General features: G+C 36.8%; 1 protein-coding gene across 1 annotated transcript; it reads left to right on the forward strand.

Moving 5' to 3' along the window:
• Positions 1–30,701: 30,701 nt before the first annotated feature.
• IQCM (IQ motif containing M) lies at positions 30,702–225,889 on the forward strand. The gene is made up of 11 exons (XM_073230501.1): positions 30,702–30,843; positions 32,964–33,045; positions 56,479–56,561; positions 58,358–58,622; positions 98,092–98,182; positions 102,333–102,421; positions 145,965–146,077; positions 169,990–170,048; positions 198,299–198,515; positions 214,063–214,207; positions 225,747–225,889. The coding sequence occupies exons 2-11, from the start codon at positions 33,009–33,011 to the stop codon at positions 225,887–225,889; spliced, it is 1,242 nt and encodes a 413-aa protein (XP_073086602.1). The 5' UTR covers positions 30,702–30,843; positions 32,964–33,008.
• The last annotated feature ends 62,469 nt before the right edge of the window (positions 225,890–288,358 follow it).

A 288,358-nucleotide genomic window follows, 5' to 3' on the forward strand; every position in this document is an offset into this window, starting at 1 on the left:
ATTATTTTAATGTGACCATAGTTCTTTAAAAGGATGACTTGTAAATATCACTGATGAATCAACTGATTTTTGAGTTTTTTAGAAACTGTCATTTTGGAAATAAAGAGATTGTAAAGGCTGAAAGAGAGGCATGAAAAATAAGTTGTGTCAGGATGTTAGGGAGCTGATATTGAACTGGATAGTTTCAAAACAACATACATACATGTCTTTATATAATGGACACGTTTTCCCTTGTCTGCAACGAATGCTCTGATACTGGATGTCAGTAGTTTTGCATTCTTGAAGACTGGAAACAGAAAAATTTGCAGTTTTAAAATGTCCAGGAATTACCTGCCAGTAGCTCTAAGAGTATGGTAGAATTTTGTCTTAGAGTCAGTCTCTTTGTTCTGGAAGGGAAGATTTTTAGTAAGTACTGTCAGAGATGTAAGATAAGTCACTGTTTTATGATAGCTCTGGAGTTTGGAGAAATAATCCAAACCATATAGTACTAATAGAACCTTAGGTATTCTGTTCAAGATTTTAAAAATATGATATAACCAGGCAGAAGAAGTCTATACAAAATAAGTAGTCTGGAGGAGTCTGAGATTGACAGGAAGGAGAGGTTATTGTCAGAAGACAGAGATATTACTAACTTTTAAAATATTTATCTTGAGTCTAGCTATGTTATAATTAAAAAAATTCTAGCCATTATCACTGTCATTGTACAGAATTATTAACAAAAAAATATTTTAATCTCTTTTTATCCCATATTTATTCATCATGTTTAGGAGACAACTTCAAATACTAACAGTGGTAAGGACATTCCTCTTTACGTTTGATTTTACTTGAAACAGTTTACCTTTTTTTTTTTTATAAATCAACTTTTGTCATACAGTTTCCCTTTATTAATCTGCCCTCATTTATCCACATAAATTTTGTTATGAAAACAGTAATACTGTCATTCTGTTAAGTGTTTTCTCCCTGTATCTCTATATGGGTATTATAATCAAAAGAATGATGCTTCCCACATGTGTGATTGCAGAATTTAATTATATATCTAGTGGTTACTGTTACTGATGAGGCAATTTGTTATAAGGGAAAGACATTAGATTTGGAATTAGAAAATCTCAGCTCAATCCCTGAACCCATCATTTGTAAACACATGACCTTAGGTGAATTATTCAGTTTCTCTGAGCCTTAGTTTTCCTATCTGGAAGTGGGGATAGTGTTGTGTTATTTATCTCATGGCTTTGTTTCCAGGAAAAAAATAAAATTTTTGAAAAACAGAAAACTGCAAAGCATTGAATACCATAGTTAGGGTGACTGCATGATAAGTATTCCTTGGACAGACTCGTTTGTCTGTTTCCTGTCCTCATTTTAAAAGCACTTCTCTCACTTTCCACAGTGTCGTAGTTTGAATAATACTCGGGACTTTGTCACCCAAAGTATAGTTTTTTTTTAAACCTGTCATTTTGGGTGATTTGCAGCTGACTGGAGGCAGGGATAGTTACCCATCTCCCTGTTTCCTGCACCACCTAGCCCAGTGCCTTTCACTCAGGGTGCTTTTAGCCCAGAATTCATGATGTTACTTACATAGGTAATTAAACTGTGATAGTGTTTTGTTTTGTGATGAACATCATTATCATGGCTGATATCAGAACTTAAATTACGTTGAATGGGAGGAATTTGCAGCTATACAACATACTACCTTTTTCACCATGTACAAGCAAAGTATAATTTAAGAAATGTACTTGCTGTGAATTGGAAAATATGGTCTTAGAATCATTAATTTGATTAAAAGCCCTGTCCAACATATAGTTTGTCTATGACCTGTGTTGACAAATAGAATGCCTGAAAAGAACATTTAAAAATGGAAATTAAGAGATGATGGTTTCATCTCAGAGTAAGTAGTTACGTTTTAGTCATTTGAGGGATCCATTTTCTTGTCTGTTTATTTGCAGATTAAAGGTTCTGTTGAGCTGCAGTGCATGACTTTCTGGGTTATTACTAGCTTCCTTTCTGTAGATCTTAAAGACTTGAGGCATTACTTTTTTATTTGGTCTGAGAAATACATACTCTGGGTCATATCTTGAAATATTTGCTTTGGGAGAAGCAACATTCAATCAGATACTTTTTTCAGAGAAGATTCTTGCATTTAATCATCTTGAGAACATGGGTAAAATCAAGAGGTCTATCTCTTAAAAAAATCTTTAAATTTAGGGTAGAATGAAAGAAAGAAATCTATCTTCTAAATGTTCACAAAAAGGAGGAATAATACAAAGTGAAGTACCTGAGTTGCTGCATTGCCAAAGTAACTTCTTGGATTTTTTGTTTTTTGAGCAAAAAGAGCCCAAGAAAAATGTTGGCTTACTGCCAGGATCATTAAGTGGCAATGAAGCAGTCAAACCCATGAAGCTGTCCAATAATGTGGAAGTGATTACTTAGTGGTGAGAAAAATGAGTGTCTCCTCATTATTGCAGCATCTTAACTTGCTAAATTAAAAAAAATTGGAAACAATTTTTTTCTATCCTCTCTCTTATATATATTTTCCTCTTGGGAAAGAGAAAATTGGAGGTGTTTTTATTTCATCTTTCTGAATGTAATTTTTTTAAGGAAGTAGAGATTTTTATTTTGTTGCAAAGCTGGTGCAGGTTGTGGAGGTGATGTATATTATGAAGTTAGTCAGGTTGTCCAGTTAGTTATACTATTGCTATATCTGAACAGAACTAAGGAGAAAAACTGCTAAATGCCTTTTACAGTTTTTTTTTCTAACAATACTTTTCAAATGTGATAAGGGAAAAATGCCCATTATCTTCAAATAGCTTTTATAGCTACAATAGTAGCATCAGTGCAATGTATGCTATGGCATTCAGAGAAACCTAGTATTTCAATAATGACTATGATTTTATGAGAAACTGATGTGAGCTGAAACATTAGTGTGCATTTTCTCCCTGTTTTCAAAAACATATTAGAAATATGAGAAAATATATACAAAGAACAAATTCTTAAAAACAGAAAGTAGAATAGTGGTTACCAGGGACAAACAGGGAGGGGGGATAGGGTATTGTTTAATGACTATAAAGTTCTGTAAGAAACAGCTTTGGGGATCTGTTTTGCAACAGTGTGCATTACTATTCAGTATTAACTATTGAATAGGACCTACTGAAAGAAAATGGGATTATTATGAATGTAATGGTTAAGATGGTATATTTTTATGTGTGTGTGTGTGTGTGTAATAGTAATAATAATAGTAATAATAATAAAAGCAAAGTCTTGCTTGGCCAATGTAGTCTATTTTCTGCAAATAAACTCTCTGCTTGAGGAAGTTATCCAGAAATCTACAATAATGAAGTCTAGGGATACTTATGGTCCATTCTCTTGGAATGAATGACATTTACCTTGGAGGTAGGGCAAGATAAAGGATCAGTCATTTGCAAAATGTATATTCAATTGTGGTAAAATTGTGGATGAGTTCCGCACTGTCATTTATTGTTGTTGCAGACTGGCATTTCAGGAAGTTGAGATGGCAATTACATTCTAAATCCTTAATTGTATAGTTAGTTAGCATCCAGGAAATAATGAAAGCTAAGGGAGGTAGCTAATAGGGAGAAGTGGTTAAGAGAGCACTCTCATAATACTCATTTACCTCTTTGGCCAGTGGTATTAAATGTTGACATGAAGTCTTTCATTTTAACTTTTAACATGCACAAGAGTCAGCTATCTGAATGAACTCCTCTCAGCCCCCTCCACCTCTAGTGGGAGTGGTAATGAACAGTCAAGTGGCTGAGAATAATCACTTGACCATTAAATGATGAAACAGCAGCTGTATCTTACAGTTTGAAGTAAAACTAATTGTGAGCAATGCAGATGAAATTTCAGGAATAGTGACATCATATCATGCCAATCTGGAGGGGTCATTAGAGAACAGTAAGTCTAAATTCCCATCAATGCCTAGCTTCTCTCTCTCTCAGACAAGATTAGGAAGGATATCTTCATGAACAACAGCAGATTCCAAAGTGGTTGCCATGAAGGTTCTTTTGCACAGTGACATTCTGTGTATACAGTGGATAGTACAATTCCCAAGTAGGTGGAAAGGGGAAGCTCACTACCTGTGGAAAGATCCTATTTCATCCTTAGTTAGCTCAGACCCTTAGCTGTTCACTAGATGACACAAAACTGGTGTCCACTTAAATTTTCACTTCCCTGGTATAAGCATTCCCACTGTCTTTAAGTGTTCTTCATGTAACATTCAAGGTTTTAAAAAATTTTATCTTAGTTGCTATCCTTTAAATATGTTCCATTAAAAAAAATTTCTTTTTAAAGTGCCCACAGTATAATACTCAAGGTGACTTTGTGCTGTTACAAGTTTAAGTAAGACTATATACTATCCTATTCCAGTTTTAGACATCTTTTTCTGTTTGAATTAGTAACCTCTGAAAAGGATGACAGCACAGTAAATGATCAATGTCACTAACAAATGTTATTGTGTTATTGTTAAAGAAACTTCTTGCCATATGCTTCATTTACTTACTTACATTGGTCTCTCTACTGCCAAAACGTGGATCTTTCATCATTCTGATTCTTTTTTCTGCTTTTGGAGTCATGTTTATTTTTTTCTGAGTGATACATTATTAAAGAAGACTTGAAAAATTCAGCATAATTTGCAGAAAAAATTATTCATAATCATTATCCAGAGATAACCATTCATCATTTTGCATATTTCTGTTTTTCTGGATGGTGTGTGTGTGTGTGTGTTTATGAAATACACATAATAGGGTAGGGATTGTACTACAAATACATTTTGTACTTTATTTTTTCTGTCAAAATTATATGTTGAGTACTTCTCAGTCAACTATTTTTAGAAACAAATGTTTAGGGGCTGCATAGTACTCCATTTATTTATGAACCATTATTTATTTAATAATTTGTCTATTGTTGACCTTTAAGTTGTTTACATTTTATGACTGAATAATCTCACAATGGACATATTTGCATACAAATGTACATATTTACATCTCTGATTATTTCCTTTGAATAGATTTCTTGAAGGATTACTGGATCAAAAGACATGAACATTCCTTAAATCTGAGAGTAATCTCTCTAAAAGATAGGGTACCATATATCATCTAAGCCAGGATACTTTTACCAGAACAAATGCTAAACTGAACAGAACTGGAACAATATGTACAAACAAAGACTGAACTCATTGAAATGGGACAATAAGGTCATCCTACTAAGAGAAAATATGATTATTTCCCACTTTAAATTCCTCTAATGCTACCCCCATTAAAAATAAAAAAAATCCCATACATGACTGATTTCTAATAAAGGTAATAAAAGTATATTGTCATAACAATTCATTATGAATTAAATAATTTATGCTTGCTTACTCACCAAGCAGGTCTGTTCATGAGTAAATTTGAAACTATGTTAAGTATTTGATCTAAATTAACACCCTAAATAGTTTAAGTTATCCATAAGTACATTTCTACATTTAGTCTCAGATGCTGCAAAGAATTCAATTGTACTTAAGTACAATTACATAAAGTGCTCAAAGGCTTAAATTTATCAGCTGTTTTGTTCATACCTCTTAGTGCCAAGTAGTACCACAGAGGTGTCACATATCTTAAACCTTCAGTAAATATGTGATTCAGTTGCCAAATCTGAGTGTTTTCTTTAATGATCCTTGATCTCTGCCGAACTGCTCCTGTTGTTGAGTAACCTTACTTTGACTAGGGTCAGTGAAAATATTGAGATAATCCCATTAAAGACTGAAATGTCACAGACTGGATTCTACAAGTCTTGACAACAGATACTCAAGTTCCTGAGGGCTGTTCAGAAAATTGATCCTAAATAGGATTTTAGTTTAACTGTAAAATGCACTTGAGTGAAATTTTTCAAGAGATGAAATATTTGACATAGTATCTCTATTTAAAATTTTTTTCTTGTTGCCTGTTGTTTCTGATCAGTGTAATTTATTATGCCTGTAACAATCCAGAGATAGGCTAGAAAATCAGGTGATTCATTGTAAATGATTTATGTAGTGAGTAAACATTTCCGTTTTTAACTCTGGTTTTGTTATTACAGACTGTGAAGTGGGCAAGGTCACTGCCTCCTGGTGTTGCAGTTAATCCAGTTTCCAAATTGTAGAAGGCTTCATAGTAATTCTGAAGTTATGTCTCTGCTGAAGGCCTGATTTCTAACTGTTTAATCTCCTTACTGCTTCACAATTTTTTGTGTGGGAAATGAAAGTTTAACTTGAAGCAGAATGCAAGATGTGTTAAAAAGAACCTCATCTGTTGAATTATCTTTCAAGGAAATTTGGTTTATAATATTTCTTCTATCAGGGCTGTGAATTACTTTCCTTGAGACATGGGGCTGGTAGTTGTAGTGATTAGATAGATTTTTTTCTAGGCCCGTATAACTAAAATTAGGCCAGATTTGTAGGTTAAGATAGCCTAAACTCTGAAGCAGATCTCCTTAGGATATAGACATTTATAAAAGGACATTTTATGTCTCTCCCTCTCTTTTTTTTAATACATCCATAGTCTCCTACATTCCCATTCATTGTCTTATTTTTCAAGAGTATTTACACATAAAGATTATACTTCTTCAAATACCACTCTAACTTGTCATCTAATGCAAAGACTAATGTTCAGCAATGATGATGACACAGCTCAACAGATCATGTAATATTCCAAGCTAAAACATACAGTTACAGTATGGAAATTTTCACTCTTAACTGACATAGTGGGGAGAAGACCACATGCCCTTAAACAAAATGCACTCTTGAGACTAGGTGAAGTTTGGGAAATATTACCTGCTAAAATTCTAGTACCATACATAGGTAGAATATTCTATTTATAGCCATGTCTTTTAGAAGTGACTCATCTAGTGTAATTTCGAAATGATGGGAGCTAACTCCGATACCAGGAACAAACTATACTAAGGATATAGTTAAATGTAATGAAAAAATACATTATGGAGATATTTTGAAATAAAAAACAGAATGTTCTTTTGTGGATCTTTGGAAAATTGGAGTTGCAGAGTAAGTATTTCAACAAAAACACAAAAATCTTTGCATACCAGGGTTCCTCAGGCAAGATGGCATCCAGTTTAATGGTCTGATAGTAGTGTCTGCATAATGCCTGTCCTCATGAAGAGCTTCATGATAGTTACTATAAGAAATGGATAAATTGCCCTTTAGTGATAGATGATTTTAGTTAGTTAATGAAAATTGTTTCATTAGATTTTACTTCTTCCTGTTCCCTCTTTTAAAAATTACATGAATAATGCATTCTGTTTTTATGAAAATTAGAAAATAAAAATAAGAAAGATCATGAAATTGCAAATACAATTTTATTTGTATATTTTACACAATATGATTATTTCTTATATTACTTTGCAACCTAACATTTGTTTTTGTTAATAATGTTATTAGGTAAAAATATTTCAATTAGCCCTAGGTAAAGTAACAAAAAATATGATTACTACTATTAGGGTCATTATTAATCCCTTTCTTTTCCAGCATTTTTCCCAATAAAGTGAAAGGAATAGAAGCAGTGATATTAAATGTAAGAATTGGAGAGTTTTTTAACCTTGCAAACGTGAGAACCAAATCCCATACCAATGCGGACCCACCAAATTTCCTATTTTCATCACCCATCTTTGTTAGGTTGATTGCTTCATAATAATTCTGCCACTTGGGGAGTAATGGTTGCAAAATATTGAATGCTCTGTGATTTTTTTAGCAAATCATAGGAATATAAAAATAGTGATCAACACAGAGCTCTTTATCTTTTTTTCTCCGTATCTTCAAAATTACTTCATCTTTGATTTTTCTCTTATAGTTCTCACACTACCTTGTCTTGGTCATTATCTGCAGGCTCCTACTTCATGATAAAGCCACCTTTATTCCGTATTGCTCCTGAAGAGCACCCTAGGCAAACACTTTAAACACTTTTCCAGAAACATCCTGACCTTCTCTTGGTTGCCCAGATCCCAGCATTTGCCAGCACATAAAATGCACAAGTGTTTAGTTACAATCTAAATTTTACAAGTATAGTTCTTGGAGAAATACATTTTTTGATGCTCTTCATGTTTAAAGTGGTTTAGAGGTGGTAGGGGGTTAGGTAGAGGGAAACATTATTTTTTCCCTATGTTTAGAAGCTGTCAACTGCACTCCTCTTTTATCACTTCTAGGTTAGTAGCAGACCCAGACATCACTCTAAGACAATCCTACTGTGATAATTCCTGATTTCTTTAGCATTCAGTTTGAAGTGAGTATTAAAGCAATGCCTCTAATGAGTTTGAGCTAAGGTTACAGTAGTAAAAACTTAAGTGTAACATTTTATGTAAAAACCATCAAAACCTTCACTGAACAGAGATAAGTGGCTTGGGACTTTTAATTTTTGTTAAGAAATGACTTGTAGGATGTAAAGCTTTTACCTAGCTGTGTTGTCTGTGGGTCCTGTTTCTGCACTAGGACATACAGCAGCATCCTGGGATGGAACATGCCCACAGTGCTGGCATCAGGAACTTTGGTCACAAGGTCAACTTGGGATTTTTATTTTTTTAGGAAAATGCACCCTTTCCCTGATACATAAGGCACATTGCTCAACATTAACACTGACACCAAGCACTTTTTGTTCTCACCTACTTTTCCTCATTACAGAGAATGAGAATCTTACAGATTAAAAAGAGTAAGTTCCTGACTCTCTAGGCATTGCATCTTTCTGTGGGACTTTTTTCTTCATTCCTTTCATTGTGAGACACAGCAAGCTCAATGTTTAAAACTTGAGTTTTGCAGTCAGGGCCCAGGGTTGAATCCCGGCTCTGCCACCTACAGTTCTTTGAACTGAGACAAGTTACTAGACCTTTCCTTGTGTAAGCCCCCGTGCTCTGTGTAAGAAGTATCGAGAAGGAAGTTGAGATTGTTCTAAGGGCGGGACATTGTTGTGGATCTTTAATAAATCATGATTTAAACAGTTTAGCATAATGAAGATCAGACCCTTGGGTCTTCATACACTTATTTCATAAATTTTTGTGAGATTCTAATGTTCCCATTTGGGGAGGAAAACCTTGGCTCTTTTTCTTTTCCAAAACTCCTTTCCTCCTTTTAGGAGGCTTGTAAAGTCCCACGTCTTCCATGCCTTTATGTATGTACATTGACTCAACATGCACAAATAGAACTTTGCAATGACTGCAAATGTTTTTTGTTCGTTCTGGTGTATAAATCATGATACACTGTACAGTACACATGCAGCATGACGTATTGTCTAAATTACTACTTTCTGATGATGACCGTGATGATGATGATGGACTATATAAATAAGAAGCCGTCATATTTTTTAGGATATAAATTTAATTATATTTAAATCTCACTCATTGAAGGTACTTGACAGCTTTGTTATCAAACTTCAGATGGTGGTACCAGAGTAAGGACCTGGTTTGTGTGTGTGTGTGTGTGTGTGTGTGTGTGTGTGTGTGTGTGTGTGTGTGTGTGTGTCTACGTGCATTTCATGTATAAATGTATTTAAATCTACCATTTTTACTAAAGCTGCTACTGAAAATTGCTGCATGGTGAAGGGATTAACATCTCTGGGAACCTCTAATAAGAGTAATGAGGAAAAGTGATTTAAATAGAGTCTGTTGTCTGTTAGAGGTTGTAGAGATCTGTGGAGAACCTTATCCCTGAATTACAACTAAATAGGTTTTCATTAATTAATCTGAACTGGAAATTATTTTTTTTCTAATCCCTCATGTGAAACTGAGCCAAAACTTATTAAATAATAAGGCAATTAAATTTAATTCTCCTCCTGGCAGCGCTGACTGCCTTATAGAGAGGGCCAGAGGAGCAGCGATTGCAAGATTGAGATGCCTTTACAATGCAGAAATACTACAAACTTTATCCTCAATGCGCACATCTCCCTAATGAGAGGACTACACAAGTGAGAATGTCCTTTCCGTTTAGCCTCTTAGTGCTGCCTCACAGATGCAGAAATAAAATGCTTGATAACTCTCTTTAAGAATTTGGTACAGTTTGTTGTGAAACACAATGCTGTAATTATGTGGTGATTTGAATATGAAGCTTGGAAGTAGATAACTTTTTCCCAGAGTGTATCCTGGTGTTTATCTTTTAAACCACCCTCCTCCATTGAGCTTGTCATTGAAGAGAAGAAAAGCTTGTGAGGCTGACTGAAAAGGATCATTCTCCAAATCTGATCTTGTTCTGTTCATTACTTTTTAACTCACATATTCCTAAATTTCTCCTTCAATGAAGAACTTCTCCTGTCATGTTGTTCAAACTATTAGACAGTTTTCTTATATTTTACTTAAAATATCATGCAGTTTTTCTTGATGTTTTACTTAAAATTATCTTAGTGTATCTTAACTTTATTACTTTTTTTTAAATTGAGATATAATTGACATACATTAGTTTCAAGTGTATAACATAATGATTTGATATTTGTATAAGATATGAAATGATCACAAGTCTAGTTAATATCTGTTACCATGCATAATTATATATATGTTTTTTTCTGGGAGTGATAATTTTAAAGATCTCTCTTAACAATTTTCAAATATACAGTACAGTGTTAATAACTATAGTTATTTTGTACATTACAACCCTATGCCTTACTTGTTTTGTAACTGGAGGTTTGTATCCTTTAACCCTCTTTACTCATTTCACTTACCCCCAGTCTTTGCCTTTGACAACCATCAATCTGTTCTCTGTATCAATGAATTCATTTTTTTATTTGTTTGTTGTTAGATCCCATATATAAATTAGATCATATAGTATTTGTCTTTCTGTGAGTTATTTCACTTAGCGTAATGTCCTCAAGGTCCATCCATGTTGTTGCAAATGGAAATATTTCCTTTTTTATGGCTGAATAGTATTCTGTTGTATATTTATCCCACATTTTCTTTATCCATTTGTCTGTCAATAGACACTTAGGTTACTTTTATATCTTGGCTATTGAAAATGATGCTGCAGTGAACATGGGGGTGCATATATCTTTTTGAGTTAGTGTTTTCATTTTCTTTGGATAAACACCCTTTTTGGGAAGTAGAAAGCATAGAATTGCTGGGTCATATAGTAGTTCTGTTTTTAATTTTTTGAGGACACTCCATTATGTTTTTCATACTAGCTATACCTCCTTACATTCTACCAACAATCTACAAGGGTTCACTTCTCTCCACATGTCAACACTTGTTATCTCTTATCTTTTTGATAATAGCCATTCTAACAGGTATGAGGAGTATCTCATTGTGGTTTTCACTGGTATTTCCCTGATGATTCATGATTAACAGTTACTTTTTCATGTGTCTATTGGATATTCTCACTGTCTTTGGAAAAATGTCTATTCAGATCCTCTGGTCATTTTTTAATTAGATTTTTGATATCAAGTTTTATGAGTTCTTTATATTTCTTCTGGATATTAGCTCCTTATTGGGTATATCATTTGCAAATATGGTCTCTCATTTAGTAGATTGCCTTTTCATTTTGTTGATGGTTTCCTGTGCTGTGCAGAAGCTTTTTAGTTTGATGTAGTCCCACTTGTTTATGCTTACTTTGATTACTCTTGCTTGAGGAGACATATCTAGAACAAAATTACTGATGCTGGTGTTCACAAGTTTACTGCCTGTTTTTTCTTCTAGGAGTTTTATGGTTTCAGGTCTTATATTTAGGTCTTTATTCCATTTCAAGTTTATTTTTTTTGTATAGTTTATAAGACAAAATGATTGAGTTTCATCCTTATGCGTGTAGCTGTTCTGTTTTCCCAACACCATTTATTGAAGGCTTTCTTTTCCCCATCCTTGCTTCTTTTGTCATATATTGATTGATCATATAAGCAGGGTTTTATTTTGGGCTCTCTGTTGTGTTCCATTGATCTACCTTTTATTCTTTAATCATGATTATTTTGGGAAATTTACACCACCTATTATCAATTTTTAAAAAATTGTGATTTCTCACTCTTGTATCTTTCATTTAAAGTGTTTTCTCCTTACCTGTATATATTGTCCCAATGGATAATTAAGCCTTGTTACTGGAGATCAGTTCCTCAGTTCTATACTGTAAGCTACCCATCTGTTTCTTTTGGGAGTACTTATCATATTTACTTTAGTTCTAAGGTAGGAAATTTTCACTTTATATAGCATATAAGTACTTTGTGCTTATGAGAAATTTTATGAGAAAATTTTTCTATTGTGTAAGGCTATGTATTTGAGAAATTGAGGCCTCAGAAAACAGGTTATGTCATACAAGAAGTCAGTAGCTGGTTGTGGCACATGTTTCTGTGGAACTGTTTTTTTGTATTACTAATAAAATCACTGTAATTTATTGCTACAATCGTTTTACAAGTAAGTTTTGAACACTTGAATGTTTAGAACACTTGAATGTTTAGAGAATGTTTCAAGGAACTACTAGGGATATTATGATAATTCAGACAGGAGTATTATCCTTAGGACTTTTGCAGTGTAGTAGGGAAATAACATTTGCACACAAATAACCCTAATACAAGACTTAAAAGAACAAGTGTCATAAATGAGAGGTGGTGAAAGTGCTATTTGTACTTGTATTCTTAGGAGAGAAGGAATACTTCTGATTGGAGGAGAAGGAGAAAACTTGGGAGGAGTCATTTGATATGTTCCTCTAAGGAAAAATCAGGATTAGTTGCTCTCTGGGAAATAGGGAAGTTAATGTCTGGGTGAAGAAAGCAGCATAAGCAAAACTGAGGAAGGAGGAAAGCGCACAGGGTGTTGGTGGGAATAGGAAATGGGAACCTTGCTTGCTATGCATAAATGAGATGTTGGGATTTAGAGTTGGGCTTGTGGCTTTGGGTTATTATATTATTATATAATTTTATAAACACCGACACTGATCAAAACAGGAACATGAATGCATAGGTCCATGATTAAGGGAAATTATGAATTTTTTTTTTGGATGTTGAATAATAACACTTGTATGAAGGAAGAGCTGAATTATGTATCATTTGGTTTTGAACACTCTTACTCAATTTTACATCCTGGCCTATATATCATAGGCATTTTTGGCTCAGGGAATTAACAGAATAGTAGTGGTTCAATATTTTGTGATCTTAGGAATTCTAGGAAGCTCCTTTTACAAAGACTTAACAAAATCTCTGTCTGCTAATACCTAATAATTTCTTATACATATTCCTTAAAGGCAAGTGATCAATTCTTGATGTATTTTCCCTTATTAAAATTTCAAAAGCCTCTGGACATATTCTGAGAGGTCTGTGAGGGGAAAGGATATCTCTGAGAGGAAGAACATTTCTAGAGGAATATCTGGACAAACACTGATTTTTCTTTTTTACTGACTTCACAATTTTACCTAACCCTGTTTTGATATATCTCAGGAATATGTCAAATATATCTTTATCTCTATCTCTATATCTGTATCTATATATGTAAATAAAATATGTAACTATAATGCAGTGAGTTTATTGGTAATTATTATGCAATTCTTATTAAATACAAATTTTTATTTACAAAATGATCAGTGTTTCATACCTGAAAGGTGTTTCCTGCTACACAAAATCAGAAACCAGACTTTGGTGGGTAGTTGGATTTCTTCCAGAGAAAATCAGCTGTACTTTCTTAATGAATACCTTGATTTCTGTTGAGCTATTCAGATGTGTAAAAGAACAATTAAGTTCACTCTCAGCCTTCTGCTACATTATTTTAATCTTATATGAATAGTTTTTAATAAAGTCTTTTTATTCTAAATTGATTTTATTTTATGTGATGTTGGATTTTTACTTGGAAAGGAAAATACTTGACGAGCTGACATTTGTGTACCTTATGTTGCTTTTCACTTGCCTCTCTCCCTTTAAAGCATTTCATGCTCTTCCCTGTGGTCTTTTTCCCTCATTCTCAGTGATTTCTTCGATGCAGTACTCAAGTGTTTTTGTGCTGCCCTTGGATGTTTGAGCCTTCGTCACTGTCCTGCCTTGCCGAGACCTGTTTGATCCATCCAGCACCCTACCAAATCTAGGCTTCTCTCCTCATCCTCTTCAACCTTTCCTTTTGTTCCTAATACTGCTTATTTGTCCTTCCTTCCTTCCTTTCTTCTTTTCTTTCTTTTTCTGGCATGTAGAGGCTTCTGTTTTTTGTCAGTCTTTACCAAGGATTTGCTTTTGATTTTGTTGATAGTCTCTACTGTTTCATTTTTCCAGTGGTTTTATATTCCATTCATTTTTGTTCTTATGTCTATTAGTTTCCTTCTTCTTTCTTTGAATTTAATAATTTTTTGCTTTATATCTGTTGAAGTTGAATGTTGAACTATATTAAATACTTTTTATTTTGTTTAGTAAATAATAATTAAGGCAATAAATTTACTTCTTAATACCATTTTGCCTGAATTCCACAGGTTTAATTTGTTGTGTTTTCTTTTACTCCCCATTCTAAATATTTCATAGTATCTATTTTGGTATACTCTTTAATGGAGCTATTCTGGAGTACACTTTTAAAAACTATCTTTATTGTTAATTTGTAACAATTGTATTATTCATTTATTTAACATTTATTGAGACATTTCATGTGACTGAGTATAAGGAAAATTCTTTTAAATGCCCTCTATATGCTTGAGAAGAATGTGTATTCTCTATTTGTATAGGATTCTAAAAATATGTATTAAATCAAGCATGTATCTAATGTTAAATCATATGTAGGGAAAATGGAAATTCCATGGCCAGGATTCTCACCTGATATGCACTGTATACATGCACTGATGTAATACCTAGCCTACTGCACTGGCTATACTTGCATACCCATTGGGCATCAGCCATTATTGCCTGTGTGGCTATATTAACATTGCTAGAGCTGAGCTGGAAGCAGAAGCAGAGAGCCTGGAAAGCGGAGGCTGGGAGAGCAAGAGATCCTAGAGAAGTGACCAAGAGAGAAGGAGGGAGGAGAGCAGAGCCTGGAAGTGAGGGCAGAGCCTGGGCAGAGGCTGGGCTGGGGGCAGAGACAGAGGCCGATGGGATTTTAGCTCTTGACCTACTGCCGTGAGAATGAAGCTTGATATGAGCCCCTTTTTACCTTCAACGTTCTGTTGTTATTCGTCTCACCAAATCCCTAGTTAACTTGTCCAGGCCTGAAACCCTTAGGTGAGACACTGTATCCTTACTATTTTATATCTACTTAATCTATGTTTCTAATAGTGGTGCTTTGAAATCTCCCTAATAGTTGCTTTATCAACATTTCTTTGTAATTCTACTCCTTAAAAGTTTGGAACTGTTTTGTTAGGTATATACAAATTCATGATTGTCCTAACTTCTTGAAGCATTGTTCTTCTAACCATGATTTAGTGTAACTCTTAATTTCTATTAATAAGTTTTCATCTGATGTCTGTCTTTGATAGTACTAATGCTACAACAGTTTTTTAAAAAATTATTTGCTGGTAAGTGCTATTTCATGAATTCTCAATCTTCCTGCGTTTTTTGGTTTTATAGCCAACACTTTAGTTGCATTTTATTTGTATTATCTTGTTTGCTAATGTTTGTCTATTAATAGATGAGTGTGATCTGTTTATGTTTATGGTACTTATTGATAATTATAGTTATTTTACCACCTTATTTAGGTTTTTGTTTATATTCTATTTTTTTTTCTTTGCTTTTTTTCTCATCTCCTGACTTCTTTTGGCTAAAGTTTTCAATAATTACTTTGTGATTCCTGATAGTTTGCACGCTAGACATTATATTTACATTCTATTAGAAGTTATCTTTACATGTTAGTGGAAATAATTGTTGCTGATATTTTCTTTATAAATTATTCAGTATATTTATTCTTTCCCTAAACAAGAAAGGACCCTGGACTCTGAATCCACGGAAAATGCTCCCTTCCGTGTCTTCCCTTCTTTCCTAGATACTGTATGTAAAATTTTAGGTCTACATGGAAAAAACCCATGTTTACTGCTTGTATAAGTTTTTGTAAGTAACAGTTATTTAAATTTAAGAACATTATCAAATCTCTGTGCATTCCATTCATTCCTTGTGGGCTCTTCTTACTGAAAGTACATCCTTTAACAGTTCATCTTAGGGGAATCTTTGCATGTGCATGTAAGATTTCTTAGACTTAGAATTTCTAAAAATCCTCATTTGTTCTCTCTTTTGCATGATGGTTTAGACTGAGGATTTTATATGCATTGTTATTTTCTCTCAGATGTTTGAAGACATTTTTGTCTTCTATTAACTGTCATTGCTAATGAGAGGTTTGTCAAAGTTGTCATCCCTTTCTAGATAGCCTATCTTTTCTCTATGTGGAAATTTACGTTTTTCATTCATTTATTCATTATTCCTCAAATATTTATTGATTGACAGTGTTCTAGACACTGGGGATTCATCAGTGTACAAAGCAGTAAAAAATTCCTACACTCATAAGGTAAAGCTAGCTACTGTAATAAACTAAATCTCTGATTATCACTGGCTTAATGCCTTGCAATTTTATTTTGTATTAATTAAACTGTCTCTTATGGATGTTCCTAGACAGCTCTTGAGATATATAGGCTTCCACTCTGTGGCTTTGCCTTCTTTACCATTTACCCCAGCTGTCCTGGGGGTGACCAACATTCTAGCAGCCAAAGAGGGGAAAAGAGCATGGAGTAATACATGGGAGGTTTTTAAGGACCAGGCCTGGAAATGGCCCACATTCTCATCGCTAGAACTCATCCAGTTGTTCACATTTAACCTCAAGGATGGTTGAGAAAAGTAGTTCAGTTGTGGGCCCAGGAGGAAGAGAAACACATTTGGGGATCTGTTAGCAGTCTCTGCCATGGAAAGAACAAATAATAAATAAGTAAAACATACACTATGCTAAATAGTATTAGTGCCTAGGTGGAAAATAAGTCAAGGAGGGGTCTAGGGAGGGGTGTGGGAAGTGGGGTCATGATTATGTATAGGTGGCTGGTGGCTGCTGGAGTCCTTATGCAGAGGGTGCATTTGAGTATACACCTGCAAGAAGCAAGGGGTCGGTACCTTGTAGAGATCTGAAGGAAGACCATTTCAGGCATAGCAAATAGCAAATGCAAATGTGTTGAGTTGAGGGCAAGCTTGGCCTGACCAGAGCAGCAAGGAAAACAGTGTAACTCTAGGAGAGTGAGCAGAGGTTGGGATAGAAATGAGGTCAGGGAGGTAACATAATGTAGGCTCTGTGAGCCATTGTAAGGACTCCCGTTTTGGCTCTGTGACTGGAAGTCATCAGTGGATTTTGAATGGAGGCCATGACTGGCCTAGGTTTTAGTGGGATAATTTTGATTGTTGTGTTGAGAATAGATGATAGGGTGGGGTAGGGAGTAGAATCAGACAGGCCAGTTGGAGGTTTGTCTAATAATCCAGGTGAGGGATAATGATGGTTTTGACTAGAGTGGTAACAGTGAAGGTATATGAAACTTTCAAGTTCTGAATGTATTTGGAAAGTGTTGCTGACAGGATTAACTCGTGAGTAGGTTGTGGGATGTACAGAAAAATGAAGAGTCAAAGATGATTGGCCTCACTGACTTGAATTGTGGGATTCATTTGCTGAGGTTGGGAAAATTATCAGAGGAAGGTTAGGAACTCAGTTTTGGTATGTAAAATTTTAGATGCCTTTATGACATCCAAATGAAAATGGGAAATAGCCAAGGGAAGAGGATCAGACTAAAAACATATATTTGTAAATCATCAACAAAGAGATTATATTTAAAGTCATGAGGCTGGAGGAAATTAAGTAAACGTGTTGGAAAAGAAAAGAGATTCAAAGTCTGAACCTTGGGACATTTTGATATTTTGAGGTCAATGAGATGACAAGGAACCAGCAAGAGATACTGAGGAGAAGGTGAGAGAAGCTAACAGAAAATCTAGGACAGTAGGGGTTCCTAAGAACAAAATGCAGAAACTATTTCAAGGAGTCAGTGATAAATATGTAAAATGCTATAAACAGGTAAACCACGATAAGGACTCAGATTTGACAATTAGATTTAACAACATGAAAACTGTCAATGATCTTGATAAAAGGGATGGCAGGCTGTGTCCCGTAGAAAGCCACTCTTGAGATGGCAGTGAGCAGGAGGTTAGTTTGGAAATGCTTTTGGAATCACTGTTTGTGGAAGGGAAGGGAAGGAAGCAGGAAGTAGAGGGAGAAGCTGGGCTGTGATACAGTCATACCGCAGACCCCATGGGGAGCTCCCCTTCACAGTCATCCTGGATTGGGATGAGGTATCTGGTTTATATTTTTGTTGACTAGTCATTGAAAGTGGGCTGCCCCAGAAAGGAGCATGATTTTGAGCAAGGTGACTCCACAGCCGATGCAATGTGAGAAGGGTCGTTGCCGAAGGCTGTCTTCCGGCACAGTTTTCAGCAGCTGGGGGTGTGTTCTTCCCCGGAGGCTCTGGGTGGTTCATCACAGAGTCCATTGGAAGCAGTTTAGATGCAGTGGCAAGGGAAAGGGACCGAGGAGAGTGCATTCAGAAGAGAACGGGAAGACACACCAGGCACAAGGAACCCACATGACTCTTTTCTCCTCATCCCTGATGCTCATAGGAAATGTCTGGACGTGCATTTGTTTTTATTCTTCTTGCTTGGCATCTAGAAAATACTTTCAACCTCAAGATTCATGTCATTTTTTTAATACCGACACTTCAATATTCCTTTTTTCTCCATTTCTTTTATTTTTTCTGGACCGTCCTTTATACACATGTTGTGATCTTTCACTCCATCTTTTATATCTTTTAATTTTTATTTCATCTTACTATCTTTATCTCTTTTTGCTGACTTCTGGGAAGTTCCTCTGTATTATCTTCTAATTCACTGGTTCTTTTACACTTTGTCTAGTCTAGATTTTATTCTATATAGTGATTATAAAGTTTCAACTCTGGTTCTTTTTTTATATCCCTGTTTTATTTCTGGCTGCTTTGTTTCATATTTTCATATATTTTTAAGGAATATTTCCTCCTATGTCTCTTGGTGGAGTCTTAACCTATTTATTTAAAATTCTTTCTCATATTCTTTTATTGCTTTCATTTCCTATGCAGTGAATTACTATTCCAATTGTTGATTTTCTTGGCTGTCTTTCTGAATGTTTGTTTTGGACATGTGTTTTATAATTTAAAAATTATTTTATAATAATTCTCAGGCTTTTGTAGAATGGAAGTTTAATTATATTTTTGTATTTTATTTGCTTCTATGCTCACCACTTTTTGATTCACAGTATTGTAGTTGCCTCTACATTTCCCATTTCAGAACCAGGTCTTATATTAGTTCCCTGGGTCTCCTGCCCCTGTGGCATTGATGATATTTCCAATCCTGTTTCTGAGTCAGTGGCTGACGTGGCTCGGTCCCAGTGGTGAGACCTGAATGTAACTTCTGCCTCCTGAATACAGAGCTTATGATAAGCCCTTGTCCCCAAGCAACAGTTTGGGTTGTATTTTTTCTGCCTCTTATTGTTATATCCAAAAGCCCTGTCTCCCTACTTCACGTGGAAATTGTGCCAAGGTCTGGGTATCCTACTGGAGCTGACCTCCAGGTTGCTCTGCCTGCATCTAGGAGCTGGGACGTCATCTACAACTTCAGTCCCATCACCACTCTGCATTTATTTTCTATTTCTAGTTCTTGAAGATGACTGAAAGTATATCCCTATCTTACTTATGCCTGTGTCATACCTTAGGGAAAAGCTTTTTTAAGCATATACTGGTGAGAATAAAATAGGTGCTTTGATATTTGTTGTTTAGTGTGTTATTCCTTTCAGAGTTTTTCTTAGAAATATATAAATGCTAGATGTGGTACTCTTTCAGTGATATGGTCATTGAGGACACTTGAGGCTTTTTTGAGGAGTCTTCATATTTCTAAAGGTATCCCATGAAATGGACAAAATATAATAACTATCCCTTATCCTCACTTCCTCCTTACTTAAAAAATACTTACACAATACACATGTATTTATAGACTCAATAGTAGAATTTATTACTAAGCCCTTGCATGCTTGGCAATGCCCCGGAACTCCCTGCCTGCTTGTACGTGTTGACCAGTACGGCCTCGCGGTATTCTCCTTCCTTCGTAAGTTTCTCTTTCTTTTATGTACTTCGCACCTCCCATAAGTCTGCTGCTTGTCCCGTTTCTCAGAAAACTCATTCTCTCTTTAGGCTTTACATATTACCTCTGTTTTAAACATCTTTCAAATCTATGTATCCAACACAGAAGAGACCCAAGAGGAAGTGACAGATATGGAAATGAGTGCTTAAATTATTATCCATATTTTATAGATGAAAGCACTCAAGTTCAGAGAGCTGTAAGTAGCTGCCCTAATTTTTCTTGGGACTGAGTTGGCTGCGGGAACTCAGGACCTTCAGTTTTAAAACCAGGAACGTCCCAGGCAAACTGGGATGAATTGGTGTCTTGAGGCCTAAGGTCAAAGACTAAGAAGTGGTGCAATCTGGACTTGAACCCAGGCCCATTTGAGCCTAAGGCCTTTACTCTTCACAATGATGTAATATATTGTCCCCGTTAGAACAAAGTGGAAAAAAAGGACTGATTGAAAGAGGAGGTAGAAGAAAGGCATGAAAGAATTCATGAGGGTAAATTAAATACTGTTTCATGGAAGGAATTCTGTCAAGGGAAATTGTGCTTTACCAGGTGTCAGGAGACTGGAAGTTTGGTTCCAGTTGGTTAACAAAAGCAGTGTTGAGTAGAACAAATCACTTATAACCTATGTTGCTCTTTTCCTCACCTGTAAAATGAGGGGCTAGCAAGGAGACAACTCCAAATATTATTTCCAATTTTTAAATTGTATTATTTGAATCTGTCCCTTAAATATAAATTCTTCAAAACCATTTCAAAGCCCATAAATATTAGCTGGTATTTGCAAGGTCATAGAGGAAGAAGAAATATAACATAGATGCCAGGATTTACAATATTTCATGATTTTTCTCAAATTTCTATTTCTGAGCACAGCAAAATTTCATTGCCACAGTCTAACAGTTTTGGCTCTTAATGTATTTTATTTAATTTGTGGTAATTAACTTTATGGTGTTTTCATTGTTGTCTTTAACTGTTTATATAATGTCCCAAACATCTCAGCAGGAACTGCTTTGTAAATCAAGTTTTCACTCTGTTATTATTTATAAAATGTTAATGTCTTCTATTTAAGGTATGACTGATTAATAGCTGAGAGAATATACTTTTATAACAGCACTGTTTTGATCTGTGAAAACCACCAGAAAAACAGTCACAATATGCCACAATAATCATCAAAGGCATAACTGCATGTATTGACATGGGAATCTTCATAAGATATTTTGAAAGCATTTCAGATTAAATAGAGTACTTAAGAAATAAGGCAGTATAACCTTTTTTCTTGTTGTTCTGGGACACGTATCTGATATGTTTCTAACCAAAATTTTCCTCAAATAAAATTTATGATAATATATAACTTGTAGTTATTTTTAACATTTTACTCAAGAAAAACCCCACCCTCCTTATGACCTCCACTACTGATCCTTTCTGTCAGCCTCTGGAGGTTGAATTCAAAGACTGGATGGGAGCTTAAAGTGAGAAAAATGTAAAATAGTGTGAGCTATTTTACAAGTGATGTATCACAGAAAATCAGAGACGTGCACAGTTCCTAAGTATACAGCTCATAGAATATTCACATAGTGAACATGCCTGTATAACCACCATCCAATAAATAGGGTATTTCCAGCAACTGAGAGCTTACCTTGTGTCCCTTCAGACACTACGCCCTTTCCCCCAAGGTATCCATTATTATTGACAAGTTTTGCCTGTTTTTAAGCTTTATGTTAACAGAAGCAGACTGTATGTCCTCTTCGTGTTGGCTTCTTTCTCTCAAGATTATGTGTGTGAGAATCAGTTACATCTTTATGTATAGTAGTTCATTCTTACTGCTATGAAACACTGTATGAATAAACTGAAGTTTATTTATCTACTCTACTGTCAAGGGACATTTGCGTTGCTTCGAGTTTTTACCTGTTACAAAATAGTGCTGTTGGATAATTATTGTATGTGCCTTTCAGTGTACATTATAAAGAATTTCTGTTGGGAGTGGGAGGGCTGTCTTGTAGTTAGGTATAGATTTAGGTTTTGAAGATACTGCTGAATAGCTTTCTAAAGATGACTAATTTACACTGTGGTGATCAGTATATGAATATTTCCGTAGCTCTGTATCCTTGTGAACACTTAATATTTTGTTAAAGCCATTCCTTTGGTTATGTGGTAGTTGTGGTTTTAGTTCGTGTTTCCTTGATGAACAGTGAATTTTGAGCACATTTTTACATGCTGATTTCCCATTTGGAAATCCCTTTTGCAAAGTGCCTATTGCAATTGTTTGCCTACTTTATATTGGATTGTCTGTGTTTTTGATTGATTTGTGAAACTTATTTATATTGTCTGTGTTATGTTTGGGCTTAAAATTTTGGAAGACAGAGGGGCAAAAATTCAGTATTTTAATTCCCTCTGGTAGTTAATCTCTTTATTTGGGTATGGCTCCATCTGACATTGATCACTTCCTCTTCCCTTCAAGTTACACCTCTTAACCACTGTGGAAGGGTAGTCTTATCTTACCAATTCTAACCCATCATCTCCTGTTGGCAATTTTTGATTCTCAGTGGCCTCAATGTAGATGTTTATGTATAACCAAATCCTACTTTGTACATCTCTATATCAAAAACTTAAGATGTAGAAAAACTCCATAGCATATTGAATATTGTTCAGAAAGACCAGTTTTCTTTTATACATTGAAGCAAAACGTGATTTATTTTTTAAGTAAAAAGAGAAATACTTTTAAAGTGTAATGTGAATCTTCTCAGTTTAGCATATCCTGTTTAATGACTTGAGAACTGAAATGAAATTAATAGGCTTCTTTTGTGATTTAAGTATTTTATGTAAAACCAGGAATATTTGGGATCTCTTAATTAGTTTCAGTGTCCATGCAAGCCCACAAGGAGATAGAACATAACATCTGTAACCTCAGGGGGAAAATGTGTTCCCACCCTGGGGCAAATATACCTTTGAAGCCAAAGGGAAAAATAAAATGGGAGAAAACCATTTATTGCTTACAAGAAGTCACCTACCCTCATTTGCTTGTGTCTCTTGTGACCTGGCTGTGAAGGCCCCACCAAACCTTTCTGGTCCAGGTGTGTGCTCGCCCTCCACCCTCCTTGTAATTACCTATTGAGATAGAGATGGACTACTTCTCTCTACACCTTGGAAACACCTATTGATATGGAGACGCACTGAGGCCAAGCAAGAGATTCTGGAAATACTGCAATTTTACCCACAGCCCACCCCTCCAGAAATCTTGCCTCTCCATCTATTCATTTCCCACCTTCTGCGATGGCCCCTGTGTGAGAAAACTGGAGCACTGTAACCATACTAATAACATACAGTAACAACAGCAATAAAATCTTGATAATCCTCAAGCCAGAGGATCCAGCTGTGTTCAAAGTCCTATGCAGGTTAAGTCCATAGCTTGCCCGCTCCACAAGAAGCCAGTAGCTGAACCAGTAGGGAGTTCCATGCGTACTCAGCAAGGGGGCAGGTCCAAGTGACAATGACTGTAGAAGAAAATAACCTTAAGGGTGATAAGATACATGTTTTAATGACACCAGCATTGGTAAATCTTGTTCATCAGGTAGGATGCATGCAAGAGAGTTGTCCTGTGATAGGACAGTGGCAGGAATGGAATCTTGTCCTGGTCTAGTATACCCGACCTTCAACCCCCTTTCCTGTGGGAGTTACAGATGGGTCAATATATAGGGCTATGGGAAGTACATGCACTGGCCATAAAGATAAAACAAAACTTCCCTGTAAGATGCTCTTATCTTCTGGCCATTTGGGGTGCACTACCATGATGGGGGTCACTCTGTTGTTATTCCAGGAACAATGGGAGTCCAATTTCTAGGCCTTTTCCCAGGGTGCCAGAAGAGCCAGCCATCACTGCTCCACATGTCAAAATGTCCAGGGCCATGTCCACTCAACAGAGTCTCCAGAGTTTAACACAGGTGGAGCTGGCAGCAGGATGTTGCTCTGTTGGCTGTAACCTGGCTTCAATAACTCCTCTTTGGTTTGCATGTACAGTTGTATAGGAGAGGCAGCAATGTGTGTTAGCATGTCCACAGGGCACAAGCTCCTTTTCGGGGCTTCTTATTCAAATGCCATAATAGCACTGTCCATAAATGAACTGACCAGCCCCATAGACCATTGGTGTCTGACTTCAGTTCAGATTTCAACAAACCATTGTATCTTTCTATCATACCTACCTTGGTAGGGTTATATGGTACATGAAACTCCCACTTTATCCATAATTTCTGTACCCATTTTTGTAATGCATGTCCAGTAAAGTGGGTGCCTTGATCGCTCTCAATAACCTGTGGCCGGCCATAGGTTGCAAAGAGATACTCTAGGCTGCTTTTGGTCATTTCTGATCAGCATGGCATGCAGAAAAAGCAACCAACAGTCCAGTAGCTGTATCCACACAAGTTATGGCATACTGATATCCTTCTGATATGGGCAGAGGCCACCTGGCAAGAGTATCAGCCCCTTTACTATTGTCCCATGTTGCTGCGGGACTTGGTGCAAGTCCCTCTTAGAGTACATAAGGCACTCCTTCCAGGCTCTGCTGACTTCTTCAAAGGTCAACAGCAAGCCCCACTGACGGGCTATAGTCCACATTGTCTTTTGTCCTGCATGCAACAAATGCTGATGTGACCATTGGGCTACATCAGAGGCAGGCTTTCCTTCTAGCCAATGCACCTGGGCCAGTGTGTCTGCTTTATCATTCTTGGGGGATGCCAAAGGCAAATGGCTAGTCACATGATAAATGGTAACAGTCTTAGTCTGACCAGAGGCCCATAGGTCTTGCCACAAGTCTTGCCCCCAAAGGGGCTGTTGACCAACCATCCAGTTGGCATGGTACCATGTCAGTAGCTACAGGGTCAAGCCCTGATAGATGGCCCAGCTGTCAGTGCAGACAACTATAGGAGAGGGCTCCTCGGGGATCATGAGTCATATAGCCTGCAGCTCAGCCCATTGGGTGCTCTTCCCCTCTCCATTCTCCATCCATATTGTTTCAATCTTAGGATGGAAAGCCACAGCCCTCCACTTTGGTGCCTACCCACAACTGGAGCCATCTGTATATCAAGAACTTTTAGGTATAGGGGCTTTTCCCTCATGATAAGGACTCTTGGCTACCAATAGCTCAAAAGCAAGTTCTTCCTGCTTTCCACTAGTATATGTCACTGGCCCCAATAAGCATTGGAGTTCCCCACTTAAAGGACTAAACGAAAGGGCTATGCTGCTGTAAATATGTGCTCCATTTGGCCAGTGTAGGCATCTGTGCCATTCCACTCTAGCCTTTGCATCCAGTCTTGCACCCACCCCGTGATAGGATAGGTGGTTAATTACCTTGGTTGGACCTGTTCCAGTGATGGGCTCTGTAGCCAACAAGGCATGGTACACAGCAGCCAGTTGATTCTCTATCAAGGTTTACAAGATCTCTGCTCCTTTCCATAGTTGTGACCAGAATTCAACAGGTTGGTGTGTCTGTTCAAGGCACTGCCAAAAGCCCCATCCCTAACCATCTTCAGTTACATGTTCATCTAGCTCACAGGCCCTTGATGAGTCCATTACCCTCAAGGCCTGTATGGCTTTGACTGCTTGCTTAGCAGCAGTAAAGGTAACTGCACATGTTTCATCCCAGTCCCACCTGGTATCCTTTCATACTAACCAGTGTAAGGGCTTCAGAATTTGTGCCAAGTATGGAATAAACCTTCTACAGTAGCCCAAAAGATCCAAAAACTCTTAGAAGACTGTCATATTGGTAGGGTAGGGAAAGCCTGGGCCTTGTCTATGACTGCTTCTGGGATAACTTTAGTTTTACCCAACCAGACAACCCCCAAGAATTTCACAGACAAACCAGGCCCTGAACCTTGGTGCTGCTCACAGCCCATCCTTTCTCCTATAGATGTTGCAGCAGTCTAGGAACTGCCCCTTCTAAATCTGCAAGAGAATCAGACATGAATATCATCACTAATGTAGTGATACAGATGCACCATTTATGGTTCTTCCATGTGGCCAAGTTCTGGGCTGCAAGTCCATGACAAATGGTGGGACTGTGGAGGTATCCCTGTGGAAGGGCAGTGAATGTCCACTGCCAGCCTTTCCATGTGAAGGCAAACTGTTCCTGACTTTTCTATGCTATGTCAATAGAGAAGAAAGCATTAGCAAGGTCCACAGCATAATGATATGTCCCTAGTTCATGACTGAGGGTGTCCATAAGGGCTGCTACAGAGGGGACAGCAGCATGCAAAGGGGGTGTCACTTTATTCAATTCCCTGTAATTCATGGCTATATGCCAGGAGCAGCCTGGCTTTTTGACTGGCCACACCAGGGAATTAAGAGAACTATGAGTGGGTGGCTTTATGATGCCCACCGTCTCCAACTCCTGTAGAGTTTCTCCAATTTCCTTGGGTCCCACAGGTACTATATACTGTTCAGTATTTGTCACCCACTGAGGTATAGACAGAGCTACAGGCATGTGCTGAGCACATCCCCTCAGAACTGCCTTTATCAAGCATACCTCAGTCTGAACTCACCTGCAGCGGTCTATAACCACAGGTCCTGCAGGATATCTAGCCCCAAAATATATTCAGGAATGGGAGAAATGTACACAGTATACTCCTTTGGGAGAAAACACCCTATTCCCAATGGGGTTTAGGCTTTCTTCACTCTAATTGCTTTACCTCCATAGCCATCTATCACAGTAGGGGCTCCAGGAAAATGCTCAGGTTGCCATTAATCAGAGAACATTCAGCTCCTGTGTCCACCAGCGCCAGCATATGTTGTACATTCATGGGAGACCAATGAATTGCTAATTCTACATGTGGTCTCTGGTCCCCACCACATCCCCCAAGGTGGGGACCTTGATGCCCCCTCAGTCAAACCGGAATGCCCAGTCATCCTCCTGTGGGGGCGATGGTCCTGGTGGTGCCTGAGTACTGTCCCCCAGGAAGTCCTACAGGGACACAGGCCAGATATGGGGCTTTGCCTCTCCTTCCATGTCCTGGACCTCAGTGGCCATAACTGCTGCTCTGGCTTTAATTGGTTCCACAGTTCTAACAACACCCTATTGGGCTGCCCACCAAGGTTTTTTTTTTAACTATCCCTGCCTTTATCAAATCAACCCACATCTGGGTCCTTAAGACCTTCACAGGGCCTTTGCACCTCTCCTTTCAGTCATAGCCCATACTTCCTTTCAGGCTCTTATTGTTTCAACCTCCCCCAGATCTGCTAAAGTATGAGTAGCCTCACTTATGGGTTGCCCTTTGTGGAGGGCAAGAATAGTCACTAGGGACCCAAAGAGAGATAGGGGAGCTGTATGGAGCACCAGATTTCTCATTCCTGTGTTGAACAACTCACTGGGGCCCTGGGGGTCCATAGTTTAGATATTTTTCATGCCCAGCTCCCTTAATACCTGCTGGAGCTCTGTGTACTTTTTCTAGCTAGTGGATAAGTATGGAAAATCACCCTGATTAGGCCAATCCAGAAGTGCCTGATTACCTGGGGTGTGATAGGCACCTTATAACAACCATTGCCGGAGGAAGGGGTGAGTCTTCAGGGAAGCCAGTCTACCCATTTCAGAACCCAACATAACAATCTTTTCCACCCCCATATCCCAAATATGCAATAGCTATGTAGGCAGAGGTTCCTATGGCTTCTGCGGAAACTGGGTGCGTATCCACCAGCTCATCCTGGGTGTAGGGGCGGGGCATGGAGTGCTCCACAACCTGAGGAGGGAGCTGCTCTTCTCCCTGAGAAGCCTGCAGTTTTTGCATTTTTGTTTTCTTAATTATAACGGGGCTGCCTTTATTACGGGAGAGGCTGGTACTTCAGGCAGTGGCCTCAGCAAGAGTTTGGCTCTCAGCTCCATCCCCTCATCCTCCCTGACACCTCCTCTACCATCTCCGGGGCTGAAGGCACCACTTCTTTCTCCCCCTCCCCAATCTCCTCCTGCAACACAGATTCTCTGGCTGCCTCCTCCCTCACTGCTAACATATCTTTCGGAGCATGATCTTCTCAATAATTGTCTCTCTTTCTTATGGGCTTCCCGTAGGTCATTGTCCAGCTCATCCAGGCAATGCTGGAGTTTGTCTCTCTCCTCAATAAATCTTTCCAATATCTTGAGAAACAAAAAATCCCACAATCCCAGCTGCCACATGGCCACTCAGGGCCTCTAAGCAGTCTTCTATCTCACGGAGGGCTAGTTACAAAGTTTCTGGTATCTCTACCCTTCCCCAGTTATGGGGAAGGCCCACCCATCTAGGAGGTGTTTTACCCTAGACCAATTCCCCACTATGGGCTCCCTGAGTGGAAGCCCCACAGGTGGGAGGTTCCTGGGTAAAGTTGCACCATCCACAGGGTGGTCACCCCCTGCAGCAGCCACTGGGGCCTCCCCACCATCCACAGGTGGGTTTCCAGGTATCTCCCCACCATCTCTAGGGACAGCCCTCCCAAGCATTGCACCCGTGAATCCAGATTTTGTGTTCAGAGGTCCTGCTGACTACTTCCAGGTGTAACTCCTGGGGAAAATGTGTTCCCAGGCTGGGGCAAATGTATCTTTGAAACCAAAATCAGTTGAAGGGAAAAATAAAGTGGGAGAAACCTGTTTATTGCATACAAGAAGCTGTCTACTCCCATTTGGCTGTGTGTCTTATGTCCCAGCTGTGAAGGCCCCACTGAACCTTCCAGTCCAGGTGTGTGCTTGCTCTTCATGCCCCTTGTAATCACCTATCGATAAGGAGATGGACTACTTCTCTCTGCCCCCGTGGAAACTCCTGTTGATACGGAGATGCACTAAGGCCAGGCGAGAAATTCTGGAAATATTGCAGTTTTGCCCACAACTATTTTGTGAAACAGTGAAGCTTTTGTGCAGAAGGCACCTGTGAAATCATCGACTGGACTTCTCTGTTCCTGGAGTGCTGGGATTAGAGGTGGGTCAGTGACCAGGTGGTGTGGAGTGACACTGTGAGACCCTCTAAAGTCAGAACAAGCAGGCTTTCATCTGCTTTTCTCATTGACTTCTGCGAAAGAGTTCCTTTAAACTTAGGTTGAAGCTGCTCTTTTTAAAATCGTGGGTCCATTTTAAATCCTTCACTTGCAGACATGGAGGTGCAGTTCAGTGAGGTTAAGTGGTTTGGCTGAGATCACACACTTTGGCGACTGCAGAATCAGGACTGAAGCCCAGCTTTGCTTTTGCTGCGGTGCTCTGAAACTCTGATTTTGTGTCAGCTGGAGCAATAGCCTAATGAATCAATTATATCCATTTTCTTCCCACTTCCTGGCTCTGAGAAATATATTAACCTGAGTTAATTAGAGAATCAGAGGGAGGTTTCTGAGTCAGGAAAGGAGGATTACTCCATGTGCTTCCACTGTTGCATGTGTTCCCCAGCAGCCCAGCTTAGCTGACATTAATTGTTCATGAATTCATAGAATATCTTCTTTCCATCTCATTTTATGGTGCTCTGACTAAGTTGGTTTATAATCTTAATTATTTGCTATATTTTTAAATTCTCTTGTTGTCTGATAGGCCCTTTTACCTATTCTAGATGCCTAATTTTGGCATCTAACTAGTACTTAGTTAGTACTTACTCTGTTTTGTTTTCCTCACCTGCCCTCCTTCCTCTTTTCTCATTACTAGTGCTTGGTGCCTGCATATCTGCTGTCTCATCAGAGGGACATGACAGAAGTCAGTCAGGAAGCAAGTCTGAGAAATGACCTACAGGTCTTTGTGGACTTGGGAGAGGAAAGTGGTGGAGGGCTCACACTTATCAGAGAAGGGAAACAGTGAAGAGGGCAAAATTGGAGGAGTCCCCGATGGCCAAGCGTTGAGAGGCCCTTGAGGAAGGCTGCAGCTGGGCACATGATCAGAGGAGGCCAGCCCTCGGCCACTTCCCTGGATATGCTGCTCCTGAATTCCAGAGAACAGAGGAGAGTGGAGAGAGGCTAGAACTCTTAGCTGTGAAGTCGATTTTCGAGATTTGGGGCCTGTTAGTATTGCCTACAAAAGCAGTGAAATAATGAATTATAGAAACACATAGGGCCTTTGAGGTCCTCTTGCCTAGTAATTTTACTTTGCAAATGAAACTAAGGTAAAGAGAAATCAAAGCAAGCCCCTTGGCTCAGTCCTAGGTACATTTGTTCGATGCCAGTCATATACTTTTCATCCATATTTACTCAGTTGCATGAGAAAGAAGAGCCCAGAGCAAGATGATAGGTTTTATTGTAAATGCAGTTGGAAGTCATAGAAGGGAAATGATATGATCGAATACACATTTAAGATGACTCCTGCTGTGTGGAGAATGAATTGGAATAGGATAAAGGTAGAAATCAAGGGAGTGGTTAGGAGACTGTTTCATTATTCCAGGAATGAATGATTATGGCTGGGAGAAGGAAAATGAGGAGAAGCAGAAATATTTTGAAGTTAAAATATAAAAGACTTGATTGATTGGATGTGGTTGGTAAAAATACAGGAGGAATCAAAGTTTTATGGCTTGAGCAACTGGGTGGCTATAATAAGTAAAATTGCTAACATGGAGAAGTGAGGAGGTGGAATGTGACATTGAATGTTAGGAGGATTTGGGTGGAGGGACAGTGGGGAGAAAATTGGGGGTCAGAAATGAAGCTTTGCTCTCACCCTTATATCAACAGCTGCAACTGCCTGTCTGCATCCCTGGACTATGAGCTGTTTTCCAAGTCCTGCCAAGTATCAAAGGGCTGGTCTTAAGATACTTAGTCACACCACAGCAAAATCCTGTCAGCCATCTGCTTTGGAAGGACCAGCTAAGGATATAAGGTAGGGAAGTACTGTTCCCTCTTCTGTTTGCCTTTTATCCATATAGAAATGGAATTAAAGTATTCCATGTATACATCAAAAGTTTGTTTTATGCTTTTGCCTTTTCTCCCAAAATAGATGGCTTGCCCCTTGCAAAACTCAGACACTAGATATGCACTTATTAATTGATAAGTGCATCAGGAGCGGCTCAGTTTCTCATAACTGTCTGCTGGGGACTTAAATGGAGAGGGATCCTGCCTGCTGATACTATGTCGGTGTGCTGCTCATCCTTAAGCAGTTCTTCCTCCAAGGACTTCTTCCACCCCCAGTCACTGTCTTACAGTCCTCTCCCATCACCTCTGGTTTGTGGGGCATTACCATGCCAGCACCTCCTAGTTCTTTGCATTAAAAGGACAGTGGGATGTATTGCTTGCCAGCCAAGTTAATGCAGCTGACATTCCTGGCACACTGAATTAAGGTGGCGGAGCCAATTGCCCCAGAGAAGAGTCCATTTCTGTGGAGATTAAAACAAGAAAATGACAGAACACAAAACGCCTTTATTTTCTTCTGTTCTAACTGCAAAGAAGACAGTAATTAAGCCAGACCAGAAGATTGTTAATTGCTAAGGAAGGTGCAGTATTTTAATTTATCCCAGTTCATTTGTAGAACTGAGAAGACAAGGTACATGTTCTGTGCTCTTGCCCATGGTGCAATGCTGACAATTTGAGAATTAATCATTTTTAGATGTTCCAGATTTGGTATTTTAAAACTAACTGCAATAGTATTTCCCCCCTCTGGGTAGAAGCAGAGGAAAATTGCCATAGCCTTTTATCTAAGAGCATGTAGCTACAGAGTCATGACTTCCACTGGGCCAAGCCAGTTTATGGATTTACTCAGATAATCCTTAAATTATTTTACAAGTCTTGAATACTTCACCACAGTTTAGTGCTCTACTCAGCTAACTGAAAAGTCTACTTAGAGCTTTAGAACAAGAGGCCCCATGGGGCTCTGTAAAACATTAAGTGTTCTCCTTGTAATTACAAAGCAGTGAGCATGCAGTGGTATGCTTGGTGTAACTGATTCCCTGGCTGTAGAGGCAACATTTGATGCATTTTGGATAATCCTTTGGAAGTAATGATAATTCAAATGTTGCAGGAAAGGCTTAACTCAATTAACCTATTAACCAGCCTTTTACTGAGGACCTCCAGAATGAGGTACTCTGAGCTGGGTTGAGGCACCAGGCAGGGATTCACTCCTCCAACTGTACATTTAAGTTATGGGGGAAACTTTTAAAAATACATTTGCTTAGGCTTCTCTCTAGACTTTTGATATATTTTTAACCCTCTTCCCTCAGGCAATTCTAATAGTCATCCAGGGTTGAGGATGGCTGGTGTAGTTTTGTTTTCAAGGTACTTATAGTCTAATTGGAAAAATTAGGCCTTCTATTTTTATCTATCACTCTTTTTTTAGCTCCTTACACAGAAGCATGCATTTTTCAAGTGAGAGATAAGAACAACATAGCTACTGTGTTTAAAGGGGAACAATAGGTCAACTAGAGGCTGAGAGTGATGATGAAGGAGGGAGTACTTGAACCTATGCTTTAAGGGTGGGTAGGATAAAAATGAAGATGTGGTAACAGAACATAAAGACAAGCATAAATCCAAGCTCAAGTCTGTATGCTCAAGACAAGAGTGTGCAAGGTACGTGCCAGGTATAAAGTGGATATTAGTTGGAAAACAGTGGGAAATCTGGTGGGCCTGTATAGGGACTTTGGCCCCAAGATCTGGATTTGAGTTCTATGCATGCCACTAAATAACTGCTTATGTTGACAAATTATTTCACTTCTCTGAGCTCTAGTTTCCGCATCTGCCAAAAGTGGAACAGTAGTTCCTATCAGGTTATTTGAAACCAGTAAGTTAATATGTATATAAACATTTGATTAACTACAGTGCCCTACTCCCTGCTAGCTATTGTTATTGCTGCTTTTTGGAGGGGAAGGCATTGAAGGCTTTACTTAGAGCACAGGAGTGATGTATAAAAAGTGTTAGGCATTCATCCTATTTTTTTCATGAGGAAATGAAAGAAATAGCTAAAAATAAGTATTTATCATCATCAAATTTACTTAATGCAATTATGTCTAGGGATCTGGAGCCCAACTTTCAAAAAAAATCACCTATCTGCCCATCATGGCTGCTGCAGACGTTCTGCCTGATGAAACAGAAGGTGAGTATCCTCGCTTCCCTAACAATTCAATGCACAATGAGTGACACTCCAGCAGCTTTAACGAAACTTTTCTATTAATTGTTAACCCTCAGTGTGCTAAATTTATTGGCACACCTTATAAGTGCTCATCTCATTCCCTTTATCTGAGTATACCAACTTCTGACTTACTGTGCTGTCTAATATTGTATCCACTAGCCACATCTGACTTTTCAGTGGTTGAAGTGTGGCTAGTGAAAGAAAGGAACTGAATATTTAATTTTAATTCATTTTAATTTCAGTGTAAAAACTGATTAATTCTGTTATTGAAAACCTTTAATCATGTTTGAAGCAACTTGGGTATGTGAACTGCTTTTTCAAGAGGATGTTTGTATAAAATATAAATACAGATCAAGTATTTCTGAGAAAAATTTAGTATCTGAGTTGAGATATATGTACATGTGAAATATATACAGGGTTTTGAATATAGAGTGAAAAAATATAAAAATATCTCATTTTAATTTTTTGAATGAAATATAGTTGATATGCAGCATTATATTAGTTTCAGGTGTAGAACATAATGATTTGTCAATTATATACCTTATGAAATGCTTACCATAATAGGTGTGGTTACCATCTGTTATCATTCAAGTTACTATAATATTATGATGTTCCTTATGCTGTGCTTTCCATCCCTGAGACTTATTTATGTTGTAGTTGGGAGTTTTTCTCTCTTGATTCTCTTTACCTGTTTCAAATATCCTTTTCCCCTGTGGCAACCAGCAGTTTGCTCTCTGTATTTATGAGTATAATTCTAGTTTGTTCGTTTTATTTTTTTAGATTCTAAGATATAATTCTAAGACATATAAATGGAATAATATGGTATTTGTCTTTTTCTGTTTGACTTATTTCACTTAGCATAATACCCTCTAGGTCTGTTTATGTTGTCACAAATGGCAGATTCCATTCTTTTTTATGGCTGAGCAATATTCTACTGTGTGTATGTGCCAGATCTTTGTTATCTGTTTGTCTTGCCAGTGGGTTTCAGCCCTGGACAAGTTCACTATGGATTCAATGAGACCAAAGAAATGACAGTAGAATGTTCTTGGGGTGAAAGGGTTATACCCAACTTTATTTCCATGGTGGCAGGTCAGTCACTAACATCCCATCCACTCAGAGCGAGTCTGCATACAGCAAGCTGGTCTCTGCCTCTGGGCCTCTCTGCCCGCACAACCGTCTCTCTCTTTCTCTGTCCTTGGCGCTGCCACCACTCCAGCCTCTGCTCTCCTGCAGCCTTGCAGCCATGCAGCAGCTATGCTACCGTGTTGCCCAGAGCACTGAGTGGAGCTCTTTATGTAGAGTTAATAACGATGTATTGCCCACACGTGTGTAGTGAGTTAGCCAACCAGGTAAGAATCCTGGCCACAGGAACCTTCACTTTATCCATACCATTCATCACTAACTTTTAGGATTGTTTAATATCAAAATGACAGTGTCTTGCCAATGGGCTTCAGCCCCGGACAAGTTTGCTATGGATTCAATGTGACCAAAGAAAATGACAGCAAAACGTTCTTGGGGTGAAAGGGTTATACCCAACTTTATTCTCACAGTGGCAGGTCAGTCACTAAAATCCCATTCACTCAGAGCGAGTTTGCATGCAGCAGGCCAGTGTCCGCCTCTGTCCCCTCTGCACAGCTGTCCTCTGGGCCCCTCTGTCTACACAGCTGTCCTCTGGGCCTCTCTGCCCAGTCGTTCCCCACAGCCATCCTCCGGGCCTCTCTGCACAGTCGTCCTGCACAGCTGTCCTTTGGGCCTCTGTCCTCAGTTCTGCCACCACTCCAGCCTCTGCTCTGCTCTCCTGCAGCCTTGCAGCCCTGCCACCATGTTGTGCCCAGAGCACTGGGCGGAGCTCTTTTTATAGCGTCAACAGCCATGTATTACCCACAGGTGTGCAGTGAGCTAGTCAACCACGGCCGGTGGGAATCCTGGCCACAGAAACTCATTTTATCCACAGACAGTATTTGGATATATTTTGTTTATGTAAAATACCTATACTTATCATGTTATTTCACCTCTTATCACTTTTAAAAATGTGACTACTCATACATTTAAAATTGCATATTAGGCTCACATTGTATTTCTTTTAGAGCTGGTCTAGACTTGGCAACACTGCAAGTAACCTTACATTTAGGCTTAGGTAGCATGATTGAGTAACACACAGTGCTGCATGTAGAGCTGGGATTATTAAAATTTCCTGTTGTACTACATCCCCTTGTCTCTTATGACCCCAGACAGTATATGATTCAGGCCAACTGACTTCTGTCCAGGCTTATGAATAGAGCACTGTATGGATCACTTTAGCTCTCTATTTGGTTAACACAGCACATTTCCAAGATGGAAAGGGCAGAGTCTGGCCAATGGGTTTCAGTCCTGGGAAAGTTCACTATGGATTCAGTGTGACCAAGGAAATGACAGTATAATGTTCTTGGGGTGAAAGGGTTTATACCCAACTTTATTTCCTCGGTGGCAGGTCACTCACTAGAATCTCTTCCACTCAGAGCAAGTCTGCATGCAGCAAGCTGGTCTCAGTCTCTGGGCCTTTCTGCTCGCACAGTTGTCCCAGTCTCTGTCCTCAGCGCTGCCACCACTCCAGCCTCTGCTCTGCTCTACTGCAGCCTTGGAGCCGTGCCGAGCACTGGGCAGGGCTCTTTATATAGAGTCAATAACGATGCATTGCCCACATCTGTGTAGTGAGCTAGCCAGCCAGGGCCAGCTGAGAATCCTGGCCACAGGAACCTTCACTTTATCCACAGGCAGAAAGGGAGGAAGATCCAGAAAATGGAGGAGAATGTTCAATAGTTTTATTTTGCTTTGGGTCATGCTCATGATTAGTAAATTATATTTGAAGTCTTGATAACTATGAGCTTGGATTCCCCTAAATCTCCTTAGCAACCTAAACCCACTCTGAGAAATATTAACATAGTTTTTTTTTGGGGTAGAGATGCATTGTAAAATCTCCTGACATATGTATAAAACCATTAATCATTTATTGTTGCAAAGAGGTTAAGACACTTTGCTGAAGAAAGAATAAAGAAAAGAGGGAAATGAGGAAAAGTACATCTCTAAAAGACAAATCAACAGAATGCTTTAAATTGGAACTGAGGAGTTGAATCCTAATGCAGAATGTGTCATGGAAGAAATATTATTGAATATAGGTTTCAGGAGATGATAGCCATATGGCACTTGAAATCTGGATTTTACTTGATTTTTAAATTCTTCTAAAAAAGAATTAGAAATAAATTATGTTCATTCATTTATATGGACTGGAATTGAGGTTTCTCTTCAAAGAGCTTCTATTCACTTTGTTTCCACAGCTTTTTCTTTTTTTTTAACTTAAAATTAAAAAAAAATTTTGTTATCATTAATCTACAATTACATGGTGAACATTATGTTTACTAGGGTCCCCCCTTCACAAAGTCCCCCCCACGAACCCCATTACAGTCACTGTCCATCAGCGTAGTAAGATGCTGTAGAATCACTACTTGTCTTCTCTGTGTTGCACAGCCCTCCCCTTCCCCCCCTCCCACATTATACATGCTAATCTTAATACCCCCTTTCTTCTTCCCCACCCTTATCCCTCCCTTCCCACCCATTCTCCCCAGTCCCTTTCCCTTTGGTAACTTTTAGTCCATTCTTGGGTTCTGTGATTCTGCTGCTGTTTTGTTCCTTCAGTTTTTCCTTTGTTCTTATACTCCACATATGAGTGAAATCATTTGGTACTTGTCTTTCTCTGCCTGGCTTATTTCACTGAGCATAATACCTTCTAGCTCCATCCATGTAGTTGCAAATGGTAGGATTTGTTTTTTTCTTATGGCTGTTATTCCATTGTGTATATGTACCACATCTTCTTTTTCCATTTATGTACTGATGGACACTTAGGTTGCTTCCATTTCTTGGCTATTGTAAATAGTGCAGCAATAAACATAGGGGTGCATCTGTCTTTTTCAAACTGGGCTGCTGCATTCTTAGGGTAAATTCCTATAAGTGGAATTTCTGGGTCAAATGGTATGTCTATTTTGAGCATTTTGAGGAATGTCCATACTGCTTTCCACAGTGGTTGAACTAATTTATATTCCCACAAGCAGTCTAGAAGGGTTCCCCTTTCTCCACAACCTCGCCAACATTTGTTGTTGTTTGTCTTTTGGGTGGTAGCCATCCTTACTGGTGTGAGGTGATATCTCATTGTGGTTTTACTTTGCGTTTCTCTGATAACTAGCGATGTGGAGCATCTTTTCGTATGTCTGTTGGCCATCTGAATTTCTTCATTGGAGAACTGTTTGTTCAGCTCCTCTGCCCATTTTTTAATTGGATTATTTGCTTTTTATTTGTTGAGGTGCATGGGCTCTTTATATATTTTGGATGTCAAGCCTTTATTGAATCTGTCATTTATGAATATATTCTCCCACATTGTAGGGTACCTTTTTGTTCTATTGATGGTGTCTTTTGCTGTACAGAAGCTTTTCAGCTTGATATAGTCCCACTTGTTCATTTTTGCTTTTGTTTTCCTTGCCTGGGGAGATATGTTCATGAAGAAGTCGCTAATGTTTATGTCCAAGAGATTATTGCCTATGTTTTTTCTAAGAGTTTTATGGTTTCATGACTTACGTTCAGGTCTTTGATCCACTTTGAATTTACTTTTGTGTATGGGGTTAGACAGTGATCCAGTTTCATTCTCTTACATGTAGCTGTCCAGTTTTGCCAGCACCATCTGTTGAAGAGACTATCATTTCCCCATTGTATGTCCATGGCTCCTTTATCATATATTAATTGACCAGGTATGTTTGGGTTAATGTCTGGAGTCTCTATTCTGTTCCATTGGTCTGTGGCTCTGTTCTTGTGCCAGTACCATGTTGTCTTGATTACTGTGGCTTTGTAGTAGAGCTTGAAGTTGAGGAGTGAGATCCCCCAACTTTATTCTTACTTCTCAGGATTGCTTTGACTATTCAGGATCTTTGGTGTTTCCATAAGAATTTTTGAACTATTTGTTCTAGTTCGTTGAAGAATGTTGTTGGTAATTTGATAGGCATTGCATCAAATCTGTATATTGCTTTGGGCAGGATGGCCATTTTGATGATATTCATTCTTCCTAGCCAAGAGCCTGGGATGAGTTTCCATTTGTTAGTGTCCTCTTTAATTTCTCTTAAGAGTGTCTTGTAGTTTTCAGGGCATAGGTCTTTCACTTCTTTGGTTAGGTTTATTCCTAGGTAGTTTATTCTTTTTGACGCTATTGTGAATGGTATTGTTTTCCTGATTTCTCTTTCTATTGGTTCATTGTTAGTGTATAGGAAAGCCACAGATTTCTGTGTGTTAATTTTGTATCCTGCAACTTTGCTGTATTCCGATATCAGTTCTAGTGTTTCAGAGTGGAGTCTTTAGGGTTTTTTATGTACAATATCATATCATCTGCAAATAGTGACAATTTAACTTCTTCTATACCAATCTAGTTTCCTTGTATTTCTTTGTTTTGTCTAATTGCTGTGGTTAGGACCTCCAGTACTATGTTAAATAACAGTGGGGAGAGTGGGCATCCCTGTCTTGTTCCCGATCTCAGAGGAAAAGCTTTCAGCTACTCGCTGTTCAGTATGATGTTAGCTGTGGGTTTATCATATATGGCCTTTATTGTGTTGAGGTACTTGCCCTCTATACCCATTTTACTGAGAGTTTTTATCATGAATGGATGTTGAATTTTGTTGAATGCTTTTTCAGCATCTGTGGAGATGATCATGTGGTTTTTGTTCTTCTTTTTGTTTATGTGGTGGATGATGTTGATGGATTTTTGAATGTGGTACCATCCTTGCTTCCCTGGGATGAATCCCACTTGGTGGTGGTGTATGATCCACTTGATGTATTTTTGAATTCGGTTTGCTAATATTTTGTTGAGTATTTTTGCATCTGCATTCATCATGGATATTGGTCTGTAGTTTTCTTTTCTGGTGGGGTCTTTGCCTTGTTTTGGTATTAGGGTGATATTGGCTTCATAGAATGAGTTTGGGTGTATTCCCTCCTCTTCTATTTTTTGGAAAACTTTAAGGAGAATGGGTATTATGTCTTCTCTGTATGTCTGATAAAATTCCGAGGTAAATCCATCTGGCCCGGGTTTTTTTTTCTTGGGTAGTTTTTTTATTACCACTTCAATTTTGTTGCTGGTAATTGGTCTGTTTAGATTTTGTGTTTCTTCCTTGGTCAGTCTTGGAAGGTTGTATTTTTCTAGGAAGTTGTCCATTTCTTCTAGGTTTTCCAGATTCTTAGCTTATAGGTTTTCATAGTAGTCTCTAATAATTCTTTGTATTTCTGTTGGGTCTCTTATGATGTTTCCTTTCTTGTTTCTGATTCTGTTGATGTGTGTTGATTCTCTTTTTCTCTTAGTAAGTCTGGCTAGAGGCTTATCTATTTTGTTTATTTTCTCGAAGGACCAGCTCTTGATTTCATTGATTTTTTTCTATTGTTTTATTCTGCTCAATTTTGTTTATTTCTTCTCTGATCTTTATTATGTTCCTCCTTCTGCTGACTTTAGGCCTCATTTGTTCTTCTTTTTCCAACTTCAATAATTGTGACATTAGACTATTCATTTGGGTTTGTTCTTACTTCTTTAAATATGCCTGGATTGCTATATACTTTCCTCTAAAGACTGCTTTCACTGCATCCCACAGTAGTTGGGGCTTTGTGTTGTTGTTGTCATTTGTTTCCATATATTGCTTGATTGCCATTTTAATTTGGTCTTTGATCCATTGATTATTTAGGAGCATGTTGTTAAGCCTCCATGTGTTTGTGAGCCTTTTTGTTTTCTTTGTACAATTTATTTCTAGTTTTATGCCTTTGTGGTCTGAAAAGTTGGTTGGTAGGATTTCAGTCGTTTGGAATTTACTGAGGCTCTTTTTGTGGCCTAGTATGTGGTCTATTCTGGAGAATGTTCCATGTGCACTTGAGAAGAATGTGTATCCTGTTGCTTTTGGATTTAGAGTTCTATAGATCTCTAACAGGTCCATCTGTTCTAGTGTGTTGTTCAGTGCCTGTGTGTCCTTACTTATTTTCTGTCCAGTGGATCTATCCTTTGGAGTGAGTGGCATGTTGAAGTCTCCTAAAATGAATGCATTGCATTCTATTTCCTCCTTTAGTTCTGTTAGTATTTGTTTCACATATGCTGGTGTTCCTGTGTTGGGTGCATATATATTTATAATGGTTATATCCTCTTGTTGGATTGAGCTCTTTATCATTATGTAATGTCCTTCTTTATCTCTTGTTTCTTTCTTTGTTTTGAGGTTTATTTTGTCTGATACTAGTATTGCAACACCTGCTTTTTTCTCCCTGTTGTTTGCATTAAATATCTTTTTCCATTCCTCAACTTTTAGTCTGTGCAGGTATTTGGGTTTGAGGTGAGTTTCTTGTAAGCAGCATATAGATGGGTCTTGCTTTTTTTATCCATTTTGTTACTCTGTGTCTTTTGATTGGTTCATTCAGTCTATTTACATTTAGGGTGGTTATTGAAAGATATGTACTTATTGCCATTTCAGGCTTTAGATTCGTGGTTACCAAAGGTTCAAGGTTAGCTTCTTTAGTATCTTACTATCTAACTTACTTTGCTTATTGAGCTGTTATAAACACTGTCTGGTAATTCTTTATTTCTCTCCCTTCTTATTCCTCATCCTTCATTTTTTATATGTTGGTTGTTTTATTCTGTGCTCTTTTGTGTTTTCTTTAACTGCTTTTGTGGGTTGTTGATTTTATTTTTTGCCTTTAGTTAGTATTTGGTTGGTCTGCTTTCTTTGCTGTGATTTTATTTTCTCTGGTGACATCTATTTAGTCTTAGGCATGCTCCCATCTAGAGCAGTCCCTCTAAAATACCCTCTAGTGTTGGTTTGTGTGAGGCAAATTCCCTCAACTTTTGCTTGTCTGGGAATTGTTTAGTTCCTCCTTTATATTTAAATGATAATCGTGCTGGATACAGTATTCTTGGTTCAAGGCCCTACTGTTTCATTGCATTAAATATATTATACCATTCTCTTCTGGCCTGTAAGGTTTCTGTTGAGAAGTCTGATGATAGCCTGATGGGTTTTCCTTTGTAGGTGACCTTTTTCCTCTCTCTAGCTGCCTTTAAAACTCTGTCCTTGTCCTTGATCTTTGCCATTTTAATTATTATGTGTCTTGGTGTTGTCCTCCTTGGGTCCCTTCTGTTGGGAGTTCTGTGTACTTCCATGGTCTGATCAATTATTTCCTCCCCCAGTTTTGAGAAGTTTTCAGCAATTATTTCTTCAAAGACACTTTCTATCCCTTTTTCCCTCTCTTCTTCTTCTGGTAGCCCTGTAATGCAGATATTGTTCCTTTTGGATTGGTCACACAGTTCTCTTAATATTGTTTCATTCCTGTAGATCCTTTCATCTCTCTCTGCGTCAGCTTCTCTGTGTTCCTGTTCTCTGGCTTCTTTTCCATCAATGGCCTCTTGCATCTTATCCATTCTGCTTATAAGTCCTTCCAGAGATTGTTTCATTTCTGTAATCTCCTTCTGGATATCATCCCTTAGCTTTTGCATATTTCCCTGCAGCTCCATCAGCATGGTTATGAGCTTTATTTTGAATTCTTTTTCAGGAAGATTGGTTAGGTCTTTCTCCTTCTCAGGGGTTGACTCTGTGATTTTGGTCTGTATCAAATTCTTTTGCCTTTTCATGGTGATAGAGGTAGTTGTGCTGAGCTGGTGCATGTGTCGGTTGGGAGAACATCCCTTCTTGCTGTTTTGTGGCCTTCCTCTCCTGGGGGAACAGCAACCTCTAGCGGCTTGTGCTGGGCAGGTGTGCGCAGACGGGTCCTCTGATTCTTGCCCTGCAGCTGTGCATGTTTTTGTGTTTGAGGTGAGTTTCTTGTAAGCAGCATTTTGTTACTCTGTGTCTTTTGATTGGTTCATTCAGTCCATTTACATTTAGGGTGACTTTGAAAGATATGTACTTATTGCCATTTCAGGCTTTAGATTCGTGGTTACCAAAGGTTCAAGGTTAGCTTCTTTAGTATCTTACTGTCTAAACTCCACAGTGGCTGTGGGCGTGGCCAGCCTCAGGCTGCTGCTCCAATATGGCGGAGCCGTGTTGGAGAGGAAACAGGCAGGAGGCTGTTTATTGCTGTGAGGGGCCTCCGAACTTCGCTGCTGCCCAGGGGGTTAGGGCACCCAGGGTGCCCTGGGATTCCCAGCTGCTGGGCTAAGTGTCCCGGGACACTTCCGTCCAGCTGTGGGGTCCCTGTCCCTTGAAGAGTTTCAAAAAGCTCTTGCTTTTCTTTGTCCCAGGGGTGCTGGCTGTGGGAACCCACTCACAGGTTTCACTGTCCTGTTTCCCTAGTTTCCAGCACCTCATGCACACACTGTGTGTCTGTCCTCCAGTGTGGATGACTAGGGCTGGATGATTAGCAGTCCTGAGCTTCCTCTCCCTCCCTGCTCCGACTCCTCTCCTCCCACCCGGAGCTGGGGTGAGGGGCGCTCGGGTCCCGCTGGACTTTGGCTTGTATCTTACCCACTTCGTGAGGTGCTGGGTTCTCACAGGTGTGGATGTGGTCTGGCTGTTGTCCTGTGTCTTCTGGTCTCTCTTTTAGGAATAGTTGTATTTGTTGTATTTTCAAAAGTATATATGGTTTTGGGAGGAGGTTTCTGCTGCTCTACTCACACCGCCATCTTGGCCCCCAGAAGTCTGTTTTCACAGCTTTTTGCCCTAGAACTACTGATCTTTGTTCCAGCTTCCCTTTCCTATATCTAAGCTCCTTCCTCTTCCTAATCTCATCATTGGAGCTTGCTTCTAGAAGATCTTTCTTCACATGCACTAATATTCAACCATTGTTAATTTTTTTTTACTTGTTTGGTGTGTTTTTGTTATTTTTAGGCAAATCATTTTTTTCCTACAAAATAAAATGTTAGAAAGAGCTCAAATATATAAACCAGATAAGATCTGAGCTGCTCTGATTGAAAGAAGGAAGCACACCTAAGGCATGTGAAATTGGTGAAGCACTCTTAAAACCACTGCCTTATTCTGGATTTGATTCACTGTTTTATTTCTCTTGGGATATTCTGTGTTAAACTTTATCTCTATTAATACAATGTAAGTGTTTTCCTTTTTTAAAATTATTTTTGCATTTCTTTTTTTTCTTAAAGTATTATTGATATACACTCTTACAAAGTTTTCACATGAAAAAACAATGTGGTTAATACATTCACCCATATTATTGTGTCCACCCCATATCCTATTGCAGTCACTGTCCATCAGTGTAGTAAGATGCCACAGAGTCACTATTTGTCTTCTCTGTGCTACACTGTCTTCCCCATGATCCCCCTGACACCATGTGTGCCAATCATGATACCCCACAATCCCCTTCTCCCTCTCTCCCCACCTGCCCTCCCCATCCCCTTCCCTTTGGTGACAACTAATCCCTTCTTAGAGTCTGTGAGTCTGTTGCTTTTTTGTTCCTTCAGTTTTGTTTTGTTGTTGTACTCCACAAATGAGGTAAATCATTTGGTATTTGTCTTTCTCCACCTGGCTTATTGCACTGAGCATAATACCCTCCAGCTCCATCCATGTTGTTGCAAATGATAGGATTTGTTACTTTCTTATGGCCGAATAGTGTTCCATTGTGTATATGTACCACCTCTTCTTTATCCATTCATCTACTGATGGATGCTTAGGTTGCTTCAATATTTTGGCTGTTGTAAATAGTGCTGCAATAAGCATAGGGGTGCATATGTCTTTTTGAATCTGAGAAATTATATTCTTTGGGTAAATTCCTAGGAGTGGAATTCCTGGGTTAAATGGTATTTCTATTTTGAGTTTTTTGAGGAACCTCCATACTGCTTTCTACAATGGTTGAACTAGTTTACATTCCCACCAGCAGTGTAGGAGGGTTACCCTTTCTCCACATCCTCGCCAGCATTTGGTGTTCTTAGTCTTTTTGATATTGGCCATCCTAACTGGTGTGAGGTGATATATTTCATTGTGGTTTTTATTTGCATTTCCCTGCTAATTAGTGATGTGGAGCATCTTTTCATGTGCCTGTTGGCCATCTGAATTTCTTCTTTGGAGAAGTGTCTGTTCATATCCTCCGCCCATTTTTTAATTGGGCTATTTGCTTTTTGGTTGTTGAGGCGTGTGAGTTCTTTATATATTTTGGATGTTAACCCCTTGTTGGATATGTCATTTACAAATATATTCTCCCATACTGTAGGATGCCTTCTTGTTCTGTTGATGGTGTCCTTTGCTGTACAGAAGCTTTTTAGTTTGATGTAGTCCCATGTGCTCATTTTTGCTTTTGTTTCCCTTGTCCGAGGAGATGCATTCAGGAAAAAGTTGCTCATGTTTATATTCAGGGGATTTTTGCCTATGTTGTCTTCTAAGAGTTTTATGGTTTCATGACTTACATTCAGGTCTTTGATCCATTTCGAATTTACTTTTATGATGGGGTTAGACAATAATCCAGTTTCATTCTCTTGCATGTAGCTGTCCAATTTTTCCAACACCAGTTGTTGAAGAGGTTGTCATTTCGCCATTGTGTGTTCATGGCTCCTTTATCATATATTAATTGACCATATATGTTTGGGTTAATATCTGGACTCCCTATTCCACTGGTCTGTGTGTCTGTTCTTGTGCCAGTACCAAATTGTCTTGATTACTGTGGCTTTGTAATAGAGCTTCAAGTTGGGGAGCGTAATCCCCCCTGCTTTATTCTTCCTTCTCAGGATTGCTTTGGCTCTTCAGGGTCTTTTGTGGTTCCATATGAATTTTAGAATGATTTGCTCTAGTTTATTGATGAATGCTGTTGGTATTTTGATAGGGATTGCATTGAATCTGTAGATTGCTTCAGGCAGGATGGCCATTTTGATTATATTAATTCTTCCAAGCCAAGATCATGGGATGAGCTTCCATTTGATAGTGTCTTCTTTAATTTCTCTTAAGAGTGTCCTGTAGTTTTCAGGGTAAAGGTCTTTCACTTCCTTGGTTAGGTTTATTCCTAGGTATTTTATTCTTTTTGATGAAGTTGTGAATGGAATTGTTTTCCTGATTTCTCTCTCTGCTAGTTCATTGTTAGTGTATAGGAATGTAACAGATTTCTGTGTATTAATTTCATATCCTGCAACTTTGCTGAATTCAGATATTAGATCTAGTAGTTTTTGAATGAATTCTTTAGGGTTTTTTATGTACAATATCATGTCATCTGCAAACAGTGACAGTTTAACTTCTTCCTTGCCAATCTGGATGCCTTTTATTTCTTTGTGTTGTCTGATTGCTGTGGCTAGGACATCCAGTACTATGTTGAAAAGAAGTGGGGTGTGTGGGCATCCTTATCTTTTTCCCTATCTTAAAGGAAAAGCTTTCAGCTTCTTGCTGTTAAGTATAATGCTGGCTATGGGTTTGTCATATATGGCCTTAATTATGTTGAGGTACTTGCCCTCTATACCCATTTTGTTGAGAGTTTTTATCATGAATGGATGTTGAATTTTGTCAGATGCTTTTTTTCAGCATCTATGAGGATAATCATGTGGTTTTTGTCCTTTTTGTTTATGTGGTGGATGATGTTTATGGATTTTCTAATATTGCACCATCCTTGCATCCCTGGAATAAATCCTTCTTGATCATAATGGATGATATTTTTGATGTATTTCTGAATTTCGTTTGCTAATATTTTGTTGAGTATTTTTGCATCTATGCTCATCAGGGATATTGGTCTGTAGTTTCCTTTTTTTGTGGTGTCTTTGCCTGGTTTTGGTACTAGAGTGATGCTGGCTTCATAGAATGAGTTTGAGAGTATTCCCTCCTCTTCTATTTTTTTGGAAAACTTTAAGGAGAATGGTGTTATGTCTTCTTTAAATGTCTGATAACATTCAATGGTGAATCCATCTGGCCTGGGGATTTTGTTCTTGGGTAGTTTTTTGATTATCAATTCAGTTTTGCTGCTGGTAATTGGTCTGCTTAGATTTTCTCTTTCTTCCTTGGTTAGCCTTGGAAGTTTGTATTTTTCTAGAAAGTTGTCCATTTCTTCTAGGTTTTCCATTTTGTTAGCATATAAATTTTCATAGTGTCCTCTAATAATTCTTTGTATTTCTGTGGTGTCCATAGTGATTTTTCCAGTCCCATTTCTTATTCTGTTTATGTGTGTAGACTCTCTTTTTTTCTTGATAAGTCTGGGCCTTACTTGTTCTTCTTTTTCTAATTTCATTAATTGTGAGTTTAGACTGTTTATATGTGATAGTTCTTCTTTCCTGAGGTAGGCCTGTTTTGCAATGTACTTCCCTCTTAGCATGGCCTTCACTGCATCCCACAGATTTTTGCATTGTTGAATTATTGTTGTCATTTGTCTCCATATATTGCTTAATCTCTGTTTTTATTTGTTCATTGATCCATTTGTTATTTAGGAGCATGTTGTTAAGCCTCTAGATGTTTGTGGGATTTTTCATATTCTTTGCATAATTTATTTGTAATTTCATACCTTTCTTTTGTCTGAAAAGCTGGTTGGTACAATTTCAATCTTTTTGAATTTACTGAGGCTCTTTTTGTGGCCTAGTATATAATCCATTCTTGAAAATGTTCCATGTACTCTTGAGAAGAATGTGTATACTGCTGTTTTTGGGTGGAGAGTTCTGTAGATGTCTGTTAGGTCCATCTGTTCTAATTTGTTGTTCAGTGCCTCTGTCTCCTTATTTATTTTCTGTCTGGTTGATCTGTCTTTTGGAGGGAATGGCATGTTGAAGTCTCCTTGAAAGAATGCATTGCATTCTATTTCCCCTTTTAATTCTATTCGTATTTATTTCACATATATAGGTGCTGCTGTTTTGGGTGCATAGATATTAATAATGGTCATATTCTCTTGTTGGACTGACCCCTTTATCACTATGTAATGTCCTTCTTTGTCTCTTGTGACTTTCTTTGTTTTGAAGTTGATTATGTCTGATACAAGTACTGCAACACCTGCTTTTTTCTCCCTATTAGTTGCATGAGATATCTTTTTCCATCCCTTCACTTTTAGTCTGTGTATGTCTTTGGGTTTGATGTGAGTCTCATGTAGGCAGCGTATAGTTGGGTCTTGTTTTTTTATCCATTCAGTGACTCTTATGTCTTTTGATTGGTGCATTCAGACCATTTACATTTAGGGTGATTATTGATAGGTATGTACTTATTGCCATTGCAGGCTTTGATTTGTGGTTACTAAAGGTTTAAGGGTAACTTCCTTACTATCCAAGATTCTAACTTAACTCACTTGGTATGCCTTTACAAACAAAATCTAAACATTCTTTTTTTTTTTCTCATCCTTTTTCTTCCTCCTCCATTCTTTATATATACGAGGTATCATATTCTGTACTCTTTGTCTATCCCTTGGTTGACTTTGGGGGTAGTTGATTTATTTTGCATTTGCTTAGTAATTAACTGTTCTACTTTCTTTATTGTGTTTTATTACCTCTAGTGACAGCTATTTAACCTTAGGAACACTTCCATCTATAACAGTCCCTCCAAAGTACACTGTAGAGACAGTTTGTAGGAGGTAAAATCTCTCAGCTTTTGCTTATCTGGAAATTGTTTAATCCCTCCTTTAATTTTAAATGATAATTTTGCTGTATATAGTATTCTTGGTTTGAGGCCCTTCTGCTTCATTGCATTAAATATATCATTGCACTCCCTTCTGTCCTGTAAGGTTTCTGCTGAGAAGTCTGATGATAGCCTGATGTGTTTTCCTTTGTATGTGATCTTTTTTCTTTCTCCGGCTGTTTTTAATCATCTTTTCTTATTCTTGGTCTTTGCCATTTTAATTATTATATGTCTTGGTATTGTCTTCTTTGGGTCCCTTGTGTTGAGAGATCTGTGCACTTCCATGGACTGAGAGACTATCTCCTCACATGACTGGGGAAGTTTTCAGCAATTACTTCCTTAAAGACACTTTCTATCCCATTTTCTCTCTCCTCTTCTTCTGGTATCCCTATAATACAAATGTTATTCCATTTGGATTGGTCACACAGTTCTCTCAGTATTCCTTTATTCTTAGATGTCTTTTTCTCTCTCTGTGCTTCAGCTTCTTTGTATTCCTCTTCTCTAATTTCTATTTCATTTATCATCTCTTACACTGTTTCTAATCTGCTTTTAAAACCCTCTGTTGTGTTCCTCAGTGATTGGATCTATGTCCTAAATTCATTCCTGAGTTCTTGAATATTTTTTGTACCTCTAGGAGTATGTCTATGATTTTTATTTCCAAATCTCTTTCAGGAAGATTGATTAGTTCAGTCTCACTTGACCCTTTCTGGTGTTTGTGAGATTTTGCTTTGAACCAGGTTTCTTTGACCTTTCATATTTGTATGTGGCCCCCTCTAGTGCACAGAAGTTCTTCTCTCTGGAGCTGCTAAGTCCCTGGAGGGATGTCAGGGGTTGCAGGGGAGCAGTGATGGTGCCTGTGGGGAGGAAAGAGGTTTTTCCTGCTTCCCAGCTGCTATGCTTGTCTCCACTGCCAGAACCAGTGGGCCGAACACCCAGGTGTAAGCCTCTATGCTTTGTGTTTGTAGCTGCTTTAGGCAGGGCTTCCTTCTGGCTGGCCTGATGCCAGGGCAGGGGCTGCTGGTTAGTGTTCCAGGTGCATGCTGGTGTGGAGGAAGGCTCAGCAGGCTGGTTATCATGATGGGGGGCCTTGGAGCTGCATAGCCAGCCAGGTTGTTGGAGTGCATGAAGCTTCTGAAAGTTCCCAACCTGCTGGGCATAGTGCGCCCAGACAATTTTGTCTTCCTGTTCTTTCTCCTGAGCAGTAAAGTCTGTGCAATCCTTGTCCCTTTAGCAGCCCTCTCAGTGTTATTAAGTCTCTCAGACTTCCTGCTTTTCTTTTGTCCCAGAGCAGCCAGATATGGATCCCTGTTTTACACAAGCAGCTGGAATCTCAATCTCTCCAGGTATCCTGACTGTCTTAGCTTTCCATCCCCTCTAATCACCAGAGTACCATGCAATGCAGGTTTGTGCTCCCAGAGCAGATCTCCAGGGCTAGGTGTGCAGCATTCCCAGGCCTCCACTCCCTCCGTGCTCCATTTTTCTTCCCCCTGCCAATGAGCTGGGGTGGGGGAAGTGTTTGGGTCCCACTGGATCACAGCTCTGGTATGTTACCCTGTTCCGTGAGGTCTGTTCTTTTCTCCTATGCAGTCTGGTGCAGCCTTATTTCCTGTTGCTCTTTCAGGATTAGTTGTATTAATTATATTTTCCTATTATATGTGATTTTAGGAGGAGGCCTCTGTCTTACCTCTCATGCCGCCATCTTTAATCCTCTCAATGTAACTGTTTTCTTTAAAAGGAAATTTATACATTAGTGAGTTGGCAGTAGTTGGTGTTGGTGATTTATGTTGGCCTGTATCACAGCATATATCTTACTGAATGTTATGACATTTGTTTGCAATGTTTTTCTGGCATTAGGCTGTAACACTTGGAAGGTATGGGTGCTGAGTATCTTATTTATTTTAGCACATTAGAATGAAAATAGCATCTGAGACTTAGGTGCTTAATGAGCATATGCTGAGGTGAGTCTCATTGAGTCAGAGGTAGGGCTTTTCTTGCACCTGTGAAATCAAACAGGCCTTCTTCAGGCACTCACCCTAACTGTATAGGCAAGGAAGGCCTCTGCCATGTGGCCATACATCTTTGTCAGGATATCTTCTTAGTATATTTTTGTGAAGTCTCTGAATAATGCAGCCTGTTTCTAAGAAGGATGGAAACCCTCTAAGTAAGACCAGTTATTTTTGTCTGGTTATAGAAGCACTTTTGTTAGTGGGTTTGGATGTAGAAAACACTGAGTCTTTTTGGATGCAGAAAAGATTTGCTCAATGGTGACAATCAAAAGATGGCCCATGGCTTCTTCTGTCATAGTCTCCATAATTAGATCTTCTTCTGGTTCTTCACTTCAGAGGTTTATTAGAGCAATTATATGGAATCTTTAAAGCATTAGGAGAAATCTGGAGTTTTATGAACTATCAATTGTAATAGCATTAAACTGATGATATATGAAGAGTGAATTTTTAAAACAAATATAGAGTAAATACTAGAAAATATTTTAGGCTAGTGAAATTGCTTGCATTAGAGATTCTTTTCTTTTCCCAAGGAAATGTTAATATTTTAATTTATGTTTTAGGTAAGTCTAATATGACTATTTCATCTTTTTCATGAACTTTTATCATAAACTGTTTGTCATTGCCTATAATGATTGTATTGCTTTTTGGGAATTTAGTAACTCAAAGAATCCAAAGTATGAAGAGATTCTGTTATTTGAAAACCTATTAATTAATTGATTTTTGATAAAACAGACTATAAGAAGACCAGATTCACTTGAATTAATTTAGAAAGTTGAAATTTATCTTTGTGCTAATGAAGAAATGAGTATTTGCTAGTGAAATTAATAACATAAACACTTTTGGGAAAAAGTTTAGCCCTATGATAGTAATACAACAATAACTATAGTAATAGTAATTGCTCACATTTATTGAGAGCTTATTATATGACAGATACTGTGCTAAGGGTCTTGTAACCAAGTCCAATTTAATCTTCACAAGTCTGTGTGAGATACATTATTATTATCTTCATTTGACAAATGAGAAAATGAAGCCTTAAGATGAGAAAATAAGGTTCAGGAGCAAAGTGGAATTCAAGAACAAAATAGTGTTACTCAGGAATGAGAGCCCTTAAAAATCATTCTGTATGCTATAGATATGTATTTGCAAATAAACCAATTCTTAATTGTAGGTTTTTTAACAGAGAAGGACCAGACCATGACAACTTCCTCTTAATTGAAGTTACAATGTGCATTTGAATGTATAAAAGCTCCATGCTTATATACTTACCCTGTTATGAACAAAGAAACAGGAGTCTCAAGTATTAACTGGATGGATTCTTAATGTTAAAGTTGTTTAATTTTTTGTAATTTTAGACTCATTTGTTGAAAATACATACATCTTTGGAAATCATAAAAATAAAAAATACACTGTATTTTTGCCTTTTCTAAGGCATTGAGAAACGAGTTACACTGTGCTACCTTGAGAGAATTTAACTCTTTGGTTCAAGGCTAATTTTTTGTTACTGGAGAAAAGCAGAACAGTTCTGAAGACACTTTAAATGCCAATGAGGGTTTAAGATTGCCAACTTGTAGCCCATGTGCCTTCAGTAGAGTCATTCAGAATCTGTATGAAATTGTGTCTTCTGGTGGTGGCTTCCTTTCTCTGCCTCTTTAGAACAATCCCAGGCTTTGTTCTGTTCAGGAGCCTCCTGGCCTTACTGGCCTCACTGTATCTCAGTGAGTCAGAATCTGCTTGCTGACTCCAGGAAGGCCATTACAATCGCCAGAGTGTACACAAGCCCCTCCACACTTCAGAGGCAACAGGTGGCTGTTGGAGATGGGGAAAATCAGACACATTGGTCAGCAAAGAACCCAGCTAGGAGAAAATGCTACCTTGGAAATTTAACTCTTTTGTCAGAAGTGAAGTTTTAGTTATGAAGGGGAAAATCAGAACAGCTCTATAAGCACATTAAATTATGACAAGGGCACAGGATTGGAAGCCTGACCTGAAGTGTCTGAGTCCATTTGGGCTACTATAATGAAATATCATAATCTGGCTTATAAACACAGAAATTTGTTTCTCACAGTTCTAGAAGCGAGGAAGTTGAAAATCATGGAAAATTTGATGTGTGGTGACGGCCTGCTTCCTCACTGATGGATGTCTCCTTACTCACTGTAGGCTCATTTGGTGGAAGGGGCTGCCTAGGTCTTTGGAGTCTCTTTAGTAAGGACCCTAATCTCAATCATGAGGACTTCACCTTCCTTCATGAATTAATCACCTTCCAAAGGCCTTACCTCCTAATACCACCATACTGGGCATCAGGATTCAGCATATGAATTTTGGGAGGACACATGTTCAGTCTAGCACAAAGTATTGATAAAATGTGAGTATTTCACTAGGGGGGCCAGTCAAACCTCAGAAGAGTCTCCAGTATTCACAAGGAGTGCACAGCTTCAGAAAAAGCAGTAGATATGCAGAAAAAAGCAGGAAGCAACCCAGGAGACCAGTACCAGTATGGGTCCTCAGCATGGCTAACTTTAGAAGGGACTCAGGCCCCCTGTGCGTCAGAGCTTCCCCTGTAAATGAAAACTAGATCTAAGGCCTTGTTTGGAATGAAGAAGTGATGGTTTTTGTAAAGCTACATTTTCAGCAAAAACCAGCGATTTAATTATTTCATATGTTAATAAAATATACTGTTTGTCATGTGTATGACACATGGCAATATTATAATTATAAGGGAAGTTTGATTAGTCAGAATGTTACTGGCCGAGATGCTGTGTTTTCCCAGGATCATGTCTTGGAGGCAACGAAGAATGAAGCCACCAGACAAGAGTATGGAGCAACCAGCAAAGTTTTTAATGAGGGGTGAAAAAGAAAGAAAATTTCCCTTTTATTGGGAGGGGCTCCAAGGAAGGACGCTGGTGGGGCTTCAGTGTCCAGGGTTTATAAGAACAAAAATGGAGTAAACCACGCAAGTGGTTGGGAGTTATTGCTCGGGCCTGTTGCTATGGCCGAGCTAGGATCAAAGGAAAAGAAAAACTTCCTTTTTTCTCAGGCTGAATTTTCCCAGATGTCCAGGCTGAGGCTTCTTGTTAACTAAGAAGCCTTGACCCTAGTTCCCTTCTGCCTGTGACCTACCAGGACCTTGAGCTCTATCTGCCTATGTCTGGGGCCTTGAGTTCTGTCTGCCTGCATCTGACAAACACTTCCCTCAAGAAGAAGGGCATTAAAGGAGGAAAGATTGTCATGGGAAGAGGAAAAAGAGGTCGAGTTGTGGAGTCACAACTCAGAGTAGCTCACTGCCTTTCCCCTAGGAAGTAAGCAGTCTGGTTCGAAGCCCTTTCAAAGTAGATTTCTGACCTTTAGTTGAAACTTGATGAAACAGAATGATTTACATGTGATTTTGTGCTCAGATCTGTACAATGAATATGTATACTTCTCCAGAATTATGTACATGAAATCTTGAAACTTTTTTTATTGGAAAGAAGAAAAAAAATTCCCCAATCAATATCCTTAAAAATATGTAGACAGCCCTGAGTGTGAGGAGATACAGTGGCGAGTGTAGGAGGACAGGGAGATTTGAGTTTGGTAATGGCTTGCAGCATTTTCTGTAGGTAAGAGTGGAAGGAGGGAAGAAGCTAGTGAGCAAGAGGAACTGTTCTTTATAAAACAACTGCAGAGCAACAATTCCAATTCTTATGATGGGAGACCTCAGTAGCTACTTCCTCTCCTAACCCAGTACTTTTAAGGAATGCTAGTGTCTGGTTGTTTCTCTCCTTTATTGCTAAGCTCTCCCCAGGCTTCATTCCTCAGTATGTCTTTGCCCCAAAGGAACATCTGCCTGTGATCCATGAGTCCAGGGAGAAAAGCAATGGGAAATTTTGTGAAGGAATAAGGAGAGTTCCCCCCCGCCCCATATTTTGTTATGAAATTTTCAAACATATAGCAAGATTGAAAGAATTTTAAATCAACACCCATAGGCCTACCACCCAGTTCTTACCCTTCATATATTACTGTATTTGATTTTTCATGTATCCATCCACAATCAACATGCATATCATTAGTCAAAATTCAGTATTTGTTTATAAACTGTCTTCCTTTGATGTAGAATGTACTACAATGAAATGCAGAAATCTTAGATATATATACATTCAATGAGTTTTGATCATTTCATATGCCCCTGTAACTCACTATGTATCAAGATATTGAACATTACCATTATCCCAGAAATTTCCTTCATGTTCCTTCTAGTCAGTGCATGTTCACCAGAAGAATCACTGGTCTGTTTTTTTTCTCCCACATATTAGCTTTGCCCTAGAACTTCATGTAAGTGGAACCATACAGTACATGTTTGTTGTGTAAGGGTGCCTACTTGGCATAGGTTTTTGAGATACATCCATGTTACTGTGTATGTCAGTAGTTTTATTCTTCTTTACTGCTGAGTAGTGTATCATTGTTTGAGTATATCACAGTTTGTTTACTGTTCTCTTGTTGATACACATCTTGGTTGTTTCTAGTGTGGAACTACTATGAATGCAGCTGTTATGAGCATTCTTGTACAGGTCTTTTGTAAATATGTGTTTCATTCTCTTTGGTAAATACCTAGGAGTGGGATTTGTGCATCATAAGATAGGTATATATGAAATTTTATAAGAAATTTCTCTATCTTTTCCAAACTGACGATTCTGTTTTACATTTCCACTAATGACATGTTAGGGTTCCTGTAGCTCCACAGCCTCACCCAAACTGGCTGTTAACAGTGTTTTTTATTTTGGCCATTCTGGTGGGCATGTGGTGGTATTTCTACAGTCTGAATGTTTGTGTCTCCCCCAAATTTGTATGTTGAAATCCTAACCCCCAGAGGTAATGGTATCAGGAGGTGTGGTCTTTGGGAGGTAATTAGGTCATGAACATCGAGCTCTCATGAATGGGATTAGTTCCCTTATGAAAGAGGCCCCTCAGAGCATCCCAGTCCTTTTCACAATGTGAGGACACAGTGGGATGTCTGCGATTAAGAGTGACCATGCTGGCACCCTGATCTTGAACTTCCAGCTTGCAGAACTGTGAGAAATAAATTTCTGTTTATTTATTTATTTACACGTTTTATATGTTATCCAGTGTGTGCTGTTTTATTATAGTAGCTTGAACAAAATGTGATAGTGTATCATTACTATCTTGATTTGTATGAAGATGGAGTTTTTAATTGCTTAAAATTTGAGTGGATGAAGAGAAAGAAAATCTTGGTCCTAAGAATACAAGCATACCCTGGAGATACTGTATGGTTCCAGACCACTGCAATAAAGCAAATATTTCAGTAAAGCGAATCAAGTATATTTTTTGATTTCCCAGTGCATTTAAAAATTACATTTACAGTATACTGTTGTCTATTATATGTGCATAGCATTATGTCCAAAAAAACAATATATATACTTTAAGTAAAAAGTACTTTATTGCTAAAAAATTCCAGTCATTATCTGCTTCAAGTGAATTGTAATATTTTTGCTGGTGGAGGGTTTTGCCTCGAATGTTGATGGTTTCTGATTGATCACGTGGTGGTTGCTGAAGGTCGGGGTGGCTGTGGCAATTTCTTAAAATAAGAGAACAATAAAGTTTGCCACATTGATTGACTCTTATACAAACTATTTCTCTGTAGCATGCAATGCCATTTGATAGCATTTACCCTGGTAGCACTTCTTTCAAATTTGGAGTCAGTCCTCTCAAACCCTGCCACTGCTTTGTAAACTAAGTTTATGCTAAATCCTTTGTTGTCATTGGAACAGTATTTATAGCATCTTCACCAGAAGTGGGTTCCATGTCAAGAAATACTTTTTTAGCTCATCAGTAAGAAGCAACTCGTCATTGCTGAAGTTTTATTATGAGATTGCAGCAATTCAGGCCCATCGTCAGACTCCACTTCTAATTCTAGTTCTCTTGCTGTTTCTACCACATCTTCAATTCCAATGGTCTTAAATCTTCAGTTTGTAAAAAGTGAAGTTATCTGTGAAGTGCAATAAAGTGAAGTGCAATATAATGAGACCTACCTGTACTAAAAGAGGTAGAGTTATAGAAATGGGGAGCACACTGGTCAGATTGAAATGCTAATTCAGATGGTAATACACTTATTTGCACTTTACTGATTCTAGGTTAAGAGGAAGAGACCAAGAAAGACTTAAAATGTCAGAATCAACTAATAATAAAGGAAATATATATAAAAAGGGTATCTTAGATAAGACTAAATAAAAATGATGTATTCTGTGTACATGTTACAGAGTTTTGTACATAGCTCTGGACAAAAAGATAAATTATCAATCAGGAAAATACAAGTGAGAAGAGTTATTAAAATATTACCCATTTCTAGGTATACATATTTTTTTGTTTCACTGCTATTCCTATTTAATAAATCTGTTGAGCTTTATTTTGCAGTTCTAATTTTATCAACAATTTGTAAGATAAATATTCTTGGAGAAATGTATAGCTATTTGAATTAGTCTCAGAAAGCACAGATAGACTTGTTAATAAGTTTTGTGCCCAAATCATGTTGTGTCTTCTACTTAGTAACATTTAAAGAACTAGAACTGAAGGAGATTCCAATTTTATATGTTTTCTTTGGTTCCCTGGATTTTAATAATTTAGGATAATCCACTTTATCACTCTGACCACTTAAGCTGATGTTTTTTAAAGTAAAATATAATGTTAAAGGAACATTATGTTAACTTCTTCTGCATCCACTTATAAAATTAATTTTTTTATAATGTTCTGCAAGATTCATAACTGTCCCCTAAGTATAATTGCATGGTTTTGCCATTTTTGATTAAGAAAGTACATTAACTACATTAAAAATACAAAATGTCACTCTGTTTCTATTTTAGGTCCTATATTAGAGATCACCAAGCAAGATTTTTTTCAAGACGCAAAAACCCTCATTGCCCAGCATTATGAGAGGATAAATGAGGTTAATGCTTTGCATTTATCTAACAGTATATTTTTCAGGGGACTAATAAGTATTTCTGTACACTACAAAGATTGTTTCAAATGATTGCATGAACTCTTACAGATTTTGAGTAAAAAAGACAAAATGAAAGGCTAGCTATAAAAATTGATTTCAGATTGCATTTAAAAATAAAAATTTTCAGCTATATAGATTATTTAATTACATATATTAAACTTGCACATTGATCCAATTTTTAATGTTTTTGTTTGATGAATTATAACAGAAGTACTTGGATTAAATATCTTAAGTAAATATCTCTCTTTGAATATTATTAGATAAGGCAAAAATAAATAGAAAATATACTGTGGTGTGCCTTTTCTAAGCCCCTAGCATGACATGCTTGCTTGTATCTTCTCCCACAAGACTTTGCATTAGAATTGTTTTACCAGTCTAATAGCTCCTTGAGGACAGTGAATGTCTTTTTTTGAAGTCACTTCTCCATCATTGTGCCTGGCTCAATAAATATTTGCTGAATGGCATAGTTTTGGAAGGTGATAAGAAAGAGCAAAAAGGAAAGGGATGGCAAAGAGACGGGGAGAGTCAGCACAGGGTGAAATTTTGGATGAGAGCATCTGTAGAAGAGATGGGAACAGCAGCTTTGGACAAATGAGCCTTTGGGGAGACAGGTTGGGGAAGGGAATCTTAGGATGGTCACTGCATGCCACACTATCCTGTTCCTTTTTTTTAAAGAGAATTTTAGATGAAGAGTTTAAATAATTTTTAGTACTTACTGTCGGGCGGGGGTCGTTATGACTTTTATGTTTCTTTTGAATGGTCCTCTAGGCTGAAACTAGCCATAGGTGATTTTAATCTTATAATCAACTATTAACATGGCTTAACTAGTCTTTTCCTGTAACCAATTAAAATACTTTTAAGTTACATTGATTCCACTAGTGGGCATATGGGATAAAAACTTCACAGTCTTCAGAGTTAGATAGATGTATATAATAGCCTTCAGCTATTTTTAGAATTTTATCTAATAATAACTGCACAACATTCCATCTTTGGTTCCTTGGCAAAACATAACTAGCATGCTAAAACCTCCTTACTGGCATCTTGAGTTGGCAACAATTTGAATTTGTCTAAACCTTTTTTATTTGTGGAGGTGGGTGGAGATTGGGTGGGAGCTATAGCTCTATTTATGAGGCAGAGAATGATTAGACTAGAACAATTATAACTGTTTGGATAATTACCTGTTAGAGACCTGTTACTATATTATTTTTCTATTACTCAAAGTAGTCAAAGCAGTTTAATTGAAATTTCTGAAATATGTACCCAATTACTAATATGCTTTACTTGAGAATCTATCTCCATGTATGAGCAGTTATTTCTGGTTCAACGGAGAAAGAGGTTTGGGGGGGTGTTAGCATTTTATGGACATTTGAAAATTATTCAAGGATTGAATTATTCAAGGTTGAAATATTTTAATTCTTACATGTCTAATATTTATGGACTTTAAAGCTGTATTTGCAAATACCACATTTGAGGAGGAAAATGACTACTTTAAGATTTATATTTTTTTTATGAAGTGGAATCCCTCATGCTTGCTAAGAGCTTTTGGAGAACTACAAAGATAACATCTGCTTTATTTGATTACTGTAATGTGCTTTACAGTAAAGTCTTATGCAGTAATGTACTTTGTACAATGTATTTAGTGGATATAATTTTATTACATTATTAATAAAATTTTTAATGAAATTTTATTATACACTAAATATTACAATTTCATTAAAAAATTTTTTTTGTTTTATTCACAGAATAAAGTTCAAGGTACTTCTGTAAATGTTTTTAAAAATAAACACCAAAAACCAAAATCTGGCAAATTCATACCTTTGGACATTAAAATAAAGGAAACACCTGATGTGGTCCAAAAACTTCAGGCAGCATGCAAAAGTATTTGTTTTCCCAAAGATCTTTCCAAAAGTGAACATTTTGAGGAGCTTCCACGACAAACTTTCAAGGAGCCACACATTTTTCATATGAAAGAAAAATGCAAGGATTCTATAGATCCAATTGTGAAAGGTAAGCTTTTGATGGAGCAAAGAAATTCACAAACTAAGAGGAAAAACTGTATTGCTTTTGGTGTGCTTATCATGGAATTCTCTTGGTCAAGTTAAACTGTACAATGGTTAGCCATGTCTTCCTTGTTCAAGTAAAACCTTACAGTTAGTTAGCCATGTCTTCCAACAGAGTATATTCCTTCTAGCACATACATATATGTATATATACATATTCCTTCTAGGTCAAGTTCTGTTATGTGTGCTGTTACTGATTGGTCAGAGGGTTATAGCCCTGAGTTCTCTTGTTGAGCAGGTTAGTTAGGGCAGGCAAGCTATTTGTGAGTGTATTTTCCCCAAGCCTGAAAAGGACTTTTGAAAGCTGTAGAGTTTTCCTTTAAGATAAATTGTGGTAAAGGTTTATTCTCTAACAGAAACTTGGTAAGTGGGAACCTGGAGGTCTATTTAAGCAAAACGATATTGTTTGCCTGAGGCTGATGGCCTCTTTAAACACATTTTTAGTTATAGTGTTCATAACTTCATAACTTCATTTATGTTTTCCTTGTTTGTAATTGCTTGTTATGTTATTCATTCATTTGATATTTTTTTCGTTCAGTGAGTGACTGCTCTATGCCAGGCACTATGTTAGGAGCTGAAGAAACAAAGATTTAAAGGGGTCAGAGAGTAATGGTGGGGATAGACACCTGGGTAATTTCTGATCATACAGTGTGGCACTTGCCATAATAGAGGTAAGTACAAAGCATTATGGAAACACTGAGGCATAACCAGCCAAGTGCCGGAACGAAAATTTCTCAGAAGAGACTTCATTAGCAATGGGTTTTAAGAGAAGTTTGTTAAATGTAGGGTGGGAACCAGAGAGGCCATTTGAGTAGCTGGAGGCAAATATTAAAGCACTAAAGGATGAAACCATGTGTTGTGTTTTGGGAAAGGAGGCATGTGGTAAGAAACAAAGTTGGGAAGATGGATGAGTCTAGATATTGAAGAGAATATGATAGCAGTCCTAGGATTTGGACCTATGTGAAATGGAAAGCCAATGATGATTTTAAAGCAGGGTGTGAGGAAGGGTGATGTTTGATGAGAACTTTCTGGTAGATAAATAAAACTGGCAGTAGAGACTGTGGAGAGAATGATGGCAAGAGAGGTAAGTGAAGAGACTACCCAAGAAAGGAAGTCCATGTGAGGGATGGCAGGGGCCTCAATTAGGGCAGTAGTGAGGCATGAAGCATGAAGGAAGGATGTTACAGCAGCATTTATGTAGGGGTGGTTTGCAGAACACTAGTCCTGAGTGATTTACCTCGACAAAAAGTGTTCTTAGGTAAGATAAGTTTGAAAAAATGCTTTCACTTCTTGGAGATTAAAATTGAACATATTGAAAGCTCTGAGAAATACTGCAGAATACACAAAAATTTATTGCTGTTTACCTGGCTATCACCAGTTCATTTGATCAAAGAATTCCTGAAGAAAGATAATGAGGTTGGTTTCCAGACTGGAAAACTGGGCAGACAGACAATAAGTTGAGGTCAAAATTAGAGGGAGAAGCAGATTTTGGACAGGTGGAGAAAGGCTTGGGAAAGATAATAAATTCAGTTTTAGATCTGGTAAGTAAACATGCCTATGGAGGTAACCATTCGTAAGTGGAAATGGAGATCTGGCACTTTAGAGAGAGAGAGGTGAGGACTGAAGATAAATGTTGGAGGCCACTGACATACTGAAATTGTGGGGTTCATGCATTTGTTCAAGCAACATTTATTTACTATTTGAGATATACAAGACAGAAGATATGCTCCTTGCCCTGAAGAAGTTCAAATTTGATATGTGTAATTTGTCTGTGGTTGGACAAAGGAGGGTAAGAAGACAATTACTATATAGTGTGACCAATACTGTAATACAAACAAGCTTTGAAATCAATAGGAAGGACACCTAATCCAGATTTAGGAGTCAAGAGTTGATTCCTAGGAGGCTTAAAGTCTTTGGTAAATTTTGAAGGATGAATAAGTATTAACTCAGAAAGGAGAAAAGGCCTATCTAGTCAGAGGGCCTAGCATCTACATGATAATGGATATCCAAGAAAGTGGTTATGCTGTATTTGAGGGTACTAAAATGACTTTATGTAACTGAAACACTAGGATTGGGAAGTAATTAGAGATGAGACTAGATGTTGAAGAACATTGAATTTAACCTAAAAGTAATAGAAACAAGAAAAGCAATGTTTTACAGAAAAGTTGCAGAGATCACATTTGCATTTGAGAACATTTATTGGCAGCAGAGATGAGGTGTGTTAAATTTTGGAAGCAATGCCGACCAGTGAGAAGACAGTAAATCATGAGAAAGAATGACTTGAATTAAGGGAATGGCATGGGGATAAAGCAGGGAGAGATTTTAGAGATGTTTGAGAAGCAGAGTTATCTAGATTTGGTCAGCAGTTAGAGCATTAAAACATAGAGAAGAGCTGTGGTATTTGTTGGTCTGGTTCATATGAGTAGCAGCAAGGAAACAGATACAGCAAATGAAAGGATTGGCAGTGCATCTTACGTAATGGTAAAACTGCCACCAGTAATACATTCAAATCTAGACCACGTACTTACTGAACTTTGCAGCTTTAGATGAAGAAATCGGGAAAAGGCATTACTGAAATATGTTGGTGGTTTTGGCTGTCTTTAGGAAGTTATAACAGAGATGAACTTAGAAAAGTATTGGCTGGTTTGCAAGCAGAAATGAAAGAGTATAGAGAGATAGCAGGTTTTTGGGTCCTTGTTTTCAACAATGTCTACTAAGACTTATTTTTGCAGATAAACCAAAGACACTTACCATGCAGTTGAGAGACTAGGGCAAGAGGTAAGGAAGTGAAGATACAAAGGAGATTTTAAACTATGTACAAAACCAAAAAACAGTGCCTAAGATAGACTCTTAGGCACTGAGAGGTGACTGGTGGTTACCATGGGGGATGGTTGGAGTGTGTGGGTGAAATAGGTGAAGGGGATAAAGAGGCACAAAATCTCAATCATAATATAAATTAGTCATATGGATGAAAGTACAACATAGAGAACATAGTAGTTCTGTAACATCTTTCTCTGTTGACAGTAACTATACTAGTTGGGGTGAGCATTTATAAGGTATATAACTGTCAAATGTTGTGTACTTGAAACCACTATAATACTGTATATCAACTATACTTCAATAAAAATTATATATAAAAATAAAACTATGTAAAAAAGGACTTTGAATGTGGTTTGTGGCATGTAGAATTAATTGAAGGAAAATAGATTTAAAAATCTACCAAATATTTTCAACAATTCATTGCCAAAGAAACCATGAACCTTGATTTAATTGAACATTTTCAAGTAAAATAATCTGGCTTTATCTGGAAATGGACCACAAAGGCTGTACAGTCCCTGATGAGGGTAACAGCAAGATGTGGTCAAGTAGCAAGGGAAGAACTCCCCAGAGTGGGTAAGGGGGCCACTAAAACAAAATGAAACATGGGAGTGTCTCCCAGAACAGAATCACTGTCTGCTCAAAGAACCTCCCCACCTCTGGGTTAGGGGGCTTCTCAGTGACTCCCCACAAGCATGCTGTAACTTTGGTTTAGTGATTGCTATGTGTCTTCTCTTTTACCCTTTCACAAGTGGAGTGTTTGCTGAGGTTATCCTATTCAACTGTTCCACTGCTGGATGTTGTGTGCTTTTGGGGGAAAGTGGAAATACTTTTGGTATTGGTATGAGTGATGACTGGACCGGAAGAAGCCCCATCTGGCCCTGATGGAGTCTATAGACAGACAGGGATCCTGGATGTGGTGCCTTGCGCCTTAGGGGAAGTTTGGGTTGCCTCCTTGGGGAGAAGGAAGAGTATGTTTTGTCAGGAAGTAAGAATGGATATTTGCTGTTCAAAAGGGCAGACTGCCTAGATGCTCACCAATATTATTATATCCTTTTCTTCCTGGATACTTGGTTAAAAGCCATTCCTCATGTCCCTTGCAATTAGATGGAGCTATGTGACTAAGATCTGGCTTCATAGGTTATAGCTTCAAGTGATACACATCCATAAAAATGCCTTATGTTCCCCTCCCAACATTTTCAAATACGAGGACTCTTTTTCTATCCTCTAAAAACAATTGCTGTTCCACTCATAAGAGGGTGCTAAAGGTGCTTTTAATATCTGCTGATTGTAAAACTTCTGTTCAGATGTTCAGTAAATATACACAACTATGTATGGGAAATACAAGAGTGAGAAAAAATGATTATGATTTGCTGCCTAGTGGAACTTGGAGTCCAGCTGGAGAAACAGATATCAATTAAATAATCACTTATATAAAATAATCACTTATATAAAGATCGAGCGTATATGACAAATGAACTGGACTTGGGTGGGGTGGGGCTAGTGGTAGGGCTGGCAAAGGCCTCCTGGAGGAAATGACATTTGAGCTAAGATATGAGAGATGAGGAGGAATTACTCAGAGAAGGAGTAATTCCTGCTTGGAATTCTAGGCCGTGAGAAAATCATTTGCAATGGCCCATGTGAGGGAAGCACAGAAGTACTTGCAAAGAAGTGCAAAAAGAACTAATGCGGCTACAGCTCTGAGAAGGAGCTGGAGAAGGTTGGTTAAGCTGTGGCTGTCTGAAAAGCAGAAACTGGTCATCAGTGGTGTGCTAGCAAATGTTTAACAACTGGGTCTGTGGGAGGAGGGAGGAAGCCTGATTTATAGCTTTAGCTGGCTTCTATGGTGTACGTACTCTAAGGTAGCCAATTTCAAGCTACCAGTGTGACATACTGATGATGGGAGTTGGGAAGAGATAAACACAATCTGTAGTCCTGAGCCTTGTGGCAAAAACCTTTCATACACCACTTGAAATCCTCTCTGCCTCACTTATTCCAGCCACTGCTGTAGTGACTTCTAATTTTGTAGGGGTTCATATACCAGGCTTCCCTGACTCCTTTTTGGTTGGAATGGGCTCAGCACTGACACATAAGCCATGAGGAAGGAAGAATGAGAACCAGTGAATGAATGTGTCCCCTCTTCTTCCCCCAGAACCTCAGGAGGGTCTCAAGTTACTTCTGTAAAGCTTCTCAGAAGGTCCCAAACAGTTGAGCAACCAGTTTCTTGTAGTGATGGTCAACTCAAAAAGGATTCTTACATTAGTTCTCCCTTCTTCCTTACTTTACTTCCTAATTATTCATTCCTGTTCTCTAAGCTTGCTTCCTTAAAATACTCCCTTAAAAATATTTTGATGGTGAGTTGTCAGTACTTGCTGAAAAGACTGGGTGTGGAATGTGAGGGCAAGGAAGACTCTTAGGCTTTAGACTTGATGACCTGGAAGGTAAGAATTGCCACTTTCTGAGATGGGGAAAAGAGGTACAGTTTTTGAATGAGCAAAAACCCAGAGCTGAGATTTGGACACATTGTGTTTGAGGAGCCTGTTACACATACAAATGAAAATGTGAACTAGGTAGTCTATAAGTGTGGGCTCATAGGAGAGGGTGGCATTGTTAATGTATGGATCAGTATTGTCCAGTAGAAATCTAATATGAGCCACAAATGTTGTAATTGAAAATTTTCTCGTAAAAAGGAACAGCTAGAAGTAATATTAAAGATAGATTTATTTACCTTAAATATCCAAAATATTATCATTTTAAGATTTAGTCAATATAAAAATTATTAATGAGATATATTACATTTTTTCACACTAGGTCTCCAAAATCCAGTATTACAGGAATCAGTCTAACCATATTTTCAAGTGCTCAGTAGCTACAGTTGGCAAATAGCTAATGTATAGGACACCAAGGTATAGGTTTTATTTGTAGTCATAGATGTAGATATGATCATCTAAGAAGTAAATGTAGGTGGAGAAAAAAAAATCCAAGAACTAAATAAACCCTGCAGGTTTCTATCATTTAGAGGGCATGAAGAGGAGCACCTAACAAAGGAAGTGGGAAATGAACAGGTAGAAGGGAAATCAGGAGAGTGTGAAATATGCTCCTCCTGGGTCAGCTGAGGGGGAGGACTGCCTTGGACAGGAGCAAGGAAAGTGCATCCATGGTTTTGGGAGGAAGGCAGGGGCGTGGACACGGACACAGGCCGATTGGTAGGTTGGGGTGAGGGGGTGCTCCTACTTTTTCAGTGAAATTAGAAGTGAGGTCTTTACCTGAGGAGATGGGGTGGGAAGTACTGGAGTTTTGAGGAGTAAGGAGAGGGTGTGTAATCATCATCTTGTAAAGTGTGAATGTGTATGGACTGTGAAAATCCTCCTCCCCATTTTTAGGAAAAAAGAGAAATGGTTGGGAAGTGTCAGTAAGGATCAAGGAGGAAATTCAGTTCATCTCTAGCCCTAGAGTATGGGAAGGGTAGAAGAAAGGAATAGTTGCCCTTGAGAGAGCTGCTGGAGAGGCTGTGTCCTTAGGATTTAAGGGTTGTTAGAACACGAAGATGGGGGAATATATGGAGTGCACAGGTGGATATCAGTTTAGCTGCTAAAAGATCTGGGGCTTCTTAGGGCACAGTGAAGAGTTTGGGGAGGTGATTCAAGGAAGGATGAGACCTTGAGGGTCTATGGAGATTAAGGTAAATAGCAAAGAGAGCGAGAAGGCTAGTTCTGAGGGTCTCTTAGAGAAAGCAGGGATTGTTCTAAGGGACTAAAAAGATAGTTTTCTTTTTTGGAACATTCTCTTTAGCACTTTGTAATCACAAGGCCCAGGATGTAGGGAGAGGTAGATAAGAGAACGGAGTGAAGGTTTTAACAACATTACGAGAAGGACAGCGGTCCTCCTGCAAATCCTTTCTTAGGCTCTGCTGAAGTCAGAGATATTTCACTATGAGCTTTAGCATGTATCCCACCAGACAGCTGTGAAGTACTGATTTTACAGTTTATATTTGAATTAAAATTGGAATTCATTTCTCAAAGTTCTTATCTCAAAAAAGTATATATTAAGTCTGTAACTTGGATCTATTTTTCAAACATGCTCCCAATATTCACTTCAGTGTGAATGGAAGCATGATCTAAGATATCAGTGGCATTAATTCCAGAATTTGATTAAAGTTTATGAGATTAGAAAGAAAAGTGAGTCCTACGTGTGTATGTACCCTTTGCTCATGCTGCACTGACAAATTGATTGTGTTATTTTCCATAAGCTGAACTTCTTATGTTAGAACATGCCGAACATTCCTTGAATTTGATCCAAGAATATGAACTTTAAAAATACAGGTAACACTTATAATGTCAAATATCTTTAGTAAATGTGTTCTTTGTGCTTACGTATAATACATGCCCATATTTCTCTTAATAGAGCAAAATCAGAAAAATATGAAATGATTTCCTCTTCAAGTATATAGGTTTCTGCAATGCTGCTTTACCAGCTTCTTTGTTATGCTGCCAACAATTTACGGATCTTGATAATTAGAAATCACATGTCAAAATCAGTTTTTGTAATGTGTATTAAATATTAGTTTATAGTTATTAAAATACATGGTATTCATCTACTTTTGTATTCACTTGGATCAAAAAACATTTAGGTCTAATTTTGAGTTATTTAAATTTGCAGACAGATTTTAATTAAACTCAATGTTATTTCATGATGTTTATGTCAAATAAATGCATTTAGGGTTGATATTGGTTTGTTTCTTAACCAGTTTGAAAAGGAGTTGACTGTGTGTGTGTGTGTGTGTGTGTATTCTTTCATCTCCAAATCACACATCTTTTCCTTTCTATATAGAATGAAGGCATAATAAATTTTAATAATGCTTTAAAATAACTATGTGGCTAGAAAGCACTAAAGAAACCTATCAGGAAAAATGATTTGTGTTTTGTTTATTTTATTTTTTTGCCCACAGTGGTGACAACTTACCAAACAGCTTTTGGATCAGCAATATTTATAACCCTCGTTTATATTTTACTGATTTTAAGTAAACATATGATATTAGTAAACATAGTAAAACTGTTATTTACTCACTTCCCAAAATTATTTGGAAGAATTTAAGACCATGTTCCTTAGCAATTTATAACAAACATGGAAATTAGAAATTTTTTTTTAATGAGGTGGAAAATTATTTTGACTTTGGTATTACAAAATAATTTGATTTTTGAAGCATTGGAACTTAAAACATACTAATTTTTCTCCATGTATAAAAAATAGACTCTAATTGAGGAACTTGTAAATGAAGGAATAAATTTGGGATAATGTCCTTAATGTTTATTATACAGAGAATTTTGCAACTGCTTCTCTTAGCTTCTTTGGGATTTAGATTGTTATGTTTCTTTTCATTGCCTGTCAGAAATTTTCTTCTGTTTGCCTATGCTCTTGAAGAAGGAACCTAAGCAGAATTCCTAAAATCAGCAAATGAATGGAATTATGTACCTTATTGACAAATGTCTTGAATACAGTCCTATTTTCTTTATGCTTTTTTCTCTTTTTGGGCTGACCTGGTAAGCTCTGAAATAGAAAAATAGAGGATGGAGACTCAAAGTAAAAGAGGAGATTCATTGCTTCTGTAGTAACATGATTTACTACATTGAATTAACCACAAAGTTCATTAACTGTTGTTAAATCTATAGAGTCTTGAATGTGAAAATTATTAAAACATTATAAAGGATTTAGAGACCATTGAAAAGAATTCTTCTTGACACCTGTCTTCTACTAACTCTTATCAGCCCAGAGGACAACTTAGGGAATAACAGAAATCTTAGGATAGAGTAGTGACTTGCAGAGTTTTTGACTAAGTACACCTGTCCCATGTTTTGCATTTGACAAGGAAACCAGGCAGAGAAGAGTTAAGAGATTAGTGAAATATTTTACAGTGAGCTAGAGTCCTTCCTATGCCATTTGTACATAAGCTTTATGTCCAAGAAACTTATACCAACGTCTCTGAGGAAGTGAAACGAGAGCAGTTGCTTCCTAGAAATGGTTTCCTGTTTAAGCGAAAACCTTCTTCCATGGACATTCATTGTTTTTAGCCTCTTAGTATCCTTTAACCTGACTTGGGAAACAGCACTCTCATCTGACTTAGGAGAAACACTCCTTCCACTTTGAGTCTGCACAGTTTGGGGAGGGCTGTCACTCCACCTTCTAGCTTCAGGGTTGGCATCTGAGTGAGCATAACCAATGAAAAGAGCTTATTCTCCTGGCCACAGTGAAGAGTGGAGGGATGGGACTTCACCCAACAAGGCCGATGTGAGCTGGGAGGTTCCAGAGAACACAACAAAGAGTCCAGAATAAAGTCAGCATGGAAGAGTGAGCTGAATGATACAGAGAAATCAAGTCCTGATGATGTGTTTAAGCCTCTGATCCAAGCTTTGTTGAAGACAAACTATCTGGACTTTCCAGTTTATGTAAATCTGTGAATTCTTCTCTTTTGTGAAGACAAGGAAGGTGTAGTGACTCGGAACATGTGAGTCGAACTCCCTAGTTTTAAGTCTCAGCTTTTTCATTCACTAGTTTCTTCTATTTAGTTTTGTTTTCATTGGTAGTCTGATGGAAACACCTTCCTTATCCAGTCACTGCAGGAAAATTTCACTTACGATAGGTGTAGTAGGCTGAGTAATGGCACCCAAAGATAGCAGATCCTAATTCCTAAAGCCTATAAATATTACCTTATTTGGAAAAAAAAGGGTCTTGCAGATGTGATTAGGTTAAGGATCTTGAGCTAAGGAGATTATTCCAGTGGACCCTATACACTAGCATCTTCCTAAGAGAAAGCCAGAGGGGGATTACAGACCCACAGAAGGGAAGATGGAGCCCCAGAGGCAGGACTGGAATCTTGTGTCTCCAGACCAAGGATCGCTGGCAGCCACCAGAAGCTGGAAGAGGTAAAGAATGGATTTGCTGTACAGCCTCTGAAAGAGTACAGCCCTGCGGACATCTTAGTTTTGGACTTCTGGCCTCCCAAACTGAGAGAGAATAAATTTCTGTTGTTTTAAGCCACCAAGTGTTTGGTAATTTGTTGTGATGGGCATGAAAATAATACAGTGTGCTTCCAAAAGTAAGTTTCAATTCCAGACATGATTTTAAAACATAGCTGTTATAATGAGTGCAGAAATGTGACCAATGGGTTAACTGGTTCAACTTTCATTTCCTCATTCATGTATTTATTCAGCAGCTATTAAGCTCCTACTTGAACCTGGTGTATTGTGTACCCTCATTGGAATTTTCAGTTTAGCAGAAAATTACTTTTCTTCTCTCTCTTAAAAAATATGGATACTGTAAATATATATATAACCTGGGGGCACCCAGGTTATAAGTGACACTGCCTTTTTCCCTTCTGAGTTTGGGACCAACTGAATTGAGAAATAAGATGCAGGAATTGAACAAAGAATTTTTAAATGTTCATTTTGGTACAGAGAAAGCTGATGAGGGAATATGGCTCTGGATAAGTAGCCTTGTGGCTTATTAATCCTCTCTCACAATTAAACTCACCCTCTCCGGTGTAGGCAGAATTTGCCAGCAGCTGCGCTTCTACTCTTGCTGGCTGCACGCAGCAGCGAGCGCCCTCTAATGAAAGCTTGTAGTGCTGGGGAGAACATGCTTGCTTGTTCATCCTGACAGGCTGGAGAAACGCCACAAGGACTAAACCCAGCCTGAGTCTCCCAATCAGAGTGAGGACGCAGGGTGGGGTAAGACAGATCTTTTATTCTCAGGAACCAAAGCTGTGAACCTTCCTGTCCAGCCATACCTTCTCTCTCTCATATTCCTGAACTAAGAAAAGTATAAATATATGTGTCCTCCCCAGTGATGCAAATTCCTATCATCAGAGGCCACCATGTTACCAATTACTTGCAGGATTTGCCTGTAGTCTGAGGTTTACATACCTTTGGAGGGTTTGGGAAAAGAAACTGCCATTGATGGAGTATAAAGGTAATGAAATCTTTTCCTGAGTGGCATGTGGTTTCTTTCCTCAGCCATGTAACATGAGCAATGCTAGGCACTTTGGGCCATTAAAAAAAAATATAAGCCACGGGACACTTCATTCCTTTCAGTTGACATATATAGCTAAGGGACCCATAATTCTGTCCTACTATGTGGAAGTTGGTCAGCCCCAACTACGAAAATTTGTATGAATTTAACCTTTTTCAGGTACAAATCCGATCATTACATGCTAACTAATCAAGTAAAGTTAACTTTAAACATTTGAAGCTGAACTCAAGGTCTTGTCTTTTTTGAGAGAATGCCTTTTTGAGGTTGATATCTATATAAAAAAAATAAGCAGAGGCCAACTTAACTGACTTTTCACTAATTTTGAAATAGTTTTTTTCATTGACTTCCATATAAGCTAAAGAATGTTGTTGAAATAGTAATCCTATTTCTAGCAAGAGAAGGTCTTTTGTCGTTTTGAACCTGCATTATTAATGTATTTCCCTAAATTGTTCCCCTGCCTCTGGTCTAAACCTGACTTAATCTTTAAAGTTATGCAAGGTGACTTTTGTAAAATGCAAATCCTATGCTGTCTTTTTTCTAAAATTCCTCAGTGTTTCCCTAGGGCTTATAAGATAAAGGAGGTAAAGTTATGTGTTTTATGCATCCCAGGGAAGAATATTACAGTTTTTTGGATCAACCATGATAGAAGAATGAATTATTTTTCTATTTGTTTTATGGAAAATATGGAATTTTTTGTCACACACAAACAGTATTTGGCCAAAAAAGTAGGAAAAAAGTATTATAGAGGTGCATCTGATAGTTAACAAAAATATTGTTGTATTTCTGGATTTTGTAATGTGATTACTTGTAAGTTTTTTAGAATTTGTTATTTGTTGTGATAATCTTCTCTAGTTCTAAATATTCATTTTGTATTTATGTTTTTATACACACTTCCTTTAATATGGCCCCACAGGTTTTATAAATTTTAGTCCCCCAAATATCTAGATTTACTACTGTTGGAGAAACAGAGTTAGAAGCAGGAAAATTGGAGTCTACTGCTGTAACAGAAATAGTGAGATGTTGACTTATATCAGGGTGATGGTAAGTATTTAGGTTGCAGGTTTGTTTTGAAGGTAGAACCTTTAGTAAGATTTGCTGATCAATTGGTTATCGGATGTTACTGGAGAGAAAAAGAGACAGAGATGTCCATTTTAACAGCAAGTCCCATTGAAGGTTCTACCTTCAAAACAATCTAAAACCTAAGGGCTTTGGCCCTAAGTTGTTGAGGATGGAGTTGCCATTTACCAAGATGGAGAAGTCTAGGGAAAGGACAGGTTTGATTTTTATGACCAGGAGCTCAGCTTTAGTCATATAAATTTTGAGATGTGTTAGACATCTTGGTGGAGATACTGAATAGAAAGTTGGTATCTGGATTTGTAGTTCATGGCTGAGGACTAGATTTAGATATAACTCTGGCCTATCTCAATTTATAGGTAGTATTTATTGCCTGGAGGCGTATGATATGGCCATAGGAGTGAGTTAGAGAAGTCCAAGAACTAAGCCATGGAGTACTTAGAGGCCAGAAAAATGAGCAATACATTGCAAAGATGAGTGAGAAAGGAGCAGAAGTGAAGAAGGAAAAAGAAAACCCCAGACAGGAGACTGAGATGTGCTGCAAACTGAGTGAAGAGGGTGTTTTAAAGGGGAGGGAGAAATTGGTAAAGTATCAAAATATGCTTAGAGATCAGATGAGATGACTGAAAATTAACTTTGGATTTAACAATGTGGAGGTCAGTGATAACCTCAACACCTGCTCTTTTAGTAGAATGTTCAATTTGAAAGTGAATGGATGCAGAAAAATTAGACAACACATGTGAGAACTAGTTTAAGGAGTTATAAAGGAAAACACAGAAACTGAGTCTCTGTTGAGGTAGGTGAGATCAAGAGAGAGTAGTTTTTGTTTGTTTTAAAATGGGAGAAATGACATTTCTGATCAGAACAATCAAGAGGAGAGAGAAAAGTCACAGAAAAAGGAAGAAAAAGGGAGACTTGCCAGAGCAATGTCCTTCAAAGGGTTGGAGTGGATGAAAGCTGTTGACAAGTAGGAGGGGTTCGCCTTACATTGGAACGTGGATGATTTTCCCCAGCAGTAAGGAGAGGGCACACAGGGTCTGTGGACACACAGATGGTCAGGAGGGTAGCTTTGGCAGTCCCTTTTGGTTGCTTGTAGTCTCTCAGTGAAATTGAAAGCAAGGATATCAGCAGAATGTAAGGTCAGGGGGAAATGTTGGAGGTTTGAAGAGAGAACAGAAAATACAAAATAGGGGGGTGAATGGACTAAGGAGTGTACTATGATTACTGAGTAACATTAGGTCTGCAGGGGTTCATGTTAATGAATGTGGAATGAGACCAATCATGTATTTGTTTTCTCCCATCACATCAATCATTCAGAGTTGAAATACTACAGGATGGGCAGAAATTTAGATTCAGCAAAGGGTTTGTTTTCTCAAATGAACATGACAGAAATGAAGGTGGGGCCATGGAGTTGAGAGTCTGTGAGAGAGCGATCATAAGGATTGGCTTTGGAACTTAAGTTGGTGAGACATGAAGGTGGCAAGGGAGAGTGAAAGGGCACTAGTATTAATGAATTGCAGGTCTTGGTAGGCGTCAAAAATTGTTGGTGATGGGGAATAACCTGAAAAAAATAGAAGTTGGTGATTAGAGCGTAGGAGGCTTCCAAGTGAGCTCATTAAGTAGCCGTGATTGGTCGTGAAGAGGACCAGGGTGTGAACATGAACAGGAATGGTGCCTTGAGGGTAGACAGTAGATTCTTTCAGCTTTTTATAATTCATACTACAGCCTGACAGATATTCAGTAAATGTTTCTGAATAATTGAGAGAAAAAGTTGACTATCAGAATAGAAGGAGTTGGATGAAAGAAGGTCACTCTGGGTCTGACTTAAATTAGCAACTGCATTTGTCCTCCTGTGTTGTGAGGTGCATAGGATGAAGACCCCCTCAGGCTAGGTCAACTAAAGGGAGCTTACTCTGAGTTTCAGACCTTGTTAAATGCAAAGAATGGAAACAGAAAATGCAGCAGGGCCCCATAAGTACTGAAAACCCACCAGGAACTGAAGCTGCTCTCTCAGTCTTTCAAGGACCTCTTGGTCTCATCCTACGCCCGCCCCCCTTTCATCCCCCTTTCACCCTGGTGGCACGTCTTTCCTCTCTTTTCCTCAGAGATAAGTTTCTTCTCCTTCTCATCTTACACACAGACCAACATGCTCACATCAAGTCCCAGTGAACTTTGACTTCATTACACACATCTAAGTCATTACCGTAATGCTCTTATTTCTGGGAGAGGGATATGATGGGTGTAGGTTGGGTTAGGTACCTCTGTGGCCTTTAAGGGCCAATCTCTCAATAGAGTGTGTAGATGAGAGTGGTTTGCGGGAGGGAGGCTGCATGGGACAGGCAGACCCAAACCAATGATCTTTTTGTGAGGGTGGAGTAGAAAAAAATGACCTACTGTATTGAGCAAAACTACTCTTGCATTTATAGGAACATAAGTTTTAGCCTCTATGGTTTTATCTTTTGTTTTAGTAGAAGTTCAGTAAAATATAATCTTATTATCACCTAATTAATATTGTTTATCTTGCTAGTTACCATTACTATTAGCAAGCCTAGGACAGTCAATATCTTTATAAATGTCTTTCCATTTCTTCACATGAGGACACTTATTTGTACCCTGACCTAGTCAGTTAATTTGTACTGAGCATACCAGGTCAAATTATTTTTTTCAGGCCAAACATTCAAATATTAAAAAAATGAAGAACCCCCTTTCATAGCTCTCTACTGCAGAGGTACTAATTAAGCAGGCAGTGAATGATAGATTGGGCAATAGCTTTGTGAAACATCAACAGTCTTCTGAGATGAGTGGATGATGTTCTTATTACCATTTTAAAGGGGATATTAGGTACTACTCCTGTTTGTAACTCCAAGAACATTTCCCTTCAGATTGGTTTGCCTGTGTACTAATCTGTATTCCCTGCCAGAAAGTGAACCTTTAGAGAGTAGGGGATCATATATAACTTACTTGCATTTGCACCGCCAGTGTCTAAATAGCAGAATGATGCACTCATTTAGAACCTGAAAGCTATTCTATGATTGTTTGTTAATGAAGGGTGTGAGTGTGTGTGTGTAAATTACTAATCAGGTTTAAGCAAGGCTGGTGTTTTTCAAACTATCCCATGACCATTGAGTGGATACTTCTGTTATAAGCTGCTGATCCCTGTGTTTACACCTTAAGATCTGCAGTGTGTGTGTGTGTGTGTGTGTGTGTGTGTGTGTGTGTGTGTTTGAAGAAGTGTGGCAGTTACTGTACAGAAAAAATAAAGAGATCTATCCTAATCATATCCCATGTAAACCAGCTGTCGCCTGAGCTATTCAGTGCCCAAGGCAGTTACTCATTTCTCTGGCCTATATAGATACTTGCAAAATGATTCTGTCACAGCTTGTGTGTTCTGGCATTCCCTCTGAACACTGGGAAACTTGGAGCCAAGGATCTATTAGGCCCTGCAGTGAGGAATGTGTGACATTGATCATGCCCTCTCGAGCTGGCACTGCTCTAAGGCAGTTCAGGACCGTGGGAACAAGCCTGCTGCCCAATCCATCTGGTTTTGGTCCCATTGCACTTAATGAACAAAGTATTATTTTAGAGAAATATTATTTATTTATTTTTAACTTCAAGAAATCCAGTGAGTACTCTGACTATACTTAGGATAGATCCCAAAATTGTTAAATGTAGTTATTGTATAAACACATAAAGACATAGCATGTCTTATCATCACATGTTGAACTGATGCTAAATAGTACTTCCAGTGTGCTTGAGTTGATGGCAATTTCTACTTAAGTTCTTGGTTTCCAGCTACCCTAAATCACAGGCCTTTACGTAGCACTCAAAAATAGATTGAGATACATGGTTGTAGCTCTGCAAATAAATGACCTTTGCTTTTTCTTTCTCAGTGAAAGTTGGGACATCTCTTTGTAGCACCACAAGCTGATTTTTGGTTTTAAAAAACTGAAAATGCTCTCATTGTTCTTTTAGAAGCCAATTAATGGAGAATTGGACAGAGGAGCTAAAAAATAGCATATATTGAGCATCTACTTCTTATTAAGCCCTCTCTTAAGCCACACAGTGTCCAAAGTCATGCAAGATAGGCATATTATTATTTGCATTCTTTGGATCAAAAAAATCTCAGGCCCAGAGAGAGATACGGAAGCTGCTATTGTGGGTAGTACATGGCAAGACCAGGATTTGAGGGCTTTCTGACTCTAACACTTAATCTTCCCATTCATGGACTGTGCTCCATCCTCTTTCAAAGTGGTGTCAGGAGCAGTTCGGAGCACCTGGAGGAAAAAGGGTCTCCCCAGGGCTCTGGGGGTGTGGAAATGGTATTAATCCTCTGCTAAATTATTGTATGCCTTGAGCAAGTCACTTTTCTTCTCTGTGTCTCAGTTTGCCTCATAAAACTGATCTGATCCTTGCCACTTTGGAAGCCTGTTCTCTTTCATGGAGATCTATGATCTTTCAGAAGAAAGGTGACCTTTGAAGTGCTCAACCTCATTCATAGATAATAATGAAAACGATGCCATTGTCATTTTTGTTCTGTAGCAATTGAATGCTTTCTTGTGTCTCCCAAAGATATTCATTCCTAGTGGCAGTGCCATTTTCTGTAGATCCTCACAGTCACCCCATGAATGATGACAGAGAATGCCAGTAGGTAACCCAGCCCTGGTTGCTGGGACGGCGAGAAGTGAAATTCTCCTCTATTGCTGCTGCTTTTGCTTTCCTGTCTGACCAAAGCCACAAAGACTGACTGATTTTAGAGATTTCACCAGAAGGGAAATGACCTCTTAGGGGGCTACTGTGCTATGAACGGGCGAGCTCAAGCAGTCCCAGGAAATATGTATATTTTTGCTGGTAAAAAATGACAAATCAGCCAGCGTTACACAGGTATTTTAAAGGTTAGAATATAACCTTTGGGAAGAGTTTTGGCAGTGTTTTTCCTCTTGATCGTGAAGATGGTGACTGTTCCTGCGTCCGCTCAGAGAATCTTTTCTGACAATACCATAGTCATTAAAGGGAGAGCTGGTGGTTTCCTTGAGTATTTGTGTTTCTGTAAAAGAGCTGAGGACATGATTACTTTGTTGGGCCAAAAATAATGAATTGTCAAAATGACCATAAAGGTGTTCTTGGCATTCCTTCACAGCTTCTTAGATAAAATTGTTACAAGAGTAGGTAAAACTTAGCAATGACACTATGTATTTACGATGCTATGACCCAATGCTAGAAGTACCAGCCTGGGTTTATAGTGCCCAGGGCATTTCTTTGCCCAGCTTTTAAGTAAAGCTTGGCTTTAATTTGTACATAGTGCTTTCTCCTTGCTTAGAGGAAAAAAAATCACAATAGTTGGACCCCTAATTTGCTCAAATATTCCTTTTGCTTACAGGCATAATGACATTTCAGAAAAGTTTTATGGCATTAGCAGTAAAATCAAAGAAGTACATCACTTTTCTAATTGTTTATTTCCTATCAAAAAATTATAATCATCCAGATCTACAGATTTGGATTACTCTTCCCCTTGAAAAAAGGAATATTTTTCTTTCAATCAAAAGTGTTGATTTTTGCTGTAACTAAAGGTTGCACTCCTTTTGTGGCTGGCCTCCATGTTTTATTCTCATGAACCTGGAGTGAATTTCAAATCTTCCTAGATTTGTTCCTGTGTTTGTAGTACTGATATACTGTCCATGAGGAAATACTTGCATTCTTTAAAGGAGCAGTTTCTGTGGTTGGAGAGGGTGCATAACAAGAATACCTTGTATTTGTGCAACCATACTATGAACATAGTCCAGAATGATGGCCTATACTTGGATGGTAATGGGAATCTAATAAACATGTCATACTTAATAAGCTCTCTCTATCTGCTTGGGAAAGAATCTGAGATTTAGAAACTAAATAATCAAGATCTGGTTCTCTTTGCTGAATGATCCCAGCCAAATTATTTAATACATTGGATCTTCAGTTTCCTATTTTGTTAAATGGCAATGATAAAAATGATTGCTGGCTATATTGCTATGAGGACTAAATGAGAATTCTATGTGAAAATGTAATGTAACTACAAAACACTAGACACATTATTAATGACCCATTGAAAGGCTTATATATGAAAAGAGCATATATGTCTATATGTAGAAAAGCTGATGGTTGTCTCTCAGTGTAAAGCAGTTAAAAAGTGCTTTTGCAAAAAAAAATTTTTTCTTAGAAATATGGCTGGGCTAACTGTGCTCTCTCTTCCTTTACTTCCCCTCAGTCAACAGATCATATTCTAACATTACACTTGGTGGGGAATCCAAAGCTTAGTATGATACATTTACCTGGTGGTTATCTGAAAACTAATGTTCTAATTTTGTGAACGTGAGTTTAAGCTACATGGGTGCCCAAGTGTACCATAGTTTTAGAATTCCATGTATCATGTGGTTTTGAAGAGTCAATAAAACCTTAATTACTCAATAAACTGCTGGGGAACAACTGTGACAAATGTTGGCATCATATACCCTGGGAAGTAGGGTTTTCTGCAGAAGTGTCTTAATTAGGAGTGCGGCCAGGTTGCATCCTCTATTTCACCTTGATTTCTACTTCTGCAAGTAGGCACAAACCGGTCAGCTTTACAGCCTTAGAGCTCTGTGATCAACTGCAAATGAGTCAGATTCCTCTTCTGTCTGGTGGTTAATACCACTGGCAAGACTATGTAGATAAGCAACAAGAAGAGCGCCAAGTCCATTTGAGGACAAACAACATATCACGGTTTGGTGAGCATCCTTTGTCCTTTTATGTGGACTTAGTTTTAGACATGAGAAAAATATTACTCCAATACAAGGTGACAAAGTATGTCAAGGTGTTTGAGTTATTTTACCTAAAACAAATAATGGTATGAAATGTGAGGAAAGCTAAGAGCTGGTGAGAAAACAAAGAAGGAAATAATCATTTACAAATAGCTGTTTACCTCACTTGAAAATGATCCTAATCAGGAATTTGCATTTCTTTAAAGCCTTTCCGTTAGTGATAATATCCCTACCCCTATTTCTCAAAAGGCAATTATCACATAAAATGGCTTATAAAAGAAGTGTTATTGCTTCCCTGGCACTCAGTATCTAAGATTTTTATTGGTGTATTTTTTTTCTCTAAGCAGCTGCAATTATATTTGCATTGTGACAAAATATAGTAGAGGTGGCACTTAAATCTCCAAGTTCTTGTCTATGATCTTAAGCAATTTGATGGTCTTTTCAGCTCTACTTGTTTCCTGTAATAATTTCAAGTGCAGTTAAGACACCGAAGTATCATTTGTAAAGTCTCCACAAAGAGAATGTATTTTGAGTTTTGGTGCTAGGTAACATCATAATTTGCCTTGTTATTAGTGTGGCAGAACTAGGAATAGCTCAGGATCAGAACTTTAGTAGTGAGGCTGTTAAGATCCTAGCTTTCAGTGTCGGAAAACCCTGACTATGAGGAAAGAAGAACGGGAGTGAAGTGCTGGCATTTGTCATCAGTAATGATGAGTGGCTGGCAGGATGGGCTGCTAATGGGAGTGTAGTGAATTCCCTGACAGATGACAGTTTGTGAGAACCAGGAGGAAGGAAGGTGATAAACACCATACAAATTCTTTTCCTGGTTCTAGGTTAAAGCAGACAACTCGGTTCTACTAAGAATAGGTAATGAACTTACCTTAGATTTCTTCTGAGAAGGTAATGCAACACATACGAGATACTCTAATTTTCCTTCATCCAACAATCATACATTTACTAAGCATCTTCACAGGGTCTGTGAAGGGTCTGGGATTTCCCCCTTATTTACAAGTTAAAACATTAGCCGGCCACAGTTTCATAGACACAGGTTGAAGACAGAATCAGGACTTTATTATTCACAGCATTGCAAACAGGCCAAGGTTCTTGTCCGGGTCAGTTCCTCTTGCCTCCAGATGTCATGGTGGCCCTGCCGCGGGTCTCAGGTAGATGCTAGTACATGTGGATTGTGTTACGGCTAGAGATGTGAGCTTGAGGAATCTACGGTCCAGTGTGGGTGGGCATTTCCTTCCTCCTCAAGATCAGTTGCTGTAAACACAAATGAGAAACACTCTGGGTCAACAGCAAAGAGCAGCGAGATCGCCTGGTGTTCTTGGCACCTGACACCATTGTCAGGGATGCTCAGGACCCGTGGTGGATTGCCTCTTCCAACGCTAAGAAACTCAAGATAATTATCATGCAAATGATATGTGTTTTACAGCATTCATAAACTTTATGAACGTTTACTTGCAGTTTTAAAGCATTATTATTCCCTCTTTTTGGCAAACGAGGAATTTGAGGCTCAATGTGTTTAAAGAAGCAGCTAAAAACCACAAATAAATGGCATAGCAGGCATTACAGCAGTGTTTTAAATTTCATAGTGTAATGTTATGGCCATTAGACTGTTTTGCATTATTGCTAAAGATTTGCGGGCTGTGTTGACTCTGTGTTTCAGTGAAGGCTTTTCCATTAATTTATTTACTGCTGTGTACATTTCTTTGTAGTCCTTCAGCTCATCTATTGCTGCATTTTGATTCTATCAGCCTAGTTTTTCCTACATCTTTTCCTCCCTTTAGCTTTCCTCCCTAAAAGCTAAAGGCCTGTAGCTTTTACAGAGTTCCAGGAAATAGGTCACAACAATGTAATTGCCTGTTATCATGGAATTGAAGAATTGTAGAGATAACATGTATATCAGGCACAATTTAGTCTAAGCAGTTGGCCTCCACTTTACAAATGGGAAAGCAGCCTCCAGAGAGCCTCAGCGACTTGCCACCCAAGGTCAAAGGTGTTACCAGTGGTAGAGAGAAGACCAGAACCCAGGTGTTTTTGTATCTAAACTTTAGTGTTTTTATTACTACATACACTATAGTATGTTTGAAAGATCAAGCCTTCAAGGATATTGGTAGAAGCTTAGTACCTTCTCATTATGTGTTTTAAAGTTCTGTTAAGTTAACAATACTACTTCTGTTTTTCATGTACAGGATGACCAATTTAGGTATTGAAATGACAACAGAATTATAGTTCCTTTCAAATATGGGGTTACACACTTAGATGCTCTTCTAAGATTAGCATGTAACTTTGAAACAGTGTGACCAATATGTGGAATGGATTCTACAGCAAATTAGGGAAAGCACACCCATCCAGACACTTCTGATCGAACATCTCTTGACATTGCAAGCCTCCTGAGTGTATGGCTGCCTCCAGATCTGGCCGTCCAGCTGCCGTTTTGCAATGCTTGACTTGAACAACATGGTTTAAAAAGATTTGCTATACCCTTAAATGTTTTTAAGGATTTTATCACATAGACTTTTAGAGCTAACTAGAATTAGAGCTAAGTTGTCAGCTGTTACAACCCATCATTGTGCTGAAAGACAAACAAAGGAGATTCAGTGGTCTGCTCAAGTCAGTAAGGCTTGTTTGTCCACCAACTGTGACTAGAACCAAATTTCCAAACTTCTAATGCTGTGCTGTTTTCACTTCATCTTTAAACATTTTTTTTTTAAAAAGAAGAGCCAACTTTGTAATAAAAAACAATGGGAAAATCAGATTTGATGTGCAACCACACATTTTGTGGATAGTTCCCCTGAAGTCAGTAATTAATTATTGGGTGTATCATCCCATGTCCATGCTAAGTGACATGAGGCATACACAAACATATCAGACATCTTTGTTCATTTCTGTCTTCTTGAGTTGGAAAAGTCAAAACCAGTATTGGAGAATAACTAAATGCTAGGATCTTTGGCATTGACTTCAAGTGTAATAAAAGTTCAGATAGAAGAGAGATTACTGGGGGCTTGAAGGCCTTAACTCTCCATATTCCAACAATTATCTTTAATGCTACATTTAAGAGAACCCTCTCTCATAGCCAAAACAATATTATATTTGCCAGAGGGTGCCAAAACTAGAATTATGTGTGTGTGCATGTGTGTGAGGGAGATTGGATTGGAATCTGTGCTATTCATTGTTAATATTAAATTGTAACTTTTGCACATTGATATCTTAGTATATCTACTTGGCCTCTGTTTTGACATTTATGGCAAGAGCTGAAATAGAAAAGGTGTGCCAACTCAAGTTGTGCTGAGACAGAGAGAGAGATACCTACCTTCTGATTAAGGTGTTATAAGCAATAGCAGTTTAAAAAATTGGCCCTCAATGCCTTTTGATTTATGCTTTGGCCTCACCAGTGTTTAAGTTCTGTTTTTATTATCGTTGTGCTGTGCTCAACCTCACCTAGCAGTTTCTCCCGGGGGGGAAATCCCTCTTCTACTCCTGTCCTGCATCTTGGCTGGTGACCCCAGCAGGTTTGTCACTTCAGCCTCTTTCTCTCTTTCCATCTCACATTCTCAGTCTTATGGATTTGTCTTTAGAACTCTCCTATTTTAGACACTTTGAAAGTAGTCCCAATCTAATTTCAAAAGGTTGGCATACTTTTTTCTGTAACACATCAGATAGTAAATATTGTTGGCTTTGTGGCTCATTATGGTCTCTGTCACAATTACTCATCCCTGCCTTTGTGGCAAAAGGCAGCCATAGACAACAGGTAAACATGTCGGTGTGGCTGTGTCCTAATAAAACTTTATTTATGGAAACGGGTGATGGACTGAATTTCATGGTTTGCCAACCCCTGCTCTCATCTGTTGTTTTTATAAAATAGGGGATGCTTACTCCAAGGGTTGAACAAGGTGATGTCTGATCGTTTAGGAAGAAGCTCCTATTTATATTTTTCTGTATGTTCTGATTATAAGTCTATACTTGCTTGTTTTATAATAAACATATGGTAAAAAAGTTTAATATAAATAAAATTTACCGATAAACAACTATATTATAGGAACATCTCAAAAATTTTTGTACTGATAGTAGTGTGCAAAGAAGTTTGGAAAATGAGAGACTTCTGTTTCAACTTTTCACATTCTTCACAAAGACCAAAAGTTTGAAAATACCCCTCTTTTGTGCTTATACATGCTTGTATACATATAATAAAGGAAGTAGTGAGTGTGGAGCTGTGAAATAGGGAAAGGGTTTTAGAGAATGTTAGGATCTTATGAATCCTCTCTCATTTTCTAACATTTTAATTGGCACTGTCTCAGCTATTCAGCAGTTGACTCTTAGTCTAATTTTCTTTTTAACAGTAATCATTTTCCCATTGGCATTTTTAGAATACTCTGAATTATTACTATCTAAATATCATTAAAATAACTTATTCCACAGAAGGTATTATTCTCTAACTCTACTGATGGCTCAGACCATATATTTTATAGCTTTTGTGGACCTCATATTATCTGGAAATTTGATACACAAAGAGCAACATGTTCATAACTAAATAAAATATAAACAGAACATAAATGACTGAAGCCCTGTAGGTCTCTTTATAGGCTATGGTCTACTGTCCACAACCTTTTTCTTTTTTTGGCAACTGTGATACTTACAAAGTTTTACATATGTTTTGTGACCTATTTCTTTCACCTCCTCCCCACACCTACTTCTACGCCACTGGGAAGGGTTAATTTTAACATGAATTACAATTAATTTATTTTGAGAACTTTCTGTTAATTTTATGAGGCTGTTTGGTAAAATTTCAGTACCTTGGAGCTGTGATAAATCCAGGGTCAGAATATCCAATGCAGGTGGCTAGTACAGGTAAGCAAATTAAATGAAAACCTTTTAAATAGTGTAGCACTGCATTCTAGTAGCCTATTTTTATAAAGAAATATTCTTTAAGCTTTTTGTGTTGTTGCTACTAAGCATTTAATTGTGCATGCATCTAAAGAGAACATTGCAAACGTTAAATGCAATAGAGACAGTTTTGCATTTTCAGTGTGGCCTTGTTAAATAGAGTTTAGGTTAGGTTGGGAGCACAGAGTCAACCATGCTAGCATTCTGTCTTGATCAGCTTTTCTTGTGCCCACTGTCCATTTTGAGGTGGATGGACCTGGCTCTGCACACCCACTTTCAGGATTACTCTGGATTTCTGTTGAAATATTTGAAACTAGATTTAGATAGCCACACTGTAAGCATGAACTCCCTCTTCTCATGAGGGGAAATTTCTTTTAAAGTGTCAGAGGAAAATAATTTCAGGTAGTAAAACTTACTCAGAGCATGTCGAAACGTGTCAGCACTTGAGTTTCCATCTGTATTTGCTTATTTCTCTTTGGTTTCTTCTCCTGCTTCCCAATGGCTCTGAGTTTCTATTTGTAATGAAACAAACCAGACATTTAAACTTGAAGGAGGCATAATGTGCAGTTGGAAAGACAAGGAGAGGAAGAGGATTCTTTACTTAGTGCTTTGTATGTGCCAAGGGCTTAGTCTAGATACTTCTCTTGTGTGAAAAGCTTCCTTTTTTTTGCATCTTAACATGGTTATCATTTAGTTGTTTAATTTTTTGGTTGACTCCTAGGTTAACAGACTATGTTAATAAAAAATGCATGTAGATGATCAACGGCCAAAGTGCTGTGGATGTATGTAGAGGAAGGGAGTCGCCCGTAAGAGCACACAGGCAGAAATAGGAGTCATGGGGTGTTAATGCTTTTACAAAAATGGATGGTAAAATGCTTCGCATTATTTGTAGGTATTGATTAATCACTGTATTGTTCAGTGCATGATCAGTCTTAATGCATTTATATTTGTGGCAGATATAAGTTATTCTATCTTTGTTTAAGTGATTGACTTTAACACATTAAACTAAAACATGCATCAAGATATATACATAGAAATTCACTCAATATGTATTCTGAATTAGATCAGATGACTGAATTGAGGCTTTTGGGTTTGTTATGTTAGAGCATATGGGCAAGTTGTAGGCTAGAAAAGATGTATGGCATTTTCAATTTCCGCCTAATTATAGAATCTTATCTACATCAGTGGAAGTTTATATTTAACTTTGTAAGACCTGTATGTGGTGAGCAAAATAATTGTATGCGCCCATGCATCTGTAAAACATAATTAGATTTTGATAAAAAGTAAATTGATTCTTGATAAAGTTCTGAATGTTAATGGGACAGAAATTACCATCTGACTCTAAGTATTTTCTACTCTTGCAGGATCTTTTTCAGTGATATAGGCTGGCTTTTATTTTTGTTTTTTGGCACCCACATATAGCAAATAACTGTGAAACATTTCAAACCTCAAAGTGACACTGAAACTGTGAAGTATGAAATGGAAGTGCCAGAGCATGTGAGACCCACTGCATAGTGCTGCTCAGTAACTCAGTGTGTGCACGCAAGAGAAATGGCAACACCATTGCAAGATAAAACATGATTAATGCTACCAAAATTAATAAATAAAAACAATCTTCATTTGCAAACACTCCCTAATGCCTTAAAGTCACCACCTCCTATGGCCTCATAATGATACCCTTCTCGCTCTGTGATTGTCCGCTGTGAGGAATGAAATGATAACTGAATGCCCGCCTTGCTCTGTCAAGGTCGATAAGTGGTTATAACAAAGGGCTGTGGTATTTTAGGCTTCTCCATGAATGCTTGTATTTTTCTCCCCTAACACGTAGATACAATTCATTTTACACTGGTTTATCTTTGTATTTGTCACCAACTTCTGATGATTGCTGCCTTCCCAGGTTTTTTCAGACAGTGTTCTAGCTGGGATCGCATGAGTTCTTTGTCTTTCAAAATCTGATTCAGGGCTTATATCAGGATGTCTTAATGTGTTTACATGCTTCCGAGATTCAGTTTGTATATTTATATTTTTTGGGAAGCATGTTCAGAGGGATATGGGATGACTGCTGAGTCTCCTGTATTCCCTGGGTCAGACACAGTGGGAAGGGGAGATGAAATGCTGTGTGGCCCCTGCTGATGTCCTTAGCAGATACAGGAGTCATGCTAGGTACAGTGAGTGCTGACAAATTTATGTTTGGTCTCAGTGAAAAGTAAAAGAGACAATACAGATATTACTGACAACAGCAACACTTCTGCATTTCCTGAGTGCTTGTAAACTCAATGCTTTATAGGTAGTTCGTTTATAACTTAACGCATTGCAATCTAATTTATAATGCTCACAAGCAGCCTTTCCCAATTATAAGAATGAGGAAACTGAAGTTCACAGAGGCTAAGTGGCTTGTCCAAGGCGAGCAGTGGAGCAGCAGATTCACTCTGCTGAGCCAGATGCCTGCCTGCCCACTGAAGTGTCTATCACACTCTCTGGTATGATGCATTTCCTGTAAGAATGAGTGTTTTTATCACGTCGTTTTAAAAAGCTCTTGTCCTGAGAGATATTGCAACAGATTGATTAGTACTAGAGGGGTTAGTAGGTGCCCAGGTGTGAGCTAAAGAGAACGGTGCTGACGGGTGTGGCTGAAGCCATTTCCAAAGGACAGTCTTCCTTCTACAGCGATGAGGGAGCGTGGGGATCAGGCACGGGGGCTGGTGACCTGATAGAGCTAGATTTAAGGAGCTGCTACAAAAGCCGTGAATTTGAAACATTAGGAGGTGTCCAAAGAAGAGAATGAGAACTTAAAAATGTTTAAGCTTGGAAAGCAACCATGAGGAGTCAGCTTAATTGCCGGACTAAAGAACACTCCTGCATCTGGAAGACAGCTTTACTAACCTCCATGGGGGTCATCTGCGAAGGAAAGGAGCGTGTCAGCCCTGCTTATGTTAAGGGTTATACTTCTCTCTCTCTCTCCTGATAAGAAACATGAGGTTCTGGATCAGAGACAGACTCAATTACTCAGGGAGCATCTTACCTCAGGTCCCCCATGCCCCCTGTATACAGTGGAATTAGTACCATAGAAGAGGAACTCCTCAGCTGTGAATCTTATTGCTTATTTAGGGGACTTAACACATTTGTAGCTCTCTCTGTAGGGAAGAGAGAGAGAGAGATGGGGAGAGAAACAGTGAAAGAGAGGGGAAAGGGGAGGGGAGAAGGAGAGAGAACAAGTACTTTATAAATAATGTAAGCAAATTCCTGCTGGGAAGAGGAGGCGAAGGGAAGGTCCCTATGTCTGCTATTCTTTGAAATGCAAATGATCCAGGAGAAGTGCCTCTAAATCTCTCCTGAGGGCTTTATCTTTAGCATCTGTCCATGTGTGTTTGCCATTCAAGCATCCTTTAACCCAGGTGCCAGAATTTGTAGCTCAGAAAGCCCTGACAGTCCAGAAATGTGAAAATACTCATGGAGAATTACCTTCTGATACCTGTTTAAATTTTGTATAAGGGAAAGATCAAGATTGGCAAGGTAGGGATATACACCAGTATTTTCCTTCAGATGGATTAGAACACAGTAAGCCCAAGTAAAGGCTCCGATTTGTGAGAGTCATTAAACCATAGCCATGTCTTTGGGTTTTTGGTTTTAGTTTTTCGTTTGCTTGTTTTTTTTTGTTGTTGTTGGGAAGGATGGCCCAAGAAAATCAATATAAACACATTTCTTCTGGGCAATTTTATTAAGCCTTTGGCTATTTAATTTACTTGGTAAAGATTCAGCTATTTCACTAGGGGATAAATGGTATTATTTGCCTTTTGGGGGAAGAGTACATGCTACCTAATTTGTCAAAGGCTTGATGAGTTGGTCTTGTTGTATGACTGGATGAGAGAAAAATGAATGCTTGGTAGAGAAGATTTAGGCATAGGGATATTCACTGAGCATAATATGACTTTGTGTTTTGTTTTCAACATGTGCTATTACTAAAAGTTTACATACGTGATATAATATATAGCACTTTATCTTATGGCACTTACAGCCTCCACTTTGTAAATACGTTGTATGTGTGCCTTATCTTCTGTCTGGAGTACAATCAATGCCATGTTATAATTCTCATCATAACCATTACCATCATTAATTGTCTTGAGCACTTACTGTGTAGCAGGCATTGCACTAAGTACTTTGCACATATCATTCACTCAATTCTCATGGCAACCTAATATCATCATATGCATTTTCACAAATGAGGATGCTGAACTCAGAGACATGATGTAACTTGCTGAGGGTGTTACTGGTGGTAAATTTCAAATGTACCCCCTCATCTATCTGCCCTCTTAACCACTTAACTGTATACATAATGCAATATACCCACCAGGAGGATGAGAGTCAGATTCCTGAAATACCACGTTAGCTAAAATAATAATTTGTACCTGGTAGACATTTAATTGATTATCCCTGAGTAAATTGTCTTAAAGTTTATGGGAGTTGTGTAAACTTTGTCTTCCTTTTCATGACTATTAGATTATGTTTTTAGATTTCTGAAAATAGTTATCTATTTATTGTTTTAGTACATTTTATACTACTGCTTTACATATTGAGGTTTCATAGTGGAGTTAAATTGTACTAATAAAATATAGATTAATGTCCAGTACTCTTCTGTTGCCATCACAGAGAACTTTGCATTCTCTTGCATTTAGTTCAACTTGCTCTTAGTTTCTGGTTAAGTTTTCTTCATTCATTCTGCATTTATTGAGTACCTGATTCATGCTGGCTGGGTATTGAGGTGTTCAATGAATGAATGAATGATTACCTTTACTGTGGATTAAAAGAATATAAACTTTAGGGAAGAGATGATATTTTTCCCTCTTCTTATAAACTCCATGGTCTCTGGCACATGGCTGAAGGAGGTAGTCAATTATAATTTATTAGCTGAATGAGACTATATTAAGGATAATAATACCTATATGAGGGTGGAGTAGAAAAATACATGGTGAAATCTGAAGTATTCAAACTGCACAAATGTCTTCATTCTTTTTTCTGACATGGATTCTGATATTCATTACATCTGTGCCTAGTAAACACATTAATAAATTATGTCATTTATTCTGCTAATGGTTATTGGGCTGTTGGTTTATAATGGCATGTGTGAGTTAGGGAATAAACATGTCCCCATTCTTAAAGAGCTCATAACGTACAAGGGGAAAATCATTCATTCGTTCAATGACTACTTATTAAGCATCTTTTATATGCCAGCCACCCTTCTTAACACTAATGATACAGTTGTAAAATGGAGCTTATCTTCTGCTGGGAGAAGACAGGCAAAAACCAAACAGACGAGATAATCGCAATGAAGAAAAGAGAGTGGACTGTAGGGACATACTTTAGGGGCAAATGCCATGAAGACATCTCTGAGCAACTTACACTTGATCTGAGATCTGGGGAGAGAGCAGCTGTATGTGCTGATGAACTGGCTTTCTGGGGAAAGAAAAACAGAACCTGATATAACATGTTTCATGGGATAAGTATTCCCACTGTGGTTGATTTCAGATTACCAAGCATTTAACATTTGGATTGCAAAATTTCTAAAAATTTAACAGTGACTCTTGAAAGCTGGTATAAGGCTTTCAAGTGCATTACTAGCCCATTACTAGCAGCAATAAGAAGAGGAATCAAGGCAGAGAAAAAGCCTGAGAAGGGACAGGAATTTACTTATTTAAAGCTCTGAGTGGGAACCATCGTGGCTGTGATATAATGAATAGATATTAAGGATAATAATGTGAAACCCTATGAAAGAGACGGATAGGAAGGAGATGGGATATGGACTTGTAAGTATTGGCAAGGGGCTGCTTTTTATTTTAAGAGTGGTAGAAAGTCATTGAATGGGTTTAAGGTGAATGTGATTATCAGGTTACCATTTTAAAAAGATATATTGACCTCTATGTAGAAGGGTATACATAGAGTCTAGAGGGAATACAGGAAACTAAATAGAAACCTATTTTTCAGTCTGGAAAAAAAAATAATGTTGGCCTAGGCTGGGTTATTGCTAACACACATTTAGCCTCTTCCTCCTCCACCTGGGGTTGGAGTATGCTTTCCTGCCCCACTGACTTTGAGATTGGCCATGTGCTTGCTTCGGCTGGTAGAAGGTGAGAAGACATGGTGTAAGCAGTAGCTTTAAGTGGGTTAGTGGCTTCACTTTTCTCTTATAGTCCTTGATCTGCCACGGAGAGACCATGCCCCAGGTAGCTGCTCTGCACCTTCCCACCTGGCCCATGGAAACCAGATGACTCACAACCTGAAGCAGAGCTGCTTAGGCCAAGGCAAAGAATTGTGAGCAAGAAAAATCTAAGCTTGTCATCCCCTGAGTTTGGTTTGGCTTGTTATGCAGCATTATTGTGGCATTTGAGGTATTAGTCAATTTAGAGAGAAATGGACCCATTTTAGATATATTTTAGTGATAGGTAATGCATTTCTTGTTTGAATGGGTAGCTGTATGGTGATGCCATTCACTGGTATGAGTAAGACAAGAAAAACCGTCTTTTGGAAGGGAAAATCAAGAGTTCTTTTAAGTATATTGTATTTGAGATGCTTATTAACACATAAGTTCACATGTAAGATAATTGTATATGTGAGTCTGAAATTTTGAGGACAGGTGTGGGCTGGAGAATAAAGTTTTAGAGTCTTTGTGTTTGGAGATAATTTATCCAAGGAAGTGGATGAAATCATGTAAGGAGCACCTGAAGGTAACATACACAAAGGGGCTTATGATAGAGGTCCGAAGACACTCCAGTTTTTAGAGGTCTGGTAGAAGAGGGAGAGTCAGGAAAGGAGACTGGAAAGAAGCATCCTGGTTTCGGTAGGAGGAAAATCAGGAAAAGGGTCATCACACACTTCCTCCCCAAGACGGTCACCGTTGTCATTGGGTACTGCTGAAGAGCCAGTAAAAAGCAGACAGATTTGTCCAGTGGGCATGATGCCTGAAGCCTCTGTGCCCTTGAGAAGATCCGTGACTGTGCAAACTGCCTTGCGAGTGGACTGAGAATAGTGTGAGGAAGTGCAGTGTATGTAGACAACCTGTTTAAACATTTTGCTTTAAAGCGAAGAGAAAATGAACAGGAGCAGGGAAGAAAAATCGACCAGGAGCAAGAGAAGGTTTTGTTTTGTTGTGAAGTGGTAGCTGTGGTGATGGCTGCATTAGGCGGCAAAAAAGTTAAAACCTTTTATTTGACCTTAGTTAATTTTTTTTTTACCCACCCCACTTACTGCTTATTTCAAATCTTTGCCAACCTCCTGGAGACCCTTATTAAGTTCTATCCCATTCTTTCAGTAAATAACCTCACCTCCTACTTCGTGGAGAAAATAGAACTCTTGATGGCGAATTCACTGGAAACTTACCAATAGCCACCTAAAACCTTATCTATCTCCTTCTTTTAGAAGAAAGTGCCTTTTTTCTCTAGATTATGGCTAAATTCTATTGCATCCTTTCCCTTCTATGCCAGGAACCTACCTCATCTGTTAGTATTATTTGGTTTCTTCCATATTTCCACCTTCTCCTTTCCTATCATATATAAACGTTTTGAAGTCTCTTCCATCTTAAAAATATACTGACACCAAAACATTCTTTCTCAAACTTATGCCCCTGTGATGATCATTTCATCTTGCTTTTCCCCTTCACACCACACCTCTTGAAAGGAGAGTCTACATTTATTATCTCCAAAAACTTTATTCCTTCAAAGCAGTGAAATCTTGCTTCCGTTTTTGTCTTTCCATTCAATGGTCCAGCAATGTAATTATCCTCCCAATTACAGAAGTTAAAGGATATATTTCATGCCTTGTCTTCGATTTATGAGGTACTGGAAATAAATTTTCATAGCACTGCAATTGGAATTACTCATTTATTTGCATAACACTTAATTATTCAGTTAACTTAATTCCTTACAATATATTCTTACCCAGGTTCCTTCATGCATCCTTGGTGCCTAGCAGACTGAATGTCACATTACAGGCATTTGGCAAATATTTGTTGAGTGAATTACTGAATAAGTGGCTGATGGATAAAAATGCAATCACTGTCCTTAAGAGACCATGAATGAGTTCACAATCTAGTAAGAAATTGGCATTCTATATAACACACATGTGTTAGAAATTCCAACAGTAGAAAATCATATGACATCTACCCAGCCCACACACTAGAATGTGAAATGTCAGTAAATTGCAATCTGTCATTCTTGACTAATGAATCTGTCTATAAATTTGAAACATTAAGGTTTAAATTTTATTATAATTACTTTATATAAAATTGAAAACAGTTTAAATTGTAAGTCCTAAAAAGAGAGAAAGGTGAGAAAAGTATTTTATAATCACTTAGATTTTTAACATGGAAAATCTAAAATCTCATTTTTGAATGAAAAGGATCTGGGTTTAACCTATGTGGAGCACTTTCATAGTATCAAGTCTCTGTGTAGAAGAGATCTTTGCACTCTTCTAGCTCAACTATTTTCATGATATAAAATCTCCTAATTAATATTCTCTGGAAAGTTTCTGTCCAGTCTCTGACAGGAGCCATCTGTGATGGGGAACATACTCCTTTTTTACATTATCCAACTACTGAGTTATTAAAACTCTAAATTCTAGAAAACTAGTTCCTAGTAACTTATATTGGTCCAGTTTAATTAAGCTTGGCTACTTTTAGCCTCCTGAACTAGATATCCTGGGTCTTTGTTTTTTTTTTTTTTTTTTTGCTTTTGTGGAAAGGGGAGAATAGGGATTCTTAGAAATTAGGGGGAGAAAGGAGGATCAGTTGAAGGAGGAATGTATATAATATCTACATTTCTGAGAAAAAATTGAAGCCAATTAATTCACATCACTAGTAAACATAAAGAAGTGATATTAAAAATTCTATGTTACTAAGTGCTATTAAGTATTTTATTTATTGATTCATATAACAAATGTTTCATGAATGTATTGGGTATATTGACCTGCTGAGGATTCAAGGGAAGTCCCAGTTCACATCATCACAGAATTTACAGACTAATATGGGAGAAGTGGGCCAAGTGAACAATGATTGTTGCAAATTGTTTCACTGTTAAGACAGATGAAATAACACCCCCTGAGCTGAGTCTTGAAATGTGAATGACTAGCAAATGGGAAAAAGTACTTGAGGCATTCCTTCATTCAACACATTTTTAATGCAGCACTTGAGAATCCAAAATGGCAGAAAACCAAACCAAACCAAACCAATCCAACAAAACAAAATAAATCTAACCACTTAGGGCAAAGCCCAGGTTCTGTTCCTGGTAGTTCTGCATATCTTGGTGGCCTTGGGCGTTCATTTCCCCTGAGCTTGACATGAGAAAGGCACAGAGAGAATACCGATGGCACATGGGGCCTCAGGTCAGAGGCTCCCCCGGTCTGAGACCCCACCCCCCAAAAGGTGATATCAATGAAAGAAAAAGCAGGAAAATAAAAAGCCTTGCTTGTAAGAAGAAATGACAAAAAACTGTCTCAGCCTTGGTTCTCAGAGAACAAAAAAGGGAATTTCCTATTATAATTCATCACCACAAACAAGCTCAGCTGGGATTGATCTGAATCCATATTACCAGTATCTCAAAAAAAACACCACTTAATATGTGCTGTAAATACAAAATACACTGAATTTCTAAGATTGACTACAAAAATGTAATATATCTGATTAATAATTTTACATTAATTATTTAAATAATATTTTCATATATTGAAGTAAAATATACCATTGTATATTTTACAACAACTTAATGTTGTTATGAGTTGAAAGTTCCCTCGACTACCTGGAGGAAAACCAAATTATTTCTTGAGGAATGGACCTTAAAGCCAAGTTGCAAACAATTCCCATTCCTAGGAATATGAGTTTATAATTTAAAAAAATAACAAAATGTGTGAAGAAATTAGCAACTATGAATGAGAAATTCAGCCCTTTATCTCCGACAAAAAGAAGTTAGACTTAGCAAAAACCATAGATACTAGAATTGTCTGATATAGAAGAGAAAAATAAGTATGCTTAATACACTTAAAAAGTAAGTCTAAAAATATGAATGAACTAGACTACAAGAATGTTCAGGAAGATTTAATAAGAACTAAAGGAACTTTAAAAAATAAGTTTATAATAATTTAAACAATTTAAAAAGTTTTTAAATACAGATTTAATAGAGCTGGAGCTAGAATTAATAAACTAGAAAGAGTATCTTAAATTTACAAAATGAAGTACAAAGAGGAAAATCTGAAAGATTAAGAGTTCTGGAGAGTACATTACAAATGTTTGTACAAAAACAAAAACATTACAAATGTTTAACATAAATCTACCCATAATTTTCTAATTAGGAAACACTAGGGAATGGCGAGCAGGGTAAGCTTGGAAGTGGTGATGATCACTGCTTCTCGGAGATTAGATTCCAGGTCCAGGACAGTGTGGAGAGAGTGAAGGTTCCAGTGGCCAGGGTTCTCACTTGACCCTGGTCGGCTAGCTCACTGCACACACGTGGGCAATACATTATTATTGACTTTATATATTAAAGAGCTCTGCCCAGTGCCCTGGGCTGCTGCACAGTGGCAGGGCTTCAAGGCAGCAGGGGAGCAGAGGCTGGAGTGGTTGGCAGCCGAGGACAGACTGAGACGGCTGCGGGGGCGGAGACCCTCTGGGCACAGACCAGCTTGCTGCTTGCAGACTCGCTCTGAGTGGATGGGATTTTAGTGATTGACCTGCCACTGTGGGAATAAAGTTGGGTATAAACCCTTTTACCCCAAGAAATTCCACTATCGTTTTTTCCGTCTCACTGAATCCATAGTGAACCTGCCTGGGGGTGAAACCCATTGGCAAGACAGGTAAAGGACAAAGTGAGTCTAGAACTTTTTTTGTGTTAGAAAGGCAGGAGTGTCCCAAGGCTACTAATAGAGGTGTGTCAACATGGTACCGGAAGTGACTGGCCAATTTCGGCATGATGAAAATCAAATACAAAGATGGAAATAGATCATAAGATACTGCATTAAAAAAGGAAATAATGTGCTCCAAAAAGGAGGAAAAGGAAAAGAGGGAAACAAATCTCTGTTATAGATTAATGCCAGTTTATAAGTGTAGAAGGAAGATAGAATTACCAAAACCATCATTTTGCAATTACCAGTGTAATGACTGACGCAGGCAAGAATTATGAGTGGATGTTGAAACCTTTGTTATGAAAGGTGGTTGGGAAACAGCCAAAGTATCAGCCAGAAATGATTCCTTAATTACAAAGGGAAAAATGTACCTTTATCATGAAGATATTTGGCAGTTACCACCTGACTCAAAGGATCAAATTTAACAACACCTTTTGATGTAACAGGAAGGACATGGTATCAGTTACGTACTTTTCTGTCAAAAATATTTGATTTTAATCTAGTCATAAAGAAACAATGAGAAAAATCCAGATTGCCTTCAAGAATTTCTGTGTCAAAAAAGATGAAAAAGGAAAAAAAGGAACATTATAGGTCAGTGTTGTTGAAGGACAATACAAGCCACAAATGTAATTTAAAATTTTCTGTTGGCCACATTAAAAAAGGTAAAGAGAAATAGGTGAAATGAATTACAATGGTATATTTTAATTCAATATATGAAAATATTATTTAAACAATAATTGATGTAAAATTATTAATCAGATATATTACATTTTTGTAGTCAATCTTAGAAATTCAGTGTATTTTGTACTTATAGCCCATCTTAATTCAGAATAGCCATATCTTCAGTGCTCAGTAGTCATATACTGGTGGCTACCATATTGGACAGGACATTTCTAGGTTAAAATAGGTCTACAAGATATATGTAATCCTTGGTAGATACTGGATTGGAAAAATCAGACAGCTAGAAAGTATGTTTTGGGGACAATTATGGAAATTTGTATACAGATAACATATTAGATAATATTGTAACAATGTTAAATTTCTTGGGTGGATATTGTGAATATTTAAAAGATGTTCTTAGGAGCTATGTGATGCAGTATTTAAAGGTGAAATGTCATACTATTTGCAGTTTACTTTCAAATGCAGCAAAAAAATAAGGTACATAGATCAATGTAGGCTATAGAGTATTTGATTTAAACAACTAAATTAAGAAACTTAATTTATTAGATGAATATAGAACAACAAGAGAATATACATTTTAAGACAAGTGTGGAACATGAAAATAGACTATACACTGGTAAGGGTCAATAAATTTAAAAGAATTTGGAATTATACAAACCATCTCTGATTACAATGAATTTAAAAAATGACATGATAACTTAAAATCTTATGATTTGGAAATCAAAAATTATTTATGGAATGTATAGAGGATAGATTGGAGAGTATTGACATTGGAGGCAAGAATGCAAGTGAGGAAGCTGTCTTGCCTGAGGGTTTCAGCCCTGGACAAATTCACTATGGATTCAGTGAGATCAAGAATGACAATGGAACGTTCTTGGGGTAAAAGGGTTTATACCTGGATTTATTCTCCCAGGTGATAGGTTGAACACTAGAATTACATCTGCCTCCACTAGTCTGCAGGTCCATAATCCTCATCTCTGCCTCCACCCAGAGCACTGGGCAGAACTCCTTATTAGTGACTCAGTAATAACTTATTGCCTGTGGGTGTGGAAGCATTAGCTCAGCAGTAGGCCAATTACATCGTCAAGTAGTTTAGGGTCAGGTAAGGATCCTGGCCATAGGAACTTCCATTTTCCCCACAGTGTTTCAGAGGGGAGATGATAAAGGTCTGTATTGAGGCAGTAGGAGTGGGAAAAGATAGAAGGGACTTAATGACTGACTGTTTGAAGAGATTGAGGGAGAGCAAATCGTAGAAGTGGCTTCCAGTTTATGGATAGATGCTAATGTTATTAGCTGTGAGAGGGACATGTTGTGATGTCTGACAAATTTGAATTTGGTAATTCAAATTTGGTGCTTGAGAGTGGTCTGAGCAAGTTATATATATTTTGTGAGGCATCTATGTTTAGATGATAAATATAGCCAGGGGAGTGGACCAGATCATTAAAGGAAAGTATTAGAAAGCAGCTAATTGTATACACAACAGCTGGAGGTGGTCAAAGCAAATGAACCCATGAAGGAGACAGATGAAATAGTCTTTTTCCAGAAGTGAAGGAAATTGAGTGGTTGGTAGATTACATGTGAATGAATGATTAATTCCAGCTGAACTCTGAGGATAGCATGGTAAATAGTGTGAAGGACTAGTGTTCTTTGGTTGGCAATTCTAATGTCTTATACATTCCATTTGTTTGATTTCATTACAAAACCCCCAAATATTCATCACTTGACTTACATTTCTTTTCCCAGTCTTCCTTTCTGTCTCTCATTTACTAATTATTATAATCAGAAGTTATTTTTAATTTAAATTCCAGAACTGAAATTCTGGAGTTTGCTGTTTTGGGGAAAATGTAAGTTCTGATGGCCAGGATCCTCACCTGAACCTAACCTTCTTGATGATATAATTGGCCTACTTCTGGGCTCCTGCTTCCACACCTGTTGGTAATGAGCTATTACTGATTGAGTCACTATGTAAAGAGCTCTGCTCCCCCCACCCTTCTCTGGGTGGAGGTGTATTATGGACCTGCAGACTGCTGGTTGCAGATGTGATTCTAGTGCTCAACCTACCTCCAGGAGAGGACAGCCGGGTATAAACCCTTTTATCCCAAGAATATTCTGTTGTCATTTCTCAGTCTCACCAAATCCATAGTGAATCTGCCTGGGGCTGAAACCTTCAGGTGAGATAGCTGTAATCGGTTTAGAGACTAGATTTTGCATAAAGGGAATAGTTATGAAACTCAGAGATGTTACAGTTTGTCCAAAGTCACACAGTAAGTCTGGTTCCCCATCTAGAGATTTATCTAGAGTAATTAGAAGCAATGTTGGATTTTTTTACATGCTTGAATTGCCTGTCTAGAAATCTTCTTCAATTCTATACTACTTTTTTTTAGCAGTATAACTGCATTTATTTTTTATTTTGGATGCAGTCTTAATATGATTTAGTTATATGGCACCGTGGAAGGCTTTCAGTTTAGCACTTAAATGTATTACTGTTGTGTTATTAGTTATTATAGTAACACAAACTTACTTCCTTTAGCATCACTGTAAAACTGACTCCCTAGATATCTGTGTCAGATGTCATGACCTTTCCCCCCATCCTTTTGCTCCTTCACTTTTCCACAGTGATTTTCACTGTTGGTCATACTGTCCACTGAGAGTGACAATCATATTTTATTAATTGCTATTTCCTACGTCTCTCCTCTCTAGGAGTTAGCATAGCTATTTTCACAAGTAGATAGTCCTTAAATAAAGAAAATGAACTAATATGCATATTGAGTATCATAGTGATACTCCAGGGAGTGCCTGTCTGGGTTTGAATATTGACTATGTACTTCCAGCTACACAACCTTGGGATGGTTAATCTCTATTTCTCCACTTCAGTTTCCTCATCTATAAAATAGTCCTCATCTAAAAAATAGAAAAATAATAGTTCTTGATTTGTGGGGTGGTTGTGAGAGTAAATGAAATATAATAGTCCTTATACAACATTCAGTACACTTAGCATATGGCTATTTTTAAGACTCAAATTTATAAATTTTTTTTCTCTATTTCTTCACCTGAATATATTTCTCAACCCACCATGTGTCTTTACATAAGTGTGTCTTTTGAGCTCTGTAGTCACCCTCCAAAGAAAGCGAGGCAGAAGTTAAGTTCTTTCCCTGAATAGGCGCCTCAGGCCCCATGAAATCTGGGGGCAAAGAGGAGAGTAAGGAAAGGGTGCACTTCAGGATACAGTTGAACCCTGGCTCCATACCTGTAACTTACAAGATCTTAGGTAAGCTGCTTTCCTCACATATAAAAGAGAATGGTCACAGTACTTCACTAAAAACAAACAAACAAAATCCCAAAATAACAGTTCTGAGGCTTACGGGCTGAGATAATTCCTAGGGAATGCTAACCAACACCTCTGGTATGTTACAGTCAATAAATATTAACATTCTGTTTTCCATTCATTTCTCCAAAATTTTTATATTTTGTTATTTTAAATCTAAAATTACATAATGCATTTGACTGCGCTCTTTTTGTTAGCATTGACATACCAGTGAGTTTGTAAATATTTCTTAAACAGACGGTTTCATCTCATGTTCTCTGTATCTTTAGTGTATTTTTACTATACCAGAGCTAGTAGCTGGAAGGTGCTTCATAGATATATGACTTAATATTTTGTCATGATATTTCAATCTATATGTTAGTCCCACTCTCTGTACAAAATAGAAAATAATAGGTATTTAAAAGTATTTATGTATATTCTTTTGAGACCCTAGGACCTAGATTGTTTAAAGCAGAACCTTCGCCTTTTCTGGACATCTTTCTTACTCTCTATGAAATGGATGAGATTTCTGGAGCCCTTGGTGTTCCTATTTACATTAACTAATGATTGCTAAATTATTTTAAAATAGTAGGCTCTCCTATAAGAACTAAGGCTTGTGATGATAATGAGGGTAATGATGCTGATATGTATAAACGAGGCTGTTTGTATTCATTGGTATGTGCTGTCCTGGTGCAGACATTTCTCTGGGAACTATTTCCTTTCTGATATATGCAGTTCATTTACTCTATACTTTTAGTCCTAAATTTTAGTAATTGCAAAACATCTGAGGAGAGCACAGGGTGAAAAAAAACACTCAAATGTGTTTTTAGAGTATCTTTGTGTTAGTAATTTTTTTGAAAAATATTGTACCTCTTGTTATTAAAAAAATCTGTGATTTGCAGTTTAATTCAAAAAATGCACTTAGAACTTGAAAACTCTGAAAGTATACAATTACAGTTTTTTTTAAATTCCAGAGCAAGTTAAACTGGGTAAAATAGTGACCAATATTGAATCAGTGAGTAAAAAAATGGAGAAAGAAAAGCAAAAGCACTATGGGAAGCCCAGGTAATGTATAATTAGCTAATCTATAGAGAATATATACCTTTCTTCTACTTTGCCAACATTTCCTGACCAATTGTCATGGTTTCTCAAGTCTATTAACACCCCTTGCATGAGGCTAATTTATCCTTCTGCTTGAGTCCCTCAAATCATATCAATTATCAAAATTTTAGTTTTCAGTTTAATTAACTTTTGAACTGGAGGATGTCTGAGTAGTTAAACAAACCATCTGGGTTTTATAGTGCATAAGCTTAAATCCAATTTATAGCTTTCTTGAGCAAAATACCATATTTTATGATAATATTACACAAGTTTGCAATTTTAATGACTCATCTGTAGCACTTATGGAACACAGTTAAGTTATAATTTTTCTTTTTTAATATAATAATTTAAAGTTAGTCTTTTTCTAACTTTAGAAGGTGAGGCTGATTCTATAGAACATAGTTTGAAAACAGGAATTTTGAGCATTGCTTCTATTTTCCAAAGGTGTCTGGAGATGGGTCAATTATTTTTTGAATTATTCCACTAAATAGCTTCATCATTTTCAAGGTAGCTACAATTGTAGATGTGATTGTTGACCTTAAAAGATACAGATAGAATCTCTAAAGGCCCCTCAATACATTTTATAGAACATTTGTACTTGCAGAATATTAATAAGCTCTGTTAAATATGATTTTCAGCAGTTTGTTTTACATTAATTTATTATGTGACATAGTTAGAAATTTGGGACAATTGGCATAGTTATAAATAGTAGAAATTTGAGAAAACGGTGCCATGGCTATAAAGAATGTCATGGATCTTCCATGTAAACTGTGCTGAACACTGGAAGATTTATGCTCAAAAGAAACTAGGTTCTTAAGTGTAATATGATATGGAAATTTGGAAGAGTGGAATGTATGTATAGCTTTAATACCAGAGGTTTGGTTTTATTCATGGTAAGGGAAGACATTAATTGCAAAGGAAAAGAAATGATTGCATTGGGAATTTACTGTTTTTTTTTTTTAAATTTACTTTCTGCCTTTACTTAAATAAACCACGATTCAGACTGGTCTAGTGGTATAGTACTGTTCAAAGAATAGTTAATACACCAATTTAACCACATACTTTGTAATTTTAAGTAAGCTTTTAATAACTAAAAAAGCTAACTGAACTAATTTGAAAACCTGCCATTTTCAGTATATTTAGATGGGACTGTTAATCCAAGGAAGAATAATGATAATTGAGGGACAAGTGGAACACTCATTTAGTAATAAATTTGATCAGGTATAATATCTTTCAGCATGTCTTTCTCAAGAGAGTTGAGTATTTTCCAAAGACTTGTTTGTTCTGCAGCTGGTAGAGGATAAAGGTCTCTTGACACCCTAATGTTCTATATTTAATGAAAACATGTCCTGCCTAATGAGGACGGTCAATATCTTTTTAAATTAAAGAGCAAGTACACGTACTTCCAGTGACATCCCAGGACACATAAGGCCTGAACTTGAATCCACCAGGGCAGCCTTGTCTTTGTATTTTAGCTTGCTTATGGCAGTGACTTGTTTCTTGTTAGCTTCATTTCATTAATATTGAAAGTGTGATGGCAATGCAGAAGGAAAGACAACTAAGTGTTTTGGGACATGGTGACTGAGGGCTTTAGAAGACCTGTGATTAACTAGGTGAATACAATGTCAACAGACTGAAGTTTTTATTGAAATCTAGTTCACCGCATAATGAAGACGAGGAAACTCAGCATGAGGATATAAGCAACAGAAATGAAAATAGAATAAAATAGAATCAGTCAGGAAAGAAGGGAGGCAATTGTTAATGCAGGGACAGGCTCTAGGACTAATTAGCATGAATTGCGCAACTCTTTGTGCATTGAGAAGTTTCTGTTCAAGACAAACAGATACCTATGAGAGTAGTTGTATATAAACTACTGAAAATTTCCCTGAAGATGCCTTGGTGAATACTAATTATTAAGGTAGCACACAGTATTTTTTAGGTAGGCCATAAAAATGTTGGCCCAACAAAAGAAATTTCCTTGGACAATATGTGAAGAAATATGAATGAATCTTACAAATGTGTGATTTCTTTCTTTTCCCAAATTTCTCTGTTTGATTTGAAAAGGGAAAACAAAATTGAATACTTCTGCATTTTCAAATTTAAGTTTAGGGACTTGATTTTCTTATTGTACCTTGGAATTCTAACTTCAAAGATTGATTATCATATATTAACAAACTCTTTTTATGATAATATGGTAAATATGATTGCATTTTAAATGTTAATTTTACATCCAGGAAATTAATTTTTATGATCTTATATATTAGAGCTAATATTTTAGCTAATATTTGAAGGTATGGCAACTGCATTTTTGTAATTCAGGCAAGTGAGCCTGTACTTTTTCTCCTAGAGTTATGATCAGTGGGAGTTTTTCATGTGTTACATAACAATTTGTGTTTAGGTTATTCTGATCAATTTAATAGCAGAATAGGAATATTATAAAATAATGAATCAAATCCCTCATGGCATTTCACATTTGTGTTGAAACCACTCTGCCATTTCACCTTAATGTTTGTAATATATTTTGCTTAAGAGGATGAATTGTGGTACTTCTATTAGAATATTTCATTGATAGGGAATCATTCAAATGCAATTAGTAGTTCTAATATGGAGATTTAAATGCCACTTAACCATAGATGAGATCAAAGAAAGCAAAGCAAACTAGGACTGATCAGTGTATTTTGGCACTGTTCTTGGTGGCGTACAAATAAATTCCAGAATTTTAAATGAAGTTTTGTAAAGCTTCCTGCATACTCTAGCCTCTTGTATTTTCTCTTGACAATATGGTTTTGTCATGTTATGGATAACTAAGTTCTTTGGTCAACTGCATGGGTGTGGCCATATGAGTGACAGCTAAACCAATGGGTCCTATAATTCAGTTGTTTGCTTACTATTTTTTGCATGCCTACTATAAGCCAAGTATAAAACTCTGATCAGGATAGTTAGTCTCCTCCCTCATAGAATATAGTTTTTTGATGGTCAAAATATTTTCCAATACTAAAAATTTCTATAACACTTATGCATATTTGAATTAGCAATTTCATTTCTAGGCATTTGTAATAATAAGTTCATAGGACAGGTGTACAAATATGACTGTTCAAGATTTTCATACTTGTTTATAAGTAACAAAAAAGTGGAAGCAACCCAGATATCCAACAAAAGAAGACTGGTTAATAAAACCTGTTAAGTCCTTTCAGTGGAATACTAGGTGATGGGCCAAATAACAATGTGCATCTTTGTATATTTACAAAGAAAGATTCATGATATATTAAGTATGAAAAGATAAGCTAAAAAAGTTCATGTACATTTACATACACATAAACATAGAGGAGAGAAGGAATAGATTACATGTTAATCGTGACAAATGGAGTTGGTATATAAAGTAGTAGTAATAAGGAGCTTAGTTCCTGATGTCCCACTCCCTGGATTCAAACCCTCTTTCCACCCATTTCAGATGGGGACAATCTGAACTGTATATTAACTCCTAAATGTCTTAGTTTTTTCATTTATAAAATGGGTATCAAATAGTAAATACTGGAGTCTTGTGAGGATTAAATGCTATAAGACACATAAAGGGCTTAGGATAGTGCTTAACCTGTGGAAAGCATTTAAGGGTTTGCAGTTATTACTAAAATATTAGGGTGGTGAATTAGGGGTAATTTTTATTTTCTTCCTTTTGCTTATTTACATTTTTTAAAGTTTCTACGTGTTACCTAGTATTTTATTCAGCTGACTTGGTTGAAGCTCTTCAAGTCATGACAGGAAATTATGTTACTTAAAAATCTCTTGTACAACAGAGAAGAAGTAGATACAATGGTCGTTCATGTTTCTGCTTTTTGTTATTTTTTCGTTCAGAAAGCAAATTTTTCTATTTGTTATATTCAGAGCCAGCAAAATTTCATGTTTCATCTTTCAATATTGTATATCTATTATACATGTTTATATATTTTCAATAATAAATATTTATAGCAGGACTGCTATGTGCTTCTTTGCAGAGCACTGGGGGTACAACAGCTATAGGCTCTATTGACAGAAGAAAACGTTAGTCTTGAAAGTTTGTGTTGAAAAATAGGGACTTTTAATCACTTAAAACATTAACTTTGTGTTTTGGAAACAGAATGTTGGACTCATCATATGCCTTCCCCGTCATTAATCTTGGCTTGCGACCCATGACCTCCTCTTCTATGGGGCTTCCAAAAGAAAATGGTGAGTCTTACTGCATAAATGTTGGTGGTAACAGAGTGATTTTCATTGCTTTACATTTACTTAAAATGCAAAGTCAAATGGCTAGAATTGAACATTCATTACCTTTATATTTCATTTCAAATAAGATAAGATTTCAGAAACAACTACTACTGACCAATTTTCAGCTCCTTTATTTGAATGTAAGATATTTTTTTAAAGTATGTGAATATTGAAGGTTTTAGAAAATTAAAAGGATACATTCTTGATAGTTAAAAGGTTTCTCTGTAGTTGAGTTATTGCTGTTTTAAAAAATACATAATTCTCCAAAAGAAAATATAGATGATTCTTTAAAGTCCTGTAAGTACGATTGAGAAACTCTCTTGAACATGGTAAGTTACCTGAAGAGCTGGGAGCTATTGATTCAAAGAAACTATTTTGTAATTTCCCCTCTTTTTAACTTGTTCATGTTTTTGAGCTCTAAGCTGTCACTAAGAGAAAACTCTTCTTGGAGAGTGAGACATTGGTTTTGGAGGAAAATTCTGAAAATTTGCAGAATAAATTCCTCCTTGGGTTTTCAAGGCACTCTTGCATTTAAATTTCCGATACAACTACAATTTTATCAGCCTTTATTTGTTTGGATTATTATAGAAGGAATTCAAGCATCATATGGAAAGTTGTGAAACACATTTTCATTAATTCAACCAGTATTCCCCAAAACTATTGATATTTTGAATATAATGTCAGAATTTTGAACATAGGGAATAGGTTTTGTTTTTTAAAATTTCATTGTTATAATACCAGCAACCAGGCCAGAGCCTGCCCTCTAAATCATTACACCATGCTAAAAAATTAAAATAAAATAAATCGGTATATTGATCCATTGCTTAAATTCTTTTAAGGCTAAATCAGATACTTAGAGGTTCCAGGGTAGTGAAATAATGTGGGTGTCAATTTGCGTCTAGAATTGAATATGTATTGTGGAGAAGAAAATGCTGTCAAAAAATCCTCATTAGGCATGGGGTCTAATGGGTGAAATAGTTTTAATAGATAATCTTAAAATCATATAACCTTGAAAGTTGAGGTTTATAGCCCTTCACTACCTTATAAGTGAAAGTTCTAAAGTTTTGTGACATTTAGAGTTTATTCAGGATCATCCTAAGGATTGATAAAAGCCTCTATCTTCAAATACCATCAACCTCAGATAAATCACATGTGTCTTCCCCCTTGCAGGGGATCTTCTTAGCTCACTGAAGTGTTCAGTAATTCTCACGGCTTTAGTCTGAATGTAAAAATTTATTTCAGATTTCTTTTTCTGTGTACATGGAGCTTACTAAAAAGGGATTTGACCCCTATTTGTTTAGTGCTAAAAAAAAGATAGAACATCTTTCTAAAATGTTGTTGAGAGAATCCCAGGTACTCCTACAGATTTATTGTGAGTGGAAGGCTGGCAGAATGGGCAGCAAACATCTACATGATATGTTTTGAAATTTGCTGAAAGTTCTATCTGTGCAAAAATATTTGGCCAAAGACTCTTTATATGTATCATAGTGACTGTTAGGCATTAATGAATATTTGTTGAATGAATGAAGATAAACTAAAAGAGGCCATCCAAATGGTATATACTTCTAAATATAACTTGTGTCTGTTACTGCATAATAGGCTAAAACTTGATAAATGCTAAACGAAAAATGAATTTGGAAAAGTAAAACACAGAAATAATGGCAATGAATATAAACATGCAAAAGAATAGTACCAGGTACTATTTTTTTTTACAGTTCTTATTTATGCTGATTATATGTGGACTGCAGAGATACCATAGAAATAAGTAAAATATTATATATTTAATTTATATCCTTTAAAGCCAAATAGTTGGCAGATTATTAATGTTAATAATACTCTGAGTACTCATATAACTTCATGGGTAGTTATAAGGTTAAATGTGCTGACAGTGTAAGTGATTGCAATAAAAATATTTCCAAGTGCTATAGTGTAGCTATTCATTTTTACTCCTTAAAATGAAATGTATTTTTAATCAAAAAAGAGTGGGAATTTTTATCACTGCTTTGTTGTATGTGAAATTTTGTTTTATTTTATTTTTAGCCAAACCACTCTTTTATAATTGCAACATTTTTTTATAAGGGCAGAAATACCTGAAGGTTTGTGGCCAGCAATTTACTTTATGTAAGCTGTTACTAAAATGTGAAAAACATTGATTTCCTTTTTGAATAATCCAGGTGTGGTCCTGCCTGGCTTTGCATCTTGGGTGAGAAATAATGAATACTTTTGTGTTTGTTAATTTTTTAGTTCATTTTAAGGTCATAGTCTAAAAATTGGCACAGCAGAGCTTTTCTCCATATCATTATTGTAACTGTTCTGTAAGTTACAGCGTCACTGAATGTCTGAAACAGTCACTGAGGTTTATTTGATAACAGAATGTAGCTTAAATTGTGAGAAAATGTAGATCTTGTGGTTTTTTCTGGAGTCTGTGGTAATTTACTGGGCCTTTAAAATTGCCCAGTTCTTTTTTAGAATAAATAAATTATTCTTATTAAAGGCAGAAGGAAAGGTAATTAGAACATACGAATTAAGACAAAAATTTCTAGTCACATGACTTATATATAGTACTATAAAATGTATATTATACTGCTTGGGTGCTTACCTTTTAAAGCAGTATAGTAGCTCCTTCTTCTCTATCAGGGATATATTCCAAGACCCCCAGTGGATGACTGAAACTGCAGATAATCCCAAGCCCTCCATTACTATGTTTTTTCCTGTACATACATACTTATGATAAAGTTTAATTTATAAATTAGGCATAGTAAGAGATTAACAACAATAATTAATAATAAAATAGAACAGTTATAACATTATAGTTTAATAAAAGTAATGTGAATGTGTTCTTTCGCTCTCAAAACATTTTATTTTATTGTACTCGCCCTTCTTGTGAAGATGTGAGATGGTAAAATGGCTACATGATGAGATGAAGTGAGGTGAGTGATGAAGGCATTGCGACATAGTGTTAGGCTTCATTTGACCTTATGAACATACATCAGGAGGATCATCTGCTTCTGGACAGTGACTGACCGTGGGTACCTGAAACTGTGGAAAGCAAAACCCGGGACAAGGCCAGAACGCTGTATAGCATAATGATGAGAAATGAAGGCACTGGAGTTATTCTAGTTGCTCTAACGAGGTTTTATTCCGGCTTTGCCAGTTTCTAGCTGGGTAGCCTCATCCAAATACTTTATTGCTCTGTGACTCAGTTTCCTCATTGGTTAAGCAGGGAATAATGACAATACCAACCTCAAAGTTTTTAGATAATGCTTGAAAAGTGCTCTGTCCCCACCTGTGAGGATGTTTATTCCTCTGCTGCTCTCTCAAGTGGTGATGGTTCTCTCTCCCACCCCTCACATCTGTGGGGTTGGAGGTGCAGAGGTGACCTCCTTATATGTCATGCTGTTCTCAGGGCATTCTCCCTTCCTCTTTCCTAAAACTCTCAGCTTTGAATCTTATGTCATCAAATTATATCCTCCATTATCTCTCCTTGTTACAGAAATTTACTTATTTGTATCCGTTCTCTCATACTTTAAAGAATTTAGACCCTAGATCCTTGTAAATTTCTCTAGCATTAGTCTTGTAATAACTATTTGATTTCAGTATCCAAATAAATAAGCTCTTTAATTCATTGGCTTCTCAATCCCTTAAACTCTTTTCCTCTGATGATTTTTGCCTTCCATCACCCTACATATATCCTCTGATAGTCATGGCCTAGACACCTTAGAAGTATTTCTAAAATCTTGCTTTGAAGAGCACCACCATGTAACTGGACCACCTTCTGAACTTTCAATATTTTTTAAAATACTTTCACTGGGAATCTTGGGGTCCCCAGTATTCCTAGGATGCCTGGTGATCAATTTTTTACTTTTTCCTCTATATATTCATTCCCTTGATTATCTAATCCATTGTTTAAATACCATTTACATGGTGCTGACTCCAAACATATCTCCAGCCTGGCTGTTCTCCTTAACTCCAACTCATGTTCACTACTTAATCATCATTTCTACCTGCATTTTTAATAAGCACTTAAAACCCAATGTGTCCAACTCAGGAACTTTGTACATGTCATTCTCTTTGACTGGAAAATGCTTTGCCTTAAATGTAGTAAGCACCACTCCTACAATTCAGGGCTTTGTCCAAATCTTCATGAAGACAGATAGTTCTGACTGATATATTCACTACTAAATCTCTTAGAACCAGAATCATCCTTGGCATATAGGAAGTGCTCACTGAATTTTGTTGGATGAATGAAAGTACTACTGTTAAATTGCTAACAGAATGGTACCAATTTTCATATTATATTATTCAATGAGGAAAATTATCTAATTTATTACAATAAGTTTTTTCACCCATGGAGCCCAAATATACTATTTTCATTTTGAATAAAAGATACAGCTAAAAATATACAACTCTGTGCATGTATGTGTGTGTATTTCTGAGAATTTTGTGAGCAACTATGCAAGGAGAGGTTTTTGGGTACAAAACACCTAAAAATGTTAGTGAAATATTAGAAGGTAACTTAAAAAATATGGCTGAAACTGGGAGGAAAAGCATTAAAATAATAAAAACAAAAAACAAAGTCTAATTCCATAGGGGTTTTTCTACTTTAGTTTGCTTTTAGGGCTCATACCTATTCCTGGTGGCCTAGAACTTTCCTAGTTCAAACAAACAAACAAAAACTGTCATCACTTTTCTCCCCTTTCCTTCCTATCTGTCTAACTGTCTATCTATCTATCATCTATTTAGATAAATGTATGTAGGCATGTATTTATTGTCGGGCCCCAGGTATCCTGAATTAGGTTAATAGATATCCTTGTTTCAGGATGCATTATCATCACTTGTCAGTGAATTGCCCTATTTAATTTTATTATTTGTATTGTTCAATATTATAATGGAGACAAAATTATCCCACAGCAAAAGGACTACAATATTGATAGCAACTAACATCTACTTCAGTGGCCCTCCCAAATCTTATCCCTTTGCTTTCACCTTAGATTTGGAGGAATACTATTAAATTCTTGATACTAATCCTTTGCTGGTTATGTTGTGGCTAATCTTTTCACTTTCTTTGAGGTAACTTGCTAAAAATATTGATATAAACGTAGTAAAACAACAAAAATGTTATCCTTTCTGGGACAATAAAATGACTTTAAAGTGCTTTAGGTTTGTTCTTCCTCTATTCTGAATTTCTTATTATCTTGTTCATTATTTCAGTTTCATCTTTTTTTTTTTTTAGCTTTAATCTCACAAGCCATGCCGTAATGATCATTTTGTAATAAAAATAATGTTCATTTAGATTTACCTGCCTCCATCTGGATTAAGACTTGGGAAAAACTTGTAAGTACTTCGAATGAAATACAGATGGAAATAACGTATGTCCTTTTTATTTAGGCCTTTTACGTTGTCTCGGTAATATTTCATAGTTTACTTCATATACTTTTTAAAGATATGTTCCCATGCATTTGATGTTTGTTTTTGATTCTATTTTAAATGATATTTAAAATTGTATTTTAGCCCCAACCCCTTTTCTGGAATATGGAAATACAGTTGATCTTTTTATATGGAACTTAAGTCTTTATGGTATTTATAAATTAACTTACAACTTCTAGTAGTATCTGGTTTATCTGTTGATTCTTTTAGACTTTCTATATACACAATCATGTTGCCCATGAATAATGACAGTTGTTCATTTTCTAAACCTTTATTCATTTTCCTTGTTCTAGACCTTCCATTAATTTTTATTTTACTTTCTTGCATTGGTTAAACTCCCCTGCACAATGTAAAATGGTGATTGAATATGTTTTACCATTTGCTACCTCAGAAGGAATTATTACATATTAGCAGTGAATATGATGTATAATATTTATTATAGACTCTTTTTGTTATATTAAAAAGTTACTAGTTCACTAAGAGTTTTTTTATTATGAATCAATGTTGAATTTTATCATATGATTTTCTTTTTATCTGTTATGATTTTATGATTTCTGTCCTTTTTTTTCTCTTAATGTTGTGAATTATACTCACTGATTTTCAGATTTTAAACTAAATTTCAACCTTGGAGTAAAACTAGTTTGAATTTAATTTTCTAATACCCTGTTGAGAGTTTTTTCTTTTATATTGAAGAGAGAAATGGCCTGTAATTTTCCTTGTTGTCGTGTTCTTGTCAGGATTTGGTATTGAGGTGATAACATTATACAGTAAGCTGGAAATTATTCCCTCTTTTTCTGTTGTCTGAAAGAATTTCTGTAAAATTGTGTTATTTTTTTCCTTAAATATTGGGGAAAAGTCACTGGTAAAGTCACCTTGCCTTGAAATTTTTTTTCAAGGAATTTAAAAATCACAGATTAAATGTCTTTAATAAAATAAAATTAAGTAATTTAAATAAATTAAATGAAATTAAACTGTTTTGATCTATCAGTTTTAGTAAATTATGTTTATGGGGGTATGTCTAAAGTGTGTCAAAAGTATTGCTGTCAAGTTGTCTGTAATAACATTTGTACTGATGTCTCCTTTTTGATTTTCAATATTGATTATTTACGCTCTTTTTCTTCCTCTCTTCCTCTTTGTCTTTGGTCACTTTTGCTAAAGGTCTGCCAATTTTGCAATTTTCTTTTTCTTTTTAAACCAACTTTTGGCTTTACTAGTTTTCTCTATAGCACATTGTCTTCTATTTCACAAATTTCTATTAATTGTTGTATTTTCTTGCTCTGCATGTTTGTCAGCTCTGGCTGAGCACTTTCTTAGAGTCCCTAATATTTGTTAGTTGATTTTGCTTCAGCATTTATTTATAACAATGAACATTTTCTAAATATTATCTAACTAGAGTGATAAGGTCTATCAATAAAATGGACAAGTTTTTTGAGGACAACAGTCTCCTTTAAAAATAGGTGATAGGATGGTAGACAGATGGGATCTCAAAAAGTACTTTATAAATTGCTCTCATTCCCCTGTGAAGATAGCTTAAAATAAACAAAACACTTGCCATTAGACTCACACTGTGTTAAGATCAATAGCACATTTTTTAGGTTTTGTTTTTTTCTATTAAAAAATACGTATAACCATATAACATCTGGAGAAAAGAAAAACTTGTCCATTAATGTCATCACCCTCTCATAGCCATGATTAACAACTTATTTCTTTCCAATTTTGTTCCCTTTGTGGCTATACAATTTTAATTTTTTCTAGTGAAGTTCAATATAATAGTTTTATTTCATTAATTGGACATAAATGCCCATTTCATTTTTTCCTAGTGATTGTAAGAGAATTCTGCCCCATGAGTTAATGCAAACTCTCCAGCTTTTTCAGCTGCCTGCCCCACCTGGGGTCATTCACTGTAGTAGTCAGCCTGGGTTACCATAACACGATGCCACACTAGACTGGGTAGCCTAAACAACATAAATATTTCTTTATTGTTCTCTAGGCCATAAGTCTGTGGTCAGGGTGCCAGCATGACTGGGTTCTGCTGAGAGCTGTCTTCCGAGTGTGCAGATGGCTGCCTTCTAGCTGTTCCTCACATGGCCTTTCCTCAGAGCCTGCATTTAGAGAGACCACTGGCCTCTTTATCTGTCTGTCTATCTATCTATCTATCTATCTATCTATCTATCTATCTATCTATCAATGTCTGTCTGGCTATCTATCTATCTATTTATTCAGGTATCGTTAATGTGCAATTACTTCAACAATATTATGGTTACTAGACTCCCCCTATTATCAAGTCCCCCCACATACCCCATTACAGTCACTGTCTATCAGTGTAGTAAGATGCTATAGAATCACTACTTGTCTTCACTGTGTTGTACAGCCCTCCCCCTGCCCTCCCCCTACATTATGTCTGGTAATCATAATACCCCTTTTTCCCCCTTATCCCTGCCTTCCCACCCATCCTCCCCTTTGGTAACTGTTAGTTCATTCTTGGGTTCTGTGAGTCTGCTCACTGGCCTCCTCTTAGAAGTAACTGTGAACTAATCCCATCATAAGGACCCGACCCTTAGGACTCATCAAAACTTAAATATTTCCCAAAGGTGCCATCTCCAAAAATCATCACACTGGGATTGTATTTCAACATATGAGTTCTGGGACACACAGTTCAGTTCATGGCACCCAGTATCAGAGGAAGAAAAACCATATTCTTTGTTCCCACCTTCTGACATGTGAAGGCAGCTGAATGAAAGGAGGGAGGGATTCTCAGCTCATTTTGTAAGTGGAGAATTGATTTTTTAAAATAATAAATTGAAACATTTTAAATAGATTCAGTTTTATGCAGAAATCCATTACATCATAACAGTTGGAGTGGGAGATAGATGCTTGCCTTATGTACATTTGCCCTTCTAATTCTGTGGTCACTTATTTCCCAAAATTCTCCTGTAATCATTAATTACATTCTGATTATTTTCATTATTGATGTAATTTGAGTTATTTTTTATACCATAGTGATTCAAAAAATAATTTGAAACAGCTGATACTAAGATACTTAACATATTTTTACTTTTTGCCACGTGGTTACTGTAAACAATAATTAAAGGGGTAGATCTTTATAATGAAATAATGGAATAATTTTACAAAAATAATAATAATAGCATAGCATCATATCATACTGGTAATAAGTTTCTTTTAATAGTTTACCTCCATGATTCTCATGGTTTTCAGGCATGGCCAGTCTAACTTTTCCCATCTTTCAGATGAGAAAACTGAACATCAAAAAGTGCAATTAGTTAAGGTCTTACGTATATGGCTTCTGATGCTCAGTTCTTGTTCCATTTTATTGTATTGCTTTATATGTGTTCATGTTGTCTTAAAAGTATTTATGGCTATTTTGCCTTGAAATATAAAATTGTGATATTTTAAGGCTCTATTTCAAGGAAAAACAGTGATTCAATATAGGATGGGCTTATAAATGAGAATTTTTGGGGACATACAATGTTATGAACTAAAGAATAGTGTGAATTTGTATGACTTGAGTTTTGGTCCATCTGATCCCATATGGTCTAAATTTGTTTTTTTCACTACTGTACATATTTTGGAGAATTACATTTTCAATCAGTCTTACAGGTTTATCAGTGTTACTGCAACTTATATAATTTTAAATTGTTAGGCTTTATGTTGAATTATAAATTAGTTTTATTGCCTTTTCAGTATGTAATAATGTAATAGGAAAGTAGCTTCCTTATTCCCCACTGCTCCTGTTAATAGACATTTCATAAAAACACGTTTTTTATTGTCTGCAAACACATCTTGCCTCATCTTCTTTAGGAAAATGTGAAAAGTATTTTTAGTGTTTCAGATTCTAAACAATCACAATTTTTAATCCTGGGAGAAATTCACGCTATGCTATTAAAGGTATTCAGCAAATCTCTAAGAGATACTTGTGGGATGGAAAAAGGCTGTTTTCAATCTATTACAAGAATACCTTTATTTTGAATCCAGATATTTCTTTCTTTGCTGTGTACTTTGCAGAGACAAGGAAAACCAACAGAGTTTAGCTTCTTTTTTAGTTAAGCTAATTTCTGAAGTTTCAAGAGAGATTGACTGTATAGTCAAGAATTGATGGTGGCAGGAAGATACGTTCCACAGTGGATTATGTATATCATTAAAAATAATCTTGAAATGTAACATTTTAAAACTATAGGTAGGTAATTCATTTATATATCCTGAAGCAAGATTAAGAGGACATTTTTAGATCAGTGATGTACAATAGAAATAAAATATGAGACACACTTACAATTTAAAATTTTCCAGTAGCCACATTAAACAAAGCAAAGAGAAACAGAGAAAGTAGATTTTAATATACTTTAATTTAACCTAAAAATACAAAATCTATCATTTCAATATGTACCCAGTATGAAAAATTATTAGCAACATATTTAAATATTATTTTTCTTAGTCTTTGAAATCTGGTATATAATTTAATTTATGGCACATTCCAATTCATACCAGCTACATTTCAAATGCTCATAGTAACATGTTACTGACAGCACAGCTTTGGATTTTGGGCTTCATTGGACCTTGGTCACTCATTTCTGTGATAATGCTTGGCATGTAGTAAATGCACAATGAATGTTTGAAGGAAAGAAGAGAAAAAATGGAAGCAAAGAAAGGTCACAGAGGTTTGTAGTCAGATAAAACTGATGTATCTTACTAGCTGAATGGTTTGTTAAGGTGTTTATCATTGCTAACCTTGGATTTCTTTTGTAGGAATGAGATACTTGTATCTGCCTTTCAGATTATTGTGAAAGAATCAAATGAGAGTAACATAGGTAGAGTCCCTACTTGGTTTCCTTCTGTCCCATTTCCTTTCTGAAATCCAAATCAAGTTATATCCACTTTTATTAGATCTTATAAATTGCCACCAAACATACTACATTTTTGCAGTTACAAGTGAGCGGAAAGAAGGGAACTAGAACCAGAGAGTAGGAGGTTCTTGGCATCAAGACTGTAGCCGAGGACAATTATGTTAAAGTGCTTAGCATGCTGTGGAATTAACTGCCTGTGATCTTAATTATAAATATTTAATTTATAAAACAGCCTTTAAACACACAGGCCTACATGCAGCTATAAGAACATTTTGGTAAATAAGTTGCAGTTTTATAGCCTATTTAAAATGTTAATGGTATAATAACTTCATACTTCTCACTTCCTTTCTGCTCGGCCCTGACCCACAGCTTAGGGACTTGCAGAAGGAAATGGAAGTATGATCTGTCCTCTTCTTTCCTACACTCATACAATACACAGTATAATATTGTGTAATTAATACACATACACAATATAACATACATGCAGAAATGTGCAAGAAACAAGTTTGAGCTTCATGGGCCAGCAAGCCTGGGGTCACACAGGACCCCACCTCCAGAAGGGGATCAGCACTTGGGATTTAACGTTCTGTGATCGTCGTCTTGAAATTCGTGATACTTTGACTTTTAAATTTGTGGTTTGTGAGTGAGTCTGTTAGGATAATCGGACATGCACTGGAAGCTTGGAGCCTTGGTTCCCAATTGGTTCCAGCTCCTTCCCCCTTCCCTGCCTGCCAGGGATTCCAACCCAGTGACTGGAGCTGCCCTCTGCCCCCAGTGTGGGCCTGGGTGCAGGGGCAAGAGGGTCTGACGAGTGTGTGCAGCCAGTGTGCCTAAGAGGGTCTGCGGCTTGTCCGGCAAGTGTCCCCATGCTCAAGGGAACACAACATTAAATAGCAAGCGAAATCTACATGGCAGGCAGACAGACTGCTGAAAAGAGAAAATCTGGTATGTGATGAATAATTATAAAGTTAACCCTGTGTAAGCACTACACAGGTCATAAAATAGAATATTGTCAGCACCCTGTAGTCACCCACTCCCACCTGTATCTTACCAATTGGAACACTCATTCATTCCTCAGCATTAACTACTAGCTTTAGTTTTGCGATAACAGTTTTCCACTTTTCTCTCGTTTTACTACTGTGAGTGTTGGAGAATTATATGCATCTATTTAAAAAAACTACAAATTAAATTGTATGGATGTATTTTCTGTACCTTACCTGTTTTGCTCAACATTGCATGTAAAATTTTTCCATGCTGCTGCATACTGTAGCTCGTTCCTTTTCACTGCTGGACAGTATACAGCTTTAGGGATACATCATCAGGTATTTAGTTTATTCTTGATGAACATTTGAGTTCTTTTCCCTTGAAGACTGTTATGAACAGTACTATGCATGTCTCCTGGTGTGCATGTGGAAGGAGTTCCCTAGGGTGTGCACCAGAGAGAATTTTCTGGTTTATGGGCTATTACAAGGTTGCACAAATTCATGTTCATACTTACAGACAATGAGCAGTCTCATTGTTTCACATCCTCTTCAACTCTTGGAGTTGTTAATATCATAAATTTGTGCCTGTCAGTTGGGATTCAGTATTTAAAAACTTTTATTTTAATTTTCATTTCTCTGATAATTGATTAGTTTGAGCACTCCTTTATGCTTCTTGGTCATTTGCATTTACAACTCTTATTCAATTACTTTTTTCATTTTTTGGGGGTTGTCTCCTTTTTCTTATGGCATTTTCAGAATTCCTTATGAAATGACACAGACTGCATCTTTATTAGTTGAATGTGTTGAAAAAAATTTCTCCAGCCCACATGGCTTAACTTTATGTGCTATTTGGTGGTGTCTTTTGTGAAATAGAAACCATATTTATCAATGTTTATTTTATGACTGTTTTTTGTATCTTGTTTGTAAACATGAAATTCTTCACATTAAATGAATGTCCATTATTGTCTTTCAAAATTGTTATAGTTTTTATGTTTTTATTTAGGTTTTTATGCTTATTGGAATTGATTTTTGTGGAAGGTGTGATAGATGGGTCCAGTTTCATTCCCTCCCCTGTCATAGAGACACTCGATAGTACTAGAAGTATTTACTGAAAAGTCCCTCATTTACCCAGTGGTCTCTGGGGCCACCTCTGTCATATATTAAATGTCCACATATGTATAGGTCTGCTTCCACACTCTGATTCTGTTTTATTGATTTCTTTATCTAGCCTTGGAAAGTACCATACTCCCCTAATTATTATATGTTTATAATAAGTCTTTCATCAGTATTTTTAGTTGCTAGTGATAGAAGGCAAATTTGCATAGCAGTTAATATTTCATGGGTTGAAGACATATTTTCTTTATACACTACTATGACTTTCCCATGAACAGTAATGAGATTGGTATGTATTTCTTCTTCCATCCTATTTTATTAGATATGTCTTTTCTCTTAGTGTACACCTTCATACTTTAAATATAACTATTTTTGATCATGTGATTTATTAATTGCAAAAGATACTTTTCCCCCTAAAAAATGTGTTAAAATCAATTACTTATATGAACAACCATGTCTTGTGAAATAAGCTTCTTTTCCCTCTCAAAATTTTGGTTAGTTACGTTATTTATTTATTTTTGTCGTCTAGGCTAGGATAAAAATCTTAGGTTACACTCATTTTTCTTGAGTATTCTGTAGACATTTTTCTACTGCCTTCTAGCTTGGAGCTTTGCTTTTTTATAGGCATATCATTCTTTTTGCCAGGCTGTTCAAAAAATTCTTTATTTCTGAATTTTTGTAATATTTCTGAGTTATGTTTTGGTGAGCATTATACTGTGACAATTTTTTTCCTGATATAAAGTATGTCCTTGAACTTGAAGATTGTAATCTTACTTTAGTTATTTTTTGTTAAACTATGTCTTTATTTTTGTTCTTATTTTATGTTCTTCTTTGCCTGTTTCCTATGTCTATCATTTTTCTTATAATTGTTTTATGTTCTTTATTATGGTTCATGTTTTCCTCTTCTGTCAATTGCATTTTCAATGTCCCATAACCTGTCTTCATTTCTGAAATGATTTTTTTCCTTTACTACTTCCTCCTTGAGCTCTGTCAATTCCAAGTGGTTATCTCTATTATCTCACCATATCTTTCTTCAGCTTTTATATCCCATTTTAGGGTGTTCTTTCAATAGATGCAATTATCATGTTTCTTCCGAAAACCTTCTTAGGCAATTTGTTTGGTTAAAATGTTTATCTTGTTTGGACGATATTTTTTTCCTGGCAGTGTTTTTCTCATGGTACTCATCTGTCACCTAAAAAAATACCTTTCTGTTTTATTTGTTTCTGCAGTGTTTTAATGTATCTTTTATGCTAGTTATTGTTATTTTTCTTTTTTATTACTCACTTTAATTGTAGTGAGTTTTTCCTGGTTCAGTCATTTGGAGGAAGTTTGTGTATGAGGGTGGCCAGGGTAGTGTTCCAGGTTAATGGGCAACACCTTTAATGACACAGATCTGTGTGTGTGAAAAGTCTTTTGGCTTTTACTTCTCCTCAGGCACTTTATTTCCACTCTAAAGCACAGGTCACATTGTTGACTGTCTCTCCTTACCCCCACTTCAGCTGGAGGTTGAGTCCTGAAAATATACCTTTTCTATGTGATTCTTCATTCAGTCCCATCTTCCTAACATCTTCGGACCTTGTGAAATGTGGTCCAGGGCGCTTCTGCTGTCAGAGTAAGCACCTTGTTTCCATTTTACCAAAGGGATTTGCATCTTAGGATGTGGCTACTTACTTGAGAGCTATTCTCTGCATCATCTGAGGTCAGCAAGTGTGGACATCTTTAACTTCCTCTTCTTGAACTTCCATTTGGCTTTATTTAGATTTGGAAGTTCTTTTCATATAATGTGCTTAAGGATTAGGGATGGCTTCTTAGTTCACCTAAGGAATTTTATTTTCTGATTTTTCATTTTTATTATTGGTTTTGGATTATTTTCAAGAGAAGAAGGGACAAAGACTATTTTTTCTCCACAATTTATAAATAAGAAGGCATGAAAATATTTTGAGGAACTCAAGCAAATGCCAAGAAACAAGCTACACTGAAAGAATTACAGTTCATATGTTAATGTTTAACATAAAGCATGTTACTATCTGTACTTTTATGTTAAAGATAGCCTTACAACTTCCTCAAAAGGTACTGGTAAGATATAAAATTAACAGTAACATTTTAATAAGGTTTATTAAAGAGCTGCTATAACATTTTACCACAAACTCAGTGGTTTAAAACAGCAGAAATTATTTCCTCACAGTTCTGGAGGTTGGAAGTCTGCAACCAAGGTATTGGTAGGGCCTTGCTCTGTCTAAAGCCTTGAAGGGACATCCTTTTTTATTTTTTCCAGCTTGTGATAACCCCGGACATTGCTTGGCTTGTGGGAGCAGAACTCCAATCTCGGTCTCTGATTTCATACAGCTGTCATTCTGGGTATCTGTGTGTTTCTCCCCTTCTTACAAGGATATGAGTCATACCGGATTAAGGGCCCACTCTACTCCAGGATGACCTCATCTTAATTTAACTAGTTATAGCTGCAATGACCCTTGTTTCGCAAAAGGTCGTATTCTGGAGTACAGGGGTTTAAGAGTTCAGCGTATTTTTCTGAAATACTTCAACCTGAGATGTAGTATATTTTGGTAGAGAATGGATTAGCTGATTGTTCTAACTCACAATTTGTTTTTTAACAGATAAACAAGGTTTTTGTGGAAGAACTGTGTTCTTAAAAATCAAAACATTATGCTTTTTATAATGGCTATACGAACCATTGAAATATATTGATTTCCTTATTGTAATACCATGCTTAAATTTTTATCATTCTTATATTAGAAAAAATGTGTTTGGAGACCTGCCAGTGATTATTATTGTAGGAGATATAAATATAGTCCAACATTGCTTAATTATCTATTTGAGGGACAGATAAATGCTTATATAACACTGTAAAAAGTGTAAACCATATAGCAAAGGAAATAGCATCTTGCTTTTCTTTTGTGGGTAAACAAAATCTATCAAACTTTGATTTTAATAATTTGTCATTTCTAATGAGGTATTTATTTTACTTACTGAGGGGACATATTTGGATAAATCATTCCCTTTGAAATAATAAAATATATTAAATAAATTATGTTTTAAAAATGATCTTTAAGTCTAAACTGAAGAACTAAAAAGACAGTAGGGAACTCCACAGGTCAATTTTCGATTGTCTATCTAGAACGAATGGAATGCCAAACCTTTTTTTGCCTTGAATGTATTGTTGATGCTGCAAATGTGAGAAAAGCAAGCATGTAGGTCAGGAGGACAGAGTCAAAGCTTAGAGCATGTCTGTATTGAAGATTTTTATAAAAGAATCTCTACAGCATTAAGCCAGCATCAGAGCAAACTAGAATGACACCCATTTCCTCTCCAGTCAATTATAGGAACTGTTTAAAAAAAGAAAAGTGTTGCTGCTGAACAGAATTGAAAATGTGAAAAAAAAAATTCCCTGAGTTGTGGCCATGTACAGGATCCTGCATGGCTTTGTACCTTGTGTATGCATAGTCTAGCCTAGTGAGGGAGCCTTAAGTGGTGACTTAGTCTAAGGTGATTTTCAACTGGAAATGCCCCCAGGCCACTGGTAGAAGGACATGCAAACCCTGACAGTGACAATGAGAGCCTGAGTCAGTGGAATAATAACTTATGTGTGCTTGACAGCCATAACTGCCAATCTCAAAGTCTTTAGGCATAGCAAACACATTTCTGGAGGCTAAATAAGGACATAATTAGATAAATGAAAACTGAGAGTGTTTATGACCAACAGACACTCGTACAGGAACTTCTAAAGATGTCCTTCAGGAAAAGAAAAATGATGTAGAAGGGATGACTGAAATTCAAGAAAAAATATCGATTTAACAAGTCATAAATATCTGTGGGAAAGTAAAAATAAGCTGACTATTTAAAATCGAAATTATAGCATTTAGTGGGTCTCGAAGACATAATTCAAATATTAAATAGTGATTGTCTATAATCTCTATTATCAGTAAATGAGCATAAAAGTTAAACAATCTAGGGGATTTGTTTTCCTAGAAGAGGGTAATGTTATTGTTAAGTATGTACTTCTTAATATCTAGAATACCACTTTTAAAACTGTCTAACTTTCAAAAGTAGAGGTTAAAAATACTTTGGCAAAAAATACTTAAAACAAATGAGGAAAGATGAGGGAGGAAAGGAACAAGTGATAAAATTGAAAGCAAAAATCAGAAGGTTGATACAAATAGAACATTATTACTCATTGAACACAGAATACTCCAGTTAAAAGTCAAAGAATTTCTGAGGACGGGTGAAAAATCAAGTCTATGTTGCATAGAAGAGACACATTTAAAACATGGAATAAAGAAAAGGTGATATGAAAGTTTTGTTAACTTTCCTTTAACTTCTGTTAGCATAATATATGTATTTCTATCCTTTTACCAATATTAAGAATATAAAAGATCATATCACTATTGATACCACAGGCTTAACAAAAATGAGAAAGAGGATGCTATACCAAAAATATTGAGAATTTAGACACAATAAGATCTCTGGAAAAATATATCCTACCATAACTGACATGACAAAAAAGTAGAAAAGACTTTCACAACCATAAAGAAAGTAACTCTTTTTGGAAAATATTTTCACAAAACCTACCAGGGCAGATGGCTTCACTGGCAAATTCTATCAAGGATTCAGGGAAGTCTAATCTTGTATTTCAGAGGATTTTAAAAAAATTAGATTTCACAAATATAAAGGATTTATTTTAGTCTAGGTTCAATTGGGAAACAGACTGTATGCTGACTTAAACAAGGGAAGTTTACTGTAAAGATTGATTAAACTATGATATAAGAGATGTAAGATAATTCTATAGGGTATGGTAAGGCTGAGGGAGAATATGCAAGGATAGAAATACTTGGAAGGGGTCTCCCACCCAAGACTGGGATTCAACCTCACCAGAGAAGATGGAGTTGTAGCCCATTGGAAGGCAGAGAAATTCACTGTGTCCCTGGGCCAGAGAAGATCCATAGTCACTGGGCAAGCAAGCAGGAACCTTCTGGCTTGCATGTAAACCTCACCCAGGAGTAGGCACCCAGGCATATGGCTGTGCAGTGGCAGTGGGCATGATACGGTGGCTGGGAGGCATGGAATACCTGGTGCTTACATTCGGAGAGAATGGATGAGCAGAGGCAGTGTCACGTACCAGGCAGGTGGTCTGGAGTGTGGTGTTCCTATTGCAAGGACCGTGCAGAAGTGATCACCAGGCTAGACTGGGACTGGGAATTTGCCAGGGGTCTACTTTTTACATGTATATTTGATGTGCTAAATAGTTGGCACTAAATATGAATGGGGAAAAAATGGATTTTCCAATACATTGTATTAGAAAAATCATCCTCATAGAAAAGGGCAAAATTGGACAATTATCTTACATCATCTTACTTTTTGGGAGTACTATCTAAAGGGGAACTTTACAGGGGCTTCTGGTTGCTAGAAACTTTCTTGTTCTTAATCTAGTCATCATTAACATGGATGTTTGTGAAAATTCACTAAGCTGAATTCTCAAGTTCAGTTTTCTGCATGGATTATATTTCAATAAAAAAGTTAAAAGAAGTGAATATTTTAATTTTCACCAACAGTATAGGGAAATATATCTAGGACCTTGGAGTAGTAAAGGGGTTCTTAAACAAGGTACTAAGTTACCAGACATAAATAAAAAACCTGCTTAACTTATCTATATCAAAATTAAGAACTTCTGCTTGTTAAAAGCACCATGAAGAGTAAAAAGATAAGTCACAGAGGGGATAAACAATTACAATACATATACCCACCAATTCTATAAAACCTGGTGATATAACAAATTTCTTCAAACTAAGGAGAACATGAAATAACCTGATAGAAAACTGGACAAAAGTCTGGAAAAACGAGTTTGAAACCAGGACATTCACATCCCTTATGAATTTATAAAAAGATGCTCAACCTCATTAGAGATTAGGTATTTGCAAAGGGAATCTGGGAGATTCCTATCCACACCCACCGGATAGTTATAAATCCATAAGGCTGACAACACAGAGTGTTGGTGAAGATGTGGAAAGCTGGACACGCTCATACCCTGCTGCTTCCGATAAAGCTTAACTGCAGTGATCCTACTTCTTAGCTTACATGGTAGAGCAGTGCTTCTTTCTCTGTACTGCATGTTATTCACGCAGACTTCAATGTGCAAATCGATCTTGGTAAAGCGGAGATTCCCATTCAGTAGATCTGGGTGGGACCTGAGCCTCTGCCTGCTACCGAGCTCCCATGTGAGGATTCTGTCAATCCATGAACCGCAGTTTCACAAGTACAGCCCTAGAGAACCAACCCCTTGCACAACAAGGACCACGATGCACACACAAGAATATTCACAACCTCCAACTGGAAACATTAACATTATAATGATGCATAAATTGTGGTAAATGCAATCTAAGGGAAGAGTGTGTAGCACAGTGGACAACCCATATCTACATGCAGCAATATGAATGAGTTTTATAAACATAATTTTGAGCACTAAAAGCAAAACATAAAAATATTTTGGTAGATCAAGTTCATATAAAAAGGTTAAACTAAGTTTCATTATACCATTGGCAAATAAATATTTACAAGAAAATTCAGCAAAGTGGTTAGCTCTTGGGCAAGGGCAAGCACTTTAGGAAGGAAGAGCTCTGGGTGGTGGCATATTTATTGTTTCTGGTACTAAGTGGTCCACTCTTTGTTTAAAACTGTGTGCATAACACTTTATGTGCTTTTCTCAATGTATGTTACACTTTAGAGTAATAGATTCTTGAGAGAACATGTTCACTAGGAAAAACTGTGTTGCATACCTGTTCTGCTAGAGGCTTGGGAGTGGGAAGTCTCAGAGTGACCAGTGGGAAGACCCCATGTGCCCTGGACTGAGGAAGTTCCCAGAATTTGTGACTTTCAGTGCTAAAGCAGAGGCCAACTTGGACAAACTGAGATGGCTGGTCGCCATGCATCTAGACTGCTTTACTACCAAAGGGGCCATTAAATACAAAGGGTAACTCCTGGACATTTTTCATCAGTTATTGTAAAATCACACTGGGAGATATAACAGTAGGAAGGCAGAGCCTTAAACTCAAGGTTTAAATTAAGAATCCAAAGGATCATCCATTGGAAAGACTTATTTGGAATTTCTTGTTAGAGCAGCTAAGAAAAGTTCACAATGTTAAACAATTTGTTAAGTCTCTTGAGAAGTTCCTGACAGCCCAATTTTGTCCTGTCTGGTCTGCAGAGCATGGGCAACTCATGCATTTTGACTGGGTTCTCTCATCTACACTCTTCTGTCTGGCCAAGCAGTGTTCTGTACTAGGTCTCAGGGATCTCCAAAGAGGATTTGAGTGCCCTAGAATGTGGGACTCTGAACCCTAACTCCTCACGTTCATAGTTGTCATCCTCCACTGAGGGACAGAAACTCTTCCACACCCTGTAAAACCTGTTCATCATCCTTTAGTATACAGTTCAAGTGTCCCATCACCTAGGAAGCCATCCGTGGATTTAACGCTAGTAGAGTGGTTTCGTCTCTGCATGAGCCTGCACAAGATCAACCTATTAGACATTAGCACCGAGTGGTAATCAGGTATCTGTTAGACTGTGTATTTCTCAATGCTTGGGGCTGTGTCTTGTTCATTTTGGGTTCCCAACACTTTACACATGCCTGGCACAGAGTAAGCATTCAGTGTTTAACTGCACCTAGTAAATATGAAATATAGAACTGCTGGAGTTCTAGACAATCAAACTATGTATTGAACTGAAATACTAGGTGTAACATTCACTTGGCCATGAAGAAAACCAGGCTGTGTTGTTATTCCTGTGGTTTAGTAAGTATTGCTTGCCTGATTGATTGTAGCAGTGGTAAATAATACTTATGATTTTTTTAAAAAAGTTCAAAAAAAGTAAAAGAAAAGAGTTAAAAAAAAAAGGTAAGCACTGATCTGCAGGCTACTTTTATTGAATGTAAATGTCTTAGAACATAGGCACCTCTAAGGCAGGTGCTGGGTAACCACCATATGAATTATTCCTAACTAAAAACAAAACAAAACAAAACTGGTGTGTTTTCTCTCAATAATGCATATGGCAAAGGGTAATACATATTTATATTTTATGGGCCGGTAGGCATGTTTGAGCCCCTCAACATATTTTTGAATCTATCCTAGGTCTGAGGAGAACTGTTCCTTACTATGTCCTAATGCATAGGGAGATCAAAGTCAGTCATTTCTAAAATTTAATATCCTGGAACAATATTCTAGTGTTCTAAAATACACTGTAAACCGATGAGAATCTGTTGTATTTGGATGATTGAGCTTTGAAGGAGCTCCAAAATTTCCTGCACAGTCCATGAGATGGGTTTATAGTTTAGATAGATGAAGGCAATAACTGTTGAGATCACGGAATATCCGTTCTTTGCTAAAGGGGGAAATGAATACTTCTGTCATTGCTGACTGCTTTCCAAAAGGTAAACTATTTCATTGCTTTTAAGTTGGGATTAATTTATAGCAACAATTCAAAGAATCTATTTGATTACACACCAATGGGTATGAAAATGGATTTTCTGTTTTATGACCCTTCATTTTTATCAGTTTGTGCTAAGCTATGTCCACTGGGAAATATTGTATATAAGGGATGTTTCTTTCAAGCATTTCATACATATGAATCTTTTAAACATGAGGTAGTCGAACTATGCTGGCAAAATAAACTACAGTTCTATTGCTTAAAAACAAGTAACAGCCAAGGTGGTTTGGTTTGAAGATTTACTGGGGCTTAGCAGTTCTTCAAAGTGCCATTCATTAAATGTCATAGTAATTACTTGTACCATCAATCCTGTAAAGCAAATATCTGTGAAAGCATTTTCTGAAGGTGCTTTTTTTTCTCTCTCTACTCACTGGAATATTTCTTCTTGAATATACACACTAAAATTTAAATTTTTCCATAGACAGCCAAAATTTTAATGTTGGTTAATTTATTAACAGTGACTTTTGAACCAATTTTTAGAATACAAAAAGCAAAATCACTTTAATTTAGCTTTTTTAAAAGTTCATTTTCCAACCAGATTTATAATCCCTTTATTTTTACAGCTAAAGTGGTTTCTCCTGCATATGTTTTGAAAATTGGAATTAATAATTCATGACTATAGTAAATTATACATGTATCATATTTTGCAAGCTTATCTGACTTAAGGAATAGAATGCTAAAGCATAGAAATAAGGGTAATTGAATGTTATAATGTTTTCTTTTTCTGAGTTTCAAATTTTTGGCTTAAATTCCACTATGGGGCAAAGTTTGGTTTGGGAACATATTGAAAAAATGCTTAAATGATTGATGTATTTTCTCTTATTGTGTTTAACAATCAAGTCCATTTTTTCCTACTTACCAAAAGAGAAAACACACAGACTTTTAAAAAGAATTCTTAAGGTTTTCATGATCTGAATTGCCGTCTTAATCATTTTCATCTGATTATGTGAATGAGAGTGTTTTCCCACAACTTATCTGTAGAACATGAATTTTTAAAGTGATACTATTTTTTTTCCAGTTTTTAGCGTTGCCAAAATAATACATAATTAAAAATAGATAGGATTTTGTGTGATTCTAATACAGGTCTTTTAAAAACAATCTCCTTTAGAGTTAGTAAATTGATATAGGGGAAAATAATAAGTAAAATGGCCAAATAAGATTACAGTAATTTTATTTTATTTTCTCAGTTATAATTATTTTCTGTTGTTTTATTTGGACAGAGTTAGGTTTTTAATCATCAATGAAAATGAGAACAAGTATTTTCTGAAGGAAACATCAAGGAAGTTATCTGGTTCTCAGAAAATGTTACTATATTCTTGGTTCCATTAAAATTGCCTTCCTATCACAAGATTGACCTCTAAATTAAAAAAACTTGGATAAAAAGGATAATGTATTTTGGAAAAATAAGGATCTTAACTAAGTAAAAAGTGTTAAATGAAGATGGATTGAACTGGAAAATGTTAGAATTTAAGGAATCAAAGACGAAAGTAGTTATCTCAAGCAAGATGAGGAAGAATAGTAAAAGAAGAGAAAACCATAGTTTTGTTTTATTTATAATGGGGGAGCAAATACTTTTATCTATTTATCATGGTGAATATGAGATGATACTGTTTATGTAGAAGTTAATTGTAAATTATTAAATACTAAATTTTGATTACTATTTTTAGAATTGGAAATGAATAACTTAAAAAAATTCAAGCATTGGCATGTCTTTACTTTTCTCATTTATTGAAATGTATCAACATAATAGTGTATTAGTTTCAGTTGTACAGCATAGTAATTCAACATTTCTATGCATTACAAAATGCTCACTGTGGTAAGTGTGGTTACCATTTGTTACCATACAAAGTTATTACAGCAGTACTGGCTATATTCCCCATATATTTTTCATCCCTGTGACTTATTTATTTTTTAACTGAAATTTGTTCCTCTTGATCCCCTTTGCCTACTTTTTCTATCTCCCTAACTCCCTCTCCTCTGGCAACCACAAGTATGTTCTCTGTATTTATGAGTCTGTTTCTGGATTTCTGTTTGTTTGTTCATTTGTTTCTTTTTAGATTCTACATGTAGGTGAAATTATATGGTATTTGGCTTTCTCTGACTTATATCTCTTAGCATAATGCCCTCAAGGTCTATATATGATTTGTTATAAATGACAAGATTTCATTCTTTTTTTATGGCTGAGTAATATTCCATTGTATATATGTACTACATCTTCTTTATCCATTCATCTATCAGTGAACACTTAGGTTGCTTCCATATCTTGGCTATTGTAAATAATACTACAATAAACATAGGGAAGAATATATCTTTTTGAATTAGTGTTTTTGTTCCTCTTGGGTAAATACCCAGAAGTAGAGTTACTGGATTATATGACATTTCTGTTTTTAGTTTTTTGAGGAATCTCCATACTGTTTCCCATAGTGGCTGTACCACTTTACATTCCCACAAACAGTGTATGAGGGTTCCTTTTCCTCCACATCCTCATCAACACTTGTTATTTCTTCTTTTTTGATACTAACCATTCTGCCTTGTGTGAGGTGATATCTCACTGTGGTTTTAGTTTGTATTTCCCCAATGATTAGTGATGTTGAGCATCTATTCTTTTGACTGTTACCCATCTGTAGGCCTTCTTTCAAAAAATGTTTATCCAGTTCCTCTGCCCATTTTGAAATCATTATTAGTTATTATTTTGGTGGTGAGCTGTAGGAAGTTTATTTATAAAATCAAAAACAGACATTACAAAAACACAAAATGGCATTTTTTGATTACTATAGTTTTGTACTGTAGTTTGAAATCTCAGGGATTGTGATACCTCCACATTTGTTCTTCTTTTTCAAGATTGCTTTGGCTATTAAGGGTCTTTTGTGGTTCCCTACAAATTTTAGGATTATTTGTTCTAGTTCTGTGAAAAATGCCAGTGGTATTTTGATAGGAATTGCATTGAAACTGTAAATTGCCTTGAGCAGTATGGATATTTTAACAACATTAATTCTTCCAATCCATGAGCATGGTATAGCTTCTCATTTCAACTTCAATTTTTTAAATCACTTTCTTATAGTTTTTAGAGTATGAGTCTTTCATCTCCTTGATTAAATTTATTCTTCAGTATTTTATTTTATTTTTTTGATGCAGTTGTAAATGGGATTGTTTTCTTAATTTCTCTTTCTGCTAGTTCATATATAGTGTATAGCAATACAACAGATTTCTGTATATTGATTATCTTACGACTTTACTAAATTCATTTATTAGTTCTAATAGTTTTCATGGAGTCTTTAGAGATTTTTTTATATATAGTATCATGTTGTCTGCAAATAGTGGCAATTGTTACTTCTTCCTTACCAATATGGATGCTTTTTATTTCTCTTTCTTGTCTGATAGCTGTGGATAGGACTTCCAGTACTTTGCTGAAAAAGAGTGATGTGAATAGACATCCTTGTCTTGTTCCTGCTTTTAGAGAAAAAGGTTTCAGTATTCTACTGTGAAGAATGATACTAGTTGTGGGTTTGTCACATATGACCTTCATTATGTTAAGGTATGTTCCCTATGTACCCACTTTGTTGAGTGTTTTAATCATGAATAGATGTTGAATTTTGTCAAATGCTTTTCCAGCATCTGTTGAAATAATCAAATGGTTTTTATTATTCTTTTGTTAGTGTGGAATATTATGCTGATTGATTTGGGAATATTGAAACATAATTGTATCCCTAGAATAAATCCCACTTGCTCATATTGAATGATACTCTGAATGTATTTTTGATCTCAGTTTGTTAATATTTTGTTGAGGACTTTTTAACCTATGTTTATCAAGGATATTAGTCTGTCATTTTCTTTTTTTGTAATGTCTGCCTGGTTTTGCTATGATGGTAATTCTGGCCTCATAAAATGAGTTTGGAAGCATTTCTTTTTCTTCTGCTTTTAGAATAGTTTGAGAAGAATAAGTATTATATCATTTAAAAATATTTGGTGTAATTTACCTGTGAAGCCATCTGGTCCTAGACTTTTGTTTGTTGAGAGTTTTATGATTACTGATTCAACTTTATTAATAGTAATTGGTCTTTTCAGATTTTCTATTTCTTCCTGATTCCATCTGAGGAGATTGTATGTTTCTAGGAATTTATCCATATCTTCTAGGTTGTCCAATTTGTTGGCATATATTTTTTGTAGGAAGTCTTATAATCCTTTTCATTTCTGTGATGTCAGTTGTAACTTCTCTGTCATTTCTGATTTTATTTGAGTCCTCTCTATTTTTCTTGATAAGTCTGCTAAACATTTAACAATTTTATCTTTTCAAAGAACCAACTTTTAGTTTCATTGATCTTTCTCCTTTTTTTAAAGGCTCTATTTCATTTATTTCCACTTTAATTTTTATTATTTCCTTCCTGCTACTAACTTTGAACTTTGTTCTTCTTTTTCTAGTTCCTTTAGGTATAAAGTTAGATTGTTTATTGAGTTTCTTGGGATATGACTGTATTGCTGTGAACTTTCCTTTTAGAACTGCTTTTGCTGTAAACCAAAGATTTTGAACTGTTGCATTTGTTTTTGTTTGTCCCTTTGTACTTTTTGATTTCCTCTTTGATTTTTTCACTGACCTATTAGTTTCCTATCATGTTGTTTAGCCACCATATATTTATGTTTTTTTCAGTTTTTTGTTTTTTGCTGTTATTACTGATTTCTGTTTCATACTGTTGTTGGAAAAGATGCTTGATACAATTGAAATCTTAAATTTTTTGATACTTGTTTTATTGCCTAACGTGATTTATTCTGGAGTATATTTCATATACATTTGAAAAGAAGGTGTATTATACTATTTTGGATGGAATGTTCTGTGTATATCAGTTAAGTCCATCTGGTCTAATGTCTTGTTCAAAGCTACTGTTTCCTTATTGATTTTCTGTCTGGATGATCTATTCATGGATATACGGGCTATTAAAATCCCCAACTATTATTTTATTACTTTCAATTTCTTTTGTATGGCTGTTACTATTTGCTTTATATATTTATGCACTCCTATGTTGAGTGTATTTACAATTATTATATCCTCTTGATGTATTGATCCCTTTATCATTATGTAATACCCTTCATTGTCTCATTATATTCTTTATTTTGAAGTCTATTTTGTCTGATATAAGTATTATTACTCCAGCTTTTTTTCACTTTTATTGGCATGGAATATCTTTTTCCATCTCTTCCCTTTCAGTTTGTATGTGTCTTTGGGTCTGAAGTGATTCTTTTGTTAGGCAGCATATAGATGGATTTGTGTTTTTTTCCCTCCATTCAGCTACTCTGTGTCTTTTGATTGGAGCATTTGGTTCATTTACACTGAAAGTAATTATTAATAGATGTGTACTTTTGCCATATTATTAATTGTGTTTGGTTGTTTTTGTTGTTCTTTTCTGTCCCTTTCTTCACATGCTCTTTCCTCTTGTGAACTGATAATTTTCTTTAGTGTTATGCTTGGATTCCTTAATTTTGTGTATATCTTTTATAGATTTTTGGTTTGTGGGTAACATGAGGTTTATACATAGCATCCTATATACATAGCAGGCTATATTAGGTTGCTGATTGCTTATGTTTGAACACATTCTAAAAAGCATTACTTTTTTGTGTTATATCCCCTCCAAGTTTTATGTACATAAATAATTTATATATTTTATTTTGCATAATTTACTTTTTATTTTATATATTCATTGACTAATTTTTGTTTCTGTAATTGATTTTACAACCTATTTCTTTAGAACTTAATACTAGCTTTATAAGTGATTGATCTGTTACCCTTACTCTGTTTATACTAGTGATATACCAGTGAAATTTTTTCCTTTTCTAATATTCTTTCTTTTTGTTATTGCCTTTTCTTTTCACTTAAACAAGTAAGTCCCTTTAACATTTTATGTAAGGCTTGTTTATTTGTCGTGAACTCCTTTAACTTTTGTTTATCTGGAAAACTCTCTCTCTCCTTCAATTGTGAATGATATACTTGCCTGTGGAGTATTTTTAGTTGTAGGTTGTTTTCCTTTCAACTCTTTGAAATATTAGGCCACTCTCCTCTGACTTGCAAAGTTTCTGCTGAAAAATCAGATAACCTTATGGAAGTTCCCTTGCACATAATATTTTTTTCTTTCTACTTTTAAGATTCTTGCTTTATCGTAAAGCTTTGCCACTTTAATTGTTATGTGTCTTTTGGATTTTCTTAGGTTCATTTTGTTTGAGGCTCTTTTTTCTTCTTGGACCTGGATGTCTATTTCCTTCCACAGCTTATGGATATTTTCAGTTATTATTTCTTCAAATAAGTTTTCTGCTCCTTCTTTCTCTCTCCTCCATCTGGGAGCTCCATAATGTGAAAATGCTATTTCATTCAAAGTTGTTGCAAAGATCTCTTAACATCTCATATTTTAAAATTATTTTTCTTTGTGCCCTTCTGGTTGGTTGCTTTCCACTGCTCTGTCAACCAGATTGCTGCTCCGTTCTGTGCGCTTTAATCTGCTGTTTATTCCCTTTAATGTATTTTTCATTTCAGTTATTTATTTTTCAGCTCTAACCAGTTCTTTCTTTTATTTTCTATCTCTTTGTTGAAGTTCTCACTGAATCCACTCTCCTCCCCAGTTAAATGAGTATCTTTATGACCATTACTTTGGACTCTTGATGAAATAGATTTTTTTATCTTCATTTTGTTGATCATTTTTTTCTGGCATTTTCTCTTTTTTATTTTTATTTTTCATTTGGATCATATTCCTCTGCCTCCTTATTTCATCTGGCTCTCTGTGTATTTCTGTGTATTAAGTAGGTCAGCTATATCTCCAGATCTTACAAGGAGTGGTCTTATATAATAGGTGTCCTATGGTGCCCAGAAGTTCCATAGCTGCTGGTTACCAGAAACAGGTGCTCTGTGTTGTCCCCTATGTAGGTATATCCTCTATGTGGTGTCCCCTATGTGCACCCTCCTGTTGTGGCTGAGCTGTGACCACTATGTATAGGCTAGTGGATGACTTGGCCCTCTGCCCAGCTTTCAGTAATGACTGGTATAACTACTGCAGGTTTACTGGTTTGCAAAGCTAGTTCCCAGTGTGGCTGGCTGAAAGGTTTAGCTGCAGCACCTGCAGGTGGGGCCAAACCTCAGCTTGGATATGAGCAATGGCTTCCTGGACTTCTGTAAACACACTGTTCAGGAGGGCTTATTCTTAATGGGCCTGCCTGAAAAGCCTGGCTGTATCTACTATAGGTGTGCTGGTGATTGGGGCTAGCTCCTCCCCTTCCTGTGACAGGAAACACTCTTCCTGGCTGAGGTGGGTTGCCAGGTGGGGTGGAGTGGTGGTCACTTTAGAGGGTCATCTGCAGGGGTGTGTGGGTTGGGTAGGGTGAGTCCACAGGGGAACACTGGGGCAGCATAGGCAGTGCTGGTATATAATAGATGGAGAGTGTCAGAACTGGCTCTTGCAAGCATCTAGCCAGCTAGATTGAGGAAAGGCAAGAGAAATGGCACCTGCCAGCCTCTTCACCCATGAGAAAGTGCCTGCAGACTCCCAGACCTCAGCACACATCCCCAGATGAATCAATATATCTTCACACATAACCTAGGCTATTTTCAAACAGATGCTTCTGCACTGGGTCTCAGACCAATCAACACAGCCTGCCAGCCCTCCAGTAGTGGAGACTCAGCCTCCCAAAGTCTCCTTATGGAAGTTCCCTTGCACATAATATTTTTTTCTTTCTACTTTTAAGATTCTTGCTTTATCGTAAAGCTTTGCCACTTTAATTGTTATGTGTCTTGTTGTGGATTTCCTTAGGTTCATCTTGTTTGAGGCTCTTTTTTCTTCTTGGACCTGGATGTCTATTTCCTTCCACAGCTTATGGATATTTTCAGTTATTATTTCTTTAAATAATACTCTCCTGTAGTTAACTCCTGCTGATTTTCAAAGTCACATATGGGAGCTCATCTTGCCAGTGCACATCCCCAGGGCTGGGATTCCCGGGTGCAGGGCTTTGTCCCTTTGCCCTCACTGTGCCTCCCTCCCTCCCACTTGGGGGTTGGGATAGGGGAAGGGTTTGTAATCTGATCACATCTCTGGCCCTTGTACCCTTCTTGATGTGGCCTTCTCTTTGTCATTAGTTTGAAGGTCTGTTTTGCCAGTCTTCACGTTGTTTTAGAGTGAGTTGTATTCCATTTGGTTGCTGCCCAGGTTATGTGGAAGGAGATTATCACAGTGACTGCCTTTTTGAATAGGCATAATTCTCCATGGAACATTAATAGCTTGAACCAATAAATAATATTACAGAAGTTTCATGGTTAAAACTCTCCTGGGAATTTGTTTAAAATACACATAGGACCTCAGATTCTCTTCAATAAAAGACCATGTCAATGCATCATTTAAAAAATGATTTTTAAATTTACTGCATTTGCCAGTGAAAGAATAAGAGCTCATTCCCAGAAAAACTACTTGGTTATTTAGATTTTGAAATGCTCTTAATTTATTTGGTAAATTATTTATTCTAAAGATGAACTTTCAATTAGAAAGCGCTTTTAAAATATTTGGGAAGAGCTTTTAAATTTTTAGGACTATAACTTAAATTTGATTTGGCACCATAACATTAATAATATAAATTGCTTGTGTGAAGATACTAATATAAGATACATAGAATATTTAACTTGTCTTTATTTTTTATTGAAATATACTTCACATTTAGTAAAATGTTCATATCTCAAACTGTACCATTCAGTCAGTTTTGAGGAACATATATGAAGACACAGCATTTCTATCACATCAGAAAATTTCTGTCAGCCGTTTTGTAATTTACACCTGACCCACTTTCTGCCTCTAAAAGTAAACATTAATCTTATTTCTATTATCAGAGTTTAATTTTACCAATTTAGTCATTTCATATAAATGGAATCACAAAGTATTTAAGTTTTCTTGTCCAACTTATTTTGTTTAGCATAACGTTTCTGAGATTTATCTAAAAACATTGCATGTATCGGTTGTTCGGTGTTTTTGCCGCAGAGTAGTGCTGCTGTTTGATAATACCGGTGTATCCGTTCTCCTGTTAATGGACATCTGAGTTGTTTCCAAGTTTTTAGCTATATAAGGAAAGCTTCCAGTAACATTTTTATAAGTATTTGGGTGGGCATCTGTTTTTATTTTTCTGAGATTAATACCTGGGTGTGGATCTGCTGGATCACAGAGTAGATGTATGTTTAACTATTTAAGAAATGAGAGTTTCCGAAGTGGTGGTACCATTTTTCATTCCTGTCAACTGTGTTTACCAGTTCCAGTTGCTATACCTTCTCCAACATTTTTTGTTTTTAATCTCTTTCATTTTAGCCATTTCCGTGTAGGGAATAGATCATTTGGGTTTCAATTTACATTCATCTGCTTGATGACTACTGATGCTGGACACTTTCTCACATATGTATTTCCATTTGTGTATCTTCTGGTGAAGTATCTGTGTCTTTTACCATTTTTAAAATAGAGTGATTAGTTTTTTAGTTATTGAGTTGCAAGAGTCTACATTTTCTGGATTTGGTTTTTTGTTATGTTTTGTTAATATTTACTCACAGTCTATAGACTGCTTTTTACCCTCTTTAAGAGTTATGATCCTGTGATGTAGTCAGCAGAGTGTAAATTTTATGTATAGGAATAACTGACAAGTATTTATTGAGTACCTGCTATGTGGGCTGTGCTTGTTGCTGGAAATAAACCGCTAAACATGACAAAAGTTGTTGGCCTTGTAGGGCTTTTATTCTTCTGAGGAAGATAGACAGTAAACAAATTTCTGATTCTCTGGTCTACCTGAGAATGGTTATGACCTAGGACTTTACAATATTTTCAACAAAGCCACTGTGAGAACTTGATGGGAATTTTGCTTAGCTGAGCTTTCTTGCACCTTATTGTGCAGTTCTTTTCAAATCAGATCTTTCCAGATAGAAAAATATTGTTATTCAAGTTTTACACCATGGTCTGCTCTCCTTTTCTGATGATTAGCTAATTAATTCAAATTTTTCTTGGCACTGGAAAAATTTATGCATTTTAGAAAAAAACAGATAAAAAACAGTTTTATTATGGAAAATCTAAATATGTAAAAATAAAGAGAGTATGGTAATAAATCCATATATACCCATCACCCAGCTTCAATTATGAATGCCTGGCCAGTCTTATTGCATCCATATACCCACTCAGATCTCTTCGTAGCTTGGATTGTTTGAAGCAAATTCTGGTATGCCTCCACAAATACTTTTCAGTTTTATTATAAAATGTAAGGAGTCTTTTTTTAAAGCATAATAAAAAAATATCATTATCTCATCTAAAATTTAATAATAACTTATATCAACTAGTGCAGGAATTACTTGTTTTAAATTCCAACTTTAATCATATTTTGACAGTCTTCATTCAAGTGGAGATGAAATTCTTATATCATTTTTGCTTCCATCTTCTACAGGAATAAAGGCATTTGGTATAAGTACTTATCATGGAAGTGAAGATGTCATCTCAATTTTGAAGGCAAAGAGATGTTGATTCAAGTTTTTTTTTTTTAACTTTTTGGAGAATGATCACACAAATTGTTGTTAGTTGTATAGGAATACAAATAAATTTTAGGTATCAGCCATATCATATAAAAATTTATGGTCTTATGGATGAGTTAAAACAGAAGAAAAGGTAACCCCCAATACAAAGCAATGAGTTGTGTTCTGTCACTGTGGTGGAGACAAGTACTCAGCTTCCATGAGCATTCACATTGGTGTATCGTATCACTGGATTGCAGGGCATATTTTTCTTAATACTGAAAAGACAAAACTTTGAAAATTGTTGAAATTTTTAATAATTAAAATGGATTCAGGGTTATATTTGTAATCATGCCAGGCATATTACTTTAAATTCCAGTATGCTTTTATGAGTGAAGAAAAAATGATGGTGGAGTTGTAATTTGGGTTGAAAGTTGGGTGTGCTTTTGGAAGGTGGGGATTGATTAGGGTGGGTTATAAGGGAGCAGTGTTGGGATTCTCCATAGTAACAGAACCAATAGGATCTCTCTCTCTCTCTCTCTAGATAAAGATATACATATATACATACATATACATATGCCAAGATAGATATACCTATATCTCTACCTATCTACATATTTATAGAGAGGTCTAAATAGATATAGACAGATGTGTAGATAAAGAGATAGATGAATAAATAGATTTTTCTCTCTTTCCTTCCACATATGGTTCCGTAAAATAAATCTTTCTTTCTCCCCTACACACCCCTACACATAGTGAGATCATTTTAAGGTATTAGCTTATGCAATTGTAGAAGCTATCAAGTCCAGAATCTGCAGTTTGGACTGGCAGCCTGGAGCCCCAGGGAAGGACTGATGTTGTAGCTCATGTCTAAAGGCAGTATGCTGGCAGAAATTCTCTCTTTTTGGGGGGCAGGTCAGTGTTTTTCTTAAGGCCTTGTGCTGATTGGATGAGGCCCACCTACATTGGAGGACAATCTAATTTCATCTAAAAATACCTTCACAACAACATCCAGATATGTTTGACCAATAAATGGGCACTGTGTCTCCTAGACAAGTTGACTCATAAAATTAACCATCAAAAGTGAGCACCTTGGCATAGGCAAATGAATGGGGATGGACTTCAGTACTCTTTTAGGTTAAGACACATAGAGCACTTTAACTAGAAGAAAGATTTACATATGGACATAGTAGTTAAGATAAATGAAGAAATCAACTTAATTTCGTCCTCAAATATTCTTAAAGTTGCTGTTAAAATAACACATATTATATTTCTCAAAGGAATCAAATTTTGTTGAATTTGATCTGTGATGTGTAGGAGTAAGAAGACAGAGCATCTGTGAAATATTTTATCAGTGTAGTCAATTTTCACTTATTAGTAATAATGGAAACAGGGCCCACATGGCTACTGAACTTCATAGATAACATTTAACACATTAATATCATAATTTTCATTATCCACTCAGAACTTAGACTTTTACTTAAATAAATACAACAAGTAGGAACATTGATTTTTGTTTTATCTTTGCTTCCTTTCTCATGATGATTGAAAGACTGAAAAGGACAGGTAGGAATTGGCTAATCCATAAACCCACTCATTGTAAATATTGATCATAATAATGGAAAGTTCTTGTTAGCTTGACTCACTAATCTTGTTTGTTATGTTTATTTGTGATATTTGCTATATAGCCTTATAAACTTGAACTTTGTGAACTTCATGCTTACATAAATTTGAAACTTAATCCTCTAGAATATCTGCCTGCAATTTAGTTAAGTTCTCACCAATCATATATATTCTATACTTTGGAAGGTGACAAGGTTGCTGTCTTCTAGCTATAACTAGAACAACAGAAAAGAATAGAGTGAAACATTTGGAATAAGAATAGAGGCATGAACAGGCTAAAATGCTGTTGTGTAATTATCCTTTTGTGTTTGTCACCAGAATCTTTTCTCCTTCCTTGAATGTATTTCTTTAATGAGCTTTTAGTAAAGATAATGATACATTAATGAACTTCAATCTATGAGAAGCCAAACATCAAAGACAGATGGAAATAACTAAAAAAGTAAAAACCTTTCTTAGGATTAGATTCTTGTTTTTGTTTTCTAAGAAGGCAGCTCATTCCAGAATTTGCACAATAATTCTATCTCATGCATAACCTGTGAATAAATGAAATGCCAAAGATTCTCAAATAAATATTTTTAGATAGTTTTCATTTCTAAAGCTAAATCATCCTTTCATACTACAAAACATATATCTTCATCATGGAACTTCTGGAACACTGAGTGTTCAGGTCATTCACATTATACTTGAAAGGGGCTGGCATGTGCATATTTTCCTTGGTGCTGGGGTATTTTTGTGAAGGTGTTGTGGAAAACCATCCCCTCAACTCCGCAATCATTCTAGGTACCAGACTTTCCAACATTGGGATTATCAGTCTGCTTCAGAGAGAAATAAGAAACTGCTTAACCTTTCAGCTAACAATTGGCATTTAAACTGTGAAAATACAAAATTTGTCTGAGCTGGATTGTTTCCATGTGGTGTAGAGACCACACTGGGCAGAGATTAAGCCAAACATGTTTAGTGTGTTTCCCCAAGACCAACTCACATGTTTGTCTCGGGATCCTAATCCAATCATCTTAAACTCAGGCAGCAAGTCTGGTTTCACAAATAAACCATGGTTAGGTCCTATGGCACCCGGTATGAGGAAAAAACAAGTAGGAGGATAGTTTTCCTTAAAAGGAGGCTGTATGGGAGTCAGATACTTAGGACACATGAACTTAGCTTTCAGTCCATTCAGGACAAAAGAAAAGAATAGAATATAGATCAATATTCGATCAAACCTGAAGCTATTACTTTCAGCATTTTGGCATATTTTTCTTCAGTCTTTTTGTGTGTAAGAATTTCAATTTTCTGTATTACAGTTTTAATGTAAAAAACTGCATGAGCAAAATTTTTGTTGTTGAAAGTAATCTAATGCAAGTATGCTCTGTAATTTACTTAACTTACTTCTGATTATTGGATATTTATGTTATTCCTAATTTTATTACTGTGTTTGGGGTCCCAAAGACTACCCCCAGTTTTGGTGATTTGCTAGGAGGACTCATGGGGCTCCATATATAGTCATAATTCTAACTAAGGTTTATTATAGTGAAGGGATACAAAGCAAAGTTAGTAAAAGGAAAAGACACAGGATGAAGCCCAGAGGAAACCAGGAGCCAGCTTCTAAGGGTCCTTTTCCTGTGGAACCACACAGATGCACTTAATTCCTCCCCCAAGGAGTCATGACAGGCGTAAGGCGTTGATTACTGGGAAAATTTAGTAGAGACTTAGCACCAAAGATTTCTGCTGGGCACTGGGTACATGGCATCTCTGCTTAGCATGTACCAATATTCCAGATTTCCAGAAGGGCATAGGTAGTCTGCATAAGCCATATTGTTGGCACATTCTAGGAATAGTGAGTTGCCCTTATCTTTTAGGAAAAGTTTTACATCAATGTAGGAAACTGTTTACCTGCCAAGTTCACAGATGGTCAACCTTGCAAGCATGTCCTAAGAATAGCAGTCTCAAGTTTGCTATGTTAACTCTTTTCTGCACAATTACTATAAATAATGCTATAATAAATATCTTTGTTAATAAATCTTTGGGCATTTTTCAGATTGTTTTCTTATGAAGGATTCCTAGAAATTGGTATTACACCAGAAATAAGAATATTTAAAAGACTTTTCTGACTGACAAATTACTTCTCCAAAAGTCTTTTCAAGTTTTAATTTTTCACCAAACATTTATGAGTGTGGGCATCAAAACCTTCACTAATATAAGATCCACATGGTCCTAACATCAATACATAATAAACCTGGAATAATTAATTTAAAAAATTTAGAATTATGTGAGACAAACAAAAGCCCAGTTAATTGTTGCTTCATTTTGCAGGGGTCTGGCTGGGGTCTACTAAGAACACTCCCATTCAGTTATCACCCAATATCCACTTTTCTTCTGGACCTGTTTTTTTGCCTAGAATCTATGACATCATTTGTCATCTGTAAAACATGCATCATCCAGTTCACTTTAACATTCATTTGTTCAAAACCATGAGCACATGTTCTGTGCCAGGCATTGTGGTTGCAGGCATTGTGGGGCCCAGTTATGCCCACCTGGAGTTTGCAACCTGTTGCCAACATGAGCTGTATTCATCAGACTGCTTCTTGGTCAGGATGACAGGTGAGCTGCCATCAAGAGGCATTTTCAGATCGTGTATTCAGATTATTCAGATTATTCTGATAGCTGCCTCTGCATTGCATGAGTAAATCTGTGACAGATCTGGTATCTGGGCTCCTGCTTTAGTTAATCAGGAGTCTTTCCTTTCTAAGCCTGAGACCAAACTTTTTTCAAACTACTGCAACACAGCAGACTGTTTCTCTTATTTTATGTGATGGGAATATGAATTTTGACTCTCTAAGATTTTGTGGTTTTCCTACTCCTTTCCCTCCTCCACAGCCCCCCAAAATACTGTGATTACTGAAGGCAAATTTAAAGGAAACATTTTTGTATGTATAATAAAAGAAGTTTAAACATATATTTTCTCCTTTATAAGTTCAAAATATTCTCATTAGACAAAAGGAGTAATTAAGTTTCAATCTAATACCTCCACAGAGGTGGATATCCCTAAAGTTCTGTGATGCTTTCTCTAGACTTTGCTTTTGTTCATAGTTTTGTACATAATTTTTGCCTATTGTTAATACTTAAAATTATATAGCCTTATTTAAAATGTGTTTTCTCTAAAATTGCAATTAGTTGTGATTAATTGCAGAAAATTTGGGAAATACAGAACACTATCATGGAAAATGAAAATACTTTAGTATTCTATCACCCAGAGGTACTCACTGTTAAATTCTGGTGTATTTCTTACAGTCTGTTTTCTAGATCTATTTTCCCTTAGTTAAATAATAGAGTGCTGTAGGAATGCTTAGAGGTTGTCCCTGTGACGTAAACAGGAGCTTCCTGAGGGGCGAGCTCATGACTCAGGTGATTTGATTTGAATTTTTGAAAAGGAGAACAGTCATTATTTAAGTTCTGTAAAGGTGAAAATGGCGTTATATTCTTATTATGTTCTTTGTTCTCCTGGTCTTACTGGGTCTCTGGGTACATGTTCCAAATGTTTAGCCATTGAAAGTACATGAATAAACTGCATTGCTTACTGCTTATTGTTTTTGATAATCATAGAATAAGATTCCATTTGAAAGAACATTCCATTTGAACTGTAAGTTCACGTTTGCACCCTAGGAAACAAACTGTTTAGCTTCTAGGAAAGGAGAATAAAAGAAAGTAGCGAGAAAAGAAATTACCAGGTAAAGCCTGGCAGGATTAAGCTTCAAGTCCCATCTACAGAATCCACCTGACTAGCTATGATCCTACTAGAATTGAGTACACTGGTCACAGGAAGACCTGCTGGTCCCCTTATAGCATGGTTACTAAAGTCTTTTATCCTTACTTTCGATTATGTCTTGGCCTTCAGATAAGTGCTTATTTATTTAAACAAAAAGTTTTTCTGAGCAGATTTTCAGGGTGTTAGTGTATTTGAGAACTATTTTTTTTCCTGGTCTTTATACATTGAAGATAGCTTGGTTATATAATTCCTAGTTTACAGCTTTTCCTTTTTCCTGGAAATTGTGTTGGTGGCACTCTTTTATTGATTCTTTTGCTGTTTCACAGAAGAAATTTGATAACAACCTGAGTTTTATGCCTTTGAGCTTTTTTCTTTCTAAATATGTATGAACTTGATTCTTGTAATTTAAATTTTCTTTATTCCTGTAATTTTACAGAATGTACTTGCATATAAATCTCTTTTAATTAATTGTTCTTAAGATGAAATAAGCCCAATGCTCTGCAGCTTCAAGTCTATTTTTTCAGCTCAGGAAATTATTATTCAATAGGGTATGCTTTCTTCATTTCTGATTGTTCTGGTTTCATCTTCACTAATGTGTATGAGTCCTTTGATGGATATTTACTTATTTTTGTCTTCTTTAATCTATAATCTTCTCTCTCATAATTTTCATCTTTGGATACTTTTCTTCTGCATTCTAGGGGTGCTTGCCAAATCCAGTCATTTGATATTCTGCACTGTCTCTTACACCCCTACTAACTCTGAAGTACATTTTAATTCTGCAATTATGCTTTTGGTTTCTTTGTATTTCTTGCCTTTTTAAAATCACTCATTTCCATTCTTATTTGCCTTACAAGTATTATTTTTTAAAGTCTTGATGTATGTTCCTTTATTGCTTTTGGCCTGTTTTAGAGTCGGCTTGTTATAGTGGGAATACAAACATTTTTCTAAAATTTTTTTCTGGGTCTAGTGGAATATTTTTAGACATAAACTCTTTTACTAAATTTTCAGATTTGTAGACTATGATAGTTTCCCATGGGTGCCCTAACAATTTACCACACACCTGGTAGCTTAAAACAACACCAATTTATTATCTTATAGTTAGAGGGTAGAAATCTGATATCAGTTTCACTGGGCTAAATTAACATGTCTCCAGGACTGATTCCTCATCTCGACCGGGGAGAATCTGTTTCCTTGCCTTTTCTAGCTTCTGAAGGCTGTTTGCTTTCCTTGGCTCATGACCCCTTCCTCAAAATCACTCCTGTTTCTTGCTTTTGTCATCACATTTCCTTCTCTTCTTCTGAGGTCAAATCTCCTTCTGCTTCCCTCTTTTATGTTACAAATTTAAGGACATTTGTAAGTACATGATGGGCCCACGAGGATAATCCCGGATAATCTGCTTCTCTGAGGACTCTTAATTCAATCATACCTGCTAAATCCCTCTTGCCATGTAAGCTAACATTTACAGGTTCCAAGGATTCGGATGTGAATATCTTTGGGGCCATTGTTCAGTCTACCACAGGGATCTTTCGCTCTTGTGTCATGGTCACGTGGGCTACAAATTCAGAATGAACTGGGTTGTCACAACCACTTACGAGATGTCTAAACTTGGGAAAGTAGCTTAATTTGCTCTCTCCTCTGTTAAATTGGGGATAGGCTCAGCATCCACGTCCTAGGGTTCTTGTACAGATTAGGTCCGCTAATCATTGTAAAATATTTAGCAATCTAGTTCTGTAGTAAATATTAACTAGCATTGCCATGACTAATGTGGGCCGCAGTGTGTTTACTTCACTTTGAATAAGGAGAAATATATCTATGCACACTGAGGGATTAGAAATTGAGAGCATGGATTTTTCTCAACTCTGCTCGTGTTCACTTGGGTGCCTGGATTACCTTTTCTAGTTCTGTAGTTGATGAACCAATGTCAAAGCCCACTTCTCTGCCTAGTTTCAGTAACCTGTAAACATCCATCTGGAAGTGTTTGTGTCTGCTGAGTTTGGGCCTCTCCTGTTCCTTTCCTTCATTTTTATTGTTTTTAGCTATTAAGCACATGAAAATTACAACCCCCGTTGTGCATTGTTATTAAGAACTGCCAGTCCCACCCTCTGCCCAGAGCTCTTTCCTCACAATGGGACGCTATCAAATCCTGGTGCTGCAGTCCGGATTACTTCCTTGCCTAATTGTTTTCTTGCACTCGTAACGTCCAAATGGATTGTAATAGATGGGAGTATGGAGAGGAAAATGGTTTAAGAGCAGCACCTATATTGTAAAGAAATGGTTTTTGTTCCTTTTTCTGTATTCTTTTTTTTGGAGCGGGGGCAAGTATCAAGTCTCTAATATCTTACAGTTGGGCTAAGAGTCCTATTATATAAAGGTCTCTGAGCATATTCCTCAGTTTACTTCCCCCATCCTAATTAAAATTTTTTATCATTTGCAAATTAGTGAATGGTTAGACTTAATTTTTTGTGACCTGGAGATTTTCATCTTTTCTTTTATCATTACAGTATTTTAGTGGCACTGTAGAAGGGGCTGCCTCATAACTGAAGGTAAGCCATACTGAATCAGAAATCATGACTCTTTTTGAACATTTTTTTATTTGTTATTGGCTTGGAAGTAACTTGTTCAAATACTTGGTAATTCCAAAAGATCCTATGCAATGGTGATGCTGTGTTATATTATATCCTATAATCAGAATGAAGTTCTCATATATTTTTCTAACTCAACTTTAGCTTAGCCTTCTTCTTCTACAAACAACTGGTCCCATCAGATAGCCAAAAAAAGGATTAAGGGTATGTCGTATTTGCTGTCTCTCAGCACTCACTTAAATAAATTGTTAAATAGAACCTAGTACAAAAGGAGTTTTCCATATTTCTTAGATGTTTTGTAGCATAATATTTGGGAGCCATGAATATGAACTGATATTTAGTAGCTATAAATAAATTAGTCTGTTGCATCTTTATTTTTATTGAATCCTTTTGGAAATAGCTCATGAGCAAATGAAGGAAAGAAAATAGTTTAAGTAGTTTTAGAATATATATTGCTTATTTTTTCCTATAAATTAGCAATATGAATTTATTTAAATGGACATTTCAGTCATTGATTCTGAAATTTGAACTAATATAACACATGGAATTCAGCTGTCCAAGCAAGCTTCTAGGGTTCGATTATTCAAGTGATTAAGATGCTATTTGTCAACTCTAGTTTACCACCCCTTTTAATTATATAGATAATCAAACTAAGAACTCCTAATTCTGTCTCCTAACTATTAATTGTTTGTAATTACCCACAGATTAAAACTGCATGTGCAATTAACTCTAAGAATTAATTGATGCAAGGGAATTGGTAAAAGGGAAACAGAACAAGCTTGGCATAAAGAGACTCTAGGGACCCAGGACCACTGCAGACTGTGGTGTCTTGGGCCCTATCCTGTCCCCATAAGGACACATCACACTTTCATTTGGACTTTTTTAATTCTGTTGGAGGGAGTTGCATAGACTGTTTTTTATGAATGTCTGGTTTCTTGGTTGACTAAAACATTGTATTTAAAAGTTTAATTTCTGTTGTCTTTGCATCTTTTGCTGATATTAACTGACTTGGACAAATGTGTCCCTTTGCAGGATGGAGGAAATGTTTGTCCCTGCAAAGATTACAGGAGGAGGCTGCCCCTGTAGCAGCCCCACTAAAATATGAGAATGGTTTAGCTAGCTAGGAATTTTTCCTTCTTCCTCTCTCCCTTTTTTCTTACCTCATTCTCTTGACAGTATTACCACAGTATACAATCTCGTTAGTTCTCTGTGATCCGAGTAAGTTTCTAAAATAATCATGCTTATTAGATTTTAGAACTATCTCTCACTGCCATAAATGATTGGCTTATTACTAACTATATAGATTTGAATAAAAATGGGAAATAAAAAGCCACCCCCAACTGAAATTTATTTAAAAACTATTACCATCATAAACATCAAGATGATGCTAGAGAGTGAAGGAAGATGGTCTAGAAAAAAAATTACGCCTGAAAAAATTAGGATTTAAAAAACTCAATTTTAGGGCTTTTCCATTCCTTCAGATATTTATATCAGTTGCATCATATGGGGCCTTTCACTCTTAACAGTTTCGCTGTTTGACCTTTTCAATCAGTGTCACATCAGTCCAGGAGCATGCACTGAACCTCTGCTTGAGGCACAGCATTTTATTCAGCTTTTTGAGGACCACAAAACAAGTTAAAGACTTTCAAGTCTAGATAGGGAAATAAGATATGCAGAAGATAAAATAACATAAACTAGTGGTAAAATAATATTTTTCAAAAAGAGTCTAACTTTGAAGTATTGAGGAAATGCAAAGGCAGGATGGCATCAGTACGGGGAGTTAACAATTTTTTTAATGTTCACAGTTAGCTGCTATTTAGCTAACAATTTCCTGTTAACCTGATGGGACAATTTTGGTTTCTTCCCAAATTTTGATATTGCATTTTCCCCAGAATGTTTAATCTCAGAATATTTTATTCTGTCCTGCTGGCTGATAAGCTGGGATCATTGATAAGATTGCTTATTTTTTCACCTGTTAATATACAGCCTGCTGTTCTCTTCCTCACACACATACACACACGCACACACACACATACACACCGTGAGAATTCAGAATCTTCACTTCTCTGTGGCATTTATCTGAAAGATTGTTGGCTCCATGAAGGTTTGTGAAGATTTTGTCTGATGTATGACTTTGTCTTTCTTCAAACTATCAGCTTATAACTTTCGACTGACTTTGTGGAATAAACCAGAATTTGTTGCATGTCACCTTCTGTGCCTGGCTGCTGAGGAGGAGTCATTAGCATATATCAGTGTGTGAATGATTACCTGAAGGATTTTAGTAGAGGCTTTACTGCTTCCTGAAGTAGAAAAGTTATAGCTTTATTTTCTAGTGTGTTACCTATATACTAGAGAAAATAATGCATGGCCTTCTACATTAGTCTGTTTTGTGGATAAACAGGATAAAATATTTGAAATGCTCAGGATTCTCTAGGAAAAATAAGTTGTTTCATTTAGTTTCATTTTGGGTTGGGCTCTTCAGTGATCAGGGAGACCCCCTGTTGCCTGTGAGATTTAACCTCGTGAGGCTCATTCTTGCTCAGCACTATTCACACAGGTACCTTAATCACATTGCTAATGAACCAGAAGCACAGAGCATTTCCACATAAGATACTGTCTGTGTCCTGGAAGAGGTTATAGTTTGAAGAAGGAGCTTGGGAAGAGAAGCCCAGGTATCTAAACTATGAGGGAACACTTACAGTAGAAGTTCATGAAGGGAAGTGGGTGGGCCATGATAGTGCTAATGAGTCGAGGAATATTTCAAACTAATCAAAAACTTCATAAGAAATGTAGGGGTTCACATACCTCTAATGACTCTCATGCTATCCTTTTACATCCCCTTGGGTTTATAAAAGCCCCCAACTAAAGTATATATGTGTTTGGTTTTCCCTTTGCTATTCTCTTCTCGGATTCTAGTATTTTCAGGTTCTCTGTAATCTCCCCATTATTGGCATTTGCTTCCAATGATGAATTTTATTTATTCATATTGAATTGTGATTGAAATATATGATCTATTATGCTGCCTTTCTTGAGATTTTTGCCTTTTTGATAGAGGGCAGTCTCTTTTTGACTGAAATGGAAGAAAAACCTATAAAATTAAGGTGGGATAGGATGTGTGTATGCTTGTAATGATTTAGGATGTCTCTGGATAGCATCACATTTTTGTTTTCCTACTCTGTCTCACTATAGGAGACTTTTAATCCTGTAAGTAAATTGGAAAAATGAAATGAGAGAATTTATTACTTCTGAATTTTCTCTAAATTTACACGAAACTGGTCCATGGATGACTAAGTTTAAGGAAAGAATATATATATGTGAATAAATATTAGAACAAATTTGGAAATGTGAAAAAAGTTTGAGTAATTTGGAAGGCAAGATTGAACTGAACTTTTCCCTTTTTAAAGTGATTAATATTTCTGAGAAATACATGGAAAAATAAATCTTTAAATCTCCTTCTCATCAACAGTGACTGCAATGGGGTGTACGGGGGACTTGATAATATGGGTGACTGTAGTAACCACAAAGGTTTTCATGTGAAACCTTTGTAAGAGTGTGTATCAATGATACTTTAATAAAAAATATTTTAAAAAATCTCATAATTAAAAATTTTTTTCTGCAGAAATCTCACATAACAGTTATCATGAGACAGAAGAAATGGCATATGCTGGCTATCATTTTGTTCTTTCAACCTATTTACCTTAAGCATTTTTAATAGTTTCATTTATTTTGCAATTTCAAAACTTGGGCCTTCATAGTAATTCTGAATTTTATTTTCAAGTACATAAGTAACAGTGAGAGGATTTTTCCTTTTATTTCTGTAAGTGCTATTCACAAATATGATTTTGCTTTAAGCCTCCTTTGAAAAAGAACTCAACATTCTTGAAAAAAAGAGAGTCAAAAGAAATGAACCTATTAGTTTTCTGATGGGCAGAATGTATGCAATAAAAACACAAGAGCTTTACTGTATGTGGGAGTCAATTAATTGAAGCCTCTCTATGCAATGCGATCACTTTTTCATCTCTCTGTGATGAGAGGACAAGATGCCATTTTAATACAGAATAGTAAGGCCATCAAGATGATATTTGCGTCTTTGCAACATTAAGCAGTATGATCAGTGTATATTTTTTCTGGATAAATATTGGTTTAACCTGCATTGATTTTTCTGGCAGAAACTGTATTCTACGACTGGAGAGGAATTATATCCACAAGGGCCTCCCATTATGCTCATGACTCCATTTTGTCTAATTTCTCTGGATCATCAGTATTTCGGGATTCCTGTACTGTAAGTATTATAAAACTGGACATATAGTTGAGTTACCACTTTTGTGGTATATATCACAGTATAAATAGTTACTTCCGACCAAAGGTATATGTATTTCTAATGCATGCATGTCCTTACAAAAGTGATACCCATAGAAGGCTGTTTGCATTGTCTTCCAGTAAAGTGACAAAATGAGCTGCTGCTTCTAAGCCTTCCAACTTTACCCTGTTTTACACTAACAAATGAGGAATTGTTCCTAACTGAATGAGAAAATACATTTAAACATATTTCTTTGGGGAATACATCTGGCAAGGAGAGTCTTGATTGTGGAAAGCCCTGAATGCAAGACGGGGGTGTTTATTCATTGCTGAGTCAGGAATTAGGACCACAAAAGGCTACTCACCATGCCTTTAACAAAATGTATGATGCTTTGAGTATGTGCACCCATCTAAGGAGTTTGGATTGGACTGGAGTGGACACTAGGTGAGCATTAATAGGCCTTTTGCATCACTCCAGTTAGAGGCTTTATCTTGCCATTGCAAACCAACTATATTGGGGGTGGGGTGAATAGATAGGAGGATAAGATTCAAACCTTCAGCTTTCTTTCCTGCAACTCAATGCATTTTCAGTTTTCATCACTGAAAGTCTTACTGGCTTCTTTTAGTAAGGATTTCCCCCTTCTCTTTATCCTTTAAAGTAAGTCTTAGAAGGAATTAACTACCAAGTTCTAAGTAATCTTTTTTCCTCCATTTTTTTGCTGTGGTAAAATATATATAACATAAAATTTACTATTTTAATCACATTTAAGTGTACAATTTTGGTGACATTATTACACCCATATTATCCACCCACGACTGTCTATCCCCAGAACTATTTTATCTTACCAAGTGGAAACTCTGCACCCATTAAACAGTAATTCCCTGTTCTTCCCTCCCCATCCTCCTGGCAACATTCTACTTTCTGTCTATGATTTTGATTTGTCCTTTTGTGACTGGTTTATTTCACTTAGTATAATGTCTTTAAGGTTCATGCATGTGTCAGAATTTCCTTCCTGTTTAAAAAAGATGAATAACATTCCTTTGCATGTATATTCAGGTTTCTCCCACTTTCCAGAAAAGAGTGTTCCTATGAAACCTTTTGTAAGCTGAAATGGCATAAAGCAAAGAAGCAATTACCACTAATTTATATAAAAATTTTTTTGAATGTTCTCAGACTTCAAAAATTGCCTCTCTTAGATTTTCCTGATATCTTGGCACACATCTTTCTAACAGAGGCAAAAATAAGTTGAGATAAAGCACAGATACAATTCAAAGCTCTGGTGGTTGATGCTGAGATCCTGAGTGTAGGGGAAGGAGCTTGTTGGGCCACCCTTGCTGCTCAGGGTGTGTGCTGCATATAAGGGCTTTGCAAAGTGCTGAATGCTACTTTTACTTTTTGTTCTTTTTCATTAACGTGGAAATCCTCTTAGAATTTCCTTTGATTGACAAAAGCGTAAATCTTTCATAAAGGCAAAGTAGCATAACACATACTTTCAAAAAGCATGGGATAGGTACCTGTACCATATTTTTCTTATTTATTCATTTATCGATAGGCACTCAAATTGCTTCCACTTTTTGGATATTGGGAATAATGTTCCTATGGACATGGATAGACAACTATTAGTTTGAGTCCCTGCTTTTACTTCTTTTGGTATAGTTCCAGAAGTGGAATTCTTTCCAATCAAAATGGCAGCAGTGGAAAACCTATCAGAGTCAAGCACAGCTAATGTAAAAAATTATGCAAATGTCTAGCAAATATTTGGGAACAGAGGAAAGAATGAAGTAACTTTCATTCATTACTTGGCAGTTAAGGCAAAACTCTCCTCAGTGAGCAGCTAGCCAATTTACTAGGTCACATCGGTCCTAGGGAGGTTTCTCTGAGAGGAACTCTGACGTTTGCTGTGTGGTTGCCTGTGGTGGCGGTGATCACATTCAGCGGCAGCGGGGTGAAGGGGAAAGAACAGCTGTGGTCGTCTGTGGTGGGGGAGCAGGGTGCAATTCAAGAGCTGAGAGAAGTTCAGTGCGGCAAATGTGCAGCGTCCCCAAGGGAAAGTGGCAGGAAATAAAACCCAAGAGATAAGCAAGTCCTGTTGTCATGAAGTGCCTTGTAGGGATACTTTACATCACTTTTTCTTTGTGACTCTGGATGAGATGAATTTGCTTAACCCTGAAACTAGAAAATAAGGGATTACAAGCAAATAGAATTCAGTTTAATAACTGGTTGCATTATGAATTGTGTAGTGTTCCAAGGAGCATTCTGGGAGTTCTCCAGGCAATTCAGCCTCCTCCTCCACCCACCAAAGAGGAGTCCTCCTAAGACAGGAGAAAACAAGAGTCACTGATCATATGTTTTACATACTTACAGCTTTATTTCTTAAGCAAAACAAAACAAAATGAAACAAAATTTATTTGTAGAAAAGTTTTGTACAAATGTAATTTTTAGAATTGAAAAAAGATCTCATATATAACAATATTCTTCACAAATGCTTAGTTTTGTCCATAGAATGTGCTGACTAAATTTTAACCTGAGATTTCCTATCATTTTTTATCTAGAGAACTTTCTTGACCCATTTTGGTAAAATAAAATTATAAGAATCTAAGGAGATATTCTTTTTTTAAAAATTTAATTTAATTTTTTATTTTGGTATCATTAATCTACAATTATATGAAGAACATTGTTTACTAGGCTCCCCCCTTCACCAAGTCCCCCCCACATATCCCTTCACAGTCACTGTCCATCTGCATAGTAAGATGCTATAAAATCACTACTTATTCTTTTTACTTGGAAGTTTAGACATGTTTTTGAAATTCTTTACCAAATTGTACTGTCAGAATACTGTGGTCATTTACCTGAAATGTTTTCTTATGTAATAACAAATAGTAAATTAACTTTTAATATGTAAAACATCTTTGCTCATTTTTTTTCTCCCACATCACAGTTTCTTTTCTCTGCTCTTTTCCTTCCCTCCCCTAAAACATTTGAGAAGGTATTGTAATTATTTTCATATGCATGATTTTCTCCCCTGGTGGGCTGCATTTGATAGAAATAAGTCATCTGAATGGATTTTCTGATATTTCTAAGAATTAGAAAAAATCATCACAATGACTAACTTTAAAGTTATTTTTTATTGAAATGATTTCTTAAATTTTACTTTTGTCATTTTGGGTAGGAATTAGATTACTTTTTGAAAATTCTGTAGTAGGCTTGGGATTAATTTAGGTCCTGAGTTAAGAGCTAAATGACTATGATATTTTTTGACAATTTGAACATCATTCCAGCAATTTACTCTTATCTATTTTTTAAATTCATTTGTTTTGGTTATGGTACAAAGAGTAATGATGCCTAATGTACATTATTTTTAACCTTCACATTTTAATTTTGAAATAACATATTTCTTTTCCTATGAAATATTAAAACTTGAATCTTTATGATAAAGAGACATATTTGCTTATATATAAAAAATATGTTATATATATATATTTTAATGTGCATTATTGCAGTTAAAACCCATATCTCAATAGTTATGTTGCCTTGGCAGCATTAGTATCTGGGCCTGAAGTGTATTTTTATAACTATCATTTATTTTATTTTATTGAATTTTTCCTTCTAGATAAAAATTCTCACTGTTCTCCTAGTTAAGATGCTTACTGGGGAAGAGGTATTCCATGCAAAATTCCTTTAGCAATACATTGGTTAATATGTATAGTCAATAAATTGGTCAAGACATATTCAGCTATTCTTACAAAGTTTTAAAAGACAACACTCTTGGCAAATGCAAGATTTGGATTGTAATGTTACTTAGATTTACCAATGGACTACCAATTAAACTACACCACAATTCCACCCACATTAAATAATATTCAAAAGTAGAAGGTTAGGTAAATAAAAAGGATGATTGTAAATTTGGATCAATGTAATTTTTTGGAAAAAAACTTAGTCTATACCTCTCATTTCTTTTATTATAAAAGACCATTGGGTTTTTACTTTTTCTTTTTTTAGTGTACAACTTGAAGAATTTTGATACATGTATACACTGATGTAACCATTGCCTAGATCAAGATATCAAATATTCTCACAAATTTCTCCCTCTTCCTCTATGTGAACCCTCTCCCCACCCCCTTCCCTCATGGCTTTTTACTTTTGGAAGCCACTTCACTCTCTTTCTTTCCTGGAAGAAAAAAACATTCAACCAAATTCTCTCAGTCATATCGACCCTTTATTGTGAGCTATGGGAAAGATACATGAGGGGCACAAGGCCCATCTACATTAGTTAGTGCCCATTAGGGTTACATTAGTGCCCATAATAGTTCTAGGTCCACAACTGCCAGTCAATATATGCATTCTTTTTTGAGCTAAGCTGGATGAAAGAATGAAACATTGAATGTAGAGAGCATTTGAGCAGATAATAGATTAAGGGAGCGAACAGCCTGTTCCTGCCCTAGGGAAACCCCCTCCCCAACCTCCTGGGAAGCTAGGTACACTTGTTCTCTAGGAAAGGGAACATTCACTAAATTTCTTAAAAAGTAATGAAAGGGAACAAACTGTAAAAAGACAGCCAAAAAAGACAAACATCTGTTACTGAACATGTCTCACTTGACTTCCTTTTAATGTTCTTAGGAATAAATTTATGAAGTAGAGAAGGTTCAGCACTAATTAACTTGTTTTCATCAAACAAAATGCACCAGACATGGATGTTGCATATGAATGAAAACTTCAGTAGTAGGAATAAGTAGACATAGAAAGTGCTGCTCTCCAGGGTGATGGCCACAGGCTTTGGATATTGCTGCGGCTGTTCATATTGTGTTGATTTAAATTTTCTACAATTTGCTTTTTAAAATGATCAGAAAAAACTGTTTAATAAATGAAATTTATTCATTAAACAATACACGGATCAGGTGCAAAGTTTTCTCTTCAGTTATGCATCTTTAGGCTAATGAGATATTAGAACGATTGGGAATAACAAATATAGAGCTACTCAACGGCAAAGCTTTGTAATACAAGTAGCAACAGTAGGAATTGTTGTAGCTTGTGGTAGTTGTGCAGAGCCAAAATCCTTTATTCAAAACTCGGGGCCAGACACATCGAGGAATTCAGAAAATTTCAAACTTTAGAAAGGTAAGAAGATAAGTGGATCTGTCATCAAATATGTAATAAAGACATTAATATTTTGCAGTAAAGCATAAGAACATTCTCATTAAGTGGGAAATAGAGGCCACTATGTAGGCCTTTTGTTGGCTGGTTCAGGTCAGGTTTGGACACCAAAGTTTAGGTGAGTTAAGTTTTGCCTCCATATGTATTATGAAAAAATTGGTATTCAGAGCTTTAAAAAAAACCTTTTTATTGAAGTATAGAGCTGACATATTAGTTCCAGGTGTACAACACAGTGATTCAATGTTTATATATATACACTATGAAATGCTCACTTCTATAAGTGTGATTACCTCTGTCACAAAGTTATTATAATTTTGTATTTTGAGTCTTAAATAAGAAATCAGAGACCTGTAGTAGTAATAGTAATAGAAATGGTGGTGGTAGTAGTAGTAGTAGTAGTAGTACATGAAGGTAGATGGGAAGATAAGGAGATAAGGACAGACCCACACATATACCCATACATATGTATAAACATACAAACATAGATATATATTATTAGTTGCATAAGGAAAATGTCACGATCCTGTGTAAATTTGTTGTTCTTGATTCTTGGTGCAAGACATTCTGGAATTAATTACAGAATTTCCGTCCAAGTTTATATGATTCCTAATAGTATGATCAGGCAGATGTGGTTAAGTGTATCTCTGATAGATGCCACATCCTGTGGGAGTTCTTTCCTTAACCCCACCTGAAAGACCACCACTGACCTTTTTTATCACACAATGTAATCCAACCTGATAATACCTTATGTATCTCTTTACTGGATTATCCATGGCCTTCCTTACTAAAGTGTAGGCTCCACAAGGCACCTTGAGGACCTTTTAGATCACCGATGCAGCCTCAGTGCCTAGTATATTTCTGGCATAAAGTAGATATATGTTCAGAAAATATTTGCTGAATAAGTGAATAACGGGAAGTTTGGCATTTCCTCTAAAAGGAATACAAAAGATACCAAGGTCCCAAAGTAGTGAAAGACACAACCATGATAATATTATTAGGAAGAGGAAAAAGACAAAATTAATTTAAGATGTTGCATTAATCTTTCTGTAATTCTTTTTCCTATGTTGACCAAAAGAATTGTACAATCTTTAATTCTTTGTTTTGAAGTGGCCCTTCGCCCCATTTCTCTTCTCTGAAATCAGTGGCCATTCTCATTTGTCAGGCGGTTCTCTCCTTGTTTTCTCTCTTTGTTTTTCCTGATCTCCTTCATCACTCTCATTTGAAGGCCCCTCTGAGACCACAGGCAAGGCGTGATTAGCTGGAAAGGACCAAATCCATCCCAGGAACACAAACACAAAACCTTGATTCATAGAGACCCCGGTATCAAAGAGTAGGTCACAGAAGGTGGGACCCGATTAGTGGTAATCAGGAGGCTACACAAACTCCCATTCAGTTGTAGGAAATGATCAGACAGAGATCCTGTCAGTGACAAAAGGCTGTTGCAGGATGCTGTCTTCAGTGACTGATTCCTGATCTGATTCTGGTTTTATCCTTGAACCAAACACAGAGGGCAACTTTTAACTGCAAATTATTTTTGGTCTTTTTATTCTTCTTCCTCTGTTCTTTCTATACTATCACCACTTATTTATGACCATCCTATGAAGCCTATTAACATTTGTCTTTTATCGTGTGTTACAATGATTTTTATAATTATGTCTGTAATACTGTATTTTGAAGAAAACTTAGATAAGCCAAAAATAAGGAGAAAATCAACCATAGTTATTATAACACCAGTGCTTTATAACCTCATTTTTTTCTTTCAGAATATGTTCTGAACCCCTTTCATTATTGACATATTTTCCTTTACCTTTAAATCCATTGCAGCAGTATTCCATTTATGGATATAAGTCCTTTTTGGTTATTTTGGCAATTGAAAATGCTGTAATGGAAGGTAGTGCACTCTATTTGTAGTTTATTGTGTATATTCTTAATTTCTTTAGGATGAGTTCTTTGCAGTGGAATTGTTGGTATGCTCCCTGCCTTTGCTTTGTCTTATATATTCTTAAATTGTCCTCCAAAGAAGAGTTGATTTTGGATTTTCACTGCTTCTACCTCAGAAACAAAAGTGCACTAGTAAAAGACAAATCAACAACCAACTAAAATGAGACAATCATATATGAAAAGGGCTTAGCATAGTATGAGTGGATTGTAATAAGAGCTTAGTGAATTAGAGCTGTTATTAATACCTTTATTAAATTGTTAAAGAATTCATTAAAACCTTTTCATGCGACTTTGTGATAGTTTATATGAATATACAAAAATGAAATATTATGTAAATAAAGACATCAGGGTTTATGGAAAAGAATAAGAAAGATAAACATTTAGGTAAGTGTAGAAGGTTCACAATTTGATACACTATCTGTTGGTAAAAAGTAAGCTACACGTTTAGCTGTGTGGCTTAACACAGCTGAAAAAAAATGAAGCTGTAATAGTCACTTGATTAAGAGTATTTGCATAAAAGCAAAGCAGAAAAATGTGCAAGCAGATGATTAGGAAGAGGTTATGTTAGATTTGGGTGTTGTGAAATAAATATAGTATATAATGTAACCAAAATATGATGTCACCAGAAAATGCAGTAATGTACTACAATCAAATCTCATTTTCATGATAACACTAAAGCAAAATTTGGTGAAAGCATTTTTACAGGCGTTGGAAGACTTGGGAGTGTGGATTGTTGTGGGGGAGGTAGTCCTAATATTCAGGTCTCTGCAGGTTCAGTTTAAATCAGAGATAGATTTTAAGATTTTTAAGGAATGGGGGAATATCCTTAAGGCCCTTCCTATTCCATGGGCTAATAGCATCACTACCATCTGGCAACTTGATACAAATGTAGAATCTCAGGACCTATTGAATCAGAATCTATATTTGAACAAAATCAGTAGTGATTTATAAGCATATTAAAATTTGAGAAATGCTGTTTTAGATAATTCTCCATAATATTTTACCTTTGAAGTGAGCTTTTGATAAATAGTGACAATATATCAAGGTAATTTTTTTCCTGACAAATACCAGAAGTGCAGATATTCTATGTTGGATTTAGAGTCATGTAGTACAATAGGAATGCATTTTCTTGTGAAAAACTGAGTAGTGAGATCATAACTAATCAAAGATATCAGAAACTCATTCTCAAATAATGAAATAGAACTACAGTACCTGTCAAATTGGCCTGGGAAATATGCTTGATATTTTGATAGTAGAACTTTCACCCAAATGGATTATTCTGGGCAATTTCAGTAAGCTGATTCTTGCATCCAAGTGTCCCCTGAGTTTCTAAGGTATCATATTTTTAGTGATTTTTGAAAACATTATAGTTTGAGAAGCACTTTTTAATGTATTTTTCATAAAATCCTCCAAACAAGTGGGAGGGGCAGCCTTTGACCCTGATGCATTTTGATTGGCAGTTCTAAATTCCATAATGATTAAGTCCCACTGACTCCCTACAAAATCAGTGGATCTTTTCTAAAAGAAATAAAAGTGGAAAACAAAATTGCTGAGTGCCAATCAATTAAAACTCAAATGTAAACTCCAATACTGTCTTTGTTCACTGTATTTTATTTTCAAAGATTAAAAATCTTCTGCCTGTATTACCAATTTCTGGATAGAATAATATATTGAGTCTGAATCCAAGCTACCTCCTACTTTTTTTTTTTTGAAAGGGCATCTCTCATATTTATTGATCAAATGGTTGTTAACAACAATAAAATTCTGTATAGGGGGGTCAATGCTCAATGCACAATCATTAATCTATCTCAAGCCTAATTCTCGTCAGTCTCCAATCTTCTGAAGCATAATGAACAGGTTCTTACATGGTGAACAAATTCTTACATAGTGAATAAGTTCTTACATGGTGAACAGTACAAGGGCAGTCATCACAGAAACTTTCAGTTTTGATCACGCATTATGAACTATAAACAATCAGGTCAAATATGAATATTCATTTGATTTTTATACTTGATTTATATGTGGATCCCACATTTCTCCCTTTATTATTATTATTATTTTTATTTTTAATAAAATGCTGAAGTGGTAGGTAGATGCAAGATAAAGGTAGAAAACATAGTTTAGTGCTGTAAAAGGGGAAATGTAGATGATCAGGTGTGTGCCTATGGACTAAGTATTAATCCAAGCTAGACAAGGGCAGCAAAACATCCACGAATGCAGAAGATTTCTCTCAAAACAGAGGGGGTGAGGTTCTGAGCCTCACCTCTGTTGATCCCCAGTTTCTCACCTGATGGTCCCCCTGTGACTGTGCCTGTCTTAGGTTGTTCCTCCCTTGAGGAATCTTACCCATCTCTGGCTAACCAGTCATCTTCCGGGGCCATACAGGGAAATGTAAAGTTGGTAAGTGAGAGAGAAGCCATATTGTTTGAAAAGGTTAGCTTTTTACTTCTTTGCAGATTTATGCCCTGTGGCTTCTATGCCCAGCACTTGTCTTGAGGTATCTTTACCACCTGGAGGAATTATGGTACTCGGTAAACTCGATATGAGGCACGAATTCTATTTAAGGGTTGTAATTAGGAAGGAAGAAGAAAAGCTACAGATGTAGCATATGGAAGGAAACATGGGAGGATTGATTATTTCTTTGACATATCTTCTTGTAGAGTACCTTAAGCATGTATAGGTTTTAAACTACTAACTAACTTGTGCTCACATATTAACATAATAGGAATACAGTGACATAAACAAAGCAAATCTATAATTACCATCCATCTCCAGTGAAGCCAAGAAAACCATTTAGGCACCCTAGGCATTTGTGAAAATTTATCTATGATATGATGGATATTGTCCAACTGTACTTGAACAGTCTGAGAGAAATCAGACAAATTAAAGCAACCCATTTCTGGGATCTGTTCACATCACATCCCATATGTTCTTTTAACTGTAGATAGTCTATAGTCATAAGATTTTGGAGTGCTACAACTTGCACCCCTCCCAACTCCTGGTTGAGTTCCAACAGTACAGATCTGGTCAAATTCGTTGTCTCACTGTATGCACATGCCAGCCTAGACATCTCCCTCTTCATTCCAATGGCAAGTCCAGGAAATGGTGGGGTGGATGCAGCCACAACCGCAGCATTGTCCGGATCCCTGTGGAGGCTTTTTGATGATCATCCCCTGGCACAAGTCCTCCAGAAAGTGCTGATGCCGGAAGCTCCTCCTCATATCGTATCTTAGTTCATTTTCTGGGTATCCAAGCTAGGCCTTGATCTTCTGCATAGAAACAAACAGACCCTTTGCCCACACTTTGACATGCCCTCTATACCACTGTGTAGAACTCATTGGAGGTCAGCACACAGGAACTGCTTTTTTTTTTTTTTATTAAGAGAAAGGCATATTATCAGAAAAGAGTACCTCCATAGCTGATCATCTGACACCCTTTAAGTGATCAACATTAAGGATATTTAAAGCATGTGTTGATCTTAGATTTACCAATAGTTTTATCCTATCAAGGAGTAATCCCCCTTTTCTTTCTTTCTTTCTTTTTTTTTTTTATCTTTAATCTACACTTACATGAAGAATACTATGTTTACTATGCTCTCCCCTATATCAGGTCCCCCCTAAAAACCACATTACGGTTACTGTCCATCAGCTTAGCAAAATGTTGTAGAATCACCACTTGTCCTCTCTGTGTTGTACAGCCCACTCTCCCCTTTCTCCCTCCCCCCCATGCATGCTAATCTTAATACCCCTCTTCTTCTTCCCCCCCCTTATCCCTCCCTGCCCACCCATCCTCCCCAGTTCCTTTCCCTTTGGTACCTGTTAGTCCATTTTTGGGTTCTGTAATTCCGCTGCTGTTTTGTTCCTTCAGTTTTTCCTTTGTTCTTATACTCCTCAGATGAGTGGAATCATTTGGTATTTCTCTTTCTCTGCTTGGCTTATTTCACTGAGCATAATACTCTCCAGCTCCATCCATGTTGCTGCAAATGGTTGGATTTTTCCACTTCTTATGGCTGAGTAGTATTCCATTGTGTATATGTACCACATCTTCTTTATCCATTCATCTACCGATGGACATTTAAGTTGCTTCCAATTCTTGGCTATTGTAAATAGTGCTGCGATAAACATAGGGGTGTATCTGTCTTTCTCAAACTTGATTGCTGCATTCTTAGGGTAAATTCCTAGGAGTGGAATTCCTGGGTCAAATGGTAGGTCTGTTTTGAGCCTTTTGATGAACCTCCATACTGCTTTCCACAATGGTTGAACTAATTTACATTCCCACCAGCAGTGTAGGAGGGTTCCCCTTTCTCCACAGCCTCACCAATATTTGTTGTTGTTTGTCTTTTGGATGGCAGCTATCCTTACTGGTGTGAGGTGATACCTCATTGTAGTTTTAATTTGCATTTCCCTGATAATTAGCGATGTGGAGCATCTTTTCATGTGTCTCTTGGCCATCTGTATTTCTTTTTTAGAGAACTGTCTGTTCAATTCCTCTGCCCATTTTTTAATTGGGTTATTTGTTTTTTGTTTGTTGAGGCATGTGAGCTCTTTATATATTCTGGACATCAAGCTTTTATCGGATCTGTCATTTTCAAATATATTCTCCCATACTGTAGGGTTCCTTTTTGTTCTATTGATGGGTCTTTCGCTGTACAGAAGCTTTTCAGCTTAATGTAGTCCCACTTGCTCATTTTTGCTGTTGTTTTCCTTGCCCGGGGAGATATGTTCAAGAAGAGGTCACTCATGTTTATGTCTAAGAGGTTTTTGCCTATGTTTTTTTCCAAGAGTTTAATGGTTTCATGACTTACATTCAGGTCTTTGATCCATTTTGAGTTTACTTTTGTATATGGGGTTAGGCAATGGTCCAGTTTCATTCTCCTACATGTAGCTGTCCAGTTTTGCCAGCACCATCTGTTGAAGAGACTGTCATTTCACCATTGTATGTCCATGGCTCCTTTATCGAATATTAATTGACCATATATGTCTAGGTTAATGTCTGGATTCTCTAGTCTGTTTCATTGGTCTGTGGCTCTGTTCTTGTGCCAGTACCAAATTGTCTTGATTACTATGGCTTTATAGTAGAGCTTGAAGTTGGGGAGTGAGAGCTCCCTTACTTTATTCTTCTTTGTCAGGATTGCTTTGGCTATTCGGGGTCTTTGGTGTTTCCATTTGAATTTTTGAGCTATTTGTTCCAGTTCATTGAAGAATGGTGCTGGTAGTTTCATAGGGATTGCATCAAATCTGTATATTGCTTTGGGCAGGATGGCCATTTTGACGATATTAATTCTTCCTAGCCATGAGCATGGGATGAATTTCCATTTAGTAGTGTCCCCTTCAGTTTCTCTTAAGAGTGACTTGTAGTTTTCAGAGTATAAGTCTTTCACTTCTTTGGTTAGGTTTATTCCTAGGTATTTTATTCTTTTTGATGCAATTGTGAATGGAGTTGTTTTCCTAATTTCTCTTTCTATTGATTCATTGTTAGTGTATAGGAAAGCTAGAGATTTCTGTGTGTTAATTTTGTATCCTGCAACTTTGCTGTATTCCGATATCAGTTCTAGTAGTTTTGGAGTGTAGTCTTTAGGGTTTTTTATGTACAGTATCATATCATCTGCAAATAGTGAAAGTTTAAGTTCTTCTTTACCAATCTGGATTCCTTGTATTTCTTTGTTTTGTCTGATTGCCGTGGCTAGGACCTCCAGTAGTATGTTAAATAACAGTGGGGAGAGTGGGCATCCCTGTCTTGTTCCCGATCTCAGAGGAAATGCTTTCAGCTTCTCGCTGTTCAGTATAATGCTGGCTGTGGGTTTATCATATATGGCCTTTATTATGTTGAGGTACTTGCCCTCTATACCCATTTTGCTGAGAGTTTTTATCATGAATGGATGTTGAATATTGTCAAATGCTTTATCAGCATCTATGGAGATGAACACGTGGTTTTTGTCTTTCTTTTTGTTGATGTGGTGGATGATGTTGATGGATTTTCGAATGTTGTACCATCCTTGCATCCCTGGGATGAATCCCACTTGGTCATGGTGTATGATCCTTTTGATGTATTTTTGAATTCTGTTTGCTAATATTTTATTGAGTATTTTTGCATCTACATTCATCAGGGATATTGGTCTGTAGTTTTCTGTTTTGGTGGGGTCTTTGCCTGGTTTTGGTATTAGGGTGATGTTGGCTTCATAGAATGAGTTTGGGAGTATTCCCTCTTCTTCTATTTTTTGGAACACTTTAAGGAGAATGGGTATTATGTCTTCTCTGTGTGTCTGATAAAATTCCGAGGTAAATCCGTCCATCCCCGGGGTTTTGTTCTTGGGTGGTTTTTTTATTACCATTTCAATTTCTTTGCTCGTAATTGGTTTGTTTAACTTTTGTGTTTCTTCCTTGGTCAGTCTTGGGAGGTTGTATTTTTCTAGGAAGTTGTCCATTTCTTCTAGGGTTTCCAGCTTGTTGTCATATAGGTTTTCATAGTAGTCTTTAATAATTCTTTGTATTTCTGTGGAGTCTGTAGTGATTTTTCCATTCTCATTTCTGATTATGTTGATTTGTGGTGATTCTCTTTTTCTCTTAATAATTTTGGCTAGAGGCTTATCTACTTTGTTTATTTTCTCAAAGAAGCAGCTCTTGGTTTCATTGATTTTTGCTATTGTTTTATTCTTTTGAATTTTGTTTATTTCTTCTCTGATCTTTATTATGTCCCCCCTTCTGCTGACTTTAGGCCTCATTTGTTCTTCTTTTTCCATTTTTGATAATTGTGATGTTAGACTATTCATTTGGGATTGTTCTTTCTTCTTCAAGTGTGCCTGGATTGCTATATACTTTCCTCTTAAGACTGCTTTTGCTGCGTCCCACAGAAGTTGGGGCTTTGTGTTGTTGTTGTCATTTGTTTCTGTATATTCCTTGATCTCTATTTTGATTTGTTCATAGATCCATTGATTATTTAGTAGCATGTTGTTAAGCCTCCATGTGTTTGTGAGCCTTTTTGTTTTCTTTGTAGAGTTTATTTCTATTTTTATATGTTTGTGGTCTGAAAAGTTGCTTGGTAGAATTTCAATGTTTTGGAATTTACTGAGGCTGTTTTTGTGAGTTAGTGTGTGGTCTATTCTGGAGTATGTTCCATGTGCACTTGAGAAGAATGTATATCCTGTTACTTTTGGATGTAGAGTTCTATAGATGTCTATTAGGTTCATCTGTTCCAGTGTGTTGTTCAGTGCCTCCATGTCCTTACTTATTTTCTGCCCAGTGGATCTATCCTTTGGGGTGAGTGTTGTGTTGAAGTCTCCTAAAATGAATGCATTGCAGTCTATTTCCCTCTTTAGTTCTGTTAGTATTTGTTTCACATATTCTGGTGTTCCTGTATTGGGTGCATATATATTTAGAATGGTCATATCCTCTTGTTGGACTGAGCCCTTTATCATTATGTAGTGTCCTTCTTGATATCTTGTTCCTTTCTTTGTTTTGAAGTCTATTTTGTCTGATACTAGTACTGCTTCCGCTGCTTTCTTCTCACTGTTGTTTGCCTGAAATATGTTTTTCCATCCCTTGACTTTTAGTCTGTGCTTGTCTTTGGGTGAGTTTCTTGTAAGCAGCATATAGATGGGTCTTGCTTTTTTTATCCATTCTGTTACTCTATGTCTTTTGATTGGTGCATTAAGTCCATTTACATTTAGGGTGACTATTGAGAGATATGTACTTATTGCCATTGCAGGCTTTAGATTCGTGGTTAGCAAAGGTTCAAGGTTAGCTTCTTTAGTATCTTACTGCCTAACTTTGCTCGCTTATTGAACTGTTATATACACTGTCTGGAGATTATTTTCTTCTCTCCCTTCTTATTCCTCCTCCTCCATTCTTCATATGTTGTGTGTTTTTTTCTGTGCTCTTTTTAGGAGTGCTCCCATCTAGAGCAGTCCCTGTAGGATGCCCTGTAGAGGGGGTTTGTGGGAAGCAAATTCCCTCAGCTTTTGCTTATCTGAGAATTGTTTAATCCCGCCATCATATTTAAATGATAGTCGTGCTGGATACAGTATCCTTGGTTCAAGGCCCTTCTGTTTCATTGCATTAAGTATATCATGCCATTCTCTTCTGCCTTGTAGGGTTTCTGTCAAGAAGTCTGATGTTAGCCTGATGGGTTTTCCTTTATAGGTGACCTTTTTCTCTCTAGCTGCTTTTAAAACTCTTTCCTTGTCCTTGATCCTTGCCATTTTAATTATTATGTGTCTTGGTGTTGTCCTCCTTGGATCCTTTCTGTGGGGGTTCTGTGTAATTCCATGGTCTGTTCGATTATTTCCTCCCCCATTTTGGGGAAGTTTTCAGCAATTATTTCTTCAAAGAGACTTTCTATCCCTTTTCCTCTTTCTTCTTCTTCTGGTAACCCTATAATATGAATATTATTCCTTCTGGATTGGTCACATAGTTCTCTTAGTGTTGTTTCATTCCTGGAGATCCTTTTATCTCTCTCTATGTCAGCTTCTATACGTTCCTGTTCTCTGGTTTCTATTCCTTCAATGGCCTCTTGCATGTTATCCATTCTGCTTATAAATCCTTTCAGTGATTGTTTCACTTCTGTGATCACCTTCCTGACATCTGTGATCTCCCTCTGGACTTCATCCCATTGCTCTTGCATTTTTCTCTGCATCTCTGTCAGCATGTTCATGATTTTTATTTTGAATTCTTTTTCAGGAGGACTGGTTAGGTCTGTCTCCTTCTCAGGTGTTGTCTCTGTGATCTTTGTCTGCCTGTAGTTTTGCCTTTTCATGGTGATAGAGATAGTTTGAAGAGCTGGTACGAGTGACCGCTGGAAGAGCTTCCCTTTTTGTTGGTTTGTGGCCTTCCTCTCCTGGGAAAATTGTGAGCTCTAGTGGCCTATGCTTGGCAGCTATGTGCAGACAGGGCTTCTGCTACCTGACCGTTTGCTATGGAGTTTATCTCTGCTGTTTCTGTGGGCGTGGCCTGGCTTGGGCTGCTCCTCCAAAATGGTGGAGCCCCATTGTAGGGGGAGTGGCTGGGAGGCTATTTATCTCCGTAAGGGGCCTCTGTGCTCCCTGTTGCCCAGGGGGTTAGAGTGCCCAGAGATCCCCAGATTCCCTGCCTCTGGTCTAAGTGTCCTGTCCTGCCCCTTTAAGACTTCCGAAAAGCACTCTCCAAACCAAAACAACAACAGCAACAACAAAAGAGGAAAAAGAAAAAAAAAGAAGGGAAAAACGCACGACCCTCTCCGTCCCCAGGTGCAGGTCCCACTCACCCGCTCACTGGCCCTGCCACCCTGTCTCCCTGGCACTAGGGTCCCTGTCCCCCTAAGGCCTCCAAAAAGCACTTGCCAAAAAGAAAAAAAAAAGGGAAGAAATATGCGATTTTCTTTGTTCTCAGGTGCCGGTCCCCGGCACCCACCCATCGGTTTTGCTGCCCTGCCTCCCTGGTATTGGGGTCCCCATCCCTCCAAGGCTTACAAAAAGCACTCGCCAAAAAAAAGAGGAAAAACACGTGATTTTCTTTGTCCTCAGGCGCCGGCCCCGGGCCCCTGCCCACCAGTCCCGCCGCCCTGCCTCCCTAGTATTGGGAAAAACGTGCGATTTTCTTTGTCCCCAGGTGCCAGTCTCAGGCACCCGCTCACCAGTCTTGCTGCCCTGTTTTGCTGGTATTGGGGTCCCTGTCCCTTTAAGGCTTCCAAAAAGCACTCGCCAAAAAGAAAGAATAAAAAAAAAGGGGAATAATGCGCAATGTTCTCCGTCCTCAGGTGCCAGTCTCAGGCACCCGCCCCCTGCTCCCACCACCCTGCCTCCCTGGCATCTGGGTCCCCATCCCTTTAAGGCTTCCAAAAAGCACTCGCCAAAAAAAAAAAAAAATAAGGGAAAAACTTGCGATATTTTTTGTCCTCAGGTGCTGGTCCCAGGCACCCACTCACTGGTCCTGCTGCACTGCCTCCCTAGCACCGGGGTCCCTGTCCCTTTAAGGCTTCCAGAAAGCACTCGCCAAAAAAAACACCGCTCCGGTTTCTTTCCACCGGCTGGGAGCTGGGGGGAGGGGCGCTCGGGTCTCTCCAGGCCGGGGCTTGTATCTTACCCCCTTCGCAAGGCGCTGGGTTCTTGCAGGTGTGGATGTGGTCTGGATGTTGTCCTGAGTCCTCTGGTCTCTATTTTAGGAAGAGTTTTCTTTGTTATATTTTCATAGATCTATGTGTTTTTGGGAGGAGATTTCCAGTGCTCTACTCTTGCTGCCATCTTGGCTCTGCCTATCGCTACCTCCTACTTTTATAATCAAAGTGAAGATGTTAAACTTCTCAACTCCTTAGGAAAAGTGGTATTAAAATATTTTATAGAATATTGGTGAAGATTGAAGAAAATGTATGTAAAGCTCATAGTAAGTTCTAATTATTACTTACAGTAACTTGTTCTGTGAGTTTGCTCCAGATCTGCTACATAATGTACAGATCTCATGATAATAACCAAACTTACCATTTACAATGGTTTCACATTCAAATAAATCCCAACCAAAGACACAAATGAAAAAGGTCGAATTTAAAATTTTTAAATACTATCTAGTTTATAACTGAATTGTTTAGTCATAAATTAACTATCTTGGATGTTACTTTAAATATAAAAGGCAAACATTCAAAATCAAATAAGCCTCTTATACGTAAGCATCAACTACAACATCAGTATGAACACAAACATATTAAAATGCCCTCAAATTATATAACAGAAACACATTTCCTCAATTTGTCCTTTTAATTCTCACTGATAAAAAAAAGCAGCCACACTTATTTACAAGTTCATAGTTTAAAACTTTAGAATAAAACAACTCAAACCTGCCAGCAAGCTGTTCATTGCTTGGCATTCTTCCCTTTTAGAATTTCCAAGAACACCCAAACCGTAGGACAGATCTGGAGCCGTGTCATCCCCTAGGAAGTTGTGATACCTGGTAAACCATAGGTTTCCAAGATCTTTTCATTCTTCTCTTTCTCCAGAAAAGAGATGTTCATCGTAAGCTCATGGAATTTTGCTACCATATTATTTTTAAAATTTATATTGTCCTAATATATTAATCATACAAAATAGTATATCATACATATACATATCCATCTATATTTTAAAGGATAATACTGAAACAAATACTTACAAAACTTAAGGAATAGAACTCTATTATGCCTTTTCCTTCCTTTCATATCCTGAGGAAACTAATCTCCTTAATATTAGGTGTTCCCTTGTTTTTCTTTATAATTTCAGCACATATATACATATTCTTAATTAGTGTTTTTTTTACTTTTGCTTGTCTTTGACTTTATGCATATGGAATCTGAATATCTTCTATTTCTGTTCAACAATGTATTTTTGTGATCCATCAGTCTTCATCAGTGTTGACTTGTCCCCCTGTGGTTCATTGATTTTCACCCATGTACAACATCCCATTGAATGTTATCCATGAATACACTACAGTACATCCTATGAATACACTACAATTTCATTATCCTTTCTACTGCTGAGAGATAGTTGGCTTTTTTTAAAAAGAATATTTCCTATTATGAACAATTATGCTACATTCTTTTATAATGTCTTCAGTAAAGTATAGACACAGGAGTTTCTCTAGGTCAAGAATTCAATACCAACCTACATCCTGTAGCATCGAGAATGGTTACATAGATGTCAGAATATTATTTTTTCAGACCTGGAGGCAGGTGGGCAGGACCTGGACAGTGGAAGCTCAATAACTAGTTTTTGACTTACTAAATAATTGATTGTCTAGCTATAAGCAGCCTGGAGTAGAATGGCTGGGCAGGCCAGTGGGCATATATTTAATTTTACCATGCAATAGCAGTTTTCCATTATCACCAACAATTTATGAGAGTCCCTATTATTTTGTATACTTGGCAAAATGATATGTGAAAATTTTAACCTTTTCCAATTGAGTGGGTATGAAATATTTGTGATTTTAATTTGCATTTTCCTAATGACAAAGGTGACAATTTTTTCACATGTTTCTAGGCTACCATTATTTTTTAAGAACATCATACAGTTGTATTTTCCAAATCATGGACAATTTTGATAATTTTTGGTTCCTTCAATATATTCCTGAAGACATATAGGAGCTTAATCTTATTCTATATTCTGTATACTTTATAGTATTGCAGCCTTTGTGGTTCTGAATATGTAGCTTGTTTCTTGACTTTATTTTCTCATGTTTAATGACTGTTTAAATTGTGAGCTCATTTTTTTGGCATTTTATTATGAGAATTCTCTGAAACCTGAGTTTAAGCTGCATTCTCCTAGAAATGATTAGTATTTGCTTTTACCAGGTGCTTTAGAGCACTACTAACCTGGGGCCAGTTTATTCTAAATTTTTTGCCTTTCTTTTGGTGTGTGTGGGGGTAATTGTGGGCATTGCATGTAAAGTGAATTGAGGCCCAAATCCATGTGAATGAGGTCTTGTCATCAGAATCCCAGAGCCAAGTTCATGACAGACATGAGGTCACACAGTGTCTCTTTTGCTTTCTCTCTTCAGGGAAATTTTCAAATCCTGGTTTATACTGTAAGGATATTGTACTTCCAGTACCCAGCTTTTGTGAAGGGTATTCTCAACTCTGACATTCCTTCATGCTGTGGATTCCAGTGCTTGTGTCCCAACTGCAGGGCATGCAGCTTCTTAAAACCCAGGCTCTAGGTTGTCAGGAATTTCCACTCAATCCCCACAGTAAGGGACAAGTTCCAGAACTCATACAACAGTAAAGTCAACGTTTCCTGTTGTTTTGGACTGGAAAGGAATTCTGTTACTTCCCCATCAGGTTAGATGTGTATTAAAATATCTTTTATTTTTTGTGTTTAGAAGTCATTGTAGTGCTATGTTGTGATTTGTTACTATGAAGATATTCCTGGAAGCAGCAGCCCTATTATATCTTTTACAAATAGATTTCAGCCCTCAGAGGGACTTAACATTGGGATGTAAGCTTCTCTATCCAGCTCCCACCTTCTTGTCAGTCTTTTTATTGCCCCCTATGTTATGCTCAAATTTGCACATTTAAAAAAGCAAATTCCTATAGTTTTGATTTCCCTTGGAGGTTAAAGAAACTTTGTCTAGTGACTGGCAAATGAACAACCTATCTTTTGCTGGCTTCAGTGTACTCATCTGAAATTTGAATGGCTTTTTGAGGCCATGACCATCACAGAGTGGCTAGCATTACCTTCACGATCTTTCTACTTCTCTTAAGAAAAACTAAAGGAAATACCACACTTGAGAATTCCTTACAAAGTGGAGGCTTCTTTGTCCCGGTGAGAGGATCTGGGGAAACTGGGTTTCCTGAGGATGTAAGGCTTGTCTCAACTTCCTGGGGATGTAAGGCTTCAGAATCCTCCTATGCTTTGTGTGCATTCTTGGAAGCTCTATATTGAGTAACGCAAGATACTGACTTGTGAAAAATCCTAGACTGATGTGTTTTGTGGCTTTTGGTTCTACATGTGTGCAAGTTATTGACATTTTTCTGTTTAACCCATTTTTTATACAAGAAGCAGTAGCAGTTGAAGGAATGCAGCTCACTGCTGTTTCACAGAAGGTGCTAGTGACATGAGTGACTTCTGCTGGGGAAACACAAGTATAATATTCAAGCCTGGCAGAAAAATCTTTTCAGTTTATTTCACATGTTTTGATGTGCAATTTATAATTGTATATGTATATGCTATTAATGATCTTCTCTTCACAGTCACCTATTATTAAGCAAACCTTATAATTTTCCTTTAATGGTGTGTTTATATATGCTTCTGGTAGGGTCACAAAGCTGTTTAAAACATGAGAATTCTTTGCTACCTAGAAAATACCTTCTAACAGTAGTTGGGGGGCAAGTATTAGGGGTATAATATGCCAGTTACAGATTACCTTTTTAAAGCAAACATATTCCAAAATTTCACACTACTAGTATTAATATAGAAATATGTCTAGCAAAATGGAAGGCTTTTGGAAATCAAGAATTTATTTCCAAAAAAATGGAAATCAAGAATTTAATCATTAGACTATGAGAGAAATAAGCAACATTGTCAAAAGGAAAAAAAATATTCCAGAAGAGATTTGGAAAGAAGAGGGGGGAATTGATGGATTAGACAGCTGCTTCTAGAAAGAAGCTTGAGATGTAATAATACTGTGTAAATGATCAGAAGTAAGCTTGGTACCAGTTAAACTGTTGGGATTTGAGGAAATATGTAGGGGACAGGAATCCGAAAAATGGTTTGGAAATTTTGACTTGAGGGTTTAATAAATTGCTGCATCTTCAGCTAGGGATATTTTAGAATGTGTTACTCCAAATGCATTGTTGTGGAGAGACTAGGAGCTTGAAGAAATTTAAAGAAGCAGGCAGGCAGCAGCTGTGGAAAGAGGAAAGATTTTGAGAGAGAATGGAGTTGTAACATTAAGGCAGAATTAACTTGAGATTTGAATATATAAATATGTAGCAAATTATGATTTAGAAAAAAAATCCAGGACCCCTTAAAAAAGGACTGTAATTGACTTTGCAAAAAGGAGACCAAAGGAAACTGATTTCTAATTATGTTAGGTAGGAAACGAAGCACAATGGATTTAGTGAAGGCAATGAAGTTGGGAGAAAGTAACTGGAAAAAGAATCACAGAACATCTTAGTAAGGAAAATCCTCAAGACTGTTCATCTGGGACTGTTTTACTTAGCAGCTTTCACATTCGACACCCTTCATAAAGGAGAACATGCCAATTCAGTTAGTCTGGCTATGAAGGAAGCTGTTTAAAAAAATTAAGTTGGCACATGTCAATAGTAATATCACAGAAGGACAGTGTGTTTCAAGCCAAACACATTATTTTGTACAAAAGTACAGAGAATATTGGTTAAAAAGTTAATTTTTGTAGCTATTAGTGTTTTTATAGTCATGGATATGTGACATGGAACATCTTGGGGACAATATTTAAAATACAGGTCCTGCTTCATGTTTTATTATCATCTACATGTTGCACATAAATTTTTTGAAAGTATGGTTTTATTCTTTAGGATGGTTTATTTTAAAAAAGAGAACATGATCAGGGAATTCTAAAAGTAACAAATAGTTGAGAGATGATGCAAACTAATTCTAAGGTTATTGTTGCATTCTAACATGACTATAGAAGAAGAGTTCATCTTCCTTCTTAAAAAGTGAAAGTCATCAAATACAAATCAACATATGTAAGTTAGATTGCACCTAGGAGAGCACTATAAGAGAGTGAAGCTTAACTATAAAGGAGAGATTTATGATTTGCTTAAAATATTTAAAACAATCACTCTGTGTCATACTACTGAGTATTTCTGCAGTATAAACACAACTTTCTTCCAGATTTCATCTTTACATTATTCTGTGTATATATTCTGGGACTTTTTATGAGACTTCTTTGGCTTCAGGTGTCAAATAGGGTTAAATACATATTTGAAACTTCAAAAACTACTTAAAATAAGCATTTTCCTTGTGGTATTCATGAGCGTGCCATATGCCAACAGCCAAGACACTTTCTGTCACTGACTTTTTACAGAGCCTGAGAGGGGAGAAAATACAACAATCCAAAATCATTAACCTTCTATCATTTAGCAAGACTACCTCAAATTCCTCTTATCTGAGACCATTTTTTCAAAAGCTATTTTGTAAAATAATTGTCGTAGCAGATGATAAAATGGATATACAACCCATCAATGCCTCTTGGTATCACTTTAACCTTTGGATCCTGTCAAATGACCTGACAGGCAGTAGCCCAGTTATTCTGAGGTCTGGTAGAATTATCATCCTGAGTTCTTTCTACTATTGACTGATACTGAAGGATTGTATATAAAACCTATGTTAAATACTCTAGTGTAATTGTTGAAGAGATGCTGTTGAATCTGACCATTACATTATACCAGGCTTCTTCTGAAGGACTCATGGAAGAAATTTTTCACAGAAGATAAGTTTGTTTCTCTTATAGACATTGTGAATGTTAGAGCATCTGTGTTTTCTTTGTTAGTTTCTGTTATTAGCTTGCCAGGCCTGCCATAATAGAATACCACAGACTGGTTGGCTTATCCAACAGAAATCACTTTTCTCACAGTTCCAGAGGTTCAAGTCCAAGATCAAGATACTGGCTGAGTTGGTGTCCCCACAGGCCTCTCTCCTGGACTTCTGGAGGGCTGTTTCGTGCTCCGTCCCTGCCTGGCTTTGCTCTGTGCACAAATGCTCCTGGCTTCTCTCCCTTTTCTTGTAAGGCTACCGGTCCTACTGGATTAAGGTCTTACCTTTATGACCTACTTGAACCTTAACCACCTCCTGGAGGGTCTTATCTCCAAATATAGTCATGTTGGGGATTAGGGCTTCACCATATGAATTTTGAGGGAGCACCATTCAGTCCACACATTTGATAGTGAGGAATTTGAGAACTAAACACATGTGATAACATCAGACAATATCAGAAAACATTTGACATTTTTCTGTATTTTCACTTTAACCTGATTTTCTTATTTTCCTTTTTCACATGTACTTTATTTTTTGTAAGCTACCTTAAGTCATTTTTAAAGGTCAAAGGACGAATGAGTAAGTACATAGAAGAATTCTCATCAGTAATAGATTTATATGGTTATTTGCTCAGTGAAATGATCGGCAGGAATCGCATTCCTGAGTGCCAGAGTTATTGGAGGGGTTCAGTGATGATACTCCTCTGAGTGTACCTACAAACTTATGTCAGTGTTTAGGTTTTAATATATATTATAATGGAATAGTTCTTTGTCCCTTTGATAGAACATCAGTGGAATTAAAATTTTATAGGCTATGAAGTTGTTTTCTTACTTATATCAACTCTTCTTTCTAGAAAACCTTTATGAAAAAAGAGCAACAGCCTATCAAGCTAGAACTGAAGCCACAATTCAAGTACGGCTTTTATATATCAGAAAAGTATAAATTAATGTGCTTTGTTTTAGTTTTGTCCTGACTGAAATATCTAGGTCTAAAGAAATGTTGGTTGTTTAAAGTTCAAGTTTTTAACATATCTTTTTCAATATTCCCATTTCATTTGCCTGAAGTAAGGAGAAAAAATTCTTATTAATTTTTTAGAGTATTAATGATCATTCAGTAGACTCAGCTGAAATTATTATGTAGTAGCTAGCAAAAGCAGTGTTAACAGCACTGTTGTATTTCAGCTATTTGTTCATTAGAAACTGTTGTAAAAGCATGCCTTTTAGTGACTCTATGAGGGATTCTTAGAATAAAAAACATAGATTCACAAACTTTTGTAAAAACCACCAACTTTATGAGATAGATTGTATTGTTGAGATGGAAAGAATAGATTGCAGAAAGTTAACAGTGAAGTTTCCAAAAAGGGGTTTTCACCCTTGTGTTTTCTTAGTGACTGGTAATTCATTCATTTGTTAATTTAGCAAATATTGTTTTTGTACTGGTGAGATGCAAAGCACCATGCCAGTCCATGTAGATGCATTTTAACAAAAGGGTAAGCCTTAGAGACTGAGGTCTGTCAGAAGGAGCTCTTTGGAAATCTAACTCCCTAGTAAATACAAGTTTGTTTATTTAAATATATTTTTCAGGTTACCATCTCTTACCTGACATCCTTCTTCATTCCTCCTCTCAGTTACTCAAAATATGTGGTTCATGGTCTGTAATCTCTTACCCACAATTCCAAAATCCAGAAAGCTCCAGAAACTGAAAGTTGATGTCACCTAAGGTGGTGCTAAACTCTTAGTGTCAAAACCTGACCTGAAGTGACATATGGTTATGATTATTCATAGTCTTTACTCTCTCTACTTAGTGTGAATATTCATGTTTGCCTACATACTAACATTAATTTTATTAGCTAAGTAATACTAATTATGACAGGATAATTATAATAATACTAATTATTATAATGAGTAATACTAGTTTGATGACAGGACACTGACTCAGACCCTGCTTGGATATTATGTAATGTATGGTATACACACTACTTTAATTTCCTAGAATTTGAGAAAATTTCTAAATTCCAAAATATATCCCACTCTAAGGTTCATGTGTCATGGAGTTACACTACATGGCAAATCTAGGCCAAATATACTATGAAACGATGCAATTATTTAAATATATGATAAGTATATACCTAATTTAAGATTGGATATTATCTAACAGCTACTCTCATAACAAATGTAGTAATAGCACTTATTCTGTGTTTATTATGTACTTGAATTTGTATTATGAATTTTCATTTCCCTCCCATAACACCACAATGATGTAAGTATTCTTACGATCACCATTTTGCTGATAAAACTGAGAAACTCAGGTTTCCCGCTTAAGGTCATCCAGCTAGTTGGTGATGGAGCTAGATTCAAGCCTAGGTTCTTTAATTAAAATTCTAGAAATGAGAAATACAATATCTGATAGGAAAATTTCACTGGATAGGTTGGACAACATATTAAAGATGGCAGTAGAAAAGGTCAGTAAACTTGTAGATCAATAGAGACTAATTTGAAGAAAAGGAAACTGTAATTGAGAGAAAATGAACATAGCCTGACTGATCTGTAAGCTAATATCAAGTGGTAATATCAGTGTAAACTGGAGTCTCAGAAAGAGAAGAGAAATAGAATGAGGCAGAAAAAGTAGTTGAAGAAATAATGGCTGAATTTTTCCCAAATTTAATGTAAAACATTTTTACATATCTAGGATCATCACGTCTAAGCAAAGTAAATATAAGAAAAACCACATGTACACACATCATAGTCAATGAGTTGAGAATCAAAGGCAAAGAAAAAGTCTTGGGAATAAGCAGAGGGAAAAAGTATATACTGTGCAGACAGTTACAATTCTAAAGATGATGGATGTCATCTCATTCAAAATGATGGAGGCCAGAAGGCAATGAAATTATATATTTAAAGTGCTGAAAGAAAAACAGTTAACTGATAATTCTATATCTCGTGAAACTATCCCACAGCATTGGGGATGAAAAACTAAATTTTCATCTAAATTCAAGAAATGAGAATTTATTGCCACTGGATCTACACTTCACAAATGTTGAAAAGGGAGTTCTTCATGCTGAAAGGAAATGACACTTCATGGAAATTTGAACCTACAAGAAGAAATAAAGAACACAGAAGAGAGAAAATGCATGTTAATCAATATAAAAATATTTTTTCTAATTTCAAATTGACTAAGGCAAAATGATAGCATTATTACAGTACTTGTAAGTTAGGTGGATGCAAATATATATGACAATAATTGCAAAAGAATGGAGTTATGCTCTTGCAAGATTCTTTCATTTTATGTGTAGTGGCATTAATTTTAAGTAGTGTGTGAGAAGAATGCATTCCCAAAGCACCCACTAATACAAAAAGATAAACTTAAAAGGTAAAATAAAAACTAAAATGGGATACCAAAAACTATTTGGTTAATGCAAAAGACGACAGGAAAAGGGGAACGTGTGGGGTGAAAAAAAAAAAACAAATGGAAAAATGGTAGACTTAAACCCAACTGTACCAACATTTATATTAAAAATACAGAATAAGCATTACAGTTAAAAGGAAGAGTTTGTCAGGCTAGATGAAGAAGAAGGCCCCAATTCTCTGCTGTCTTAAGGGATGAATATTAAAACACAAATTGAAAGTAAAAGGAAAGAAAAAAATAAACAATGTAAAAAAAGCTAGTGGAAGAGTGCTGGAGTGGCTATATTAACATCAAAGTAGACTTCAGGGACTCTTTCCAGAGATAAAGAGGATAATTCATAATTTTAAAAGGGTAAATTCATTGGAATCCTGAAGTGTATGCTTTAGTAATAGAGCTTCAACATAAATAAAACAAAAAGAGACAGGATTAAAGAATAAAATGGAGAACTGCATAATTATGGTTAGAAATTTTTTCCTTGCCTCTTTTAGTAATGGATAGGAAAATCAGTAAAAATGATCATTGTATAGCAGATTTGAACAGGCCACCAACTAATTTGACCTAACTGACATTTATAGATTTTATTTATCCACTGTAGAATGTCCATTCTTTTAAACTGTACATGTAACCTTCACTATAAAGATAAGAACAGAAAACAATGAAATAGAAAACAGAGAAAAAAAAAGCAAATTAACAAAGCCAAAGTTGGTCCTTTGAAAAAATAAAATTTGTAAGTTCCTAAAAAAACTGATTAAGAAAACAAAGAGATAAAGCACAAATTGACAATACTAATAATAAAAGAGTTGGCACAACTAAATATCCTATAGACACAGAAAGGATGAGGGACTACATTAATACTTTCATGCCTACCACATTCAACAATTAAGGTGAAGTGGGCAAATTCTTGGAAGAAAGACAACATATCAGAATTACACAGTAATTACACAGACAACACAGGAATAAATAGAAAATCTGAATCAGCCATGTCTATGTAGGAAATTGAGTTTATTAAAAACCTTCCCACAAAAAGATTTCCTTTAAAGAAACAAGCACCTTTTTTCCCCCCAACTATTTGATGGTGTCTTATCTTTGTGTGTAAGTCTTTCTCCTGTAAATATTCTTTACCTGGTTAATTTGGCTAGAAAGTCTTTTCCTCACAGGTGTTACTAAATTAAAATTTAGTCCAGTCCTTTCAATGGTAAAAAATTGTACAGTCTGAAAGATAAGTGTTTGTGATAGCTATTTTACTGGAGCCAGCCAGCTAATCTGAATGCTGAGCATTTTTTCTGTACCGTCTGCAATCTGTTGTAGGCATCAAGAACATGACAAGGTTTTTCAAAACATCTAGCTAATTTTTGCAGGGATATCTCAAACATTTTAGAGGATGATAGCTGAAGAGAAATTCAGAGATCACTTCATTCAATCCTTTCAATTTCCAGTTGAGACAACTGAGATTTTAAAAGATTAAATGACTTCTTCAAGGTCACGAAAGTAAGAAAACAGAACTGTTACTAGAATCTAACCCTCAATTCTCATTATTTCTACTGAGTCATGCTGATTTTATGCCATTTGTACCTTACATTGTAATAGCCTTTCTGATGATTACTTAAGAGAAGTAGGCTGAAACTTCACTCAGTGAACTAGCAAATCCAAGAGTAGCTCTAGTGATTAAAATAGAATAGAATCCTGGCAAAAGAAAGAGAAAAAAATATATAAAGCAAAGTGGGGAACAATATAAAACTGTAAATATATCACAGACACATTACATTGAAAACATATTAGTGAAACAATATTAAGATTTTCTTGTTTTTTGTAATGCTGTACCATTTCTGCCATAGAAATTCCATTTAATTTTAGAATCCAAATACTGTGACCCTTTAAAGCTTGGCCTAAAGGATTCTTCTTATTAGAGAGGAATTTCCCAAATATTTTCAGCTAGAGGTTTCCATAGAGTCTGCATGAGGCAGAGTATATTATAACCTTCCATCAATCATCGGTTAACTTCAATAAGGTTCTGGCCAATTTCAAAAGTACTTTTGTATTTCAAGGGTAAAAGTATGTCACACACATATTACCCTTGCCAAACTACAGCAAATACAAGAGAGTTTGGTTTATTTTTCCCCCTTTCTTCTTAGTTATAGAAAAGAAGATGTTGGAATTCATTTACACAGACCCACAAGCTTTGTGGGATCCCTCTACAGTTGGTTTTATACGCCCACTCAGCAGTATTTTTCAAGGAGGCAGTCTCTTGGCTGCTAAAAGGTGGGGATGGAAAGTTAAAGAAATAATAAATGCTACTGATGCACTTGATTTGAAATTACTGCAAATTTGAGCACCTACTCCAATTCTTGGGAGGTAGTGGAGCCTGTTCCCTGATGTAGATAAATAATGGTAGATAAGGCAGAATTATGATTATTTCTGTCTTAGTTGTCAGTGATCATAAGCCTAAAAGGTACATCTTCACATTTCTTTTTTTCTTGTTCATCTTCCTGTTTTCTCAGCTGTTAAGATCTCAAAACTTAGAGGGAGAAGATGGTACAGTACTGCTTAGACACATTTGCTTGTACAAATGTGTGTACAGATGTCACATAAGACTTTACACTAGCAGCTTTATTAAACAAAGAGCTGTAATGTTCGAATCCAGCACTTTGAGGTTGAAGTTAGTAGGTTGTAGATTACACAGAGTGACTGTTTTATTTTTGAGTTCTTAAAAATATATTTGTCTATTTTTATGAGAGAAATGATCTGATTGCCTTTTCTAATTCTGCTATAAATATTCATTTCATACACACCTCTGCCCAACATTTTTAGAACATCATTTTCATAGATGAGCATTTATAAAACAAAGATTTTTGGTTTCTGAATGAAGGTTTCTACTTCCTCAATATTTCCATTTAAGTGAAAAATTTTGAAATTGTTAGTTTCAGAAGATTAAAATATGGTTGAGTAAGCCTAAAACCATTTTATTGGGAAAGGGTATGTTAAACAAAGAAAGCCAAGCAATCAGTTCAATTAGAATTGCCAAAAGAACATTTTTAGGAGTTCTATTGTCTTTTAAAGTAAAATACATAATGAAGATTTCTGAAACAGAATTAAAGCTAAATAAATATAACTCTTAAGTTTCAGCTTTAAAAAAATATTATGTGTACCTGAATTAAAGTATATAACTTTATTTTTTACCTTGTTAAAGGTAAAGGTTAAATGATATTTTACAATAAAGTGAAATCTTGTCTTTTCCTAGCATTGTTCTTTTAATCTCTTTACTAACTTCTTTATTCTTAACTCATTTTTCTATTTTTATGTGATATCACTAATGTAAAGTATCAAAAGTAGTTTATATTAAGTAAAGGGAAATAATGTATTAACAAACAGTGTTCATTCTCATTATATAAGCAAAAATTGTGAGCAAGGAGTTATACTGATTATAATCTATTGTACTATTTCTTCATATATAAACAGTCTTCCTTGAGGAACACTTGAATTTGTTTGGTACCAGTAACTGTATTGCAAATATCTCCTTTTTCCTTTAGATAACCCATTGTATTCCATGAATAAAACACCATCTTTTTCTTAAAAATTTTTTTATTGAAGTATAGTTGATACACAATCTTATATTCATTTCAAGTATACAACACAGTGGTTCAACAGTTACCCATATTATTAAACTCTCACCCCCATTAGTGTGGTTACTGTTTGTCAGCATAGAAAGATGTTACAGAATCATTGATTATGTTCTCCATGCTCTATTACTATCCCCATGGTCAACCTATATTATGTTTGAGAATTTTTGTGCCCCTTTATCCCCCTCATCCAATACTTACTCTCTTTTGATGTCATTCAGCAGTGAGCTATTAATCCCTTGCAAATTCATGACTTCAGTGATAGATTTTTCTTTTGTTGAATTTCTAAAGCACATCATTGTTTTTTGAAACGACTGACTGATTTCCAAGGGTAGAATAGAACAATTGATTGGTCTTTAGAGGAAAAATATTCTATTGTTGATTGATAATATTAAATACGTGTGCAGTTTAGAGACTGGTCATTAACCTTTCACCTTTTCAGTATTTAATTTGTTTCAATTCTGGATGACAGAAATGTTATTTAAATGTACCATCTATGAAGTAAAGTGTATTATTTTGGAACCCTTATACTCCTTCTTTTAAAAAAATTTTTTAGGATTCAAAGCATCCAGATAGTTCGTCTACATGAGGAATGATCATATATTCTCTCCTTCCTGTTTTGTGGCATACTAGAACTAAAAGGGTAGTAGTAACATGATATGACTAATATGTTACTGAAAGATAATATTGCACTATCAATTCTAAATTTTCTCTGTTTTGATATAATGGAACATAGTACATTTACTGGCATATCTAAGTTATGAAATTCACATGTCAAAGTCTTGTGATTTACGTAGGTACTTGAATGTTTTCTTTATATCTCTAAAGTTATTGTATTTGTTCATCATTTTTTCTTGAAAGGATTCTTCTCATTTTATCTTAGAACAATTTCAAAATTTACCACATAATAAATTTCCTTTGGTCTCCTCTTCTGAAATTTTGTTGCCTAATAGTGTAACATTAATTTTAATTTGTGTAAGTTTAGATATCTTCTATAAACAGTTTTTCCTGAGTCAGTATCCAGACTAAGCATTTTTTTTTTGAGAGGGCATCTCTCATATTTATTGATCAAATGGTTGTAAACAACAATAAAATTCTGTATAGGGGACTCAATGCACAATCATTAATCAAACCCAAACCTAATTCTCAACAGTCTCCAATCTTCTGAAGCATAACAAACAAGTTCTTACAGGTGAACAAGTTCTTACATAGTGAATAAGTTCTTACATGGTGAACAGTGCCAGGGCAGTCATATCACAAAAACTTTCGGTTTTGATCACGCATCATAAATTATAAACAATCAAGTCAGATATGATTATTCGTTTGATTTTTATACTTGATTTATATGTGAATCCCACATTTCTCCCTTATTATTATTATTATTATTATTATCATCATTATTTTAAATAAAATGCTGAAGTGGTAGGTAGATGCAAGATAAAGGTAGAAAACATAATTTAGTGCTGTAAGAGGGCAAATGTAGATGATCAGGTCTGGGCCTATAGACTAAGTATTAATCCAAGCTAGACAAGGGAAGCAAAACATCCACGGATGCAGAAGATTTCTCTCAAAACAGGGGGGGTGAGGTTCTAAGCCTCACCTCTGTTGATACCCAGTTTCTCACCTAATGGTCCCCCTGTGACTGTGCCTGTCTTAGGTTGTTCCTCCCTTGAAGAATCTTACCCGTCTCTGGCTAACCAGTCATCTTCCGGGGCCATACAGGGAAATGTAAAGTTGGTAAGTGAGAGAGAAGCCATATTGTTTGAAAAGGTTAGCTCTTTACTTCTTTGCAGATTTATGCCCTGTGGCTTCTATGCCCAGCATTTGTCTTGAGGTATCTTTACCACTTGGAAGAATTATGATACTTGGTAATTTTCGATATGAGGCACGAATTCTACTAAAGGGTTGTAATTAGGAAGGAAGAAGAAAAGCTATAGAAGTAGCAGATGGAAGAAAACATGGGAAGATTGATTATTTCTTTGACATATCTTCTTGTAGAGTAACATAAGCATGTATAGGTTTTAAACTACTAATTAAATTGCATACACATTAACATAATAGGAATACAGCTACATAACAAAAGCAGACCTACAATTACCAGCCATATCCAGTGAAATCAAGAAAACCAGTTAGGTACCCTAGGCATTTGTGAAAACTTATCAATGATATGATGGATATTGTCTAACTAAATTTGAATAGTTTGAGAAAAATCAGACAAATTAAAACAACACCTTCCTGGGAACTGTTCACATCCCATATGTTCTTTTAACAGTAGATAGTCTATAGTCACACGATTTTGGAGCACTGCAACTTGCACTTCTCCTAATTCTTGGTTGAGTTCTGACAGTATAGATCCAGTCAAATTTGTTGTTTTACTATGCACAGGCCAGCTTAGATATCTCCTTCATTCCAATGGCAAGTCCAGGAACCTGTGGGATGAATGTAGCTACAACTGCAACAGTGCCAGGATCTTTGAAGTTTTTTGATGATCATCTTCTGGATTGACTCTTCCAGAGGATGTTGATGTTGGAACTTCTTCTTCATATCGTATCTTAATTCATTTTCTGGGCAGCCAAATTAGGCTTTGATCCTCTGTATAAACACAAAAAAAACCCCTTGCCCACACGTTGACATGACCTTTATACCATTGTGAAGAACCTATTGGAGATGACCACACAGGAACTGCTTTTTTTTTAAGAGAAAGGAATATTATCAGAAAAATGCACCTCCATAGCCAATCATCTGACACCCTTAAAAAGGTCAAACTTAAGGATATGCAAAGCATGCATTAATTGCTGATTTGCAGTTAGTTTTATCCTATCAAGGAGTAATCCCCCTTCTCTTTCTCTTTTTTTTTGTTATCATTAATCTACAATTACATGAAGAATATTATGTTTACTAGGCTCTCCCCTATACCAAGTCGCCCCGACAAACCTCATTAGAGTCACTGTCCATCAGCATAGCAAAATGTTGTAGAATCATTACTTGTCTTCTCTGTGTTGTACAGCCCTCCCCTTTCTCCCACCCTCCACATTATGCATGCTAATCATAATACCCTCTCTCTTCTTCCCCCCCTTATCCGTCCCTACCCACCCATCCTCCCCAGTCCCTTTCCCTTGTACCTGTAAGTCTATTCTTGGGTTCTGTGATTCTGCTGCTGTTTTGTTCCTTCAGTTTTTCCATTGTCCTTATACTGCACAGATGAGTGAAATCATTTGGTATTTCTCTTTCTCCGCTTGGCTTATTTCACTGAACATAATACCCTCTAGTGCCACCCATGTTGTTGCAAATGGTAGGATTTGTTTTCTCCTTATGGCTGAACAATATTCCATTGTGTATATGAACCACATCTTCTTTATCCATTCATCTACCGATGGACATTTAGGTTGCTTCCGTGTCTTGGCTATTGTAAATAGTGCAGCGATAAACATAGGGGTGCATCTGTCTTTTTTGAACTGGAGTGCTGCATTCTTGGAGTAAATTCCTAGAAGTGGAATTCCTGGGTCAAATGGTAAGTCTATTTTGAGCATTTTGAGGAGCCTCCATACTGCTTTCCACAATGGTTGAACTAATTTACATTCCCACCAGCACTGTAGGAGGGTTCCCCTTTCTCCACAACCTCACCAACATTTGTTGTTGTTTGTCTTTTGGATGGTAGCCATCCTTACTGGTCTGAGGTGATATCTCATTGTGGTTTTAATTTGCATTTCTCTAATAATTAGCGATGTGGAGCATCTTTTCATGTGTCTGTTGGCCATCTGTATTTCTTTTTTTGGAGAACTGTCTGTTCAGTTCCTCTGCCCATTTTTTAATTGGATTATTTGATTTTTGTTTGTTGAGGCATGTGAGCTCTTTATATATTTTGGATGTCAAGACTTTATCAGATCTGTCATTTACAAATATGTTCTCCCATACTGTAGGGTACCTTTTTGTTCTATTGATGGTGTCTTTTGCTGTACAGAAGCTTTTCAACTTAATATAGTCCCACTTGTTCATTTTTGCTTTTGTTTTCCTTGCCCGGGGAGATATGTTCAAGACGAGGTCACTCATGTTTATGTCTAAGAGATTTTTGCCCATGTTTTTTTCTAAGAGTTTTATGGTTTCATGACTTACCTTCAGGTTGTTGATCCATTTTGAATTTACTTTTGTGTGTGGGGTTAGACAATTGTCCAGTTTCATTCTCTTACATGCAGCTGTCCAGTTTTGCCAGCACCATCTGTTGAAAAGACTATCATTTCCCCATTGTATGTCCATGGCTCCTTCATCAAATATTAATTGACCATATATGTTTGGGTTAATGTCTGGAGTCTCTAATCTGTTCCACTGGTCTGTGGCTCTGTTCTTGTGCCAGTACCAAATTGTCTTGATTACTATGGCTTTGTAGTAGAGCTTGAAGTTGGGGAGTGAGATCCCCGCCACTTTATTCTTCTTTCTCAGGATTGCTTTGGCTATTCGGGGTCTTTGGTGTTTCCATATGAATTTTTGAGCTATTTGTTCCAGTTCATTGAAGAATGGTGCTAGTAGTTTCATAGGGATTGCATCAAATCTGTATATTGCTTTGGGCAGGATGGCCATTTTGACGATATTAATTATTCCTAGCCATGAGCATGGGATGAGTTTCCATCTGTTAGTGTCCCCTTTAATTTTTCTTAAAAGTGTCTTATAGTTTTCAGGGCATAGGTCTTTCACTTCTTTGGTTAGGTTTATTCCTAGGTATTTTATTTTTTTGATGCAATTGTGAATGGAGTTGTTTTCCTGATTTCTCTTTCTATTGGATCATTGTTAGTGTATAGGAAAGCCACAGATTTCTGTTTTTTAATTTTGTATCCTGCAACTTTGCTGTATTCCAATATCAGTTCTAGTAGTTTTGGAGTGAAGTCTTTAGGGTTTTTTTTTATGTAGAATATCATGTCATCTGCAAATCGTGACCATTTAACTTCTTCTTTACCAATCTGGATTCCTTGTATTTCTTTGTTTTGTCTAATTGCTGTGGCTAGGACCTCCAGTACTATGTTAAATAACAGTGGGGAGAGTGGGCATCCCTGTCTTGTTCCCGATCACAGAGGAAAAGCTTTCAGCTTCTTGCTATTCAGTATGATGTTCACTGTGGGTTTATCACATATGGCCTTTATTATGTTGAGGTACTTGCCCTCTATACCCATTTTGCTGAGAGTTTTTATCATGAATGGATGTTGAATTTTGTCAAATGCTTTTTCAGCATCTATGGAGATGATCATGTGCTTTTTGTCCTTCTTTTTATTGATGTGGTGGATGATGTTGATGGATTTTCGAATGTTGTACCATCCTTGCATCCCTGGGATGAATCCCACTTGGTCATGGTGTATGATCCTTTTGATATACTGTTGAATTTGGTTTGCTAATATTTTATTGAGTATTTTTGCATCTACATTCATCAGGGATATTGGTCTGTAGTTTTCTGCTTTGGTGGGGTCTTTGCCTGGTTTTGGTATTAGGGTGATGTTGGCTTCATAGAATGAGTTTGGGAGTATTCCCTCTTCTTCTATTTTTTGGAACACTTTAAGGAGAATGGGTATTATGTCTTCTCTGTGTGTCTGATAAAATTCCGAGGTAAATCCGTCCGTCCCCGGGGTTTTGTTCTTGGGTAGTCTTTTGATTACCGTTTCAATTTCTTTGCTTGTAATTGGTTTGTTTAACTTTTGTGTTTCTTCCTTGGTCAGTCTTGGGAGGTTGTATTTTTCTAGGAAGTTGTCCATTTCTTCTAGGTTTCCAGCTTGTTAGCATATAGGTTTTCATAGTGGTCTTTAATAATTCTTTGTATTTCTGTGGAGTCTGTCATGATTTTGCCATTCTCATTTCGGATTCTGTTGATTTGTGTTGATTCTCATTTTCTCTTAATAAGTTTGGCTAGAGGCTTATCTATTTTGTTTATTTTCTCAAAGAACCAGTTCTTGGTTTCATTGATTTTTTCTATTGTTTTTTCTTCTCAATTTTGTTTATTTCTTCTCTGATCTTTATTATGTCCCTCCTTCTGCTGACTTTAGGCCTCATTTGTTCTTCTTTTTCCAATTTCGATAATTGTGATGTTAGAATATTTATTTGGGATTGTTCCTCCTTTTTCAAGTGTGCCTGGATTGGTATATACTTTCCTCTTAAGACTGTTTTCGCTTTGTCCCACAGCAGTTGGGGCTTTGTGTTGTTGTTATTTGTTTCCATATATTCCTTTTTCTCTATTTTAATTTGTTCATTGATCCATTGATTATTTAGTAGCATGTTGTTAAGCCTCCATGTGTTTGTGAGCCTTTTTGTTTTCTTTGTAGAGTTTATTTCTACTTTTATATGTTTGTGGTCTGAAAAGTTGCTTGGTAGAATTTCAATCTTTTGGAATTTACTGAGGCTCTTTTTGTGAGCTAGTATGTGGTCAATTCTGGAGTATGTTCCATGTGCACTTGAGAATAATGTATATCCTGTTGCTTTTGGATGTAGAGTTCTATAGATGTATATTAGGTCCATCTGTTGTAGTGTGTTGTTCAGTGCCTCCATGTCCTTACTTATTTTCTGCCCAGTGGATCTATCCTTTGGGGTGAGTGGTGTGTTGAAGTCTCCTAAAATGAATGCATTGCATTCTATTTCCCCCTTTAGTTCTGTTAGTATTTGTTTCACATATGCTGATGCTCCTGTGTTGGGTGCATATATATTTAGAATGATTATATCCTCTTGTTGGACTGAGCCCTTTATCATTATGTAATGTCCTTCTTTATCTCTTGTTACTTTCTTTGCTTTGAAGTCTATTTTGTCTGATACTAATACTGCAACCCCTGCTTGCTTCTCTCTGTTGTTTGCCTGAAATATGTTTTTCCATCCCTTGACTTTTAGTCTGTGCATGTCTTTGGTTTTGAGGTGAGTTTCTTGTAAGCAGCATATAGATGGGTCTTGCTTTTTTTATCCATTCTGTTACTGTGTGTCTTGATTGGTGGATTCAGTCCATTTATATTTAGGGTTACTATTGAAAGATATGTACTTATTGCCATTGCAGGCTTTAGATTCGTGGTTACCAAAGGTTCAAGGTTAGCTTGTTTAGTATCTTACTGCCTAACTTAGCTCGCTTATTGAGCTGTTATATACACTGTCTGGAGATTCTTTTCTTCTCTCCCTTCTTATTCCTCCTCCTCCATTCTTATATGTTTGTTGTTTTATTCTGTGCCCTTTCATGTTTCCTTTAACTGCTTTTAGTGGGTAGTTGATTTTATTTTTTGCCTTTAGTTAGTATTTGGTTGGTCTGCTTTCTTTGCTGTGATTTTATTTTCTCTGGTGACATCTGTTTAGTCTTAGGAGTGCTCCCATCTAGAGCAGTCCCTGTAAGATGCCCTTTAAAGGTGGTTTGTGGGAGGCAAATTCCCTCAACTTTTGCTCATCTGGGAATTGTTTAATCCCTCCTTCATATTTAAATATTAATCATGCTTGATATAGTATCTTTGGTTCATGGCCCTTCTGTTTCATTGCATTAAATATATCATGCCATTCTCTTCTGGCCTGTAAGGTTTCTGTTAAGAAGTCTCATGATAGCCTGATGGGTTTTCCTTTATAGGTGATCTTTTCTTCTCTAGCTGCCTTTAAAACTCTGTCCTTGTCCTTGATCTTTGCCATTTTAATTATTATGTGTCTTGGTGTTGTCCTCCTTGGGTCCTTTCTGTTGGGAGTTCTGTGTATTTCCGTGGTCTGTTTGATTATTTGCTCCCTCAGTTTGGGGAAGTTTTCAGCAATTATTTCTTCAAAGACACTTTCTATTCCTTTTTCTCTCTCTGCTTCTTCTGGTACCCTCATAATGCGGATATTGTTCCTTTTGGATTGGTCACACAGTTCTCTTAATATTGTTTCATTCCTGGAGATCCTTATCTCTCTCTGTGTCATCTTCTGTACATTCCTGTTCTCTGGTTTCTATTCCATCAATGGCCTCTTGCATCTTATCCATTCTGCTTATAAATCTTTCCAGAGTTTGTTTCACTTCTGCAGTCTCCTTCCGGGCAACTGTAATCTCCCTCTGGATGTCTGTAATCTCCTTCTGGACTTCATCCCTTAACTCTTGTATATTTCTCTGCATCTCTGTCAGCATGTTTATTATTTTTGTTTTTAATTCTTTTTCAGGAAGACTGGTTAGGTCTGTCTCCTTCTCAGGTGTTGTCTCTGTTATTTTGGCCGTAAATTTTGCCTTTTTATGGTGATATAGATAGTTTGCAGAGCTGGCATGAGTGACTGCTGGAAGAACTTCCCTTCTTGTTCGTTTGTGGCCTTCCTCTCCTGGGAGAACAGTGACCTCTAGTGGCTTGTGCTGGGCAGCTGCGTGCTGACAGGGCTTCTGCTTCCTGCCTGGCTGCTATGGAGTTTATCTCCACTGTTGCTGTGGGCATGGCCTGCCTCGGGCTGCTACTCAAATATGGTGGAGCTGCATTGGAGGGGAAAGGCCGGGAGGCTATTTATCTCTGTGAGGGGCCTCCATGCTCACTGCTTCCCAGGGGGTTAGAGTGCCCAGAGTTCCCCAGATTCCCTGCTGCTGGACTAAATGTCTCAGGACACTTCTGTCCGGTTTGGGTTCCCTGTCCCTTTAAGACTTCCAAAAAGCACTCACTTTTCTTTGTACTGGGTGCACCGGCTGCAGGGACCCGCTCACAGGTCTTACTGACCTGTTTCCCTATTGTCCAGAACCCCACGCATGCACTGTGTCTGCGCTCTGGTGCAGATGGCTAGGGCCGGGTTTTCAGCAGTCCTGGGCTCCCTCTCCCTCCCCGCTCTGACTCCTCTCATCCCACCTGGAGCTGGGGTGTGGGGTGCTCGGGTCCTGCCAGGCTGGGGCTTGTATCTTATCCCCTTTGTGAGGTGCTGGGTTCTCGCAGGTGTGAATGTGGTCTGGCTGTTGTCCTGTGTCTTCTGGTCCCTCTTTTACGAAGAGTTGTCTTTGTTGTATTTTCAAAATATATGTGGTTTTGGGAGGAGATTTCCACTGCTCTACTCACGCCGCCATCTTGGCTCCACCTCTACTCGACTAAACATTTTTTGAAAATAAATTAGTATTTCTCCAGTGATACTTCCACTTATGTGTTTTATCTTTGGAAAATTATAGGATCTCACAGTTCAAGGAACCTTAGAGATTTGCTAATTCAAAGGGTTAAATCTCCTCTATAATGTGGTGCCTACATAGCATCTACTTAAAAATTCCAGGGATTCATAATGTCTCTGTTCAAGTGGCATACTATTTAATTCTAAGAATTGTGCTGAGTTTTAGATAGTTCTCTGTGTGAAGCTCAGTACCTGTCTTCCTTGAGCTGGTACCCCTTGGTCCTGATTCTGACTCTGTGTTCTTACAGCTGCCCTAGTTACCAATTTTCTCTTTTTAGATTTAGCCCCTCAGATAGTTCATGTAGATTATATATGTGTATATATATATATATATATATATATATGTATATATACACATATATATATATAAAATGCTTTACAACATCCTCATTAGAATGCTAATTCAAATTAGTTTAAGCAAATTGGCACTTAAATCTTTTGCTAACATAAGTGGAGAGTCCAAGAGTGTAGATTATGGTGGGCATCTGTTCTCTGTATCTGTTTAACATCTTAGGCTCAACTGATTTAACAGATTCAAGTAACATCTTAAAAAAAAAAGTGCTCTCCTTTCATTCATTTTAAATCTCTGCTTGCCCCTGCTTGGCTTTAATACCTCTTTCTACAAACTTATTCTCCGTGTGGTAAGGAAAATGGCTGACTTCCAGCCTTTTGTAATTGGCTTACTTCCTGCTCTTATCAAAGGATCTCTTATCTCTCTCTCTGTGTCTCTTTGTCACCCCACTCCCCTCGCCCCTCATGGGAATATGGCTGGCCTTGCCAGTCCTAAACAAATCATGGAGGAATGACATGAATGAAGTGGGGGAAGTGCAGTTCCACAAAAGAAAAGGAACAGGGGCCTACCAGACACCAAATTATCCTTAAAGTATGATGCTAAGAAAAGAACAGTATTTTGGATGTAATTTTATCAGTACAATGCAGAGTGGGACCAAACCATAGACACTACAGATGAGTTCATGAAACCCATCATTATGTCAGTTTTGGGGGTCAAGTTCTTAAGAGCAACAGCACCACATTAATTTAAATCCTGAAAAGCAAACAAAACCCCAACCAACCAAATCCTGAGACCTTCTCAGATATTCTAATGTGTCCTCATTCTGTTCTCCATCCACCCCTCCTTTCTTTTCTTTCTCCATTCATTTTTTCTTACCTTTATCTGTTATATTGCCAAGCATACGAAGAAAATAGTTGCTCTTAAGGAATTCAGAATAGAGAGGGGATGTAGACTCAAAGATAATTATGAAATAATGTAGTAACTACAACAATGGAAGAAAGGTACCTAACCATTCTCATAGTTCTGAGAGGAATTATTTGTACAATCATATATATTAACCAATTGTAAAGGTTTACAAGTAAAGCTGTCACATTTCGAAATTAGGTTTAGCTCCTTGTCATATTTACCTCAGATAATTAGATCACATGCTTTCCAATAACCTCACACCTGCCATGACACACTCTTTAAACTGCAGCTTCCACCCCCACAAGCACTCCTCAACTGCCTTTCCCTGCTTTATTTTTATCATAGCAAACATTGCCTTCTAACATACTCTACAATTAACTTGTTTACTGTGATCACTGTCTGTCTCTCTCTCTAGAATATAAGCTCAATGAAGACAGGGAATTTTCTGTTTTGTTTATCAGTGCATCCCAATGCTAGAAGAGCATATTAACACTAAATGAATGAATGAACAAGTGAATGAATTAGTGAATAAATGAATACTATTTATTCAATGCATGAATTGAGTTTTTGGATCTTTTCTCTTTTAATGAACTTTCTTCTCTTTCTAGACATTTGTAGCTCTCATTTCAAACTTTCTTTTATTTCCTGGGCATTTTCACTGGACTACTCCTTAACCATCTTTCAAAACTGAAGTAATTATGTATTCCCTTCCCCAAGTCTTCTCTCCTATATTCCCTGTCTCTGTAAGTAATACTATCCACTCTGTCATTCAAGACCAGCCCATATTTCTCTACCTTGTTTACAAAGATTTTATGAGATCCTTGAAAATTGCCTTCCTGAAATTCAAAAGCATCATAAATCATTCCCAGGTATAACAATCTAGTAAAAAGAAAACAAAAATAATAATAAAGTTAAATTAAGATAAAGGAAATGAATTCAGGATGGCATGACATAGTCTTTGTACACATCCTGGTTCTTGGCACCACTACTACTTAAATTCCTCACAGACCATATAGCTGATAACTGATGGAATCTGATACGAAACGTACTGGCTCATATTTTGCAATATTTATGCCCCTTCCTTTTCTGAGAATGAAGACATTCATTATTCTTCAGAATTCTCATATCACATTCATTCTGCAGTTTCTCAAAGACAGCAGATCAACAGATGAATCTGGAAAATTATTTGCCTGAAAATTTCATTAAGATGAGCTTCAGTTTTGTTTGTGAGATATTTCCTTGCCTTGAACATCGATCCTTTCTTGTTAGTATTTGTTCTATCCCTTTTAGTCTGGTGGTCGCTCTCCTGTGCAAAGTAGAATCAATACAGCTTGAGATTCCTTATTTCCAATAAATTTCAGGTGATGCTGATGCTGCTGGTCCTTTGACTAAGTCTAAGACTGCTCTCTACTCCTGGTTCCGTCAACTCCTTGGATGACTTAGGTGCTTTCTGCTAGGGTTATCTAGTTAATAGAGCTTTGGTAAGTCACCTTGACCGTACCCCAGCACCATGGTCTTGTGACAGGAAGAAATCTGGGAAAACAGTTACCAGAGAACTGGAGCTCCTGGGCTATGCTACCATCTCTAAGTTCACACACTTGCCCCAAGTCAAGTGTTATTTAGCTGCAACTGCAGTCTTGCAGGCCCACCTTGCTCAGAATTGTTTCTCAGTGGTGTAAAGGGAGAATAAAGGCAGCTAAGTGTAGGTCACATAACCTCCTTAATTACCAACTTCTTTTCCCTGATACTGTTCTATGGTCGTGGGTATGTCCTTGGTGCTGATCCTCCATCTTCCCTAGCTTCCCTGGCCTTTAGAATGTCTACCTGACTCTGAATTTGTAGAAACTAGTAGTCTTTTGCTTTTGACTTGCCAAAACTTTTGAAACTTCTTCTTGGTTGTTAATTGCAAATTTATGGTATCTTCTTTCTACTACTTATCCTTTCATGCAAAGGCTCCACTCAAGAAAGTGAGCACTCAAGCAGGGGCAGGGTTGGGCAGTACACTGTTGGCAGTCTAGAGATCTGAATGTGTCCAGAGTCCAGCGATGGTGAGAGTCGCCAAAGATCGGCATGTCAGCACCATTGGGTTTCCCATTCTTATCTGATTGGAGAGAAAAAACACTGCAGTGATAGGCAGGCCAGAGAGGACACAAAGTAACCCAGTACTGATAGCTAAGCTCTTTGGTAAAACTGAGTTAAAGCATATTGGCTTAGGCTACAGGCTGGACTGGGTGGGGCTTTTGCTTTCTTCTCTGAGATGGAGATGGCTGGGACTTAGAGAAGGTATTGTATTTACTTCCTCTCTCATATGCATGAGGTGGACATAATCCCACTAGTGTCTGCTGAAGGATACAGCAGTGAGTGAGGAAAAATCCCTGACCACAGGGTATCAGCAACTGGGAAAAAGAACTGGGCCTGATTCCATGGGAAGGCCTCGTGTAGGTGTGATTTCCACATGTAATGATAAGGTAATGTCTGAGGCGCAGCAGGCAGAATCATGGGAGGAAGACACACATTAATTCTCATTTCTAAATCACAATAATCCTGCCCACAAGTAAAATGAGGATAAATGAATATCTCATGCAGGGAAAATCAGATTTTCAATTAGTTTTTCATGGAATAACTCATACAGGAGAGTAAGGAGGTGGAAACATAGAGAGAGGGGGTATATAAAGTCCATTCTAACTCTATTCCAAGTTGCTGTGAAGGCTGTCCACATTTCCTGCTTTTCTAATAGACTTTGCTCTTTGACAATCACCCTGCATGTCCCTAGTTGAGGGTTTTCCTAACTCCTAGAAATGAAGTCTCTAAAAACATGTATGTGGTTGGGAATAAAATATTGGCTGTGACATGAGAAATTGTTTTTTAGAATCACCTGAATTATTGTGGAAACTTATTTAACTCTCTGAAGCCTTATTCTAGGGACGAGGAATCTGTGAATAGGCACCAGTTCTCATTGTCTGCCCTTACTGAATAGAGAAGACAGGGACAGGTGCCAGTGGGTAGCCAACTCTCCTCCATGACTGACTAGAGTTTGGATTGGAAGCAGAGGGCTACCCCAGGAGGAATAAATTACTGCATTGGGAGGAAGAGCAGGCAATTCATTGTGTTCCCTATTCCATAGATAAGTTTCTGAAAAATTGACAACTCTGGTTGGTGTGCCTCAGAAATATCAGCTCCCATGACAGATCTGACATTAACACCCTTTTCATTTCAGGCATCTTCAAGGGTAATTTTTTATTTCGGTGTCTCACAGATAAAACGTGTAGGTACAGTAGAAAAGAATTTTAAATGTTTGTATTAAAGAGATTTCCCTGAAAGTGCATCATATATTACCATGACCCATAAAGTCAGAATAAATTAGATTTGAACAAAAGCTATTTCCTTTCTGCTTTTGATTTTTTTATTATGTAGAAGTGATAATTTCAGTTTAATTTATAATGAATGATGTTCCTTCAAAATGTTTATATGTGAGGGAAAGAATAATTGTTTTTGAACTGATTTGGAATTTAAAAACTCTATCTTGTTTTGAGGGAAAACTCTTGGAAAATTGAAACCAAGCAGCAGGAGTAACAGCAAAACCCATCTTTCCATAAATACGACATAACGGGCTGGGAGAATTTAATTTGGAGGAACATCAGGTGTGGGGGCAGGGAGAAGAAATCTTCCCAGCCCGTAACTGAGTTTCCGGGTAGATACTAGTTAGAGCGCTTAGGGTAGTGAGCTGCTTGAGGCACGTACCCTCAGAAGCTTTGAATAGCCTTTTTGCCTCTGCCTTTTAGTTTGATGTTGTTTAGATTGCTGTGGAACTGGGAACAACCCAGAAATAAGAGGGCACTTGATTTTTTTTTTTTTTTTTTGGATCAGGGTAGGCTAGTGCTGTGAGGAATGATCAGGATACAAAAAGGAGTATAGAAAGAATAGAAAACATCTCATTCAGATACTTAAACTATTTAAAAATTTTACCTGACTTAAAGTGATGTATCTGCTACTTGAGGTTGATTGCATCTTATTTTAAAAAGCCCCAGAAACCCAGGTCTGATTTGTGAAATGGACAGGTTTTGCTAGCCTGAAGTACTAACCCCTTGGGAAGATTTGGAAATGGAGACCTAAACAGTATCAAGACAATAATATTCATGGAAATGTATTACATCCCTGTTTTTAAAATCTGTATCACCCATGTGGAATTTAACGCACTGTTTTCAAACTGAACAGGCCTCACAGGGGACTCGAGTAGGCCACAAACTTGTTTTACTTGTTAACCAAGTTGCTCTCAAATCTGGCATTCAAAGCACGAGGGCATCACGTGTTCCTACTTCAAGGCTGCAGATACAGGAAACAAAAGCCCTCAACACAGCTTGGGAGCAGAGGATCCAAATCAGGGTAGATTGTGTAAATTATAACTAAATTGCTAAGCATTTGGACCAAGCAGGCATGCTAGCCTAATCAGGAAAGCAGTGATATTTATGTTTTGATAATGCAGGTTGGAAGAGGAATTGGGGGAGGGAGGCATCACAAATCTCTGTTAATGTATTTCTGAACTTGGCAACCTGAACTGGTTTTGTCACATATTTGCAGCTTAAAAAGTATTTGGCTTTTACAACAGCCAAAATAAGTATCCTTTAATCACTTTCCACCTATGAACAGATGGGCAAACCATGCTTTTATAAATGGAGCATACAAAATACTTCAGTATCAGCCAAAACTAATTAGTAGCAATATCTGAACCAAACTCTAAAACTGATTTAGTGTTTAATATATATTATCATATAAGCATTAGCAGCTGAAAGGAAATTCCCTGTTCAAATGTTTGCCAAGCTCAGTCTAAATGTTCAGACATGATTAACTTACTAATTAACTTATTGTATCTTTTCTCACATGTAATCTTGCTAATGATTTCTCCTCTCACTGAACACTATTTGATTTGATACTTTGATCATAGATTTGTCAGACTTCAAGTGAAAAAAGTCAAATTCAGCTATTCGGCCCCAGTCTTTCTCTCAACCTTTCTTAGGGTGACTTTAGTAGGAGGTGGTGTGAGACAGTGGAGGTGGTCTCTAATGAAACCTGGTTTTATATCTAGCCTCTAATGACTCACATTTTTATCTTCATACTCTCTAAAAGAGTTTTAAAGAGACTCTTTAGTGACTAAAAGTATGTAAAAATTATAATTCTTTCCATATCAGAATGTGTTAAGACATTGTGAAGGAAGACAAATTTAAAATTATAGGTGGAGAGTAAAAATCCTCTACTTGAAAGATAGTTCCTATTGATTCTCTAATTCTGAAGTGCCCTAGGATCTTTGGAGTGGTAAATGACCATTGACTTCAACTTAAAATTACCAGCTGCGTTAGCCCCTAACAAAAGAGCCAGCCTATCTTTTGAAGCTTTGAATCCAGGCATTGACTTGTCCTCTTCAGTGATGAAAGTTCTAGATGGCACGGTCTTTCAACAGAAGACTGTTTTGTTGACATTGAAAATGTGTCGTTTAGGAAGTCATTATCTTAGCTAGATCTTCTAGATAACTTGATGCAGCTTCTACATCAGCACCTTGCACTTTTATTTTATGGAGATATCTTCTTTCGGTTAACTTCCTGAACCAACCTCTGCTAGCTTCTGGCTTCTCTTCTGCATCTTCCTCACTTCTCTCAGCCTTCATAGAATTGAAGAGAGTTAGTTAGGGCCTTGCTCTGGATTAAGCTTTGGTTTATGGGAATGTTGTGACTGGATTGCTCTATACAGACCAGAAAAACTTTCTCCATATCAGCAATGATACTGTTTTGCTTTCTTATCATTCATTTGTTCACTGGAGTAGCTTTTTAAATGACCTCCAAGAACTTTTTCTTTGTATTCACAACTTGGCTAACTGAAGCAAGAGGCCAAGCTTTTAGATTATCTTGGCTTTGGACATGCTTCCTCACTAAGCTTAATCATTTCTAGAGATGTGTGACTCTTGCTGTCACTTAAACAGTGAGAGGCCCCTGTAGGATTACTGACTGGCCTAATTTCAATATTGTTGTGTCTCAGAAAATAGCGAGGCTGGCAGAGAGGGAGGGAGAGAGATGGCGGAATGGTGGGTCAGTGGAGCAATCAGAGCATACACATCATGTATCCATTAAGTTTGTAGTCTTATATGGCTATGATTTGTGGCAGCCCAAAACAATTACCGTAGTTACATCAAACATCTCTGATCACAGATCACTATAACACATAGAATAACAAAGAAAAAAGTTTGAAATATTGTGAGAATCATGAAAATGTGATGCAGAGACATGAAATGAGCAAATGCCATTGGCAAATGGTGTCGATAGACTCACTTGAAGCATAGGTGCCACAAACCCTCAATTTGTAAAAACCCACAAGAAAGCCAAACAAAACAAATGAGGTGTGCCTGCACTCCTTGTTTGTCAGAAAGTGACATTCTATCTGGTGGAAATTCCTTAAGCAATAAAGGAGATATGAAGCTGGTTATCTAGGACTTAGCGGCTGTGATATTCACTTAACAAGTGAGCCCATGTTTCTTAATAGGAATCACCACATCTAGGTGTATAACTGGCCTTGAAATATGGTATCTTTACTGTGGAAAATGAATACAAACTAGATTGTAGAAAAAGTGGTGAGTCTTGTATCTGTATTTATAGGCTTTAGGTTTGTGGTTGCCATAAAGGTTCATATATAGTTTCCTAAATATATATCAGCCTATGTTAAGTTGATGGTTAATTGATTTTGAACACATTCTACAAGTTCTACTTTTTTATTCTTCTTTCTCCTCTATACTTTAAGATGTCATAATATACATTTTTTGTGTATCCCTTGACTAATTTTGTGTATAGTTCATTTTACTACTTTTGTTTTTTGAATTTCATACTTGCTTTGCAAGCAGTCGGTCTAATATCTTTACTGGAGGTTTATTTTCACTGATGAAAAATAGTCTCAAAAACATTTAAAAATGGTGATTCTTACTAAAACTTTATAAATACTCATATAATGAACTCAACCAGCATATCTTTTTATTTAACTGTTTGTGCTACATTGTTTTGCAGATAAAATAATATGTGGTCTTAATTTCTATAGAATCATTAATTCTGATGATTTCACAACTTATGATCTATATTAACATTTTCACTAGGATTCTTTTTCTTGAGTTCTGAGGGGTTAGTTGGAACCATTTACATGCCATTAGGATGTTTCATTCCAGTTTGTAAAACTAAAGCCAAATAAGTTAAAATCTATAAGTAGATCTTCACCAAGAAAGGGAGTTTTCTCATATTTTTTATTAAAAGTAAATGTTAATCATAACTTAATCCATTTATTCAATCCTAGATAATTAATTTTTGTTCTGCTGGTCTTGGAGTAAGCAGACTACCACATAAAGTTGTATGAAAAGAGTCACAGCAGGTTCATGGTTATGATATCAGTTTAAATTGAGAAACCTGTACTTCTAAGTCTTTTTCTTCTACTATAAATTGTTAAAAAATGCATTCCTCATGAAGCTATCATTCTTTGGATGTTTCTTTCAGAAGATACAATTTATGAATTATAACTTGTCTTAGGGGCTTTTAGCAAGTGTGAAGAAAGGCAGACGCTACCTGTAGGGGACATAACTGAATGGCATGATATATATTTCATATACGTTTTCTATGATAACCAACAATATCAGAGTGGAGAGGAACAGAGTCCCTGATAAGAACATCCATATTCATCCCATAAGTATGTAGTCATTGATTACCTTGAAATAATTCATAGTAAGGACATTGACAAACCAAGTCTTTAAAAAATTTATCCCATAAGGTGTTCACCACAAGTGTCACTACTTGACAGAAATAATTTACTTCTGAAATATAATATAAAAAATATCAATTTGGCAGTTACTGTATTTGCTTTTGAGTATAAACATGAGTATGCGTATCGGTTATCTTTTGCTGTAATAACATCACTAACCTGAGTGGCTTAAAACAACTTTTGTTTTTCATGAGGTAATTCAGATGCTGGTCCAGACTAGCTGATAGCACCAGACTCATTCAAATGTGTGTAACTTGTCTCTTTTCCATACAGGTCTCTCACCTTTAGAGGCTTTCTAGCTTGTTCTGGTAAAGACACAGGGTTCTTAGAATGGACCTGCTGGGGACATGAATATTAGGGGCTTTGGGCAAGTGTGAGGAAGACCTCTTAGGGCAAATACTGACAACGGGCACAGCATCACTTCCATGGGAGGCTCTTGGCCAAAACAGTTCACAAGGCCAACCTAAATTCGTAGGTGGGTAGAAAGATTCCACCTCTTGATGAGTGGAACTGTAAAATCACATTGTGAAGATAGGCTTATATGGTGGCATTGGCCATCAGCGTAATCAGTTTACCACAGGATCCTTTGAATACATTTATATTAAAATATATTTATATTAATATTTTAGGCATTATATATTTAACTTATGGAGGCTGTATGTTTATTCAGTTAGGCACACCTTTTCATAATTTGGACTTTGATAAATAGGACAGTTCTCAATATAGTGCTGAGTTATGTAAAACTATGGACCACTGTAATGAGTTCAAGCATCTTGGGGCTGATCAAGGAGGAGACATGGCCACAAGATGGCAATAGCTCACTCATAACAGGCTTTATTTGGGCATCACTGGGACAGCTCTGCACGAGAGTCCCTCACAGGAGAAGACCTTCGGAGGCCAGGACATAGAGCCACTGCCTAGAAGGAGAAGAGGGTAGGGTAACTCCCGTGGGAGAGGGGAGTCAGGGCGAGCGTTACGTGGCCAGGTGTCACCACCCAGCAGCAAGGTGGGCGTCTGTGGGGCTGGCAGCTTTGAAGAGCAGGAGTGGCTTGGGGTCTCCTGTAGCTCCAGAGTTGGCTTATCTACGGCTAGCAGTTTGCAGTTTTGTGGGATATGCAAAGCAGTCTCTAAATGGCTAAAAATATGCTTATTTGGGCCATATTTAAAACAATTGGATGTCTAAGAATTTTGGGTTTGGAGCCAGTAGGCTTTGAAGCTAATGGTCTTAGAAAAGTAAACAACATGGAGGCCAATATACAAGGGCATCTTTGGCTCATTTTTCCAACAGCTGTGCCAAACATACCTTATGATTTCTAGCATCCCTCCGTATATAGTAAAGAAGAAAATCTTTGGTATGGTCTTGTAGACATCTGGGATATCCAAAAGATAGGTTAAAAAGACATCGTAACAGTTTGTTTTTAAATTTGGGGCTTGAATTTAGGAAGAACAATATTGGAAAGAATTGTCAGAGGAGACATGTATAGCAAAGGTCATAGGTGACTTAGAGTAAAAAAAAAGCAATGCACCTTCAAGTAATGTTAAATATTAGGAATATCAGATTTTGCAAGGAAATCACAAAGAAGCAAAAAAGATTCATAATCATGGTAAAAGGAATATTCTTGTGATATAAGGAACTTTTGTTTTTGAGGCAAACTATATTTGAAGGCACTGAATAAACTTTACTCTGTCAAATTAAGAGCAGACTGTGTATTCAAAATCAGCTTGTCAACATGTAAATCAAATTATAATCTAACTCTTTTTGTATACTACCTATGTACGTTTTATAGTCTAGGATTTACAAGCATTTCTGTAGTTCATGATTAAGCTCATTAAAATTGACCTAAATTTATCTTTTACTTACTATAGTTGCAAAAACTCATACCAACTATAGCTTTTATAGCTTTTACCTAAAATAACTAATTTCATTCCTTTTTTTTTCTCTGTCTCACACACACACACACACACACACACACACACACACACACACACACACACACACACTTTTCAGTAGGTGACTAAGAACTCTGTGATATTCAAGGCAATTAAGGAGACGAGCAGTGCTCTAGTAACCGCTGCTGGCGCTTCAACGCACATATCACCTTACAATCAATCACACATATCACTTTAAAACTTATTTATACTTTGTTATTAGAATGTTTTTGAACTATGTATGTAAACTTGGCTCATTTGGGGATTTCTGTAACACTTCTCTTATTTCTTCTGAGAGAAAGAAAAAATCAGGCACTCAGATTTCACAATAGGTCTTGAAACTCTAGGCAGACCACAAGTAATTTCCATTTCATCTGTACTCCCAGTTTATCTCATATACCAAGTCCCTTTCATAAAAATTATTACATTAACCAAGCACAAAGCCTCTGAGAAGGCAGAGCTCCCCCTTTTCTAAACTATTCAAAATCAGTCTTAATTTAAACAGAGAAACATGCTTCATTTTCCTTGACTTTAATGGTAGCTTTGTCTATTTAATAAGATATTTCTCCACAGCACAAAATGATATATTTTTGGTTCATTAAATTAACCCAAAAAAGTTTTCGCAAGAGAGAGAATGAGAGGAAGAACCAGCCACAGATACAAAAGAGCTACAGTTTCAAGAGCCTTGTATAAGGCTGACTTCCTGTCATTTCATTTGGAAGGAAATTTCATTTATACACACAATCACAAAGAGAAATAACACCTTTAGTTCTACATCTTTAGCTATGTAAATCAGAAGCAAATATGGGACAGTTTTCTGTGCTCACCTCATTTCACTTGTCACTTGTCAGTTGGGAGTAGGAAGGTCAGGGAGTGAAAAAAGATCTCCAAAGAATACTTGTTATGAATTCTCTTAATCTGGAGTTATCTCCTTTCTAGTATGCTCTAAATTATCTCCTGAATGATTTTAGCTGTACTGGTGTTCAAATGACATACAATATAGATATAAGAAGATATACCACAAGCTTCAAGACTAACAGAAAGACAGATAAAAAAGAACTGGGATTCTATGTCCTCTACCACCCAACAGAGACTAGATGGCTGGGTCAAATTATCAAAATCAGACTCCCAATGCTTCAGTCACTAAGGGAAGAGAAATAATGGCTGTGTACAAACCAGAAGAGGACCCTTCAAGAACCAGCATAATGCAGACATCAAAATAGACTCAGAGAAAAAAAAACGCAGAAACAGAAGTTGCTGGTATTCACTTTGAGAATTAAAAAGTTTGGGCCTGGGATTCAAAGTATGTATACAGTGAAATTTTTAGGGGAATGTTCAATTCTGGTGTGTGAATTGACCTGGGCATCTCATTGCAACTTCAACCATGAAAAAGATGCAGAAATAAAAGTAATTAAGAAGAAAGAAAGGACTTTTGTATGCTAGAAGTTTTAAGGAAACTAGACTTTGGTCATTGCAAGACTGAAAAAAAAAAAAGACTACCCTATATAAAGGACAAAAGCAGACAAAAGATCAAGGTTATAGACAGTCTGTTCATGGTAGAAAGTCTGCAGGGTTCTTCCATGTTTATCATCCCTGCAAAGACCATCCATATCCACGCTGCAGGGCTGGTCGCTGTCTCCATTACGATCGCTTGCTTCTGTGGTTCTGTAGTCTGTGACCTTACCAGTACACTATCCTGACTCTCAGTTGAGAACATACAGAAATGAAAATTACTTTTCAGGTGTTGTTTGAGAAGCAGAGTATCAAGTGCCAAATAAGTCTGAAGTCCTCTTTAGTTTAAAATAGCTTTTGGGATAGGAAATTATCTTGACTAACTTGCTCTGTTATATGAAAATATTTTGTTCCTTAGATACTATCTCTCTCTTTTGAATACTTGTGGTTAGGCTATGACAAATTCACTCTCTTTTGGGTTTTCATAAGAAGGTCAATTTTATACATTACATTGATTCTGCCATAGCCACCCTATTGACGTATTCAGGTGATGCACATGAGTTCTATGTACAAATTATAATACTCTTCCTATTTCAATATGTTTGTCACTGAAATGAATTTGAGGTTTTGCAGGAGTGTTTATTGTTCTTATTAATTATAATAAATTTTTTAAATTTTATTTTTAGGACGAAATCTGTTTGTGCTAACATAAATGTGCAAAATAAAAGTGCTAACATTGACAATAAAATTAGAAGAACTGGACCACACAAAGAAATCTTCCAAGTGTTCCAGGAAAGGAAAAAACATAAAATCACCAAAAAAACAGTTAAAATGATCACTGTCATGCAGGCATATATCAGAGGCTGGCTTGAACGCAAAAGATTCCAAAGAGTAATGACCAAGGTAAAGCATATATTAAAAGTTTTCTTATGTAGATTTATGAGGTAGAATTTTGAATAATCACCTGGTGGGTATATCTATGATTTTTCTAAATAAATTTTGATTGAACTTTGTTTATACTTTAATAAACATTCTTTAGAGTTAGAAAATGTTATGAATTGTCTACTCTGTTGACAGCTTTAGATTTTGTTGAGCTGGAGACGCAGGACAAATGGCTTGGCTTTTTCTTTTTATTAATTGGAATAAAGTTGATGTACATATTATACTGGTTTCAGATGTACAACACAGTGACTCAGTAATTACATGTATCACTAGATGCTGCTACAATAAGTGTCATTACACTATTATATGTCAAGATATTATAATATTATTGATTATATTCTGTATGTTGTTCTTCCATTCTACACCTAACTTATTTGCAAATTGCAGTGCGTACTTCTTTATCCCCTTCATCTATTTCACCCAAACCACCCCAACTCCCAGTAAACATAGTCTGGTCCATATTTATGGGACTATTTCTTTGCTGTTTGTTTTGCTTTTTAGATCCCCAAAATAAGTGAAATAATACAGTATTTGTCTTTCTCTGTCTGGCTTATTTCACTTGGTGTAATATCCTCTGTGTCCATCCATATTGTCAAAAAATGGCAGGATCTTTTCCTTTTTTAAGGCTCAGTAATATTCCATTGTATATATGTACTTCTTTATCCATTCATCTATTGATGGGTACTTGGGTGGTTTCCATATCTTTTCTCTTGTAAATAATGCTGCAATAAATATAGCTGTGCATATATCTTTTCTAATTAGTGATTTTATTTTCTTTGGGTAAATTACTAGAAGTGGATTGCTGGGTTGAATGGTATTTCTATTTTTAGTTTTTTGAGGCACCTCCATATTGTTTTCCACAGTGGCTAGACCAGTTTACATTCCCACTAACAGTAGGAGGGCCCCCTTTTCTCCACAGCCTCACCAACACTTGCTATGTGTCATGTCTTTTGGGGAGTAGCCATTCTGACTGGTTTGAGGTAATACCTCATTATGGTTTTGATTTGCATTTCCTTGATGATTAGCATCATTTTCATGTGTTTGTTTGCCATCTGTGTATCTTCTTTGGAAAAATGTCTATTTGAGTCTTCTGTGCATTTTTTAATTGGATTACTTGTGTTTATGGTATTGGGTTGTATGAGTTCTTTACATATATAGTTTGGATATTGACCCCTTATTAGCTATATCATTTGCAAGTATATTCTCCCATACAGTAAGTTGCCTTTTTTGTTTTGATGGGCTTGGCTTATTCTTAACCCAATAGCTCTGGGACTATTACTCTAAGGTGAGGACTGAAATTATCTTTTCACTAATTTTGCATTTCCTTTGCTATCTGTTTAAAGGAATTTCCCTCAATTTCCCATAGTCCTGGGTACTTTAGCAGAGCATAAATGTCCAGCTTAAAAGAGCCACACACGCATGTCTAAGCAACTTTTAGAAATATCAATCTTGACTTTAAAAATAAATCTGAAGACCTGTTTTGGCTGGAGAAATGGAGAAGGACCTGAGTGAATGGCAAACAAATATCTAAGAGAATCCAACAATGTCCTCACCTTGAGGGCTTAAGTTTTATAGAATTTGGAGTTTTAATGAATTTAGTGTTAAGGAATGTGGGAAACCAACTACAAACAGAAGAATAGATCAGGAGTGCCCACTCTTAATTCCTGACTCTTCTGCTTGAGGAGGCTCCTTGAATGGCCTTGTAGTGGGCACCCTAAATACATTTCTCTGAGAACACACTGATAATGTTATAAGGCAATCTATCTGCCTATCTCTGTGTGTATATTTATACATGTATTAATATTTGTATGAAACACACATGTAGCTCTGTTGATTAAATATGATAATGCATGGAAAACTGACAAAAAGTAAACATCCCATGTAATTAATCTTTCAATAATTCTATGAGGTAGCTGCTACATCTATTTTATAGGTGAAGAAACTGAAGACCAGGGAAATTAAAGCATTTGCTCAGTCACAGTGCTGTTAAGTGACAGAGTGAGAATTCAAACCCATGTCCCACTGACTCTAACACCTATGCTTCTACATACCATATCAGCTACTTGAACTACTTATGGCTCATTGCTCCATAATCTAATCTAAAATCCTATCCTGACCTATGTCTCTCACTCCAGATTCAGGCATTAAATTCCCCACTTGAAAGGTACATAGTTAAATCAAACCCACATAGCCTTAAATGAACTCATTTTCTTTCTCCATAAAGATCTTCCCTTCCTGTACATCTATCTATGTATCCATCTATCTGTCTGTCTATCTATCTATCTATCTATCTATCTATCTATCTATCTATCTATCTATCTATCATCTATCTATCTATCTATCTATCTATCTATCTATCTATCTATCTATCTATCTATCTATCTATCAGTAATAGACATATAGTATTATGTTGGTTTCTGGTGTACAACATGATTCAATATTTGTATAAATTGCAAAATGATCAACAGCAAATCTAGTTAATATCCATCACCATACAAAGTTAACTTTCAGGATTTATTCTATTGGCAACTTCCAAGTATAATAGTATTAACTACAGTCATGATGTTACACATTACATCCCCAAGACTTATTTATTTTATAATTGAAAGTTTGTACTTCTTAACCCCCTCTGCCCTATTTACTCACTCCCCACCTACCCTCCATTCTGCTTTACTATTCTGTCCTCTGTATCTGTGATTTTTGTTTGTTTTTGTTGGTATATTTGTTTAGCTCTTTGGAAACCACACATTTAAGTTAAATCATACAGTATTTGTCTCTCTCTGACTTATTTCATTTAGCGTAATTCCATCATGTGTTGCAAGTGGCCAGATGTCATTCTTTTTTATGGTCAAGTAGTTTTCCATTGTGTGGGTGTGTTTGTGTGTGCATGTGTGCATGCACATCCATTTATCTATTCATGGATGTTTAGATGGCTTCCATATCTTGGCTATGTAATAATGCTCTCATAAAATAATGTAAATAATGATGTGATGAACATATATGTATGTCTTTTCAAATTAGTTTTTTCATTTTATTCATATAAATACCTCGAAGTGGAGCTGCTAGATTGTATGGTAGTTTTATTTTTTATTTTTAAGGAACCTCCATACTCTTTTCTATAGTGGCTACACCAGTTTACATTTCTATCAATAGTGCATGAGGGTTCCCTTTTCTCTATATCTTTACAACACTTGTTATTTCTTATCTTTTTGATTATAGCCACTCTGGCAAGTACAAGGTGGTATCTCATTGTGGTTTTGATTTGCATTTCCCTGATGGTTAGTGATGTTGTGAATCTTTTCCCCCTGCTTGTTATCTTTTTGTCTTCTTTGGAAAAATGTGTGTTCAAGTTCTCTGCCCAATTTTTTTCAATCAGATTGTTCCTTTTATTGATATTAGGTGTATATTTTCAATGTTATTTCCTTATTAGATATATCATTTGTGAATATATTCTCCCATTCAGTATGTTGTCTTTCCCTTTTCTTGAGATTTCTTTTGTGTGCAAAAGCTCCATAGTTTATAGTCCAGTTATTTACTTATTCTCTATTGTCCTTGCCTGAGGAGACAAATTCAAAATATGTCTAATACTGATGTTAAAGAGCTTACTGCCTGTTTTCTTCTAGGAATTTTATGGCTTCAGATCTTATATATAAGTCTTTATTCCATTTTGAATTAATTCTTGTGTATGGTGAAAGAAAGTAATTCAGTTTCATTCTTTTGCATGCAGCTGTCAAGTTTTTTCAGTGTCAGTTGTTGAAGAGACTGTCTTCTCCTCATTGTATAGTCTTGCCTCCTTTGTCATAGATTAATTGGTCATATAACATGGGCTTATTTATGGACTCTGTGTGCTGTTCCATTGTTTTATGTGTCCATTTTGCACCAGTGCCATACTGTTTTAATTGCTTTAGCTTTGTTGTATAGCTTGAAATGCTGGCACATTATACCTCCAGTCTTGCTATTTCACAAGATTGCTTTGGCTGTTTGATGTATTTAGGTTCCATATAAATTTTACGATTATCAGTTATAGTTCTGTAAAAAATGCCATTAGTATTTTGATAGGGATTGCATTGCATCTATAGATTGCTTTGGGTAGTATGGCCACTAGCAATGTTAATTCTTCCAGTTGATAAGCATGTTAATCAATTTCCCATTTATTTGTGTCTTCTTCAGTTTCTTTCGTCAGTGTTTTATGGTTTTCAGAGTACAGGCCTTTCACCTCCTTGGTTAAGTTTAATCCTACATATTTATTCTTTTTGATGCAATTGTAAGTGAGGTTGTTTTCTTGATTTCTCTTTCTGATAGTTCATTATTAGTGTATAGAAATGCAACATATTACTGCATATTGAGTCAGTATCTTGCAATGTTTTTGAATTCACTTAATAGTTCTAATATCTTTTTGAAATAGGTTTGGGTTTTCTATACAGAGTATCATGTCATCTGCAAATAGTGATAATTTTACTTTTTCCTTTCCAATTTGGTTATGTTATATTTATTTTTCTTGCCTAATTGCTCTAGCTAAGACTTCCAATACTATGCTGAATAAAAGTTGTGAGAGTGATTTTCCTTGTCTTGTTCCTGATGTTAGAGGAAAAGCTTTCAGCTTTCCACTGTTAAGTATAATGTTAGCTGTGGGTTTGTCACATATGACTTTATTATGTTAAGGTATGTTCCCTCTACTCCCACTATGTTGAGAGTTTTAATCATGAATGGATGTTGAATTTTGTCAAATGCCTTTTCTGCATCTGTTGAGATGGTCACATGACTTTTATCATTTGTTTTGTTAATGTGGTATATTACCTTGATTGATTTGTAGATGTTGAGCCTCCATGCATCCCTGGAGCAAATCCCACTTGATCATGGAGTATAATCCTTTTAATATATTGCTGAATTTAGATTGCTCATAGTTTATTGAATATTTTTACAACTGTGTTCATCAAGGTTTATGGCCTGTAATTTTCTTCTTTTTTTTTTTGTAGTGTCTTTGGTTTTGGTATTAGGACAGTGCTAGTTTCATAGAATGAGTTTTGAAGCATTCCTTCTTCAATATTTTGGACTAGCTTGAGAAAGATAGGTAATATCTGTTCTTTAAATGTTTGATGGAACTCACCTGTCGATCTCTATGGTTCTGGACTTCTATTTGTTAATAATTTTTTATTATGTCTTGGAGGGTGTTTCTAAGATTTATTTATTTCTTCTAGGTTGCTCAATTTGCTGCCATATAATTGTTCATAGTAGTCTTTTATGATCCTTTGTATTTCTGGGGTATTTGCTCTAACTTCTTTTTCATTTCTGATTTTATTTATTTGAGCCCTGTCTCTCTTTTCTTGATTAATCTGGCTAAAGGTTTATTAATTTTGATTAGCTTTTCAAACAATCAGCTCTTTATTTCAATGATTTTTTTCTCTCATTTTGTAGTTTTTATTTCATTTATTTGTGTTATGATCTTTATTATTTTGGTTTTGTTTGTTCTTTTTCTAGTTCCTTTAGGTATAAGATTAATTGAGATTTTTGTTGTTACTTGAGGTGGGTCTGTGTTGTTATAAACTTCCCTCTTAGAACAGCTTTTGCTGCATCCTATAGATTTTGGAATGTTGTATTTTCATTTTTATTTCTATCAAGGTATTGTTTTTATTTCCTCTTTTATTTCTTCATTGATTCTTTGATTGTTCATCAGTGTGTTGTTCAGTCTCTACCTGTTCGTGTTTTTCTAGTTTTCTTCTTATAATTAATTTTACTTTCATGCCACTGTGGTTCAAAAAATGCTTGATATGATTTTTCTTCTTATTTTTTTGATACTTGTTTTGTGACTCTCTCTTGGAAATCACATGCTCCATGTGCACTTGAGAAGTATGTATATTCTGCTGCTTTTGGATAGAATATTCTGTATATATCTATCAATAGATATATACATCTCATCCAATGAGACAATTAAGGCCAATGTTTCTTTATTGATTTTCTGTCTGGATTATCTATCCATTGGTATATGTGGAGTGTTAAATTCCCATATTATTATTATACTGTCAATTTCTCCATTAAGTCTGTTAATATTTATATAATTTGCTACTTCTATGTTGGGTGCATATATATTTACAAATGTATCTTCTTGTTGGATTGACCCTTTACCATTAAGTAGTGACTTTCTTTGTCCTTTATCATGATCTTTTTTAAAATCTTTGTTGTCTTATATGAGTATACCACCCAGCTTTCTTTTCATTTGTATTTGCATAAAGTATCCTTTTTCATCTTTTCATTTTCGGTTTGTGTGTGTCTTTACATCTGAAATGAGCCTCTGTAGGCAGCATATAGATGAGTCTTGTTTTCTCATCCATTCATCCAGTCAGTATATTTTGATTGAAGAATTTAGTCCATTTACATTTAAAATCATTATTGGTAGATATGTATTTATTGCCATTTTGTTAATTGTTTTCTGGCTGTTTCTGTAGTTCTTCTCTGTTCCTTTCTTCTTCTCTTGCTCTCTTCCCTTGTTTGTTTGATGACTTTCTGTAGTGTTATGTTTAGATTCCTTTCTCATTTTCTTCTGTGTATCTACTATAGGTTTTTCTCTGTGATTATTCTGAGGTTCACATATATCATCCCATGTTTGTTTTAAGTTGATAGCAATTTAAATTTGAACTCATTCCAAAACTACATTTTTACCCCCATATTATGATTTTATAACATTTTCATCTTTTTATTTTTCCTTTAATATTTTTATTACAGTTAATTTTATTACTTTTGTTTTTAACCTTCATAGTAACTTTATGAATGGTTAATCATCTACTTTTACTATCAATTTAGTTTTACTAGTGAGATTTTTATTTTGTACGTTCTCTTGTTACTAGTTAATGCCATTTCTTTTCAGCTTAAAGAAATCCTGTTATAATTTCTTGTAAGGTTGGTTTAGTGGCAATGCTCTCATTTACCTTTTGCTTTTCTGAAGAACTCTTCATCTTTCTTTCAAATCTGAATGATAACTTTGGCAGCTACAGTATTCTTGGTTGGAAGATTTTTCCTTTGAGTATTTTGAATATGTCATACCACTCCCTTCTGGCTTGCAAGATTTTTGCTAAGAATTTTGCTGTTAGTCTACAAGGGAATGGGTTTTCCCTTGTATGTAACAAGTTTTTTTCTCTACTGCTTTTAAGATTCTGTCTTTATTTTTAACTTTTGTCATTGTAATTATAATGTGTCTTGCTGTTACTGTCTGCAGTTCTGTCTTATTTAGAATTTTCAGGGCTTCCTGGAACTGGATTTCTGTTTCCTTTCACCAGGTAAAGGAAGTTTTTGGTGATTAGTTCTTTGAATAAATTTTCTGTCCCATGCTCTCTCTCTCTTCTCCTTCTGGTACCCCTACAATGTGAATATTATTCTATTGATGTTGTCCTATAGTTAATTTCAACTATCTTTTGAAAATTCTTTTTCTTTTTGCTACTCTGTTTAGGTAATTCCATTGTCCTTTTTTCCTGATAGCTGATCTGTTCTTCTGCTTCATCTAGTCTGCTGTTGATCCTTACCATTCAATCTTGTCCTAGTTCTTGGTTGTCTCTTCAGTCTTTATGGTTATCTAAGATGCCTGATTTATTCTTGATAGGTCTCTGTTGAAAGTGTTTCAAGACTTGTTAGTTTTCCCAAGGCGAGGAATTTCATTTAGTAATCAGGTTGATTGGAAGCCAGAGTGTTAGGCAGCACTTTTTAAAGTATGCAAGTATATACAGTTCTGTGCCCCTGCAATAGTGAATCCTTCTGACCTCTAGTCCAGGTCTGGAGATGTCCACTGGTTGACAGCTGCAAAAATAAGGGCTCCAAAGAAGTATATAAACTCTTTTCTTGGAGGTGTTGTTGAGATTTAGTAAGGCCAGGGAAATGTACAATGATGGTATTTCCTTGCTTATGTTCCCTAAAAGTGTCTCTGTAGCCTAGATGTGTGGCAAACCTGAGGTGTGTCCCTCAGGCTGAAACTCTGGGACAGGTAAATAGGCCTTTTTATTTTAATATGCTGTCTTACTTAGCAAGGCAGGAAGAGGATGTGACATCTCTACACACCTGCCTGTGCTAACATGACAGAGGAGAGGGAGAGTGCAAAAATGGCGTCTGCCAGTGCCACCATCTCTGAAGAGAATCCCATCTTTCCCCTGCCTCTCCAGCAGATGTGTTAAGATTACAACATTAATCTTCAGTTATAGCCTGGTTATTTTGAAAACTGCTGCATTTGTGCTGGGTCCCGTGGTGAGCGAGAACACATGTGAGCCCTTTAAAAGGAGAATCTCTATTCCTTATAGCCCCATGAGTCCCTCAGATGTAAGTTCCATTGGTTTTGTAAGCTCAGATTTCGGGGGCTTGTCTCTACAGTACAGGTCCAAAGGTTTGAGGTTGCCTGCTGAGGGGCACAAATCCCTTGTTCCTCCAAGAGAAGCTCTGGATAATGAGATTCCCTCCCTATTGTGGGTCACTGTACCAGGGTGGGGTTTGGTCAGACTGCATCTTTGCCTCTCCTATCTGCCTCACTCTATTCCTTTTATTCTTTGTTGTAGAGAAGAAGTTCAGCTGGTTTTCATTTTTTTTTTTTCTTCAGAGGGAATAGCTCCAAATGTAGCTGCAGATTTGGTATGTCTTAGGGAGGAGGTGAGTTCTGGATCTTCCTGCACTGCCATCTTAAACTTTCCCCTGGTGCCCTCTCTATTGATGAACTGTTCTACCACCCATTGTCCAAGGTGTACACCTGGAGTTTTCTTAGATTTCTCTCAATTTCTTCACCCCTGTATTTCAATTTGAGGAGAAAAGGAATGTGAAGCACTTTTAAAGGGTCAGAAATATAGATTGTTGACTGATTCGGGAATAAAACTTTTTATGATCACTGATTTTTGTTTTAACTCCATCATTGGCATGGTGTATGTAGGATGGCTGCTCTGTTGATATGGTTAATGTTATTTTGCCTCTTATAATGCATACATAACTGGGTTCTGTGACTGGGTCTATGTTCAGGGTTGCTCTTAAGGGAACTTTTGGTAGATTTCCTGCTCTAACATCTGCACAACAAACCACTGAACAATTGTTTGCATCATAGCAGTCCCCCCAGTGAGAACTTCCACAGTCACATTGTTTGGCCTCCACTTCAGAGCTTGTAGCTATACATAGCTTCTGCTAGAATGTCACTTTATAGTGCCTCAAGAGACTGTACAACTTTCACCATTTCCTGTGAAATGTTTCGGTTTGAGTTTATTTAGAAATAATGAAACAGCACTGAATTATTGTACCAATCATCAGGAGACCACAGAGATTGTTACATTTGACTATCAGCATTATTTATTTCAACCATTCAAAATGTCCTTTTCATTTAAAAATCTCTATATAGTTTGCATGTCTTTTGTTATAAGTAGTAATGATCTAAAAATAATACAGTAAGACAAAAAAAACTGTATTTTCCTTGCTGTAATGCCTCTAAGATTTCACTTAATTTTAATATTTTTCTATGACTATTTACAATAGAAATTTTTAAGTTTTAATCTTACATTGATATACTCAGTTGCTCTTTGCCAAAAATACTTAAATTCGAAGACTTGAATGGTGGTTGTAATAAGAAAAAGTATTTGAAATTGTCTTTGAATAAATATTTGTTGAATAAATAAAATTGGAATAGTCCTTGGCAATCTGAGTTTTAAGGTTACCATAGCAGTATCCCATGCTTAGGGTCATGGTGTTTATAATCTTTTGGAGGTTATGAAGCCCTTTGAAAATTTGATAAAGTATGAGTTTCCTCTCATTAGCTCAAAAAACAGAACTGAAACAATAAGAAAATCTTGAAGCCCATTCATGGACCCCATTACACAGGTGACTTTCTTCAGAAAAGTTTTATTACAAAAATGTGTTAACTCTCAGGTACTGGGAGAACTATGATAATTTAAGAATACTAGAAATTTTTTTTGATAATAGTTGCTATAGGCTGGGTCTAATTTCTTGCCTAGTCTGATCTCATAGGGCTCATAGTCCACTAAGAAATGGAGATAACAAAGAAGTCTTAGTTAATAGTAGAAAACTATGAAAGAAACCAAAATGGCCGTATCTGGTGTAGGGATTGGATGGTGCCAATAAACTGAGATCTGGAGGGTGAGGGGTTAGTTGTGTTTTGTCAGGAGACTAGGAGGCTGATAGAGCTGTAGGCATAGGGAAAGACAACATGAATGGCCTTAGGTGAGACAGAACGTTAGGGGTGCTGGGGGATGGTTGGGAGAACGGTAGCAGTAAAGAAAGCTGAAGGAGTCAGATTAAGAATATTTTAAAAACCATGCCAAGGAATGTATGCTTTATACTTAGTGTATGGGAATGGGCGACTTTAAGGCAGATTAGTGACATGAATAGATTTGTATTTTAGAAAAATTACTGATCCTGGGCAATGAATTGGGGGAAGAGGGTGACAAAAATTAGAGGGACGACAATTAGTATGCCTTTTCGATGATTCAGTGCATGATGATGGTGTCTTGAGTGAGGGTTGGAAAGGTGAACGACAGATAGGACATTAAGTCTGACTGGATTTGGAGAGAGGGACGGGGAGGAGCCAAGGATGGTTCCTCTGTTTTTGTCTCAGGCAACCTGATGGATGGTTGCAAAATACAGAATTTAAGAGGAGGAACTGCTAAGAGGAGGGGAGGAAAGGAAAGGAGACAGAGTCCAGTTTTTAACACTGTGAGTTGGAAGTGCCTGTTGGAAACCTTTGAGGTGTCTGGGAGGCAGTTGGATATATGGGTCTAAAACTCAGGAGAATGGCCCATAAGGATTTGAAATTCATCAGTACTTAAATTCTTTTCCACTTTTACAAACCTGAGGAAGATTATAAAACCCTCCCACCCATAAAAGTAGCTCAATTTAGCAAAACTTTTCATTTTATCTTTGACAGAGCTCTTTATTCAGGTGGCTACATGGCTCTCTTACTTCATTCAGGTCTCTACTCATTGTTACATCATCAAAAAGCCTGCCCCATGCTGCCCTGTAAAAATTAACACCCACTGTGGTCACTCCTTACCCATTTAAAATACTTTACTATTCTTCATACCACTTTCTGCCACCTAACAATACATATTTGTTTATTTGAATATTGTTTCTTCTATTAGAATATACCTCCCTGCCAGAAGAATTTTACTTTTCTGTTCATTAATCTATTCACAAGGTCCAGAACATTCCTGGCACAAATTAGGAACCTAATACATGTTTTTGAATAAATTATTATCAAATATGATGAAGAGTGTGTAATAACATATTGGAATCAGGATGATTCTTTTCTAAATGTTTTGGTTCAGCTCCGTGACCAAAGACATCCTCCTGTCTATCTGTTCTGCACTCCCATAATAAATTTGACACTCATTATTAGTTACATTAACTAGAACCATGGGAGTCAAAGCTATTGTCCAGGGAGAGTATATAGAGTAAGGACAGAAGCATGTAAAGTTAAGAGTGCGGAAAACCAGTGTTCAAGGGTAAGGCAGAAGATGAGGATATTCCACAATGAAGCAACAGCCAGAGAAGGGTCAATATGCTAGATTAGGGAAGTTCAGAGGCAGTCTGAGAAAGAGGACTTCGTCAGTAGTCTCCAATGCCGCTAGGAATGAAGGTGTAGACAGGATTTTCTGTCTTTAGAAACAATAAATTCATGGATGACTTCAGCAAGTTTCAGTTGAGTGATTCATTGAAAAGAAGAAGTGAAAACTTCTAGAGTAGATAAATATGAGACACTATGAGGTTAGGGAAGGATAGTCTAAAATGGAATCTTAAGTATATTAAATGCTCACTGCAAAAAGCCAATAAGAGAGAAAAATTGATGTTACAAAACAGATGAGCATAATCCATATTATATAGCTGGAAGATTGGAGGGGGTAGGTTTGTAATCCACCTGACAGGATTAGCCTTAGGTAAGGGAAAGTTACTTCTCTGTTGTAGGAGCGAAGGATGTTGTAGATGCGGCTAAGGGTTTAGATTCGGTAAAGGGAAGTTGAGAGAGCAATAATCTAATAATATTATTTCTCCCCCTCAGTGAAGTAGGGGACAAGGTCATTTGCTGAGAGTGAGCATTTAGATAGTGAGTTTGAATGTTTGATGAGATTGAGTTTCTACAGCGAATGACAGAGAGATGCCTAGAAAAACACAGGTGAATTTCCAAGCCACTTTGAGAACCCAGATGAGTGATCTTGGAGATCAAGAATTGGAGTGGTATCATTTCTCCAGGCTGTAGGGAAGGCAGAAACAGGAAAACTAATTGTGGCAGTTCGAGTTCAATTTTTAGAGAAATTGCAGGTCCAGAGAGGAGCTGGAAACATCCTTCCCAGTCCCTGAGAATATCCATGGGGCTCAAGTCCCTCTAACCAAAAGATGGGAATTTTTGCACCTGTGTCCTGCTCAGATCTTTGGGAACATATACATTTAGCTGAAGATCGATCACTACTGTAGTGAAGTTCTCTATTAAATCTTGCTGTTGCCAGTATGGACTCCTGCATTTCTCTGGCTTTCTCAACCTAACACAGGTTGTATAATTGTCTTTAATACTCATGAAAAGTAATGCACAGAGAGGTAATATAACTTTTCCAAAGTCATACATGTAGCCTGTGGCATATTTAAATTTTGAGACTCAAACCTAAGTCTGTCTCAAGACAGTTTAAAACGCTAGGTCATTTCTGGGGACAACAGTATCATTGCAAAATTGTGGAGTCTTCTCAAATCAGGTGCAACATGAGCATTGGAAAGTCCTTCCAAAGGACAAAGCTGGTTAAAACTCCCTTCTCATACTGTAGCACTGATCAAAGTGTGGTCACATCAGGGAGACAATACAGAGAGCCACAGGGCTGTGTTCATGTAGAGAGGCACCAATTCTGTGGCAATCAGGGGCTGCTACTAACATTTTGCAGAGGTGCATTGGAGAGAAACAAGATGCAGTAATACAGTTGACCAAGAATGTGTATTTACAATAAGCAGTTAGAGGTAGAATAAGGGAACATGGGCCTCAGTAGTAATAAAATAGATCAGAATGGGGAACAATAGTAGGGCACACAGAGAAGAAGCTTGACAAGGAGACCCAGGAGAGAGACATGTCCTTTAGTTACATGTGCATTGTTAAGAGCGTCATTAATTCTTTAGTGGGTGAATAAGTGAATCTAAAAATCACACAATGTTATTTGTGGCTTATATATTTGTGTGTGTTTACATGTGCACACTTAAGATAACTTCATAATGTTCAGTTTTTATTTCATTATGTTTTAGTTTAGGTTTAGTCATTTAAAAACCTTTTTCCTTTTTTTTATAAGGGTTTTGAATAAGGAAGCTTTTAGTTAATGTCCTATGTATTTAGACTTCAATAAATAAATGTACATAAGACATCTTATAGGTCTATAACATCTTTTTTTTAAGTTAAAAAGTCAAACTGTGGAAGTACATTTGATAAAATATTACACAAGGGTTAAAAAAAATCTCAACATGTAAAACTTATAAACTGATAAGAATCACTATAGTAATAATAGAAAAACTGGTAGAAGACATGAACTAGTGCTTCACAGTAGGGGAAACATAAATGGTTAGTAAACATGAAAATCACTATTCTTGCTAACAATCAAAGAAATTAAGTCCTACTAAGTGTTATATGGTAGTGGAGTTCTCCAAATTAGCAATCAATTCATTACTTTTTTAAAAGAGATATGATCATATCAAAGACAGACTGAAAAATACATAGTAGAAACAATTTTAAAATGTTGATATATGATAAGTATGATACATTTACCCTTTAAATCAACATGGATTGGAAAATTATAATCACTAATTTGCAAGTCTTTTATATTCCAGTACTGCTCTTGTAAATATTAGTTTGTATATTTTTCTGATAAATTCTGTCTTGAGAAAGGTTTAGAAATGTGGTGAAAGATTTACATACTGAGATGTACATGACACCATAGCCAAGGCATATTTCGATGCAGAAGACTGGCAGTGAAGCATAACATAATAAGAACCACATGGATGGAATATTATCATTTTCTCTAACCCAACTTCTTAACCATGAAAGCCTCCCAGGCAATCTTCTGAGTGCTTCAGATCTGAAAATGATTCTCTCATAAGATAGATTATATCTCCAAAAGGGGATTTATTAAATTAAGCAGGGGACACTCAAATGGGTGGTTGTCCAATGCCCCTGCTCTCTCAGTTTATGTCATCATCCATCTAAAAATCATACTTCAGGCAGGGACCTTGCGACTCATGTTCTAAGGATACTATTAAAACATTGCTTGATGCTTAGAGGTGGAAGAAATCTACCAGTTGATTTAAGCAGTAAGATATTGAGTAAAATATTGGGCAGAGGTATGGAGAATTAAGCTCAGAAATATGAAAAAATGATGAAAGACAGATAGCTCCCAGGACTCCATCTAAATCCTGCACAGAAAGAATTAGATGAAGATACTGAATCCTGGGTATTCCTGCCTCCAAAAGGCTGCTCTTGAAAAACAGATATTGCTGCCCCAGTTACTCTACTATACAAATAGATTTATCACTGTTTCACTTTTAAGGCATTCTAAGTTTCCATTCAAAACCTGGGGCGGTGTAGATAATGGATTGAGTTTTGTCATGTGTCTGTGTCTGTAGCAACAGAGGAGTCTTGGGTCATGACAATCTCATTTGTGCCTTTAAATTCTAGAAGGTGAGTTCTGCCTCCCACTAAGACTCATACGGTGGGGAATGCTCTGAAAGTATGACCAATTCATTATTTTTTAAAAAGCATGACAAGATTCTATTCTACAAAAGACATTAAAAATACACATTGGAGAAAGTTATTAAATGTTGAAAGACATTAGCAAATATTCAGAATCTTCCTGAACTCTGATAAAATTCAGATGGGAGAAGAAAAGAGAAAATAAAGTAGTGAAATTTTGCTAATTAATTTTTACATTTAAGCAAACCAAGTAATAGTATTTCATTGATTATATTGATGAAGAAATATAGGGCTAATAATAGTTTAAAAATTTCAGAGAAGACCCACAAAATTAAACAAAAGTAAAGAAGAATATTGTGATAAAAAGAACCTTTAAAGAATCACACAACTGAAAAGTAGGTAAAATATATGAATATACAATTTCCATAGGAAAGAAAATACAGGGATTTGAGCACCCAGAGTAGAGATTTAGGCAAGATTCATCCATTACAGAATAATGCCTTAATAAAATTCTTTTATCTGGCTGTGTGGGCTCCACATTTTAGCAATCTGGATACCAAACTAAGAAGATCCTTTGAAAGTATCCTTTGAAACCTCTTCTATATGGGAAATATGACCAAAAAAAACTCTTAATGAAGCCTTCTGAACTTCAGGGAGATTATCTCACTCTATAATGCATATATTTAATCGACCTAGTCATTATGCATTAATAAATATATCCGTAATCTAAGTAAGTGGGTTAGATTAGTGAAATGAAAGGGGCAAAATCAGGTTAAATATAAATAGCAGAAATGTATAAGGAGCTTTACTGTCTATATTGCTGTTCTGTAGGCTTTGTATCATGGGCCAAATTTGGGAGCAGTTATAAAAATGTATCACAGACTAATTCATCGTGTTAAATATCGACTTGGTCTTTGGAGGACAAGACAAATTGTAAACTTTGCAGAGCTAGAGGAATGGATGGACCGAAAAAAATGTAAGTAATGCAGTCATTTCTTATTTTATTTTAGGTTTGGAATGAATTTAAGCACTGAAATTTTACATGTAATTATATATAATTACTCATAAACACTAAAGGTATACCATATTTTATATTGATATAAACTACTTGCATTTTAAGGTGATGTTTTATATATTTGGATTAATTTCTTAGGATCTTGCTTTTTAAGCAACAGAAAACTTATCTGGCTAACCAAAGCAAAAAGGAAATTTAAAAGAAAGCTATAGTAAAGAGCCAGAAAAATCAGATTTTAAACAGAACTTGAAGAGAACTGTTTTAAGATCTAAGGAGCAAAAAAAAGGAGGGGGCAATCTCTGTTTGCCTCTGGGAGATAGATAAGCCACTGTCACTTTAAGACTTGTTGTTCCTATGCTTTACATTTAAATTCCAGGGAGAAAGCACCTATTGGTTTAGCTTGAGTCATGTGTCCGACACTTTATCTTGGGAGGGCAGAGAACTTTGCTTGAGAGTTTGCACAGAGGGTATATCCATTAGAGGAGGTGTAGTTCCCCAAAGGAAAACTACAAATTGATAACAGAAGAACAACTAATGAACACCAAGCAGACGAAACAATTCATATCCATTTTATATTGTTTAGTGTTGAAAATCTATACACAGAACAAGTCCTCCAATTTATATCTTAACTTTCAGAGATCTTCATTTCTGTTATATTTAACAAATTCAGTATTGCTTAGGATCAGGATGGCTGTTACGGCTATAAATGAGGGCTTCCAGTTCCTGGTTCCACATGTAAGGAGCTTGGAAGTCACGACATCTTCCTAACAACAAGTAAAAAGCTCAACAGATTAAAAAATCAGTAAGTCTTCTTGGATCTATAAGGGAAGAACACAGAGCAAACTGCTGCCCCCAAGACTGGAGAGGCAGACAAGCAAATACAGGGAGTCAGGGCTTACCAGAGCCCAGACTCACAAGCAGAAACTAGTGTGAGAACAGTGCCGGGGCAGGACAAATGACCTGTAACCGATGAGTGGCTGGAGGCTTAGTGTGGAAAACTCTGGAGAGTGAAAAATTCCAGAAAGACATAGTCATGGGCCGCCACTATACTGTGATCCTTACCTCCAGGAGCTTGACCACATTCCTACAGTAAATATCAGAGAAAAGGAGCCATTTTGAGATGTGCCAGAGCGCTCAGTTCTTCTTAACAAGACATGCCCTCAGGGAAACAACTTGACCAGAGCCTGACCCGCTGGAGTACTTTCAGAGCCAAACTGACCCAGCTTCGGTCCAGTCTGGCCCTCTTCTCCCACCTAAGGTCGAGGGGGCGCTGAGAAACGCTTGGGAAGTTCACCGTCCAGGGACAGGCTCACTAAGAAACTGACAACTAATCATAGAACTACAGAATACTTCCCCTCATCCACATTTTACCACAATATTACTAAAGCCCTATTTATAAAGTTCATTTTACCTGATATAGCATGTCTGGCTATCAGGAAAAAATAACAAGGTATACAAAAAGGAAGTAAAAACCTCACAATTTGAAGAGATGAAATAATCATCTGAATCAGAAATGGCAGGGATGATGGAATTACCAGATTGGGGGTCAAACAACTCATTAATATGCTAATAGTTCTAATGGATAAAGTACACAGCATGCAAGAACAGATGGACAATGTAATCAGAAAGATAGAAATGCTAAGAAATAAAAAGAAATGCTAGAGATAAAAAATACTGTAACAGAAATGAAGAAAATCTTTGATGGGCTTATTACTTGTTTAGACTTGACCAAGGAAAGAATCTCTGAGCTAGGAGATATATCAATAGAATTCTTGGAAAACAAGAGAACAAAGACTTTAAAAACACAGAACAAAATATTCAGGGACTGAAGGACAACTACAAAAGGAGTAACATAGGCCTAACAAGAATACCAGAAGAAGAAAGAAAGGAACAGAAATATTTGAAACAATAATGACTGATAATTTCTCCCTAATTAATCTCAGACACCAAACTAGAGAATCAAGGTGCTCAGAGAACACCAAGCAGAATAAATTCCATAAAAGTACTCCTAGGAATATCATCTTCACACTATAGAAAATCAAAGATAAAGAAAAAATCCTAGAAGAAACCAGATGGAATAAACACCTTGCCTATAGTGAAAGAAAGATAAGAATTACACTCCATTTATAACAAACCATGCAAACAAGAATCAAGTGAAATATTTACTGTTGAAAGATAACACTCACCAACCTAGAATTCTGTGCTCTGTGAAATTATCCTTCAAAAGTGAAGGACTCTCTCAGAAAAACAAAAATTGAGGGAATTTTTTGCTAGTGGGTCTGCCTTGCAAAACATGTTAAAAGAAATTGTTTAGAGAGAAGGTAAAGAATAAAATTCAGAAGCTCAGATCCACACAAAGTAAAGAACACTGAAGAAGAAATAAGAAGGTAAAATAAAAACTTTTATTTTTCTTATTCCTAAGTGTTCTAACAGCTAAGTTTATTCAAATAGTTCTAACAGTGTACTCAATTATCCATGGTTATGTATGTAGCTTATTTATGCTTATATATGCTAATATATGTATGCTTATATATATGAAGTGAATGATAATTATATAAGAGGTGGGAGGGAGAAATTAGTATTATTTTGTTATTAGAAGATATTAACAATATCCATAAAGTGATGTAGTGTTATTTGAAACTGGACTTTGATGAGCTATAAACATTTATTGCAAGCTTGTAAGGCAACCACTAAAAAAAGTAAAATAATAAAAAAGTATAACAGTTATTCTATGAAAAGAGATAAAATGAATCATATAAAATGCTTAATTAAAAATACAAAAGGCAGAAAAAGAGGAGACAAAAAGAAGATCAAGGACAAGGGCAATAAATAGAAAAACAATAACAGATAGAGTAAATATTAATCCAACTGTATCAATAATTGCTTTGAATGTTAATGAACCCAAATGCACCAAAAAAATAGAAATTTCCAAAGCAGATCAGAAAACATCACTCAACTATATGTTGTTTACAAGAAACCCACTTTAAATATAAAGCATATATAGATTAACAGTAAATGGTTGGAGAAAAATATACCATGCTAACACTAATCAAAAGAAAGCATGAGTAACTGTATTAACTTTAGAAATAGCAGGTTTCAAGGTAAGGAAAGTTACCAGAGATAAAGAAGGGCATTACATAATGATAAAGGAGTCAGCTCTCCAAGAAGACATAACAATTCTAAGTGTGTATGGACCTGACAACGGAGCATCAAATTACATCAGGCAAAAACTGACAGAACCACTAGGTGAAATAGATGAATCCACTATCACAACCGGAGAATTCAATACCCCACCATCAAAAATAGACAGATCAAGCAGACAAAGGATCAGTAAGAACAAAGATGATGTCAATCACACCACCAATCAACTGGATGTAATTGGCATCACTAGATTAATTCATCCAACAACAGTAAAGTACATATTTTTCTCAAGCTTATGTGGAACATTCAGTACCAAACAGAACATATTCTGTGCCATAAATGCCTCTTAACAGTTCTAAAATAATAGAAACCATTCCATGTTTACTCTCAGACCACAGTGGAATTAAACATGAAATCAGTATCAGAAAGATAACTGTAAAATCCCAAAACACATGGAGATTAATAATACACTTCCAAATAACCTATGATTTGAAGAAGAGATCTAAAGAGAAATTTAAAAAATATTCTGAAAGAAATGAAAATGAAAACACAACTTATCAAAATGTGTGGGATACAATAAATGCAGTGCTTAGAGAGAGATTTATAGCATTGAATGCATATTAGAAGAGAAAGTTCTAAAAACAATAATTTTAGATTTCTCCCTTAAGAAACCAGAAAAAGAAAAGCAGTTTTAAATCTACAATGAACAGAAGAAAGGAAACAATAATTAGAGAAGAAATCAATGAAATAAAAAACAAGAAATCAATAGAGAAAAATCAACATCCAACAGCTGCTCTTTTGAAAATATCAATAAAATTGATAAGCCTCTAGCCAGACTGACTAAAAATAAAAGAGAGGAGGCACAAATTAATATTAGAAATGAAAGAGAAGGTATTGACACAGATCCCATGGACATTGAAAGGATAATATGGGAATACTTTATATTCTATGCTCACAACTTTGATAATCTAGGTGAAATGGTCCAATTCCTTGAAAAACATAATCTGCTAAAACTCATACAAGAAGAAATAGACAATCTGAATAAGCCTATTATTAGAATAATCTATTAAAGAAATTGATTCAATGATTAATAAATTCCAAAACAGAAAGCACTAAGCCCAGATGGTGATTTCTCCCCAAGATTTAAGGAAAACTTTATGCCAATTCTCTACCATCTTTTTCAATGGATAGAAGCAGAAGGGAGTACTTCATGACCAAACCTAGGCAAAGACACTGTAAAAACAACCACATGAATATAGATGTGAAAATCCTCAATAAAATCATAGTAAACCAAATTTAAAAAGTATTATACACCATGACAAAGTGGGATTTATATCAGGTATACAAAGATGGCTCAATATTAAAAAATCCAATTAATGTGATCACATCAACACGCTAAAAGTGAAAAATCAAATGATTATATCAATAGGTGCAGGAAGCATTTGAAAAAGTACAACATCCATTCATAATAAAAACTCTAAGTAAACTAGGAATTAAGAGCAACTTTCTCAACTTGATAAAGACTACAAAAACCTAACATCATTCTTAATGGCGAATAAGTTAATGCTTTTCCACGAAGTAAGAAGGCAGGATGTCCATATATCCTCTCAGCACTCCTTTTCAGCATCATACTGGAAGTCCTTGCTAATGCAGTAGTGCAAGAAGAGTAATTTAAAGGCATACTGACAACAGAAATAAAACTGTGTTTGTTAAAATATTATGTGATCATCTGTGCAGAAAACCTGAAAGAATTGACAAAAACTTCCTGGAACTAAGAAACAATTATAACAAGATTGCACGACACAATACAAAAGTCAGTTGTTTTCCTATGTAGTAAAAATCAATAAGTGGACTTTGAAATTAAAAACACAATACCATTTACATTAATACCCTCCCAAAATGAAATACTTAGGTATAAATGTAACAAAACATGTACCAGATTTCTATGAGGAAAACTACAAAACTGTGATGAACAAAATCAAAGAACTAAATAAGTGAATAGGTATTCCATTTTCATGGATAGGAAAACTCAATATTGCAAAGTTGTCAGTTTTTCCTCACTTGATCTTTAGATTCCAAACAACTCCATTCAAAATCCCAGCAAGTTATTTTGTGGAAATCAACAAACTGATTCTAAAATTCATATGTAGAGTCAAAAGATCCAGAATAGCCAATTTAACATTGAAGAAAAAGTTGGACGACTGGTGCTTCCTGACTTTAAGATATACTATAAAGCTACAATTATCAAAATAGTGTGGTATTGGCAAAAATAATAGAAAAATAGATAAATGGAACAGAACTGAGAACCCAGAAACAAAAATAGATACATGGAACAGAATTGAGAACCCAGAAACAGACTCCCATAAATATAGCCAAAGGCAATTGAATGGAGCAAAGATAGTATTTCCAACAAATGGTGCTGGAACAACTGGCCATCCACATGCAATGAAAAGTAAGTCTAAACACAGACCTTACACCCTTCACAAAAATTAAGTCAATGCCATAGATCTTAGTGTAAAAGGCAGAATTTTAAACCTCCTAGAAGATAATATAGAAGAAAGCCTAGATCATCTGGGATGTGATAGCCTTTTTTAAATAAAACATTAAAAACATGACCCATTAAAGACATAATTGATAACGTGGACTACATTAAAATTAAAAACTGCTCTGCAGAAGACAATGTCAAGAGAATTAAAAGACAAGCCATATTTCTGGGAGAAAATATTTACAAAAGACATCTGATAAAGAACTGTCTTCTAAAATGGTTCTATCATTTTGCATTCCCTCCAGCAATGAATGATAGAAATCATTCATGAACTAAGTAAGTGGGTAGCTATTCCATGTTCATGGATAGGAAAACTCAATATTGTCAAGTTGTCAGTTCTTCCTTACTTGATCTATAGATTCAAAGCAACCCGATTCAAAACCCCAGCAAGTTATCCTGTGGAAATCAACAAATAGTTCACACAAAGAATTTCTAAAACTTAGCAGTCATAAACAACAACCTGATTAAAATATGGGACAAAGACCTCAAAAGACACCTTACCAAAGAAGATGTATAAATAATAAGAATCTATCATTTTCTTGTTATATCACTGTTATCAGGAAAATGCAAATTAAAACAACAATGAACTTTATTTACGTGTATATTCAATGAGCAAAATCCAGAACACTGACAACACCAAATGCTGGTGAGGATTTGGAGGAGCAAGAACAGTCATTCATTGCTGGTGGGAATGTAAAATGATACAGCCATTTGGAAGGCTTATTGGTTTCTTACAAAACTAAACATATGGTTACCATATGACCCAGAAATCATGCTCCTTGATATTTACCCATAGGAGTTAAAAACTTATATCCATACAAAACCTGCACATGGCTGCTGTAACAGCTTTTTCATAATTGCCAAAGCTTAGAAGCAACCAAGATGTCCTGCAGTAGGTGAATAGATAAAGTGTGGCACATCCAGGCAATGGAATTATTTAGCCTTATGAGGAAATGAGCTATCAAGCCATGAAAAACACAGAGGAACCTTAAATACATATTACTAAGTGGAAGAAGCCAATCTGAAAAGTCTACATACTGAATGATTCTATCTATATGACATTCTGGAGAAGGTAAACTTATGGCTGAAATAGAAAGACCAATAGTTGCCAATGATGAGATGAATTTGCAGAGCACAGAGTATATTTAGGGCAGTGAAACTATTCTGTACAATATTACAATGGTGGATACATGTCATTATACAGTTGTCCAAACCCATAGATTGTACAACAGCAAGACTGAATCATCACATAAACTATGGGATTTAGTGGTTATGAGATGTCGATGTAGTTCATTCTTGGTAACAAATGTACCACTCTGGTGAGTGATATTGACAATGGGGGCTGACTATTTTGTGTAGGGGTAGAGGGTATAAGAAAAATTGCTGTACCTTCTCAATTTTGTTTGGAACTTTAAACTGTTCTTGAAAATTATAACAGAACAAAATAAAACAATAATAAAATGATGCAAGTAAATTATATTTAATTGGAATCAGCATCTTATTGCTTTATAATGTGATAGTGCTTCATTTTTGGTAGTTCCAGCTAGTGATAAAATGTTTATTTCACAGTGAGCACTAGAAATTCCGTAAAGACAGGGACTGTGTCTCTTATGTTCATAATGAATATCCACGATTAGCAAATGCCTGGTTTATCAGAAGGGCTCAACAGTGTTTGTTGATAGTGTTCATTAAGTTTATTATTTCTGTTAAAATTATGTGCCAAAAGATAGTCATAAATAACTAGAATTCTTTAAATTAGAATGGCTCCTTTTTTGTGGCTAGAGGTTGAAGAAGAAAGTCAGAGAGAGGAAGAAAAGAGTGGTATTATTTAAGTCATGGAATTCAAGTCAGTTCACCCAGTCCAACAGTCTGGACTGCAAAGAAAAAGGAGAAGGAGCAAAAGTGTTGGAGAGATGGAAAGAGGAAGAAGAAGGGAGAAAGGGAAAATGAGATAGAGCAGCAAAGAGAAAACTCTTCTCTCATTAGAGGGCTGCTGGGCCTCCTTTTACTTAAAATCCCTTTAAAAATTAAGAGAGAGAGAGAGAGAATATCATTCCCATATATACTCAGATTTTAAGATTTTTGTACATAAACTCTCCACCCACTAGTACAAAATTAAGAAGGATACTCTTTTTTAGCCATCTTTTTAAAGGTATAATTGACGTATAATATTAGCTTCAAGTACAAGAACACAGTGATTCAATATTTGTATATATTGTGAAATGATCATCACAGTAAGTCTAGTTAACATCAGTCATACACAGAATATTTTTCTTGTGATGAGAAGTTTTAACATTTACTCTTGTAGTAACTTTCAAATATGCAATGAAATACTAACTATGGTTAATAAAAATGGATTCTTAATACTCCTTTATGGGTAGTAATTTTATATTCCATAATCTAGTATGAATGTACAAATATTACAATATTTATAAAAATATATACTAGGACCTTACAGTTACTATGCTGACCATTACCGCCCCCCCAGTTTTCTAGCTACTGACTTCCAAATCACATGCCCTTTACAAAATGCTCCCACTGTTTTACTTACCTAGTCTTGTCTTCATCTCCAAAATTCTGTCACCAAATTTCTTTTTTCACCTTATAGAATCTTGCTGATTTTCTCTTAGTTTTACTTTCTTTCCAGGATTTCTTCTCCTTGGTTTGTCACTATAGATTTCACTATTTTTGCATCTTAAAATAACCTCTCAGTTTGAAAACAAACTAATGTGGTTTTGTCTTCCAGCCTGGACTCTGATAGTTTCTATCTGAGTATCACTTCTAGTTACAGTCTTAAAGAAAGTGAGGGGTGAACCAGGTGGATACGTGGAGGAAGAATGTTCTAGGCAGAGAAAGTAGTGAGCGCAAAGGCAGAAAGCTGGAGGCTGTTAGTGTTGGAGGAATCCAGGAGACCAATGTTACTCTAGCGGAGTTTGTGAGCCATAGCAGAGTGAAATGAGATGGGAGAGGTAGCAGCCAGTGGGAGCGCAGATTGTGGCAGGTTTTTTCAACCACTGGATTTTACCTTGAGAGAGCTGGGAAGCCCGTGTAGGATTGTGAACCAAGAGCTATAACTGGAAATATTTGAACACATCACTGAGCCTATTCTCAATCAAGGACATAAAGGAGTCTGGTAAGGATGGAGGGTTCTCTGTCCAACATTCCTGAACAGTAGAAGAGAATTGGCTGAATGAATGATTTACAGAATTATCAAGCAAGGTATACATTTACATTGATGGTTAAAGTAACTTTAGAGTCCACAGATAAAACAAATAAGCAGTTGCTTTCATGTTCCTTACAATATTCTCTATCCTTTCCATATGTTAATTACTAATTGGATGATATTTGGCAGATATGTATGTACCTTATTAGCATCTTTCAATGACCAGAAATTATCATTAATTTTAATGATTTATGCTTTATATTAACCTTAATTATACCTGCTTAGAATACTAATTCTGCTAGTGTTTGTTGAACATTTGCTTTTAGGGCATAATACATAGGTTAAGGGCATTTCTATCTATTAATGTAGTTACAAAGCCATAATTTTAATATATGCATCAGTCTGATTTGGTGAGAAACAGCTAAAACAGATTAATTCAAGGAAAAACTAATAAAGGTACATGTACTTTTTCACAGGGAAATATATTTATTTAAACATAAAAGTAGAAGTGTCATTCTTTGTGTTTGGTTTTCCCTAGAATCAGATCCTGAGATAAGAATTCAAATACAACTAAGTTTTTTGGAAGTTGATCCCAGGAAATAGTCTTAGTGGAACAGAGAAGTGAGACAGAAAAGTGATGGAAGTTAAAAAAAAGTGCATTATCAAGTAGATTACCATGTAGGCAAGTGGAGCTTAATCTTTCTAGGGAACAGTGTAGCCAACTTGCGTCAAGTGCTGGGTCTTTATCCACTACTTTCCCCAATCAGTGTAAGAGGGCAGCTCCAATGGGAGCCTCAGTTCCCCGGCACTTCTGAATGAATGATTGCTGCACATGTGGACAGAGCAGAGTCCTGCAGCCCAAAGGAGTAGGTAATTAAATGAGATGCTGGCCATTCATCTGTAGATGGACACTTAGGTTGCCTTCAGATCTTGGCTATTGTGAATAATGCTGCAATAAACATAGGAGTGCATTTATTTTTTGAATTGGTGATTTTTGTTTTCTTTGGGTATATACTCAAAAGTGGGATTATTGAGGCATATAGTATTTCTATTTTTAACTTTCTGAGGACTCTCCATACTGTTTTCCACAGTAGCAATATCAATTTATATTCCCACCAACTTACATGTGGAATCTCAAAAAACAAAACAAATGAACAAACAACAAAAAGACCCTCCCAAATAGACACATAAATACAGAAAACAAAATTAGTGGTTGTCAGAAAGGGATGGGGTGGGGCGGAAAATGGGTGAAATAGCTGAAGAAGATAAAGAAGCACAAACTTCTAGTTATAAAATAAGTCATGTAGGCAAAAAATACAACTAGGGTATATAGTCAATAATATGGTCATAACTTTGTGTGATGACAGATGGTACCCACATTTATTATGGTGAGCATTTCATAATGTATTTAATTTTTGAGCCACTGTGTTTTTGCACCTGAGACTAATATAATAGTGTATGTCAATTTTAAAAAAGATAAGAAAAAATGAGAGGTGGCAATTGAAAATTAGGTAAGCATGCAAAAAAATGTAAGGGACAAGATAATATGGATGGGGGCACTAATAGCAACTGCTCTAGTTTGCTTATTTGAAAAGAGAAAAAAATCAGAGATATACAATAAATGAATTTGTTTATTTTACTGCTGTATTTCAGGATTCAGAATAGTTACTTGAATTTAGACAATCACCAAATATGTCTTGAGTATATTAGTGTGTGATGACCATCCACCTCAATTTAATGAATGAGTTAATAAGGAGGAAGTTGAAGTCTGTGTGGTTAGTTTCTGTTAAGAACTAATGACCTTTGTCATTAGACCTTTGTTATTAGACCTTATTTCAGAGCTAAACCTGTTCTGAGGCAGACCCTATCACTGATGGGCATGATCTGATTGACAATCAGCTTCATGGGGCTAATCCATCATATTCAGAGTAAAGACTTAATATGATCTTTTTGAAAAGAAAAATTTATGGAGGACATTTATAACATGTATACATCAGTTTGCTTCATCATTATCTAAACCCTGTTAATGTCCAGTATGGGAGATAGATGAGGGCTGGCCCAATTGAGTGGTTTTCTATGGTAACCTTGAACCAGGAGTGCTCCCTTACCTAGGAAGCAGAAATCCGTGGAGTCAGTGAGCAAAAAGTAGACATTGTTCAAATGGGACAAAGTCTGAAGTAGAATAAACTGTCCAAAAGGGAATCACCAATTCAGTAGTTAGAGTGTGGATAGAAGCCAAAAAGAGGTGAAAAAATCAAGAGAACTAATAAAAAATAAATATTAAAATGGTCAGTAAAATTCAGGTTCCAAGAAATCCTGCGATGAAAGCTTTGTCTTATGAGTGATTTGATGTATGTATGGGCCATGGACAGTGGTCCTGTAGAGCCGGCCAGAGGATGCCAGTGTTCTCTTCGGGCAAGTCCCTATTTGACCATGTGGAGTGTGGGATGGAGAAGCAGGCCCACTTCCTTCTAACCTTCCCTGGGAAGTTCACGGAGTGCTCAGCTAATCACGGAGGCTTATCACTAGACATAGAAATAAACCTGGACCTAAGGTCTCTACAAATCCCAGTGAAACTTTTAGGTAGTTTGTACTTGATCTATTATTGATGAAGAAAATATTTTCTTTTATCTTTTTTTTCCCTTTTTTAGTTTATGAAATAATGTTTGCTAAGAGAGAATATTGGCAAGGATTAGAAAGAAGCAAGCTCTTCAAGTACTTCAACGACTGTGGTCATTTCCCAACCCAGCAGCAAATTGATAAGGTTTGGGACCTGGTCCATAGAGGCAAGTAGTTTCTCAGGTCTTTTATTCTTTTCCTCTACCATTCCCTTTCCTTCTTTACTTCACTGTTTTCCTCCTTTATTCCTTCCTTCCTTCCTTCCTTGTTTCTCTTACCTTTACTAAGCATACCTAATAAGTCCTTTTCGTCGAATTTTTAAAATCTAATTTTAATATATATCAAAGAAGAGATTTAAAGGACAGGTTAAAAAGAGCTAAGTTTTTATTAGAGGGGTGGAGATGATATTAGCTTTTTAAGATTTCGGTATATTTTTGATGCAAAGTTACATCTAACTGAGTGTATTTTAAACCACTTATTTTAAATACTGTTGCTGAAAAGCTTTTCCTCAATAGTTAGATTTGGTACTCAAGGACACAGCCAAGTTTAAATGTTTAAACATTGTAAACTATTACAATACAATACAGTTTTACAGTCAGAACATCATTTTTTTTTCTCAACAGTAAATAAATGCATAGTATTGCATGAGACTATTTAATAATTTAATTGGAGCAACATTCCTCCCTTCTTTAAAGATTAGTTAGTGGGTGAAAAATGTTGCCAAGAGGTGGGAAATCTCAGTAAATTTTCCTAAATTCCATAAGGTTCTTCTCAGCACTTCTTTCCATGACCATACTAATGCTTGCTGCCATATTTAGAGATGGTGGATGACATATCCATGATTTAATTGAGAATAAAAGGTGAACAAACAAAAGAAAACAATCAGGACCTTTCTTAACAGAGGAGAAAGGGCTCACATGTCAGCGGGAAGGTGTGATTAAGGTTAGAGTGACAAAGTTCAAGCTTCACTATAGGTTTGAGGTTCTCTTACTTCATTAGTTCTTAGTGTAAATTTACCTGATTCTTTACCTCTGTACCAAGAAAAAAATGAAGCAAAATAGAATCAATCATTTCAGAAACTTATACTGATTAGCATTAATAGCTTAAAATAAAATTTTTAAAAAATTGATAGTTTCATAGCAATATTTTCTTCTATTATTTTGGAGTATATCATAAAGGCTTAGATTTAGAGCATGGCTCAGCTCACCTGAGTTTAATTAATTCCTGGCTGTACCTCTTACTAGCTAGCTGTATGTCTTTGGACAATTTATTTATCTCTACTTGCTTTGTTTTTCTCAACTATAAAAGGAAGATGATACTATCTAAGTCATTGGAAAGTTATGAGGTTTACATGAAATAATTCATGTAAAATATATGTCCCAATATAAGTGCTTATTGTTTGCTATTATTATTCTTAAATAACTCTTAAGTATACTTATTTTCCTAACTTTTTTATTTTGAGAATGTTTAAATGTTGAACCTATTGTAAAATGACTCATTTTTATAGAGGTTTTTTTAATGTCCTTCATTGGTTTCCACCTTTATTATCTCTTTTTTAAACATTTTTTTAAATTAAAGTATTGTTGACACATAATCTTATGTTGGTTTCAACTGCACAACACAGTGGTTCAACAGTTAGCCATATTATTAAATCCTCTCTCCCTCTAGTGCGGTTACTGTCTGTCAGTGTAGAAAGATGTTACGAAATCATTGGCTACCAGATTATCTCTTTTGATTGTCATAGTGAGCTGTGTGCTAGATGAGGTGCTTTGCTCATTTATGCTCAATTTACAGATGAGAGAACTGAGACTTAGAGACTTTGTTAATCTCATGGAGCTGGAACTTTATCCCTAATCTGTTCAAGTCAACTTCAGTACTCTTTCAGTTTTACCATGGGGAGACACTTTAAAAACCAATGTTATAAAAACATAATTAGAGGGACGATTAAAACATTCTTGACAGCAAGTACTGCCTTTTGTTGATCTGTTCACAGACCTAGCTGAATGACCTGCAATATAGCAGGTTTTTGGGAAGTGACTGAGTCTCTTAAATGTCTTAATTAAAACTAGAATTTTCAAAAGAAAATGTAGTCCCCAAACATATTGTTTTTATGATAATGCCTAAAATTGGAAAGCTTTCCTTTATAGAAAGGAGCCACTCTAACATAATCTTAAATATATCCAATTACTTTCTCTATCCAGTTGAAAAAATTCTTTTGGTCCATAAGAAGCTTTCATTTACAATGGAAATATTCTAAATAATGTCAAGAAAACAGAAAATTCATGGGACATAGAGCTAAGTTAATTATTTTCTACTTGCTTCTGGTATATATTCCATTTTTAAGAAAATCTGATTTTATGCATTTTAGATTGTCAGTCATCCTCATTCATACTGACTTCTTTGATTGTGGATAATAGCTCCGGATGTGCAACCTACGCATTTATTCATCTTCTAGAATATTTCACTTAACACATATGTAGTTAATTCAATTGATTAACTTCTTCAGTGTATGACACCAAGTAGGTCAAATTCCTAAAACTGTATGTATGCAGGTATTTTTAGCTTTTTTTTTTTTTTCACTCTTATCACTATGGTAACAAAAAAAGTTGTGACTGAGGATGTGATTTCTGTCTGAAATCTTCCTTTGGGAGAAAGAGGCAACTTTAGGCTTCATGTATATAGGCTGATCTTAAAAACTAAAGATTTTGCAAACATGAGAACCTTACTTTCTATTCATTTAAATCTCAATGAATAAAACTAGTAACAGTAGAATGGTATATCTGAAAGTAAGAAAAATAATACATTGTGACTCAATATTATTTATTCTCACATCTGCCTAAATTTTAGAAATTGAACTTTGAAGATTTTCTAGTATTTTTTCCAACATGTAAATAAAACTTAGTTTTAGTATATTTTGTGCAATAAAAATGAACAGGAAACAACAATGAAAACAAGTCCATTTTCACTGTGGAGCCTTAGACAAAAATCTTAACATCAGCAACACAGAAGTTACTTATATATTATTTAACTATGCCCTTGAAGAAATTGTTACCTGAGATAGAATGTGGATTATTTTAGACTCTGACTAGTTAGTGGCAAACTGGAACTAAATTCCTGCAAGATCTCACATCTGAGTACACTCAGAGTCATTTTTTTATTGACTGCTTTTTTCCCTGAGTTTTGGTCATACTTTCCTGTTTATTTGAATATTTCATATATTTTGTTGTTGAATGCCAGACATTTTAGATAGTATGTAATTGCAAACATGGATTCTTTCCTCTCCCATTCAAAGGGTTTATTTATTTTATAATATGCCTGGACTTAATATGTGAAATCTGATCTGTCTCCCACAGATGTCTGACTATTCATTTCTCTGCTTAGTTATTCTTTTAATGTTTTTTTGGGAGTGACTTCTCAGAAGGTCATCTCTCTATCTGAATAGCAGTTAGCAGCCTATGATTGGATAGAAGATTTATTTAAACACCTTGAGTCTTTAAGGTTTCCACCCTCTGCCAATGGATCTGTAGGTGGGCTGGGGAGCACAGCCTGTGGGGAGCACAGCCTTTTCTTTTACTTTCCATGGGCACTCTTGGGTCTTCCCTGTTCATTCACATTGTTTCCTAGTCAGCTTGGATGTGTATAGAAGTTACCAAGCCCCTCTATGCCTTTCTCATTTCGAAATCTTCACATTACATTTTTGGCTGGCTTGTGGTTGCCCCAACTGTTAAATTTCCAGCTGGCATATGGTTGCCCCAACTTTGTGAACCTCAGGCAGGCAGAGCTTCAGCTTCTCTCCATTTATTTCTTGTCAAGTGTGTTATATATACTGTCAGTATCAGTGGGTAGGGATATTTTTCTCACCTCTTCAAATCAAGTTAGCGTCCTATGATGGCTGGTTATAGAGGTAATTAATAATCCTTATTTTAGGCATTGATGTTGGTTCAGGTCTTCATACTCTCGTCACGATCCAGTTCAGCTGAGTCTATGATCCGGTGGTTTACATTTGTTCACTAGAGAAGGATAGAATGCTAAAAAATATGGAGGCAAGTAAAGGAGTAGAATTCTTACCACAAAATCACGTTATCAGAAATTAAGTGGTAAAAATGATTTAGGCATGTGGTCAATGTCAGGTGTCTGGCACCTATCCTAATGACTAAATAATGAGAGTATTCTTTCTACTATCACATCTGCCACAGTAGAGAAAGAGTCCCTGCCATCAACTATTTTAGCAGAATGTATCTGTGTTATATGAAATGGATCAGTTGAGAAGTGTTTGATGTTTGTCTCACTTGCTCTGATGAGTCTATTGCTAAGGTCCCATGAATCTACAGACTGTATGCATTACGAAGACATGGATGTTTCGTCAGTGGTGTCTATAGCCCTTGTGTAGCAAGATACCATTTTTTCCCCTGGTATTTTAGTAGATATTCTTTAAAGCTCTCAGTAATGTAAGAAGTAAAAACAAATCCTCTTCTCTGATTGATAATTTCAGGAATAAATCACAAACTGAAAGGAAATGCATTAGAACATACTAAGTGGATGCCTTCCTTAGTTGTGGCAAGAATCTTTTTTGATAGTGTTGCGTGTATATTCAACAATCACCTTTTGAGCACTTAATATGTTCTGTGAAATGTAATGTGGTTCAAAAGGCCTCAGAAACTTCATAATAATTAGAGGAACTTGTACACATGTAGCTAATTACAGTGTTGTAAATATTTGTACAATCACACATGTATTGAGTGCTATGATGATATAGATATTAATTATATCTTATGTTTGGAAACCAAAGAAGGTTATAGACACTGTTTCATCATTGTAGGATGAGTTAAGTAGATAATAAAAGAAGACAAGGGTTTAACACATAAAAAAAAATTGTGTGCAAAGCAAATTAGAATTTTCAGGGAAGCTGGTAACACTAAATAGAGGAAAGTCTTTCTTCTGGTGGGTAACTGGAGGAGGTATAATTTTACTAAAACTGCTAACTAAAAGATGCTAGACCACTCATTGAGATCTAGTTGACTGTGGTTGCTTTTCCCTATAGGATTCTTCTTTTTTTGAGTCTCTTATTTATCTGTCATCTGCCTGTTCGGAAATGGATGTTTCCAAATGCATAATGTAAATTAGATTTTAGATATAAATCCATCTTGTGTCAGTAGGATCTATTTAAACATTTCCCCTGGAGCTTGAATACCCCTAAATAAACTAGAGACTAAACCCTACAGGCCAAGAATAACCCTGAAATATCTATCATCACCTTGCTTCAGCTACCTAACCCAGGCAGCTGTTCCTACAGTTCTGCCCGCTTTCTCCCCTAACACTTATAACTTAATACGGTTCTTGACATTTTGTCTTATCTTACATTATTTAGCCCCGCTAATGCCTTCTTTCACCCCAGCCATGGCTGTACAGAGCCTGTGAAAGCCTGCGCTAATGATATGCCTTGAGAATGATTGTGGCCAGTGAAAACTTTCTCTTTCCCATCTTTCCTGTCCTCCTACAGCCATGTGAGTTGTTACTCCAATTAGTAAGTTACTCTAATTAGCCATTCTGGGTTTTTCTTTAACCTTTGAGTCTTTTATTATTTGGCTTGAAATATTTGTACCATAGTTATATAAGCTGCACAGAGAATCTGATTAAATTTTGTAATATTACTTAGCACCAGCTGTTCTTCCAAAGCCTGTCTGTTTTCTTTAAGTAGAAAATAACCATCTTTAAGAAAAGGCAGGAACAGTAGGGGTTTGAGAGTGGTGGTGTAACTTCAATAAAGGTATAATTACTTTCATAAGTCTGTTAGAGAGCAAGGCTCTTTCTGTTAGATCACTTTATTAAAATTACACACCCAATACTCCTAACATGCAGAGATCCACTAGCAGGCCTTTGTTTTATATGATTAAATTACTATAATATCAGGAAGATAAACTCTCTGGTGAGAATAACTTTGCTATGCAAGTTTCTGATAAACATTCATATAAAGTATTTCATCAAATATTCCTATGAAATGCAAAATTTTCTGTAGTGTAATTATTCCAACATCATAAACAAAGCATTAAAGAGCTTTGTTTTCTCTGACATTTCACTTGATCCAGAGTTCTGTTAATTCCCACAGTGAAGTGAAAATTCCCAAAGGACCTAAAGTAGTTTTCGTCCCTTTACGGTCAGTAAACTTGGCAGTTCTCACTCAGTCCACTTCTTAAGTCACCTTTAGGAATGAAGACTTTGTTTTTACCATTTCTGAATCAAGCTTTTAAAAAGGAATTATATTCTGCTTAAGAAGGCATCATGATGCTCCCATGCTGTGAAGTCTATCACACTGTATGTAGATTATAAGTGGTTTTAAAATGAAAGTTTATGGTTCAGATTTGCAAAACCAAGCCTCGTACGGAAAGCTGCAGTTTGGCAGCATAGAAGGTAATTGACAGTGATATAAAGGCTTGTTTTCTTAAAGTTTACCTCTAGAGGCATGGTAAGCCCCAGAGAGTTTATTTTGGTATTTCAATTTCCAAAATTTAAAATTCTATGACTGTGTCCGTGTTGTGTAGATGTGATTTTTATGATTCACGTTGGCCTGTTATGCAAGATGATGTTCATAGAGTAGGCTTCTCCTAGGGCATAGTTTTCCAGGCATTTCAACATAAGTATCCTGTTTTCCTACCATAAAGATACTGTATTTCTCTTCTTTAGAAGCATTCCTGCCAATGAGTCTTTATCCACCAACGCTTGTATATTCTTTAGCATGATGAATGGCCAGATCCTTTCAGCTAATGTTGTATAGTGGTTTGGATATAGAGAACTTGATTTTCAAATGTATCCTTGTAGGCTCTTGTGATCTTTTGAGGTAAAAATAGGTACATACATGTAAGCATATTTGCATAGCATATGTATTATAGTCAGCAACTCCCATAAGTACTAACAACTGCCTATAAAGGACAGATATGAGCACCTTCTCTTTCTCTTCATCTTTTCTGTTTAATTTATAGTACTAATCAAAGAAGACAGAAGATTTGAATGTATACCTCCAATTTACTGTGCATATTTTCTAACATTGGGATTTATATTTAAGATTAAACAATCACTTAAACCAGTGACTCTGAACCAAGGACTCATAACATATTCATGAATTTGAGTCACTTGTAAAGTGAATCCCAGATAATTTGTTTCTAAGAAAGTTCATGTGGCTAAATTTTCAAAGAAAGAAATAAATTTGGATGGATTAAAAATAATCCCTGTAACACCGCTCTCACTCACTGCAGTTGTAAAGGCTTTGTTGAGAGAGAAATGCTGTAGTTACCCTGCAGTGCTGGGAGCTCTGCCCAAGCACCGCCCTTGCGCATGTGCCATGCAGGTGAACCTCACCCGTAGGCTGTCTTAGCCAGAAACAGAATGAAAACCCCTGTCTTGAGTTAGTGGCCCACATAAACTGGCTAATTTCTAGAAGGTTAATCTTAATCTGTTTAATCTGCCCTTGGGAAAAAATTCTGAGGATAGACAGAGGAAAGGGTGATACTGCCTTTGAGGGATGAGATGATGGCTAATATAATTACTGCAGACCTCTTGCTTACACCATACTTTGTGTTTTCTGTAGATACCTAGAACCATTCATTGTTAAAGTAACACTGCTAATACCATGTTCTCCACAGTGGTTTTAGTTACATTGAAAAACAAAGAGGCCTATTGCCAACTACCATATTTTAAGCTGGTTTTTCTGCAGATGATGGCTAACTCCCTAACTTAACATTGCATCTATAGTAATGTGAGAACCTTTGTGTATACTTGTGTAGGTACTCAACAAAGTGAAGGCCTGTTCTTCCCAGCAGTCTTGTGCTCCTTCCAGCTTCTGGGGGTGCTCACACATAGCAGTTTTGTGGCTCAGGCTCTCATTTTCTTTAGTCCTCATTTCTAATGATCCTATTCCTGCAGCTACTTGCTTCCTTGGTTCTAATTACATTTTGTCATTACCCCAGTAGCTGCAGGCCTTCAGTATGTTCTTTCAGGCCTCTTACTCCTGGGCCACTTCCTCATATCCTCTGGCTCTTCTCCGCCTTCAGTTAATCTGCAACCTCATGGGGCCATTCAGTCCATTAACTTTACTGTATTTACAGAGTTCATCACCCCTCAGGTCTTTTACCTGCCACCTTCCTCATCCATGGTACCCCTGTATACATAATAACCTCCTTACTCTCCTCAGACTTAATTTCAAAAAGGCTTCATCTGATAGAACCAAGTCTCTGCCCAGTTCAAGCAGATGAACACAGCATGGCTAGAGAAAAACATACCATGCTGACTTATTTCACTTTACATTTCTGATCACAGAGGTCAAGTGGACCCTTAGAACTGCTAGGCAGTTTTATTCAATTTTTTTAGTTAATTCAATTTCCTCCACTCTCAGATCATTTCACATGATTCTGTCCTCGAACTTTAAACACCTCTCTCTGTCTTGCCAGTGGGCTTCAGCCCTGGGCAAGTTCACTGGGGATTCAGTGAGATGGAGGAATGACAGTGGACCATACTTGGGGCAAAAGGGTTTATTACCCAGTCTGTTCTCCCGGCAATAGGTTGAGCACTAGAATTACATGTGCATCCAGCAGTCTGCAGGTCTGTAATCCTCCTTGTGTCTGCCTCCGCCCAGAGCACTGGGAAGAGCTCTTTATACAGTGACTCAGTCAGTAATAGCTTATTTCCTATGGGTGTGCAAGCAGTAGCCAAGCAGCAGGCCAGTTACAGGTGAGAATCCTGGCCATAGAAACTTCCATTTTCTCCACATATGGGAATTACTCTTTCTGATCCATTAAAAATGTGGTTTATATTGAGATAATTTGTAGAGAATTAACTTTTTGATTTAAATCTTTCTACATATCAGTAAGTTGTTTATTATATTTTTATATTGTATAAAAATATATAATTTTATTAAGGTTACAAAACTGTACATTTATATTTTAAAATTAAATATTTTATATCTCATAATTTTCAACAGTTTTCTTAATTTTTCTCCTAAAAGATCTTACAGATTCTGTTAGACTTCTTTCTTTTTGATTTTATGTTATTATAGTAAGAGAATGTAACATGAGATCTCCCTTCCTCACAGATATTTAAGCACACAATACAGTATTGCTAACTATAGGTAAAATGTTGTTCACCGCCTCTCTAGATCTCTATTCATCTTGCTTACTAGACTTATTTCTAAGTACGCTATTTCTTTTGTTGCTGTGGAGGTATGCAGAAGACTCAATTTCCATGTAACATTTCTTAACTTGGGCCTGGGTACACAGATGTTCATTTTTTTCTTTTTTTATATGTCTGAAATACTTAGAAATAAAATTTGAAAAATTCTCTAGTTCCTTCTTATCTCACATAGAATAAACTTCAAACATCAACCAGATGATACATCTCCTTCCTCTCTGATCTCCATGTCCGCCCCTCTCCTTTTGCTCGCTCTACTCCAGTCAGGCTGGTGACTTTACTTTTTGGAATACACTAAATAATTTGCACCTTCTATTTCTTCTGTTTGGACTCTTCTTTCATCATGCATCACTTTGCAAGAGTTTGACTCACATCTCCACTCAAATATCTCTTGCTGAGAGAGGCCTTTCCTGACTCTCCTCTCATCTCACTGTCCCCTGCCCTCTATCTTCCTCCATATCTTTAATGTTTATTTTCCTTTATTCTACTTATCACTGTCTGATGTTATATTAAACATATGTTTATACTTTTATTTTATTGTCTGCTTTCTTCTCCAATTGCCTGTTGATTTGCAATATAGTGAGAATCCAGTTCACAGAGTAGAACCTTGTATGTTTACAGAAGGGAAGGTGGTGTCACCAGCCCATAGCAGAATGAGGACAATTATTAAGGTAAGAGACATGAAAGGAAAATCATCCCTATTTTCCTTTAAAATCAGTGGAATAAGAAAAAATGAAACAGGTAGCCTATGCCTCAAAATCCTAGAGATGATAAAAAGTAGACCATCCAGTCACCTTATCTCTTGTCTTAGAGCCAAGAAAGTTATCCTTTCAGCAAATGTCTGCTTTTCTCAGAACTTCTCAAAACGCCTTGCCAGGCAAGCTTGTGGAGATCCAATAGTATTGTCCAAGAAATAATTTTTCATTCATGAGTATTCTTTTTGGTTTGTTGGGGGACATGATTTCAAGCATGGGGTATCTATTGTAGATCTATTGCAAAATGTGTCACTTTTGAGGATAATCTGGCCTCTGGCACCATACTAGCATCACCTTTGTTTACTAGACTCCAAAAGGACATCTTATTGCTTTTGTATTTATTTAGTTTGTGTGTTGTTTTTAAGATTGCTAAGGTGAAAACAGCTTTAATATATCCTGAGGCCATTCTATGCAGGCATATTTAAATAGTTCTCTGCAATGATCTGGTGAATTTAGGACACTTGCACAGCCTGTCAAGTATGAGTCACTGAACAAAAGTAAAAGTTAGAAGGGAATTAAATCTGATTAGAATTCAAATACATGAGGTGGTAAAGGAACTGGCCCTGCTGCCAGGCAAAGCTACTCTCTTATGTGGCCAGCAATGAGCCTTCAGTGACTAGTTATGTTAATCAGACACCTGCTATAAACAGTATGTTCATAGGAAAGTTAATAAACAGCATCAGGCCAGTGTCTGTTATGAGTCAGCAGAAAAGGACTGTTTAATCAGAGCAAATGTTTAAATATTAAAAAGGGGCATTATTCTTATTGTTAAAAGAAAAATAAAACAGAATGATAGCTAGTCTGCAGTCTCCTTTGATGCTGCATATAATGAATTTTAAAAACTGGTAGCTGCTAGCTTACATCCAAGAAATTATTATTTGTAACTGTTTCTGAAGACAAATGCATTGAAATTAAAAATACAGATTTATTTCACCAATACATCGAGCATCTTAGTCAGCTCAGGCTGCCATAACAAAATATCATAGACTGGTTGACTTAACCAACAGATATTCATTTCTCGCAGTTCTGGAGGCTAGGAGGACCAAAATCAAAGTGCTGGCAAATTCGGTTCTTAGTGAGGACCCTCTTCCTGGCTTGAAGTTGGCCACCATCTCACCATCCTCACATGGTGGTGAGACGAATCTCTGGCGTCTCTTTCGCTTCTTATAAGGGCTCTAGTTTCATCCTGGGATCTTCATCCATATGACCTCATCTAAATTCTTAAAGGCCCTACTTCCTAATACTATAATACTTGAATAGTATTACTCAACATATACATTTTGGAGGCACACAAACATTGAGTCCATAACAATAGAGGATACATATTATATATAAAGCAATACATCTGCAGGTTCATAAACATTATTCACTTATGTCTGTCGTCTTCCTATTCAGAGAAAGAACTCAACTGTGAAACCTGCTTTGGTGGGTGTAACCAACTCATGCTTACTTTAGTGCTTCCTACTTGATGGAGGTGATAATCACTGTCTTTTTATAGTAAGTTGATCTGGTGGTTCCCAGAATAAGATCTGGTGAATTCCTTAGTTTTGTATCACTGTTATAATTTAGTTCTTGCTGAGATCATAATTCTAGGAGTCAGATAGAAAAGTACTTTGAAATGTAATTAGAATTCTCCTTGCTGTGCTTATTCATAAATGTCCTACAACCTAACTTATACATAATTACTTTTTCTGAGAGATTATAAAAATTAATAATAGAATTGATTATTGCAAATTTTATGATAATTGATTCCCTAAGTTGAAATGTAACAATAGGAAAAATGTATATAGGAAAGAACAAAAAATAAAAATATGTCAGGATGATTATTTTTTAATTTCTGGATATTAATCCTTCATATTCATGGTTTATATATTTAAATATTCTCATAAAAATATTTTTGCATGGAATTCCCTAGTTCCAATGTTTGCAAATGTGTTCAATCATCAATATCAAATTGTTAAAATTTTATTTAGTGTTTCATCATTATATTATTTAATTATGTATAATATAAATATAGTCTGTCATGATTACATAAAGAAGTAGGTTTCGTTTTGTGTAGATTCGATTTCCATTTGTGTAAAGTAAGCTGACTGTAAAGTATTTGAGGAAGAGCCATTTTTTCCCATTTGTATAGATCTTTGACCTTTTTCACTATGAAGAAGGCCTTTTTTGATGATTTATTAAAATATTTTTCTAAGAAATTTGTGGGAAAAAAAAGAGTATATATGGGAGGATAGGAAAAACTCCATATTACATATATGAATGCATAGGCAAAGAATATTTGTCAAAGGATTATAGAAGAAATTACTAATAGGCTGCCTCTGAGATGTGGCCTAGGAGACTGGGGATGACAAGGGTGAGGGAATCTTACTTTATCACTTTCTGTTTTTGTAATTTATACTTTGTGCTTGTGTTAATTTTTAATGTAATTAATTTAAATTAAATTTTTTAATAGCAAAATTAACATATTATTTTAAAAGTAAGAAAGGATAAGTTCACTTCCTATAGAAATGGAATAACTGGATTGATCCAAGAGTTACTTTAGATGTGTGGCTTTTATTTATAAGTAATTAGTGTTTTAATTCATTTTATATTTTTAATTTCTAATTAATTGGAATATGTTCAGAGAATAAATAAAATATAAATTTGGATTTCTCTTAAAAATTTTTTTTGGCCATAGGGAAATATCTATATCCAAATTGCTTTATTATTTTAAACACAATTTTGTTCTATCTTTGGCAGTCATTTTTGTCTGTTATATCTATCTGGTTCTTAGAATGGGTAGTTTCCCATCATTGAATTTGTTAAATTTTGTCAATTTTCAATGAATTATTCTTTAATTCTGATAGATTCTTGACTAATGTATTTAGCTGTTGTATTGTTTGGTACATACAAATTAATAATTGTTATATTTTCTTCATAAATTTTGTCCTCACTGTTCCATTCTGTTTCTTTTTATTCTGTTTAGTGAATTTAATCTTAAGTATCACTATCTCTAAAATTAATATTGCCACACTTTTTTTTCTTTATTTGCCTGGTATCTTTATGTCTAAAATTTTATCTTAAATATTCCTCTATCACTTTTTAAATTATTTTTATGTAAATTACATACTACTGAATTTTGTGTTTTCAGTCAAGTCAGTCCTTCTTTCCTTTTTCCCTATTTTTTGCTGGTTCAATCAAGCCATTTTTTTTCTTTTACTTGTTAACTGACAGATTCCAATGTTTTACTCAATCAATTTTAACTATTCTTTTCTATTTAATTATAATCCAACATATATTTGTCTGCAACCATGTATGGAAAGGAAGTATTTCCACCAATCTACAATGCTTTTACTCTGCTCTCTTACCTACTCTTTGGTTTTGCAGAAATATTTAAATATCTTTAATTCCAGATTATTTGAATTTCCCCTGCAGTATTAGTGTTCCTTTTCCAGGGTTCTTATTTAGTACTTATTTTATGCATAATCCTAGCCTCCTTCTTATTAGTACTTATTTTATGCATAACTCCAGTCTCCTTCTTATTGCCCATTTTGACTTAAATCTATCTATCTATCTATCTATCTATCTATCTATCTATCTATCTATCTATCTATCTATCTATCTGTGTGTGTCTGTGTCTGTCTGTCTGTCTATCTATCGATCTATCTATCCATTCATCCATCCATCCATTCATCGATGTAGAAATATTGATGCATATTTTTCATAGTTATTGCTCACCACTCTCCATTCTCCTTTTCATCCTCCTCTGTTTTGTGTTTTTTCTCCTGATTCATTTTTTGTTGGTCATTATCCTCAGTTGGAATACATAAGTATGCGTTCTCAAAATCCTTGTACTTCCATGAATATACTTTTCACCTACATGTGAACCATCCCTTGATTATTCATAAATGTATAAGACCACATTCCTTTCTTTTGGCTTTTAAGAATTTTATGCTACTGCCTTTTAACTTCCTGTGTTGTTGATGAGAAGTGCAATGATTGCCTGATTCTTTTTCCTTTGTATGTAATTACGTGTTCTAGTCTGAAACATCTAAGATTTTTTTCATTTCCTTATCTTTTGAGTTCTGGAATTTCACCAGGCTATACCTATTTTTGTGTGTTTTCTCACTGTCTTGATTAGAACTCTGGAATTTGATAGAGTCAAATCTGCATTAATTCAGCAAAATTCTTTTCTGTCACTTGACTGATTACCCATCTAACTCTCTAATTACTTTATTCTTATAAAACATCTCTTTGCATGTTATAAGACCCAAACTTCTTGGGTCTGTTGGCATGTTGCTTATCTTTTCTCTGGAGATATTGAAGTCTATTTTTTTTCTCCTCTTCATATCTTGAGTTTATTTCCCCCTATCTTCTAGGTTACTAAATCAGGCTTCTCTAGTTATTTTCTTCTTTTTCAACCAGCTGCTGGTTAACTGAGGTGGTGACTGTCTGGACAGTGTTAGGGGGAGCGGCCGTCCTGCCCTGTGGTTTGTCAGTTACCAGCCGGCAAGCTGTCAGCGGCTGGTAAGGCGCCAGGAATACCTGGGAGAACCCTGGCTGCTCCCCGGCCGTCTCAGCAGTGGAGGCCCTCAGCCTCGGGAGCCAGAAGCTCTGGCCTCACTCCTTTGCTCCCTTGTAACACTGCCAGTGAAAGGCAGGCTCGCCTTGGCTCTCTGGAAGAGCAGCCCTTTGTTTCCAGGGGTCTCATCTCTCTCAGAGTAAGGGGTGTATTCTGATCCTTGTTCCGCGACTCCGCACCTCAGCCTCCAATCTCTTCTACAGCCCAGAGGAACTCAGTTCTGCTGACTCTTGGGAGAATCCCCAGCATCAGTCAGACTCTCCAGGCCCATCTCGTCTGGAGAACAAAGCAAGTACTCTGATGAGTTGGACTGGAGTTGCAGAGGAGGGCAGAAGATAATGAGTCCACAGGGGCTAACAGACCCGATAGACCTAGTCAGGAGCTGTTATCTTCATTTCCCAAATTGGAAAATGGAGACGCTGAAATTTATTGTTTGTCTCTGTCACAGCCAGTTAATCTAGTGAAGGTGTTTTATATAGTTGTTTTTAAGCATTTAAATTATAGTTTATCTATGGAAAAAACTTAAATTGTTGTCTAAAGGGTCAATTGACATAGAGACTCTGTAGCTCAATGACATACGAATGCACTGTGACCTAAAACCTCTGACCCTTTCTGAGGAAGCCTGAAAGATTCACATATTTAAACTGAATTAAACAATTACAAAAAGTAGGACATTTTTCATTCTGCTTTTGAGACAGAAACTGAGTTATTCTTTATGGGAATGGTGAGCATGGTGGGGTAATTTTTGCACGGTAGAAATGAAGGGAAAAGTTTGTTTCATTCTTCCTCCCTCTTTTTCCCCTTCCTCTTTCCCATCCTTTCTTTCTCCTTCCCTCCCTTCCCTTCCTCCTTCTTTTCCTTCCTTCCTACCTTCTTTTATCCCTTTTGTTTCTTTTTCTTCTTCTCATTCTCTTCCTTATTAATGAATAGGTGCTAAGAAAGATGGCAATGAGGAAAATCATGGTGACATACTATTTCCTGTCACCTCTTCTTTTCCAGTAGACAGATTGAGACCTTGTGTAGAGAGGTGTTATGCCCATGAACAGACAGAACTGTTCATGAATAACTTGGTGAGATTTTGGGTCAAAGTTTACTCTGATAGGCCCAGGTAAGTAAAAGAAACACCCAGAGAGGGGTAGTAAGCTATTTGCCTTTAGCCAGTTTCATCCCTGAGCTCAGGGAGGCTTCATAGTCACTACCAGCAGACAGTTGCTGTGCCCACTTAGAGCAACAAGAGAGGCTGGGGTACTTGAGAGAGAGGCTGCTCTTATGCAGCATGTGGGAAAGGAGAGATGTCCTTGCTATGAGAACAGTTTTCCAAGGAGGAGACAAGGTGGAAGAACATTAATTCATTGTGCCTACAGTTACACAATATATCTTTTGGAGACTCTAATATAACTGAGAAGACATCTAGGACACCATGGCATCTTAGAATCATTCAGATCAGGCTGGAGCAATTCGAATTTGTACAATAAAACTAATGAAACTGTATTTACACTGACAAGTTGGTGATACCTGGAGAATTCAAGTCAATTTTCTATACATAAGGAAATGAACACCTGATACATCCGCTAGCCCCTTAAAGTGGGACATTTTAACTCATCTACCTGCTGCTCTTAGTAGCACTTTCTTCATTTTCCTTTTTCACCCTCAGCACTGCTAGCTTTCTGCCGAGGCAGCCTTGTGTGCTTGAGAAGGGTTTGGGCTCTGGGTAGGCTAACCATATAATTAATCATCCCAAATGGGACACTTTGAGAGTCAAAGGGCATGCCATTAATATTTACACTGGGACAATGGAGAAACAGTGAGTTTTCCAGGTAAAAAGGGATGTATTGTCAGCTGAGCTATGGAGCCAGACTGTGTGGGTTTGAGTTTTGCATCTGTTATTTCTGAGAGCCTGGGTACATTACTTAAACTCTGATTTTCTTAAATGCAAAAGACAATAACACGGTACCCACCTCAGCTATACAAGGTTGCTGTGTGGAATAAGTCAATTAGCATACAGAAACACTTTGAGCTGTGCCTGGCATATAGATAAATGCTTTAAAAATGTTAGCCATTATTGCCATACCATTACCATTTTGTGGGAATGTCTTACCAAGTCTACTACATATTGTTTATTAGCTATCAAATGTGACCATGTTTTAAAAGCATGATACAAATATATAATATAATGGCATATTTTTAAGAAAGCACATTTCAAGGGTATGGTCTGATTCAAAGGAAAGCAAATATCACTCCCTTGGATGGAGAATAATTACACTGTATTTTCCAGTTTCCCCAAATGATTCAAATAGTCACCAAAAAACTAATCACAAGTTTGTGTAATCCTGTCTCTGTGTTGTAGATGGCATCAACATCTAATTTTCACTGGCTTTAGGGAAGTGATTTTTATCTAGCAAAAGAGCAGTAATGCCTTGTAAATGGTCTCTTGCCCTGTTTGATGAGGATTCACAACATAGGGAGTTAGTGTCACCTCTGTGTTATCTTCTCTAGATCAAGTGATGGGATCTGTTGTCCAGCACTTATTGCATGGTTCACTCAGACCAAGGAAGCTTGGTTGAGTGTTCTGTCTCTGTTTCCTTCCCTGGTTCTTCCCTAAATGCAGGAACTCCTTGAGAGTGTCTCCTGGATTTCTGTGCTTTTCCCCCAGTGCTTTCTTTAGATAACTCCATCACCTTTCTCAACTTTCATGTCATTTCAGTGTCCGAGACTCTCACATCCGTCTCTCTCTCTTTCTTTGGTCTGACCTCTTGGCTGAGCTCTTTTCTTACATTTTCAATATTCTGTGGGTCATTTCCATGTCAATATCCACTGGAACCTAAAATCCATTGTGATTCTTTCCATATCTTTCACACCATCCAATTAGCTGTGAAATTCTCTAGATCCTTATTTTCATGATTCCTCTGACTTCTTCTTCTTCCTTTCTGTTTTCTTGGCTGCTACCTTATATCTGGTGCACACAACTTATGCATATGCTACTGAGACTACCATAAATGCTCTCTGATTTCAAAACAAAAGACATAAAATGTTTTGCTTTGTTCAGAATTATTACCTCCTTTCTGGGAAGCTTGAGTTGTACCAGAGGATTCGTATATACCAGGGACACATAACTCAAAGGAATAAATGTAATAGTGACATTTCAGACAGGTGATGGTGAGGAAGCAGACCCTTTCCCAGGTCTCCCTGCCAACCAATAGGTTGGCAACTATTCCAATTGTATTAAGGCAAATTATGACTTTTAGGCTTGTTAGATCATCATTTCCTTTCTATTATCTCCATGGTAGGTGTAAACTTCCCTACACACTTCATATAGAAGTTGATTGTGTAACTACCTTTAACATCAAAGTGGGTGGTTTGTGTTTCTTTACCCTTTGGCTTTGGACTCAGCCATGTGACTTGCTTCGGCCATTTAGTGAATGTGACACCAGCAGAGATTTGACATGTTTGTGTGGTTGTATCAGTCTTCCTGTGCTTGTGACTTTACTTGCCACACCTAGCTATCTTGTCCAAGAAGGATTAAAGATATGGATCTGACCGAAAAACAGTCTTTAGCTTTTAGCTGCCTAGGTAAGCCTGGCCTAGTGCAGCTGACTGTCAACAGACTGGCATGAGCTAATTAAATATTTATTATAGATAATAATAAAGATGCAGATAAAGGGGTCAATCCAACAGGAGGATATAACCATTATAAATATCTATGTACCCAACACAGGAGCACCTACCTATGTGAAACAAATACTAACAGAATTAAAGGAGGAAATAGAATGCAATGCATTAACTTTAGGACAAAACACCACTCACTCCAAAGTACAGAACAACCAGACAGAAAATAAGTAAGGACACAGAAGCACTGAACAACACACTAGAACAGATGGACCTAACAGACATCTATAGAACATTCCATCCAAAAGCAGCAGGATACACATTGTTTGCAAGTGCACATAGAACATTTTCCACAATAGACCACATACTAGGTCAGAAAAAGAGCCTCAGTAAATTAAAAAAGATTGAAATTGTACCAACCAACATCTCAGATCACAAAGGTATAAAACTAGAAATAAATTGTACAAGGAAAACAGAAAGGATCATAAACACATGGAGGCTTAACAACATGCTCCTAAATAATCAATGGATCAATGACCAAATTAAAACAAAGAACAAGCAATAGATAGAGACAAATGACAACAACAGCACAATACCCCAACTTCTTTGAGATGCAGTGAAGGCAGTTCTAAGAGGAAAGTATACAGCAGTCCAGGCCTATTTAAAGAAGGAATAACAATCCCAAATGAATAGTCTAAATTCACAATTATTGAAACTGGAAAAAGAAGAACAAAAGAGGCCCAAAGTCAGCAGAAGGAGATACATAATAAAGATCAGAGAATAAATAAATAAAATTGAGAAGAATAAAATAATAGCAATAATTAATGAAACCAGAAGGTGGTTCTTTGAGAAAATGAACAAAATAGATAAACCCCTAGCCAGACTAATCAAGAAGAAAAGAGTCTACACACGTAAACAGAATCAGAAATGAGAAAGGAAAAATCACTGTGGACACCACAGAAATACAAAGAATTATTATAGAATACTATTGAAAACTGTATGCTAACAAACTGGATAATCTAGAAGAAATGGACAACTTTCTAGAAAAATACAACCTTCCAAGACTGACCCACGAAGAAACAGAAAATCTAAACAGACCAATTACCAGCAATGAAATTGAATCAGTAATCAAAAAACTACCCAAGAACAAAGCCTCCAGACCAGATGCATTCACCACTGAATTTTATTTAGAGAAGACATAATACCCATTATCCTCAAAGTTTTCCAAAAAATAGAAGAGGAGGAATACTTCCAAATTCATTCTATGAAGCCAGCATCTTTGTAACACCAAAACCAGGCAAAGACACTACAAAAAAAAGAAAACTACAAATCAATATTCCTGATGAACATAGATGCAAAAATACTCAACAAAATATTAGCAAACTAAATTCAGAAATACATCAAGAGGATCATACACCATGATCAAGTGGGATTCATCTCAGTGATGCAAGGATGGTACAATATTCGAAAATCCATCAATATCATCCACCACATCAACAAAAAGAAGGACAAAAAACACAAGGTCATCTCCATAGATGCTGAAAAAGCATTTTACAAAATTCAGCATCCATTCATGATGAAAACTCTCAACAAAATGGATATAGAGGGCAAGTATCTCAACATAATAAAGGCCATATATGACAAACCTGCAGCCAACATTATAATTAACAGTGAGAAGCTGAAAGCTTTTCCTTTAAGATTGGGAACAAAACAAGGATGTCCACTCTCCCCGCTTTTACTCAACATAGTTCTGGAGGTCCTAGCCATGGCAATCAGACAACACAAAGAAATAAAAGGCATCCAGATTGGCAAGCAAGAAGTAAAATTGTCCCTGTTTGCACATGACATGATATTTATTGTACATTAAAAAACCCTAAAGAATCCACTCCAAAACTACTAGATCTAATATCTGAATTCAGCAAAGTTGCAGGATATAAAATTAATACACAGAAATCTGTTGCATTCCTATACACTAATGATGAACTAGCAGAAAGAGAAATCAGGAAAACAATTATATTCACAATTACATAAAAAAGAATAAAATACCTAGGAATAAATCTAATCAAGGAAGTGAAAGACTTATACTCTGAAAACTACAAGACACTCATGAGAGAAATTAAAGAAGAAACCAATAAATGGAAACACTTCCCATGCTCATGGACAGGAAGAAATAATATTGTCAAAACGGCCATCCTTCCTAAAGCAATCTACAGATTCAGTGCAATCCCTATCAAAATACTGACAACATTCTTCAATCAACTAGAGCAAATAGTTCTTAAATTCATATGGAACCACAGAAGACCCTGAATAGCCAAAGCAATCCTGAGAAGGAAGAATAAAGTCTGGGGGATCTTGCTCCCCAACTTCAAGCTCTACTATAAAGCCACATTAATCAAGACAATTTGGTACTGGCACAAAAACAGACCCACAGACCAGTGAAACAGAATAGAGAGTCCAGATATTAACCCAAGCTTATATGGTCAGTTAATATACAATAAAGGAGCCATGGACATACAAAGGGAAGTGACAGCTTCTTCAACAGCTGGTGTTGGCAAAACTGGACAGTAAGAGAATGCAACTAGATTACTGTCTAACTCCATACACAAAAGTAAACTTGAAATGGATCAAAGAGCTGAATGTAAGTAATGAAACCATAAAACTCTTATAAGAAAACATAGGCAAAATTCTCTTTAATATAAACATCAACAACTTCTTCATGAACATATCTCCCTGGGCAAGGGAAACAAAAACAAAAATGAACAAATATGACTATTTCAAACTGAAAACACTCTGTACAGCAAAGGACACCATCAGTAGAACAAAAAGGCATCCTACAGTATGGGAGAATATATTCATAAATGACAAACTCGATAAAGGGTTGACATCCAAAATATATAAAGAGCTATGCACCTCAACAAACAAAAAGCAAATAATCCAATTAAATGGGCAGAGGAGCTGAACAGACAGTTCTCCAAAGAAGAAATTCAGATGGCCAGCAAACACATGAAAAGATGCTCCACATTGCTAATCATCAGAGAAATGGAAATTAAAACCACAATGAGATGTCACCTCCCACCAGTAAGGATCGCCACCATCCAAAAGACAAACAACAAATGTTGGCGAGGATGTGGAGATAGTGGAACCCTCCTACACTGCTGGTGGGAATGTAAGCTAGTTCAACCATTGTGGAAAGCAATATGGAGGTTCCTCTATAAACTAAAAATAGAAATACCATTTTACCCAGGAAATCCACTCCTAGGAATTTACCCTAAGAATGCAGCAGCCTAGTTTCACAAAGACATATGCACCCCTATGTTTATTGCAGCACTATTTACAATAGCTAAGAAATGGAAGCAACCTAAGTGTCCGTAAGTAGATGAATGGATAGAGAAGAGGTGGTACATATACACAATGGAGTATTATTCAGACATAAGAAGGAAACAAATTCTACCATTGCAGTAAAATGGATGGAGCTAGAGGGTATTATGTTCAGTGAAATAAACCAAGTGGAGAAAGACAAGTACCAAATGATTTCACTCATCTTTTGAGTGTGAGAACAAAGAAAAAACTGAAGGAACAAAGCAGCAGCAGGCTCACAGAACCCAAGAATGAACTAATAGTTACCAAAGGGAAAGGGACTCGGCAGGATGAGTGGGAAGGTAGGGAGAAGGTGAATGAGGGGCATTATGATAAGCACACATAACATAGGCCGGGGGCATGGGGAAGGCAGTATAGCACAGAGAAGACAAGTAGTGACTCTATAGCATCTTACTACGCTGATGGACAGTGACTGGAATGGGGTATGGGATGGGGATTTGATAATGGGGGGAATAGAGCAAACACAATGTTGCTCATGTGATTGTATATTAATGATACCAAAATGAAAGAAAGAATAGAAAGAAAAGAAAGAAAGAAAGAAAGAAAGAAAGAAAGAAAGAAAGAAAGAAAGAAAGAAAGAAAGAAAGAAAGAAAGAAAGAAAGAAAGAAAGAAAAAGGCAAAGTTTTTCAGTGTGTGATTTTTATTAAAGGAGGTATATTCATATGCTTTACAAAGATTATCATGATAATGTTGGAGGAAAAGGGAGGAGTTCAAATACATATTTAGCATGTCTTTTCTCTCAACAATCTAATTCAGCAAATCTTAAACCTTAATGTTGGGTAGGCCATTTAAAGAACAAATCCCGGGCTTAGCCCTAACAATAAATTCAGTAGATTTGGGTGGCTACCAGCAGAAATCTGTATTTTTAACTGTATTTCCCAAGTGGTTATCATGATGTTAGTCCAAGAAGTGTTGGTTTTATTTCTTTTTTCTATCATTCTTTTCTTCTCTTTCTTTTTAAGATGCTGTAGAGAGAAAGATATAATATGCATTTGGGTGACACATAAATATAATGTAAAAAAGTGATATGATAAGGAATTTATTATATTCTCTTATACGCTTCTGGATCTTTTCATGGAATATAAGTTAAAGAGTGAACAGCAACATTATCTTACTATTACTGTTTTCCTGTAGTTTACGTCATAAACTCTGTATGCTTTAATTTTAATTTTAGTATTATTTCTATTTAATGCCAAGCAGTTCTCCAGAGACCTCTTTTCAACAACCAATGTTTCCTTTGGCAGTGAAATCTACTTACCTTAACTGACTGTGATTATACTTCAACCTAGTTCCCAGAGTCAGGATAGTAATATTCATTTTACTATCCCAAAAGGCTTTTAGTATTCATCAAATATTTGATTAACATTGTCTAATAAAGCTTATAGAATGCAGAACCATGAAACCTAACTCCATCATGATTTTTACTACTGTCTTGTTCATTAGCACTGTGAGTTGCTTCTCTAAAGTAATTAAAACCTATAATTGAATACACTAGAATAATTTTGGAAAATTAGTTTAATTATTCCAGTACTTCCATTTGGAAATCTTGCATTACTTATTATAACTAAATGGATAAATGTGGTCCCTCTTTTCGTTCTCTTCATTTTACTCTTACTCTTTCAGAGAGAATGTTTGTTTTGCATATTTGTATTTTTTTAAGGGCATGAATAATAACTCTTAAAGCTATGTTGACAAGAACATGAGGATAACTTGGGCACTCTAAATAAGACGGGTGCATTAACTGCAGAAGGCTTTTTCACTGTCAGGGTTTGGCTCATTATACTGAGAAATATCCAGCTCCTTCTCCTCACTATGTTGTCCAAGTTTTAAATTATTCCATCCCCTTTAGAAGCAAAATATAAAATGGGAAATTGTAAATCTTTAAAACATTCTCTTTGGAATGAAGAGACTAGATTTACTTTGCCTACTACCTCAAGACTTATGATCCACTGGTTAGCTTGAGTGAGTTTGGGATACCGGTTGTTTGTTAGTCTGCATTGCTCTGTACTTGAGAATGGCATCTAGGATATGGTTGGGTTATTTATATTACAGAAAACCTGGAAGTATTCTATAGACAAAGAAATAAAACCCTAAGTTAGGTATTTTAGACTTAGATTGAATCCCTCTTGGCTATATTCACATAGCAATCCAAGCAATCATACGGTAGAAAGCTAAGAGTTTCTTTATTAAAAGCACTTCAGTTCAGCTTTATGAGATAAAAGTTATTCAGAACACTGGATGACTATAGTGACTTCATTTTTTTTGAAACACATATTTATGAGAAATAGCAAAAGCCTCAGTGGAAATTACACAATTAATATTTTAGGAGGTCTGGGGTTCACCCAGTCAGCAGTAATATGAGGTGGTTGGGTCATAAGTCACAAGTATGCTTGGATTTCATAATTGTAAGCTCTACTTCTGACTTAGTAGAATAATTCAACTGATAACACAGAATCAAATGAAAATACTCAAACAATTTAAAAGAGAAATAAATTAAAACTAATATGAAAGGTCAAAAGCTCTCCATTAAAATTTATATTTGTGAATTCTCTCAAGTTAAGCTAAATAAATATCTGTAATAAAGGGTTTAATAAAGCCACTGTCATTTCTATTGCCAAATTTCTTAGCTTAGCATATGAAATAAATGCACAGATCTAGGTTTTGCATAGAATCATTGCAAAACACTGCAGAAATGTCCAATTTCGAAGCCATTTCACCTCCTTCCTTCCACATTTCTACTCCCCAGTCCCATCTCACCTCACCAAACCCTATAAACTACTTGTTTGTGCTTCCTAGGGGAAGTTGATCTATTTGAATAAGAGGACTTAAGAGCTCATGTTCCTCTGGAAACTAAGGGGTTGATCGGTCAGTGTTGACAACTACAATGTGTAGCCCTTGAATGACTTCTGAGAATGGTCTTAGCTTTTGTAAAAAAAATTTATGATTTCATGTGGTACATGTGTATAAAACCATAAAAGCAAGGCTGTACCTGTCTTATTCACTAGGCACCTAACATGTATCTGGCACAGAAAAGGTATGTAATGAATATTGGTTGAATGGCTGAATGCATGGATAAATGAATAAAAATTAAAAGTAATAAACACATTTGTTGAGGGCTACTATAGTTGAGACCATGGCATTCTGAAACAGTACTTACTTATTCATCAAATATTTATTGAGTACGTGTTATATATCAGGTACTATGCTGGCCCCTGGAGACACAAAGGAAAGAGGAAAGACATTCTTGCTGTCCTATGGTAATGCATAGCCCAGTGCAAGATACAGAGGATTGTAGCACACAGTAAGGTCTGTCCCAGGGAGGACAGTATGCCCTGGGAGCCCAGAGATGTGTCACCAGATCCAAACTGCAGACCTCATGAAATACATTTGTGATAAAATACGTAAGGAGATATCTGAAAAAAAAAACATGGGATTTAACTGAGTGAAACCATAAGTGAGGGAGAGAAAGGAAGAAAACAGGCATGTCTAAATGAGGCTGAGAAAGATAGCATGGGTCACATCCTCCATGGACTGTGGGTTGTGTTGAGAAGGCTCTGTTTATCCATGAGCACGAGGAAATGTTCTAGGTAGGAACCTGAGAGGTTTAAATGGAAATTATATATTTTATTATAAAAAGTGTATGACTTTAATGACTTGCTACCAAAGAACAGGGTCTGAAAAGGGGGAAATGGTAAATGGTAACTGTACAGGAAGAAACCTGGCAAGCACTGTGGCACCCAAGGGATGGAGTTGCCTTCAGCAGTGATGTGATGTGGTACCAGGTATGACCTGACCTATATGATGTGAAGAGCACCTCTGTGGCACTATTTTCAAAAACCCATCACCCAGTTTAATCATGAGAAAAATATCAGACAGATCCAAATTGAGGGACCTTCTTTAAAACACTTTACCAGTACTCCTCAGAGCTCCCAAGGTAATGAAAAACAAGAAAGGATATAGAAACTCTCCCAAAACAGAGGACATGAAAGAGATAACAGATAAATGTGATGTGGTATCTTGGACTGGATCCTGGGACAGAAAGAGGACATTCATGGAAAACCTGATGAAATGTGAATTAAGTCTGAAGTCTGATTATTGGTAATATGCTAATATTGGATTTCTTAGATTTGGCAGATGTACCATGATGATGAAAGATGATAATATCAGAGAAAACTGCAAGTAGATGAGAGGCATTCAGTCATTCTCCATACTACCTTTGTAACTTTCCTATAAATCTGAAATTATTCCAGAATAAAAAAAGGCTATTTTAAGAGTGAAAAAAATAATGTATGGTCAAGATATGATTGATCTGCAAATAATACTTGGAAATAAATATTTAAATTCTAGACTAAAAAAATAATCCTTTAAATTGATAAGACAAATAGCTGAGTAGAAAAATAGGCAGAAGCTATTATGAGGAATTTTCCAGAGGAGCAAATTCACATAACCAATAAACATGCTTAACCTCAGGGGTAGTCAAGATAATGCAAATTAAAATAACACCAAGATAACATTTTTCACCTATCAGGTCATTAAAAATGAAAAAGAATGGTAATATCTGCTAGTGGGGATTCCAAGAAGTTGGCAATTTTATATATTTCTGATGGAAACTTTGTTGTATTCTTTGTGGAATTCATTTTGGCAATATATTAGAATATAATATGCATACATTTCCTAGCAAGCAGACTCCTGAAAAATGATCTCATGAAAATAAGTGATAGTATAAAATAAGAATCCATATTGCAGGGCTTTTTTTTTGTAGCAGAAAAATAATACTGAAATGTAATGACAGTCTGTAATATGGGACTGATCAGAAAACTGGGATACCTCAATACCAAGGACAGTAACCATTATGAAAGAATTAGACCTACGTTTGGGAAGCTTTCCAGAGTGTATTTTTAAGAAGAGGAAAATATGACAAAATATATAACATCTACAAAACATCACCGCATTTTACAAATTTAATAATGGCATACACACAATATATATATCTTGTTTATTAAATGTGATAGTAGCAGGAATGCAATAAGGGAATAACTTCTACTGTCTCCACTGATGACCGGACTTCATCAGATATCCCTTCCTTGTCCCTGCATTATGTGTTGATCTCAGATCTCTTAGCTTTTCCAGTTTTTTTTTTAAGTTAATAAAAAATCCAATTTAATCGAATATCAAAATTTCCATCTCTCCACTAATTTAAATACTCTCCCTCGCCCCTCGTTCAGGCTGGATCCTTGTTCCTGCAAGGCAGCAGTGGGGAAGATGGGCGAGGAGAGAAGTGGTGCAGTGTTATCTGTTCTTTCGCTGTTCCATCTTGTTCTTGCCTGCCTTCCTCACTTGCTGGCTGCTTCTGATTCTCCCAGTGTCAGAGCTGGGAGGGGAGAGGAGAGGTAACCAGGCAAAGGGTGATGCTGTGTGGAGTTCTTTCTGGACTCCTGCATATTCTCTGTTAGAACAGATGTCTTACTGTTGCTGATGCCTCCTCTTGGGAATGCATTGGGAGACTTCAGTGGCACCCCTCTCCCAAGTACCCTGCTACTGTAGCCTTTTATATTCCACCTTATATTAACTTGAGTGATGCACTTTTAATTTGTCATTTTATGGTTTTCTCTTAGCTCCTTTCCAAAAGATATATTTTGGTTCTTCTCCTTCTGCCAGGCACCCTCAAAGGGGATCCTTCTAAGACAGATTTAGTCTACTTGTGTTTATGGTATCACTTGACTTAACAGAAAACTTACCATCTTGCCCCATATCATGGAAATGTACCCTATTCCGGTTACAGTCATAGTCGTCTTTCCTTATTCTGACATCAGGGGAATCCCAGAAGCCTCTTTTTTTATGATGTATTCCCCCAAACTTCTGTAGGACTGTATCATATTCCTTAAAAACTCTTCTATAATAGAAGGAGATGTAGTACTGATTGGGTTGATTAGTTTCCATAGGTCAACAAAGTGCAATCAGAAAATAACATGGCAGGATCTTCTTCCGCAAGCCTCCTTTAATCTTTCCAAGGGATTTATTGCTGCCTTCCCCACTCTCCACTCCTGAACATGGCTTGGTGAGTGGTAAGGCAGCATCCCCTCCTCTATTAGAAAGGGGAAAGGCTGGCTCATTCTCTGTTAGGTCAACACTCCTTCACATAAATAAATATTCATAAATAGGCTCAAATCAGGGTTGACTAAGATTCACAGGTTCAGTTTTGTTCCCCTCTTAGTGAGTCATGTGTAAACATTTCCTGGACCTCTCCTTAAAACCTTTGAAATGTTTTGGTGCTTATTGCTCGTCATCTTGTGCATGAGGTTTTAGCCCACTTGCAGAGTCACTGGGCCAGTCCCATTCAGCATCCTGTTACATAAAAAATGGCACATGCTTATGTGAATATGGAAAAAAGTAACAACCGGATCTTTAATATTATTTTCAGCATGGGAGATGGAGGGGTGAGAGAGAAAGGAGAAAGAAAGATAAAGCAAATGAAGACAGTATTTTAGAATAATTTCTAAGTACACATTTCTCTGTGTGGCTATGTAGACACGGAGAGATGTAAGAAAGAAGGTCAGCAGCAACATGTTTACGGTAGTGACCTCAGGATGGTGTGATTTAAGGCAATTCATATTTGCTTCTTTAAGTTAGTATTGATAGTATTTCAAATGCATGATTGGTAAAAACTATAGAGCTACATTTTAACTAATAAAAGTTCTGGAGAACTTGAAGAGAATGAAGGAAGTATCTTACTTTCAGAACTCTTTGAAACATTCGGCACGGTAATATATATTGGGAATCTCCAAGAGTCTTTGCCTATAAAATGTGACTATAGAATTCCCGTTTTTTAGTATGGTGCATCCTTTAAAAATGCTACCTCAATATATGTGTCAAAAATATTATTTTAAAATTATATTCATGTTATTGATATTCTATTACTTCAGGAATTTCTGGTTTTTTTTCCTGTGTACCTTTCAGGCAGTATATTTAGCAGTTTCAACAATTTTCCCTATTACAACATTAGCTTCATGAGGTTAGGGATCTAAGCTTCTCTGTTTGTTACCATAGGTCCCCATTTAGAATAGTACCTGTGTTGGATTCTCCCAGAGGAGGACGCTGCCCCAAATCACTCACGAAAGGCGTCTCTTGATGCAACAAGCAAGAGGAATTTATTCAGGAACCAGCTAGCTGGGGTCCAAGTTAGCCCGACGCAGCGGGTCTCAACAAGGACCCTGAGCAGCTAAAACCAGAGGGTTTTATAGCATTTTCAAAGAGGCAAAATTTTCCACAACTACAATACAGTGTTTGTCCATAGACACATAAATTTTCGGCTGACGCTACATCCCGGGGGTCTGGTTAGATAAAATCACTTTCGGAATGTTTAGGGTGGTTCTAGCAAGATAAGCTTGGTATGTATGATTAACTGATTTGAGGTTAGCTAACTAAAGGTCACTACAATTAACAGTGGCTGACTAACTTGTTTTTCACCTTGTTTTTCAAGGCCTTTCTGAGTCACATATTCAGAAAATGGCCTCTGGGCTTCTTAAGATGGCTGTGCTTAGGCTAACCTGCTGTCTTCACTAAATGCTTAGATTCTACATTTCCCCACTTTTCTTTTTGGATATTCCAATCATGGAATGCTTGTTTCTTCTTGCTGCGTAAGAGAGTGATACTGTTGTCTCAGCATTAGTACCTGAACAGTACTCACTCTTTCTCTAACAAAGGATATTAGCCGGTTTAAAACACAGGGACCAAAAGTGAGAAGTAATACAAGAATAAGCAAGGGTCCTGTCAGGGTGGATATCAGGGTTGTAAGCCATGGGGATCGAGTAAACCAGGATTCAAATAGACCTTGGCTAGCCTCCCGTTCTCTCTTCCTTTGATCTAGTCTTTCTCTGAGTTTAGACATTGAATCTCTTACTATTCCAGAATGGTCTGCATAGAAGCAGCATTCTTCTTTTAGGGCTGCACACAATCCTCCTTCTTTTAAGAACAGTAGATCTAGTCCTCGTCGATTCTGCAGCACTACTTCAGAAAGAGAAGTTAGGGACTCTTCAAGTTTAGTAATAGATTGCTCTATAGTTTTTAAATCTTCATCAATAGCTGCCCTCAGTCCCTCATAGTGTTGGTTCCCTTGGATGATGGCAGCTGTCCCCGTTCCTACTCCAGCTGCAACTCCTACTCTTAACAACACGGCTAAAGTCAGCGAGACTGGTTCTCTTCTAAATCTCTGTCTGGGTTCAAATTCTGTTACAAATGAGAGATCATCATGGTACATCAGCCTAGGCACTAGCTGGACTATAATACAGAAATCACGGGAAGAATTGAAGGCGGAGGTGGAAACACATGGGGTCAGTCCAGTATTACAAGCCCACCATCCCTCAGGAGGAGGGACTAGATACCTGTTTTCACCCAAGGAGGCTATGGGTATGGTCTCATTACACAGATTCTTATGAGTGGAAGGAACTGTGCCTAGGCATTTCCCTTTTCCAGTCACTTCGGTCAGAGTCAGCGTCTTGTGGCTGCCCCAACTACAGATCTCATGGCTGGTTGTATTGTTAAAGCTGCCTAACAACCCCAGTCTTTCATAATAAGGAGGTCTAGAGGAAAAACATAACTAACAGGATTCGGTAGTATTAGGGTTGGTGGTGTTTAAAACCCAGAAAGCCCCCTCGAGAAGGTTGAGGAGGCGTTGTCCGGTGCCAGGAAAGGGGGCTACTTGGCCAAGGGTGGGGATGGCGGAAATGGTGGCAGTGTCTACTGGTAGGACTAGGGTCTGCTTTGGGAGACGTGGCTGATCTCTTAGGACAGTATTAGGTCCTACTGGGGCAGCTGGAAGGGTCTCTACCTTAAGCCTGAGCATAAACAAGACTCCATTATTATATCTATTCTGGTAAAGTCGTAGTCCCCACATAAGCCCTATTTCCCAGTTTGTCACTTTTTTTCCTGCATCTGTAAAGGAGATGTCAATTAAGTTGCAGGTAGGGTTAGTCATGCATTGGGTATGAGTGGTGCTCCGCTGGACCTTTATGAGGCCTGGAGGAGACTTCCCTGTTAGCCAATAGCATGTCCCAGTCTGCTCACAACCCCAATTTTTGCAGAAAAAGTCTGTCTGCCCACCACACTGTGAGGCCTTGGCACGATCGGTTGAGGGGGCTGGGCACACATAGAAGCAGGTATCTTGGAGTTCTTTCATAGAAGCCCGAGATCCACATCCTGGCCTCCTTATTCTACCTCCGTGCTAAGGGTCTTGTTTGAAGAGAGTACATATGTCTACAGTGAGGGTAGGCCACCAAGTCCCCCTAGGATGCTGTTCTGTTAACTGGACTACTACTTGGTGGGAAGCTGGGGTAATGATTTGCCATGTCAGTAACCTGGGTTCATGGGGGTTAGGGTTCTGGTGGGTTGGAAGTAGCAGGAGCATCAGAATCACTAATAACATAGTTTTTTTTACACAAGCGAAGCTTAAGGGGGTTATCAGTCCGAGTTACTCGCCAGTCCGGGTCCGACGGGGGTGCCTTCTTTAGATGTGAAGCGTGTATCCAGGAGGAGACGCCGTCCACTTTCACAGCTGTGGGAGTAGTCAGGAGGACGACGAAAGGCCCCTTCCACCGTGGCTCGAGGTTTCCTGTCCGGTGCTTTCTCACATAGACAGGGTCTCCCACCTGGAACTGGTGAGGCACTGAGAGGTCCTCTGGCCGATAGGCTTCCTTGATGGAGGCCCACACCTCTTTCTGCACAGCTTCCAAGGCTCGTAACCTGGGCAACAAAGGCAGGGCTGTTGTCGGAGCTGATTACCTTTGGGATCTCAAATCTGGGAAATATCTTTTCAAGGATCTTTTTAGACACCGTCTGAGCTGTCTCAGTTTTTGTGGGGAATGCCTCTGTCCATCCTGAAAATGTGTCTAGGAAAACTAGAAGGTACTTATATCCATACTTAGCAGGCTTAATTTCAGTGAAGTCAACTTCCCAATAAGCTCCTGGGCGATCTCCTCGAAGTCTTTTTCCAGATATTGCTTGATTTTTGCTCACGTTTATTAATTGACAGGGAACACAATTTTTTACAACCTCGTCAGCCAATTTTCTTAATCTAATAACATGATAAGGGGAGTCTCGAACCAAGTTTTTAGATTTTTAGCTCCCAGATGTGTCAATTGATGTAATTGCCTTAAGTATTCCTCTGCCTCTCTCTGGGGCAGGACAACTTTCTTTTCTTCAGACTTGTATATCTCTTGGGGCGAGAAATTTTTGAACCCTAATTTGTTTATACAAACGAGATCTTCAGGTGTATACTGGAAGCTCTTAATGTGGGTGGCTTCCGGACACACTTGGAGGGGTAAAATGTTCATTCCCTGAGCCGCTTGCTTTGCGGCTTAGTCTGCCCTCCGGTTTCCTCGAGCTATTGGAGAGTCATCTTTCTGATGTCCAGGGCAATGTATTATTGCTACTTCCTTAGGCCTATGGATGGCTTCTAGCAAATCTAAAATCTCTTGTTTGTTTTTAACATCTTTCCCGGCAGAAGTTAACAGCCCTCTCTGTCTATAAATAGCCCCGTGTATATGAGCAGTGGCAAAGGCGTATCTGCTGTCAGTGTAGACGTTAAGTCTCTTACCTTCTGCCATCCTTAGGGCCTGAGTCAGGGCGATGAGTTCTGCTCGCTGTGCAGAGGTGCCCGTTGGGAGTCCACTGGCCCATACAATCCAGTCATTATCTACTACTGCAGCTCTAGCCATTCTCTTACCATCCATGATGTAACTGCTCCTGTCCGTATACCAAGTCAGGAGTCCCGGTCCTCCTAAGGGCTGATCTTGCAAGTCCTGGCGGGTGCCTGTCTCCTCAGCCAGGATTTCCTGGCAGGTATGAAGCACTTCCTTCCCCGAATCGGGGAGCAGAGTGGCCGGGTTTAGAATGGCAGGGGGGGCAAACTCCACATGATCACGATTCAGGAGTAAGGTTTGGTAGTGAGTCATTCTGGCATTCGACATCCATCTCTCAGGTGGCTGCCGAATTACACAGTCTAACGCATGCGGAGCAACCACAGTGAGTTTCTGTCCCAGTGTCAGTTTGTCAGAATCTTAAACTAGGAGGGCCACAGCCGCCACTACTCTCAAACAGGCAGGCCATCCGCTACTTACTGGGTCTAATTTTTTTGACAAATAGGCAACAGGTCTCTTCCAAGGTCCCCATTGCTGGGTCAACACTCCCCGAGCCACTCCACTCCGTTCATCTACAAAAAGGACGAACGGCTTAGTCATGTCTGGCAAGGCCAGAGCGGGTGCCGACAGGAGGGCCTTCTTGATCTCATCAAAGGCCTGTTGCTGTTCAGGTCCCCAAACAAACGGGGCTGCCCCTTTGGTTAGGGGGTACAGGGGGGTGGCTAAGGTGGCATATCCGGGTGTCTATAATCTACAGAACCCTGCTGTTCCCAGAAATTCGAGGACTTGGTGCGGAGTAGTAGGGACCAGGATCTGCGTCACAGTCTGCTTCCGGGCTTCAGTAAGCCACCTTTTCCCTTCTCTCAGGGAATACCCTAAATAAGTCACTTGTTGTTGGCAGATCTGTGCCTTTTTGGCAGATGCTCTATACCCCAGCTTAGCAAGTTCAGTCAAAAGGGCTCCAGTGGCCTCTTGGCAGACTTCCTGTGTAGGGGCGGCTATCAGTAAGTCATCAACATATTGTAACAAGGTTACCTGTGGGTTGGAGGCTCGGTAAAAGGCCAAGTTCTGGTGTAAAGCCTCGTCAAAGAGGGTAGGTGAATTCTTGAATCCTTGTGGCAAGCGAGTCCAGGTCAATTGTCCAGTAGTTCCTGTGGAGGGGTCTTTCCACTCAAAAGCAAACAGCGGTTGGCTACTCTGGTGCAGGCACAAACAAAAGAAGGCGTCTTTTAAATCTAAGACTGTATACCAAGTGTTTTCTGGGGCCAGAGAGCTTAGCAGGTTATAAGGATTCGGCACAGTGGGATGAATGTCCTGTGTTCTCTTATTAACTTCTCTTAAATCTTGCACTGGTCGATAATCTCCTGTTCCCGCTTTCTCTACAGTCAGCAAGGGAGTGTTCCATGGGGATTTACATTTTACTAATATCCCCTGCTCTATGAGCCTCTGGATATGGGGCCTAATTCCATCTCTGGCTTCTTTACTCATTGGATATTGTCTCACAGTAACTGGTGAGGCTGAGGCTTTCAATTCTATGACCACCGGGGGCTGGTTTACAGCAAGCCCCATACCTGCCGTCTCCGCCCAGGCCCCTGGAAACTGGTTGAGCCACCTTTGATTAACTCGGGAGGGTTCTGGTTCTTTAAAAAGGCGGTACTCGTCTTCTAATCTTATGGACAGAATAGTTAGGCCCAAAGGTTTCTTCTCTCTATCAGTCACTCGGGTATCTTCAGCCTGAAAGGATATTTGGGCCCCGACTTTGGTCAAGATGTCTCTTCTTAACAAGGGTGTAGGGCATTCCTGTATAACAAGGAATGAGTGGTTTACTTGTCCCACTCTTAAGTCCACTGTTCTTTGGGTAGTCCATGCATATTGTTTCTGACCCGTGGCCCCGAACACCCAAGACTTTTTGCTAGAAAGGGAGCCTCTAGCTTGGGTCAGTACTGAATGTTGAGCACCGGTATCCACCAGAAACTCAACGGGTTGCCCCTCCACCTTCAGAGTTACCCTAGGCTCGGGGAGGGGCTCCGAGCCCCGTCTTCCCTAATCCTCATCTTCTAGCAGAGACAACACCTTCTTCGGAGGTCCCCGCGGTGGTTTCTTAGGGCATTCTTTCACCCAATGCCCCTTTTCCTTGCAGTACGCACACTGATCTTTATCTAAAGGAGGTTGGTTGCCCAGGGACCCTGCCTTACTAGTTCTACCACTAGAGGGCGGGTGTCCCTTACTTTCTACTACTGCGGCCAAGATCTTTGTTAAATTTCTCTCATGCTTCTTATCCCTCTTTTCCTCTTTACTTTCCCTTTCCTTTTCCTTCCTTAACTCCTTCTCTTCCTCAGTCTCTCTCTTATGATAAACTTCCTCTGCTTCTTTCACTAAATCCCTCAGCGACAAATCCTGTAGGCCTTCCAATCTCTGAAGTTTTTTCCTAATGTTGGGTGCTGACTGTCTGATAATAGCAAGGGCCACTGAAGCACTATGCCCCTCAGAAGTGGGATCAAAGGGAGTATACCGCCTGAAGGCTTCTATCAGGTGCTCTAAGAATACTGCGGGTGCTTCAGTGGCTCCCTGGCTGACCTCTCTTACCTTGGCCAAATTGGTGGGGCGTCTTGCAGCCCCACGGAGACCTGCCACCAGAGCCTGACGATAGATGGTTAGTCGCTCCCTACCTTCTGGAGAATTAAAGTCCCAGTTGGGTCTAGTCAACGGGAACCCCCTCTCTATGTCATGAGGGAGTTGCGAAGGTCACTCGTCGGTTCCAGGCACATTCCTTCGTGCCTCCAGGAGAATCCTCTCTCTCTCTTCCGTGGTGAAGAGCACCTGCAAAAGCTGCTGACAGTCATCCCAGGTGGGCTGGTGGGAAAACATCAGGGACTCTACCAGACCAGTTAGTTTCTGCGGTTCTTCTGAAAAGGGCGGGTGGTTAGCTTTCCAATTATACAAATCAGCAGAGGAGGAGGGCCAATATTGCAGAGGTTGGAAAGGCGGGTCCCCTTCTTCCCCAAGGATGGGAACTCCATAAGACCGGAGAGGAAAAATACCCGGTGGGTCCAAGGTGGCCCCTCGGCGGCGCCGAGTGCCCTGGGCAGGTCCTGGAGCTGGCCCCACTGCCTCAGCATCAGGGACTGAGGGCGCCGGGGCTGGCGGTGCTGGGAGTGCCGGGGCCGGGGGTGCCGGGGGTGCCGTAGGGGCGGGAGGGTAAGGAGGGGGAGAGGGATCATCAACCATAAGCAAATCTTGAGTATCAGGGTAAACTTTGGTAGTTTCTTTTTCCTTTTTCTGAGGTTGAGTCTGGGCAGCTAAAACTCGAGGGCCCATTTTCTTTTGTACCCAGGGCTTTACCCAGGGCGGTGGGTTCTCTACCAACTCTTGCCAGACTACAATGTAGGGTTGCTGATCCGGGTGTCCTTGAGACGAATCCTGGAAGACAACAGCTTTTACTGCTAATAAAGTGGGGAGATCAAAAGTCCCCTCCGAGGGCCACCCAACATTGAAGGTGGGCCATTCGGAGGTACAGAAAGTCTGCCAAGGTCCCTTTTTCACTTCTACTGACAAGTTATGTGCCCTCGCTCTGACTTCCGTCCAATGATCTAACGTCAGGCTAAGGGGGGTCGTCACTGTCTGTCCCATTGTCAGTATAACAATAATTAGACACGTAAAAGACACAAAAAACAAAGACACACACAAATTAGACACACAGCGGCCGCTTTTAGTTCTCCTCAGAGTCTCAAACAGAAACCGAAAGGAATCGGAGGGTTGATACTCTCGGCGCCCAAAAATCAACCCTATCTCATCAGGTTCACTTTGCCGGAAAAACAGACGGGAGGCTACCAGGCGTCCCTGGCCCTCCAACCTCCCCGAGGCGTCCCCCAGGGTTGCAGCCTGCGGTGCTCCTAGTACGTCTACCGACCGCAGTCTCGACCCCTTTACGGGATCGAGACAGCTGCCAGACAATGGGTACCCTTTCAGAATTCTGACCGGTCTCACTGAAAAACAGAAAACAGAACACAGACAACCCAAGGCGCCACTAATCTTACCTCTTCCTCCAAGAGCAACTTCGGGAGTGAAGCGGGGTGAGCGCACGATCCCAGACGAGCCCCCAAATGTTGGATTCTCCCAGAGGAGGACGCCGCCCCAAATCACTCACGAAAGGCGTCTCTTGATGCAACAAGCAAGAGGAATTTATTCAGGAACCAGCTAGCTGGGGTCCAAGTTAGCCCGACGCAGCGGGTCTCAACAAGGACCCTGAGCAGCTAAAACCAGAGGGTTTTATAGCATTTTCAAAGAGGCAAAACTTTCCACAACTACAATACAGTGTTTGTCCATAGACACATAAATTTTCGGCTGACGCTACATCCCGGGGGTCTGGTTAGATAAAATCACTTTCGGAATGTTTAGGGTGGTTCTAGCAAGATAAGCTTGGTATGTATGATTAACTGATTTGAGGTTAGCTAACTAAAGGTCACTACAATTAACAGTGGCTGACTAACTTGTTTTTCACCTTGTTTTTCAAGGCCTTTCTGAGTCACATATTCAGAAAATGGCCTCTGGGCTTCTTAAGATGGCTGTGCTTAGGCTAACCTGCTGTCTTCACTAAATGCTTAGATTCTACACCTGGTGCACAATTGTAATCAATAAATGTTTGCTGAATTGATAAATGATTTTCCTATATCATTCTTACATTCCATTGTGTGTACATTTTGTTCAATAATTTTAATGTGGAATTTTTGGGTCACAGAGTAAATTATCTCGGGGCTTTTCCTTGTCTAGCTTGGATTAATACTTAGTCTATAGGCACACACCTGATCATCTACATTTGCCCTCTTACAGCACTAAACTATGTTTTCTACCTTTACCTTGCATCTACCTACCACTCCAGCATTTTATTAAAAATAATGATAATAATAATAATAATAATAATAATAATAATAATAATAATAAGGGAGAAATGTGGGATTCACATATAAATCAAGTATAAAAATCAAACAAATAATCATATTTGACCTGATTGTTTATAGTTCATGATGCATGATCAAAACCGAAAGTTTCTGTGATATGACTGCCCTTGCATTGTTCACTATGTAAGAACTTATTCACTATGTAAGAACTTGTTCACCATGTAAGAACTTGTTTGTTATGCTTCAGAAGATTGGAGACTGTTGAGAATTAAGCTTGGGGTTGATTAATGATTGTGCATTGAGTCCCCTATACAGAATTTTATTGTTAACAACCATATGATCAATAAATATGAGAGATGTCCACTCAAAAAAAAATTATCTCAGGGCTTTTGATTCATGTCCAGTGTCTCTGCAGAAAGACTAACAACTCATATATTACCACCAGTTATGTATGAGAATACCCATTTCTTTTTAACCTGGCCATTTTTGGATAATATTCTTTTTTCCATTATTTCTGATCTTACGGATGAACAGTGATTTTACAGTGTTGTTTTAAATTGCCTTATTCAATTGCTAGTATGAGTGAATGTTTTTTTATAAGCTTACACTCTGCTTGAAATTCTTATGTCAGTGTTCCATTTGGGTCTTTTTCTGATTTGTTTAATTGTCATCTTTTTCTTAATTTGGAAATGGTCTGTATGTATACAATGAATAGTAGACTTCGGTCAAAATTCCAGATGCATTTTTTTCTCACTTTGATATTTATCTTTTAATTTAGGTGGTATTTTTTTTTTAAGTGTAGGTGTTTTGAAATGAGCATGTCCCTCAGCTCCCTGTATATATGATATTTTGTAGTATCTCAATGTTTCTGGCCTGATATATATTCTTTTTTATATTTTGGTATTTTGTTGGTCATTGTAGTTTTTATTAATTTTTTCCTGTAATTCACCTCTTGGTTGTCTGGTGTAAGCTTTCAAATAACATTTATAGAAAAAATACCCAGTATTTTAGATTCTGAGCTCTAGTAGTTAGAGAATCTTTCTTTTGTTTTTATATATGACCTACAATATGGCTGCATATCAAAATCTTGGGTTATAGTTCTTTTCTCTAAAAACTCTGTAAATGTCATTTAATTTCATTTTAGCATTTAATATTTGGTGGGAAACTTCTGAAGCCACCTTCACTCCCCTCTCCCCTCAAACTACTTCAATCTGGATAGTTAGGGAGTCTTTGTCTTTAAAATTTTTTAAATTCCATTGCCATATGGCCATGTATTTTTTTCTGCATTTATTTTCTTTGGTTTAAGTAAGCCCTTTAGATGTGCAGATACAGGTATTTCTATAGATCAGGAAAATCCTTTCTAATTTAATTATTTTTATTTTTATTCAAATTTTTTTTTCTGGTTTCTCCTCTTTAGGAACACATAGGTATCTGTTGGATACCAATTTTCTAGCCTTTCCACATGCTCAGAAATTTTCTCTCTTTTGTCCCCTACATAATGAATTCGAATTTTCAATAGTGCCAATTTTGCTATTCATTGCTCCTGATGCATATGTCATTTCTGCAATTGCGTTTCTTCAATTTTTCTTGCTCACTGTGCTCTTTTTTCTTCTATTTCTTAGCCTGTTGCTTCACCATTTTATTTTTCATCTCTGGTTTCAGAATCTGTTTTTTTCCTTTGAATTTTATTGTGATCACAAAGGTGAAACATTTACAAATTTTACTTTTGCTTTCAATGGTAAGTTATTTTGGCAAAATTCTCTGTCTTCATATACTTAGATACTTGGAAAAAAAACACAACTATTCATTGAACAGAGTCTATTCAGGGCTAGTAATTGCCCATAAATGGTTGTATGGGTTCTCATTGCCTAAACTGCACCAGAAAAGTCCTTCATCCTATCTTGAGATTTTTGACTAATGGACTAAATTTACATAACCAGTGATAAAGCAGCCTAAGGTGAACTGGAAGGGAATTAAAGTTATAGAATTTCCATAACTGTATTATAAGGACTTTACCCTATAGCTAACAAGGGAACTTCTTTATAGAGCAAATTCTTTTTGTAATGAAACTGGTGTGTTGGGAACTGGCTTCCTGACCATGTGTCTACTTTTGGCTCTCAGCTAACGCTCAGGTCAGCTTCCCGGGCCCTGCTGCACATCTGCTGACAAGTGCAGCCCAAGTACAGCCTCCCAAAGCTGTTGATTGCCTAGTGGCAGACAGCAGGCTAGCTGGGTCCTCTGTGTTGGCCATGCGCTGCCCATCAATCCTGTATTTACTTTTCAAAGCTAAGTCATGTTAGTGGGCTTTTACATGGATTTTCTTCTGCTGATTCTAAGCTTTCTCAGCAGGAGAATTTGGGAATCATATGGAAATCTTATGTCCTGTTTTCAGTGTAATTCCATCTGTACTTTTTTTTACAAAAAAATGTCATGTTGGTGGTCCCCTTTTATTATTGGTTAGATTTCTCCCATTTTAATTTTATTTTTTTACATTCTATGGGTCATTTCAGTAGGAATATGGAGCAGTTAAGCAGTAAATGCCTTTATGTTGCCAGGAATTTTCTAACATCTAGATAGCTGTAGTTTCTTCTGCAATTTTTGATAGGAACTTCTCACCACACTGCTCAACTTTTTCTGGAATCATGCAAGTTGGTTTAATCATCAAACACTGAATATCTATTGTGTTTTAGATACTCAGGATATCAAGATGAACTGAAAGAAAAATGATTTCTTCAAGACAGTCATGGTCTAGATGACTGAACAGCAAGTAAACAACTAGTTTACAATGTAATGTGATTAGTTCAACCACTTTGGTTGCTTCAGCAACCAAAATACTTCAGCAGCTCCTTGGGGAAGGCACCCTATAAGATATAAGTCAAACTGAGATTTGATGGAAATACAGGAACTTTTCATTTGGACAAACCAGGGAAGACAGAGGAAAGTCACTGCAGACAGAAGTAATATGAAAGTGAAAAAAATGTAAATATTTCATGCTAATACATCTAAGTAGATTTTTGTCTTCCAAAAGTGGACAGTCATGACTTCCCTGTTTTCTTCGAGGTCACAGGGATACAGTGGAAGAACCCCTGGAGCAGCATTGCTCTCCAGGTTGACAGCATTTCGTTCTGTATCTGTCTACATTATATTCCATGATACCATGTGATTCTGTTGAATACTTTAATGAAATCAAGGCCATGTATCTAGGGTATTCTTCTCTTCTAATACAGAAATAGTATTAAAACAAAGAACTAATAATAATTTCATTTGAATTTTTCTTACTGATCCTATGTGGACTCCTTTGATTTCAACCCTTCTTTTCCCTGAATACATATAAGCCATCTGCCTAAAAACCTGATAATTTTCTCTTGAGATTGATGTCAACATTTCTTTGGTTCCTAGATACTTTTTACCTATTTTAGCCTTTCGGTACCTTTTCAAGTTTGTATGGCTTCTAAAAGTTCACTCAAGGTGGTGTGTCTTCATATCTGAAGATGCTTTTAGCCATTTCTGATTCAGTCATGTGGGTCTATTTGAACTCTCTTCATATATTTAAATGCCCTTTTAATTACTTAGTTATCTCAAAGTTCAATTCACTGAATCTAACAGAAGATTGTCCTCCTTCCTATACAGAGAGAGGGTTTATATTATTTAAAGATACTAAGTTAAGCCTGCAACTCATTTGGCACTTTGCTGGTTTAAGTACTAAATAATCATGCAGACTTCTACAGGGGCAAATGTAAAGTGTTCACTCTGCAGGGATATCTCCTTTTATTGATAGTTGAAACTTTCTCATTTAGTCATTCTTTATTGTCATCTTAGATTCTTAACCTATGAAACACTGAAAGAAAATCATTGAAACAAAATTTCTTAGCCAAATTTTATTTGCGCAATCAGGAACTTACTAATTGGTTATTCACTTGAACTACTTTTTTCTGAGACAGAGTTTGCAAAACCTGCTCAGCTCAGGCTGTTGCCTTGGGTCGCCTGGAAAAGAGCAGTGTGTTCTCGGGATGCAGTGAGTTACAGAAAGTTGTTGAGCGGGCAAGGGTCAGACAGAAGAAACTCGGATAGTCTGGAGGCAATTTCTGAGGCTTTTAAAAAAATTCCCCTGGTTTGAATATTGAAATAAAAAATTATACCCCAAAGTAAATACAACTATCTGTCCACTATTCTTGTCAGTCTGTATTTCCTGTCTTCATTACTGTGGATTATGGAGGAGATATCTTGAATTTATTTTCAAGCACCACTTTAATTAACATTACATAACTGTAACATAAACTTTGGATTTCTAAAAATCATTCCTTTAAGAGCTTTCACTTCTTGCCTGTGGGGTATACAGCTGTTACTTAGATAATAAATAAGGACCATTTCTTAAAAAAAAAAAACAAAAGACTCTAGTAGCAATTTTTGCTCTGCTGAGGTAAGCTGTTAGTCATCTGCCTCCAAAGGGTAATCAGCTATATTTAAATATTGCTATGCTTTTCTGGTTTTACAATATATTTGATTAGCCAATAAATATAGGTTCAGTATTTTTCCAAATTATAGTTACTATGTTTGCATTCTCCTTTACTAAGGCAAAATATTTTTTTCCTATTATTTTGATGAAAAATATTTTCTCAAGAAAATTAAAGAAGTTGAACTGTGGTGATTGTACTATTTTCTAGGAAAACTAGTAGCTATATGCACATGTGTGTGCATTTTTAACTTTGAGAATAGTATTTGATAGATTAGCATTTGAACTTACCCTTTCCTGTTCTCTGAGTAACATCCTCCCTCCCTGCTTCCCATGCTCCCATGGGAACATGCTCCCATTCTCCTTCCCAGGAGCCATAAATTGTGTTTTAAGGACTTTGGGAGAATAGTATATATGTTTTTTTCTCTGCCCATTTGAGGGGATAAATCACATCTCAAAGTTTATTTCTAGCCAGCTTGTAAAAGCTGTTCTTTAAATACCCATCTATGCTGGTCAACACCAGTTATTGAACCATTTGAACTTTGTAGGGAAATCTATTTTTTGTTTATTTCTTCATTTACCACCTTCAAATATGCACTCTTTCTGTCTTTTAACGATTTCTCAGGAAGATCTATTTTCTTGTCCTCTCACATATTTAATGAAAAAGCCAGTACTGTTTATTCCAGTACCAGACTTCAGTTTTGTTTCTTCCACATTTCCTATCCCTTTCTAACCTAGCCAGGCAAGTGTTGGCTGGTAACATGAGTGGGAAGTGAGCATGGCTTGCATTTTCCTTCATTCTCCTGGCTGTGTCCTCTTCTCTTTCTCTTCTAGCTCCACCAGAGTCATAGCATGGAGTGGGAGATAGGGAGAACTGGTGGAAGGACTAAAGAAAAGACATGAAGGTATTTTTCACTTGACTGTCTTCCAACCACTTGTTCTCTCCTGTGTGTCCATCACAGCCTCTGTGAGATGATCCCTATTTCAGTTTCCTGTTAGGGAAGATGGCTCCTGTATGGCTACCTCTTAGTTTCTGCCCTGACTCTGGCTGCTGGGATCCCCTTGCCCAGGAGGCAGTTTTCTAGGTTGAAATACTCACAAAGCAGCCCAAGCCTGACCTTCCATGGTAAACATGATCTGCCAGAGATGTGAAATTCTTGCCACCCCAAATAATGGAAGTGGTAGCAGTTCCACCATTGACTCTTGCCTCTTTTCCTGTTAATTCCCCAATTCCTTTTCCTTTGGTCCAGTAGTCACAGAGCGATTGTGCGGCATAAGCAGAGATACATTGTTGGTTTCTCTTTCCTGCAAACTCACCCAATTTTTACGGGTTCTCACTTGGCTTTGGGTGGAAGAGCATATGCCTCCATTCTCTTGTGAAGAGAGGAGAAGAAAAACAAATTACCCTGGATCACTGACTCATTGCTGCAGACATTCTACTGTGCATTCCTAGTTTTATTTAAGCAGTACTCTGTTTAAACAGGTGGGCCTGGAGAGGGTATGGGATATTGGGCTAACCACTTTTAGGAACTTTTCCAAGGAAGTGTATGGAATTGTCCTTAGAATGTGGGTTTTATTATTCTGTGACATTCAACTTAGGGTGATTAGTTTCAATTTGGTGATAGTAGAACAAAAACCATTCAGTATCATGTGGGAATAACAAGTAGACTTGAACCCAAAGAAGTAAAAATAAGGGAATGATTACTAATCAGGGTATACAAAAAGACTTGTAACTGATAATATGTAGGGGTTTTTGGGTAGTTGTTTTCTTTTTAAAAATGAAATAAAATTTCAACTTTGTTTTTACCTAGATAAACTTTCAGAAAAAGGTGGCATTTCCCCTCTATATGTGGCCTTCTGGGGATGAAAACGAAGGATTAATTTTTTTTAAAAACGCTGTGTGTTTGTATTGTTCATCCTGAGAGACTTTCTCAGGTCCAGGACCTCTCTGAAGCTCCCCCACCTCCTCCCAGGAAGCTCAGGACCCAGCCAAGGAGGTAGTAGCCATAATCACTCATTATTTTATCCCTTGGCATTTCAGTCTCTGAAAGGCTGATTGGAAACTGGAGTATACTCTCTTGTCCCCCTATTTATGCGACCTCCTAGCCTAATTTGATATTTTTTTCCAACTCAGAAATTTTAGTTATTCTCACAAACATGAAAAAGGAGAGACAAAGGGGAAATGTCCCATTAAGCCTTTCTGAACACTTCTCCCACTGCCCCTCCTTAGCCCAGCACTGCTAGCAGAACCTCTTTTTGTTTTTTTCTGTGTCTCCCTACTATTGCTCCAGTGTATCACTTAAGATTTGATTGCATTTATTTGTTTCTGTTCCTTCGACTAGACAGTGAACATTTGGGGAGAAAATACCTTGTCTTATTTGCATTATATTTTAGGCCTCAAAGGAGGCCTTGATAAGCTTTGAAGTTTGATAAATATTTGATGAATAAAGGAATGAATGGTCAAAAGGGATACTGGCCTGTAGTATTCTTTTCTTGTAGTGTCCTTGTCTAGCTTCAGTATCCGGGTAATGATGGCTTTATAAATGAATTTGGAAGTGTGCATTTCTCTGAATTTTTTGGAAGAGTGAGAATGATTTATATTAATTTTTCTTTAAATGTTGGGTAGAATTCACCTGTGAATCCATTTGGTACAGGAATTTTATTTGTTGGGAGATGTTAAATTACTGATTCAATCTCCTTGCTTGTTATTGGTCTCTTCAGATATTCTATTACTTGGTGATTCAGTTTTGATAGTTGTATGTTTCTAGGAATTTTTACATATTTCCTAAATATAGATGCAAAAATTCTCAACAGAATACTAGCAAACTGAATTCAAGAACAAAATAAAATGATTATACATCATGCAGGGATGGCACAACATGTGCAAATCAATCAATGTAATACACCTCATTAGCATAATTAAGGATAAAAATCACATAAGCATTTCAATAGATGTAGAAAAACATTTGACAAAATTCAATATTCTTTCATGATAAAAGAGAGGAAATATACCTCGATGTAACAAAGACCCTGTATGACTAACCAACAGTTAATGCCATACTCAGTGGTGGAAAGTTAAAAGCCTTTCCTCTGAGATCAGGAACAAGACAAAGATGTCCATTCTTGCCAGTTCCATTCAATGTAGTGCAGGAAGTTTTAGCCTTAGTGATTAGGCAAGATAAAGAAACAAAATCCAAATCAGAAAAGGAATAAAATGACCTGTTTGAAGATGTCATGATCTCTATATAGAAAACCCTAAAGACACCACCAAATGCCTGTTAGAACTAATGAACAAATTTAATAAAGTTCTGTACATTGCATTTCTGCATACTAATAACAAGCTATCCAAAAAAGAAATATAAAAAATAATCCCAATTGAAATAGCATAAAAAATACTTAGGAGTAAATTTAACCAAGGAGGTGAAAGATTTGTACACTAAAACTATAAGACATTGATGAAAGAAATGAAAGAATATAAAAGAAAATAGAAAGATATTTGGTGTTCATGGGTTGGAAGAATATTGTTAAAATTTCCATACTATACAAAGATATCTACAGGTTCAATGTAACCCCTATCAAAATTACAATGGTATTTTTCATAGAAATAGAAAAATAAGTTCTAAAATTCATATGGTACCCCAAGTAACCCTGAATAGCCAAAACAACTTGAGAAAGAAGAACAAAGCTAAAGTCATCACAAATCCTGATTTAAAACTATATTACAAGGTTCTAGTAATCAAAACAGTATGGTACTGGCATAAAAACAGACATAGCGATCAATGGAAAACTATGTATCTACATGCAGAAGAATGAAAATGGATTCTTATCTGACCACACACACACAAATATATATATATATATATATATATATATATATATATATATATATATATAAATAGGTTCAAAATGGATTAAAGACTTAAATGTAAGATCTGAAACTGTAAAATTACTACAAGAAAATATAAGGAAAAACTTTCTTGACATTGTTCTGGGCAATGATTTTTTTATATGATACCAAAGCACAGGCAACAAAAGCAAAATTAGACAAAGGAATTGAATCAAATTAAAAAGCTTTTGTTCAGTAAAGGAAACAATCAACAAAGTGAAGAGATAACCTACAGATTGGGGAAATTATTTGCAAATTATGTATTTAAGAAGAGATTAATATCCAAAATATATAAAGAACTCAATAGTAAGAAAACAAATAACCTTATTTAAAAATAGACAAAATACCTGAATAAACATTTTACCAAAGAAGATGTACAAATGGCCAATAGGTACATGAAAAGGTGCTCAATATCACTAATTATCCAGGAAATGAAAATCAAAACCACAGTGAGATATCAACTCATACTTGTAGAATGATTATTATCAAAAAGGTAAACAATAACAAATGTTGGTAAGATAGTGGAGAAAAGAGAACCCTTATACACTGTTGGTGGAAATGTAAATTGGTATAATCATTATGGAAAACAGTGTGGAGTTTCCTCAGAAACTTAAAAATAGAACTACCATATGCACTCAAAGAAAGACTTGCAGCCCCACATGTTCACCGTAGCATTCATTATTCACAATAGCCAAGATACAGAAATAACCTAAATGCCCTTCAATAAAGAAAATAAAGTATATATATATATATGTGTGTGTGTGTGTGTGTGTGTGTGTGTCTGTGTATGTATAAAATGGACTATTATTCATCTGTAAAAAGAAGGCAATCTTGCCATTTGTGACAACATGGATAAACCCTTAAGCCATTATGCTAAGTGAAATAAACCAGAGAAAGACAAATACTGTGTCGTATCACTTAAATATGGAATCTAGGAAAAGGAGAAAAGAAAACCAATGTCATAGAAACAGAATAGAATGGTCGTTGCCAGAGCCTGGGAAGAGTGGGGAAATATAGGAGATGTAGGTCAAAGGGTACAAAATTTCAGTTACAAGGAGAATAAGTTCTGATGACCTAGTGCACAGTATGGTGACAGTAATATGGCATTGTATACTTGAGAGTTGCTAAGAGTAGTTCTAAAGTGTTCTCACCACCAAAAAAGAGTTAATTATGTGATAATGGGCATGTTTATTATATTGGTATTGGTAATCATTCCACAATAGATATGTATATCAAATAATCCTTTTGTACATTTTAAATATGAATTATTATTATTTTTTGATTATTCTTCAATAGAGTTGGAAACAAAAAGAAATGAATGGATATTGAACAAAGGAGCAATAAAACTAATAAAGTAAGCAAGTTACAAAAGCCATAGACTTTGTTTTTTATTGCTGCTGTAACAACTTACTACAAATTTACTGGATTAAAACAACACACATTTATTATATTACAGTTCTGGAGGTCAGCAGTCCAAAAATCAAGGTGCCAGAGGGGTTGAATTCTTTCTGGAGCTATGGGGAAAATTCTGTTCCCTTGCTTTTTCCTGCTTCTGAGAACCTCCTGCATTCCTTAGCTGGTGTAGTCTTCCCTCCTTTTTCAAAGCCAGCTTCAAACCTGTCCCTTTCTGATCTCTGCTTTCATTGTTAACACCTCCTCTGACTCTCACTCTCTTTCCTCCCTCTTGTAAAGATCCTATGATTACATCAGGCCCAATTTCGTAATTCAGGATAGTCCCCGCATTTCACAATCCTTAATTTATCACACCTGCAAGATCTCTTTTTGCCATGTAAGGTTGCACATGTACTGCTTTGGAGATTACAATGTTGACATCATTGGGGGATCATTAGTCTGCCTATTGTAGAGACCCATGCAAGATTCTTAGAGCTCATAATGCCCTAACCTGTTATGTTGTGTTAGCCTGTATATTTTTATTCCTGGGTCTAGAATTTGTCAGTATCCTCCCATTTGCCCCATGTTCCCCAAACTCCTCCACGCTCCCTAGTCTTACTCTCCCTTTAGAAAGGACCTTGCTGGCTGTTCCTCAAAGATGTTCCCACTTCCCTGTACAAAGGCCTGTAGGTGGAAGCTGCAGGTCTTGTGGTGCCACAAACCTGTTCTGTTTGCTTAATTTCATGTTGCTAAGTATCTTCTCCCTTGAGGTGGTAGGATACTTAATGCTCAGGGATCATGTAAGTAATGAGCTGTCCAATTCTCACCATTATTGAAATGAATTAGATGGCTGTAACAGCTTAGAATTGACATTTGCTTTCAGAGTCCGTTGTTTTTGGCAAGTACAGATTTAAACGAACCTCTTTCTGAGGATAAGTAATTTCTCAAGTTTTCTTTCTCTAAAGTGCCTTTATCTTACCCGTTTTATGCTTATACTAACCATCTTGGCTGGCTAGCAACCACATCCTTTCTGTAAAAAGCCTCCATTAGGGTTTGTTCTGTACTACCTTCCTCAGAGTGGCTTTTTAACCAGTTGGCATCAATCTTTATTCTGTTGTACATTTACCTTAGAACTTTCAGGGTGTGTGTGTGTGCACAGACGTACACATGTGTGTTCTGAAAGTTGTATGTCATAAAAGGTTGAAGACATAGAGTTTGGAACAAATTGTCTCCGTTTGAATTCTGGCTCTAATGTTTACCTGCTAGGTGATCTTGGGCTAGTCACTTTACTTCTTGGGACCCCAATATTCTCACCTGAAACATGAGGTTATGTGAGGTTTAGTAAAAGCTTTTAGACTAGTGCTTAGCTCACACTGAACACATTTTATGTGTTAGCTGTTTTTTTCCAATGATTACTCATATATATCTCTCTGTGTCGTGGTAGATTACAAGTTGTAAAAAGCAGTGATAATATTCGTGGTATACAGTAAAGAGTGCTTGGTATAGATCAGAAAGCTGAAAAATTTTATTTGAATTCTGCATAAGCTTTTATTCCTTCCCTATTGCCTACATGTCCTGTCTGTGTGAATGACATTGTTACTTTACCATGTGCCTAAGTCCTAACCTGGATCATTGTCTCTCCCTTCTTACTTTTTTTTGTAATACCTGTCCTTAATCTATTTCTGCCCCTATCCACAGCCCCAGCCCTGAAGATCAAACATCCTACTACGATAGCCTATAGATGGTTTCCCTGCTTTCACTCTTTCCCTGTACAGTTCATTCTCTGACAGCCAAAGTAACCTTTAAGATACATAAGTAAGTAAGGCTTCACTGTCCTTGGAATAACATCTGTTCCTATCTTGATTTACCAAGTTCTCCACACCCTGATCACTGCCTGCCTCTCCAGCCTCACTTTACTTGCTCCATTAGCATTCTCTCTGCTCTTCCTACCCCTCTAGCTTCTTCCCTTCTTGGGGCCTATTGTTCTTTGTGGGTAGAGTACTGAAGGCTTGACCGGTTTGGTTCTGGAGTGAGGTATTTTAATTTTCTCAGTCACCCAAGCGCCTTGAGTTCTCTGCTGATATCTTTGGCACAAACATGAAGACTGAAGTCTTGGTTTTTTGTTTTTGTTTCTTAATCAGGGTTCTCATTTTTTGGCATTGAAAGTACGAGCTAATTAGTGACTTTGGGGTATTGAAATTACTAAAGGCAACAAAGGATCAAAGCTTTGAATGACATTCATACCCATGCAGTTGTATTGAGACTTATTTCCTGGTTTGCTACTGGTTATTTTTCTTTCTATCCCTTTATTTGTTGCAGACTTGTTGCAATTATTGTAAATGTTTATATCTACTTATTAGAGTGATTACTTTGCATTTATGTCTCAGCAGTGTGCATACTGTAACTCACACAAAATGTTAGCTGTTAAAAACGACTGCTGGGCCTGAGTTAATTAAAAGTATAGAGGAGGCTGAATCTTATTGTGGGTGTAGCATCAGGCTCTGTTTGGACAGGAGTTTTTATATATAATGAAGTGGAAAATGCAAAAAATAAAAAAAAGGAGAAAAGCATTGTATCTGGATTGAGCCCCATGCTTGAACCATGGTTGCTAATTTTTATACAACAAAACAGATGGTTTGTGTTTGACTGTGATTCTCTTTTTCGGAAATTTATATGCCGGTAAGCTCTAAGTAGAATGTAGTTTTCTTGCCATTTCCAAATTTCATTCTCGATAGTCCTTCCCACTACCACCCACCTGTTTTTTTCCCTACTCACTGAAGTACAGTGTTCACTGCCGCAACAGCCTTGAATTAATTTATTTTTCTGTGTGTGCAGAATGGTTCAAGGTCCATGACAAGGTGAATCTTTTTCAGACTGTGTATGCATTCTCTAACTGCAGAAATCTACTCAGAATAGAAGTGCTGGTTTCTGGGAGCCATTAGGACCCTCCTCCTTTTAGAAAGACAGGCAAGTCATGGGTTGCTTAGTGCTGAGTTAATGTATGATAGCAGGCATTTCTCTACCTCCTTGGGTGGACTAATAGTATTTAATCCACATTTATGACCATGATTTGGAGGCAATTTTCCAAAAATGGTAACATTTTGCTGTCCAAAATAAAGTAGTATTTAAAAATCCTAGTGTTGGCTATTTGAGGGTCTAAATGGGTCTGAAAAGGGTTCTTTTAATTCAAGGTAAATAAAGACTTATTCAAGTTTACTTTTTCTTTTTCACTCCCTCCTTTTCAGTGGGAAAAAATGAGAAAATTATTGAGGATGACAGGAAAAATAAAATTAAAAAAAGAAATTTAAAGTCTCCTATCCAGTTGAATTTAAGAATGTAGAGAAAATTTTCTGGATTTCTTGCTTGGTTGGTTGAACTTTTGATATTACCATTAACTGATCTAGGGGCTGTAGGAGGAAGGAGACTTGTACAGAACAATACCAAGCAGGGTTAGTTTATAAATCCCTGAGCTGGAGATGCTCACCAGGAAATTAGGTGTCTAAGTAATGTAATGAGGGCGATCATTCATCCCATTTATGGCTGAGTTGAGTTGACTCATCTAATTTGCTTGATCAGAGTCTCTTTCTCCCTTTCCACCCTACATTCTATATAACCCATCCAAAGTTGAGCAAGAAGATGACATCCCCTGATATAAAAGAAGCTCTCTTTGGTCAAAAACCTATTTAGGAATACAGACACTATTAGAATCTCCAACATGAGTCTGGAGTTCAAAAGTCAAAGTTAGCCATTTAGGTACAATCGTTATAGGCATATTCTGCAGGATGGTGGATGGCAGAAGAGAAATGTGCAAAAAGCAATCAGTTCTACTCACACAACTTGTTAGAATAGAGGATGTGTAGCTGCATGGGTAAGGATACGTACCTCTAAGCTAATGCTTTCTTCCTTCTGTTCCCTCATGGGGGATTGTCAACGTGGATGTATGGTTAGCCTTCCACTTGTGGAAAGCAGTCATCCAGATCACAGAAACTTGCAATACGTACTATGAAGGACAAATACTCTGTTGTATGCATTATAAACACATAATATTTCCTTAAAGAATAGACTGTTCATGGGATAACACATAATGGGAAAAGAGGCACTTTCCAGGTGCAAATTCTGTTGGACTATTGGAAAATGCATTGTAATAGAGGGAAGGAATTGATAGAAAAATAGTGGAAAATATATTTGTTCCATAAAAACTGAATAATGGAGTAAAAAGATACAAAGTAGCCAGGAACACATTTTTCCAGTCTTACTGAATTGACCCTTACAATGTTTTCCCCTCTGCTAAATTTCTTCTTAAAATACTGAAGATTCTTTTATTATGAAAACTACCATTAAAGTTGTCGAAAATATACTTGAGGTACATGACTTTATCTTTTTGATAATACCTCCAATTGAAAATGTCTGTATAGCAGTAGAGGGTTGTTATGGTTATTGTCTTTTGTTATTGTTTTTGGTGTTGAACAGAACAAGAGCATAGTGATTGGTTTCAAGATGCTTAGCAACATATATCTATCTAGATACATAAATCTTCTTTTATATACATATTTATATAGCTGGTAAGTGAAACTCAAATCATTTTAAGAATCACAGCTAAGCCTTTTTAGAGCCATTAGTACTTGGATTTTTTCATTGATTATGCAACTTATTTTTCCAACTTATAGTATATTTCACACTTTATTAATCTGTTCATTTTTAGTAATTGCTTTTCTAGTGTTTGTAGAGCGAACAACCAGTAAAATGCAAAATTGGAGACAGCTACTCTCTAATATTGGAATTTTTAACACAAATATTGATGTTTGCATTTAACTAAGATGAAAAACAAAGATTTTAATAATTTTTATGTTAACTTGTATTTTAAATTCTAGACAATTCCTTGTTAACATGTTTATTACACTTAAGAGGATTCCAGTAGAATGATAAAGAAAACCTTATTCTAAGGTTATATATATATATATGTATATATATATATGCATATGTATATTTATATACATATATATTTAATTACAGAAATATCCTTGAGCCCCTAAAGCATGACAGCAAAGCAGGTCAATTTCTTAAACAACAGTATTTCATTCAGTACCTTGGTGGTTGTAATTAACGTTTCTGTTTAGTTCTAATTATAGTTTTTGTATCACAGCCATTATGCTAATGGTGTTATTCAGTAGTATGTGAGATTGCATTCATTATCACTGGTGAATTAAACCTTTATTAAAGAAAAATTCCCGCAGGCCTCATTCTGGAGTTAAGTAATTATTCATTTGGTTTTATCCGAGCAATTAGCTTATATACTGTAGCACTCATTATTGAGTTTCTATACCTCACTGAATGAGATTAACCCACCATGGTAAATAAATGCCTAACAGCTCCCAAGCTCACAATGTGTTGCTTTTTAAGCATATTATTATGTAACAAAATAAGGAATCAGAATGCACTGAAGCAGCTTCCTGACTTCCAACAAATAATGTACTTTCTGGGAAGACTATGATGGACATTTTGTGTTTAATTGAGAATTTTTTTAAAAAAGCAGTTGAAGCCCTCCAACGCAAAGTTCACCTTTGTGGGTGTATGTTTTCCTTTGTTTAATTCCATTCCGTTACTTGCTTGCTTGTTGAATTATGTTACTATGCCCATTTGATGTTGCTAAAAGCCTTTTTTGATAGCACAGACTCTCAACAGAACATCCAATTAACTCTCTATTCCAAATGCATTTGGAGAGGGCTAGATCATGAAGTCTCTTAGCTGGGTGAGATCTTGAGGTATTCATTATAAATCATTGCAATTTGTTTGATCTGTAGTTTTAATAAAAATATTTTAAATTCCTGCTGTGTTTTTACTTAGCCATTCATGCCATCAAAAAGGTCCTCCTCACTGTCCTATAGAAAAGGTTTCCACATTCATTATCAACTGATGTTACCTATTGAGGTAGAGTTTCTCCTGTTATTTCTCTTCTTGGGAATTGTTAGTCTACCTATTCTGCCTCCTCTGTTTTTTTTTTCTGGAATGTACTTAGTTCATAAAACACTGCAAACTAAAGCATAGAACAGAGTACTTTGGGATCATTTCTGCCTCCTTTCAGTGCCTAAGGAGAAACTTCTCACCTTTTCTTGTATTCCTGCAGTCTCTTGTCTCTATATTAAGGGACAACCTCAAAAAGAGCTGTGTGAAGTTTCTTGTTATGGTAAAGATCTATCTGGAAAGATTTTACTAATAAATTTTCATAATGTGTTTATGTTCTTGACCTGAAATGAAATTTATATGAAAATAAATTTAGAAATTTCACAATTCATCATTTCCATTTCTTAGTCCATCCCAAATTCAATTAGATTTTTGAAAAGTTAGCATTGCTTTCATAGAGGACATTTTTATTATCTTGAAGTGAGTTTACTCATTTTAGCATAACTTTTTTGAATGCCTGTTTTTGCAGACAGGATAATCCTTATGGCACTAGATTATTGATAAATATTTGTAAGGCAAATTAATGTATTTATTTCTGAATGCCTTTCTTAGTAGTAGATAAGTAGTTTTGCAGTTATCTAATACAATAATACATAAAACATGGTAACCATATATTTTTCACATGCCAATACAAGCATTAGTATTGTATTGTGTATACAAATACAGTAATACCGATAAACTTTTACAGTTTTATATGTTACAAGAATCAGGTATTAATAAAAAAATGTTTAAAATATCTTTCTATCTAACTATCTTTTAAAAGCACTATTTTAAATCACAGTGATTAAGGGTGGATCTACTGATGACATATTAACAATGCTTATGATGTTTAACCAGAAGGCTTTTACATGTCTGTACTCATATAATGACTGCCCTTTGATAGCTGACAAGGGCCTTAAATTGCAGATCTGTTGCCATTTGTCCTTTGTATGTTATCTAATGCTTTTGCACACTTAATTTTCCTGGGTATCATCTTGTTGCCTATGTAGCAGTCATTTTTCCAAAAGGTGTAGTAGACATGAGGGTGCTATTTGATATCAAGTTTTGGTACTATCTCTTGGGCCTTGTCTTGGGCTCCCTGCTCACGGCTGCTTTCCTTACCCCGCTTAGGCCCACTCCCAGTGCCAGACTGCCCCTCTGTGGGGATACACTCCTTGTCCTGGTCAGGTTCTTTGCTTCATCACCCCATGCTGGGCCAGGGCACTGTGGTTCTCCCAGCCTGCCTACCTGCTCAGTCTCACCTAATGGCTTTTAGGACTCAACTTGTTCAGGAAAGGAAAGGAAGAAAAAAAAGAGGGAACTCTCCAGATTCTTAACTACACACTTAATGTTCGTTGGTGTGACCTGTGGATGTTACTTTGCCTGTTTCCAATTGAGCGCCTAGCTCTTAGAGTTGCTTTGAAGATCAAATGAGCTGATAGGTGCCAAGCCCTTAGAATAGTGACTGGCATATAGTAAATACTTTCAAATGATAGAAGTTTATAATTATGATCATCACTGTTTTAAAACTTAAGTGAAATGCCCAAAAATCTTAACTTAGGCATTGTGACAGACTTAGAATCTATGACATCTACTTCTGAAGCAATGTTTTTCCTTCTGTACACCTTGCCATTTGGAATAAACACCCTGAAAAATGCACAGTTCATTGTGTTGCATTTCTAACTCATACTTAAGCTAATAGGGTCATTGTCGTTAAGTGATTCAAATATAAATTACCCCAGTTACACTCTAAAGGGTTTTTTATTCCTGCTGTGTTATTTTCTCTCTAGCAACACTTGTCCATATTTTGAGGCAAGATGAAATAGAATGATTCTTCACTTCAAAGATCTGGAATTCTTGTCATTTTTGATTCTATTGAAACTAAGATTCACCTTATTATCATCAACTAATTTTTATTAAGTGACTATTTTACTAAGAGTTTAGGGGATACAGCCTCTGCACTCTAAGAGGCTACATTGTATTTGGAAAAAATAGCAAGCATATATATCCCAAATAACCCCACTTACCATTAACCTGTGAGTACATGTGGAATCACATTAATGTTAATACGCCAAATTCCCTTAATTATAACCTGAACTGACTGCCAGGATTTCCATACATCTCAGGAAACCTCACCCAGTATTTCGCTGGTAGACCCTGGAAGGACTGTTAGGGATTCTTATGCACAGGAGTGCTTGTGTTCTCCTCTCATCCTCTAATCCCTTGAGGAAGGCTCAGGTATTGTGCTATTTCCTGCTGCTGTATTCCATGAAATTGCTCATGAGTGTGTCTCCTGGTGGTCTGAAGCTGCAGAACTCTAGGTGTACCAACATGCTGGCTTCTCTCCAGCCCTCACTGAGCCAGAACTTTGTCTGTTTGGTGACTTAATGGGAAAACTGTCCCTCTCACTGATTATGTATCATTCTTGTGCCCTGGTACAGAGACTGCATATTCTGTACCCTGTGTATCATAATATCCTGTGGCCCTTTGCTACATGGAGGTCTACCAGCTCTTGTTCCAGGCTGGGAAATACATCCAGAGTGTCAGAATGCAGGAATCTATGGGGTCCACAGCCAACATCTTGGGTGGGTACAGCGTTGTATCTGTTATTATCCAGGCAGGAAAGACAAGTCCTATAGCCACCAGGCCTGCTGCCCATCTTTCTTCAAGACTGTTGAAACTCTTGCTCACTACCAGTCACAATGTCCTTCTTTCTGTTGTTTGAACATGCCTCAGAGGCTTTTCACATGCTTCTTCCACTATCTAAAATAATAACAACAATAATAATAGACAATACTCGTCCTGGCACTATTCTGAGTAATTTGTAGGTGTTTACTTATCTAATTTTCCAAAACAACTCCATGAGATAGGTGTTACTATCATTTTCTCATTTTAGAGATTAATAAACAGAGACACATGGCTTAAGAAATACTCCCAGAGTCCCACATTTTAAGGTGTAAATTCAGGATCTGAACCCAGGCAGTGAGATGCCAGAGCCTCCATTCTTCAGTACCTCGTTAGGCTGCCATGGCTCTTTTGCATGGCTCACTCTGTCACTTTCAATCCCTTCATAACATCTCTGCTATCTGGAATTATCTTGTTTACCTTTTCTGTTGTTTCTTTCAAGAATGTAAGCCATCTAATAAAGTAATATGTATTTGCTCTGTTCCAGAGAATGTTCTAAATGCTTTATATAAACTAATTAATATAATCCTCAAGCTGATTAGGAAGGTGCATTATATTTTATAGACAAGACAATCAAAGCTTAGAAATGCTAAGTAACTTGCCCAAGGTCACACAGCTATAACTGCTTCAAATCCTATTGCCTGTCAGTGTGGGGAGGGACCTACAGCTTTAAGGTGTCTCACCTGGATGCTCAGCCGTGGAAACCATGGATTTTTAATATTTGTTAAACTGTTAGGTCAATGAACGAATCCATCTTTTCATCATTTCAACATCCAAAGTAGATGCCCTCATTCCAGTAATATTTTACTTCCCTTCCCCTGGTTCATCCCCTCTATCACTTTTTGATAACCTGAATTATTCTACTGTGTTCTTGGAGCTGCTGGTCTCCAACCCTCCAGCCCTACGATGTGCTCACTCTTGCGTGTGGTGTCTGCAGCTCCCAGCCAGCCTTGTGGCACTCCTCTGAAGATGCCAGTAATCCTGTTGCCCTTACAAGTACTGGCTCTGTTTTCTTTAGATCCAGAGGCCTGAGAGCAGGATAATGGGTGAGAGTGTTTCAGACATTCCACTTTTGCTTACAGATCATAAATCCTTGTCGTAAAAGATTTTGATTTAAGAGATGTGTGCCATTTGACCATGTCACTCACCCCCGTGTCTGTTTTTGCTTCCTTGTATATCCCAAGTTCCCAACACAGTGCATGGTGCACAGTAAATGTTCAATAAATATATACTTCCTGCTTATTCACTCACCTTCCTCTTCTCAGCAGAGAGGAATTTCTTCTTTACAGGCTCCCTTCCTTTGTGCATATCTGCTCTTGTGAGAAGGCTCCTGGGAGATCACAGCCTCCCAGTTTGTCAGAAAATGCTTAGTGGCCACTCCTAGCCAGGTTTAGCTGAGACATGGAAAAAATAGCTTTAATAGAAAGTAGTCTAAGATAAGCCTTGAATGAGTGTCATCAATTGATTTATCAAAGATGGCAGGAAGGGCATTCAGACTCTTAGTTTTAACTTCATGAACACAGCAATATATCATAAAATAGTCCTTATAGGTGTGCTATCTATTGCTGCTTATTTTCCCCTGGAAGTCCTGTCTTTGGTATATGATTAAATAAAAATGAAGAGAATATAGGACAGTGCCAATGGCAAATAAACTTCTATGGACCCAACTGTCTTCCCAGAGGCCAGATTTCTATCTTTCCTCTATTTATGAGACTCCTTTCAATTTAATTTCCATTCAGTGTAGTATAATGCTTTCTAAATCGTAATAGGTTATTCAAATGAAAGGCTGCTCTTCTTGTACTAATGGGAATGTAAGTAAAGAGCAGTACGACTCAAGGCCACTGATCTGATTGAGCAGATCCCTGAACCTGCTGGGCAGGGAGGCCCACCCTCCGTTTGCTTTTTCCGCAGCTGGTTCATGAAGTTCTTTGTAATCGGTTTAAAGAAAAATAAAAATTAAGGAATTTTCTCTCCTTGCAGTTTAGACAAAATCTAGTCTGAAAGAAGGTATCTGTCATCTGACTGTCTCTACCTCTAAGTTGATGTTTCTTTTTGGGCCTTTGAAGACAATTAGCTATTTATTCTTTTTTTCAGGTTACAAAGAATGCACTAATACAAACTTCTAGTCTTAGATTCTTCCTGCCTTTAAGTGGACTCAGTGGCTACACTGAAATTCACAGATCCTAATTTTTTTTTATTCTGGTATCATTAATATACAATTGCATGAGCAACACTGTGGTTACTAGATTCCCCCCATTCTCAAGTCCCCACCATACACCCCATTCCAGTCACTGTCCATCAGCATAGTAAGATGCTATAGAGTCACTACTTGTCTTCTCTGTGCTACACTGCCTTCCCCATGCCCCCGGCCTATGTTATGTGTGCTTATCATAATGCCCCTCATTCACCTTCTCCCTACCTTCCCACTCATCCTGCCGAGTCCCTTTCCCTTTGGTAACTATTAGTTCATTCTTGGGTTCTGTGAGTCTGCTGCTGCTTTGTTCCTTCAGTTTTTTCTTTGTTCTCACACTCAACAGATAAGTGAAATCATTTGGTATTTGTCTTTCTCCACTTGGTTTATTTTGCTGAACATAATACCCTCTAGCTCCATCCATGTTACTGCAATGGTAAGATTTCTTCCCTTCTTATGTCTGAATAATACTCCATTGTGTATATGTACCGCCTCTTCTCTATCCATTCATCTACTTATGGACACTTAGGTTGCTTCCATATCTTGGCTATTGTAAATAGCGCTGCGATAAACATAGGGGTGCATATGTCTTTTTGAAACTAGGCTGCTGCATTCTTAGGGTAAATTCCTAGGAGTGGAATTCCTGGATCAAATGGTATTTCTAATTTTAGTTTTTTGAGGAACCTCCATACTGCTTTCCACAATGGTTGAAGTAGTTTACATTCCCACCAGCAGAGTAGGAGGGTTCCCCTTTCTCTGCATCCTCGCCCACATTTGTTGTTCCTAGTCTTTTCGATGTTGGCCATCCTTACTGGTGTGAGGTGACATCTCATACACATCCTAATTTTACTGCTTGTCCCTTAAGCTTTCATAATATTTTGATCACTTCTGACCTTCAAGATAAAGTCAATATATCTATAAATTAATTTAGTTTTACATTGTAATATAAACCCTCACTCCCAATAGAGAAAGTGTGCTCTTCCTACCACTCCGGGGAGTTTAAATAAATCACTGAGATTAATTTTGAATTTTTTTCCTACTATCTGTCAAGTAGTCTAATGCATCATTCCTCACAAGAAATGTCTGTGCCTTTGTTACTTCCGTCAGTTCCCCTGCCTTCCTCTTGCTACTATAGATTCTCAATTGATTCATGTTCTGATCTAAAATTAGTCCATTCACTTGTGCCCTAGATCCAGCCCCATCTCATCCTCTTAATGACATTGTTCCAGCAGTTCTTTCTTCAAATCATCAATTTTCCTCTTTTTCTGGATATTTCCCATCACTATGTATACATGCTGCTATTTTTCCCTCCAAAAACCAGTCTGCCCCTGCCAGTAACCACTTCTTTGGCAGCAGACTTTCTTGAAAGAGTTGTCTATGCCCCTTGTCTGATTCCTCTCCTCTTCCTCTCTTAAACCCACTCTGGTCGGGCTTTCCCACTCCCCGTGCCCACCCCATCCTTACTCCGCCAAAGCTCCTGTCAACGTCATCAGTGACCTTTGTTTTGCTAACACCAGTTATTATCTTACTTGGATTTCTCACAGTTGCTCACTCGCTTCTCCTTGGTAGACGTACTTGCTGCTATTATTGTTGCTGTTCAAAGCCATCTGGCTTTCACCCTCTCCCACTGGTGCATCCTGAGCATTCTCCTTTGCTGATTCCTCCTCTTCTCCCCACAACTTCAGTGTGCGGTTCCCCAAGCCTCCTTGGCCCGCTTCCTTCTCTAGTTGTACTCACTCCCTGGGTGATCGCTCCCACCTCATGGCTTTAAATATCACTTAGATGCTGACCACTCCCGGGTTCTTCTATCCAACCCAGACCTCTACCCCAACTCTAGGCTCATTTACCTACTTGCTTAGTACATAATTTATTCTTTTTTTCAGGTTACAAAAAAGAGACTATTAAATCCTTAAAGGATTTAATATTTCTTGAAAGTCTCATAGATTCTCAGATTCAACATACCCAAAATAAAACACCTGATCTTCTGGTTCTGTATTCCATGACTATTACTTATCTCTGCTGCCACAACCTAGTCTGAGCATCATCTCCCTGGAATCACTGCGACTGCATCCTCACACGCTGCCCTGGTCCTACCCTTGCCTGTCTCTGCCACGGTCTATTTTCAACACAGCAGCCACACGATCCTGTAAAAATATGTCCGGGCTGGTCTCTGTTCTGGCCAAAACCCTTCATCAGTCTTCCCATCAGCTTGGTATGGAGCAAAGCCCATTCAGTAGCTTAAAACCAAGGACCGTCCGGCCCCCCTGAGGCCCGGTCTCCATCTCTTCCTGCTTCCCTCCTCACTCTCTCTGCTCCTATCTCACCAGCCGCCTGCTTTTTACTTGAACACAGCAGCCACGCACCAACCATGCTTCTTCTGGGAAACTCTTTACCCAGATGTTTAGCCGGCTAACTTCCCTATCTCCTTCAAATTTTAGTTCCAATGATACCTTCTCAATTATGTTTACTCTGACCACTCCCTGAGTCCTTTGGGTTCCTGCTGAGTGCAGCCAGGGGGAGGCAGAAGCACAAGGTCAGGGAGCAGAAGGGCAACGAGGCAGGGGTATTTGTTTCTCAAACTCCTTCCCTGCTCTGCTTCCAACAATTGGCTTTCAGTTTGCTGTACTGAAAGCCACAGTTCTTGTCCCGTGGCCTTTTATGATTTCCAATAACTATGCCCTTTGCATGTTGCATCAAGTCAACTGGCATAGCAGCTCCCTGAAACTGGGATCCCTGGGATTATGTTGGGCTCCCCAAACCTTGCTCATACCTTTTAAAAGTAGTCTTCGTATTAAACTTTTTAAGTATGCCATCTGTTTCTTACAGAGATCCTAACTGAAAAACATGCTTATTTATCACATTATTTATTCTTCATTTCATAGCAGTAATCTTTGTTTTGTTTGCTATCACATCCCCAAAACTTAGAACACTGCCTAGCACATGGTATATACTCAATACATATTTATTGTTAGTATAAATAAGCAAATGAAATAAGGTTTCTCATCATGCGTTTTTTTCCCTCTCCTCTAATAATTTTGTTCTTGAGACTTTTATTCAGATATTCTCCAAAATTTAAAGTCATAACATATCAGTGTTGGAAGGGATTCTTGTGGGCATCTATTCTACCTACTCAAATCGTTGAAAAGTGCTTGCCTGGCCACATATCCAGGGATAGCACACTGTTGGTGACAGAATATTTTCACTGCCAATCATCACTAATTATGAGATAATATGTCATTAAATTGAGTGAAAACCTCTCTTAGAAATGCATACCCTTTTCTTCTAATTCAACCTTCTGGGGTTACAGGGGCAAATCTCACCTATCCTTTCCTCTGGAGTTCTTGCTGACATTTGTAGACAGCTAATGTGACCCTCTGCATTTCTACTCTTTTCAAGGTAAGCATCCCCAGCTCTTCTTCAACAAGCAGTCCACACTCTTTCTTGTAGCCTTCCTTTGCTCATGTTCCACTTGATAAAAGTTCTACAAAAAGTGTAATGAATAGAATTAAGTAAATCATCACAAATGTGGCCTGACCCATGGAGAAGAAACTAAAACAGATAAGGTTATTGATCAGGTTATTCTATTTCTATTAGTGCAAATTAAGCACTCATTATTTGAGCATTACTATTATTGTTTTTATGACCCCTCAGCTATGAGCCAAGCATGAAGAAAGGCTCTCATCTCGTCTGATAGATGCAGCACAGGTCCTTCACTCAGGGGGCTTACAGCCTGGTGGGAGGGAGCTGCACAAATAGACAAATTAGGGTGAAGATCTGTCCCAGGTGATAGGGTAGAAGTGTGCCTATTAACATTGTTCACAACCACATTATACTGTTGTTTTACTGAAGCAATATTTGTAGCAGCAAAAAGGATGTACTGAATCAGCCTAGGTTTCAATTCCAGTTTACTCAATACTATCAATTGGTTTACTTTGTGGAACTTGATGAATAAAAGCTATATTTAAATAGTTTCAATATACTTCTCTGGTTGTAAATGAGGTTGACTTATTCAAATCTCTATTAACCATTTGTATTTCTTCAGTGAATTTCTTGATAACTTATTTTTACTATTTCTATGTTTTTTGTTTTTTAATTGATTTGTTAGGGTAACTTAGTAACTTCTATCAATAATACTTTGTTATTTGGGTTGCAAATATTTCTCTCTATTATTTGTGTATGATTTGATATTTTCATTATCATTCAGTTCAAAATATATTCTAATTTCTATTGAGATATATCTAGCTATCTGTCTATCTACTAATCAGTTTACAGGCATACCTCAGAGATACTGCAGTTTCAGTTCCAGACTGTGGCAAAAGGTGAATATTACAGTAAAGTGAGTCAAATGAATTTTATTTCCCTAGTATATATAAAAGTTATGTTTACACTATGCTTTCACTTGTTAATTGTATAATTCTATAAAAAATGTAAATAATTAAAAATTACTTTATTGCTAAAAAATGCTAACTATCACTTAAGCTTTCAGTGAGTCATAGTCTTCCTGGTGGAGGGTCTTGCCTCCATGTTGATAGCTACTGACTGACTGATCAGGGTAGTGGTTGCTAAAGGTTGGGGTTGCTATGGCAATGTCTTAAAATAAGACAGCAATGAAGTTTGCTGCATAGACTGACTCTCCCTTTCATGAAGTATTTCTCTTCAGCATGCAGTGTTGCTTGATAGCATTTTACCCAGAGTAGAACTCCTTTCAGAATTAGAATCAGTGCTCTCAAAGCCTACCCCTGTTTTATCAACTAAGTTTATGTCATATTCTAAATCCTTTGTTGTCATTTCAACAATCTTCACAGCATCTTCACCAGAAGTAGATTCCATCTCAAGAAACCACTTTGTTCATCTGTAAGAAGCAAGTCCTCATTTTTGAAGTTTTATCAATGGATTGCAGCATTTCAGTCACGTCACACTTAATTGGAGTACTCTTGCTATTTCCTCTGCATCCACAATTACTTATTTCAGTGAAGTTTTGAACCTTTCAAAGTCACCCACAAGGGTTGGAATCAGCTTCTTCCAAACTCCTGTTCATGTTGATATTTTGACCTCTTCCCATGAATCATGAATGTTCTTAATGA

Source organism: Manis javanica, chromosome 3 (assembly GCF_040802235.1).
Source record: "Manis javanica isolate MJ-LG chromosome 3, MJ_LKY, whole genome shotgun sequence".
NCBI classification, from domain to species: Eukaryota; Metazoa; Chordata; class Mammalia; order Pholidota; family Manidae; genus Manis; species Manis javanica.

Excerpts from the sequence above, each read along its gene's own strand:
- IQCM (XM_073230501.1), top strand. The coding sequence starts at position 33,009 with ATGGCTGCTGCAGACGTTCTGCCTGATGAAACAGAAG. Across the intron at positions 58,623-98,091 it reads TATAGATCCAATTGTGAAAG|AGCAAGTTAAACTGGGTAAA; the intron begins GTAAGCTTTTGA and ends TTTAAATTCCAG. Across the intron at positions 170,049-198,298 it reads GAACTGAAGCCACAATTCAA|GACGAAATCTGTTTGTGCTA; the intron begins GTACGGCTTTTA and ends TTTTATTTTTAG.